This window comes from Columba livia, chromosome 4 (genome assembly GCF_036013475.1).
Source record: "Columba livia isolate bColLiv1 breed racing homer chromosome 4, bColLiv1.pat.W.v2, whole genome shotgun sequence".
Lineage (NCBI taxonomy): Eukaryota > Metazoa > Chordata > Aves > Columbiformes > Columbidae > Columba > Columba livia.
This window is the reverse complement of record NC_088605.1, coordinates 18,646,664-18,935,021: the sequence shown is the minus strand read 5'-3', so window position 1 is coordinate 18,935,021 and position 288,358 is coordinate 18,646,664. Positions and strand designations below refer to the sequence as shown.

Sequence of the window (288,358 nt, the reverse complement as noted above, 5' to 3'; positions counted from 1 at the left end):
TAACTCCAACTCAATTGTTTAATGCCAAAAGCAGTTCTAATCAACTTCCTTTTTTTACCCCTTTTTTCATACCTGAAGTCCAAAGAAAATTAGGACAACAGTAGAAAGAATTCATTATATACATATTAGTGTTCTGAAGTCAGGAAACAGGATTAATCATACCCAAAATACCCAGAAGAAAGTATGTTTATAATCCCTGTACATTCTCATTAGCCACTTGAAACCAGTCTGTGGAAATCTCTAATTGGGGAAGAAATTCTGTACAAAATCTCTGCCCCAGAATTGACTGAATCAGAGCTCTAGGGGAAAAACAACATGATTAGCTTTGGCAGTTAGGCTCAGCTGAAAGTCTGAATAGGAAAACAGATTTCCTTAAAGAATATTGCTGCTGTTGGCCTAACTCAGAGCACACCTCTAGCTGTGGTATGGACATCCTTGCAGAAATCAGTTAATATTTTGCAGTGTAACTTTAAGTCCAAGGGCAAAAGCTCAGAGGTTATTTTTTGCCTTTTTGTTCCTATGAAAGTTACAGTTATCACAGTCACCTATTAACAACTTTTTCCTTATTTTAGCATAGACTACACACAAGGTAGACTTTGGTGATATCTAAGTCCTGACTCTTTTTATGAGTTTACTTTAAAGAAGGAACCTTTCCCTGTTTTTTCCCCTTTAATATGCTACTCCTCACAGTTGCTTCTTTTGAAGCAATCTTTTCATCTGACCAGGCTGTAACTAGAAGATTTAAGAGGTGAAAACTGCACCAAATATATTTGACTACATGGACAGATTTGGAAGCTCTGTTTATATTCTCTAGCATTTCTGATAAATTCTGCAGCTTTTGCTCTCAGCCCAATAAACCTGGGGTGACAGCTATCATTGAGAACACCATCTGTGATAGCTGTGTTAGCCCAAGTGAAAAAGGAGAAGCTGCTGAAATTATCTGAATGGCACCAGCCTAAGACCAGGGAGCGCAGAACCATTCTTCTCATCCCGCTCTTCTGTTTCACTTCCACAGTGGTGGTAAAACATGTGGGGAGCTGTGGAGGAAAAACTGGAGAGGAGATCTAGGATGGTGAAGGACAAAGTGGGGAGACTCTACCACAAGCTAGCAGTGGAACTACTTCAAATAGATTAGTAATGGTGAAAAAAGACATTTTTTAAAAAACCCTGCTGGGGTAAGAAAGTTGTGTAGAGTGCGTAGAGTTAGCGTAAGGGCAAAAATTTTAAAATTGTTGTCTCTAAACCTGGTTGAGCAAAAGCAAACCTGGAGCACAGGGACAACTTGGAAAGTTTGTGAGTAAAACAGATGACTAAAACAGAAAAAAAAAAACAACCCACAACAAAAAAAATACAAAAGTGAAAGGCACACCAAAAGAAGAGAGAATACTTCCATTAGCCCTCTTATGATGTGGAAATGTGAATTGCTATATTTTCTGGCCAGGCACGTGTATGCAAATATATGTAAATTTTATGCAGATTGTATCTTCAGCTTTTTTGATGCCCAATGTGGTCAGGTCTATAATATAGTTATCCAGAAGGAATCACTGAATTCTTGCTGGCGAGGCAGAAGCATTTGGGTATGGATAGAGATCAAGCAGTTTTTCTTCCAGTTCTACTTTAAAGACTGAAGCAGAGTGAATAATTCTCTGAATTAGGCCATGTGCTAACTGGCAGTCATCTGTAAAGAGGATCAGAGGAGCCATGTATCTATGCACTGAAAAAAAGGGATATATGTCTTCTGCTGGGAATTCCAAACTATGAGACAGTTGTTATAAATCACACTTCAATTTTTGTGATTCTTATAAGGAGTCACCAGGGATGTACTTTGGGAAAATCCATCTAGAGTTAAATGTCTCTTGCTTGTGAAAGTTAGCTAAGAGGTATTTTATATTCCTTTAAAATATTTTTTTATAAGCAGATAGAATATGCAGGGCAATGCAAACCTTTATTCTGTGCTCTACACTGGATGGTACAGGTAACAGGCAATCCTAAATTAAAAATGTCTATTTAAATATTATGACCTGAGGTTTCACATTGAACGTGGCTTTTTGACAAATTCCAAAAAGACAACTGAATGCCAGCATCTGTCCTTCAACAGACAGAGAGGCTCAAAGACAGGAGAGGGAAGAAGATAACAGTGACTACTGTTTGGTGGAACATTCCCAAACATTTTTTGCAAATAGCTGGTCAAACGAATGAGCTGTAATTAACTATTCACATGCTTTTTGTGATTGCTTTCCACAAATATTCCAGCATATCAGTTTATTGGCAGGAATGCAGCAATGACTTGCATTTGTAATTATTATTATTTTTACTAGCAGGCAGATTCTGAAAGATATCCTATACCAATTAGAAAAAAAAAAAAAGGGGGACTGATATGTCCAGTTGAAGGAGTCCCCTTTGAATTTCTAATATCAGATACTTTGATTAAATCACCTTCCAATAACCCATGTATGAAAAATATTTATAGAAATTATTCAACAAAAAAAAAATCAAGTCATTGCATGTGAAAGTGAAGAATAGAAAATGAAGTAAAAGGTCCCTCATCACAAATGAATTACCATTCATCCAGCTCTGTTGCTGATGTATGACTTTCTCTGGTATTTCAGCTATATAATCAAGTTTTTTAGAAACCCGAACTGCTCAGGAAATGGGTGACTCAAGGTAATTCAATGACTGTATTTCATCACTACATCCAGAAAGTGCAACCAACATTCAAGTTCAGCCCTGATAGTATCAGGAAAGTTTGAGTTAAGCTGTAACATGCTATTTCACCTCGGTTGAATCTTCATCATCTTATCTTTATCCAACAGGTCCACCACCAACTGACAGAAGAAGTTAAGATGCTGGACTGAGCAGCAGTGGTTCCATGTGTGAAACAAGCTTTGCATTGCTGAATTTATAAGAACAGAAAACATTCAGTTTTCGGTTCTACTTACAGAGTAATGTCTCAGAGAGGACAAAATACACTGCCCCATTTTGGGGTGTCCATTTTCCTAGCTAACATTTGCACACCGCAAGGTTTCCTTCTGGAGATGCAGCACATTCCAGGAGCAGCTCCTTGTGCTAGTCTCATTTCAGACTCCATTCAACACCACATATGAAGCTATAATAGTTCCAGCTAAACTCTGTAAGTACTGGATTTTTTAAAAAGATTTGGTTCAGTCCCTCTTATTAGCAAAACTGTAGCCCTCTCAGGCAGTTTTGTTACATCTACCTTCCCTTTGTTAAGGAAAAGCAGTATTGTCCCTATTGTTAAGCTTGCAACAAGCTTTTAAAGTCCTATTTTTGCCCTTTTTTAACTTTGCCTTGGAAGTTGGTTTGGCCTAAAAATTTCCACACTTTGAAGGAAAAGAAAGATAATTAATTTTCTTCAAACAGTGTATAATCACACTATTTTTGATTTAGAGGTCATTTAGTAATTACCCTGATTGGAAATATACTTATTTAAGGCTTTGTTACCTCTAACTCAAAAGCTGCTTATTATAACCTCTTCAAACTTTTCCTGCACTTAGATCCATTTGATAATTCTCAGTCTTCTTAACTAAAAATTAGAAAATTCCAAACCTGCTATTTTGAAAGAGTATTAAATTTTTCTTGCAGATTGTCTTTGGACATATTCTTGTTCCTTTATGTCAGCAAATGACTTTGTTTTCTGCTGGATTCAGAAGAAACAGTGGTGGTTTACAGGTTCATTCTGCAAGAATAAACATGGTTGTTGAGAAGAAAAACTAAGACATCTTCATCCCATGTGCAATTAAAAATAAAAAGATAAATTCTCTACATTTTGTTATGGTTATTTGATAAATGAGAATCAGGCAGATCCAGTCTGGATTTTATTTGTTACAGAGTGCACCAACATTAGTATATCAACTAGGGTCAGTAACGTGCTCCTGGAGGGAATCTTTTGATGGTCCCCATTCACTAAACCTAGCTATATCTCATTCAGCCCAGGAGTCCTGTCTTGAGATACTCCTAAGGAAAGAAACTCAAGAAACATGCTATGAACGGCAGGTGCTCAGTGCCTGCTGCTTCTCTTCACAGGTCTGCTCTACTTGCATCATTCTACTTGTTCACCATGATGTAGCCAGAAGCCTAGAGAACTCTTTGTGAATATAATGAAGGAAAGTATTTTGTTACAGGAAAGGTGAAAGCAACTACCACGAGAACAGTAACACATGCAGAAGACAGGGAACACAAGGAAGCCCCTCAAACTGAGCAGCAGTTCAAAAAAGCAAGGAATCAATAGGAAAAGCTAAAAGGCATGTAAGAAGAATTTCTTACTGATGCGGTTGAGAAGGAATGTATTAACTAAATCAGAAATAAATGAAATCCTACAAATGGCATGGATTCAGAACTTGACCAGCATAGCAAAATTGTCAGTCACTATGCAGGAAAAACAGAAGTATTCATCATTAGCATGATGTATTCATCTCTTACAGTGATTAATTAAATACTTTTATTCCATTAGTTACTGGGGAGGATGTGAAACAAAAAACATTAAGCATTTTAGAATCTACTGTGTCTGATAACTTGCACCCAGTAGTATTAAAGAATTGGCTTAGGAGCTCTCTGAATATTAATGTTGATTTTGAAAAAAATCTTGATTCGTGGGAAAAAAAGTTCCAGAGGACTAGCAAAGAATATTACTATTTTAAGAAGAGTGAAATGAGATTATATGAAGAGCTACAGGTTACATAGTCTGATATCAGCTTCTCTTAAAACCATGGAAGGGCTTGTACAGGACACAATCAGCAAAAATTCTAAGATTTTAGCATATATAATGGCATTTAATATGATTTTATGGAAAATGGGTCTTATCAAGAAAATTTGTTATCATTTTTTCATAAGATGATTGTTGTGTATTGATAAGGATCATGGCTGAAAACATTGGAAACTAGTTCAGCCAGGAGATGACACATCCATTGCAGGGGAACTGCGATTTACAAGCTAACGAGCCACAGATCAGGCCCACCCACCGATACTGGGGGGTGGAGGATGTGCTGGAGGCCACATAGCCCCATCTTCTAATATGCCCAGCTCGGCAAACAAAGGGGAAAAGCCAAGACCCCTCAACATGGCCCAGGGCTTGTCGAGACTTGTTGATCTTTCACAATCACCACTTTCCCTCACACACTTTACTCTGAGAGCTATAAAAAAGCTCACCAAAAACAGCACAGGCAGGGAATACCGGCTCAGTCTCACCCAGGGAACCCAGCACCCTGAGGACCCTCAGCCTACCGGCCTCACTGAAGGGAATCCACCCTCAGGACTCTGAACCAGACATCGGAGGACACTGCACTCCTGAACTGCAAACCCCACCACCCTTGCCGTGGAACACCAAGGCCATACATCATCGTACAAGTCCTGTCATCCACACTGTGGGGCCGCAAGAGACTGGATCCCTCACTCTTTTCTTTCTTCCTTTCTCTCTGCTCTTTCCTTCTCTCTCCTTTTTTCTATACCCCCATTTCTTTGTCTCTCCTTCTGTATATATATCACTCTCTTTCTCTCTCCCTTATACCTTAGTTTTCCTTCTCTCTCTACCACTCTCTTTCTCTCTTTCCCTCTTGAACATATAAGGATAACACCATCTTTAAGCTCTGCTGTTGGATTCTGGTTAAATTTCATATTATAGCTACTTGATTGCCAATACATCGCTCGTAGTATGACTTTCGCTGTTAATGTGTTGGTAAGTTCTGTTATACTTTTGCCAAGTCACCATTCACTGTAACCAATATTCCAACACATACTTTTAGTAAAACTCACAACTGAATTGGACCCTGGGGGTGATTGTCTGTCATTCATTTCACATAACCACGCAGAATTAACCCAGAGTTAACTCATACCTGGTCTCATCTATTGAGTCAGGGCGCACATTGTGTCTATAGTTAACTCATCCCTCATCCCATCTGTTGGGACGGGACAGTGATCTAAGTCTGGGTGATAAAGTGTTGACATAATACACTTAGGCTTCTTTTTACCACTTCTACATTACATTACTATTTTAAAGAATAGCACTGTACCAATGTAAAATAACACTGCAGAACAGAGTAAAAAATTAGTGAAATACGTTAAAAATCTGCTAATGAGTAAAGCACAATTAGGAATTGCAAGTGGGTCTAATATCAAATGAAGACATTTGCAGCTGGCTCATAGGAACTGTCTGAAATCAGTCTTATTTAATCCTTTGACTTCCACAGCACTTAGGATGATGCAGATGGAGGTGGTCAGCAAAATATAAGGGTAGAGTGGATAATTTGTGACACAGTAGCCCTCCTTAACACAGTTTGGCTCAAATAAGAGTTTCTGCAAGTCATTACTCCCAAAAATTCTGGATATCCTTATGCCTGTCTAGCAGTCGTTTTGTGAATCCTCTACGGTTATCGGCCCCAATGATTTCCTCAGTTTCAGAATCTAACTGTAAATTATATGAAAAAGTCTTTATTTTTCCATTTTACTCTTTCATATTGTTTTGCGTCCCCCTTCGTTTGTGTGTATGTTAGAAGACATAACTTCACTTTAGACTTCATTACAGTTTGTAAATTTGACACTCCTCTTTTCAGGGTCAACAACCCCAGAGTCTTCAATTTTTTTTTCATCAGAGAACTTTTTAATGCTCTTGATCATTCCCATTGTCTTTCACTGAACCCTCTCTAAATCAGCATTATTGTTTATAAGATGGAGTCACTGGTACTGCACACAGTATTTCAGATCAGGCTATAACATTGGCAGTTTAATCCTTTCTCTGTTAGTTCCCATTCTTTATGCATCTTAATATGTTTGCTTATCTAGTACAGCTGCACATTAAGCAGAAGTCTTTACTGAAGTAATTTACAAGGATAAGTAGGTCCCTTTCTGAAGTTGGTACGCTAATTTAGAGCTCTGTGAGGTGTTGAGTAATTCATATTTTTTCCACCTGGTGTACCTTACTTTGCTTTTATTGATAATTCATTTGTCAGAGTGAGTAGGTCACACAGTTTTCTTTGTTTCAGAAGTTGCACACAATCATCTCTGAACTTAGGCTGAACTATTTTTTATCCCTTGCAAATTTTGCTGCCTCACAGCAATTCCCAGTTCCTAGACGATTAATAAATAAGTAGAGGAGCAGAAACCTTGGGGCCCACTGCTGTTCTCCTTTGACATGATGAAATTGACCATTTAATCCTGCCCTTCACCTCCTTTCCTTCTACCACTTCTTGATCCATCACTACTTAGCTTCTTTCATAGCGTCTTGCAAAGAATTTTGTCAGTGGCCCAGAGAGGTTAGAATAAATTACACCAGCTGCTCTTTTTTATTAATATATTCCAGAAATTCTAGGAGATTAAAACAACAATATTTCCCTCTGCAGGAGCTGTGCTGATTACCCCCTATTTGCCCATGCTCTCCCAAGTGTTTTGCTACTTTGTTTTAAATTATTATTTCAACTAATTTATTACATTCACCCATAAGGCTTCCTGGTTTATTATTCCCCCAAACACTCAGAATCTCTTCAAATATAGGTATTTAAAACCACACATATTTAAAGACCATTCCCATATTTGTTCTAGTGCTCTTCTGTATATTTATCAATTACGTGCAGGTAGCACTATATCTTTAATGGTGAAATTTCCAGGTGATGATTTGGCGGTGGCAGTAAAACTGATGAGGTGAGATGCAAGTGCTTAAGAATGTGTTTTTTGAGTAGATGAGCAGGGTAAAAGTAGCTTGCAATACTAAGTGCTCCTGATACTGAATGTATAATTTCTTACTCATCCTGTTATTGTGAATACTTTGGTACCTGGTCCTAAACTTCAGAGAGAACAAAAAGATTGATGCAGAGACTGATACATTAGATAAGGTTTGAAAAAAAAGGACTCCAAGATCTGAAATACAAATTATTTAGCAGGGTATTAAGGAAGCTTGATCTGTTTTCTGTATTCAGATGAACAGGTGACTTGTGTTCCACAAATATATAAAAGGAGAAGGGGTTTTTAGATCTTTGGAAATGGAGCAGAAAACGTCACACAAAGAGGCACTGATGACTGGCAGCAAAAGGGATTCGAAGTAGAGCTATTGCTTGCTTCTTAACCACAAGGCTTACTAGGCTGTGGAATAATTTGCTAATTGGTAGAATTTCACTCACTTGAAGTTTTAAAGCCAAAACTAAGTTTCCTAGTAAAATTTACACTGAAAATGAAGTTACAGTTTCCTCACAAAAGTTACCAAGAAAAATTGGTGGCATATAAATCTATTTTTTATCACAAATGAGTATTATTTACTACTTATTGTATCCAGCATACAGCTGGCTGGTCCTGCCCATGGCCTAAGCTTTTACTGGCTTCTTTTTCTAGAGAGATCAGCAACTCATTTTTGTTCCTTTAAATAGAAAATCACCTAATTGCACTCAGGTAAACCAGCATGACTAACCTAGCTTTTAGATGGAAGTATAATATTCTGAGCAACCTTAAGCAATGCCCATTTCATATTTCTTCACGAGGCATGGCTTAATGGGATAGTTCCCATCACCTCCTAGCATGGTAAGAAAATGTGGTTGGATCAAGTGGACACTTCCGGCTATAGACTGAAAGGCAATGAAAGAATCGAGATCTGCTTTGTTAAGGTGCCTGTAGCATGTATACTCACTTGGTTTGCCAGCTAACTGAAAAAATGAGTTATGCTGGGAAAGTGGAACTTGTCTCAAGGCTTAACTTGACCTATGTCAAATCACAAGGAGTTGGAGAAAGTCCTTGGATATGCAGCTGGGAAGAAAAAAGACTTGAGTGCTGAGAGGTGATAGTGGGACCAAGCATCCTGTTCTGGATGTGTGGTCTCACCAAAGCCAGTTGGAGAGAATGCTTTGATTGCGGCTGTGTATCTGCTGCTATTGTTTATGCTACTTGACCTGTAAATATCCCCATTCCATACCCTCATCACCTATGAAAAAGCAATATATTACAGTGAGGAGGAAAGAGCTACTGAGTTCAGCACTGGATGTCCCACTCCTAATATATTATTTCACTATGTCTTCCCAGTCACAAATACCTGTATTAGATACTCACAATGGTTTCCGAAGACCTTCAGGTTGACTCAGTAGAGAATATACAGTGTACTTAACTTCCCACATCTCTGAATGTTTTGGGGATCTAAACCTTGAGAACTTGCCAAAAATTGCAATAGAAGGTTGTCAAAATGTTGAAAGCTGCTTTCTGATTTCTTAGGCAGCATTTGGGAAGGTGTTGGTCAGCCGTAAGAGCAGAACAGGCATCAGGAAAGACAAGGTGTCAAATTCTGAACATTTGCTGACCTTAAAAAGAAACCTGGCTCTACTCAGCCCTTAGCTTCTCATTTTCACAAGTATTTTAACAAAGAAATTGACCGGCATGAAACAGGGAAATTGTGAATTCTTACCAACACTGTTGTACTGAAGAACAGAAACACAGCATATGATTAACATTATCAGTGATGCAAGACTACCTGGGTAATTGACACAAACTGTTAACCTGAGAGCTACAGACTAATAAGCATTCTCAGTTTATAAATGGATTTTGGTTTCAGATTTACTGAGTAAAATTTGAATTATTTATCCAGATCTCAGCTGTGTGATTCAAAATAGTCTGCAGAACTAATTATGACTAATTTTATTCTTTGTTTGCACCTGCCATTTGTTTGTGAAACCATAAGGAAAAGAAAAATCTGTTTCAATAAATAATGATATCCTGAGGCCAGCCCACTTATGTTTGGTTTTTCACTTACACATGTAGTTTTTCTGGCAGTTTTTATTGATTTAGGATATGCCTAAAAAACAGATTTGTTAGCTTCCACCCTACCTGTTGCTGGTTAAAATGCTCCAACACGTTGTGACCATAATTCAAGTACACGTGTTGGTGTATATAGGCATAAAACTGGTTTTCAGCTAACTAGTGACTTTAAGTCATATTTTGCACACCGAGAGTAGGTTAACTTGTCCACTTCTTCAGACAACTTAGACCAATATCCTTATGTGGATTTAGGTCTCCACTGAGAATGATAAAGTGTCTTAATACCTGCAGTGCTACTACACTCTCAAATAACTTGGCTTTCCAGTTTACTCGCAGGTTCTGGTCCACTGGTCATCAACACTGCATGTGTGTGTTATTTTGCCCTTGGATTGCTCCTTGGGACTAATTCAATTTGTTCTCTCCAAGATCTAATTTGGGTGAAATGTGGAGGAGCTTCCCTCAAGTGGCAGTTCACTGCAGGCAGTGTAGACAACATTACCAGGTTTGGCTCACCCTTTATTATAAAATCCTTCATATTAATCTGTGTAAAATATCCAAGGCAATAAATCTAAGGCCATATTAAGCTTTTATTTCATGCCTGAGAACAGAACCCTTGGGGGCATGCCAGAAACATCACTCTAGTGAGCTGTGACCGTTCTCAGGTTTAGGCATTTTTGAGTATAAAACACACACACAAAAGATGTATACATTAAGGCTATGACTTGGAACCAAAAGGATAAAGAAGGTCATTGGTTAGTCAGTGTAGATGTATCCTGTCTGTTCTAGCAGCAGCTAAACCTGAACAATGTGAAATGCACTTTGTCTATGGCCAAGAGACCACTGGCCAAGACACATGACTACAGCAGGGTAGGTGCAGTCTTTGAGAAGGTGCACCTTTGCTTTGGATCATTATCTTTGAAATGGGATCATAAGACTTTCCAAGTTCACAGGAATGTTGGAATGGAAACACTGTGAAGTACTCATGTCAAAGCAAGTAAGTCCATCAGAAAGAGGTGTCCCATTAGGGACAGTCATCTCCACTTTACTCACTCAACTTTTGGAGCCCAGTTATACTGTTACAGTGCAGAAATCCCTTGGGTCAGGTTGTGCCTTCCCTAGCACAGTGTGACACTTGCACAGGCACAGATGCTCCTGGAGCCCTGCCACAGCCTGGGGAACCCCTCAGCAGCACCTGCCGATATCCAAAAAGGATGGTTGTGCCTGAAGGGGACCCGCACACAGTTAGCGGTCAGAGGTGGCAGCAAGGTGGGAGGGTGGCACAGGGAAGCAGGAGAAATGCTCTTCCGAGCCTCAGGGGTTGTGACTGCGAGGGTGGACATGGAGTGAAAGCCAAAGGGAGATGAGTTGAGGTGTCAGGTGGTTTCTGCAAACCTGAGTGGTCAGGCAAAATGGTAACTCCTTCCTGTGAAAATGATGGCAGCCTAAATCACAGCTCATGGAGTAAAAGGTGCTTGTATGGATGAGTTGCCCTGTGGAAACTAAATTAAATTCCTCTGGAGATCTTAGGAGAAAAAGATTTCATTTCCTAGAAAAACTGATTGAAAAGTGCTTATCCTACCTATCTGCCCATCTATCACAGGCAATTCCAGGTGCCTATCACTGTCACTACCAGTCCTGTTTTGGAAATCCCTTTATATCAACTCGTCTCACATGATATTATCAAAGGGTTCATCTAAACCAGATCCTAGGAGCAGAAAAAAAAGGTTCCATCAGATCTGCAATTACCTCTGATTTTGGCCAGATTAAAATTACAGAGAAGAGTTGAATTTTAATTCTCTTGAAATTCTGGCATAAAGGCCTAATTATGATGTTTTTGTTTGGAATGCATTTCATAAACAGGTGATATGAATAAATTCCTGATCAGAGGGTAGTTTTGGCAGCCCAATGTACTGATCAAGTAAGGCTTCACAGATGCATGATTTGTATTTTGCTGTTGTTTCATTGGACACTTTTTGAATACATACAATATTATTTTCAAGTATATTCCCATAGCAATAAGAAAAAGACAATTCATAAGGGATATACAAAGGAAATCTTTCTTTTTGATCAAAATTCAGTCTTTTTTTTTTTTCCTACAGATTACTATTAGGTGTTTTGTTAGCTTCTGTGGTCTTAATGTTGAAGCCAGCTGAACACACACTTCAGTGATGAAGCACTTCACTTTATCTTCTTGTGTTTTTCCTCAAATATTTGCATTTAGATAGTACTCCTGTAATATGACAAATCTTATGGAAAACTAGAATTTCATAAATTGCAAGGAAAAGGAAGATAGAAAGTTTGTGTGTCAGAGAAAAGCAAAGGAGGGAGGAAGAAAATGGGAAGAAGGGTTTATGAAACAAAATTAGGAAGCAAAGGGGACATTAATAAGAGGGTACAGACACAGCAAAGGCAACGTTTGAAGAAAATAAGACTAAAAATACAAATATTTTAATACAGTGACATTGCAATGCTTCTATTTTTTCTATTCTTAAAAAAAAAAAAAGTGAGACACAGAGAGAATGAAATAGCTTATATTTTTAAAATTCAGTCTTTAGTGAAAAAGAAATGTCAAACATTTGCCCACTGTTGTCAGACTCCTGTCATTGCAATACCTTGCTCATGACACAAGAATGTTATGACTCAACCAGAAGATCATCCCACAGCCTGCACCTGCCTGGGATTAAACCCAGGCAAAGGCCTGCAATATGTTTGCTCACCTTTTGGCACTAACAAACACAGAAAATTGAAATATAACTTCCCTAAGTAAATGTTTTCATTTCACAGCACTCTCTGCAAAAGCGTATTTTGCATGGCATTGACAACTCTGCAAACACCCCTATTGCCTTCCAGTTCTTTCTAGAAAGAGTCTACTTTGAAGTACAGCAGTTAAAGCCCTAAAGATCAGTGCAGGCTTTGTCTGCACCAAAGAGCTGATCTCTTTGTAACTGCATCAGTGTCAGGGAAGCAGTTTAGAAATAAATGGGTCAGGCTTCAGTCAGCTGCTTATTGAAATATAACAGCCAGGGCATTTAAAATGTCACCTCCTGTTATTACGTATCTACAGGAGAATACAATCCCCATAACACAGACAGAAAACATGGCTTCACAAGCATTTCTTATGTGCTTCAGTGCAAAGTTAACTTATTTGGTTTAAATGTCCCCTTTTAGCAGAGTGCATCAGTAATATGCACAAACCCCCTTCTCTCCAGTGTACTGTGAGTGTAGTGGACTTTCTGCCAGAGCACCAAGAGCAGGCAGCTGAGGAAAGAGGCCAGAGAAGAGAACAGCTAAAACTGCCTTGTCTTGTTCTGCAGTGGGTGCCAGTCACTCTCCCAGCATGTTCTTACCAGCCCTGTTGAAGCATGCTACAGGACCTTTCCTGGATTACCTGGCATCGAAATGAGAGATGTTGTAAATTGTTTTGGTACCTCCTGGTACCTACTCTACTTCTTTAACCTCATCCCCTAGCACAGTGGCCTCTGAGGACCATGTGGCTGCTGCCATCCAGCTCCAGCTGTGCCAGTGCAACCAAATCTCTTCTCCAGTATGTCCACAGCTTCTCACTCCTTCTCCCTCCCCCCAACTCAGTCACATGTCTTCTGACTCCATTTCTCATAAGATCATTCCCTAACATGTTTCTGTGAAAATGAGCCAGCTTGGCTCACACTACGGGCTTGCTTATCTGGCCTGCTCTAACTACAATGGGCTAGGGAAACATCATAAGCAGTGGATCCGAGGGGAATATTTGCTGGAGGAAGAGTTATGATGGACAATCTGGGATCACTAGAAGCCTTCCCCTAGCAGATATTTTAGAGAGTACACCTCTGCCTACACCTTTCAGAGATACCATCAGGCGCAGACTGACAAGCCAGAAGCCTAGTCAAATCTGAAGAATGAACTATTCTGCATTCGCTGAACCGGGATTTACTGAGGTTGAGGTATTTAGTCCTGCTGATGGACAGGCTACTCCAAAGAGCACTTAGACTCCTATAAACCACCTGGAACACTTATGTGCAATAGAGCTGTTGTGCAGTAATTTGAAAGCTAGAGTGCAGGAAGAAGGAGATTTTATATTTCTTTTTAAAATATAGACATTTGGCCTAATCATTTTTTTGGACAGTAAAAGACCTTTTGAGAGCAGCTGCTCCCAATGATTAAAAACTCAGATTTTGGTATTTGTTTAAAAGATTAGAGTGTTTCTGGGTAGGAGAAGGAAGTAAAGATGCCCCAAGATATAACCATCCCTCCTTTTTTTTTCTGAAAGAGAAACTTGATTATCATGTATTCACTTTTCCTAAAGGTAGAGAGCAAGATGGAAGCACTGGAAATAAAAAAATAGAACCAGAGCCTAAGGTAAGCCCCAGAAGCTCTGACTAGCCATGGAGATGTATATTTTGATGGGGAGAATGCACACTGTTCAGAATTGGCAGATTGGATAGTATGTATTTACTGGAGCTTGCCTGACCTAAAAAGTAAATTAGCATCAAAATTTCCCAGTTAGAAATTTCATCTCACCCACGCACCTTATTACCATTAATTTGACTCTTGTCTATAGAGCATTTCAGTGCACTACAGTATCATAATTCAGTCTTGAAATACAGATATGCACCAGAAAGATACTGTCATCCTAATTTTTGTATCAGATATTTAGGCTTATATAACACAATATAAAAGACAGGCAGGCACACAATTATGGTACTCCAAACCCTAGGCCGACCATTTACCACTGAGGACATCTTATTCCTTCACACCCACCGCCCAGGAGAATAATGGCAAAAGGCAACCGGAAGTTTTTCTGTCTTCATAAATTTAGTAGACTATATTCTAATTCAGTAATCCATGGGTTTAGTTTGACCATGATCTCTCACCAAAACAGAAACAGTGTTTAAAAATTGCTGTGTCACTCTCAAGCATCAAAATGGAACTGTTGAAGAGAGACAAAGTACATCAAAAGTACATACTGCCTCCACAGAAGCCATTTTTCACCCTGGTTTATAACCACTTAGCTCGTCACCTGCCAATAGCCTTAGGAGAATTTAAGATGAATGCCCTTTTTTTTTTTTTAGAAATCCAGAGACGCACCAGTTTTTGAAGCAGTACTTTAGTCACAAAGCCTTTCTGTTTGCTGCAATCTATACAAGACTTGGCTTTCCCGTATTATGTTCATGGATGTCTTTTATGTAGGCAATAAAGTTCAGCAATGAGATTGCTATCTCACTTTTGCAAATATGTGCTTATTTCTCCTTCAGCTTGGGGAACACAATGAAATATGTCTGGCACTGTTTTGTTTTCTCTTCAACCAAGGAAGTTCTGTTTTCATGACTCAGCGGGATTTACCTGTGAACTTGAAAAGAAGAGATTTAAGCCAACACTAGTGCCCTGCTAGTCAAGGATCAAAAAACCTATAAGATGAAACAGTTTCAGAATTTAACTTGCAAACAACTTCAGTTAAATGAAAGAAGATGGAGATACAGTACAAAGAGAAGAACAAGAAGCAATCATAATAATCAAGCCTACTTGAGACATCTTCTCAAATAACTCTGTGAGACTGGTAATACTCTGTGAGAGTTATTGCAAAACATTTCCCAGTATTCTTCAATGAGCAATATAACACAAAAATCACAATTGTGAAAAGCATTAACTTGTGAGTCCACACGCATTCTCCTGATACTAGTTTTATAACAGCAGGGTATAAACTAGGAATGCTTGATATAATCTTTTCAGATTTTGTAATTTTTTTGCATGTGCTTTGAAAGGTAGTGGACACAGACAGTACGATGCAACAGTTGTTAGATCTGTTCCAAAATCATACAGAGCCAGGTTATGAACCTTATACACATCCTTGATGAGTCATCGCTCAATCCCATCAAAGGGAATAGTCACACAAATTCCAACTCTTCACCAATACCCATAAGCATCTAGCTACTGCTCTGTTTGGTTCAATGATGTAAAAAAGCGTTGGATTTTTGCTTTCTTTCCCCCCCTGATTGTTACAACAAATACATCAGAGTGCCTCAGGTGAAAATATTCGGGATATCAGAATGCAGATCAGTTGGGTTTACAGGTCCTCTTTGGCTCTGCAAGTTTCCTGAAGAGCTGATCTGTCCCTGTCGAGTTTGGAGTGCCACAGCAGACAACTTTGTAATGATCTGAGGTGTATTGCCAAGTAGTTCCTTTTTTATTTCCATCCAACACAAGAAAATAGTATTAAATTTACCAACTCTCGCATGATACTGCTGACATATCTGGAAGGTGATTAATTGTGCCTCTGTAGTCTATGTAATGTTCCATTCTGGACAAAAAGAGCTTTTAAAATATATCTAAGAACTGTAATTATGAGTGAGGACAGAGACTCATAACTGTAAACGGGTTCTCTGTGTTTCTTATTTAAGTACCTGTCAACAACTGAAAGATGGAAAGCTGAAGAGAATTTTGTACCAGCAAGCAGAATGCAGCAACTTTTCAGGATAAAATCTATCTGCTGTGAACAGTTTTGTCTAGTAAGAGTCAATGAATCTATTAATCTGTTCTGCAAAACAATGGGTAGGAACAACTTCTCAGCTTTGTGAGATACATCAACGTCCTTCTATACCTTTCTGAAGAAGGCCCACACACCCTCTGCAGGCTCTGTGTGATGCAGTAGCATCATTAACACTGTCTTCACTGCTGTTACAGAGCTTTCTTTCCCTGGGTGTCTAACAGAGTTGTTCAATTAAAACATGTCACATGGAGGTAAAACTTTGCAGACAGATTGTTTTTCTCTCAGTGAGTGATTTTGAATTTGTATTTTTTTTAAGCTATAATTGAAATAAAACCAGAAAAGTCATTCTGAATTTGAATTTATGTAGTTATAAAAATGAACAAAGTAGAGGTATTTGTATTCCTGTCTTTAAAGGGAAAAACACTTAAAACAAAGAAAACAGAGGGAAAATTATTGATATCTTGATGCTGATACATTCCTTGTGTTGCATCTATATTGATTCTGAGAATGAGAATAGAGAGGTATAAATTTATAGGGACATTTTGGATCAAATTTTGCATTCATTTATTTTAAAAAAATATAGAGTACTAAACCATTGACACTATCATTTGGTTTTACAGATTTCTGGCTGAATCCCAAGCCTACTGAAGTCAACAAGAGTATTTTCAATGGTAGACTTCAAATCAGGACCTTGCTGCCTGACTGTTCTCTCACGTTAAGCAATGTTATAAAACCCAGTGACATTACATCAGTGTAGTAAGAGAAGGCAGAATTACTGAATGCCTTCTTTGTCTCTGTCTACTCTGCCGGAGGCTGTCCTGGGGAGCCCTGTACTCCTGAGACCCCGTATGAAGCCAGGTCAATGGAGGAGTTTGCTTTAGTCGATGAGGACTGGGTTAGGGAGCAATTAAATAGTCTGGACATCCATAAATCCATGGCTCCTGATCGGATGCATACGCGGGTGCTGAGGGAGCTGGCTGAAGTCATTGCTGGACCGCTCTCCATCATCTTTGCCAAGTCTTGGGAAACGGGGGAGGTGCCCGAGGATTGGAGAAAAGCAAATGTCACTCCAGTCTTCAAAAAGGGCAAGAAGGAGGACCCGGGTAATTATAGACCGGTCAGCCTCACCTCTGTCCCTGGGAAAGTAATGGAACAGCTTATCCTTGGTGCCATCTCAAGGCATATCAAGGATAAGAGGGTTATTAGGGGCAGTCAGCATGGCTTTACCAAGGGTAAGTCATGCTTGAGTAACCTCATAGCCTTTTATGAGAATGTAACAAGGTGGATGGATGATGGCAGAGCGGTGGATGTGGTCTACCTTGACTTCAGTAAAGCCTTTGACACAGTCTCCCACAGCATCCTCACAGCTAAGTTGAAGAGGTGTGGTGTAGACAATAGAGTAGTGAGGTGGGTTGCAAACTGGCTTAAGGAGAAAAGCCAGAGAGTGGTAGTCAATGGTGCGGAGTCTAGTTGGAGGCCAGTATCTAGTGGAGTGCCTCAGGGGTCAGTACTGGGGCCAATATTATTCAATATATTCATTAACGATTTAGACGAGGGAATAGAGTGTACTATCAGCAAGTTTGCTGATGGCACTAAGCTGGGAGGTGTGGCTGACACGCCAGAAGGCTGTGCTGCCATCCAGCGGGACCTGGACAGGCTGGAGAGTTGGGCGGGGAATAACCTAATGAAATTTAACAAGGGCAAGTGTAGAGTCCTGCATCTGGGCAGGAACAACCCCAGGTTCCAGTATAGGTTGGGAAATTACATATTAGAGAGCAGTGTAGAGGAAATGGACCTGGGGGTCCTGGTGGACAACAGGATGACCATGAGCCAGCACTGTGCCCTTGTGGCCGGGAAGGCCAATGGCATCCTGGGGTGTATTAGAAGGGGGGTGGCTAGTAGATCGAGAGAGGTCCTCCTTCCCCTCTACTCCGCCCTGGTGAGACCACATCTGGAATATTGTGTCCAGTTCTGGGCCCCTCAGTTCAAGAAGGACAGGGAACTGCTGGAGAGGGTCCAGCGTAGGGCAACGAAGATGATTAAGGGAGTGGAGCACCTCCCTTATGAAGAAAGGCTGAGGGAGCTGGGTCTCTTTAGTTTGGAGGAGACTAAGGGGGGACCTCATTAATGTTTGTAAATATATAAAGGGTGAGTGCCATGAGGATGGAGCCAGGCTCTTCTTGGTGGCAAACAATGATAGGACAAGGGGTAATGGAATCAAGCTGGAACACAAGAGGTTCCACTTAAATTTGAGAAGAAATTTCTTTTCAGTGAGGGTGACAGAGCACTGGAACAGGCTGCCCAGGGAGGTTGTGGAGTCTCCTTCTCTGGAGACATTCAAAACCCGCCTGGACATGTTCCTGTGCGACCTCACCTAGGCGTTCCTGCTCCAGCAGGGGGATTGGACTAGATGATCTTTTGAGGTCCCTTCCAATCCCAAACATACTGTGATACTGTGATACTGTGGTAGAGCTTGAAGGAAACAAATCCCTTCACAGTCTTCAGGAAAAGAGGTGCGTTTCCAGATTTAAAATATATGTAGCTGTGTGCATATATGTTCCAGATATCACTTTGGTTCTAGTGCAAAGGATTCAGAAAGCAGAAAATGAAGGGAGGGTTAAGAGATTGCAGAAGTAATAAAGAGGATGGCTAACTGCTCATGAGATTTAGCATGAGAAAAACGAACACTAACATACCTCAGGAAAAAATGATCCACAGCTCAAATATTTAACTAGAAGGGCAAACTTGGAAGTTTTTAGGGTTGAAAAAGTCTCATCTTAAACAGCAAGTTCTCTCATTTAACTATAGGATACATATTTAAAGTTCTACAATCTTCTTTGAGCACGCATGATCATACAGATATAAAGGTGCTATATAATGGTATAGATATTCCACACAGTAATGGAGTTAAGCAATCTCTATCTAAAGTACCTCTATACTCATATCTTCACGTTAAGGCACACACTATTTTTAAATAACAAGATCACAATCCAAATTGTAGCTATGTAACTTTCAAGTACAGACCTGACCTGGAGATACAAGCCTACGGTATATGTTGGTGAAAAGGCAAATGCAACTGTGATCTTTGTGAGTTGGATTCTGATGCAATAGCCCTGAAATATTGTATTTATTTGTAAGAACTGCATTATAAAAATAATGTCTTTTAAGTTACTGGCAGTTCAGAGATAGGTAATGAGATACTAGCAATGCCAATGGGATGATCTGTGAATAAAGAACTAAGTAGGTACGGGAATGCCATTTTACTCCCCAGCTAACAGGGTTTGCAAGTTGGTGTATTGGTGTGGTTTGGAAGAGGTATGTTGCATGGAAATTGAAGCAAAGAAATTTCTTTTTGCCACTTATGCAGGAAGGATGTAAAAATGAATGCAGTACCATAACCACAAAGTTCACACAGTATCTTTTGCATACTCAGAGCAGTAAACTATAGAGAAAAGATGAGTTGATGTTCTGCCAAAATTTGAAGAATATTGGTAGAAGAAAAAGGGGGAAGATTTATTTTAAGTGGTAAACTCCACAGATATAATTGTTCACAAGATAATTCAGGCAAATGTTTCATCTCAGTATCAGACAATATTCCTGACAATGAGTGTCCACAAGAAATTGTAAGAAGACTTATGCTTTGCCTTTAAAACTAAGCCAAAACTGGAAATTGAATGCAAATGTGTGTTGTAAGGATGAGGAGAACATGACAAAACACACTTAATCAAGACTTTGGAAGTGCTGAGTAACTGGGGTTTCCTATCCTCATGCCAGTTTTGTTGGATCTATACTGACAAAGAGGCCTTATGAATGGCAACAGACACCAGCCATAAGAAGAAAATTTTGATGCTGACTCACTACAAGTATTTGCCTGTACAGAAATACCAAATTATGTCAAGTCTGAGTGTAGATTTTCAGGATTTCTGGGTCTTCTGAGGGACAGGAGGAAGGTGACAAGTCATGTTGGCAATAAGACCCTGGTTTGGAGGCTGCTTGCCCCCACAGTGCTTCATTGGAGCTGTCTTTCCCTCTAGACTCTGCATACACTTGTGGTAACTAAGCGCAACTAGATGTCCCAGATAGAGGTTGAAAATTAACACGGGTTCAGAATAAAGTATATTTTCCACTCTGTAGTGGTATCCTTCACTCTCCTTATCTCACTCTGTTGTGATCCTTTGTTGCATCTTTTCTTAAGTTAAACATGCAACTGAAATAATAACTTTGTGTTCTGTTGGCCCCTGGCAATGACAGCACTCAGGATAATAGGACCTCACCCGATTGGGTCTCATGGATTTTACTTTCATACAACTAATTACTGATAGCATTATGATAAAAGATCTTTCAGGTATCTGAGAATATTATTTCCAAATAAAGGCAAAAAAAAAAGAAAAATAGAAAACAAGTACCATAATTTTAAGCACATTTGACAAGGGTATGTAAAATAAGAGAAATTAACTGGCATGAAGGGTGGGGAAAGTAATGAGAAAACAGAGAGTAAAATACGAAAATCACTTTCAAAAAGAGAAAGGTACAAGAGAAGAAGGAATATGCTTTTAAAATTTAGTGGTCACAGAAGAAGGAACACCACAATATGTTACATTAATAAGCATTGTAAGTAGAGATGTTGATTAATTCAGGAATGACTTATTATAATATAAATGACAGGACATAATCAAAACTGAAGTGACAAGCAATGCAATGTGTATTAGAGAAAGTAAAATGAAAGCTAAATTCCTGTGCGACAAGTACACCTTTAAAAAAATTTGTAACAGGTTTATTAAAAGCTGGATTTGGAAGTTTGTAGCTTAGGGGGGCAAGGAAATGGAATAGGATCTGGGCAGAAAAAAGATGGTTGGTATGTTACGACTGAGCCTAGAAAAAAAGTACAAAAAATAAGCTAATAGAAAAAAGGAAACAAAAGCATGGATGAATATATATACTAACTGAAGGAACAGAGAAAAAAGAATATATTTTTCTGTATGTAACACTTACCATTCCTTGGTCAAATGTCAATGCTCAGATAATAATTGAGCTTCAGTAAGTCTAAACCACACCAGAAGGATTTTAAAGGACCCACATTCTTAAGATTAAGAAAATGCACACACCTTCTTATCATTAACAAAAAAATAGGTGTTTTATCTAAATGTTCTGAATTACATATTATTTGATAGATGTTTAAAAAAAGGGTTACTACAAATACACTGTGTGGCATTAGGAAAGTCTTTGTATGCCAAAATAATGATGACTGCAAAATGTATCCTAGTAAGAAATTACTGCCTCTGTTAGGAAAATAAAAGAGAGTTGATTAAATTACAAAATAACCTGAAGTTTCACATTCTTTAATGTTTTAATTCCTGCAAGTATGAAATGGCTAGGATTGCAACTACAATGATAACTTCAGAAAAGATGTCAATAAGGTTCAGCAAAACCAGTGCATTTGCATGCTTACTGCAAAACAAGTCAGGGCAGAAGAATATATACTGCATTACAAGATATGCTATGCCTCATGAAATGAGCACAAATGAAGTGGGACAGGGAGAAGAAAATGATGAAATGCTGGAACTGAGGAGATGTGTTCAGACAAAAGAGTGACTGCAAATGAAGCTGCAAACCCAGGGCTCAGCAGTGTGAAATGAATGTGTAGGTTAAATTATTTTGTTGGCAGGACCCTGGAAACTAAGAGCAGACATTTTGAATCTGGCATATTCAAGACTTTGGGTATTATAAAAACTGAATACCGTTGAGGTGGACTATAAAGAAATGCACAGAAGGCAATAAAGAATAAAACATGCCATGAATATCAGCTAGAAAGACTAATAACATAATGGAACCAATGAGAAAGTAATTTTATGCTAGGTATCCTAGTATTATTATTTTCTTTAGTCTTACACTTTTGGACTGTTTATGCCAGGTATTTGAAATGCTTGTTTTACATAGCATGTTATGTGAGCAGGTTACAGAACGGCTGGATAGGCATTCGTGACACATGGCTCACCATTTTTAGTTGGTGAAAATTAGAAAACATTTGTACTGGTTCAGTTTTGTAAGTATTTTTTGTAAAATTAGAGACTGTTAGAACACTCTGATATGTTTTTGACACCACTAAAATGCTGCCATATCTAGCCTGGCAGACATGAGAAATTTTTGAGAGCAAGCACACTGTCTATACCATTAATGTAAGCCACTCAGAGTGTGGTACTAAAACATTGCATCCAAAAGGTGATCAATTCAGTATGTTATGAAAGTGTGTTACCTCTGTGGTAGGAGCTGGCACAGCTAAGTAATTATTCTTTTAAGAAGCATGATTAGGACAAAAGTGGCAAAAATGAAGTCCAGCAGAGATGATTCAGAAATCAGAGACAGAACATGTCAGAGAGGAGATTGCAGCTCAAAAGAGAGAACATGAAAATCCTGAGCTCTGACTAATGAAGGCAAACATAAATGCAGCAAAAATAAATTTAAAAGCAATTTTTCAAACTTGTTAGTACCTGGCAATTCAGAGAAGTCTTTAAGCTGACAATAGAGTTCTCCATAAAACCTGTAAGAAGTTTGTTCAATGCCAAAGGTGCTGAGGGTAAAAAGACTGAAAATTCTAATATTCAAGATAGCAAGAGTAGGATTAAAGAGAGTAATGTGGGGGAAATTGTACAAGCTAGATGAAAAATGATAGAAAAAAATGTCCAAAGTCACAAGATTTTTAAAATGTTGCACACTCCAAGCTCTGAAAAATTGTAGGCATGTAGCTTGTGCTTGAGGAAAATAGAATTAGTATAAAAAATACTCAACGAAGCATTCATGTGCCATGCTTGGGGGAAGAATTAATTTCAAAAAAAATCACAGTTCTCGAAGAATTTCAGTTGTCATTGTAAGCGAATGTGTGTGGTCTAAAAGGAAGGAAAAATACCATGTCTTCTTGTTTCATATTAGTGTCCCATGGCAGGAGGAACTATCGATTATTCCACACAGCTGATGTCTGCTCTGTGGTACTGAAAATTGGAAGCTGAATGCTAAAAGGTTAATGAAGGATTAAAAAAGGTAAGTTGACACACAGACCATTCATGAATGTTATCTCCGAGTGAAGTTATTCTGTAGCTGATACTCAATGATTCATATATCTTACAGACAAAGTGGGGCATTACACTAACTAAATATTCCTCTGCTTATATAGAGAAAGAGAATTTTTAAAGTTTAATTAATTAGAAACAGTATTTTCCTGACAACCAGAAGTACCTTTCACAGTGAGTTTAAAGATAAGTCAGGACACAGACTGAAAGCTGACAGTAAAATCTGAAGTGGTTTTCCAAGGACTCAGATAGCAAACTTCAATTAACATTGACAAGACCTATGTCATTAAAGTAAAATGCTGTTTTAAGAGGTGAATTTTAAATCCTGACACAGGCTTCTGCAACTGGACAAAGTCAGAGTACAAAGAATAATCAGTTTAAGTGAGTAACTAAGGTGTTAAATTTGGAGGGAATGAGCTCCCATGAGGGTCCAGCTCTTATTTTGTTAGGGTCATAGACAACCTGGGAATTTCAATATGAACCACACCTAGACACCCCCAAGTAAATGACCATTACTGAACTTAGAACATGTCTACAATAAATACTTTCCAAACAAGGCATATAGTTGTTGGACATGTACCTCTCCTCTCCAAGTCCCTCAGGTCAACATTTCATTGAGAATCCACATCCTTACAGCTGATCTAATCTCCTCGCTGAAACCAGAGGGTAATTTTCTATTTATTTGAATAGAAGAGACATCTAAGTAGTCTGTGGTATCTGAAGAGACAAGATTTACCATCCCTATCAACATCTTCACTCACTTATACCTTCCCTTTTGCCATAGGGATTTCCCCTCTCAGAAGTCCCCCATGCATTGCTATTTCTCTTTTCTGTCCAAGCAACACTTTCCTTCCTTAGATTTTTCTTCACCTATTTGTGCCCCCTCTGGCCTTCAATCTTATTTGCTCATCCTTCCTCCTGAAAGGCAGACAATCTTTTCTCCCTGTTCAAACATCTTTGCTTTGTCCTAGACAGTCATCATCAACTCCAGCTTCACTCTGATTATACTCTCATTCTGCTATTTGGCATTTTGTGGTTCTCATTTTAATCCTTCTCATGCCACTGTGTGCCATGTAGCCTCCTGTCCTGTGAAATTGCCTCTCATTCAATCTCATCCTCTGCTCTCCAACCCCACCGCCATCCATCTACTTCTGTAGCTTTGTCTTCCAGGTCTCTGAAGTTCTTTCTCCTCTTTGTGAAGTCATATCTTGCTCTTCTACTTCCCAGTCCCACTGCTTCTCTCCCAGTGGTACTTCCCTGTCTGCAAACTCTTGCTCAGTCTTCCACATTAGGTCTGCCTCATCCTGATGACCTCTGACAGGACCTTTCAGCCACCCCTCTGCTTGCTTCGGTTTCTCCAATGCCAGGAGGTGCTTCATCCATGCAGTGTGTTGCTGCTGCTCATACCCACTGGGATTCCCAGGGGGTGTTATGTATCATGGAGAACCAGGACCTGTTCCTGTGTGCCGGCATCTTTTTGCCCCACAACAACTCTGCACCCTACTTCCTAGGACAGACTGCTCCTACTGTATGCTATGGTGGGAAAACTATTAATCATGGGTCGAAGTTAAGGTTTTCCCAGTGAAATATCAAATTGTAAAGGGGAAAGTAGTGACTCACATATGTAGGTAGTATAAAATACATGTTTTACAAAACTATGACTTTCTCTGATATTATGTATGCTTTGACACAACAGAAAATAATATCTCATCGTATTTGGAATTTTTGAAATTCTGCATATCTTTGATTACAAGATGGCACCTTTTCTTCTCTAGATGGAAGTAGAAAATTGTTTCTGGTTTGGGCAGTTTTAAAAGTGAGCCCAACTGATTAGCTGATCAGTGAAATTAAAAGGTTGATTTATCCTGTAACTTCACCACAATGTGAAAGGTCTTCCTGAATGACAGTCGAGTGAGCTCAACCACACTGAGAAGTCTCCACTCCTCTTGAACTTATAAGGCTGGTAAAACATCTTGAGTGCCATAAGGAAATTAAAGGTATGGACACTTAATGATGATGTTGAATGGAATTATTAATGATACTGTTACAGTAATGTTTTCTGTGTGTGTTTTTTTCTCAATAGGAATAGGTAAGAAATTACACTCACTTCTTCCCTCTCAAAACAGTTCAAATAGGTTGACTTGTAGTAAGTTGCTCCTTGTTTCACCAGCTGCTTGATGGCATGCCTGTTGTGGCAGGTACTTGACACTTGTCAGATATATTTCTGTCTTTTGTTTTGCACAGCCTTTGCAAATCTTGGAGTTTGTTATTAATCCATTTTATTGAATGAATTGTTCATATCTTTGTTCTATGCCTCCTATAGTTATCCCCTGTTATATATTTTAATTTGCTTAAGGTGACACTATAAAAGACTTTGCCTGTCATTGAAAGACATGTAATACCTCAGCAGCCACTCCAGCCAGGCTTTGACCTGGTTCTGAGTATTCTTCTGGTTCCTTCCTTCACTGAAAATTTGGGTCTTTTTGTTGGGAGTCTTATCATAACTCATTTTCCGCATTTCCTTGGTGACTCAGTCTTTGCCTGCTGCTTTGTCAGGCTTTAACTAAAAGATAAAATGTCTAGTTCTGAGCAGCTAATTTCTTTGTCAATGTCAATCGTTTCTTGAAGTGACGGTCCATTTAACATCTCTGAAAAGTAGTCTGCCCATCAATGCCTTGACTCTTTCTCTGTTTGAAAAACTTTGAATATTAGTGCTTAAAAAAATGCATAGCAAGATGTCTCCAAGGTGGAATGAGTGCTACTTGGTTCACCTAAACAGAGAAGTTACAGGTTTTGTGTTTCTTTTTTTTTTTTCCTTAATTTGTCATCCTCTGAAGTTACTGTGCATTTTCATTTGTGATACTTAGATCCTCCACAAGTTGGGAAATAATTTGTGAAAAATATGTTTTGTCCATAAGAAGCAGCAAAATTTTATTTCTGGGAGAATTAGAGTCTTACTCCCAGCTCTGCCACACTTGTGCAAGTTCTCACAGGTTATTTTGTGGTCCTCAGTTAATCCTGAGGGAAAATTAGCCAGTATCCATCTCCTCAGTCAGTAATAAGGACAAACCAGCTTCCTAAGCAAAGTTTAAGAGCAGCTGTAGCAAAGCTTTAGAATGAGAGCTACTTGTACCAGATAATGGCAATCACTGTAATTTACTGTGTCGGATACCTAGACATGTATGTATCAATGCAATACAGACCATGGTGCCTATCTGTATCGCACTAAAATTGGACTGTGGTATGGGAAAATTAACTTCGCTTCCCTGTGTGCATGAATACAGGACAATTTTCAGTCCTGTCAGCAGTATCAGTATGAAACTTATTATAGGTAATAATATTACTGTAAAAAACTGCTCAAAAATGAAATAGATGTAATGTTCATATACGCTATAGAATAAAACACACTTTAAATGAAATATAATAATTTTATTAATGATGTCAAAGAAATGGATGTGTTCCCTGACGAAAAATCTGAATAGAGTCCAGGCAACGCTCAGTAGCGTGTCCTGAAATTTACTGTCATGCAAAAATCTGTGCTACACTTTTCAGGAATTTGAATGTATCAGCTAGATCTCTTGACATGGTATATGCATAAATCACCACTATTAAGTTGATGTTAATAAAATTTAGCCAATGATTGATATCAGCATTAAAGTACAAATGTAAACTTGAGCCTGTGTGTTGAAGTCATGCTCTAAGTCTCTTTCCCTCCTGTGTGTGTCTACAAAGGACTTCTCCAAACCTGATTTAGGGTGTTTTTTTTTTTTTGTTTTTTTTTTTTTTTTTTTTTTTTCTGTTTCTTGTCCAAGAACAGATCCCTAATGTTACTTAAGCTCACTTTTGTATTTACTGCATGTAAGCAACCTGGTACATATGATTTGAAGGACAATAAACCATCTTCGCACACGTACAATTGACTCACCTAAAATAGTTTGAAGGTAAAGGCTCCTGATACTTGATTAATGCTAGTTAAAGTTAGATTGAACTTCCAGCAGAATGTGTAAGATCTGGTCTATACTAATTTCTTTACATATAATGACAATATATTCTGTTGCTCACATACCAGGTTAAAATAAAATTTGATCTTTACTGGAGACTTCTGGAAAAAAAATCACCTTCGGTACACAGGTTGTTCAAATGGAAAACCCAGACATCTTACTGGTATAGTACAATTAAAGCACATTTGTCTTTACAAATACAATATCTAATGTCTTCTAGTAGAAAAAAATGAATGTCAGCTAACAATCTAAAAGCAATAAACAATAAACTTAAATTATAGTAAAAGTCAATTAGTATGCCAATTAGTCTATATTGCAAGCAACTTACATGAAAAATCTTATTTTTCACTGTCATACAAGGTGTCAAGGAATGAGTGTTGTCATTTAGGATTCACTAATAATTATAAAGGGAAGTCTGACAGATTATGATGTGACTCCATAAAGTAGTAATGCAAAATAGCTACTCACCAAATGGTAAAGGCTTTTATATTTCAGCAGCTTTTAAAAGGGTACACATGGTAGTAGAAACTCACTTTGCAAAAAGACAAATAAATCTGGGGATGCATATGCTTTGTGTCAGTTTCATGTGGTTCCTAAACAAGATTTTTACTGAAAATGTTCTCAGTGCAAGAAGATAATAATGTGGAGAAAAACACATTCATCACGAACAACACACAAAATCTAAGACCTCACTTTATTCTTCTGGGAAAGACACAGAAAAGTTAATAATCTCTTCATAGACAGAGAGCTTGCTATCCAACAATGCAAAAGGTACTGTAAAGACTAAATAATAAAAATATCACAAGCATGAGGAGCCCATACAATTCGGCTAAAAGCAGAAGATGGTAAGCTTTCTCATTTGAGTTTAACTTCAAAATAGAAGCATCTTCTAAAAGAGCTGGACATCCAAAAGTTTAGCCTACATGTTTGCTTACATCTGTTTCTTCTAGACCTCTGCTGTTATTTGGCTAGGCTTACACATGAGTAAATTGAAATCTACTGCCTGATTTTAACTGAATTCTCCATTTAGCTTTTGTCCTGTAAAAAGCATAAATGGTCTTTGTGGAAGGCTTTGTGAAAGCATCTGATTATCTCCATGTAATGATAATATGAATTTATATTACATACAAACTACTTTGGCTTAGCTGAGTACAAACTTCTGTGGCCCCCAAAAAGCAGTTTTACCAAACAAGCCTTGAGAAGCCCACTTCTGGCTGAAAAGATCAAGGCTGTGCTACGTTTCTGTGTCTGGAAATTGATTTTTCCCAAAGCAAACATCGCATCTGACTCTCAGAAACAAACCATTAGTTTAGCTTCATTGAGTCCAGCACAAGGTCTGATCTTTCTTCCTACTCTGAGATTTGCTACAACTACCTTCTTTAGTTTAATACTTCCATGAATTTATACCCTTTTCCCATAATCATATTAATGATCTTAAAAATTTTATTTGTAGTAAATAACTATTTGTTTTTCATCATAGAATCTGATAAGGGAAAATATAAATACAGTAGGCAAAAAGAAAGCAGAAAGAAGTGATAGATAAATCTGAGGACATTTATCTGTGACAAATAATTCTAGCCAACCAAAGACTGCCAGAACAAAACTCATGAGTTCTAGAAAATGTCCAGCCTTGGAAGAACTGATTAATGTCTGAAGCTTTTGGAAAAATACACCCTTTAGCCATATACTGATTTAAACGGCTTCCTTAGAATTAATTACCACCTGTTTCCATGATGCATTCATGATCATGGCTTACTCTGAAGACGCAGTGAATATGTAAGTTTTTAATGCTTTGTTTGAAGCCCATGAGTCTTTTAAACTGGGAAATGGCTTTCAAAATGTGAAGTGGCTGAGAGACCTCAAACAAGACCCTTGCCACCAGGATTTGTTCCTGTCATAGCCCCATGCCTGAGAGAAAGCAGAAAGTCAGCATGGTGCTTCATCATGAAATCCTTTGTGTTTGTGGTGTATTCAATAATTCATTTGGATGAATTATGGGTTTAAACTAGACAAGCAAGTTAACATATAAACTAATGATTTTCGTTGTGCATAAATACATGGGGAAAAAAAAGTCCACAATTCTCACAGCTAATTCAGTGGTTTGGATGTTTTTAACTGTAAGGAAGTTATCTTTATGAAGAAGTTATGTGAATGCTTGTTGCAGTATTGCCCTTCCAAAGCTTTCAGAAGTGTTTGAGAAGAGTGAAGCTAAAAAAACCCCTAAACCAGACCCTGGGTAAGTGCTCAATACTTCTTTATCACATGAGAGCATAGTAGTAGGAGAGCACTCATTTTTTGTATTCAGCACCTGCCTGCTGCGAGCACAGGAGTTTACCTTCAAGTTCATCCGATTGAAGCACTTGGGAACACTTCAAGGACTGCTCATACTCACTATCAACTAGGACACAGTGAAGAATCTGGAAATGATACCTTCAAGAAAAGATGCTTCAGGATGATCGTATTGTAGTATTGTCTCTGGCAGTCAAGTATAACTGTGTTTTATATACATTTATATTTTTATATATATGTTCTATCTATCTATCTATCTATCTATCTATCTATCTATCTATCTATCTATGTATCTGTGGTGTTCATTTTTGGTCCCTGCTATGCAAAAAAAGATGTGGACAGGCTGGATAGGGTCCAGAGAAGGGCCACAAAGATGATCAAAGGACTGGGAAGCCACTACGTGAGGAGAGGCTGAGAGAACTGGGTTTGTTCATCCTTGAGAAAAGAAGGCTTAGGGGAGACATCATCATGATGTTCCAGTATTTAAAGGGTGGCTACTCAAAGACAGAGACTCCCTTTTTATAAGGAGTCACATTGAAAAGACACAGGGTAAGGAGTACGGGTTACTCCTGGGGACATTCCAATTGGACACAAAAGGAAATTTTTTCATGCAGAAAATAATCAGCCATTGGAATAATCTCACCAAGGAAGTGGTAGGTTCCCCAACACTGAACACTTTTAAGACTCAGCTGGACAGGGTGCTTGGCCATCTTGTGTAGACCATGCATTTTGCCAAGAAAAGTTGGACCAGATGATCCTTTTGGTCCCTTCCAACTTGGTAGTTTATGATTTTATTAATGTAGTGGTACTGTAGGTACAACTATAGTAATAATTTGAGATGGAGTAGATGTTTCCAGCCCTGCAAGAGAAATATGCTCTGATAAGGAATGTGTTACAGTACTGTCAGTATTTAGTTGCATGAAGATAATATTTGCTGCCAAATGTTGAATTATTTTCCTGGTGCACATTTTGCAATGCATTTCTAATGTGATCACTTATTATTTAGTTCTCTCTCTATTTGATGAAAGCATAAATTAAGATAAAGTGCATCAAGGTTACTGGTGCTTTCTGATAATAAACTAAAACTGTTGATTAAGCAGATGATGAGTTTAAGTCAACACCCTTTGTATTAAAATGCTTGATGTGGATTTATAGACTAACCCCACAAAAGTTTCACAAGTATAAAAGAAATGTTAAATAATGATAAAGAATATTTTACTTTAGCATAATTTAATATCTACAGTTTTAATACAGAAAGTCATTTAAGTAAGAAAGGATATAATTAAGCCCTATCAATATACTGAACTGTTTATTTTTTAGATTAAAACATCAGAAGTATTCTTGTTCTTTCATCTTGATTAGGCAATGTATTTGTTTTGGATTTCCATGGATATTTAATGAATGTTATCTGTTTGAATGAATCTCTCTGTTTTTTTTTTTTTTATTTTATTTTTTTTTGTTGTTGTTGTTGTTGTTTTGTTTTTTCTTTTTTTTTTTATTTATTAGAACAATCTAAGAACTAAGTTTTGCCTTTTCTGTGGCACTTACGGGTACAAACTCAACAACATCTGTACTAGGCATAAATTCTCCTATTCTCCTCTCCTTGGGGGATGAAATGAGAGAATTTTCTATAATGAAGCAGTCAATTTACACTTCTTTAGGTGGTTCCTATGTTCCTTCACCAAGAATTCTTCTATCATCATTTTTTTTCCAGGCTGCTCTTTAGGCTAGATGAGATACTTGTCCATGCTGCTTACTTAAAGGAATGCCCGTGGGACCAGTTTGGGAAGGACTCATGTGATTTTCCTGACACTCCTTCAAGTGAATCCTCTTCATTTTGGATCACCTCCACTTCAGAACAGAGAATGTTTATGGCCAGCCATGGGTACAGGCTGCCATCGTGCGTTACCTCAAGCTGTGCCACTGGCTCTTCTGGTGACAGGGGCTGAAAAATTATTTCTACCTTATCGTTGATGTGGCCTGATACAAAACCCCCCACCCCTCTGTTCTAAATCAGACTGAATTCAGGAGCTTACATGGCATCACGTGGATGAGAAATGTTGACCTTGGCTTTCACCACAGAGCATTTTCAGAATAGGTTTATCAAATACTCCCTAAGGCAGGACCCCTGCTGGTGAAGGATCCTTTTAATTTCAGTTTCCTTCTGAGGCTCACATTCAATTTAACATTGTTTAAAGAGTACTTTCATGTTTCAGATTCTATTCAATTCCAAATTAGCAAATATCAACAATGAATATTGGTCTTTTTCTTTCCATGGACCTTCTTCCTCATACTTTGTATTCAGCCCTTAATGTAGGTAGATTAGCTCATTACAGCCAAGAGAAAGAGAAAATGAAAAAGGAATGGTTTGAATGTATCCAATAACTATTCCATATTCTCAGCAGTACCCAAAATGCCATTAAAAAGAATAACATGCTTTCCATCACAACAATTCTAAGGTTATTCAGTATTGTTTGAAATACAAATAATATAGAATTATTTTACTATTAAACTAAAAAGCTTGCAGCTGACAGCAATTCATGTTTCTGGAGTTATTGTGTTAAGTTCCTGTAAATCTACTTGTAATGCTGAATAGGAACGATCCATGGATTAAAGATCTGTCAGGAGCTTTATAGAACACAGTAAATAAAATACAATAGTAACCTTACACTTCAGATACAGGACGAGTATAATCTGCACAGGTGACAAGATGGGCAAGATCTACATGGGCTAAGAGAAATCAAACTGTACTGCAAAGCTTGGCCTGAAATCTGGAAATGCTTTGAAAAGTCAATAAAGTAGGCCTTCTCCCCAACAGAAGTAAATCCATCAGATAAACTCATTGCAGCTACGTCCACTTAAATCAGTTAAGATCTGCCCCAATGTTTGTAAAATTAATGCACCAACTCTATATTGCTTTCATTTTTCTGTTGGTAGGTTGGAAAGGTAATTAGTACACAGGTTCATCCCCAAAAGTATGGGTAATAGAACCGGGTTTTGCCTTGCAGTGATGTGTAAAAACATACAGAGAGAAGATGAGAGCCAGAAGGCTTAATTCTTTACATACTCACACATTGTATTAATGTACTCCAGGGTCAAATAAGTATAAACTACTGTTTTTCCGGTTTGGTACACATTGTTGAGCAAAACAACCTAGAAAACTAAAATGAAAGCAAACATGGAAAGTGGGAAAGACCTAGTTCTCCTTCATATAAGAACTGATATGTCTAAACATTTGAACTAACACAACAAGTAACACTGCTTACTTGATAAATCAGAAAAAAAGAAGGGTTCGAAGAGAAGAATATAGAAAATAAATAGATTTCAGAGGTAGAAAAAATCAGGGACATGCTACATAACACCAAAGATTTTGGCGTTTGATTTAGTTTAGTGCAGTATGCTTCATTTTAGTTTATTTCATTTTAGTTTTCTCAATGCAATGAAATGCACTAAAACAAGGGGTTAATAAAACAAGTCTTTAATGTGAAAAAAAGGAAAACACAGTTAAATTCAACTTACTTGAGAGATGAGCAATTCCTATCAAAGCAGGAAACAGTAAGTCCTTATCTCATAATTAAAGTGCTTGAGTAGGAAACACCAGGGGAAAAGTCTAAATACAGTAGTATAGCTGTTAGTTAACAAAAGCAAAATGAAAATCAGTATGGGTATTCACTGTATAAATCAGTACCGAAAGTAACTTCACACTTTGCATCTAATTTTGATTCACTGACCAGCTGGATTTGGTATGTTTACAATACTGAAAATCAAGCCTTTGAAATTAAAAGTGTGGAAAAAAGACTGGTGTCTTCTTGGTGAAACTGATATTATGTAGAACCAGTGTTCTACCTTAATACGAAATCACAAATGGGATTTTCAAAGAAGCCTAAGGGAATTAAGGTTTCCAGCTCCTGCTGAATTTTGTTAGGATTTAGGAGACTAATTCCCACATGCTTTTTGACAATCTCAGACTAAATATTTACCTCCTCTATGCATCTTATGCCCTTTCTGCATTATTTACAACATTCAGAGATACCATTTCTCTCTGGAGCATACTGTGATTGTGTAGTATGTTCTCAACCATTTTATCTGCTTGTGCCCAGAATAGTTAGCTGAAATTTGAAGGTGTAGGAACTGTTTGTAGGAGAAGAAATGAAACTGAATTCAAGAATCAGGACTTTCAAAAAATTGATCCTGTTATTCACAAACGGTGTGTGTTCCCTAAAGGCCGCAAGAATGAAGCAAAGCCAGACCTTTCTTCTGACATCTAAAGTTGCAGTCAGGTGCTTCCACTCATTGGCTACAAAATGCAAAATAAAACTCTGCCTTTTTGTGTGTTTATCTAGTCCACTGAAAATTTTACCCATCTGCATTGCTCAACTTCTAGTTTTGCATAAGATCTCTGCTCTGGGTGTTCATTCCTTCATTAATGATATTAATTGCTTTTCGAATTTATCCTGAATAAATAGAGTCTTCCACACTCTTCAGTTTCAGTTACAATTTGCCTAACTAACAACACAGCAAGGCAATCTTTACCTATGATCTGTTTTCCAGACAATAACTTCACTTGAGCAATTTAACGCAAAATTTCTAGAGAATGGAGTTGCATCTAGATCAAATTATTTATTGTTTCCCCAAATATATCTTCTTATTAACTGATCAACCATTTTATATCTTGTCCTCTTTCTTAGGTTTTTACTCCACTTTCCAGGATTTTCTGGCTCCAGCAATTTCTTGGGAATCAGACTCAGCAAAACCATGGATAGCAAAATACTATGTGCTCTAACCTCTGTACTATGAATGTAAGGGGAAGGCTTTGTCTCAGTGATTCTAGGCAAAAGGAATTAATACACTCCAACCTGAATTAGGAAAACAAAAATGAAACAGTTCTCTAGACTGAACACATTTGTCCCTGGGTATTGGAACACATAATTTCAGTAATAATGATATCAGATTTTCTACAAGATTCTAGGTGCCTACTTTTAAAACAGTTTAAAGAGATGTGGTCCTCAAATATCACTGGCACCTAGCTACTTACCTTTTGTATACTTTTTTTGAAAATGAAAATTCTTTTCCTATGTGTTTCTGTCCAAGTATACAGCTGGCATAATTACAAAAGTAGTAGTGCATGCTGTTAGTAAAACCTTAAAATAGTAGAATGTCTCCTTTCCGAGGTAACAAGTGATAGGACTAGAGGAAACAGCCTCAAGTTGCATTAGGGAAGGCTTAGATTGGATATTAGGAAAAATTTATTCACAGAAAGGGTTGTCAGGCAGTGGAACAAGCTGTCCAGGAAAGTGCTTGAGCCACCATCACTGGAGGTTTTAAAAAGATGTGTAGACATGACACTTAGGGAAATGGTTTGCTGGTGGACTCCTTGATCTCAATTGATAAGCAAACAAGCACAGTAATATTGGCATTTTAGATACTGCATCATAGCACATCTCTCCCTGTTGTGATCTCATACTAGCTATCAATAGATATGGGAATAAAACTACAAAATGCAAAGCAGAGTTAAATCAGTTTTTTAGAATACCCCATTAAAACTCCACAGTAGTATAGCTGTTAGTTAACAAAAGCAAAATGAAAAATAGTATTTCTTTCCTTCTTAATAATCCCTTTTACTATAGGACATAGAATTGATATCAACAGCTGACACCTATAACCTTGATAGGTTTCTATCCTGTTAATTCCCTTTGGATAGAGGTCAGCTTTCTTGTGTCACTGTCTTCTTCCAAGATGCAGCTGGGAGCTGATGTCAAATGATGTAACTTGTCATTTTTCTGGTAAAGACCTGAAGCTTTGGTCATTTTACAAGCAAAATACACATTTGCTTCAATGGGCCTTACATGAAATCTGATTTGAATCTCTTTCCTTAAAGAGACATCATATACTTAGCTAACTATCATAGTTCACAAAATTTAATGTTGTGTGTTTTGTATCTGATACACTAGAGGCAACTTTTCAAGTTCCTGCAGCTGCGCAGCCTAAATCTTGGCACAATCTACTAATATATCTTAGACAGAAATATGACCCCATAAAAGTAGAGTATTATGTGCACTAAAGCTCTGCTATGTCTCAGTCAAAATATCAGGGTTTTTTACCGTAGTATTCTACTCAGTATTCATGGAATAGAGTGTGATTAAAGAACCACTCTTGCTCTTGTTGTGCTGATTCAATAATTATTGTCTTTGTTTCTTTTAATATATGCACAAAGTCTCATCCCACACAAAACATGATATCATAAAGCTAAGATAATAGTAGAGCAAGACATCTTTCACAAGGGTAGCAACAAATTCTCGGTATTTTTTCAATGTTTGCAAACATCAACACTGTATTCACAAACTTATTTCAACATCCTAGAAATGTATCCTTTCTACACTAAAAGGCAACAAAAAAAAATCCTTTGGAATGACTAAGGTAAAGCAGGATCAAGAGAAGACAAATTTTAATTACTTTTTTGGATGGAGACAGACCTCCAGGGACAGAAGAACACAAAATATCTTTTGTAATTCTTGAAGACCAAGGAGTGCTTCTAAATGGCTTTAGCACTGCCTGGGTTCCTTACAGAGCACACAGAGCTGCTTCATTACTCAGGCTTTTCCACTATCTCCTTCCTAATTTTTGTCTGTTTGTTTGTTTTGGCCATCCATAGTACTTAGGTGTTCTCTGTCATGGGGCTTTCCGATACCTACTCATGACTCACAGGACTCACATCAAGGTTCCTCCCAGTTAATGGGAGAGTTCTCCCTCCATAACACAAATTCTATGTGCAGGTGCCTCAGCCGAGGAACAGGCTTACCTCATTCCTGCCTTGGGCTATGTAACAGCCAGGGCAGCATTTTGAAATGATACACTATGATATCAATGGAGATTGATGTCAAATCTGACTAAAATGCTTATCTGTTTCATTTAATTTCTGAAAGGCTATTTTAAAAGAATAAAACCCCAGAATGTTTTATGTGAAGAAACTCTTCATAAACATGGAAATTTAAAATCTAATGTTATGCGTATTTTCTTGGTTGATTACTGGCAGTTTTTTGGCTAAAATGATTGATCACAATGCATACAAAAAGTACTCTCTGACTCCTGTGTGCTGAGGTTCTGATCCAGGAAGTCCAACAGAGTCTAAATGGATGGTCCCTCCAGCTGCTTACCTTCCACCTTTCTCAGAGTGTGCTTGATGAGACTAGGAGATCTCTGTAATGATCCGACTCTTATGGGGTCTTTTATTAATTGACGTTCTCAGTACAGAATCTTGTCTGCTCCAGATGTTCATGAGGTCTGATGTGCATTAGCAATATCTTGTTACAATTAAACCATAATAATCAGTACACACATCAGATAGATAGAGCTCTGCACTATCTAGGTATAGAAACAGTAAAGGAAGACCTCTCTTTTTTTTTTTTTTTTTTTTTTTTTCTGTATATCATGTAAGGCTAAGGTTTTGTGACATACAATGTGAAAATTTTTATTACATATATATTTATCATACATACTGCATTCTCTTTCTTTACTCATTTTCTTTTATTAAAAGAGCAATTGACTGCTTGGCAAGACTATTTGTATTGATTTACAACTAATAATGAAATACAAATTACAGCAGTTTCTGAGTTAATTGCACCTTTGGCCCCATTTTTGACTTCAGCAAGGGTTTTCCAATCAGTCTTAGACACCTGGTCATCAACCTTCTGAGATCAGCACTCTTGCCCTAGACATCTCTAGTCTCCTCTCTGCAGACTAGTGACAAAAATAGCTAAGTACTTGGGATCCTTCTATTCAGTTTGACAATTCAGCAAGTCTGGTATCAGGTAAGCACCTACACTCTCTCTTCTATGAAATAACAGCATAAAAATGATCTCCAAACTAGTCTGATTTAGAACAGAAACCTTACAGAGAAAAAAGATATTCAGAGAATAAACACATCTAACCATGTCTTCTTTGTCTCAGAGCTGGTAAAAAACAAGATGCAGAACTTGACAAGGTTAAGGCCAAATCCATAAAAGGATTTATGTGTCTGGGTCCTCTTCGGTAGACTCCAGTACACAGGGGAAAGAATGAGCTCTTGACACAAAAACCTTGCTTAGAGCCATAGAGAATCACATCCTGCCACTGGGATTCAAAGCCCAGGGCTCTTTCCTGAATGAAAAAAACAAGTAAGAATTGGTGTTGACAGAGAAATATTCTCCCCATTCCCTTTCCACATTCTAATAAATCAAGAAGATTAAAAAATAACAGAAAAAAAGAAGGAAATAGGATCTACAGGTTTAAATCTCCCTTGTATTCACCAGCTCAGTAATTTTTCATTATTTTCTTCCTTGTTTCTGTTCCACTGAAGTGGCAAAATTGCTGATGAGAAGTATTAAGAAGTCCTTAGTCCCTCCATTCCTGCATCCCCAATGGATACTGCAATATATGATACAAACCCATTTAAAGCCATTGCATTTGCACCCATTGAGTAGCTAACCAGTGCTTGGGAAGCTGTGTATCTCCCAAAACTAGTAAAGTCAGGAGTGTGTGTATGTGTGCCCATTGCTGCAACTCTGCTTGAAGGCCTGACCTCATCCTAAGCTCCTCTGCAGGAGGTACATGCCCATACTGCTTCACACTGAGGCTTCGTTTGTTTGTTGTTTGTTTCTGAGAAGGCTACCTGTTTCCCAGAAGAGAGGTTTTGTCAGTCACCATGCTGAGATTTACAAAGACACTACTATGTCTAAGAAACCTAAGGAAAAAGAAAACAGGGATAGGATATGCAGGATGGTAACACAGCTCAAAACCCTTCAGTTCTTGACTCTTTTCTGTTTTCCCTCTGCATTCCCCACTTGGACACTGCAGGAGGCAAAGCCTTGCTGGAGCACTGACAGTAATACTTCCCTCCCGAAATAACATCTGCAACAGAATCCTGTCCTGTACAACTACTTAGAAAAGGTACAGCTGACAACACCTTATGCTAGTATATATCAATAATAGGGAAATTCTTCTGAGGACCAGGGAGGCTGCATGAGCTCAGTTTGAAAGAGGTTTCACACTTGCAGGATTTGGAGTGCCGGAAGTTATAATAGAAATGGACATGAGCTAATAACTATTCTGGGAACTCTTGGCTGGAAATCACAATACCTTTAATTTCCTGGGCTAGGAAGCAAACAATAAAGGCTTTTGCTTGAAAGGTTTTGCTTTGTGTCAAAGAAAGTGTTGAGATTAATGTAAAATATGAAGAGTGGGAGGCTGTCAATGATGTTATGATATGATGAGTTAGGATATGGTGTGTCCAGGTGGTAACAGCAAGGAGTCTGACAGAGCTAGTTTCTTGTGCCTTCCTCATACTCATCGCATATCTCTGATGAAAGCTGTTGATTGCCATATCAGGTAGTATCCAGCTGAAAAAACTAGTTACTTTTGCTAGGTTCATCACCAACCATTTGATTTTAAATAGTTAAAAGCAGTCAGCCACTGACATCAGCTTATGCTTACCATTCTTTATTATTAAAATCTTTCATCAAAGCACAGTGGGAGACAAAGGCTACTTCAGCTTGTTATCTATGTTTATACTTAAAATCTATGTTTATACTTAAAATTTTGTTTATGCCTTTATTACTACCAAGAAGAATAAAGTAGCCTAGTGCTGGCAACAAAAAATAAGAACACTCCAAAGAAATACTCCTTTAGATATACTTCTTTTGCTCTATCTTATTTGCTTTAGATACTCATTTTCCCAAACTGTCCTAACTCAGATTTGCTTAACTTCAGGATTCCTAATTTTGATTACTTACAAAAACTACTCATTAAATATACATCAGATATATCAGGATTTGTTATCTACATTGGTGATATTACAATTAAATCTTAACCTTGTAGAAGGCTTATAAAACATAGGTAATATTCTTATGCAACCCTTTTCATAATTCTGTTTTCCTTTCCATCCAGTTGATAATGCCATTAGCTTTTTTAAATAACAGGGTCATTCCTATACAAGTCCACAATTCAGTGATGTACTAAGAAAATTTCTTACACCTACATTTTCCACTTTTATATTTCTAAAAATTAGACTAAGAATAAAGCCAGAAAGCAAGGTGATTTCATGACATATATAAACACTAAAATAAGAGTGCATGTTGTTATTGAATTTCTTACTCCTAGAGAATAAGCAATTTGAAGAATTTGGCTGTGGATGGAGAAGAAAATTCCAGATGGACTTTCTGTCTAAGCATAGAAAGCTTTTGCGTTTCAATAGCTTTTAGAAAGACCTTGAGATTTCAAAGACATAATCTATTTCCACATATCTTCTGATACTGACAGATAGAAAGGAACAAGATGGACGACCACTGCACCATGACTGACAGATTTTTCCTTTAGAAGTACATCTTCCCTTTCAGTATCCTTCCCACTTCTGGCTGAAGTGCACTGGATGTGCAGTGAGCATGCAAATCCCAATACTCATCCCAATGCCTCAATGTCATATGGAAAGGAGAGAACTTGTGACATTGTGCTGATTCAAAAGATGTGGCATGAGAAGTAAATATAGAAGTGGACTGACAAACAAGCACAAAAGGCATAACTGCAGGCTCTATTCTCTCTGTCCTGTTTGATTCTCTTTGAGACTTTCAGTATTAGTGGTATCCAGCAAACTCCCAAATTGCTCTAAACTAAGCCATTCCAACAAAATCTGTGACATTTCCTCTCTTTGTTGTTTACATGCAAGCCTAAGGATGGAGAATCTCTGTTGTAATAATTGATTCAAGGATTAAATAAGCATTTAAGGAACACTAGAGAGAATTTCAAAAATAGATTGAGGGCAGGAAGCTCTCCAGTCCCAAATGAATATTGTCATCACTGACCTACAGAAACAGGTTGTCTCTTATATTTAATCTTTCCTTATGCTTATTTCCTGAACTATTGACTAGACTGACTTGAACAAGAGGCATAGAAAGTTCCAGTCCTGACAGTAGCCTCAAGATTGTTGCTTTCTCCTGAGAAATTGTAGAAATTATCTAAAAACCCCTCCAGCTGAGGAGGATGCCAATGCCAGACTAAACAAAACTGAGGATGCCACACATAGTATTTTTACTAATCTCTACTGCATCTAGAAGGAGGAAGATTAATACTATCCAAAATAAGCTTTGAATATTTCCATAGGTAAATTAGATTAACTTTGGACACAAGGACTCCTTCATAGAGGAGCAGCAGCAGCAAAGAACTGACTTAGTGTGATTCTGCATTATGCTTTTTATCAGGGATTAGTGCTGGATTATGGCTAGGAAACATGCACAACCAAACACGCTGCTAAAACTTCAAAAATCAGAATTAAAATGTAAGCAGACAAGAGGTTTCTGAGACTGGAAATGCTTGAAAGGTGCCTGGTGTGTTAAAGAAAATCTGGCTTGATCACTTAGCTCAGTTTTCAACAAATTTTTGAAAAAAGAGCATAGAATGGCTTCTTTAGATCTCAGAACTTGTGTTCAATGTCGTTAAATATGCTTAGTAATCAGTTGGTGTATATGATTGCATCTTGCCCTAAGATACGTGACAACAACTTCCCCTTTAATTAAATGGGATTGCACCTGTGTAGGTAATGATACAATTTGGCCTATAATATATAATAAATACTCAATATCTTTGCCAAAAAATCATTTAGTTGCATAATTTAGTGAATGTTAAATAATTATTAGAAACATATTTACTGAAATTCAGTTGTTCAACATCTATCTTCATGCAAATTATTGTTATAGTTCAATAAATATTCATAGTAATCAGTGTGTACTTAATTAACATACAATGACTTTCTAATTAAGTGTGAGTTAAATCTTTTTAAGGGGGGAGCATTTCATCTAAAGTGTAACTGGAAATCTCTCTCTGGAACACTACAAAATTAATCTTATTTTTGTTTCCTGACCAAAAAAAGGGCAGTTGATGGCTGTGAGGGATTGTCTATTCATAGGATATGATCCTATGCTTTGATAAAAATCCAGGCAAAGTATTTGAGCACAAAACAAGAAAGTATTAACAAATGTTTTATAAGTTAAATAAAATTGCCTGTGATTTAAATGATTTCAAAATAATTTATTTGGAAGTCAGAAAAGCTTTGAAATTAAATGGCAGAACCGTATTATTTACAGTAAGAGACAAAGTTACAATAAAATTTAAATTACAACAAATAACAAATCACACTGAAGATAAAAATTGATGGCATTTTTAGAAAACACATAATTCAGTCACTCTCCATTTTTCATTCGGTTTTCACCTTGTTTTTCTGCTTAATGTTTTGCTTGATCAGGCCTATTAGTGAAATGGTTTTGGTTTATGTACAAAGTAGACCTTCAATGGTTTAAAATTGTTTAGCTTTCAACTTTTAATCAAATTATGTAGGATACCAACTTTCTGTTTTCCCTATTGCTATTTTGTTTTAGGCAGAAATTCTTTTGTGAAGTGAATTGAAGGTTTTAGTACAAGTGCGAAAAAAAATATGATTTATACTAATAATTTGAGATTAACTATTTTTTCCTTTAAAATCCACCAGAATTAAAAAATAGTCAAATTCTTCATGCAAACAAAACAAAGACATTTCCAATGTCTTTCATAACGCCAAAGAGCAAGGCGTACTGGAATAACGTACTGGATCATACATGGGATGTCTCAGCTTCAGCTAATCCTCCAGTTCTCCCGATCTGGAAGAGGAAGTTTAGTTTGCCCCAGTCCCAGCATTGGGCACTGAAACCTAGAGGCAGTCCTTACTTCAGAATGAAATCCCCATCTGTCATATTAAGTGGAACAGCACCAGCTGGAAGAAGCTGACAATACCAATATAAGAAGAATTACTAGCATTGTGGTTAAGATACTTTCCTGGATATAGTAATGCGGACATTCCAATCCATCCTGCAATTAATACAAATGATGAGCTAATTCTGTCTCCACTAAGTAATGGCTTGTTCTAGGACACATTAGCTCACACCAGAAATTGTTTCTGAGGGAATCTTTTGCAAAGAATGCTTCTCTGAAACAAATACATTAATGTAGTACTTACATTATTGCTGAAGCAGACTTTTCTGACACAAAATACTAATCAGAAGATTCACAAAAATGTGACAAAAGCACCTTTTAAAATTGCTTCTCCCTATTGTGCTTTCTGCTTCTTAGGACACAGCAACTGTGCAAGTTGGAGCAAGTTGGAGTAGTTGGATACCTAGGGGAAGCAGATCTGCTGAGAGGAGCTGAAGCTCTGTGGGTGAAGATCTTGTTCCTGGGACCATTTCTGTATTTTGCAGGGACACAGGTTTTGCACTGGCAGGAAGGACCCTGCTTTCCCCCCTCAGCCTGGGGCCTTCAGCCCACACTCTCCCTGCTCTCTCACAACATAAAACTTCGAATCTCAAAGCTTCAGTGTGCAGAAAAGCAGGAAGCATTGTGAGTCCCGTATTCCAAATATCTTATGCCTTGTAGCTGAGAAGTCCTCCTCTGAGAAGAGGTGGATTTGTAGCAGAGGCAATTTGGCTTTCAGATTTCCTTGGTAAATGTTGGAACCACTCAATCAGTTTACACAAAAGAGTCAGCACCAAGACCTTCCACAATGAATAAAAAAAATGGATAGTGAATCTAGGCAAACTAGAATACTCTTGAAAAAAGCTTTATTCATTTGAATTAAATTAATTCAGAATTAGGGGCACAACACAATTGTGCAAACATAGGCATACAGTGACATTTAAGATGGTTTCTAACAGCCAGCCCAGAAAGGTGCAGATCTTCCAGGAGTCGTGGCTCATATCTGCCAGCTCCGTGAAGATATCGCAAACAACCCAGGATGTGTCAAAGATACCTCTAGATACCTCTGTTCAGGCAGCTGAATCACTTTCAAACACTATATACCTGTAATAATACCTGCATCTAAAAATAAATAGCTGTTCTGCATTGTATTGGTCTACAGAGGAATTGTGACAGATCTTATATCAAATGAGCATCTGCTCTGTAAAGTCCAAAAATTTTGAAGAACCCTGGTGAAGAGGTAAGGGAGGGAAATATAGATATAATTTTTGCCTTTTCCTATTAACAAGATGGCAGAAGTTGCCCAGCCTTGGTACTGGTGAAACCTGTCTCACATCTAACAAGCATGGTTTCCACACAGAAAGTTTGTTGCCAATTCACATCCCACAATCACAGATTAATTTTTCCATGTATATAACTCTTCTGCTGCACATATATGATCATTTAAGTACTGCATCCTACTACATCCCAATACATGAAACTTTTCTAGGGTTCTTGCTTGGGTTTTTATTTTTTTCACTACTCATTATTCTGTCTTTCCAAGAAACAATCTTTGGAGAATTATCTCTCAGATATGCCTTGTTTAATTTCAGTGTCCAGTGCTCCACAACTATACAGTACAACTTCCCTCTCTACTCCCTCCCTGCCCCCTGCTTTTAAATGAGGGGATTTAAACTGACAATGAGAAGTCATGCATGTGAGGCATCTCAAAGCATTTTGGATTTTCTGGGTGAAGAATTCTTGTAGTAGTGCAACAGGTTGTCTCCTGTGTTTAGGTTTGGCAAAACTGAGAGGCATGTTTAAGCAGTCTTCTGTAGTTTTTCTGATTTTGTTTTCTTTATTACTCACTTCTTTATTCCTGTAGCATGTGAGCCTTTCACTGATTTTGAAAACAAAGTGAACAACCTCAGGTGATTAGGACAAGGCTTTTAAAATGCAGCTCACTACATTATTTGTAACAAATTTCCCTTCCAGACCTCATCCCATGGATTATACAGGGCAAACAGTCTCTGTGGTTTACGCTGTGTTTTACAGATGAGATAACTGAAGAAAACTCAATAAGAACATAAAAGGAGACTAATTTAAATTATATAACATGTATAAAACAAATGTTTAAAATGCCTGTGATACTTAGAAAATGAGCTTCCTAACTCATTGGAGACTCTCCTGCCTTTGTGTTACTTTCCCTCCTTATCTTTTAGAAACTGATGATAGTTTGCTTTGTATTCACTATACTTATCTCCCTTTGTGTAGGAGAGTGATATATGTAAAAGGACACACATTTGTATGTGTGTTTCTATATTTGTGCATGAAAATAGCCAACACATACTACTAATTCTTCCTCCTTCTTGAATCAGTGTGTTATCACTTCAGCATGTTATCAAATTAAAAACAATTTCCAATTTCTTTCACAAATACCTAGTGGCTAAACATTATTAATGCATTTGTTTGACTGGCATGAGCTCAAAAATTGCTCAGTTAGGGAAGAAGAATATAAAGCATCGATTGTTTACAATCAGTTTTTGTAATCTATATTTTCCTCATGGAAGTGAAAGTTTATCTCATAGTACAACAGCAGTTAGAATTTCACCACAACTATTCATCAAAACTGATATTTTGGAGCTGCAAATCATTGCTTTCTAAGGCTACAAAGTAAGCTGTTGGCCTTTCCTTTAATACTCTCCTTTAAAAAAAATAGCTGCCAGCAAGTTATAGGTTTATCTCATATATGTGAGAGTACTCCAATAAATCACTTCTGCTTGCATCAATCATAGATTATGAGGCTTTTATAGTCATGAAATAAGCCCAATAGTCCACCGCTGTTCTCAGAAGATTGAAAATCATTGTGTATTATTCTCTTTGTGTGGATGTATGAGCCTTTTGTTTCTCAGGGGTTAGTGTTACGCTTAGCCATGCTGCTGGTACGTACCTTGTATACCAGAAAGGTTTCTTACAAGTTGGGAAACATTAGGGTGTTTTGTCAATTTCTGACATATTTTCCTATGAAAGAAAGAAGTGCACTTCAGGTGTTTCACCTCCCTAAAATCATTCTTTTTGTTCTCCTTTATTATCCCCAGGTACAAGATAATCTTCTACAAAACAGTGTTTTGAAATGCATTGACACAGCTACAAGTACATTAAAGCCATTGGAATGAAGTCTATGAAGGAGGTTTATCTTAATTCTCTCTTGGAACAATTACGGTGATTAGATACACCGATACTTTTGTATCCTTAGAACCGCAATATTTGTAGAGCAATGATTAGAAGGAGTTTCTTACTGGAAATAGATCTAAAACTATAGTTTTGAAGACATTCTTAGCAAAACATTTGTGCTATAAGCAAGATAATGATGACAGATATCAAGGTCAGTGTAATTACTTTCTATATTTGGATTAGTATTACCCTGGGTGTTATATACAAACTATCTACAAATATCAATCTCTTGCTGTCCTTCCTTAGGAACAGATTTTTCACTTCCATATTATGAACTTTAATGCATGTGTCAAAATAAGAATTAAAAAAAGAAAAAGGTATTGTATTTCTTTTCAACCCAGAAGGTGCAGTATAAAAAAGAAAAAAACAGAGCAAAGTTGTTTTTAAAGCTGCAAATATGCAAACTCAGAAATGCAGGTTGTAAAAATGTATTTTGTCCAAGAGAGTGTTGGATGGTAGAAGCTAGCTAGCATTCAAAAATGAAATGGTGTATCACGTTCTTATTTACATTTCTGATACTCCTGAAACTAATAGATAGCTATTTGCTTTAATCTTTTCATATCAGCCACAAACTGCTTGTATATGTTGTATCATAATAATTTTGAAGGAATTGAATTTTATTTTAGTGGCATTCATTTTCTAATTTTCAAACCCAGTTGTTGTATGGTAACCGTGCTTGAGGGTGATATAAGAACCTTACGTAAACAGTGCTTCAGAACTACACATACATCTTGACTGGACTAAATCAACAGAGGTAGTGGTGTGCTGATTCAAAGGCACACATAAATGAAAAGTATTTCAAAGCCAAACTAATGCAATCCTCTGAGCTGTGAGCTAAATTTAATGTGATAACAAAAGACAAGGTCAGTAAAGTAAGCCTTACTCCTTGAGATTCCTTGTTTTTAATGCTATTAAGTGTCCAGACACAGCAAACTCAGTGCCCCCGCACCCAATAGATATCCTGTATTATCTGTCTTTGAAATTACTCATTTTTTCCTCCAGCTGTGTTGCAATGTTCAGCTGAGGCTATAAATAAACAGCTCTTTCAAATGTCATTGGCTAATATCATCCAATGCATTGATAATGGAATAACACTTGCAAGTTTCTGTTGCATTGTGAACTGGATGTTCCCAGCCCAAAATGTGTGTAGCTTGTGGTAATTTGGTATGAACACTCTTGAGTCCATCAGTTTTACGGCTTCTGCATCACCAGTCACAAATTTAAATCTTCTGCCATTTTCATACAGTAAAGCCATGATAAAATGATTCTTAAGCTACAAAGTGAAGGAAAAAAATACTCTTTTTCTCAGTGGTGACAGCTTGTCTCTCTCTATTTTTCATCCAAACAAGTAGAACGCTGTAAATCCTGTCCAGAAGACACAGACTGGAAGAATTAATCACAGGTTTGTTTATGTGCTGTTTGGAGCAGATTAAATGTTGTGTTGACAACACAATTTACAAATTATCTATCAAGATCAACAGAAGCATAGCACCCCACACTGATGTCAAGGAGAGCCAATCTGAGACCTGATCGAAGAGCTATGTCAGTATGGTAACCTCCAAAACAGAGCCTCTGATAATAGTGCTTGAGACTAAATACATGCACCTGAACCTGTGCGCTATCACCCAAACATTTCACCATGGATGAGGAATGATCACTGTGGAACTACCGAGCACAAATGTTCAAACGGATCAGTTCAATCAATAGGACAGTTTCTCACTATCCAGAGAAAAACATATGCCCTGAATCCCTCCAGCTTCATTTGCATAGTAGTTGGTGCTAGTGAATAGTTTTTATAGATAAACTTTTTATTGCAACAGTTAGGTTCCAGTTTTTCCAGGCACTGTCATGGGTATACGAAAACAAAAGCCCCCAGAAAATCAAGCCAGCAATGTGCTCTTGAGCCAAAGGTAGCCACCAGCCTCCTGGGCTGCATGAGGCAGTGTTGCCAGCAGGTCAAGGGAGATGATCCTTCCTCTCAGTTCAATGTTGGCAAGACACATCTGGAAGGTTTGGTCCACTTTAACGATCCCCATTACAACAAAGGCATGGGCTTGCTGGAGCTAGTCCTGCCAAGAGTCACAGAGATGACTAAGGAATTGGATTATCTGACATACAGGTAGAGGCTGAAAGAGCTGGAATGGCTCAGCCTTGAGAAGAGATGCTCAGGGGTATCTTGTCAACATTTATAAACACCTGATGGGAGGGAGAGTAAAGAAGATGGAGACAAATTCTTAGTCGTGTGCAGTGAAGGGGAAAATGGGCACAAACTGAAATACAGAAAATATTATTTAAACATAACAACTTTTTTTTTTTTTTTTTTTTTTTTTTGTGATGGTGGTCAGACATTGGAACAGATTGCCCAGAAAGATTGTGAACTCTTCACTCTGGGAGACATTAAAACTCAACCCGACAGGGTTCTGAACAACCTTGTCTAGGTGACCCTGCTTGCAGCAGGAGAGTAGGACTAGGTGATCTCTAGGGGTGTTTGACAACAGTGCTATGATTCCATAAACCTTACTTTGCCTTTCCTCTATATGCTATTGACTAAATGCAAACTCTTGTTTTCACTATAGGAAATGGATTACTAACAATAACAGACATTTGTTTCTGATAACTGAGTATAATACTGATCATGACTGTTTCCTGTTATCAGGTTTTCCCCCACATTTTACCCCTGCATCCCCACTAGTTTATCTCTGAATCTTTTGTTGTATGATTGCATAATTACAATGCAAAACAAAATGGAATTTCAAATCAGAAACAGAGACTATAGATTTTACTGGAATGAAGAACGACAATGACAACTGAAAGAAGAGGTAAAACTGTGGGCAGAAATTTTTTTGTATCATATACAAAATATATATTTATATTTCTGTTATTTCGTAATATAGTGGACCAAGGAAATCTAGTACCATATGCCACAATTCTGTGTTTTCAGCACAGTCTTTGATTAAGCCAGTAAAAATTTCTACGCAATTGCTAGGTCAAAAAATCTGGATATCCACACTACAGGTCACCATGAAATTCAAAAACCTTGAGGCCTATGTTTCTCCATGACCAAAATGTGATCACAGTCCGTTAAGGTTTTGTACTTGCAATGCTCACCAAGCTACCCAGTTACAGCACTGGTGCCAGGTGTTGCTTTCAGAGATATTCCAGTGGAGTTACTGAAGACCTGCTGCACCATTTCAGTACAACAGAATCTAACCATATCTTTGTAAGAAATGAAACTATAGGCTTTCACAGGTTTTAAAAGTACATCAGTCTTACTAGATTTACTTACATATTATATGTGTACCTACCTACACATATGTTTATACAGAAATCCTTAGGATACTTGTATATTTTGAGGGAAATGGAATCATCCTTTTTTCTGGCAGTATGCAGGATTTGTACATAGGCTTTTACTCCACCAGACAAGATTAAGACAGGACTAAGTTTCTTTCAAAACCAAGACCTGTACTTGAAGTGACTGGCGGTGACTCAGTAGTTTATGAACATAGGCAGAGGCTGGATTTCCTTAGTAACAGTGAGATCAGATGGAAAGAAGCAACAATGTTTTTAAGGGCTATAGAAGAAGAAGAAGCAAAAATATGATTGTGTGATTCTCAGTCAGACATCATTAACTGCTGAATATGAGGATCCAGGAACTGCCTTTCTGTAATAAACCCAAGGGTTGTACCTTCTAGGAATCCTAACAGTTACAAAAGGTCTTATAAGATGGTTCCTGGATCCACACTTTCCACTTCTGTTTTTTTCCAGAAACACATTTTTAATTACTGGGTCTGAGAATCTATTGACATCTGCTCACAAACTAGTATTTCAATGTCTGATAGTTTCTCATCAATTTTTGTCTGATACTATTATTTTTATTGTGATTAAATGATTGGTTTAAAAATAATTCTAAATATTTAAAGTAGCAGGACTTTAAGTGAAAGACTGGGCTGGCTGGATTGCAGCAATAACATGTGCCTATGGTAAACTGACAAGTAGGCTACATCCATGCAAGTCTGTAGAAGAACTGTGCACTGACCATATCTGGTTAGCAAATGACCACATTTGCCTCAGGTGGATGTTTTGTTTACAGGGTCTCTAGACTGTTAACGAAGAGTGAGGACGGGACTAGAGTCAGCAAGTCAGCATTAGAGTCGACAAATCCTTGTGAGCATCTGGGTTTATCAAAATCATCACATTTCTAAAACAGCCTTTAAGTTGATAGACTGGATTTTCATCACCTGAGAGTCTGACTGGCAATAAGTATTGAGTATTTATTAAAGGCTGAGGAAAAAAAAGGAAAAGGATGCCATGAGGATTGGTTTGCTTTGTCTTCTAGACGTTCCTACAGAAATAATGCACAACTCATTAAAAATACTAGCACTTGAGAATTTTGCAGTACTCTGCAAATTGATTCATTCAAGAAGTGCTGTATTTCTCATTGTTTGAATCAATTCATTTGCAGGAGGCGCGGTGTTTCTCATTGTTTAAAGCAATTCATTTTCATGTGCTGAATACTCCCATGCTACAAGATGCTTAAATTGTGAAAAATAAGCCCTTTCTTCATGTTACTGGCAATGTACTGCAAGCAATAGCATACAAAATAAGTCATGATGCAAATGATTTCATTAGGTTATTAGATTCTTAGAGATTAATATTAACAACTGACAGCACCCCATTTAACAATAGAAGCTTTACTTTGCAACAAGCTAGTTTTAAAATGGAGCATTGTTGTCCTTCTTATCATTTAGCACCAGGGGAGAGTAATGAGAAAAGCATGTCCTCTATCCAACAGCTGGGAACCCCAGCTTCATAGATAAGAGAGTTTGTGTTAGTTACGACAAAAACTGAAATGTCCTGAAAATTTTTCTAGGAATAATGGGATGTATATAGAAATGCAAAGGACAATTTAACAGATTTGTGCAGCCATTAATCTTATGTTTTAAGCTTATCTTGGAAAATGTGGCCCTAGCTCAGGCTTGCCATAACTTACATTTTCTTTTAGATTTCTGAATAATCACACATAGATTTTCTTTGGCATTAGGAAAAAAAATAAATTCAGTGATCAAAACACCAAAAATAATTGGGTCTAGCTGAAATTTCAGAGAAATATATTGGCATTTTAGTATGTGGAATTAACTGCGTGAAACTCAAATGCAAAGCTTTTTAGTAGGAGTGAGGGGTAGAGGATATCTAGTGTACATTTTAAGACCACTTTTCAGTTTATTTTTGGAAGATGTACAACATATGCATCTTTGACTGCAATTCATAAAGTTTTAGAGAATAATTGCCAGGCACTGCAACCTAAAGTCCTTGACAATGTAACTACATACACTGGGAACTAATATATCCTTCATCACTTTCCCTTCCTGGCTGAGGGATCCCAAACAATGCCATAAAACATCTTAGTCCTCAGGCCACTTTGGTCCAGCTTCAGCAGTGTGTTTTGCCCCTCTCAGAAGCTTGTGAAGAGACTCTTGATTACAGCTTGGAAACAACAAGCCTCGGTACATTTAGGTACTAAATACTCCACAGATTGTTTCTGAAACTGATCTAACAAGGCCCAGGAAAACAAGTCAATCTACTTGCATACATTTTCTTAATCCTCCTCAGTAATGTTTTGAGGAATTGTTAGTACAGTAAAAAAAATATATGGGTAAATGCAGCTTATGATATGGTTTCTGGAGGTGGTTGCTGAAAATGTACCAATGCTGAATTTATTAAACATCAATTGTTCTGTACACTACTGACTGCAAGGTGTTCCTGAATTACTTGCAGTGCAGTGGTGGAGCAGCAATTTGTTGACCAAGACTCAGTCTGATTTTTTGTTTTTCCCAAATATTAACTTGAAAATACTGAATAACTCCCACTTGAGGTCTCGTAGAAATTGAAATTTGCCAAGGGAACAAAAAATGCTATGTGAAAGAACAAGGTACTTTCCTAAAGAAGTATTTGTCATCTTATTTTATACCTAAAAAAAAAAAAAGGAAGCTCAGATGAGACTATGGTCTGGTCCTGGTCAGCAGTGTGGTGTGAGGATTACTCGGTGCAGCTATGAGTAAGGAGAGGGTGATGTGCACTGAAAAGTACAAAACTGAAACTTGCGGCAGGAAAACAGAGCATTCTCACCCATGTAGTTCCTCATTACAGGGATTTGTAACAGAAGGTTAGTATGTCACTTGGCATTTTCAAGAAAAATGAGGCTTAGAGAAAAGCTAGAGCAATCCGTGAATTATGATTGCAGCTGGAAATAAAACCAGCTGTTTTTCTATTATTGTATAAATCAGTAAGCTTCTAGAATTCATGTGTTAATAGACAGATGCTGTGAATATGTTGTAAAACACAAAGTTAAAGATTAATTATCTTCAGATAGCTAAGAAATATGTGAATTGCCTACATTTTTACAAACCCTTATGTGACTGCTTATTAAGGTTACCACAAAACCTCTATATTGATAAAACTGTTACTTGGGTTGCAAAGTCCAGTAGCTTTGAAAGATAGTAGTAATTCGTATTTGTATTTCTCAGCATTTTTATTATAAAAGATTTTTGCTAAGAAAAATAAGCTTGCTTAAGAAAGCTATCACCTGTGTTGTTTGTAGCAAGTATTTGAAATCTTTGTCTCTTAAAATTCCATTCCTGTTTAGCTGAAGTATCAATTTCCATTTTTTCATCAGTGTTTTTAAGGGAAAATCTAGCATTTTGCAAGAGTGCTATGTGGCAGTGGACACTTAAATGGTCTAGACCCAAACTGTTACCAACAGAACAGTAGGTAAAATACCAGCTGTGGTACTTAAAATGCTTAGGAAGGAGCGGAACACACAGGAAATTTGGAATTTCACTTTCCATAGGCAGCTGCTTGACCTAGTACCAAAATACTGGCTCCCATACTTCAAAACTATGTTGCAATAGTTAAGGAGCTAGGAGGAAGACATTGTAATTGTGCCAATGAAAATTATTAAAAAAAAAAAATTAAAAAAAGCTTTTACCAGTTAAATGAAAACCTACGTTAAAAAGTATTGTTTATAGAAGACGAACCCTAGAACAGTTAAGAATGCCAAATTTATTAATGCGAAGTGTCTTTGATGCAGGCCTTATAAATGTGCTGTTATATGCAAAACCATATGCAGAGAACTGCCTGCTTCAGCCCTGTGAGAGGTGAATGGAATTAAGACCCCATGGATGATTATATGTCTGGCATTGTCTGACGGCTTCATTTTGCACCACAGATAACTTCTTTTTAAATATAGGCTTTTTGTGTTAATAATTAGAATTGTGTGGTTGCATTTTTATGCATTTATCAAATATTTGAAGATATTTATCATCTGTCCTGCATTTCATAGTGTAGAGGTGAATTGTAGAGGACCAATGATTTATAAATTCTTTCTTATTTATGTTACCTGCTCCCACAGACTTCTTAGCTTAAAAAAAAAATCATCCTGCAGAGATGGTTCCTTATTCCTGGTATGCATTTCAACAGAGCTTCACTCAGGGACAAAGGTCCTTCCCTGAAGAGCAGCTTGCAGAATAGATGCTTTTGATTTTATAGGGGGGATATTTCCTCCATAGCACTTCGATAACAGCCTGGCTCACTTCAAATGTTATGGCAATATAAATGAGGAAAATAAATCAAAGGCATTTTGGGAAGCTAAGTTCTTTGGGTATAAATTTTGCCTTTGGATATTATAAACTCATGAAACTAAAATGCATGCCAGAAGAAGTGTGGTGTGATTATCCGCAGGAAGTATTCAACCTTTAAATTATTCATTGCACACAGCAATTAGTTAAGTAACAAATGTTTTTTAGCCATTACTCACAAAGTAAAATTAATAATAATAACAATAGATAATCTCTATGGAAATACAGAATGTCCAGTGTGATATGTACCTTTTAAAGGATATTCTCTAAATATTCCCATGGAGTGCATTACAACTCATTACCAAAGAGAAGAGCAAGTGTTTTGGACACTAAGAAGTTAATTCAGTCTACGCACAAAGTATATGAACATAAATTGGAACTATTCAGATATACTGACAGGAAAATAGTCTGTTTATTCATTATTTCAAAAATCAGATGGCATTCTCCCTCTTTTAATAATATCCACCAGTAAGTCTTTTCCCTTCTGCCACTAAACTTACAGTGCTTCATGCACAGCAGTTATGAAAGAGATAGGGTATTTTTGTTTCCTGGAGCGTATTTAACATCCCTCAGAACCAGGATGTGTTAGTGTGCTGTGCAGAGCATGCTTAAGTACAAAAAAAACTTGTGGAAAGTTCTAGCTGAAAAAATAGCTTGCATATGGTCCACGAGTGGCTCAGTGTAGCAGCTTAAAGACGTGGGTAAGATGATCTACATGTCCGAAGAGCTTCACCTGAGCTGGCTCGCTGTGTTTTAGGGCTACCTGTACTCCCACACAGGCTACCACAGTCAGACATCCAGGGAACTGTTTTGACTTCAAAAGCTGAGCTCCTCTGCATCATTTTTACATCATCAGTCAAGTGACACTGTTTAAGATTAAATTGCCATTTCTAATAAAATGTCATTTTATTCAAGCTATTAACAAGGAGCAGCCTGTAAGTTATACATTTGTATGAAGTGAAGCAAATCACCTACAGCTCCTGAGAAAAAATGATTTCCCAATTATTTTTACAAAAGAGAAGAATGTGTGGGGATGGTTACGAAGAGAGGCTGTTTCGCAATGGAATTCAGAGTAAATTCATTGCATAATTTAGAATTGTATTAAGCATTAATATTTCTCCCACTTATCTTCTTTGACATCTTGATATCTATGACAGAGGACACGAGAGTTGTAAATATGCCAATATAAATCAAATTTGCTGTTTAGTTATATAAAGCACTAACCAGTGGAGTACGAAAGGGCCCGTTTTCCATTCTTTCATCCCTGGCTTCCTATTCTTGTCTCCTTTTTCTGTTTCTTCATCTTCTAGTTAAATTCTCAGCTCTGTGTAATCACTAATTAAGATACACACCCAACCTGAAGAGCTTATCTTCTAATTTAAGATAAACTCCAACAAGAGCATAACAGAGAGTAAGAGTGAAGCAAAGGCTAAGGCGAGACCATGTCTAAACACACATATTACTATCACTGTGCAGTTTGATGGATACCTCCCTCTCCCCTTTTAAATAGCAAAGGTACACAGGACCAAAATTGGGATCTCTTTATTCAGTGTGAGGAATGAAAAAGTAAATCAACCAGTTGCACAAGAAGAAGAATGGGGCCCTTCGCTCTTTTCTCATTCTTGGGTTTGGAAATACAGTTAAAGACTAATTTTATTTATGCTGCTGTTCAAATTCAGGCTGAATGGGTGTTCAAGCACTCACAACTCATATATGCCAGAGCAATTTTCCCTGCTGGCTGTGCTTTCTTTCTAACAGACAGAGTAGGTGCTCTTTCTGGTGCATTTTTATTCAATTAATTACAGATGTGTTTTCTCTGCGACATACCCTAAGCACTATTTTCTGCAGACAGTTTGTAAATCACAAACCTATAACCCACAGTGTTCAAGTCTCCTACTTAAAAAGTCTCAGATACCTCATGTTTTCCTGTAAAAATAAAATTTAACAAGTACCTCAGTTTTCAGTTATTGAACTGATAAACTTCATTTCTTCTCTGTGTTCTATTATCTCAGGTCCTTGAACAAGATGCTGGTATTTACAAGCACATAGTATGGTTTAGCTTATGAAAGGTCATTCATTCTGAGATATTAAATGATTTTACTGACTGCATAGGAGATCTTATTTATTATACCTTGGGATAATATTTATATTTTTTGCTTTGTATCTATTTATTCACTGCATTACAGATGCTTTAAAGCCAATTATCAGAGTTAATACCAAAAAGGTGAGCAATCTCATTACTTACCTTCTGTGTATAGGTTTTCTTTCACTTTTACAAATAATGATTTATGCAAAGTCACCAAGACAGCTATTGCTTCCATTGTGGAGTTTATTATCTCTCATAGAAGGATTAATGTACAAAAAGATCACTGCATTGTGATTTTCTGGTTACGTGGTTCGATACTATGACGGTTTAAGGAAGTAAAAGCCAATTTAACACTGTCACCACACTGTGTAGTGTGGTTGACACAGTGGAGGAAAGGGATGCCATCCTGAAGGACCTTGACAGGCTCGAGAGGTGGACTGCTGGGAACCTCATGAAGTTCAACAAGGCCAAGTGCAAGGTTCTGCATATGAGTTGGGGCAATCTCAAGCACAAATACAGGCTGGGAGGAGAACGGTTCGAGATGAGCCCTGAGGAGAAGGACTTGGAGATGTTGGTTGATGAGAAGTTCAACATGACCTGGCAACGTGTGCTTGCAGCCCAGAAAGAAAACTGTATCCTGGATTGCATCAAAAGAAGCATGACCAGTAGATCAAGGGAGGTGGTTTTTCCCCTCTACTCTGCTCTGGTGAGACTTCACTTGGAGTACTGTGTCCAGATCTGGGGCCCCCAAAGTAAGAGGGATATAAATCTGTTGGAACTAGTCCAGAGGAAGGCCATGAAGATGATTAGAGGGCTGGAGCACCTCTCCTATGAGAACAGGCTGAGAGAGTTGGGGTTGTTCAACCTGGAGAAGAGCAGGCTCTGGGGACACCTTATAACAGCCTGCCAGTACAGAAAGTAGCCTACAAGAAAGATGGAGAGGGACTTTTTACAAGGGGATGTAGTGACAAGACAAGGGGTGGTGGACTTAAACTGAAAGAGAAAGGTTTATATTAGATATAAGGAAGGAATCTTTACCATGTGGGTGGTGAGGCACTGGAACAGGCTGCCCAGAGAAGCTGTGGATGCCCCTTCCCTGGAAGTGTTCAAGGCCAGGTCGGATGTGGCTTTGGACACCTGGCACAGGGTGAGGTAACCCTGCTCATATCAGGGGGCTTGGAACTAGATGTTCTTCAAGGTCTCTTCCAACCCAAACCATTCTATGATTCTATGATTATAGAACATGGTATGTCATCAATAGACAGAGTTACTTCTCCATAAAGGGGTCTTTCTATCATGTACCTATGGGGTCAGTAATACTTGAAAATGATTTGTGAAAAATGTTTTTAGGATGTTTTCTGAATTATGTCTTTTAATCTAAAAGTTCTGTAATGAGAGAAACCATCTCTTGAAGGTCCTTTCCATGTCCATTTACACTTAACATATGAATTTAAAAAAAAAAAACCAAACAACAGCCTAATAAATCTCTTCTTAGGGATGGAATGCTGGCTACTTTGCTCCACCATTCATTCAAAATACATCTTGTACCTTCCACAGAAGTTGCCCTCTCTGGCATAGTACCTGGCAAATTATTTGAGTCCATTGCAAACCAGAAATATAATATTTAGAATATTCCCATTTTATAATGAAAGTAAAAAGGAGGACATAAAACACCTTCAACCAGGTTTCATGCCTGACTTGGCATAAGAGCATTCAAAATACTGCTCTGTTCTGCAAGACACTCAGGGTGGGGAGCTCATTTGACCACAGTTTTTGGCAATGAAATTTATATTAACTCAGAGAACAACCACTTTTTGCTCATTGTGCAAGATTTCAGTAACTCCAGCACTGTTCACCACACCCTAGCAGCCAGGACATACCCAAGACATCTCAAAGAGGGGCCTGGTAAAGAGCACATGGTTCGGGAATTACAGCCTTTTGCACACGATGTGATCTGATTATTGCCATTCACAAGGGCATCATATATAGTGGGCTGTCAAGTTTTAGAAGTTGTAAGTATTCCACAGAAAATGAGTCAAATATTGCCTTTTATTATAGTCCATATTGAGAAAGATTCATGCTTCTGTTATAGGCCACATAGCTCATGTGATGTGCCAGATACTGTCTTTATGGACTGACACATCACATGGCATCGCAAAAACTCTGAATCATGGGACTCACACCGATTAGAGGGCAGTGATCAAATAAGCACTTATTCCTTAGGCAGGGGGTAAAATGTGAGGGCAGAATTTAAGTCTTCAATTCAAAAAGCTGAACTCTAGAAGTACAACACAGCTTTCTGGAAAATAATTAAGGTGGCAGAGCTTCATTCGGGACTTTTGTGAAATCTGAGAGAATATAAAGAATTCAGATTTAGGATGTAAAATTGGTATATTCTTTGTGGTGAATAGCTTGCCTTCTCTGCAGCTGCAAGCAGTAGCTGCTCAGAAAGGTAATGCTCTGCAAGAAAAGCCAAATTGTGCAGGACAGTAGAGATGTATTTAGAAAAGATCCTTAGACAAGATGAGGAAAATATGAGATTCATAACCTTCTGTGTAAAAATGGAAAACAGTTAATCTTTCTTCAGCAGCTGAGGGAAAGTTAGAGTAGAACACATGCACAGGAACTTCTAAAGATACAGCCACAGAAAATGTATCAGTCAGAAGGGCTGGAAAAAAAAAATAAAAAAATCAAGCTACTGCATAGTAGATGTGGACAAAAACTGACAAAAAATTAAAGGAGCATGTCTTTGGAAGGCAGTATATGAGTCTTCTACCTGCAGTAGAAAGCTGTTGTTGAACCAGGAGGTTGTGTCCGGTTTCCATTTCCCGTTATTTGTAAAAGACTCAAAGATCCTCTTTATGCATCACTTTTTCAGTTTTGTTTTTGAGCCAGAGTTGTATTTTAATGTTTTCACAAAGATATTTGCAAAACTTTTCAAGGAGCAAAACTATAGCAATTTCAGCCAAAACTTTGGAGATGACTGCATACAACTGTGAGAATCTCTTGTTCCTACTTAAACTACTAGCTTGAAAATGTGGTCATCATATTTATCTTTAAGAGCATGCATTTTGCAAAGATCAAGAACCTTTCTTTGTCATCAGTTTGACACAATGATCATTTTAGCTAAAAGATTACTGTGTAATGAATATTAAAGCAGTATCTTCCTCATTTTACAGATCATATTTTGTATGTTACAGATAACATTTTATTACACAAAAAGAACAAGGAAGATTAGTTGTGTATACTTAAGAAAATGTTTGATGATGCACTGTATGTCTCTTTGATTCCCATTACATAGCTAGTGATGTAGCTTGTCTTCAAATCTTAATTTAATCCCAATTCATATATTCAATAAGAAACATAGCTAAAATTGCTCTAAACATGTAGAGAGAGAGAAACCAAAGCTCATTCAAATATTATCTTCCACCACTGACTACAGAAATACACCCTTACACAAAATTTAGGTGCTACAGTTAGGTACTGAGATAAAGAATTCAAGTCCACCTGTTCTAGACCTGCAGAAAGAAGTTAGACATGCTGTTGTTTTGTCAAAGGAGTCTTTGATGAAAAATTTTTTACCCACGGTAAATTTATTGACTTACAGAAGAGTATGCCACAACTGATTTAGTCAACCGGAAGTACTTTATTACTACCCAGTTAACCAGTATCCAGTGGCCTAGAATGTTGGGGCCCTAATTAAATATTAAAATTAACTGAGAAAATCTGTATTTAATAAAACTTTCATCTGCAGTAGGCCAAGATGCATGAATTAATATATTAGAAGCCTGGATGAGGCTATTATGATAATCTAGTCTGATTTTATAGGTAAGATAGGTTAAAGAGCATAAAAATTCTTGTATTTAGTCAGCAATAGTTTTGATTACAATAGTTCTTTAAAAAATATATTCTATATTGATTTAAGGACTTCTGGAATAGAGAATCTACTACACCTTTTAGTAAGCTGTTGCAGTAATTATTCTCATTCCTGAGAAAGTGTGCCAGAGTTATTTTTGTCAAAATTCAGCTTCTGACCGTTTGACTGTTTTATGCCTTGTCTACTAGATGGAAGTAATGTCTGCTATCAAACAGGTCTGCCTCATGCAGGTGCTTGATTAAGTCACCTCTTAAACAACTGAAGAGACGAGTTTTAAACAGCTATTTAGAAGTGAAGGTTTTCTGCAAATTTTTGCTCTTTATATTTTTATGTTGTTTCAAGCTGGAAAAGCTAAACATCATCAAATACAGCTGTACATGTAATCGTCAACATTAACTCAAAAGTGACCTGAACTTTCTCTATTTAATAGGTTATTTTCTTTCATTTTTCTGTATCAAGCCTGTAACTGCTTTTAGATAGCATATCAAACATTATACAGCAAAGAATAAGCAGTTGATGTCTTAAAATGATTTTTCTACAGTAATTTATAACTTTTACTTCTTATATTTTGGATAAAATGATCTTCTTATGAGTCAGAACTTTTAAGACCATATTATTACAAAGAAAAATTTCGTATGTATGTAGGCTGCTTTGGATCTTTCAAGTGTTGAGCATTGTGTTTACCATGAAGAGATACTGATTTTAAAACTGGGGTTCATTATAATGTTGAAAATATTTGGAAGACTTGAGAAAAGGGTATTTTTGTAAAAGCTTGATTGCCAGTGTGGAAAAGTCTAATATGTGCTAAAAATTAACAGAAGGTTATTTAAGGCTCAAATTAATTCTTCTGGGCTCTTAAAATATACTGAGCTTGGTAAGTGTTCATCACGAAATATTCTGTAGCAGTGCTTATAGTGTATAATGACTAACACTCAACAGTGATAGCACAGCATCATCCTAATTCCTTCAGAGCAAGTTTTTCTCAATTCATTCATCGTTTCTTCCAGCTTTTTACAGTTACTCCATAAAATCAGTCACACTCTATATTCAACAAAAAGGTTATCAAAAATAGAAATGTCTTGAATGTTAAATTTGTTTACTAAGTCTCAGAGTTCTATGAATATGGAGTACATGACTTTATCATACAGAGTATAGAAACATCCAAAAGGGACCAAGATCTGTCAAGTCAAATGGAAAACAGAAATATCTGTCCCCAAGCTAGGAAACTCTTTCAGAAATACAGATTCTTGTTTAGACTGTTAATTTCTGGCATGTCAGTAGCCCATATTCTCTACTATTAGTACCTTAGTTTTGGGGAGGTGCTGGGTTTTTAATATAACTGTTTGACATGAGTTCTGAAGTTTGTTTTGCAGTAACATTATTAGTCTGTTTCACTTTTTCGTTATAGACCTCTTGGTTGTCTTGGTATTGTCCAATCATAAGTCAAGCAGGAGACTAACAGAATCCTGGATTGTGTCCCTTAGATATTTATATTGGCAGATGGCTTTTAAACCTTTCTCAAATCAAAGAGAATTTTAAGGTAAATGGGATAAATTTGCTGTCTTAGGCAGAGATGATAAACACAATAAAAATAGCATAGAAAATTTCTTATTGAAATCATAAAGCAATGGTGCCGCTAAACAATAAACAAATATTAAATTAGTTATACACTAGAAGAGTGGAGAGTGAATTAAGATAAAGTGAAAGCATCTAAATGCTCAAAGATCAAGAAACATAAAAATCAAAGTTAATATAGTTTGTCTTGCAGCTGTAGAGTAGCCCAGTAGTCACTGAAAAAGATCATTAATTTTCATGCAATTAAACATAATTAATAAGATACCACCAGGAGTGTGTGTTCCTGAGAGATAATGTCAGCCCTTGAGTATGACCTACTGTGTGATGTTATCCCAACATGGCTCAAATTCCATACTCCTACTAAGATAATAAAACAAAGTATTTCTTCTAAAGGCTACTTTGGCAATTTAGGTTATTGACTTTCATCCCCACAGTCTGTAACATTAGTAACACAATCAGTAAAAATATGAAAAAGACTACATGCAACAAACTGATCACAAACTAAATTAACAGTAGAGGGAGAAGACATCGCAGTCAAACCAAGGACAGCACATGTTATGCACTAGCAGAGCCCTGAAGAAACATCTGAAAATAAAATCAAAACAACAACAACAGCAGCAGCTGAGTAAACCAGTTAGCAAAACTATATTATACATTTATCACAGTTAAAGATTTGAGCTAGTATCACCTGAGATCTTTGCTGTCTTGACTATATAGGAGGGCCTAAATATACATTAGCAAAATTCAAATCCTCACTTAAGGCTTACAGATAGCATGCTGGTGAGGGTGCCCTGCAGAGCTCTCCGTAGTCACAGATCGCTGACATTCCACCTTACAGAGGCAAAGGGAATACAGAAACGGATGGAGATTGTCAAGAATGAGCTGCATGCTGGTTTGAGAACTAAGAAAATGGTAGCGGAAAGGGGAGAATGATGCTGGAAATGGCTAAGATGAGAAAGGAAGGTCCTCTGGGCATCTGGGTGTATTTGCTGCAGTATTGCAAGGCATGTGGAAGTTGGTGAAGGAGGCAAGTTATGGAAACTAGTGCTGTTTCACTGGCAAGTTGCAAAATGGAATTGGTCTGTCTGGAGCAACCAACCTGATCAAGGAACCATAAGGCTCCTCCTTCAAGAAGTTCAGTAACATTTACGGTTGACTGAATCTGAAGTGACTTCACTAAAACAGAACTTCAGAAGAAATAGAGGTTGGGCCTCAGACCCAACATTATGGAGCTTGCTAAGTAGTTGTGCCATGTAGTGCTGAAGCTGAGGAACCTTATGTGGACCATTCTTCTAGCAGTCAAGTGTTTGGTGATGCATGGATGAGGGTTTACATTACTTCTGATGTCACAGTGAAAATGCTTAAAAATTACCTAAATTTAGAATCTTCCCAAAAGTAATAAAAGCAGCTCAAACCATAATTTTGATGGCATATTGGCTTCTCTAAATAAACATGTTGCAAAATTTTTCGGTGCTTAGAACATGAAAGAATCATGTGTTCCTGTACACGGAAATTCAGAAAGAGTTCAGATTCCAGTGTTATCTTTTAAGCATCTGTAGTACTTGTGAATCTTGTTAACTGATATATTTGATTGTAATGACATTCTCCTTCAGAATTTATACGGTTATGTTTCATGTTCTCATCATTAACATATCTCTGCCTTATTATGTATGGCCTATCCAAAGGATTTCCGCTCTGTCTGTGAAACACTCCATTCCAGCAGACTACAAAATAAGCCTCTTATGGAGGTTTTTGAACAGATTTTAAGAAGGTATGTAGTTAGATGGGAAGCAGATCATGCGAATGTTAGAGAGACTCAGTGTAACTGTATTTATTATGATAATTATAGGAATGTGCTAAAAGCGGTAAGCATAGGAATCTCTTATTACTGTAAATTTAATAAATAAAATCTCTGTATCTGGTTTAAAAATTCAAAATTCATTACTGTAGCAAGGGATTTAGTTCAAATTTTAACTACCAGAATATCTGCTTTCTTCTCATTGTAAAGAAATCATTGGGAAAAAATAAAATCCCTTATATCTATAGATATTATTCTCTGAAGATATTGTTTTGGCAATAAATGAGGTTACCAAGTGTCCCAGTTTTTCTAGCAGAGATGTAGGGTTCCTATTTTATTTCTTTTTATATAGGTCACTTTAGCCCAGGTTTCAAATCCCTACCAAATGTTGCAGAAACAGTAACTCAATCATCTTATCCTTCAAAACTCTGCAAGAAAAAACAATTCTCCTGGAAGAGGCAGATTTGGGTTTCCACATCTTTATAACAGCCTTTCATCTTCATAAAAAGCCAATCTGTTGGGTTAAAAACAACAATGACCCCCCAAAACAAAGGAACATTTTAAAAAAGCAAATCAAATGAGATCCCTGCTACAACCTTCACTACAAATGTCCACTCAGGCCGTCTGCCAAGAGTATTTTAATATAATAGTCACTCACCCATAGACCCATAACTGGTATATGCAATTACATAATGCTTCTAATGACTGTTTGTTGCTTATCTAGCCCCTGTAGCTTGTGATGGTGAAAAGAAAGTGTTTGCTACTGATACCTGGTGTTAAGCAAGGACAAGACTGGTCCAGAGCTGCTTTAAAACTCCAGATAAACAAAGGTGAGGAAGATTTACGATAGTACCAAAATTAAATGGGGAACCATATTGATGGAGAACAAGAGAAAAGACCAAAGAGGCCAGGTCTGGTTTGCACTTCTAATACTCAAAGATTTTGTCTTTCCATTAAAAAATATGCTTGTAGTTAAAAAAATGTTTTCTGTTTCATCATGATAAAGCAACTGCAGTTGACATGCTTAAAAGAAAAGTGGCTGACTGAGAGCCAGTAAATATCATGAGCAGGTGAGTGGGAAAGTGGCCTATGTAGTAAAAGCTTGTTAGAGGTCTACTTCAAAAACACTGGGGTTGGGAGACTAAAATAGGCATGAGGTGATTATTCCCTCATTATTGTTACTTTCCCAAGTATAAGCTTCAGCATCTCCTTTGACATCCATCCTGATTTTTCAAATTTATTTGAGGTAAAGGCTAATTATAACCTTTTGGAGGGGACAGGGATAATAAACTCACTCCTCCTGAAGTATTATTTCTGTGAATACCTACAGTTTTATTTCATTTCTATGAGGCTCTAAATGGGAGCCCAAGATAATTTTTAGGAAACACTAGATAAACCCATGCCTTTTAAACTCTGTTCTTTTAAGGGTTAAATATATATATTCCAGCCCTTGTCCTCAGATCACAGTGTATTCACAGCTCAGGTAACCCTGCTAGCAGCAGAAGCTGAATTTGAATTATTTGAATTATTAACACAGTTTTAGGAGTTTGTGGCCTCTTCTTGATTTTCTAGGGCTAAATAAAATTTGAACATAGAGCCACTAATGTGAGATAACCACATTTTTTTTTTTTTTTAAACACAACTACAGGAAGCCTTTTTGCTGAGGCAAAGGGTCAAAGCAAAAATCAGTATCTGTTTTGTTTGTTTGCTTATCTCTTCAAAAGGGTTCATTCATCTTCTATAGAACAAAATTATTATTTCATGAAGAAGTAGTATGCTGATAAAAAAGAGATCTTGGAAAGGTCAGATTGGTATGTTATGTCTGAGAGATAAACCCTCAAAGAAGATTCAAACACAAGGCTGTCTGCCTGAGTCTTGATTGCCCACCAGCTGTCAGGGATGAAGAATGCCAATTTCCACCACTGAGGAGGAGGTGGCTCCTTGCATCTTCACTTCCCCCATGACCAGGTACTTCCTTACGGCTGAATGGCTAGGTAACTCTGTGGCTGGGTGAACTGTGAAGCAAGGGTAAAATTGTAAAATTTACTTTTGGTTTGAATACACTGCCATTGCTTCACCCCAGGGAGACATATGAAATAATGAGGGAGATGCTTTGTTCATTCTAGTTGGGGTTTGTATAGTATGAAGAAAATGCCAGTTGCTGGTACATCTGTCGCGGCTGAGACGGACAAATGACATAGACCAAGTTCTTCTGTACAAACAGCAGTCTCCATTTATTGCCACAAACGCCTTTTTATATAGTCTTTACTGGCTCAAGTATCTTTTTGCTGTTGGTTACAAGTTGTAGCAGTAACATCTCATTGGCTAATTTTGCTATCATCAATGTTACTCTTTTACTCCCTTCTCCCTTACACCTTAATATCTCTGGATATTCCTTTACTCCCACCTTTCTCATAGGCAGGCCTTAATATCTTCAAGGCTAATTTCTGTTCCCATGCCCTCCATCAGGGAATCCACGGACCCACCGTAGTCCCCCACATACATTTCTTTTCCTCTATCTGTCAGGGTGTTTGTTTTTCAAGGTTTCCAGAATTACAGGTTTTAGCTTAACTCAAGAAGCACATTGTTTCTTAAAACCAAGAGATGTTTCAGAAAGTAACACTTTTGACTGAATCCCTCTCTTACATCAAGTAACACACTAGAGTGACCACTCCAGCATAAATGAGGTAGTCTAAGCTTTGTCCAGGATCAAGCACACAGATGTGCTTACAGTTATTTAAAATACTAAACAGATCTCTCTTTTAAGTCATTTCTAGGCTGGCACTATATTTTCAGGAAAAAAAGAAGACCAGGTTCTTGTTCTGTCTCCTGAAAACTAATCAAAGTCTCTTGCTCAGTGACCACAGCCCCTGGCACTCACAATACGCTTCCACAGTCGGGCAATCAGCAAGATGAAACCACTGTCTTGTGAGCAAATTGCAGCTGTCTCAGGATTTACCTGTTCTCCATCTGTCTCTACTCACTACCTGTACTTGTGATTCTCAGGCAGGAGCAGAGGAAATAATTACACATCAAGTATCTATGCAAGTAATTGTGTTCAGGTTCTCCAGGAGAACCTGCTAAGCTATCCACCAACGAGGACCCCCATGTGTGGCAAGAATGGAAATCCTCCTCTGATGCAGAAGAATCCATACCTTGGGCCCGTTCTTGGCTCCCACAGAACTTTATCAGGAGCCAAAGGGGTCTTACAACTATGATTCCCTTTTTTGGGTCCCTGTCAAGCTCTGTAGAACTGTATTTCACAGTCTTTGGTATGGACAGACTGACAAACACCAGGCCTACTATTTATTACAGCAGCGACCAAATGGGTTTGAATGCACATTACCTCCAGCATGCCTTCCTTTCAGCCTCAAATATGAAGCTGCTGCAAAGTTCAGTACATTTAAAATGACTACAGACAGTGAGGAAGGGCAGAATTTGTCACAGATGATCACATTCATTTTGTGAAAATAAGTTTATCATACATGGCATAGCAGTAAGAAAGCTTGGCTAGCTGGCCAGTCAGCCCTAAGAAGTGAGCAGCATCTGTTTAAGTTTCTGAAGTGACACAATCCATGCATGGCATTAGGTTATGTTGCATCATTTAACACAATGTGAACCTCACTCACCTTTCCCTCCCTTCTACTGCTACTTTCTTCCTGTTTCTTCCCACTCTAACTGGCTGCAAAAACGCTTAAGTGCCTTTGATGCTTTAAAATTCTTACTTTTTCCCCCTTCTTTAGCTCTTATCATTTTTTTTTCTCATTCTGCCTTCCCAGGAACCACTGAACCCACATCCAAGAAACATTATCACTCCCTTCTGTGTCTCATTGTTAGACATTTTGTGGGGTTTTTTTTGACCGAAGTGCTATGCATAACTGAATTATATTGTTATGCCTGAGACATTCTCATATAGAAAGAAGCACAAATCATATTTAATCAAATTTAATGAAAGATTGCCATCAGGTGTCTAAATGTCTCACTTGCCTATTTAGTTGAGTTATGGCAAATAATGGTACCCAGAAATCTAACATATGTAGTAATTCAACATTTTTTTATTGTGCGGACCTACTTTGTGCCAGCTCTATTGAACTAATTTACAATAATGGGCCTGAAAACACTTTAATTCAAATACAAAATAGAAAGAAATATTTCTTTATTTTTCTTGTTTCAGAATGATTGTTTCATTTAGAAATATTAATAAGCTGATAACTGAGTCTCTTCATTATAATGTAATACTTAGTTGCATAGGGAGCTATTCTTTATACAGTGAGTTACACTCTAGTGTGTCACAGGGAGAGGAGATGTATTAACCTTTATTCAGAGCTTGTATAAAAAAATTAAACTGTAGGGTAATAGAATAACATTTTTTATACTATGCTGCTGTTTGAAAACAGAAGGACAAATTTTAAATGGGAAATTCTAAGCAGTATCTGCTAGAAAATTCGTATCTACATTTGTCCATGTGCCTGTCTGTCTGTGTTGGGGTATGTCAGCTAAGTAGTTCCTAAAACCATTAATTCAAAACAGAAGGATCACTGGAAGTTTTGCTTGTCTGTGTAGTTGTATGGCTCCTGTCACCTGTTTCTGACACCCCAAATATTTTTTATTTCTTTTACAGCACAAAACTATGCTGCTAAACATTTTTCATTAGTATAGTACGTATGATGAACAAAGGCAGAGATAAAATGATGGAAGTGATGAACCAAAAAAGGACGAACCACAAGTTTATAGGAGTTAAGCCCATCCACATATCACATCTTCTGAGCACAGGGAAGGCCTGCACTGAGGAATGCTGCATCCAGAGGTCTACAGAGCAGAGTCAGAGCTACACAGATATTGCAGAAATGTATGGCAGGAATAGTAGCTGCATATGAGAAGGAGCCACTCACTGCACTTCCATAGCTAATTAGCTCTTTTCAAATGAGCTAATTAGCCTGAGCACAGACCTGCACTGACACAACCACAGCAGTCCTAGAGCTGACTCATTAGCTGGCTTGATATCCTCTTCATTCACTAACGTGGGTACTCACACAGCTCTGAAGAAAAGTGTGTCCTGGTAGTTAGGTACTAGCTTCTGCACTAATTAGTATCTGAACTTTTTATAAAATATGGAACAATTTCAAGAGAAAAAAAAATATCCTAAAGCTTAGTGGTTAGAGTATTCATCTAGAAAGAGGGGGGAAAGCAGGTCAAATACTTGTTTCTAAAACCAGGTTTAGGTAACACTTCTTTCTGATTCTAGGTTCGTTTTTTTTCACACTTATCAAGAGTGATCTCAAAGATATCACTTATAGAACCTAAAATAAAGACACTTGTGGGCTTTTCTTTTTTTCCTTAAAATTCTTGGTCCTTCCACTAAACCAAAATTCAATTACCAGCAGAGCTCTAATAGGAAATACAGATTATTGACTGCACTTGAGGCCTACCACAATGAACTACTGCCCGAGGGCTAAAACCATTCCTAGGATTAGGTAATATCGCCTGAAGCCAATTGAAAGAGTGCTTTAATACCTTTGAGCAACAGTTTACTGCAATTTTCTCAGACCCAGTCAGTGACTAATTAACCTTTTGCAATCTTCTGGGTTAATGGAAAGTTTGCACTGGAAGGTTCCACAGATAGAAACATAAACTGAGATCATCATCAGCAATAGTAGAATATACATGATATTGGCAGATAAACCTCTGTTTTCAATGGTTGTTAGGCTGTTACTTGAGCCTGAGGGCAGTAATCTGCCCTATTTATAGTCAAATGAGCTTATGTGAAGTTATCTCAACTACTAAGAAAGGTTCTTGCATGTATAAAATAACCACTGTGTATCTTATAACTGATAATTATCTAAAACTGACTCAGCTCAAATTCTACGTGTTTTCAATCAACATGAGTATAAAAGGGTTGGGAAATTGCTACATGAGAGATATCTAGAGCAACAATGAGCCCAAATGAAGAAATCATAATCCGTATTTCTACTCACCTCAAACCTTGTGGATATTTGAATGTGGATGTCAGCTGTGCCCAAGATGAAGAAAGATGTCTGTGAGTTGTATTTGGTTAACTGCATGCCTACCAAATCTTGCCTTTGTCTGGGTAAAAAAATAAGACCAAACTCTAAGCATGTATTGAGAAAGTAATTGCACTACTTAATAAAAGCATTTTAAAATATTATCAGCTCAACAGGTGTCAAGAATAAGTAAAATAACACAATCCTTCCAGGTGCCTACTGACTGTCAGTAGTATGCTAATTGAAGATTTCAGCATCCTTGAGTTCTAAAACTGCTATAAGTGAAGAGACTGTATCAAATGCAGGTCATTTCCAAATCCCTAAAGCAGGCACTGCAGCAAGACATTTAAATGATGACACAATGAGTTAGAGTCTGCCAGCTTGGCACAAATTCAAAGTGGCAGCAGCTGAGGTGTGCTTTAGAAATAGGGATTTTTTAAAATTAGATTCAAAATCAATTAAAATCCCATTAGAAACATAATTGTAGTGATACAAATCATAAAATAATATGTTTTACAATAAACTATAAAACTGAGGAAGCTTACATAATTAATACTATCTATTGCAGAGATAGACCCATACCTTTCAATCACGTACAATCTACATGTCAAGAGAATGCCTTTGAAAAATAGAGAGTGCAATTTCAACAGGAGGTCGCATGTATGGCATAGGATTCAGAGTGAGTTTGTTTAGATGGCTTTGATTTCCTGCCCCTTCACAAAGCCCCAGATTATACATTGCTTTTGGAGATTAAATGTCAGCAAATCTAGATTGTAAGACAAAGAGACATGCAACATGATGGTGGCAGTCAGTTCAGTAAAGTGGCTGGTGGCCATCCATCACATTTTTGCACCCTGGATGAGAAAATAATAATCCAATTTTCTCCTAGTGTAAAGTCAGTGCATGACTTAGGCAATGAAATTGTTTCCCTTTGTGTTGAGAATGAATGTGCTTTAATTTCTTTTTGATGGGAAAACACGGGTGCAGGTAAAAAAAAAAAATAATGCCAACGTCACTTATGCCAAATAGCAAGATTAAATTTTTAGTTTATTTTGTCATTAATTCCAGTTTTCTTGAGCTGTCAGCCTTACTTGGCCTCTTCTAGTAAAGTCACCCCATAGTTTCAAGTGCTGGCACTCAGTTCTTACACGGCATGCTCTAGGCAAGGTTGAATTATTATCTGCTTATTCTTGTGGTCTGGTAATGCTTTATGCTGGCGTTTGTAATATGGTGAGTAAATTAATGACCTAACCATTTTCCAAAGAGGTGAAATGAGAAAGACACCTTTAAAGACAACTCTCCAGATTTATAGTAAACTTAGCTTTTTAGTTTCCTCCTCACTAATATTGTTTTATATAGCGTTTTTTAAACAATATTACATTAGTAAAAGTTGCCAGTTGCAATAAATTATCAAATTTTCTTTTTTCATTATTTTGCAATGATGCTTTAAATACATATTCCTGTAAAGATTAAGTGTATAATTTAATTGTCCTTGTATCAAATGAAAAAACCATGATTCCCCACAGCAGCCTATTGACTCCTTCAACCTTGCCTCTTGAAACCTTACTGAACACAGAAGCTGATACTGCAGGTTTTATATTTATAATGATTAATTAATTCTACACTAAGCAATGTTCCTGACTGCAAGAACAAAATCCACTTTAGAAAACATAAATGACAGCTTGCCTAAAATAATTAACACCAGTGCTGATAGAATTGGGATGTTCTCTCTCTGCTTTACACTAGCGTATTTGAGAGAATTTAATTACTAATATTTCTGACTAGCAGAAGAATTGCATTAAAGGAGCACTTTATGTAGCAGGATTGAAAACTCATATAAAATATGTTAGAGAAATATAATGTGGATGGGATAAACCCTGGTTGAAAATGAAGACATAATTAACCCACAGTTAAGCACACAAGACTTTTTCCATTTTCTTGAGGAAACCAGATCATGTTAAAAATAACCTACATGAAAGTATCCTCTAATACCTCCACCAGCCAAAGAGCTATGCAGCACAGCAACCCTGAACTCTCCCACCTCTGTGCAGAACAAGTCTGATAAGGTCTGTCCTGATAACAGGAAGATCTCACCAGTGAGTGAAGCACTGGTGTTTTGCAGCCTGGAAAGGACCACCCTTCCTCCACAGCTGCAGCAGGAAGCCTCTGCTTGCTATTCATTAGGGATGGAATTTGTCCCTTAGCATGCTGAATAATGTAAACCTACATGTTAGTTTACATGAGGCCTTGAAACAGGACTACTCTTCCCTGGAAGGGGACAGTGGGTATTTTCTGTGGGCGAGATGGCCTTATCTGCCAATTCTAGCATTGTGTAGTAGCTTACAGAATTTATTAACTTCAAATTGAAAGCTTAGGAGACTGGTTGCTGTGATATGAATAAATGTGGCAGGAGCACATAAGAATCTGCTGTATTTTCCTTTGAATTGCAGGGAAGATTACATAAAATTATGGTAAAAATGCAGACTCTCAGCCAGAGAAAACAGCATGGAGTTATTGTCACACGTCTCTCAAAGTGAGGACTTCTGTGGGTACAATGATATGATAGTACCATCATGGCTTTCTCTTTGTTAATCCTTATCCCACTACAACCTAGCTGGTTTACATGTGTATGGTTTAAAAATCTGAGTATTGGCAATGAAGCTCCTGTGAGTCCATCTTCATCCTTTCATGCAAGTCCGTATGTGTGGTTGTTAAGTAGGACTGACGTACATACATCTCTGCACTACCTGCAACGGGTCCTAGTTATTCCCTGAGCGGAGTTCAGGAACTTCACCATCACTCAGAGGTGCAAGTTTATGAGCATGTAAATACCTACAGCACACCCACTTTTTTTTCTTAGATGTTTTTCTTTCATGTTACATGAAAGACCTTAGAACTGAAGAAGTCAGGTATTGTAGTGTGTCCTTCCCATCACTGGCAGATTTTCAGGACATGTGTCATCCTTTCTTCTTTTATTGGTTGTGGCTATCACAGAAAATCTCAGCATTATCCAGGGCCCAATTCTGGAAGGGAGAAAGTCCGTAAAGATAAAATAGGCCATCTGGCCTACTTTCCAACATGTTCCATCTCCTCTAAGTGGCTTATAGGCATATGTTTTGCCTACACACAGCCTTGCTTGAAGGTACAATTTTGCATTGCCTGTAAACCTGACCCTTTCATAAGTGAAAAAAAGGAGAACCAGAAGGCTTGATTTACTGAAACCAATGGAGGCAGATGTAAATTGTCTTCCTAAGGCAGTACATTCTCTGCACCCTAGGTGGGACTCCTTCTAATAAGTAATAGGAATTGGAAAGGGCACGAGAAAGCAATCTGTAACATCTCTTTAAGTATTCCTGCTTAATACTAATTATTACTGAAGAATGCATAGCATTTATATTTTCTTGTAAATGTTAAAAGTGCTGTGAAAGAATTCACTGGTTGATTCTCAGGACACCCTTGAGAGGAGGGCCTATGAGTATTATCTTCATTCCATACTTCATTCCATAATAAGGGAACAATTAAAATGAAATTGATCAGCTAACTTTATAGAGACCCTAATTCCTACAAATAGGAAATAATAGGTCTAAATGAGTATACTTCTGGGTGTTTAAAAGCAGTATTCATCAGCTGGATTACAGCTGATTTTTCAACGTAATTAACTTTGTACCCAAAAATCAACTTTATTGGTTCCCTTCTAGTGTATTAAGCACAATAGGAGGGATGCCCCATTTTCTCTGGCAATAATCAGGTTCTCTTCAGCCTTGTAATTGATTCAAGCAGGAACCATATTATTGTCTAGTAAAACAGAGCATCCCTCCTATTATCCCTTAAGTAGCAGTCAGTCTGGGAAGAAAACAGTTACAATGATATATGAAGTTAAGACAGATGCCAACTAAATAGATATCTGAGTAAGCTAGAAAGAAAGAATTAAATAGTTTGAGGAAAAAATAAAGGTACTACTACAGCTCACTTGTGCAACTCACCAACTAATCTCTCACTATTATTGTTCATATTCTGAGTGCCCCAATACTATTACGCACTGCACAGACACATAGCTAGCCCAAGAGGCCTTACAATCTAATTTGTCAGCTTTCATTTCTTTCCCACTGTTTTTTGTATCCTCTCTCCTGCATCATTCTATTTCCCTGATTTTTGACATCTGCACATTATTACGCTAGTGCGCTCCATTTTCAGAGAACTGAAGGACTGAGAAGGACTGACTCACTGCCCCTCTGCTACAGAGGGTCAGGCACAGAGTCCTGGGAAAAAAAAAAAAGCTCAGTCAGTACAATTTACATTTATTTGGTTTTTATTCAAATTTTAAGTGAAGAGTGATGGTATTGGGAAATAAGTGTAAGGAACACAGCACATTTCTGCCAGGTGAAGGGATCTCTGAAGCAAAGTGGGTGTTATGGCTAGGAGTTTGGACACAGCAAGAGGAATGAGGGAAATTTGTTGCAGCTGGTAGAGAAGCAGGAATTTGAAAAGTGGTTCACTTTCAGTGTCTGAAACAGAATCTGTGAGAACTGGATCCATAGCGATAAGTGACTCCTTCAAGGACTGCTGGGACTACTCCAGGCTGGCATTGACAACGGAAGGTAGGAATCTGACAAGGACCTCTGTAGCCACAACATGAGGCTTGTTCCTTGATATCGGAATGAGCTTATATGAAATAAGATAAGGCAGTTATATTTTTGAACCCCTATCCAGCTTTGGGCAACAGATTAAGAGAAGAGGTGGGTGACCTGGCAGAGCAGATCTGAGAGGAACCATGCCAGTGGTCAGCAACTAAATTCGTGCTGCATACTCTGGAGCTGAGCTTGGGCTTGAATTTGTCACATCTTCATACAGTGGAAGTCATAAGCCTAAGTTATGCATCACCATATGTATTGTCTAATTAGGCCCCTATGTCTCATAAGTAACAGAAATTTCAGCTTTCTTAAGAAAGTAGAGGCTCAGGTCTTTATTGGTGAACATCTCTTTATGGGATACAGTTACAGGATGCCACATCCCAGATGAGACAGTGCTGTCTGCAAGAGTAATTCTCTTTCGCTCTGCTCTAGTGGGAAATAAAGCACATGAGCCTACCTGAGCCTTTCCCCAACTCACATGATTGAACATAAACAGTGGACATCACACTGAGACCACTCTTCTTGCCTGAGTGCTCCTCCCCTGGCTGGCTCCACCGGGTAGGAGTCAGGAAATGTAACCCTGCAGCACCAGCCAGTCTCAGCCCCAAAACTGTGCTCTTCCTTGTGCAAAGGGAGGCAAATTAGGATAAGCAGTGTCAGTCATTTGACTGTGTACTGGAAAAGTAAGGAAATGCCTCACATGTCAGACACTGCCCTTGGCTGGGCAGCAGTCATTGCCCACTCTGAGCTGAGTGGTGTAAATCCCTCTGTCCTAATTTGGATACAGTAGGAGGCTAACAGGGCAAAAGTCCATGACTCAGACCCAGCCACACACAAGGTGTAGGCATACTTACTGCAACTTCTAGTGGAGGGGAGGTAGAAAACTACTCTCTTTTCTGTAGATTCGGCAACGTTGCAGTTACACTTATTCTGATCTGTCCCTGAATAGCTTTTATGCCTTCCTTTCTTCTTTGCCCCTCGCAATCTCCTCATTGAAAGAAAAATCTACCATATCTTCTTTCTCAAAACAGACTTAAGAGCCATTATGGGTGGGAACCAGACGCTCAGTGTGCCAGGGCAGTTATTTTATTTTGCCAGATCTTAAAAAGGGTATGACATGTGAAGCAGAAGGAGAGAGAGAGGGAGGCTTCCTGTTATTTTCTTGTAACCACACGTGTTGCACTTGACCTTGGTAGCTTCCATCACTATTTGGCAGAATTGCACATTTAGGAGAACATTTGAAGTATTTACAGACTACACTTACATGCCCTCCAAGCCATCAGTTTAGCAGCAAATCATCAAAGGGAGGAACTGAAAGACAATTGAATAACACCAGTTCAGTTCAGCACTGATCTGCAATTTGTGTACTTCGCTCATATTCAACTACCTTAATTTGCTCAACTAAATCCCTGTTGTTTCTCCTTTCAGACATGGCATGATGGTTATAGTCATGCAGCCTTTCCTCTTCCCTCATTTATCCATGAGAGCAGGAATATCAGGTTCATTCCATTTGTTAAAAAACTCTATTTAGGATAATTTGGCCCCAAAAGTTCTGATCAGACAGATGCAGACAGCTGGAGGATTGCAAGCCTCCAGCCAAAAGACTATTCTTGAAGGAACATAAGACATTATTATGGTTACTATAGCTAAAATTTCCTTGTTCCTTGACATTATTAAGCATAACAAATGTTGCCCAGAAGGTTCACTGAGCAGGGAGGCACACCAAGAACAATATCTCAGCAATGTACTGCAATTTAAGAATGATATTTTATTTTACCTTCCATCTCCTCTGTGAAAGGAAAAGGTAATTTCTTTCACATTTAACTTCAGAAGAAGGAAGTCCTTTCCATCCTTAGTCTGAGATGCTTCTTAAAACCTTGATTATGATTCTAAGCAACGCACTTTCATGCTAGTGTTAAGTCATTATATAATAATAGAATCATAGAATCATTTTGGTTTGACAGACCCTCAAGATCATCAAGTCCAACCATAAACTAACTCTGGCACTAAACCGTGAGAACCTCATCTACACATCTTTTAAACACCTCAAGGGATGGTGACTCAACCACTTCCCTGGGCAGCGTGTTCCTGATTGTAGCAAATCCTTTCACAGATTCTGGATTCTTGGAAGCTTTAAGGTGGTAGTGTTACTCCTAATAAAGATGGCTCTAAATAAAAATTTTAAAAGTTTCAATTTTATTATTAGAAAATTGAATTTTCTACATTTCTTTCTTCAGTTCTACTTTGCGTACATCTTTCCAAACTAGTGAATAATATTAATTGAAGTACGGACAAGTTTTTACCCACATATACCAGTGAGTGGATATTTCATTAACAAAGTGAAAGTTAAATGCTTTTCCTTAGAATGCATAGTTGTCCTAGACTAGTCTGTGAATCGTCTAACTCTGTGTAGTGTTACAAGGAGCATTAAGTACTGTGCTGTTTCTTCATTGTATCTGTACAAAAGGTTGAGTCAAGAAATTTGACTAGAAATTTAGTCAGTATCAATGAGACATTTGCCTTCCAAAAGACCGATAGTTTTCCCTGTTAAGGAGATTTAGGAAGGCATTAGTTAAACGTCATTATCTGCATCTCCCAAAGCCTTTTGGTGTAAAAAGTCAGAAAGCATTCCTATACCTAGTTTCCCACATTATTTTCTGCATCCCACGCTAATTTTCAACACCTAAATTATTTAGGAGCTCTTTCTTTAGTGTTCAAAAGTGGAGGTTGCCTGTTACCATGCCCATTACCCCATGTAAAAGACATGAGGTAATAATTTCAAGTATTCAAATGCTCCTTTTGTCTGAAGGACCTCGATACGCCAGATCAGATGAGATTGTCTACTGAATACCATTGATGGCTTGATTGTGATTTTTTTTTCCCTGCCACACTTAGGATTTTCTTCTGAAGGAAGTTAACTGGAATTCTTTATTTTTTGAAGGTATATTTTTCAGCTTCAGTGAATACCAAAAAGTATTCTGTTTTGCCACCAAGTCACAATAAGTCATACACCTTTTCCCTACATAGTTCATCTTTGCTATTTTTAACTGTGATTTCCTCAATGCCTGCCCTCCTATCCATGGACATATAAGGGAGCAAAAATATTAGAAATACTATTTTGATTGTAACCTATAACACTGTCTGCCTCCTTTTCACTGATATAGCCAGGACTTAGTAAGCCTCAAATTCCATTTTACTAAAAGCCTTAATAGAGATGTAGTATAGTAAAAAATAAATGGAATACAGAATAAAATTAAGTAAAGCAAGGCTGTTGTCGTTTTCTTGCCATTGGTACATAATGATCTTAATATAAAAGCCTGGAGTTTTGAGAGAATTGAGAGAATACGTAGATTTGTATCAGAGAATACCTCTCCTTTCCTCTGAGTCTCGGAATTAATGGCGAAGGTGGTTAAATGCAGAGGAGCTCATTAATCTGTCTGTGTCTGAAGTGTTTTACACAGATACCATGCAAATCAATGCCTGTGAGGTAGTTAGCATTGTGCTTATGTAAGCAGTCCTATACAGACACAAAATCTACTGTTCTTCAGCTGTACAACATTTGAACTAATATTTATTTAATTTGGTTTAATGGTGTCAGTAGGCAATCTGAAACTGTTAGCCTTTTTCTGAAGGAGCTGAGTGAATTGAAATCATAAAACAACACTGTTAGTTGAAGATATGTTTTTCTTTGAAAATTTCTCACTCTGAATGGAGTTTAAATTCTGAACAATGTGTATGCCAAAAATAAATTCTGCACTTTTCCTCCATTTCTCTGTGGCTACTAGAAACCCATGTACAGGAAGCAAACTCTTACTGTCGCCCTTACTGTGATGGAATGTTTTCTAGCCTTCCAGTTTACAAGGCAGGAAACTGTCAGTGCTTTTTTCATGGCATCAAATAAATGCTGTACATCTTTAATTAGTAATGTATATCAGTGTTGAGGCTAATACAGACGTAAATAAAAGCCATGAATGTTGTTACACACTCAGTATAAAGCAGAGCATTGATGTAAAGATTAACAAACAAAGGAAATCAAAAAGTTTGAGTGCCACGAATGGATACAGTGAGAACAGCTAGTCTTTCTCTGAGGCATTAAGCTCAAAGCATTACAAACATGTCAAAAAATGAAAGATTTTTATACAGAACTAAATATTGTTCAGTGATAAAAATAGCTTGCTTCATTCTTGGTTAAACAGAAGTACCCTAAGGGTGGCAGAGGGCCTTATCAGCAGAGAACAATAAAAAACTGATGGAGGGAAGTAATCGTTCTCATCTCAGAGGGACTACTATAGTTGTTACATTACACTTATTGCAGTTTATCTATATGCAAGACTCTACAGTATCTTTCATATTAATTTAGCATCTTAGGAATCCATTATATCTTTTGGGGAAGAGACTCGATTTGGAGATTCCTAGTGGGTGTAAATGAAGGCAGTGGCTTCCATTTCAGAACAACCTGCACGCGGTAAATGATGTGATGCAGTTGTACGGCTTTTACAAATATTTGACAGCAGCAGTTGTATAAATCTCTGATATGATTTTGATTAGAAAATTTTAAAAGAAATAAAAGGGTTGAATTTCAGGTTTGGGGAAGTGAAGGACTGAGAATATCTCTCTGTTTACTGGAAGCTGTTTACATGGTTTCTGTCAACGCAGACCCACAGGCACAGGGAGCCCACTTTGCACCTCAAGTGGGTTTCAGTCCCATCACCTTTGAAGTCCGTGGCACAGACTGCACTGGTTATGTCACATCAGGTTTTCCTGCTCCAAACAGAACTGGGCTCCTCTATGTCAAGGCCCTTGGCAAATCTCTGAACACAACTGTATGAGTTCATCTTACATGTGACTGCCATTGCTTCCACTGCCCAATTCAGTCTTTTAAAACATGGTGTCCTGCTTTGTGTTACTTATCAAATGTCATAGTTTATAAAGTTATCTGTTTATACCTCTCTCTAAGAAACTTTTGAGATTAACTTTACCATGTTTGCTCTTAGCGTAAAGCTTGATGTTCCTAAAAGTTTAAATAAAACTTGTTCATCAGGTGTAAGATAGTGATGGTGAGAATAACATATTTATTGTGCTAAAGGCAGACTTTAGGACACCTTTGCCATATATACTACAAAATGGAAGGTATGTGACATTTATAAATGTAATCTCTGCCAGCAGACAAACCTCACTGAGGAGCAGATCTAGAGTAAATGTTTTATGATGATTACTAAGATAAACAATTGGAATTATTATGAGATGCAGAATTTGTCTGAGTATGTGGAAGATGAATTTTCTGTCAAGTTAAGGTATTTAGAAAAAGAGGCAACTATCTAAGGAGACAATGCAAACACTTTGGTTGGCTAGTGTACAGTGTTTTGCCTAAGGTTTAGCCCTAGAGTCAGTCATCAGACTGATTAGCAAAATTTAAACACAAAAACCAGATACTACTATAGCTTGTGAGAAATAATTCCCTACTTAAAGGAAGAGAGCCATTCAAGGAGTCACTTTAAAAGCCAATGCTATCAGTCATAAACAGGCAGGCAAACTATAGCACTTCCCTGGTAATAATAAAAGTACTTACCTCTTTCTCAACTACGTGACTTCTTTTTGCTCTGGACCCATGCATACTTCTCAGGAGAAGATAAATTCACATGTAATGTATCACTGGTTTTCAATTTCATTGTGATGAACCCACAGGGTGGATTACATAGTCTATCCTGTGTTTTACTGAAGAGCTAAATTACACTGTGCCCTCTATGTGGTCCAGGGAATATTGACTAGACCTCTTCAGAGTTTGAAGAAGAAGAAAAAAGATGTACTGAGTTTCCTCATCTACATATTTTCTTTTCGTCTTTCAATTTTCTGGCAATAATTAGTTTGCAGAAGTCAACAAAACTTATTTTTTTTCTAGCTTGAAATACCACACTTGCATTTTTATAAGAGACTTCAGGAGATCTGGGGCTGTACTCTTCACACAGAAACAAAAAGTCTTTGGAAACCCTAATTCCTTATTCTTTTGCCAGCTTGAACTACAGGCATCATCTTAATGCCTGTTTGCTTGCAACTTGTACACACACATTTACATGAAAAAAGAAAGACCACAGAGACACTCCAATATTATAGGGCAAGCTGGAGCAAGAAATGCTTAATGCCATTCCGGAGATTCACTGGCAAAAAGCTGCAAATGAAATTATTACAATGAGCATAAAATTATTATAAAACTGTCACATTTCTAATATTTCATATCACTTCTGACCATAAGCTCCACAGCTATAAAAGCAATATCTTTTACTCTTCAAGGCACACATGATGGTTTGCATTCTTCAGGGCTTATCATGTTAAAATACCTTTAATTATGTCCCAGATAGCTGTTCAGATGGCACTCTTAAACCTCTTCAAGGTCAAAACCTTCCTTCTTGCTGAGCCTCAGATCATTGTTCCATGATTTCTGTTTCACTGACATAATATCTCTATTGTTGTTGGGAATCAGTATATTGCAGTGTAGCTCACACCAGCATATGATTACATCAACTGTCCCTAAAGGTTCAGATGCTGTTTGCCAATGTCTGTTTCTCCTTTAGAGGTCAGATAGATTGAAAACTAATGTATGTACTTACTACATATTTGGAAAAGGTAGTAACATTGCTAAGTTACTCTTTCTTTTTTTTTTTTCCCCTGCAGTTGCAGACATGAATATCAAACATACAGTTAACAGAAGAAGCATCTTACAAACTTGTGTTTCTGATAACATAATGTAATGAAAATGAGAAATAAATGATTGGTTGCTAACTAGGCACCTTGAGAACCCCAGTCTGTGTGTGGTTTTATGTGAATTTGAAAGATTACTAGCTACAGAGCACACAGTAATAGACTCTACTCCCAAACCATTAATTTAGACTCAGACACAAAATCTCGAAGAATCTTCTTCATGGATCACTGCAGTTATTAACAAGTATCAAATAGGATAAATTGTATATTATAGCACTGTCCACTAGCTCTGCTATATTTAAGTCTTTCAGTATTTCTATTATTGTAATACTCCTTTCTAAGGGAATGATAACATCCACCAGTTAAAAGAAAACCAATATAAATTGAAATTTTGCCTATTGGTTGTATTCTGGACAGTGTATATGCTAGGAACGTTAAAGAAGCAAACTTCCAGCTATCTAAAGCAGTTCTGAACTTCCCAAATCTTTATGACCTCTCATGCAGAATCCTTCTCAAATACACACAAACACAAGAGGCTCATCGTGAATAAATTACTGCAAACATGCTTCAGTTCATTAAATGAATCCATAATACAATGTATTTCTTAAATGGTGCAACCTACCACACACAGTAAGATAAACAAATATATTAACACTGCTAAATATAAAATTAAGGACTATCTTCAAAACCAATCTGAACATATGTCTATATTTCATTCACATGAGTCAGAAAAGGAGCAGTCCTTTTGAAACAAAAAAATTAACATAATGATGAAATAAAATGCGGTCATCAGAAAAAATGAACTTAACTTTCATTTAAGACAATAGCCTCCAAGTCCAAACAAACTTTCCAGTATTGATATCTTATTCAAATAAATAACCAGTCATGTATTATTAGATCCATATTATACAAGCTTTAGATCATGATTCAAAAAGAAAATTGATACTCTATTCTTCTGGTCATTTATAGGACAGTTTTGCTCACCAGCAATTTATACAGTGCAGTAAATCTCAGTTAAAAATTGAGAGGAAATAATAATACATATTTTTGTAGTCTTTAGAAAATGAATTTTAAAACTTCCTTTCTTGGTAGTAGAGCTACGCACCTAATTCTCCATCAATTCTACTAAAAATTGACTGTTCTGTAAAATACAATGTCAGTTTAAGTGTTATCTTCAGCAAATAGATCTCGTACAAAAAGAAAAACATAAGCAGTTTGGATGATATAATGTCAAGAAGAAAGCGTAATGGGTCACACTGTATAGTACAACAAATCATTACTGAATTGGTACATGTGGATGGACACACACACATCAACTTAATATACTTGCAAACTACTCTTACTGACTTGACTATGAAACACCCTCACTAGTGTTTTTGTCTATGTTTTCCTTTGCAAACTTCATGGTCAGGAGTGGGTGAATCACTGGTCTCCATCTATTAATCAATTCTAGAGATAAATCTACAAAATGAATGAGTAAGGTTTTTTTAAAACTTTGACAGTATGGGGTTTGTTAATTTGCATTTTTGTGGTGTGAAATTTAAAGGGACAGTTTTTACATCGGAATTGTCAGCTGATTCCCAAAAAGTAAGCAGTCTTTTTCTATGAGAATTCCCCCTTCTCATCCTGACCTGCAGTAATATTAAATAATTAATTTAAAATGTCCTTTGTGCTATATATTTCTATATGATATGATGCCCTTTAAAATGAAATACTATTTATAGCACGAAAACTGTGACTCCTGACCCAGATCTATGCAATTAGAAGAGCCTGAAAGAAGCTAGTTCATTGAAGTGTAGGATATTAAACTGGATTGTTTGTCTAGAAAATGCATAATCAGCTCTTCAAACTTTTGTTGTGTTACCTGGAATTAATACTAATTAAGGCTGAGGCTCTCAAATATGATATGGTTGAGAAAATCTGCAGGGTTTGGTTTCCTATTTGTCAACTTTTATTTGAAAACAGCAGGTGAAATTCTGATCTGAGGAACATTTAGCCTCAAACTATCACGCAGATTGTTTCGTGTCTGTCTGTGTAATTGCCAAAGACTGCTTTGGTCAAAACTCCCAAACTCTTTTTATTGCTAATTTTTGGCAATAAACCTGTTAATTAGTTAATTGTAAAGCATTACTGAATCAAGTAAAAAGGACCCATCTGTTTATAAAAAAAGATTTCTTCTGGGCATAACATTTACAAATCACAGTGCTAGACACCATACCACCTATTTGTTGATAAAGACAGTCCTTTTAAGGCCAAAACGTGACTTTAAAGGAGATTTGTAATATATCACGCACAGTTAATACCAACACCATTTTAATATCATCAGGGGGCTTGAGAGAGCAGCAAAGAGCCATACCCACCCCCTTCTCCATGTCACTGATGTGAGTCTCACACAGACAGATAGCAGCTGGAGATGTGGCCATATGAAAGGCACTCAGTTCTCAGAGCAAATGCACAGTATCTCCAGTTGGAGAAGAACTTTAAGAACAAAGCACATCTACCATTGCCACAAGGATCATTTCCACAGGCAGACTCAGAAGCCAAAGGAAGTACTACGTTTGAGGGAATTTTACTGTTGACTTGAATGGGAGCAGGATCATAGATTTTTCCAGGTGAATGCATAAACAGTTCAGGAAGCTTACACTGCTGCTACTTATCTTTTCCATGGCCAATTAAATAGTTTCTTTTCTCTGAGCTGTCAGTGTGGCAGCTTTCATGAGCACTAAATTCATCCTTTAAGGAGAAAACATGTTGAAAAAAAAATGCAATGTCTTTTCTGATTTAAAGATACTGTTAAAAAAGACTTCTTTTCAATACAAAAAACAAATCTCTTGTATATTCATGTGGATTACAGAGTAGTTTCCATACCAAAATATTACATTTCTTTTATCAGAGCAAAGTAAGGATGATACAATATTCCTGCCTGAGATTAAAAAATATATAAGAATGGAATATTGATAGCAACACACAATATAAGGCAAAGGAGGATTGGATGATGCACTATGGGAGCTGATAAGAATTATATGGCTTCTAGCAGAGACATAAAATGACATAAAAAGATAGAGATTGATGGCAATAGGAAATGCATCTATAAAGTGGATCATGAGAGTAAACAGGGAAAAAGTTGGGATAACAGCAGACAGGCATTTAAGGGAAAATGTTAATTGAATTATGCATTGTAGCAAGTAGACTTATGCTTCTAACTGCTAAAAAAACAAAGCTGAGGCATCTTGGCCTGCAGTGGTAGCCTCCATTCTATCGGTCTTTCCCTGGGAGTTCAAAATATGTATAAAATTGGTTGTTAACAGCTGTTTTATTGGTGACCATTGGGGCCCACTTATTCCACTTCAGATGCAAAGGAGCTAAAAATGTTCTCTCAAAAGGTGAGGAATTAGACCAAGTTCAGAGTGTGATATCATATGAGACCGACTCCAGTAGCTGTAAAGAAAACTACCACACACGGAGAGAGAAAATGTCTTTTCTTAGTGTGTGACTCATCAAAATCTCATAATCTCCAAATCAGACATCTAATCAAACCTATTCAGCTAGACTGACTCTAAGGTTAAAGGAGAGATCTGGGGACACTTCCAAAGCATTATTTAGCCTTTACATCTTTCCTTTCTGTCTTGGGATGCATACAGTCTGGAGGCCACTATTAATGTTGAGGTGGAAACCAAGTACCACATCAGTGGAGGAACCAGGGACCACATTTAAGAAGCAACTGGCATGCTTTGAAATTAAGATGAAGGTACTGCTACCACTGTGGCTCAGGCCCCTAACACCAGAAGTTCATCCATGCTGGATATGGCTCTGCCCCAGCAAGTGATTAGAGAAGGCTCAGCGATGCAGCCCAGCAACCATCTCACTTCTGCCTCTCTTGGAGGAGGCCAACCATTAAACACAGAAGAACTAGCTCATAATTAAAGTGCCTATATTTGGGAGATCTGAATACTTGCCACAATGTCTGCTTTCCAGATGTCTGACCTCTGCAGTGACACTTGGAGTAGAGTTACTAGAGTAACATATCTGGGTTGAAAGAGGGGGATCTGCAAAAGGGGATGATGTCATTTGGGGAGGGAGGCTACTTGAAGCCGCAAGCAGGTAGTCAGAGAGCACAGAGCTTGCCTCCACCAGTGATTCCTCACAGCAGATGCTGTTGCAGGAATTAGGCCTCTAGGATTTACCTATTGAGAAGTGAGATTACCAATAAGTTTCTGTGGATGGTGAAGGAGGTAGAAGTCATGGAATCATCCAGCAGCACACTGAGCTGTGCACATTTCTGCAGTGGGAACCATAGCTAGACCTTCAGGCCACTACCAAAATACAGCAAGACCAAGCTGTGACCTCACAGTAACTGGCATAACATGAACCCACAGCCCAAGGGGTAGGCACCTTCCTGGCAGAAGTTTCTTTATAAACATTTAACCAGTGAGGCTGCTAGTCTGAACTCAGATGCTCGACCCACCGTCAGGTATCTGCTGAGGAACAATGATGAAATAGATTATTTATTAGAAGGGGTAAGGAATAACTCACAGCAGTAATCTTGAGTTGGAAAAACGCCCTTTTCACAGTGTCAAAATATTAAATGGGGAAATATTAATCTTAAAACTCTGATATGCTTTTGATACATCCCATGGAAGGCTGCAGTCAGCTGGTGGTGCTGCACTGCTACAGACGGTTTGGGGAGAAAGGGCATGGACACATCTACAGAAAACAACAGTGGCAGGTTGAAACTGAGACACTTGTTTCTAAAATCCTAACTCTGGGAATGCATAGTCAGGATATGCTTCACTAACATTTGAAGTCAGCTTTAGCTCCTCGTGTTTCCTTGCACAACTATTCCAGTCCACGTTTTGGAAGAAGGGGGTACACCATCCTGCTCTGCTGCAGCTGCCTGGAATGGAAAGAGTTTTTTAAAAGCAAAAGACACAACACCCCCTCCAAAACACACACAGAAAATCCCACAACATGACAGACCTGTTTCACAGTGGAAGACCAAACCATGCTGCATCTGTCAAAAAAACTGATTTCAAGTGATTTTAGACATCACCTTAGGCACCGTACTTTGGAAGATCAGTGAGTAATATTTCTCCAAATATCGTTGTTTGTAGGCTTGAAATACAAGCGTTTTACTAGCTACTTTTCCTCTGAATCCCATTACAGTACTTTATTATTATATAGTTTCTTATAAATGTTTTTCATTGAGAATCTTAATTTTTAGTATAATCATCATTTAGAACATTTATTTTAAAATATATTGGCTGTATTTTTTTTAAACAAGTCAGCGATGTTTTAGGATCGGTTGGGAAACTACCATGCTTGACAGGACTAATTTAATACCAATCATAAAATTGGTAACAAGGTAAAAAGAATAGAATTACATGGGGAAATCCACCAATGAGAGCTTTAGCCTATTCAGAATAGTACTAACATAATAGACTGAAAAAATCAGCTCTATAAATTTCTGTCAATGTAGAGTACCCATACAAGGTCTCATGCACCAGCTAAACTTAAATGAGGTCCTTGTACAGACCCTGCAAACAGGAGTGAATTTCACCCTCAACAGTTGAAGAACTACCTTTCATCCTGATTCCATCAGAAAATTAATTTGTTCCATGCTCCAGCAAAACTGAAACTGGTTCAGTCTTCAACACAGTATTTTGAATAATACAGTTTATACTACATTCACAAATATCTGTTTTCAGGCTAGATGAAGGATTTTTGCTGTTTCCTTGGTAAAATCTGGTTAATAGAAATATTGACATGTGCAGTGTATCAACTGATGTAAGTAGGAGTTATATAATAAGACCTTGACGCTAATGTTGTTGAGACACGTGAAGATTTACTAGTACAGAAGAAAATGAAGAAAAATGTCAGGAAAATTACTGAAACCAGGAAAGCATAGCTTTAGTAAAAGACTAAGGAACAGGAAGGGAGACAATGAATATGGAAAATGCAGCACATTTGGGGTTTTTTCTTCAGGAGAAACTGGAACAAAATGGCTAATACAAAGATATTGAGAAACGATACCAGACCATCAAAAAGAAAAAGAAACTAAAAAAGCAAAGGGGAGAGGCAGTAGAGCATTGTGTTCGAAAAGCACTTTTGAAGAGTATTGAGCATTATATCCTTAGCAAGTCTGCTTGGCAAGGGCCTGTGTACTCCAGCCTCCTGCGGGAGGGATGATTTCACTCAATATGCATATCGCATCCTCCTAATTATCCATCTCTTTGTATTAATGATAAAATAATACAATCTTCTATTTTCTCTAATTAAGTTTATTATGGAGACATTTTTATGTGCCTATTTTTGAAAAATGAAATTTCATTAAAAGTCAGTGTATCAGATCTTATTAATTCTATTACATTACAACATGAAACATTTCATCAGAAAAAAAAAAAAGACTGAATCAAAACCAATCCTAGACTTTGATAATACAGATAAAAAAAAATCCAACGTATTCACTTTTCAATCTCATTTTAAACACTGCAAAACTTTCCTCATGTAAAGTTTTTAAATCAATAGGGAATGACTTACCACGTTCTCCTACAGAAACATATTTTGTCCACATTGCTGGGGACTTTTTTATCCTGCAAATGCCAATTCTTCTCACTAAGCTATTTTTTCTTCAGTGTAATTAGGAAAAATTAGATAAATAAATTGATGCCGATTACCCTTGGGAAAACCAGGTTGGACTAAAAGACCTTTTAATAATTGGAATGGCAGTGCACTTTGCATGCTGTCAGTGCTCTGTGACAATTGCTACAAGACAATTGATACACAGTAACGTTTTCTTTGTCATTGCTGGACAGTAGGGACTTTAGTGCCAACGATTTTCTGCCATCATCTGAAAGTGATAGGGCTCTATGAATGGCTGTAGCAAGATAAAGAATCCCATGATATCCCATAGAGAAACTGCAATGTTTTGCTGCTCTCCCAACATGTTCCACGACTGTGACTCCAGGGTGCATGCAGCTGAACGGTTTTGCTGAGGTTTGGAGACTTCTGCTTCTCATGAAGCAGCTGCTAAGCATCACTGGTGCACTCCTTGCACTAAGGACAGATCATGTGGAGTGGCAGAGAGCAGCAGAAACACTAAGCTGCTGCTGGGAACAGGGATTCTCATTTTACTGTTTTAGAAAAGAAAGTCATAACCCATTTGAACAGTTGTAGCAGAATATATATACTGTGTCAGGAGACTGAAAATTTCACTTGTAAAACATGCAGTAAAATGACTTGTAGCACAAACCTAATTGACTCAAATTGCTTATTTTGGTTTTCTGTAAACCACAAATTTATGTCATATAATTTCATCTGTTTTCCTTGTGCAGCAGTTTGTCATTCTAGAAGGAAGCACAGTCCCTGAAATTACATATAAAATCTTTTTCAGCCTTATTTCTTGTGCTGAGATACAGTTTTAAAGGCTTAGGGAGAGTAAAGGACTGTTTCTGATAAAACTTGATCCTGCCTATCCATTCACTTCATATTGTTAATCACTGCAGCTGGGGTTTGTGGATCCAATTTATTCTCCTGGGGCAGCCTAGCTTGCCCAAAGTCCACCCTCCAAGGTCCTCTCTTTTGTAGGAAGATCTGTGTTATGGACAGATAGATAGATTGTCTGACATTAACAAAAGCTTGTTCAGGAGCATCACATCCACCATGCCTCCTACATTTGTCCTGGTAGAGGAGGAAAGAGTAGTGGACATTGCTCTTTCCTCAGTATAGACATGGACATACTGGAGTCAGTCCAGTGAAGAGCCACAAAGATGATGAAGGGACTGAAGCATCTCTCCTATGAGAGGGTGAGATAGCTTGATGGCGGGCGGGGATTGTATCAATGTGTATAAATACCTGAAGAGAGAGCACAAACACAACAGAGCCAGGCTCTTTTCAGTGGTGCAGGACAAGGGGCAATGGGCAAAATCTCAAGCACTGGAAATTCCCTTTAAACATAAGAAAAATGTGAGGGTGACCAAGCACTGACATGTTGCTCAGGGAGTCTGTGGAGTCTCCAATATTGATAATAATGAAAACCCATCTGGAAATGGTCCTGGGCAACTGGCTTTAGGTGGCCCTGCTTGAGGGTGGGCTAGAACAGAGGACCTCCAGAGGTCCCTTCCAGCCTCAGTCATTCTGTGATTCTGTGAATCCTGTGGATACAACAAGTGAGTGGATAAATGTACTTGGATGACACAAATTCATCATAATTTACAGGAATTTAGTACTTCCTGGGAGCAAGAGATTCATTGCAAGGCCAGTAGTGCCTTACTTTATTGCACAGTACTTCAAGGCAGATAAGGCATTCAAAGGACGTGTTGTTTGGAAACAGGACAGTAAGTGATGGGGAACATTCCAGGACATGGCTTACCTGAAACAAGTGTATGCAGTCTGCCAGGCTGAAAAGGTCTAGAGCTGTACTTGACATTTATCAATGTGATTGGGATCTGGCCTTCTGGCCTACTCTTTCCCCAAGCTGACCTTTGGAAGAAGTCAACCCATTTTTGCACCTCCCCTCTCACCTTTCTAAGGTGCATAGCAATAAGGAAAAATATAGGCACGAGACTGGCAGCATGCAAAAAAGAAATGCAAACCTGGCTGATAGGTGAAGGTTTTCAGAAGAATTTTCTAAATAAATGAAAAAGCAGCAGTATTCTGGAGAAAGAAAATGCAATATAGACAGTCATGACATTTTTCCTTTGCCAGCTCCATTGAGGATGCTGCATCAGTGAAGGCAGCCACACCCACAATACTTGGCAAAACAGCAGGTATGTCTTATGCACAGTCCTGCTTGAAAAATATGCATATGGATATTTCTGTCCCCTTGCTTTGAAGAATTCAGTTCAGCAAATAATTCAGCAAGTGAAAACAAAACCTATGTCGCAAAAAATGCAGATCCAGATTAGTGCATAGGACCCTAGACTAGAAGAATTATTAAGCCTATGTGTACTTGAGTGTGCTGGTTCTTCTGAGAGTTCACTATTCATGTGTATACTGTCTTTATAGCCATGTTGCAGTCTGTAAATATTTAAGGCCCTTCTTTGCCACTAGGTTTTTCCACATATCCAATGCTTGTCAGTCTGTATCTCCACAAGGACACTACTTATTTAATTGTTCCACTTGGGAATTCCCAGAAAATGTGGTGAAAGATGGTTGAAGAATTCTAGTCAAAGTTCTAGTTTTGCGCTTTGGACTCAAGCTCTGTTGAGTGTTTCATATATGAAGAAAATTTAATTATATATTTTTTACCAGGAAATTAATTACCCCCCCCCCCCCCAGGAAATAACTCTATTAAAAAATCTTTCAGTATTATTTACAACAATAAAAACAGGATAGAATGCCTTCTGTCTTAAAGACTGGCAATGGTACAGAGATTACAAACTACAGTTTCAATGGAATTGTCTCTGTCTGCTTGAGAAGTAGCATTTTCAGACTTTAGGGAAGCTAACTATTTCAGCTATTTCATCATATCGGTAATGAAAGAATTGCTCTTCCATTATAACCCTATTTTATGTCTAAAGCACAAAGCAGAGCCTCTGTTCCATTATTGCTTAATTCCAGAACAAATGTTATCCTCTTCCTTTCAGAGAATTATAAACTGTGTCTTTATTTACTTGAATGGCACAATTTCACACATTTGACAGACCATTGCTCATGTTCTTCATTGTCATGGTATTAGTGAAATGTAGCATAAGCTCTAAATTTGCAACTGCTGTCCAATCAATAAGAAGATCACACCATCCGAATAACGCTATGATATGTGACATTATCTATTCAACTGTTCTATTTCTTGGGACGTGTGAATACTGTCACATTGAAAATGAACACCATTTGCGCTGACACATTTTTCCTCCATTCAACACTTTTAATGAATATATTTCAAAATGAGGTACCAGATTAAATAAATTTCATGTCACATCAAAACAGAGATATTAACATTATTTGTAGCAGCAAAGTTCCAAGTAAATTACACTGAACTTACATATGGAATGCATTTAGAAAGAATAGGGTTTTCAAATAGCATAAATCTTGTCGGATGTCAACTTGCCACAGCAGTGATACGTAGACCTTGTTCTCCATATTTCCATGACAAGAACAAAAGTGTGCTTCAGCATAGTTTTCTAATGCATCAAATTATTATCCAAATCCAAATTTACTGGTAATACAAAGGTTTACTAAGGATGCTCTGTAAACTTCAGTAAAAGATTCCTTTTGTTGCCCAAACAAGGCTATTACCATGAATTCTTGCCACAAATCCTTCTATACAGGTATTTTTTCTGTGGCCATGGTATTTTAATTTGTGCACTGGACCTAACAGTCTTTTCCCCTTCATGAGGTACCCTTTGTAACAGAACCATGCCATTTCTGGAAGAATAGCTCATGGACAGGTTCTTGTTGGATTTATCAAGTCTCATCCTACACAGTACAGACCGTGCTTACAGTGCGGGAGGAATTACTTGTATAGAACAAACTAATACTGCCAGTCAGGTTCCACACAGCATGATAATGTAGCAAACTTCTTGTGTGAAAAAAGTTTAAAAATAGATTAATATTTTGCTAAGCATGATATCTCAGTGTGTGAAGGCTTTCAGTGTCTTCAGATAAGTGCATCTTTGTCTTTCAATAAAGACAGTACTAATAGGGTTAAATGAAATTTATGGACAATAAAGATTGACATTTGGAAGGATTATAGCGGAATGGTTTATCAAAACTTACATGATTGCGGAGTGTTTCAGTTACCTATTGTATTGTAAAAATAAAATCACAAGAAACATGTCATTCTCAGACCTGTACTCTCACTATTTCTATAGTGCAAGCAAATCAATCCACATTCCATTAAAGTAATAAGAACTGTATATTGTAAAAATACACTTACAAGAAAACTAGAAATATAATATAGAGTTCCCATCACAGACCCATTCATTTGTAGTATAGTAGTAAGCAAATGTTTTGAGTTGTGTCTGACACTAGCTTAATATACAAAGGCATGTAAAACCTGCTGCATGAAAAGACCTGAGGCTACATTCCTAGGATGAGCTAGCTCCTAATTCTGCTAGCAGTAATCTTCAGCAGAGATCTTCCTCATGTCTGACTCTCTATACGTACAGCAGAACTCGTGGGATGCTCATTCTTTAGAATAGCATTCTCTCAGTTGACAAGGCAAAATCTGAAAGTTAACAGCTTCTCAGCAGAGCAATTCCATGCTGTTCAAATGCTGGTAGGGAAAAAAAAAATCAGCAAAATTCTCCTAAGGGAAAGGTCTGACTTATGTTTCATTTGTAAAAGAAGTAAGAGTGCCCCCTTTCTCTGGCACCTTCTTTCTGTAGTTTTGCAGAGAATGAGTTAAGCTTTCTCTCTTTCTTTGGGTAGCTGTCACTCTTTCAGAAATGGACAAAACCCCATGTAGCCCTATTTGGATCACTGCACTTAGTGGGGCAGCCAACAAAGAGGAGCTCACCTCTTACTTACTAGCCAAAAAGTAGATGACTGCACAAACTAAGGCTGCATACATATCAAAAATTCAGTGATCAGAAAGCTGATCACATCCTTAACGGCTGGACCATCTTTCCTTAAAACAACAATGATTTTAGAAAGTCCTTTAGAAATTAATCTTTAAGTCTAGCCTGAGGAAATATTTTTATATCCTTAATTTTAATGTGGAGAAAGCAGAAAAATGTTTAGCATTATAACTAATGTCCTCTCTCTCATTTTGTCCACTTGTAAAATAAATTGGTACTTAAGTATTAAGTGAAAGCCATAGAGAAATAGATCTTGATTACACATTAAGTAGGTAGACATTTTCCCACTATATGAACAGTTAAAATAACACACAAATATTAACTGAGTCTCCTCACTGACACAATAAATTAGGAAATAATTTATTAAACCCTCAAGAGGCACCCTGAGAAAAAATATTTAAAACTAAGTAATATGCACATTTTTTAAAGTCTTCAGGAGCCCCGTGTCTCCAGCTCCATTTTAAGACTTCAAGTACAATGTAGCCATTGCCCAGCATTTGGCAATGTCCATTTGCAAATTTGTAGAATTTCTTGACATTAAATTGTTCTAAGCTGGTTTAAATGACAGGTTAAGAAGAAGCAGATTATGTACACTTAGAACAGTTTTATATGAAAAGAAAGGTGTTATATTTCTTCCTTCTCAGCTAAAAATGTCACAACACTGCTACAACACAAATAAGTCAATTTAAAGATACCATAGTGTGAAGCATTTTTTTTAAAAAGAAACCAATTCTTCAAGCTGACTTAATACCATATTCCCCCATAGTCACAGCCCCATAGGGAAACAAAACAAAACAAAACAAAACACCAAACCTAAAACATTTTAAGGCTACTTTCGCTTTTCATAAATCACAATTCATTGTCTTATGACTTACTAAAAATGCCATGTGTGATGATGCCCTTGAACCTCGAGATTTTTATTCCAATATTAAAAATAAAGTGCTGTTTTTATTCTCTCTCTTTTCAGTGTTTTTCTCCTAGGTTTATTGTACTTCAGGTTTTGTATTATAAGCCACGAAGGGCAATTATATCCAAGAGTATAGTGATCACTACTGAATATGATACTCCAAGTGAAGTATATAACTAGTAATTAGGCACTATTAATTCTATTCAGTTTGATTTATCATCTGTTTCTCCAGGAATTGCAGTCTTCTATTTGACATGTGTACTGCTGTTAGGAATTCAACAGCTTGTTGAAAGAGACTGGCATGACGATGTTTTGTTGGTCACTATATTGTAGATTTTTTTTAAGTATTAACTTTGAATAAACTATTTGCCCACTTACATATACATAAATATTAATAACTGAAACTTTTGACCTTGACAAACTCTGATCACTAGTACTTGAGCGATCTTGAATCACTTCATTTGCGATATTCTCATTAGATAGTCAAATTAGCTCTAAAATATACCTTCTAATTACCTCTAAAAAAATCCTGGTCCTCTGATGAGTTGACATACTGTTTTGACATATGTAGCTGAAATTTCTTGTACTAAAGCTTTTTCAGCTGAAATATTCTTTTCCAAAATGAAAACTTTCAGTTAAAATGTGGTTTTGCTTTGCTTTCTTAACAGTGAAAAATATGTTATTTAATTCTTATTTATCTTACCTCATTTTTAAATTTCATTTTCATTTATTTTAATCTTGCTTTCTTTTTTGTCTCTCATTTTTTCTATTATTATGTTAGAAGATGTAAAGCAGTAAGAAGCCAGGCAGTAGTTTGCTCACATTACCATTATTGTAGAATAGGTAGTTTATGATTACTTATCATCTACAGTAATTCTTTTCTGTAAGTGTATGAGATGAAAAATGGGGCTGGTAAGGGGATGTGAATCAAATGGCAAGAGAGAGAGAGAGAACATTGTTGTCAATTAGTACTGTGGTCTTTGCTACCAAGGTAATATCAATGTTCTGCAGTGGTAGGAGCCAGATCCTCCATATGTTATATTGAAGATATATAAAAAATGGGACTTAGAAAAATCTGAAGTACCAGCCAGCCTTCCAGTTTGCCACTTGCCTAGCTTAAACTAGAGATATGAATTTCCTAAGTGCCACAATTTTTTGTTAGTCATTGCAGTTTCTCATGCATTGACAGCTGTACTTTGTTGCATAGCCCAGCATGTGCCAGTTCCCTCTGGTAGCTGCCCTATGCTTAAGAGCAAGGAGAATCTACTCTTAGATGTTCTTGCAATAAACTTGACTCATAACCCTAATGCAGCAAAGGGACCAAGGTCAGAGTACCAAGTTCCACTGCCTTTAAAAGCAGAAGCTGAAGTGCTACACCTGCTATATCAATAGTTTCATGATTACAGTGCTCCATCCATGATAATCTGGCTGAAAAATAATTGGGCTGGAGGATAAGAGTTTTTGTAGCCACATTGCTTCCACAATCCTGTTCAACACAGTACTTGTCTGAGGAGTCAAGTGAGTGGTGGGGACAAGGTACTGAGGACAGGACACCTGCCCAGCAGCTGACAAAACAGATGTGAAACTACAGGGTCCTCTCCACTTGTGATCTGGGCTGAAGTCTCCAGTTCAGCAAAGCACTTAAGCACATTTCCAAGAATCATTAAGAAAGCAGACGTCTGTGGGCACTTGATGAAGAGCTAACATTGTACATCAACTGAGATTCTGCCTCATTGACTACAGCACACTTAAGCAAGTGCTTAAGGGTTACATCCAAAAATGATATAGTTTGAAAAGATACCTCTCTTCCTCCCAGATCTAGTCAGGACTTAAGTGCTGCAGAACTAAATAAAGATAAGTAGTTAGGTTTAATGGATCACTCATGCTTTGTTGCAAAGCAGGACAGCTGCAGTGACCTGGTTAGAAGAAAAAACTTTTATTTTTTCCTCCATCCCTTCTCCTTAATGGTCTGTTTATTAATATATGTCACTGTGAGATAGGTGATGTATTTAAATCCTTTCAAGCTGAAGAATGACATGAATCCAGGTGTTCTACTTCCCAGTTTACTGTTCTAACATGGGCCTACTAAATAATGAAGAAAATGCTGATACTGATTGTTTCTTTTAAACAATGACTGCAGATGTATTCTGGAAAGTTTATCAGCCTGTGGCTACCTTGTTGGACACAAGCAGCTCTGTAAGGTGCTACACAGCACAGTAAGCCTCAGGATCCTTATCAGCTGACTACAGGAAGACCTCTGCTGTGTTTGCTAGCTTTTCCATGTCCTGTTTTGAGGTCTCTAAATCTACCTCAGGTAGGGTCTGAACCTGGAGATGAAGGAGCACAAGTCCTGTATCGGAACTGGCCTTTGAGTCCTAGCAAATGGCTGCTATTTGTTGAATTGTGGTCTACAGAGGAAAATTCATGACAACTTTAGGAGAAACTCCAGATCTTGCCACTTTAATCACAAATTGAGAATTAACTAATCACTTTAAAGTTAAACAGCTTCTAAAATTACTTTCTATAGACAGATGCACTATTAAAGCTGTTTTGTTTTTAGAGTGGTTTTGGAGATGTTAATTTGCGTTATCAGTTAGTAGAGAGTGTGGCAATTACATGTAGCTCTATGCAAACATTTTTAATTTTTATTTAAACAGAACAGGAATGAAACATACCCTCTGTAGCACTCAAATGACCTTCCAGATTTCCATGTACAGTATCTATGGATTTTTAAGTATAATTAACAATTTCCATTTCAGTATTTAAGAGCTTCAAGTTCTGTTTCTTTGTCAGTCAAAAGCTAATCAATCTTGTTCTCAAATGCTAATACAAGCAATTAAAAATAACATTAATTGAAATACTGCAGGGGCTGTTAGTTTGGGGTTTTTTTTGTAACCTCATGGCAACACTAATTTACAGTACTAATTAGTGAACTGCCCTTTGTATTATAAATCTTTAGAAGGCAGAACTGGCCTTTAAAGCTCCAAAGAGAGATGCAGATGGTCACTTACTTTCATACTAACTATCAGGATATTCACTTCACCATGTAGAACTAACATGACGAACTATGTTGTTTAAAAAGAATACTAATTTCTGCTAAGAAAAATCAATTGTCCATTTGTCCTGTTGTAAAACATGCAAATATCCTCTTTAGCATAGATGATATTCTGCACAGTTGTTCTGATTATAGTAATGTTAATTACCTCAGAGAAAACACACAGGCGGGAAAGGTAAATGGACAATATGTTAAAAAACTGAACAAGACTACATATGAAACACAGATAAAAGTAAATAATTTTGTTTTTGAAGAAGCATAATTGAAAATTTTTTGCTGTACAATTAAAAAATAGAAAAAAAAAGTAAAATGAAAACCTCTTAAGTAACATTTAAAACAATATTACTATTTAACTTAATAATTTTTTTCCCCACAAGATCCAGTTCAACATATTTGTATGGCCATTTTTACTCTCTAAACTGAGACACTTAGAGTAGTTTCTTTGTTGGAAAATTAGCAAAGGCTCAAGGTGACTTTAAGAGCAAGGCTGGGAATCTTTAGAGATCACACTATAATCTACACAATAAGAATCCTAATTCTCCGTCATTGTATCGTTATAGTATCTTTATAACATGTAAACATGAAAGTACACTTAGCTGATTTTTCATGCAGCTTTTCTGCCGTGGGCTTTGGAAATCTGATAAGAACTTTTAGCTTGTTAGTAACAGGGGTGTGGAAACATCACATTGCATTTTCCAAGGAAGTAATCATCTGTGTAAGGAAAATACCTGCTATTATACTGTATATACACTGGACTGTAACAATGGGAGGGTGAGAAAAGTTATTGTTTGAAACAGCATGATGAGAGGTGAAGTGAAGGTAGATGGCTACAGTAAAATGTCAGAAGTGTAGTTAATCCCTAAGGGTTTGTGTATGATATACAGGGGTTGATATCAAAGCTCTGACCTTCCAGAAATGCAAACACTCCTCTTACAACAGAAAACCATGTTGAGTCCTAATTGCCACCAGGAGAAGTAACTGGTATGATTGGCTTCCTGCCCATGATGCCATCCTTCACACGCAGAAAGCATACATGTAGGGAGACCCCCATTTAAAATATATAACACGCCTAGGGCTCTGGATGTGAAACTACCAGTAAATAGGCAGCTTTTGAAAAAGAAAATGAAAACACATTTTTATGCCTTTACCAGAATTTCACTGCTTCAGCAGAGAATAAGCAGAGAATAATGTAATGGAGCATCTTCCAATTGTGGGATGATGCTGGCCTTAAGGGATTAATATAGCTGCACATTAGTGATATGGGGTAGATCCACATTAACAGGGATCGTGCTTTTACACACACTCAGTCTCCTTTATGCAGAGGCAAGACCACTGTCAGCATGAGCTACATGTCCATTGTAGGTTTCCTAATGCTGAAATCACCAAGAGAACAAAACTTAATCAATGGCACAAAGTTGAAGAGAAAAAGGTACAGTGTCACTGACATTCTTGGAAATTATGTGCCTTAAAAAGAACTCTGGGAGGTGGGGAAGTAAAGAACAAGACAAAAATGGGGGGGGGCTGGGGAGAAAAGACTTTCAAATGAGACGAGGAAACCAGTTTTGTAGTCTAATCTTGATGCCAGTACCACTCTAAAGCAGTTGTTGCCAACGAACCTCAAGCTGTAGGTGGTAAAATCACCTCTGCCATCAGTTGTATAAAAGGTCAGGAAGCTAACAATATGACAGAGGCTGGTCAAATACTGAAATATTTTTGCAGCTCGTAGCTCATTTGATTCCTAGATCGTAGGAAACTGAACTGCATAGAGGTGATGTGCCAGTTACTGGAAAAGAAAGTGTAATTTTAAGATTAACCATCAGTGTAAGATCTGAATGTAAAGCACTTATTTTTTATCTAGCTCCTTCCCCATCTGTAAAATGCAGGATACTTAGCACTCTGAGTCTTAGAAAAGCACTTTACAGATGAAACATGAAAGATTCTTCTCAGAGTAAAAGTAAAACTAAATTTTACTACTTTTTCTTTTTCCCCTCCCTCCCAAATGCCAAAAGGAGAAAAATAAAGCCTGAATTCAAGGAGAGCACCTTGATCTAACACTGAAACATGTAAAGTACATGTGTCCTTTACAAGAAAAGAAAGGAACAAAGCCAACAAGCTGACTTGCTTATATATTAATTCTTCTGGTCTTTTGTGAACAGCTGCAGATCGCAAGCATCATATACAAGGGTAAAACAACTTGTTTTAAATCTAAGCATCAGAGCTATGTGATTTTTTCTTTCGAGGTAGTTACAGTCTTTTCACATTATTTTAATACTTTTAATACTTTCATTAAAAAAAAAAAAATTAACTTTTTTCTCTCCATTGTCAGAAGGCGGCAGCTGCTTCACTACTGCAACATGAGTGGGTTAAAGCAAGTGGACACTAACAGAAAATTTGAGTCTATGTTAATATATTTTACATAGATGGGATACCAGCTTGTTTCGTATTGCTTCTGTCTGAAAACTTTTTCCCTACTTCAGTTTAGGTTGTGCCTTTTTATATTGGGGTTGACTTGGACTGGCCCTAAGCCAGGCCAGTGGTCCATGAAATTAAATGCTTCTAAGATACTCATCTGAGAGAGATTTCCTTTGTTTCTTCCCTCTTCTTCAAAGAAAGTGAGGAGCCAGGGCACTGACTTGCTGCTTGTGCTACAAGACCCCATGTCAGTGCCACACTGGCATTTCAAAGAGGTGAGGTTTTATTGCAGTTTTCTGCTGCTCTTTCTCACAAAGATTCCCTGGGGAAGAGGAAGCATGTTATCAAAATTATCAGAGGAATCACACAAAATATACTGTAAATTGGGCAACAGCAAAAGAAATGGCTGGAATTACAATACAACATATAATTGCAAATGTGGAGTGTATATGGGTTGACATTTTTGAATTTCAGTTTTAGATGAGTCAATGCCCCCAAATACAACACTTCGTATTTATAAACTGTCTTTTTGTCAATGTAATCTAGAGGATTAGTCTCTCTCTGATGTCCATAAAGAATCCTTGGCAGTAAGGTTGGCAGACCTGAATGTAGCGTTGTTTTACTCATGAAGGTTGTATAACTCCCCTTCTCTACACTCATACAAGCTCTGGTGTAGAGTGGTCTGGAGGATATTAAGCTCGGTAGGGTATGAAACTTCTCTCCCTTTCCTTCACCTTTGTCTATTAAAAACAATCTATACATCATCCTTCTACTGTCCTGTAAGCTAATGAGTACAAGGCAGTGTTTCTTCCTCTTCCAGCTACATTTTTGTTTTGGGAGATTAATTTGGATGAGGTTTCAGTGTTGTGAAATTCAAATTGAGTAAAGCACATAATTTCAGACTTTTTTTTTTAATGGACTCTTTCCCAAATTCTTCCCAACATGACAGCTTTTATGAGATCCCCATCTGAAGTGCACTGTTTGTATATAAAGGACAAGGCTGCACACCAATTCCCAGTTACATTCTGCAGCACAGTAGACAAGCAGTATGCATGATTTAGCCTCCATACAACCTCTAACTATCAAACTGCTGTTTAAGTAATAGACATATGCATGAATCAAAACACTATACACACATTATTGCTTGACTTCTCTATGCTTATACACATTTTGGTGCAGATTTTACTACACAACTAAGGTAGGGTTGAAAAAGCTTCCAGCAACCCTCCATGTCTTTGTTCTTTCATTAATATCAGAATGTACTGCGCTCCACTGTATCATATGTCAGAGGCTTGACCATATCTGTATTTATCTGTCCACACAAATATGAAGGTAGATGTGAGACAAGGCTAACAAAAGTGGTCAAGTAAGAATTGCATGGATAAGCTGCTTGGAGATTTTCTTGGGAAAAGTATTTAGAGAAATCACATGAAATTTTACAATGCTCATATAACCTGGGTAATCAAAACCAGGAGAAAATTAGGTGAAGACAACCTGGATTCCTTTGACTAGTTTAATGAAGAAGATAATACAAACCTAATCTGCTTCTTGCTTTTATATTCCTAGAAACATAATCATGCATGTCACTAATTATACATATGCATATTTTTTGACAAATATTACACAGAAAAACAATCTCTCAAGAATAAAGGATGTCACTACCATAAGGCAAAGAGAGAAACATAAAAATTTAGTCCTTAGAAACACCTCCGGATCCACGGCTGCTACAATTATGTGGATTCAGTAGCAGAAATATGCCTCTGTTTTTGTGATGGGAAAATAATGCCTGTGTAAAATCCACAAAAAGCCTGCTCTAATATGTGAAATGCACAATGTTATGCTTTTGTTAAAAAATAAGCTGTTGAGGAACATACAGTACATGCCTCTCTGCATCCAATAGACTAAATAGGGAAAGAAGTACCATCATGTGACTCGTCTGATTTATGGTGTGCCTAAATCTTGGGGGAAAAAACTTTTGTGTATCAAACCTCTGTAGGAGGTTGCATGGAAAGATAACTGAGACTGACAGGGATGTCTGTTGGTCCAAAGAAGCTGGAACAGATGTGATAAGCACTGCTCTGCTCTTGTTTCTACTGCTTTTGACTTCAAACTATTAAAAGGGAGGGGCAAAAGCAAACCTAATTCAAAGATGAGACACAAAAATAATATCCACAGTGAACTTTTGATACACTACTGCCTTGGTAATAGGATGGTCTCCAAATACAGTGAATTTCATGCTGATACTTTGATTAGAAAAACACATTAGGAGCTCATTATTTCTAAGCCCTAAGCACGATTCTCAAACACTGCTAGTTAAATTGTGTATCAGCTCTTGTCTGCATAAGTGAATCAAGATTTTTTTTTCTTTGTTAATTCAAAAAGAGGGTCACCATTACAAAATTCTATAAATTATGTTTTTATTTCAGCTTCAAAGCATGAATACTTCCTATTCCTGAAGATGTGCAGCATACATCACTGTAGAGAGGCCTTGCCTGCTTTTGTCATGCTTGACAAATTTTTGCTTATTTGGGATATCTTTGTATACTAAAAACATCTAACCAAACTTGGAGAAAATATTCCACTGGATAGCAACTGTCTTTCTTTAACTGCCTGCTGTGATATCTGGATACTACGATGACAAGCACTTTATAAATAGGCATAGATCTCCCTGCCCCTATCACACCATTTATCACTGTGTTTGGAAGATCTTCTAATTACTCTGCCAAAGTAGGTGGTTGCTGCAGCTGAAGGAGTTGCTTTAGGTATACTGCCAAGTATCTAATTTGTCTTGTCATCCGTCACATTAAGTGCCTATTTCTTGTAGGGTCATTTGTCTGTGCTCATTCTTGCTTGATAGTTCTGTCACCTTTGACACCATCGGCCACTTACTACTCCAAAAGAAACTCCCACCTTTAGGTTTATGTGACACTAGCTTATTGTTTCTTCATCTGGCTGACAGCATCAGAGAGTTAGTTCTGATGGATCCTCTATTTCTCCTCTCTGTGCTGGCACCCCTCAAGGCTCTGTCATCATTCCCTTTTCCCTCTTCCCAGCCGCTGCCTGGATGTCTTTGCCAGCTGCCCTAGACCCACTTATCTCCCAGCATTAATGACTCTCAGATCTGCTCTTCTGCCTGTCCAGCCTTGCTTCTGTGGTATCTTGTGGTGCACTCCCCATGGCTCCCCTAGATGTTGCATGCCTAAGGAAAAATGTACCATCTTATCCACAGCAGCTATTCTCCTCATCACCAGCTCATGCATGTGTCTCATGGTTATTCTGACTGCTTCTGCAGTTTAATCTCCTTGCAAATATTTCCTTCTAAAATATTGTTATCTCCCATGTTCTTCCATTTCCTCTGTCGAAATTTTACTTAAGTTCTTTCTCAATGGACTGAATTGAAATTTTTCTGACCTTTATTCTCCTTTGGCATTGTCTCCTGTTCTAATTGTTACAAAACCTGTCCATCAAGGCTATTCCTAACTCCTTTCAAAATCAGCAAATTTAGCATATGAGTATGCTAAAGTCTTTTGAGACTAAATCTGAAAAACATAAGAGTTTATTTGTTCAGAATATATTATGTTTTTAAGCCATTATGGTAAAAACATTTGACACAATGGATACTTGTAACACTATCAAAAATGTTTACTTTATGCCATGGTTGTAAACTGTGTCTTTGTGATAGTACTGTTCCTATCTTCATGAGCATGGTATAAGTTTTTTCTACTGCAATGTGTTTTACAGTAATTTCTAATTCTTTTCATCTGGAACTTACAGCTTTGGCAACCAGTAACTTGGGAATGTCATCCTCCAACCTGAAGTTTCAGCAAAGCATATATCTCTAATCTAGTGCCCCAAAGCTGATGAGACAACAGAATTTTGAACTCAAGTGTCCCATATTGTAGGCAAATATTGTCACAGCCCACATCTGACTACTCCTTCAGCTTCTGCAATGGCAGATAAAGGGTAACATTTTATTTTGAAAATGACAACAGTTACGGTATAAGGTAGGCAGAGAAAACTCTTTTTAATCCTCTCTTATGCAATTATATAGCTGTATAGGAAAGGAAACAGTTGATTAAATGGCTTATCTGACAGACAACAAGGGCATCGAGGTATGTAACAGTGAGTTTTGTAATTGGTGATGCTGAGTAAGTGTTAGGTCATTTGAAGCACAATGAGTCAGATTTGAATCGTCATCTTAGTAGTTCATTCAGCAACCAGCTGATGTGCTTTGCAGGTATGAAATACTGGAAGTCTACTAGTCACTGCTCAGATGTTTCAAACAGCTGTACGCTGAGTATTTCCCACCTTCCTGTGTTTTTGCTTTCACATTACAAGCTGCACTGCAATGTTAAACACTGAAGATCAGTCAAGAAGGGTAATGAGAAATAGTAAAAATTTCCTGAGAACAGCATTTTCAGAGTGATGTAAGAGTGACAACATTATAGCACCTAATGTCTGCAGGATAAGCAGATTTGTAAGTATCAAGGCAAACATTACCAATCAACCACTTGGTATATTAATAAGGGAAAGAATATGGGGAAACCTTGGATGTAATGTAATAAACCTGTTTATTACAACACTGCAGCTTTTATCTGCTTAGAGTCTTAACTGGAAAGTGCTCCAGGTATGCTCACTGATGGCCAGGACCATGAATACTCAGAATACATGAGCAGCAGCCCCTTATCCAGGCATGGATAAAGATACCAGCCTCAAGCTCTGACTGTGCAAGAATCCAGAGTAGAGTTTTCAAGTGTAAAACAAACAAACAAACACAACTCTCAAAGCTAGCAAATGAACAAATCCAAACAAACAAATCCAAACCAAACCAACCAAAACCAAAAATGACCAGCCAGCCAAAAAGTCCTTGAAATTTTTGTCAACGCGTACCAGCACGGAGGATTAATTTTTAGGAGAAGGGGTGGGTTATGCTCAGAGTTGAACTGTGTCCCACATGAAAACCTGTCATTTTTTTGTATAAAGCACCTTCTGCTCTCCCTGCCTCTGAATGCCTTTAGAAATGCTCCTGGCTTTTTAAGATGTTGTATCAACACACAATGGACTGAGCCCAACCTGTGTTCGTCTGCATTAAGGATTTAATCTGAGAGACAGTTATACCTCCCTTGCTTACTTTGCCTTTAGTATACTAACAAAAATGGTAGAATTCAGTACTTGCTATGAGAATATTTGTTCACTGCTAACCTCTTCTTGTCCCTTTGGGCTCCTTTTATGGAGAGACTGGCTATTCCTTGCCAATATAACTGGCAATACTGGATTATTTCACCCAAATTTGTGAGAACTGGAAGCTCACAGAGTGTCCTATACTTAAAATGAAAATGTAAAATCTTGGTTTTCATACTGATTCTACAGAAATCATTTCACATCAACATTTGCACTTGCCTAATTTTACAGTGAGAACAATTACTAACTTGCAGGTGTCAAGGTACTTTTTTCCTATTGGATTGCTATGAATGCTCTTGTTCATCATCAACCAAGCCTATTCTTTCTGAATAAAAGGAAGGCTTGTACATTTGCACTATGCAATCAATACTTATTCAAAAAATAAAATTCCTCATAGACCACAAAGTGAAAACTATGAAATACACTTCTCTCTGAAAACTTCTGGAACTGGCATATTACAGTATACAGAATCTATCTCACTACCAAAAAGCATTCAATCATGTGAATGAAATGTACAGGCAAATAATATATATGGTTTTAAATAGATGTTTAATAATCAAGATAATAAAAAATAACATTAATTTAATACCATGGGTATAACTATACTTCATACCTTGACAGAGTTAGCAAATCTGACAGAAACACAAAGGGGAAAACTTTGACCCAAACAATGGAATGAGATTAGACTGAGATTTAGATTTCAACATCATAAACTAAAAGAAGCACAAGAGAAAGACAAAAAAAAAAAAAGAAAGGAAATAAAAAATTTTAGCAACGTAAGTGACAATCTGGGTTGCTAACACAAAAGCATGACATAAAGACAGCCATAAGCATCACAATTGTCACACTTTACAGAAGTCTAAATATTTGAATGATGTGTCTTTGTATGGAAATATGCAAAAGAATCAGGAAAGACTGACAAAAAATACCTAAAGATTTCAGAATCTGTACATCCACTGAGACGCAAAAGATACCCATTCCCTTTTATGGATGATGAAGGTACCTAGGACCTTCCAGAAAAGGAGAGTATATTCATGTGTAGTTACTTTTTGGTCACACTGAAGTTACCGGCAAACCTCGCACTGACTCTGGAATCCTGAATTTCACCTATGATGCAGCATGTTCAGACCTCTTCAGACCACAATTCATGTCTAATGATACCACTCGCAAAAATGATCAATACACACTCAGATAAATTAGAAAATTTTGTCCCAGCTGTTCTGATACCATCCCAGTGGAGGCTCCAAGGTTGTATTGGTGTAACAGGACAGATTTGCCATATCATGCCTACCTACCTAACTGACATTGCACAAACCACACTCTAATCAAATATGTCTGAACTGACATAAAGGCTGGGTTTCAGTGCTGATTTCCAGCTTCTCATTGTAAAAGAAACAATTTAAATTTGAGTGTGATTTTTCCTCATCACCAATCAAATGTACACTTTTTTTTCTCAAAACAAGGTAGGGGCAGGAGGAGGAGAAGCAACATTAATAGCCCAGCAACCCACACTGGCTTCCCCAAAATAGACGGATCAAGACGAGAAGAAAAACATTTTTGGTGCAGAAACAGACTGGTGTTTAAAGCCTCCAAGGAATTATTAAAACTCTAATGAATGTTTTTAATTAACATTCACAGTGTCCTTTTAAGTGAAATAATTTAAGAGTTGCAGTGGAAACCTGTTAAACAAATTGCTAGTTGGGAAAAAAATCCAACTCTGCTTGTTAATAGCTCTTCTGTTTCAAATCACTCCATGCGACCTGCTTGGCTTATCTGTGGACTGACACTGGAAGATTTAATCAGTATTTAGGTATTTTTAAAGAGTGTATGTGGGCTAAATTTACACCCAGATTGTGCAGACTGTTGGCTGCAGTGCAGATATGTCAGGGTACACTAGCAAATAGATGTCTCTCTGCACCCTGGACTAGTAAAGAGAACAGATACTTTAAATAGATCATTTTCTTTAATAGATCAATATTCTATTGTTTTACAGATTCAGGTACACTCAGTGGTTTGGGTGGTAAAAAAAATCAATACGCAGATATAGTGTAATTTTTGCAGCTGGGACCAGTGCAGGGAAACAGGATGCTGCAGCAGAATCTCTCCTTCAGCTTGTTTCCAGCCAGTCTTAAGCTCATCTAAAATCTCCCACAATTTGTCAAATTCTGCAGGACTAGCAAAGTGTTCATTGTTCCACAAAGTAAACTACTTCTCACCCTCAGAAAAAAAAACAACAAACCAACTAAACAAAAAACCCCCACAAACAAACAAACAAAAAGAAAACCAAACAAACCCCCAAAACCAAAACCCAAATGACTAAGGTCACCTATAGAGCAGGACTGTGGTTATTACTAATAGAGGGCTAGAACAAGGTTGGTTTTTTTCTCAGTGTTTAGCTTGTTTTTCTTTCTGAAATCTTTTGCATAACTACAGCAACCATGCAGCATATTCATAATTCCAGCTCCCCATGACAAAGAGGGATGTCTCCTGTATCAGAACACAGTTTGCCTTTGTTGCACACAGAACTGACATTATCTCACACTATGTTTTGTATGTAATAAACATTGCTTACAAACTAATAAAACTAAGGTTCTGGAAAACCTTTTTGTTTAAGTAAAGACATTTTTCATATCATATTAATCTTCTCTATTGCAACTTTCAAACAGGTACACATACTTTGCTTTTTTAAAAGCAATAGATGAAGACTGAGAGAATTAAAATGGACTTTCCATGACTAAACCTGACTATGGAAAGGATGTAGCAGAACACTGCCACCTCCAGTTACAGAACATGCACAGAATACACTGTCTGTATTATTCAGACACCTAGAATAAATGGAAAACAGGCACAAACTCTGGCAACAGGCTCAGACTGGCTGTCAGTGAAGAGGCACATACATGTTTGAGCCTTTTGATCATAGCTGACTTTTAAAAGAGTAATAAGAAAAATTGATACCACAGTAACAAATAAACCATCACTCCTCACATACTAGTAACAACATGTTGGCATGTTAGAGAAATTCTTATGACTAGGGGCTGTTCAGTTAAGGCCTCTAATCTCCAACTTCAATACTTTCCCCATCTGGTTTACATTCAGTATATGGAAAGGGAATCTAGCTTCCTATTTTCCACACATCCTTGCTATCTAGCTGTCTAGGATGAACTACTCCTTGAGTACTTATAAAATTCTGGGGGATAACCTGCTATATGGGAAAATGCACAGAGGGAAGGAATGTCCAGACTGAATCATGAGGGTCTGTGACCCACAGAAAGAAGAGGAGGTGGTTCAGACTGAAAGACTGTACTGATGTGGGGCCTTTTTTTTTCCAACGTAAAGAGAGAAATGTTATCCAAATACATGTAAAACAAGGAGGGCAGGGCTGCAGCTGGTGGGATAAAGAGTATGACTACGACTTCTACTACTGCTGTTTTCATGGTACTGAAAAAAGAGGAGATAATACCAGTAAAACACGTGAGGAAGCATGAGAATTCATCTCCTGAGATCCAGGTAGCTAAAATCTCATAAAATTCCTGTACCTAGTATTTTATTATGGCTAGAGCAGAGTTTCCAACTTTTATGTAGCCAAGGTTCATTGCTGCCACACTCCCCTTCTCCTAACCTCTCCTTTCTTTCTAACCTACCTTGACCACACTCCTGAGACCTTTGTCTTTCTGCTCCGGGCACTAAGCCACGCTACAGCCCACTCTGCCTTCCACATCAGGCTACATTTTTTCCTCTGTTTCTTCCCCAGCCTTAGACCTGAGACTGCTCCTTGTCTTTTCCTTGGCTGAAACTGCATTGGAGTTTGCTTGAAACATGTATTGCCTGTCAGATCAGCAATCACAACCGTGCAACACTTGTTATTAGTATGGTCTCATGTTCTGTCTGTGATTTGTTTGGAGAGACAGTGAGAAATTGAATGAAGTTGAAAGAAAAACAGAAGTGATCAAAAGATAGAAAAAATGAATCATGAGTTAAGACTTGGAGAAAAGATAAATATGCCAAGTATGTCTATGGCTGGAGGAGAGGAAACATGGTTACTGACAGCTGCATGAATAAACAGAAAAGAAAGAGAGAAATTAGCGAGCACAGGACTTGGAAACAGTAACAATAATGGGAAGAAAAGAAGGAAGCATATTGGAATTAAATGGCATATATTAGACAGGGGAATTGCTTTCCAAGTCCGAGTCTTACAATAATATTAACATTCTACTTTTAAAACAGTTTGTGGAATATAATTAACCTTTTAAAAAATCCTTATCTTTAAAGATAAAGCCATTACCGTTCCACACCTATATATGATTACATCATTTAAAAACCTATCACTCCCTGCATAAATGATAATGATTCTCAGAGAGGAGAACAAGTGAGAACAACCAATGAGCATTAGTGTGGAACATGTTTCCCTGTTTTTCTGGATAAATCTTGGATGGTTTGCTCATTGGAAATAAGCATACTGTAAATGCAATTATTGTGTGAGATGGGTAGAATTCTTTCAGCCAGAAAAAAAGCAATGTGAAAAGATTTGGGGGAAGTATAAATATTCAAGTTAAAAATCTCCCCAAAGAAACAGCTTGGCTTTTCTTTACAAAATGAGGTATACATTTTCAAACTGTCCTGACTTAAAAAATGATAATAATTTAAAATAATCTAAATATGAAAACTTTATACTCTGGACAAGTCCTTTTTTTTTTTTTTTTTTTTTTTTTTTTTTTTTTTTAATGTTTTGATTTACATTTCTCTTTAGGCCAATAAAATAATTATTCATACAGATCTACTTCCACAAAAACAGTGTCTAATATTCCAAGAGTACAACTCAGATCAGCTTGCTTTTCCTGACTTATGGACAGTCCTTGTAGCCAGCACTTTTAAATTTATAGAATTAAAAACTGAGAGATCATAAGACCATCTAGTTTGACCCTCAGTAAATCATGGGCTCTTACATTTCACTGGTTTCCCTTGAATGTATCTGAAATTTGTGTTTGGCTAAGGCCCATCTTCCAAACTACACTCAGCATTGATGTGAAGGTAAGAGGTGCAGAATCCAGTCCTCCTGATAATTTGTGCCAATGTTTAATCGCTTCCACTGTTAAAAAATGTGTCTGATTTCTCATTTGAATTTGTCTGGCATCCAGCCATTGGCTCTTTTTATGCTTTTCTCCACCAGATTAAAGAGCCCTTTAGTACCTACTGTATTTTCCCCATGAAGGTACCTGTACACTGTAATCAAGTCACCTCTCAATCTTCTTTTTGATAAGCTGGACAGATTGTGCTCTTTTAGAGTCCCACAGTAAGGCATTTTCTCCAGCCCTCAAATCATTTTTGCAGCTCCTTCATGAACTCTCTCCCATTTTTCACCATCCTTTTAAAAAAGTGGACACTAGCACTGATGAAATATTCCAGAAGCTGTCTCACCAGTTCCTTATGCTCTTTGCTGTACTTATTCATCCTCTGAAGAAAGGCAGAGCTAGTCAGAAGGCACCATCTGGTGAGGAAGTCTGACTGGTAGGGGGCAGATTTAAATACTTAAAGAGTAGCAGAGGGGAGCGTGGAATGGGCAAAGGACATTTAAAGACTGACGTGAAAGACTATTATCATTTTTAGTTTCCCCAGGAGGTTAGTGAATTCTCCTCCCTTGGACTCCTATTGCCTGTGTTTAGAAAGGTGAATAGCAGCAGACTATAAAATATGGAAAATGAAAATTTCATTGGGATTGCACATGGATGAGGAGAATCAGCATCTGCCTGCTGGAAAACACAGGACTAGCAGTGCTAAGGCAAGCAGGGAATGAAAAAGACAAGAAATGCCATGTTAGTCAAATAAGAACAGAAAAAACCCAAACAGTCAAAAGAATAGAAAAGGAAAGGGGATTTCATGACCCTAATTGATATCATAGCTGATATTAAAAAAGCATTGAATTACTGAAATCTCAGGATGCAGATCCGGTATTCAAGCCAATGCCCACCCCACAGAGCCAACACCTGAAAGAGGAGATTGATGATTTTGCCCTAGTCTGGCTCCACAAACTGTATTTCTTTTTTAAGAAGCTTATAAAGATGTTGAGTAAAAGGCAGGCTGTAGAAGCTGAGAACTGTTTACTTATGCACCCAGCTGATCGTAACTGCTGGGGTAGCTCAAGAGAAAAAGACTGCCAGACAAGCATAAAGCTGGTTGCTGAGATCAGAGGCGACAGTCTGAGTTGCAGATATAAAAGGCGTGCAAGTCCAAGAGAGCTTTCGCATGACATTCAGAAGCTATGGAAGCCAAAAGTGCTCTCTTCCCCCCTTCTGCAAGGACTAAAGCATTTGTCTCTGGCTCTGCATTCAGCCATGCTTATTTATTCCTTTTTGATCTTTAGATTGGATTTCTACACCGCACAGTGACTGAGGAATAAAATTGAAAAGTGCACGGCAGCTTCAGTTGTTACAGCAGGAGGCTACTTACAACTGTGAAGGTATTAGCCCAGGCACAAAATATACTGCATGAGCTCTTCACTATAAGTGCTGACCCTGTATTCACTGTAGCACAAGCATTTTTTTGCCTTTTTATTTTTTTTCTTTTTTCTTATTTTTTTTTTAATCATACAAGTAATCAGTAAAAAAATTATTGGAAAGGACACATGGTATTTAAAAATAAGTAATTTTGAACACTTTTTGTAAACTTATGCTTCATATAATTTCTTACACTTTCAACAAAAGAGAATTCTAAGTACTGTTTTGACCGTCTGACTTTTTTTAAGAAACATTCAAATACCTAAGGTGCATATGAACTACATTTGATCCTTTCTGAAAAATCAAAGCCTTTCTTTTTTGCTTAAGCCCTTTACTAAAGCTCCCATGGCCCCTGCTAATATCCATATAAACTTTATCATTCCATACTAACGTTGCCTGACTTCCAATAACTCAGGCAACACAAAGAACATCAACAGCAAAAATTGCACTTTAGCTGAGAAGAGAGTCAGTGTTTATAAGACCTCAAAAGTCTGCTATGCCTAACCCATTGGTGTCACCAAGGGACTACAAACTAGGGAAGACTAACATGGAAGTATCTTAAAGGCTTCTTAATGCCTGAAACACAGATGAGATATGGTGTGGGATACAGAAGAAGGAACCTTTCCAGACATTCTTCCCTTGTTTTGCAAACAGCCATTGAAGGGCACTTCCTTCTTTCATTTAAATGGCAATTAACCCCTTGAGCCCAACATGAGCAAATGTTTGTCATGCAAGTCCAATCCACTCCAGATTTTATTTCCCATGCAAGATAGTAAAAAAACCCCTATATTATGCTGCTTCCAAGCCACTTTTACACTGTGTAAATGTACCAGGATGCACAATTTGAGAGCAGAATACAGAATGGCTATAAATATTAAGAGATCTTTACTTTCAGGTGTTACTTTTCCAAAATAAAATAGTGACACCAATAGAGGTTTCCTCCTCTCAGGGAATAACAAGAAAAATACATTTAGCTGTTACATTATTTCAAGAAAATTAAATGTAAAAGCAATTTCTTTTCAAGCATTCATGAACATGACAAAATTAATACTCTTTTTAAGAACTGCATTTTCTTACATTTACTTTTTTCTGAAGGTGAATTATTAGTGAAATCTAGAAAACTTCACATAGCTGGTTTTTTGTTACCCTAGCATGAAGAAGTAAAACATGGGGTTTTTTTCCAATTGATGTATTCTAAATTGTGTTGTATTCAGACAGATGCGGCATTCTTATAGAGGAATCGTGCCTTGTACTTAATTTACTATTTGATGGTTTGATTTTTCATTTCCCAGAAACATAATCGTCCACCTTTTTGCTAGGCAAATTATTCCACCGTATAATAGAATTATTAACTCCTCAAAAATCTTTCTGTTCAAACACCAGACTTGCCTCACTAAGGATCTTTAATATATTTGAAAGAGTAACATTTTGTATTTAATTTCCAGTTACTATATGAGTTCAGCAGATGACTTTCCCATTAGTGTTTTTGATAAATGTGCACCGTGCATTCATGTAGATCTTCATATTCTCTGATATGAGTGTTTGTTTCAAAATGTGTTTGTTTGGAGCAGGAATGTGACATTGCACACACGGAATCAGAGGAGGAAAGCAGAAAAATCCAGGTAGTATTCTTATTATTACCCCATCTGCTTTTTGACCTTAGCTAAATTACACTGAACTTGTGCTACCTCAATTTCCCTAGTTTAAAATTGAGATTGAGATATTTTACTCCCTGTGTAATGAAGCTAAGTGTTTCTTTATATAAAAATGGGAGATTCTTTAGCAAAACTGATTCACTGCAAATAAACTAATGCAATGCTATGGCTGAGAATCTGAACAGAGAGCTATCAAAAAATGCAAAGGCAAACTCCCACAGCAATTATAAAGTAGGTCATATTGAATGTATGTGTTAATGCATTGAAGGAACATATACTTGCTCAGTAAAAACTGCAGTGTCTTTAAACACTCAGACATATGTGAGTTAAAATTCAACGCACCGTTGTAGCCTGAAAGTTGTATTTTCATTTAATAAGGCTTTATAGGAGATAATGCATTGTTTGCATTTTATCCGATCACTTCTGATACTCTGCTCTATTGATCAATATGGTTTCTTTCCTTTTATCTTGACATTGTAGCATCGAATACATAGAACTGCAATGACACTGCCTCATTTGACATTGTAATATTCCCTGTACAGCTGCATTTACATCATTTTCAGCCCTTTAGAATGACAATAACTCCCATGAAATCAAATGATGAGCTATTATTATCACAGAAACATCATGAAAAATAACCAGTTTGAAAGCTGGATAGAAATATATTAGCTATCCAAGCATTTCAACACGGAGATTTGTTTTGTTTTTTTTTTTAAACACAGTACACCCTAACTGAGGTTCCTTTCTCATTCATTCTCCTGTTCACACTGCTAAACACGTCTTGGAAAAGATCCATTCTTCCGTAACTGTCAAATGAACACAAGGTCCATCTACTTAAATGTTCAACAGCAGATATTTAGACCAAGTGACGAGAAACAGGGCATGAATACTTCCTATTGAAAATACTCAGGAATCATCATTTGGGAAAATCCTGAGATAAAAGTTGTACCAGCACTACTACATTTAATAGCTTTCTTACTAATTCTCTAATACATTTTGAACCAATTTTCATAATATTTCTGGTAATGGGCTCTGCCCTAAGAAGAAATATGTTTCCTGTTGTATATGAAAATGCAAAATCTCAGTTTCTGGAATAGAAATCTGTGACTAAGAAGTGATAGGTATCTAAATAGACATGTTTATTCTAATAAACTGGACTTATCTCTCAACTCCAGGAAAGATGTACGCCTATATGGAAAAGCTTCACCAAACTGTATTATATGTTAACTTAGTTTCGGCTAGGAGATATCCTGTATATAATCCTAGCAAAGGCATTTAGAATGCACATAATGGGCCTGAGTTATTAAAACTGAATTATCTTCAAAAGAGGGAGATTTAAATTAAAACCTGTCTCAAAGACATAACATTAGTACGGTATGTTTTTATGATGTGTCTCTGTGGATTTAGTACATATTCTCCTGAAAGGTAACTCCAAATTAAGCATGTCGCTTAGAACTGATATCAAACCGTACAATGTTATGTGCAATTCACATCTGACAAATTTGAACTGCAATTTTCATAAAAGTCTGTTTATTCATCATATAGGCCAAAATCTCTCCTTTTTATTTGTAAGGTTTTTTTTCCAGTGGAGTTGCCATTATCTTTCAACTTGTACAATACAAAAGCAGAATAAAAAAAACTACACCATCTACTTCTGATGTAGGGGTTATGTTTTATATGTACAAATAATTTCCTGAGGGAAATCTCTAATGTGCAGGTGAGTAATAGTTGCCTCAAACTTTCTGGCCACATAGATATGATTTGGAGGCCAGAGACTGGTTAGTGGTTGAGATGCCCAGTCTCAGTTTGCACCAGTTTGAGGGAACCGGTAGTAAAGCTGAAAGACTCCTGAATTTTGCTTCAACAATACAGTAGTACTTCTATCTGAACAAAGCAAACCTCTGTCTATAATAAAAGTAGTACCCCAAAGAGGGTTTTAGTTGGTACTTAATCACAAGCTATCCAGCAGTAGTACAACATCCATAGTGCCTAAATATTCAGGTTATCCTCCCTGAGGTAACTAGTAGCCACAAAACCTCCCACACAGTATCTCTCCTCTACAGAGCAGGAACTGTTCTTGTGCTGCAGTTGCTAACACTTTTGCAAACTAATGGTTCACTGGGGTCTGGGGTCTGGTTGCTTTTCAGTCAAAGCACATCTTGGGTACTGTGTGAGGAAACACTGCATACATCCAGATTACCTACAACTTGAACAAACTGCTGCAACACTCAGTCTTGCTACCGTCTTTCTAACACTGCTCTCGTATCTTCTGCAGCCCTTTGCCCAGGCACCATCTGATCAGCCCGCAGACATCTAGCAGCTATTGCATAATTTTGCTTTTATTTTCATATTTTCAACTGAAATCAAGACATGGGCAAGCAAGAAAACCAGACACATATCTTTGTTTCACAGAGATGATCCTCTTCTGTTGGTGTACTGAACAGGCTCTTACTATCCTTGTTCCCATAGAAGAGAGATTTTCCCAACACGAGCTCACAAGGGTGTTCTGTTATCTTCACTTAAGCTACTTTTGAAGGCAAATTACAGAGCATTTTGGAGAAAGAAAATGTTTCTTCATAATTTAACATTCGAAAACTGCTGCTTTAGAGATGAAAAACAAAAGTGCTCACTTTTGCAGTTTAAAACATTCAGATTACAGGATTAATGTGGAAAAATAGGTATAAACCTCCATTAACAAGAAAATATTGCTATGAAGTGGTCATTTTTATTGTCTATAGGTGATATCAGACATTTCCACTGTGAAAGTTTGTGTGGCTATGCTTGTAATAAATGTGCAGTTATAAAACTGGTATTTAACTGGGACCTTGTGAAATCATACCTATGTATTCTGGACCTTTAAAAACTATATTAAAAATCTGATAAAGACATTGTCCTATGCTAGTTATATGTTATGTTTTTAGGGTTTTTTTTTAGTTGGTTTTGTCTTTTATTTTGATTTGGTTGGGTTTTTTTTAAAACCTTTGAACCTTTCATAGCATTCACAAAAAAGTCAGTTGATTTTAATGCTTCTGCAGTGACTACTGCAAAGCTTCTTAACTTTTACACTGTAATGCAGTCAATGTATTTATAGTTCTTGAAAACGTCACATGGCAATGTTATGCCAGGGACAGTACGTCTCAGAGACTCTTTAAGATGTCTGCATTGTTATATTCTATTTGTAGAGGCATTTTTGTCAGTGGCAATGAAGAAACAGAGCTGCTGCTCCAGCTCTTTCAATAACATTCAAGCTCATAGTTGACCTGAGGGTCTCACATTATGACATCCATATTTAATATAACAATAAATCATATTTTCATGGACTACAGTATTGTATTATACCCTCACTGTTTTATGGGAATGCAGCAAAAGCAGGCTTGTATGTATCTATGACACAGAATAAACAGTTAGTTCATGTGAGGAGGGTCAAAGCACACAGTGATGACAATATATAAAAGGTTTTATAACAACTCTTAGAAGTCTGAGGGGGGAAAAAAAAAGGACAGAAAAAGCTGTCCAGAAGGCATTGCATTTAACTTAAAGTGCATTTAAAAAAAAAATCCTCTTAGCTGTATCACCTTGCTTACTGTCAATTTAAGTTCTGCTCTGCACTTCCCATTTGCAGTCAGCATCCTCTGTATCTCATTTTCTCTTCTGCTTCATTCAAGCATATTTAAGGAGAAAATTAACACCATCTGAATCTTAAGCTTTACTCATCCCTTCCTCCATGCAATACTTTCTTCTATTTGCCCTGCATTTTTTACTGTTGACCTTCTGACTGACTCCAAATTAAATGCTCATATGTTTTCTATTTACTCCCAAATCTAGTCCTGCTTGTTCACATTTATTCTTGCTCATCTCCTTCTTATTTGCCTCTGCCTGTATCACATCACATCACATTATTCTCAACTTCTTTACTTTCTATTTCTACTGAGTTCAACTCTCTTTCCAGTGCCTACTTCTTGCAGGCCTTTACAAGCTAAAATTCATCTAATTCATTCTTTATTCCCCATCAGCATTATTAATAATCTTCTACCAGCCAGATTATGGAATAACTTCATTGCTCTTCTCCAGCAGCTGCCTCTGGCAATAGTTTACACACTATTTGCACTGCTTTCCTCCACAGATTTTATAAAACCATTACTTCTTTTAGAAGGTTCCACTTTTCAAAACTAAGTAGTTTCAATTACCTTTTTATTGGCAGCCTTGATCTTTGGTCTAGATGCCATCCTTAACATACATTACATAAAATTAAGGAAGAGCAACCATAGTAAAAAGCATTTCACTACCCTGATCCATATTCTCTTTTTACCTCTCATCCAGCTTTCTGTTCATCATCTCTTCATGCATTGTATCTCAATTAGATTTTCAGTTCCTTGGGGTAAGAAGACATCATTTTCATTTATCTGTAAAGCACCATGCATGCTTATGGCTCTGTAGAGAGGCTAAATATGTATATCCACATTTATTAAAATATTGATGCTTTTATCTATCCATATAGTTCAGAAGCAACATGGCAGTAGTTGTACCCATTTAAAAACTGTTTTAAATCTATAATAGCTATAATATGATATATTCATAGTAGCTGCATGCTGTTCACTCTCTATTTCCTAGTTCATATTTACATTGCTTCTTCTGGCCTTATTAACTAACACTGCCCAAAAAAATAAAAATCTCAATTTTCTCTGACTGCATCAAAATATTTTTCTAAAAATAATGTGTAGATGTAACATACAGTGATTTTATCACTTATCCATACTATATGACCACATTCTTAGTGGGTAAAAGTTGCTGTACCAACTCAGGATTGATCCTGCCCTTCAAAATCTTGTAATTGAAATAGTCCTGGTGATAGTAAAAATTTTAGGAATTTTGGACACCCGCATTTTTGCAACTTAGCTTGAGAGGCATTGAGGTATCTGTTTTTCAGAGTACTAGAGCATAGCTCTTTCTAAAACCCAAGGTCCTGAAAAGGGAATCTCCTTATTATTTTGAAAATTTTGGCTGACAAAATTAACATAATTAGTGAAAGCATGTATTCTAAAAGCTAGGAGGTTTTTTAATGCAAAAAGATAAAAGAGGATATTATCAATCCAATTGTAACATATTAAAATATTTCTGCTAATAACTGCAATAACAGGCTGTAGATATACTCTCCTTTGTAGTTAAGCATATTTATTTATTGGTTAGACAAAAAAGTAAGTAGGCATGTCCAAATCCCTCAGCAGAGCCCACACAGGCCCCTGTCATGACCCAGAGCTCATTGCATGAATAAGCCCATACTAGTAATCTCTAAAGTTAGCTCAAAAGATGAGGAATTATTGTAGAGCAGACCCTGCATGCAGAGCAATTAAACTGTTCTGCTTCACATAACACTTAATAAATGGTTAAGCACTTAAGCATTCAATAAAGTGAACATTTTAGAATATCCTGCTTTGCAGGTTATCTCTGCTGAAAATTTGAAATGGGTTGCTCATTCATGGGTCACTATATACAGAGTGGCCTTAACAAACTGTTTACTAAGCATAGCAGGTGAGAAGTTACATGATAATGTTACTGGCATTTCTTCATAGAGTGCCTGACAGCTGATGGATTTAACACACAGCAAGATGTAATCCCTGTAAACTACCTCAGAGAATACCACCAACAGAAGGAAGGTAGGGAAAGAATTTCCAGAAACGGGGCTAACTTTGTTTCTGTCAAAACTAATGGTAAAGCATGGTTTTAAAAAAAGAGCTTCACCAGTGCTGAACACTTTTGGCCATCTTGACATAAAGGCAGAAGCTGAGCTATAATGACTTATGGCCCTGTACAGGAAAGAATCATTACACAGATCTCATTGTGTATCGGAGGTCATATTCTGTAAGGATATTATGAGATACAATGGCCAGGTTTTCAGGTGCACTCAAATTTACATTGTTCACAATGAGAAGTATGAAAGATGAGCACTTTTGAAGACCAATGTGGTTGCTGTGCTTAACAAACAGCGATGGCTCTACAAAACTGAGTTTAGAAAAAGTGTTTGTATGGAGCACCTTTTAATCTGTTTCCACCCCTAGACAAGGGAGCAAGTTTAAAATTACTTGGTTTTCTTTCAGCTAAACAGTTTGTGGTTGTTTTTTTTTTTTTTTTCTAATCACATCAGTTCATTCTGATTTACATGAGTTTGAGCTTCCAGAATCATTGGCCATCGCTGAATGCAAATAAGCACCAAAAAAATTATATTAAGTTTGCACAATTGATCTCTCGTCATTTAAAATGGTACCTTTTAAAATTTCCTGTAAAATCAGCATGAAATACTCCCATCGTTGACTGTCATCAAGTAGAGCAGGGTCACTTTGGGAAAACCCATTCTCAGTGATGTAAATTATAGAGTTATTACATGTGTCCTAGAAAAAGAGAGCAGGAGTTTTATTCAGAACAGATGTAAGAAAGCCCATAAAATCAGATGCATTACCCTCTATCTTTTTTAAGCTACAAACTAAAACTAGTTTTCATCAAATTGCACTGACCCTATTAACTTAATTTTCCATGAGCTGACCTTTCATGACTAACAATGGAAAAGCAAAACTGTGCAAATATCCATGAAGACAGTGAAATGACTTATTTTAATGAGAAGACTAAAATATCTTTCCTGTATTAGCATCTGCTTATTGTCACTGCTCCTTAACCCCTTGGCACTGGCAGTCACCACACGTTCCATTGCCAGGAGTAGATGCATGCCAGGAAAGCCTTACTGCTGGCATCAGAAAGATAATTTCTGCAGTTCAAAAGATTATATAGCACCAGTGTGTCATTTCAAACCGTAAAATAGCTATAAAGTACAAAGACAATAGGAAAATACTAAGGCTTCTACTTCTACTCTTCATAGCCAGCATGCCAAAATTGAACTGAGAATCCCAAGGTGACTTGTTTATTTATATTTTGCACAATGTCTTATGCCATCCAGATGGGCTCCTCAAAAAAAAAAAAAAAACCAAACAACAACAACAACAACAACAACAACAACAAAAAAAAACAAAAAACCAAAACCCACCAATATTACACATTGGATTCTCAGATCATCAGCCAGTTAATAGCACTAAAATGGTTCTGTGAGCCTTAGGTTTCTCCTTGATATAACACAGAAGTCAGGGCAAACTGCGTGGTGCTACAGCCAGCCATAAACTCCCACTTGCAACAGACCAAGAAGGATCCATTATTTGCTCAGCTTCACAGTCCACTAAAACATTTATTCTCTTGTCTGCATTTTCTTGGTCTTAAGTTTAACAGTTCGGAGTAAAGAAGTCATCAGTACCCATGATCCTGATTTTTATGTCTTTAGTGGATTCCAGAATCCTTGATGATAAGTTACCTTGCTTTGAATACACTGCGGAAATCCAGGACTTCATGATGGCTGGATATTCACCATCAGTAAATATTGTCCTGACAAACCCATCCAAGGTAAAGGACGGGTACCCTTCAGTTGCTTTTCGGTCTGCTACAGAATTTGTAGAAGTTCTACTAATCCAAGTTCAAAGTTATAGACACAAGTTCACATTGTTTTATCCAAATATGCGACTGTCTCAAGCTTTAGCGTGAGTTTTTATCACATTATAAACTGCCTTGTAATCTCTGATATCAATGCTGGGGCTATACATTTTTCATAACCACCTATAGCAACAACATAAGGATCATTAATAGTGATCACTGAGTCTCCAAATGTTCTGAAGCAATACTTTACATGAATATCAAAGGTCTCAATGATCTTTTCAGATCTCCGGTCACTTTCATCTTCTAAGGACTGAGGTAAGCCAAAGTGATATAGGGAACAGGATGGCATTTCCTAGGTTACTAATGATTTTGCTGTAATAATTGACTCCTGAAAATATTACAAGAAACAAAAAAGGGTTAACTTAATAACTTCATTACATTTTAACACATGAAGAAACTTCTCTGCACATCTTCTGTTATGAGATGCAAATATTTCCTCTTAACTGCATGCTGACTACTGTTACAAGACCCCAGAGTTGGCAAAAATGCTCAGCACACAAAATCTTCCAACCAGGCACATAAAATGAAATGAGGATGCAAATTTTCAAAACAGATCAGTGGATGGCATCTCCCCAGGAGAAACATAATTCTGATGGGTGCTGGTCACATGAAAACATAATCCTTTCATTTAAATGCCTGAATGGCAGCCTGGTTGCATGTACAAGTTGAAAGCGTCTTGAAAAATTCGTGACACTTGAGAGCCTGACAGGTAGATTTGTTCTAATGAATGCATTTCTTTCCTTGAGAACTGTGTCTTTTGAAAAGTTCAGTGCCACACACAGCAAGGTAACCACACTGATCTTCTATGATTTGAACTTGGTTATCTGGGCAAGCTGTTTTCTCTGGAATGTTCTGTTTCCCATATCTGTGTGTGCCAGCATCAAGACAAAGAAGATACTATCGGTGCATTCAATATTTTGCAATGCTGTGAATTCAATGGTTCCCTCATTAGCTCAGGTATCTTACCAGGTCTACATGACATTTGAGGATTTTCATTAGAGTCTACTAGATTTTAGGTGGAGTTTAGGGCACTGGCCTCTTTAGCCACCAACTTGAATGGCTTGGGAATAGCTTATCCAAGAAACCAACTGTCTTCCTTTTACACTGCCACTGCTACAAACTGCTCAGTGCCTCTAACAGCAAGAAGGAATTATCTCACATCTCTAAAAGCTCATGACTCCCAACCTTTCTTTTTCCCTCTTGATAAGAGAGAGATCAACTTTAATTTCTTGGATGTGTTGTTAAAGCTGGACAGTGCTTGAGATGTATTTCTAGAGGCTTAAAAGGAATTCGCCTTCTGTTCAGATCCAGCAGTGGCAGACATGAACATGTTTCCTAAAGGACTATTTTTATGCTACTGAGACGTCACTGTAAGTTTAAATATCAGGATACCTTAAGCTCTTATACAGGCATTTAAAATTTTCCTTACATCAAGACACAACTACATGGCTTTTAAGACTTCTGAAAACACTAGAGATTGCAAAACACATCATAAGCTCTGGTTCAAAGAGTATCAATTAGCTTGCTCTTTTACTTGAACTATCTGATTTAGTGTGGTAATTGGAAAAGGCCAACAGTAGCCTTCAATTATTACTTGATAAGCTAAGAGGCTCCAGCCAGGAATAGGTCTCCATCATGCTGGTGGAATGTGGATATCAGTCAGCCTTTGCTTCAGAGACTTGAGCTAAATAAACAGAAGTGTTCAAGAAACTTAGAAACGTAAAAATCATTAAAATGTCATGGGTCTTGGACCACCACGTATCCTAAGAAGACATAGGTGCTCATGAAATGTCCCAAGACTTTTCTGTAGTGAAACTAAGAATAGAGAAGCTGAGAACACAGCAGAAAGGAGGAGGAGGAGGAAGACGAAGTTGCAAAGGTTAACAAAATGTATGCTTAGGACATAATGTATTGTTTAGATTATTATTCTTAACAGCAGAAAACATGTTCATTAGTAAATATGTCTGTACTGTATTGTACTATAACTTCCCTGGTATTTTCAGGTTCAGCTTACTGTGTATTGATATTTAAAAATACCAACACAGAATCCCATACTACCTTCTTCTCAAAAGGACAGTATTAGATTTCAGATTATCCTGACTTCAAATGACTGACCATAAGGATTTCTGTCAAATGGATTTTAAAGACAGCATTTACTGCAGCAATCAGTTATGAACCCCAGATTTATATAGCGCGTTCCTGTAAACAAACAGGTGAATACACATCCTTTAGCACAGCAAGACTCAGTAAGTTTGTTTACAAAGTAGTTCACAATGAATCTCAAAGGCACTTTGCTTTTCCTTCTGAATGCAGCACAGAAAATCATGCTACATTCTGAGGAGATACCTGCCTGTTCCTGGGAACACACCTGTGTAAAAGAGGAAGGAATATACTTGAATTTTAGACTTTGAAAAGCATATTTTTGTAATTTGCAAAAGTAATTAGGAGCTAATAGAATTTTTTACTGTTACTTTTGGACCTGTTTGACTTCAGTGGGACTGGGGGTGTGTTAACTGTTTACTGGTGGGACTGCAAGATGAACTATATAAGCTTAAACTAGGGAAAAAAGAAATCTTTTGCTGGTACAAGATCCTGTTCTACCACATTGAGAGTAATGCTTGCCTAGAAGACACTAGAATTTCCCATTCTAGTTTTCAGATTATAAATTACTTAGTACAATCTATAACATTTAAATGCAACCAGCTATCATTCATTTTTTACATCTCAATTAAACACTATTATTGGAAAAGATTTATACTTTGTGTTAGGATATGAAAAGAAATAGAAGTACATCCCTGAAAAATGTGAATGTCAAGTCCAATTTCCATATTGTCTCATACCTTCCAGAGTAGCCTGATCTAGTCTCTATGGCTATAACTGTGAATCAGCTAGAAAAGAAACATAGAACAAAATTTTCTTCTAAGAAAGTGTGTCTGTAAGGCTTTTGTGGGGACACCCCAAAATTTTGGGATTATAGACATTAAGGAGTATTTTGTCTCTGGAAACCAAAGGATCATTCTTTTTTCCTTTCTGTCATCTTCTGTCCCCATCTTGATTCCCTACCTTCATGCTGAAGTGAGGCATAACATCAAGCTCTCCCAAACCCAATACCCCATGTCTACTATTTTTGTCTCCCTCCACATTGATGGTCAGAGTTTAGCAGCTAACTTGTACAGCTCAAGACACCCAGGGTAAAAATAATCGTACAAAAATACTTAAAAAAAAAACTCGATGTGAATTTTAGCCTAAAACCTGACACATCTTGGGAACAATACACCTACAATACCACCCCCACCAAACTGGAAACAGAATAGTTTTAAAGGTTTTCAAATGTCCTATGTCTTAGGTGTGAAATTGGTAGTGAATCAGTTGGTGTGAATGATTTTATTTGAAAGGACATTGCTCTAAGCTTTCTAATTCTTCATATGCTCTTTGTAAAAATGTTTATATAGAAGATGATGGCCTTTCCATGCTATGCAGTTACAATTGCTTCAACAGATCACTGCACAAGAGAAGTGAACTCCTGCCTAATGAAAGCTGGCCTACTTGGAGTTCCTCCAATGCCCTTTCGCTAAATGTAAAGTTCATAATATTAATCAGGCAACTGCTTATACTGGGGATCAAGAGAACATTTTCTGAAATTACAGCTGAGTTTTTTCAAAATGTTAGCTTTCCTTACCAAGTGTATTCAGAATGTCTGCTTGCTATCTTCCTTTTTGACATCTAAATAACAAACCTCATTTAGTAGGCATTCCTGTGGGGTTGTACAGTGCCTGCAGCCCCAGCTGAAAGAATATCAGCACAGGAAAGAATCACAGAGTCACAGAATGTTAGGGATTAGAAGGGACCTCAAAACATCATCCAGTCCAATCCCCCTGCTGGAACAGGAACACCTAGATGAGGTTACACAGGAATGTGTCCAGGTGGGTTTCAAATGTCTTCAGAGAAGGAGACTCCACAATCTCCCTGGGCAGCCTGTTCCAGTGCTCTGTCACCCTCACTGTGAAGAAGTTTCTTCTCATATTCAAGTGGAACCTCCTGTGTTCCAGTTTGTACCCATTGCCTCTTGTCTTAACACTGGTTGTCACCAAGAACAGCCTGCCTCTGTCCTCGTGACACTCACCCTTTACATATTTATGGACATTAATGAGGTCACCCTTCAGTCTCCTCTTCTCCAAGCTAAAGACACCCGGCTCCCTCAGCCTTTCCTCATAAGGGAGATGCTCCACTCCCTTCATCATCTTTGTTACCCTGCACTGGACTCTCTCCAGCAGTTTGCTGTCCTTCTGGAACTGAGGGGCCCAGAACTGGACACGATATTCCAGGTGTGGTCTCACCAGGGCAGAGTAGAGAGGAAGGAGAACCTCTCTCGACCTACTAACCACCCCGCTTCTAATACACCCCAGGATGCCATTGGCCTTCCTGGCCACAAGGGCACAGTGCTGGCTCATGGTCATCCTGTTGTTCACCAGGACCCTCAGGTCCCTTTCCTGTATGCTGCTCTCTAATAGGTCATTCCCTAGCTTATACTGGAACCTGGGGTTGTTCCTGCCCAGATGCAAGACTCTACACTTGCCCTTTTATATTCAAAGAAACCACAAAGACACAGCCCAATTTATATTCAACACACCACAAAAAACACTCCTAGGGAAGGGCAAGCTGTGCCAGTGAAAGTGGGCCACATATTGTAAATTTTGGTGGCAAAGGAAAGGCTTCCATTCAAGCCTCTCTGGGATGCTGGCAGGGTTTTTGCAGTCATGCTCTGCAGGGGAGAATGGCTGGTCGGACTGTTTACGACAGATTCACCAGCCCCCGCCTTTCTGAATTCTTGAAACAAAGGCTCTTCCACTCTCTGGTGAAAACAGTAATCTGCAGGATACAGAGGACAGGCTGCTGCCTATTGCACAGCCAAACTCTACATCATCGAAATTCTGCAGAAAAATATTTCTTCTGCTGCTATCTTCCTAGTACAGATCAGGATAACCTGAAGAGAATTTTCTAAGAAATCCTTTCCTTTTGCAGCCTTCCATCTCTGCGGTCTTCAAATCAGGCAAAGAAAAGATTTGCCAAGGCAAACACTGCCCCAGAAGTACAAAGATATCTATCTTCTTGGTAGTACTAAGATTCAGAAGAGCAGGGGGCAAAACTGAGATTCAGAGGTTCATCCAAATCTTCTTTGTTCTTTTCTCCTTGGAACATTATCCTCCCAGCACATGAGACCTCAGCCAACTATTTTGATTCTACTATCCTTTCTGGTTCAGCTTCAGTTGCTTTTATTCTTCACAGTTCTCTTTATTTCTTCTTTCTTCCATTCTCCACATTCTGCAGCCAAAGCTGCAGTTCCTATTTTTCCTAGTGAGTGACCTTCATCATTCCCCCAGTCCATACCAATGGAATTAAAATAAACAAGTCAAAAGTGTAAGAAATTGTATATCTTCTAGCAATCTGAGCAGCTTGTTGATGTGCTGTATCCCTTTCCACATTTACACTGTCTGCTGAGACTGTGAAAACTCTTCTTTTCAGAGCAGGGACTGTCTTGTGTTTGTCACAGAGCTAAGCACAATTCCTAGCTGAGTCTGAAGAATCCTCCCTACTTTGCTAAAGAAAATATCTGGGAAAAGCATGTCCTTCTGAGTGCAAAACAGGCAATGTGAGGTTCACTACATCATAGTATACTGATAAACTATCTAAATGCGTTTGCCAAATAAGATGCTTGTCTATTGTAAGCCATCCAAAAATATGCTCATGGCTAGGATCCCTGTAAGTATAAACATTCTGATGAAGCAAAATGATTTAGAGTTGCAATTAAAAAAACTGGAGTAAGCAAAAAAGATACATAGGAAACATAATACTAATCCTATCCCAAAAGATTGTGCTATCCAAGGGGATCTAGAATATTAATTAGTAAGTTGTTGCAAACCTATAAAAAATCATGCCATAATTACTCTGAAAAAAGTTGCAATTTCAAAGCTACACTGCAGAATAGCATACTGGATTAATTATGCCAGACTGCAGCAATAACCTTGAATTAAAGCTGCAACCTTCTATTTTTAAGAAACAATTGCCTTTCTGGTTGATGAAACCTGTCGTCCCATCAGGTAACAGACGTGACCAGGAAAGAGAAAAGCGATAATGAGTCAATCCAAGCTGTTTGATACATTTCAAATCTTCCTCCCACAGAGTGTAGCTGCCACAAGCTACATCACCAGTCTGGCTCTTGAAAACTCGATCTCCTCCCTGATGGGTGAATGTGTCCCAGACATTAGGGCCCTTTCCATCTGCATTCCAGCCTTCTGCTTGAAAAACAAAACTTGGTCGTTACACTTTTGACATCAAAAGGCATATGTTGAATGTAAATATTTATCACAAAGTAGGCACAAACCTCTCAAAATCCTACAAACAAAATGATCAGTATTCCCTCCCTGCTCCTTATATCATTTGAAGTAACTAGGAACTTTCAAGCATGGGTATACATTTGCATGATGTTTTGCATTTATTCATATTTTTGCTTGCTGCTAATTATTTGAAAATCCTGTTTTAAAAAGCATTCAGAGTTCTGACATTCTTCATACTTCCTTAGCCAAAAATCAGATGCTTGCAACTCTTGAGATATTACAGGTTTTCACAAAGGGCATTTTCTAATGCAACTTCCATCCATAAATGTAAAAGATCAGTCCATATCAAAGAAAGCCTTCAGGGTATGAGAAATACATCCAACAAATAGGCACTTATGGCTTTCTGGATGTCCTTTGAAAATCCTGTTAAAAAGAAAGGAATGCCATTATGAGCCATGGCCCTAGGCATATACAAGCTGAATTAATAACACGGCTCTGCAAAACTTCTGCTTTTTGCTTAGCCAAACGCTCACAGAAATGAATTTTGAGTGCTCAAAACCCCTGTGTGGTTTTCTTCACTTTCATAGTTTTGGGAAATTTCTTTGCAATTCCAAAATTGAGATAGACAGATCATCTTTAAAATATTCAAAATTTAGCTGTTCTTTGAGATTACACAGTACTACCAACACATAGTATTTAAACCAAATAAATGCACCCGTTTGTGACAAGCTTCTTTGTCTTTCCAGAGCATTGTGGTGGCTGAGGCAAACACTGAATTTTTAATGTGGAGAGTTCTGTAAACGTACACCCCTGAAAAGTGTGATTTTATTAAAAAAATTCAAATATCCCAAAAATGGCCAACCTCATTCACCAGCAGGATATTTCAGTGAATTCACGGTTCCAGGGTTACTCTTTAAAAAATAAAATGACATTGTGTGTTAAAATCATGTATAAATTAAATATCAGTTGGGTTGTAAGATTAATAACTATATAATAGCTACATATCAATCCTCAATAAAAGCGTTTTAATAATCAATTAGTATCATAGAAATTAGAGATGGAGGAGAACTATTAGGAGGTCATTGAGTCCATCCCCTGCCAACACAAGATTGCTCCCTTAAGTGTATTTAGTACTTAATACACATCTGTCTTATTAAATCTAAGTTTAATGCAAGGTTAAGCATATTGAAGACACTTAATTTAAAGCATTACTAAAATTTGTAATATCACTTCTATAACCTAGCTTTCCAAAGATCATTGTCACATTTCATGTTCTTTAAATAATTTTATTGCAGCACATGAACATCTACATTTGGTTGGTCACTAAATTAAACTCTTATATGGGACAACCTTCAGAGTAGGTCAAATTTTAGATCCAAACAGTTTGAGTTTCTCTTAATCTCAGATTTTATCACAGACTTTGTGCTCTGTCTGCATGCTCCTTGGAAAAGTACAGTACTAAAATTTTTCTGTATCTTGTTTCTGATTTCAAATATACCTGCTAAAATAAATACTCATTTTAGAGGAGTGCAGGGAATAACAAATAACAGTAATTCTTTGGTGGTACCTAGAATTTAGAAGCCTTTAAGAGCAGGCTTCCTGCACCATATCGATATGATATAGCTCCTTTTCCACTGTGGTGGGAGTGAAGGGAAGCCAAAAGCTCTCATAATGGGCAGCTAACACACCTGCACTTAAGAACCACCAGCTGGAGTAGGTACTGAACAATTTCTTTTTTGTCTGCCTTCCCCCAGCAAAGGAGGTGGGAGGGTGGGGGAGAAGCATTTGATTTTCAGCAGAGTATGACAGAACTACTCCAGTGGTTATTAGCCACTATAAAGCTCTGACTGCGGCCGTGGCAAACAGACCCACTTTAAAGCATCCCTCATGCTGCTCAAAGAGCCTCTCTGTGCAGTGCAGGGTATCTGAGCTAGCTAAATAAAGTGTAGGAAGCAATCTCGCCAAGGCAACAGAAAGCTCCACGTACCCTGATGTATCCTGCTGAGCCACAATTAGTCTGCACAGAGCTCTGCTCTGCTTCAGTGAACTGAGCTTGCACCTCTGAGCTTGTTCAGAAACCTCCACGCCGCACAACAGCTCCCAGTGTCAACATACCCCAAGCTTTAGTGAGCTTCAGGGCCAGGAAAGAACCATGATGAGGAACTGAATTTACATGTCAAAACATAGCTGAGACTTAGCTACCAAATCATCACATACAGAGTCATCAAATGTTTAATATAAATTATCATGAAACGTGATGTATGTTCCCCACTCTCTGCAATTATTACAATGGAGTAATATAGAGTGTTTCTCCTTTTAAGTGAAGCTAGTGAAGCAGGAATATTACTGATCAGAGTATTTCAGCTTTCATGTACTTTTCCAAGTTAGCTAATTCAGTTGTGTTTTCAGTTCTCAGAGTGAAATTTTCTTGGCTTGGTCTCTGCCCAAAAGGTGAAATTTTGTTTGAATTAATGCAGTTCAACTGTTTGGCATATAAAAGAAGTGAAGAAAACCACTTTTACCATTATGAAAATTTTTTGCAACTTTTCCCTCTCTGTCTCAAAAAAAAAAAAAAAAATCAAGCCGAGTTGAAATTTAGCATAGAAATGGCCCTCAGTAAGAAGAAGTGCTTTTGAGTGTTCTGCTGCAAATTGATTTTGATTTGACTGAGTCATGAACCTTTGAAATCTGCACTTTGAGCATGCAGAGTACAATTGGTATGATTTTTTAGCACTTTGAAATATACAGAGTGGAGAAGGTTGTGATGTGCATAAATACATAGCTGACAGTAAAAAATAAAGCAGCCTGTCAGCCTTTGCCTCATCCACTGTGTGTCTTGTGATATGTGTAGCAGCTGAGTTTGGACTCTACAAGACCTATTTCTTCAATCATGGTGCTTGTAAGTCGGAAGCTGCACAGCTTCCAAAGCTTTCAGGAGGAGGAATTCCCTGTTGAGCTTCTTACTTCTGTGGGAAAAGGGTCATTTGAGTAGCGTCTAGACCACATTATAGATTTTTTTTTTTTATGTTTCTCCCACTCAGAAGCCTTAGGAAAGCTCATTAAAAATACATTAAGAGAACATTAAAGTTGCACATCTAGCCACTCAAAAGGCAGGAAATTATAATGTCATTCCATATGCACACACAATTCACATTTTAAAAATTAGTTAGTAGAGCTATGAGCATTGCAGGACTCGAGTTAGAATCTGGCCTAGAATATTGATTCCCAGGAACAGCGAGATGTTAAGTCTATTAGGTGAAGCTAACTGAGCTCGTTAAAAGGTACCAAGCGTGGGCAAGTACTCTCGCTTTCAGCAATAACCAAGAACTAAAGGCTACATCCTCAAAGACAATTTTAGATCTACAACTTCCATTTACGTCCTGAAATCAATGGGAGCTAAGTGCCTGTATGCTGCAGGGTATAATATGAGAAAACCAGGTCTATATGTATTTTAAAGGTCTCTAAATACACATTTATGAAGGGATAAAATGAGGGGGGGCGTGGGGGGAGGTTATCACTCTAGGTGTCCCTGTACCTTACAGGTATACATTCCCTAATCTGCTACATATTTTCATATCACGCTGGGCAAATCACTTTATCAGCACCTCCATTCAACTGGGAACATGATATATGTCCCTGGGGGAGGGCCTCCACAAGTCCAACTGCTAACCTCTCAGTTCACTGTTTTTCATATCTTTTGGAGATGAATTCTTAACTGAGGACCCCTGTGAGTACCAATGTCTGATGAGAGTTCTCCCATCCAGTTTTGGGACAGTCAATAGTAATCTACTTATATTAGCTCTACAGAAAGGAGATACTCAAGAACTGCTTGGAAAATTACTTTTACCTTTTTATTTTTTTTCCTCCCGTCTCAATAGCTAGTGGAAGGTTCCTCCTCCATTTCCATTTCCTAGCCACACTTCTGAGATTTGAAATGTCTTTTATACCCTTCTTACTGCTCAGGCCAGAAGTATTTAAACAGAAGTGCTATGTCGATTTGCATCAGATGTAGTATCTACGTAATGAGGCAAAGATCAAACACTTTCCTTCCTGGATCCAGACTTTTGCTTCACTTAAAACTTCCTTAACACTTTGGGAGCTAAAAATTGACACCTTCAATTTGTTATGCCGCTGTAGCTGCACCCCAAGCAAATCCAACTGGAAAAGCAATATCCTCTGGCACCGAATGCAGAGGACAGGCGAGTACACAGCATTATGTGATGCTGTGGAGATGCCGGCTTCATTTGCAGACAACGGTTTCTGGCTTGATCACTCTTCCACTTGTTACAAGCAGATTCTATACTGAAGACAAAAATAAACCCTGTGCAGCTTCACACACTGAAAGGCAAACCATGCACTTTGCATATCTCAGGATTAAAGCAGAGAGGTTCAGTCAGCTAACAGTGAAAGTGGAAAAGGCAGCAGTGGAAAAGCCCAGGCTGGTCACAGTGAGAGGGCTCCGCCTAGTCCAAAGCATCAGTGCACAGAACAGATCCCTGTTCCCCTTCATTTCTCTTCAACTCCCAGCCAAAGCACTTTGTAGACCCTTTACTCAACATAAATCCTTTAGCCACCAGGCAAAAAGTCATTTCCTTCCCTTTCAGTAAGCTTCAAAAACCAGCAGTACCTCTTCTTTTCTGGCATCAAATGTATGTTTTATTTCCCAACAATGAAACAACTGGCTTGCAGTAGGTGAGAAAGAATATTTTAGCCATTCCATGTTTAGCAGGATAAAAGAGGAACATTTGTATGGGAGTACAGACCAAAGAGCTATCTTTCTCCTTCTTTAAAATCCTGTGGATGCTCATTTATTCTAGAGCAGCAATGACAACCTTATGGCATGTGTGCCAGAATCAGCATCTGCAAAACAGCCCTCAGGCCTCTTCCTCTACCTTCTGTCAATGCTGTTGCTGCTCACCTGTCAGCAGGCTGAGAAGCGAGCAGCAGCAGGAGGACGAGTCAGGGGATCATTGTAACAAGTGGAATGGGCTGAAAGTACTATACTGTCCCTTCCCAGAAAGCAGCAACACCGGCCACACTAGATGGCACTACTGCAATTGTTTTGGGCCTTACAGGAGGGTTTTTTTCCCCCATTTATTATAATGTTATATCCACACTACTTTTGCCAACGTCAGTATCTGCACTTGTTGGACTGCCAGCTAATAATGTATCTATTTTTTCTCCTTGTTTCCTTATTTTCTTGGACTTTTTTTTAATTATTATTTTGGGAATTTTTCTGGGTGAGGACCTATTCTGCCAAAGCGTTATACACATAAGTGATATTTTCTTTGATAATGAAAATAAGTAAACCTTAACATAAACAGAAAAATACACTTGTACATTTAATGCACATACTATTGCCAGAAATACACACAATGGAAAAGTATTCTTATTAGGAAAAAAAAATGCTTTGTAGAGATGCAGACAATCTGATTTAATTCCAAAGTGCACATTGCAGAACCAGACAGTGCAGATGCGATGCAAACTAAATCAGGCTTTCACAGCAGGCATGCATTTCCTCAAGTATCTTCCAATGGAAAGGTAAAATCCCCTTGAATACAAAGGAACAAAGGGGGAAATGAAGCACAATATACCAGCTTGTTCCCAAAACACATGCTGACACATGGTCTAAGCAAACATACCTTTTATGTGTATATACAGAAGACTAAAAGCCGACGAATTAGTTGATGTTCTCTGGCTGAAGCAGCCTCCTCAGGCTTTCACTTGCAAGAGGGTAAGCATTGGCCAGCTAACAGTAAAACTCATCAGGGACACCTTAAATCATGATTAACAGATATTAATGAACGAGAGTTATTATGCATAATTCTACATCATTAAATGTTATTGGTAGGTGCCTTTGAAAATGTAAATGACATTAAATCATTTCCCAGAAAATCATACAATTCTATTTCACAAAAGATATAATAATTACACAACTCAGTAATAGGGGGAGAGGGGCAGATAGGAGATAGTAGCAATAAAAATTCAATAAATTTGTTATAAAAATGCTTAACCACATGAACAAGGCAAAAAAGTGTGACTTTCTCTGGCAGAAAACAGAGACAGAGATGGGTTTTAGGAGAGACTGAGTGGGAGGAAAAATATTTCATAAGCTGTCTGGGGAACAGTGAACAAAATTCACCTCAGAGGTTAAGTCAGATTCACCACAATAAGATAGCAGGGTATGTCAGATAAGTAGGCAGATACCAAAAGATGCAGAGCTTCAAAATTCAGAGAAGCTGCATTTATAGCAGCTAATCTCAAACTCTTCTGCCAACTCAATTTCTAGATTTGTGACCCTACTTCTGGTTCTGTTTCTGGACTCACTGTTGCAGTAGCGGGACTTGCAATTATATTTCCATTAGACCCACTGCATGTTGTGGCTTTTAGGATGCACTTGCCTTCTAACTCTGATAATTCTCCCTATATCTAACAAATAACCTGACCTCAACCTGAGCTTCTGTATTTGGCTGCCCCTTTGTTTTGTTCAACACATATCAGTAGGAAACTATAAGAGATTTCAGTTCCACATAGAGGAAAATTTTTCCAGACCAGGTTTAGGGTTTTTACATTTGCACTGACACAGACTATTTGTAATCAAATGAGTTCAAGACAGGTATTCCAAGGAAAAATCAAGCTCTTCTTAGATATCCAGATGAATTTGGACAAAGATATTTTTGGCAAGTCAATAAAGACCAAGAGTAATTGATCCTTAAGCTGAGAGCTTGCAACCTCACTTTATAAAATGCTAGGTATTATATTAAGGTGAAGGACGAACAGACTTTGGTGTCAGGGCCTTAAGTCACATGGAATTAATTATTATCAGAGGAACTGTATCTTGTCAAAATGAGTTTTTCCTGACTGAATCAATGTTTCCTAACGACATATTATAAATATTTTTAATAGTATTTACTATGGAATTTAGAAATTAAACTTTGAAGCGGTTGTGAAAATCAAAATCTCTTTCCTGAAATTTTACACTGTGCAGGAACAGAAGGATATAGCTGCTTCGGAAGCAAAACTGTATGTCTCTGAAACAGCCAGAGATAGCAGCTCACATATTCTGTGAGTTGTCTTTGAAACTGATGCTCATAAATTTAGTTTCCCGCTCTGGCAACATAATGGAACAGCTATTGAGAAAACAAATTTATTAAACCACTTTGAAGTCTGCCAGACAAACTTGATTTTTTAACAGTAATACAAAATTAATGAATAGAGAGCAGAAGCTATACTGTCACATGTCTGAATTTTAGCAGTATACTATTTTCTTTCACATATTTTGGCACTGAGCTTAAAGTGTTCTCGATTAAGTTACGGAGACAGTTACACTGTGACTGCAGTAGAGGACTCCTAACTTTGATCCTCTAAATTGAGCCTTATTTAGAAGTCTCTGCTGGATTGTTGATTAGCCTTTTGTGTCCCATCTCCAATGTGTCAAAATTCTGTTCCCAAACTTAAATCAAATTGGAAATGAACTATCATGTTGACTGAAATGAAGGGTGATGACAAACAATGAAGGGTAATGATAAACAGTAACTTTGAAGGGAGGCATTTAGTGCAGTACACAAAGATTAGTATTACTTCTGATCTCACTTAATAGCTTCAATAATGAGCTAGAAGAGGGAGTAAATGGCACATTAATGAAATCTGCAGATCTATTAAACTAGGAGGAGCTGAGCACACTGCTGAAAATGGAGAAATAATACACGGGGTCATGGGAAGATTAGAAACACAAGCAGAATATTGCAATGAGATTCAGTTTAGAAAAAAAAAGAATAATATTTGGGTAAAATAATCAACAGATGGTAACAGGCAAAAAACTGGAGAGCTGTAATGATGGAAAAGATTTAAAATTAAGAACAACAGGAAAACTAGGCAAGAATCTGTGAGCAACAGTGAAATTTGGTCAAAACTATTAAAGAATAAGCAAAGAAGTAAAGCAGCTTAAAGCAGCTCTACAACTGTCAGCTCTCTTCTGCATTTAGTCTGGGCACTGGAAAAACAGACTATCAGTCAGATGGTTATAGATTTTGCAGCTATGGAATTTTTCCTTGGAAGAAAACTTAAAAGTAAAGCATCCATTTAACAGAGTGTTGTCCTTCACGAGTGAATGACATAACAGTGAGCCACTGGTTAAAAGACCATAAAAAGAACGTGAGACTGAAGAAATAAAATATTCTCCCTCTACTGGTAAATGTATCAAGAAGCTTGAATTTTTTGATGTTGCTGAGGAATCTGCCAGTGTAATGCCAGCTGTTATGAGCTTTCCAATACCAGATATATGTGTACAATATCTTGGAGAGCTAAAGCTTGTTGTGAGCAAGTTAATTCCAGCTGAGGAGCTCACACAAATTAATCTTTCTGGGAATTACTGTACACAAGCCAAACTAGTGTTACATCACTCCCTGTGCTAGAGACAGTTTCAGCAACTCTGCATGGCACAGCATTAGGATACATAGTATGTATGCAAAGTGATATTCTATGTTGCTCATCAGTCTTCAAAAGTCCTTGGTAGCTCTTGGCTCTTGAAGGCATTGTCCTTTATTGCTGAGTGCCTCCGTACAGTATTTTTAAGTGGGCTCAGCCACATGGGATTTTGTCACTGTCACTACGTTGTGACCCGACACTGAGTGAACAGAGAGCAGGGCGTTGATCCAGAGCTTCAAATTTGCACACTTCAGTAGAAAACCTAGAAAAACCTGGCAAAAGCCCTTTCATTAAAACCATGCTCTATTCATTTATTTCTCGCCATGTTCTGCTGTTTCATGCTTCTGGATTGTTCGCCTTCTAAGTGAACAAGCTTAAAAACAATGAGCCATAATGGAAAAATGTCAGGATAAAAAAAGGAGTAAACGTATATATGAAAAACAACATAAAAATTAGCATAAGCATAGACAGACCCCCTGGTCCCTTGTGAATGCAACTTGTTTGCTGAGACAGCACCCCTTCACACATTTTTTGGGAAGAGCTGCCTACACTTTGCAGAAGTTGAGAGTTTCAAGACATTTGTAGAACTACTCAGTGGCAAACTTGCTTGATATGATTTTGCCAGGCAAATATCTGATGTACCTAGTCAGATTGGCTGCAACTGGTGAGATGACATGTCTGAATTATTTAAAACTAAACTTGTTAACATTTTAAAACAGAAGGCAAAGAAGTCTCACACGTGTGAGAGCAGTATAGTTTCCTTTTTTATGTCACAAATCTGCAGGCTATTTCACGACATAGCTGAATTTTCAAAATCATGTACATACAATTTTTGTTGCACAAACCAAGTTCTGTGCTAAAACCAGTATGCCCCGATTTTTACATTATGTACACTTCAAAATCCCAGCAACTTATCCAAGGGTTACCTCAGTCTGGAACATCGTTTAAGTGTCCATATAAATATAAATACAAAAGTCAAATTTTACTCATTTCAAAAATGTGGGCCCAGTATCTGGTTGTTTTGATGCTTCTGAAACTTCTCCCTTGATAACAGCTAAATCTTATTTACTTTTGGAAACGTGTCGTATCACTTGCGTTTTATTCCTGGGAGATTACATATGTGATGTCTGTATTATCTCCCCCTCTAACACTCACAAATCACATATTTCACAGCACAGCACTGATTTTTTGTGTGAGCTTCTGACCCCACATGCCATCAATAAGAGGAAGCCAAAGCAGGGCAGAGTTTGGGGAGACTGCCCTCCTTTGATATCAGTGGAAGTCACTAGCCAGTGACAACTAAATTTGACAGAAAACTAACATTAGTGAGAATACATGGCTGAACAAATGGTTAGACTGTTATTTGTGTTGCAACTGATCGAAAGCCTGAAAAGTAGGTGTGACTATAATATCAGGTACCAGAGAATACACTTAAAGGAGACAAATTACAGATGCTAATTCTATGAGAAATGCTTTAAGGAAGATGCAACAAACCTCAAAACAAAAGCAAAATCAAAACCCTCAGATAAATCTGGTTTTAAAACTGAATGATCATTTTTTTTTTTTTTCCCAATTCCACACAGGTTTTCTCAACAAAACACTCATAGTGTGGGAAAATTGATACTTTTCACCGTATTTTTTCCTTTCAAGGTTTTTTTTTTTTTAAGATTTATTTTAACACATACATAGAATAAACTAGGAAAGCATTCTGCTCAGGCCAATTTTATACTGGGAATGTATTGACTAAACCAAGTGATCTCAATATTTGTGATGTGTATTAAGTCCTGTAAAGTCCCACGTTTTGTTTTTGGAATTAGCTAGAAATAGTGCAACTAGGTTTTGTAGCAGTAAAACTGTATCTTTCATTTTCTTTTCTTACAGAAATGCTGTTTCTAGTGTCACTGACTATGACTAATGACATTGACTATGACTGTAGCAAATACGCTTGAAAAGCTTCTTCCACCAGTCAGGATTAAGAAATCCCATTATATTAGTGCATTTACATAAAATTCACTTCCCTATATCAGCAGTATGGAACTATCTACTATTAAGCAGAAGTACAGTATGAGAGACAGTAGTTGATATTACTTTTCAAAAGATTTCTGCTATGCCACTGCAAATATTTTTCCCCTTTGCAAGAAATGCTATCATTGTACTCTTCATTTTTATCCTGCAAAATATTAGTGGACACTACTGGTTGCACCTGGAGAGATAAGTAGCACAGCAGTCCTTTAATTCAACGAAGTAATTCAAATACCTACTTGGAAATCAGTAAATACAGGTTATTTTTCAAACAACTTAAATTCATATTTGTGGTCTAAACAGTATTAGAGTTGTGCAGTGATGCCTTAGGATGATGTTATTCTGGGAATATCACAAAACATGTAGCTGACCCTGAAGCTAAACTAATAGAATCAAAAGAAAAAAATCAATACAACTGTTTAACATAGCTCTCTCTTGCTTGATTTAAACACATAAATAAAAAAGAGATTAAAGGATACAGTGGGTATATTGGTGCGGCACTGACCTTTTTATCGTCACAGGGGTTGTCTACTTAACAAAGAAGTCACACAGATGAATACAGTATCTCATTCAATTTGAGCTCTTTAGATCTTTCCTCGTGTTTCAGCTTGGCACAGAGAAAATGGAACAGTTGCACAATGTAGATGAAATCTTACACATTTTCCCCTTTCTGATGAAATACTAAAGAATTTTATAAGCACAGAAATGTGGAGTTGATGGGCAAGCAAATATATTTTTGTATTCAACTCCTTTGTATTCTCTCAGTTACCTCTTCCAAACCAGGCAGGTGAATTAGACCTACCAATGGCTGTTGTGTTAAAGCTTTTGGCTGTTGAGTGATCAATATCCAGTAGGAGGCAACAGGAAAAGACGTGAGGATGTGAAGGCTGGGTGAATGTCCATACCGAGCTCTCAGAAATGTTTGCAGTTCCTTACATTCTCATGGAGGCCTACAGAAAGACAGCAGGTGATTATGTAATTAAAAGACTACTTCACCATCTATGACACAGATTGAGAAGGAGGACTCAAAGGCTACCTTTCATTTCCTAGTCTTTGAAAAGCAGATTTTATATCTTATCGTTATTTTAGCAGAATACATATAGCAGCTTATTGAAAGTATTTTAAAACTGTCTGCTGGTGGTGCTGGTAGCCACATCTCTTTCCTGTCAGTCCGAGCCGAGGCAAGAAGTTGTAGTGATAGCAAGCCGCTACCTTTTATGTAGACTATTACTACAACTTGTCATAAGTTTCAGTTATTTGTTTGCTTGCCAAAGATTGAGTAACTCTATGTTGAGTTCCAAGTTCTGCAGCAGAGTGTGCTCTACTGATTATAAATTATTTTTATACTCTGCTTCTGGCCTGCATTCCTGATCTTAGCATCTGGATTTTTTTAAAACAACCTTTGGCAGCAGTAGGAAAATGGCAGGGAAAGTTTTGTTTGGCCTCTGGACTCCAGCACGGGGCCTGCTCAATCTCTGCAGGAACGGTACAATCCAGTTAATGCAAAGAAGACGAGAGGGCCTGAACCATTCTAAAAACAGACTGAATCTTTGGCATATTACACAACCAAACTCTAACAAGTTCTTCACTGAGCTTATGTGATGTGTGTTTCTTCCAAGGCTTACCTCTGGTCCAAATTTTAATGAATACTATCAGAGAGGGCAAGAGAGGTGCGCTGACAATCCTGCGCCATTGGTGTCCCAGTTTTAATTTGGTCCTTCAGTGTCTGGAGATGCTAAAGCTGTCTTGTTTTCTTCCTGCAAAAATCACATGTTTCAGACACCTCTGATCCATACCAGAAAAACCTGAGACTGACAAGGAAATGGTAGTCAGACTCACGGTTCAAAACAATGAGGAATAGATGCAATAGTTATTAGAGGTGTTAGCTGAAATATTTGGAAGAAAAAAGTCTGGTTCTTACTGTGACTGAGTCAGGTTAGAATGTGCATTTCTCACTAACCAGATGAGTGTCCTAAGCAGCACATATTGGTTATCCTGCATCAGACTTAAAAATCCTCTCATTTTTTTGGCATTCTGGATATCTAGTTGATGAAAAGCTTATTGCAATGCTGCATTCTGACACAATATCCTGGTTCTAACAGATCTGTCTGTTTTCAACAGTAATAAACAAATAAATAAATAATTTTTTAAAGGTCATATAATCTCTGCTTTTTAAACCCCACCTTTCCATATTCACTGTTTTCTTCCTTTAAACTGTATTAGTGCAGAATTCCTCAGAGTGCAGTGGAAAAACAAATTCTATCACACTTCTGACAAGTGGAATATGAAAATATTCCCATTTTGGACTCCATATGGACACAGCCTCTATGAACAAAATCCATACAACCTTTCCATTTAAGTCATTGGAAGTTGGATCAGGTCTTAACTTTCACCAAAATAAACCATTTAGTCAACATGAATAAAAGGAAAAGAAACTATAACACATGAATGGTATCCAAAGATGTCCTCCAACAAAATGTCTTTTTAGTATAACTGTAGCTCATATTTTAAAAGCTGTTTTCTCAGCCTTCTTTAAATGTGGCTGAACTTCCACGATGACCATGTGATGTTAAATGAGTATTGCAAAAGGGATTGGGAGGTTTTTCTTTCACTCTCCCTCTACCAATCAAGATGAGCCAACTCCTCATGAACATATGTTGTATATCAGATTTCTAAGGGTTTTCTGAAGACTGCAGATTCTGTATTTCTCTTGCAGTTACAGCACAGAGTTTTGGACTGATGCCTAGAACAGACCCAAGATGTGTATCTCTCAGCATGCTCTGTCATGTGCTATTGCTTATAAAGCTTGCAATTGTTATATAGCTGGATTGGTGCCTTAAGCATACCTTTGCCATTCAAGGAGCAGGTTTAAATAAAACAAAACCTTTGTTGTCCTAGGAAAGTTCTATAAGAAAGTCAGCATGACAAAGCAAGCTGGAAATATTTTCTTAGGATAAGATATTTTGATTAGTATAACTTCCGTTTCTGGCAAAATCTGGTTATTTGCGTGGAACACTTTACAGCCATTAATCTCTCTACGCATCAGTTTATTCTATCCCCGCTTTAAAAAAGATTATATTAATTTTTGGAACTATTTTTTTCCCCTTGAATGTGCTGAGTTTCAAATGAGAAGAGCTCACAGATGGAACAATGGAAAGAGAACACAACAAGGAGGAAATAAAACTGTCAAAAGACAAACCATCCTTAAAAAAAAACAACTGATACCAATTGTTTCCTGCCTCAATACAGTAAGCATTCCAGTGCAAAAAGATTCCAGTGCTTTTATGCACGTATCTTTCTCTGTCCCTGAAAAGACACTATACAGAATACAGTCCCTAGAGAACAGAGAAATGATTTCTCAAAAGCCATGCAAAAGATCAATATCAGGATTAGGAAAACATTTAGATCTTTCATCAGGCAAATGTCCTTTTCAGGGGACAATACCTATCTGTACCTTCTCACATCTACTGCAGAATTATCTGGCACTGAGCACATTTCTGAAGATTTAGGAAAACATGCAGATAGATGTTTTGCTTTACAATAAGCAATTATATATCAAAAAATGAAAGCCAGGAGTTTTTTGTTAGCTTAAATTGCCTTTTATATTTATGTGCATACCAAAAGTAAGTTTACAGTGCTGCTTTGTTCTGGAAAGCATGTCTGCTAAAATGTTCAACAGAATATGAAACTTTGCATATTCCATCAAAAACTGACATTAACAGAGCTTTGTAACTCAAATGTTAAAATGTCAGAAAGAAGACCTGAAACTCCAGATCACATATCCCAGCTCTGCCCTTATGAATATTTTGTATGCAGTAACCTGCATGTACTGCTGAGTGGATGCTGAAACATATCTTTTCATCCATAACTACGCAATAGCAAGTTTCCTGTACTAAATTTACTTTGTATTTGAAAAGTTGAATGATTGCCTATTAAAGTAAATACTACAGAATCTCAGTTCTTGTGGAGAAGGAAGTCTTAAAGGCTTGTGTTCAGTATACAACTAATTCAAACGTGAACATGGTAATGACATTAGAGATTACCTTTTTATCATTCAAATTTATCCTGTTAATCTCTAAGTAAAAGAGGTGATTTTATAAAAGACATAATTATAATTGCTTTTGATGTGAGTTGTGACCACAATCCACTGAAACGGTAGATAAGTATCTGACAGTAGGACTATAATTTTAACAGATGTGGCAAATCTATCTGCAAACCATAGCTTTTTCATTGGACAGCATCAAAAAACTGCTACGTTTTTCCATTGTGGCTTATCTCTGTCATTTTCTACATAGCACTTTAAAATTTATCCACTTAATCATTAAAACTTGAATACAAATACTTCTCAAACTATAATTGTGTATCTATAGTGTAGATATTCATCACTAGAATAAATGAAGGCAAGTTTTTTGAAAGCTGGAAATAGCCAAAAAAATTGTTTGGCTATTTGAACCTAGTTGAGGGCAATCTAAGGAGTAACACTGTTATCCTGCTTACAGCATCTAATACCTGTAACCTCCCCTGAGTTCACTTATCCTGTTCACTTCTTCAGGCACTATGTCTCTTTATGATTCTCTAACCATTGTGGAGTCTCTCCTAGGTACTAGCTTCCTACACAAAGTCACTGCATCATTAGTGAGACAATGTTTGCGTGCACTTATTCTGAGACAGGAACTTCATCAAGAAGAGAGGAAATAATTCAACTTTCCAAACTTTGCAATCTTGTAATTTCATTTGTTTCTTGAAGTTCTGTTTCTTTCCATGCCATTGGAAAAGAAACATAGCTTGGATAATCTGTGTAACTCTACCAAATAGGAATAGACTGGTATCATAATCAAGCACTGAAAAGAACGTGTCTATATTAGGTGTTCTCAGAGATAACTTTCAAAGTCTTCAGATGAGTGTCGCTTAAAGCTCTGTAAGAAAAAAATCCACAAACCTTCAGGTAAGAAAAAGCAAACTGTTACATGACTTAAGATCACAAAGCTGGAGAAAATAATTTGTTTTTTAGGGTTCTTTTTTTCTAAAACTTAATAAGTCACTTAGGATAAAATTTGCCTTTAGTCAATGATCATATCTGAGAATTTCAGCTATGAAGGTGAAAGCTTGACAAAGTCATAAACAACTGAGAAGGACAGAAAGGAAACACTAAGAAAACTATAAATGTCATAATGTTCTCCATCTGGAATATCATTGCTAGCACTTTTACAGTGCAGTACAGACAGCAGAGTAAGGTGATCTATGAAACAACAATTTGTCATTAATAAAATGGAAAAATGTTATGAAAACTGGAGATACGATCATGGATCATCCAGAAGACCACCTACTGAACAAAAAGACCAAGAGGAAAAGAAAGTTCTGGTTTAGCCAGCTTCAGTTTCTTACTGGACTGACCCTTGAACCACTAACTCATCAGTTTCCAAATATCCAGTTTTACTGGCCAATTACTCAGCAGAACATGACATGATCAATGATCTTAAAGTTTTCAGCTGGTTGTATCGATCAAATATATAAACAAAACACAACTGTCAGCTGCTGAGTTTACTGCTGATGAAGTGATGTTTAAAACAGTTAATGAATTAATCCTTGAACACAGAAGAAAAAAGCCTAGCTGATATAAAAGACTAAAAATGTTTAGTGCTCAATTAATTAATACTTTGAGTTATAACTGATTTTTTTAATTGACTGACAAAACAGAGGTGTGAACTGTAATTACCAGCTACCTATTATAGCTCATTTTTCTGATTTCTATTAATTATTTCTCAAGTGAAGGAAGCGGAACCACTGAGGCTGCCAAACTATCTTCAAATTCTTGGTGCTTAAAAAATAAATATCAGAAAATGCCAATTATTACAAAATGTAAAGGTTCATTACGTTTTGTAAAAAAAAAAAGGCAGATGAGCAAATGCTATGAAACACTGAGGCAGGGCTGGGGCACACAAAGGAATTACAGTAAACTAATGAGCTTCCAGGTGTCATCTGAGCTAGGGTAACTAACAATATTTGCACTCTTAGCCTCAAGCAAATCTGAAGCAAAATGTGTTAGATAAGCCTTCAGGGAGAACACCCTCTGTCAGCAGGATCAACCTGAAACAAGAGTCAAGTTTGCAATGACGCACCACTTCATGAAGAACAACCTACCTCATTCCTCCTTGTTCTGATCTGAGAATAGGAACGATTTCAACTTTTAAAGGTGGCAATTTGATTTCCCTCTGGCAGCAACAGGATGATCCAAGATTCAGTACTATCTTGCTTTTTCAGAGGAAGTGTCTATAAAATAAGACCTGCTTTCAAAAAGAGAGTTGAAGTCAAATTCCTTATTGGTCTCACTAGAAAATGTAATTTGTGCCTTGCTTAGCCAGGTAAGATGGGAGGCAATCTAGCTGGCAGAAAATAAGGACATGAGTTAAAGAAAATTGAAAGGGAGAGAATTAAGCATGAAAAGAACACTATTTAAAGAAAGAGTGAAAACTGAGAGCTTAATTTACTGTTAGTTAAATTTTATCTCTTGTAAGTACATTTTTTAATTCTTCAAATCAAAGTTCTTCTGCTCTATGCATGCTGTCATTATTTCTCTGGAATTTAAAATGTCTGTTTTGTTCAGTAAGTGCATGTTAGAAACCTTGGGCTATTAAAAGATGGTGCCAATGTTAACTATTATACAAAGGATTAAATCTTAAATAAGTAGTATTAAAAAGTGACTCTATAAACCTTTAGGTTATTGGTACTTCAAGATTTTTCAAAGAAAAGAAGACCAATATGAAGGATTAATAGTTAAGGTTATGCAAAATCCACTTAATCAGCATGGCTAATTTTAGCTTTAACTAAAGCTGCTAGCAACTATGTGCATTTTGCTTTGGGGCTTTACTTTTGAAGAGAGTGATGAATACATTTTTGAGGTAAATTTATCTTAACTGAGAGTCTACCTAATGCTCTTTAATTGCTGAAAAAGTGTTTTTAATAGCATTTGCATTTAGGAGACGAAGGATGTCTTCAGCTCTGCATCTTTAAGACCCTAAAATAAGCATTTTATTTTCACATTTATATTATATACTGCTTGACTATAAAACAGGTGGGTTTTATAAACAATACAGTCATCAGCACAGGTACACTTTATGAAGAAATAATTGTTCTCCTGATAGCCCATACCTTGTTCAGTAAAGAGCCCAGGAAAATTGGAGCATACTCTGAAGATGTGAATACAATGACTTGATAGACTATATGGGTCACAAACGCTGAGGATAAGGGTCTTTCACTGACAAATGCTACCTAAGCAAGGCAGATGTACAGAGAGTCAGCTCAAGCACCCCAGGCATTTTGAGCCAGAAATACAAACTTGCTGATACTTACAGCTCTTTTACCCAGCTCCAATCACACAGGATTAGATCATCCAACGTGAAGTGGATTAGATATGGTTACACTCTTAGTTAAAACAAAATGATATGAATACTAAGGTTCCTGACTGGTTGGAACCAGATGAAATCTGACTGCATCTCACATTGGTGTGGTAAGGTGTGGAGAAAGCAAGAGGAGAGGCATTTGGTGCACTCAGCTTTCTCAAGATCATGAAAATCTTGTGGGAGGAACCACCTTTACACTACAAAAACCAAGGGCCATGGTCATCATTTTGTAGTGGATTACAAAGGCCTTTTTCTAGTGAGAAAAGTGGGGAAGACTAGTAAAGTTAAACCATTGATTTACGATGTTGTTATTGCAATTGGAGGTCGAGTGAAATTTTGACAAGCATACCTATGTTAGATCGCTGCTAACATACTGTTTATACAAACAAGGTAATGCTAGGTTAAAATGTATATTTAGATCCTAGCATATTAGTATTAGACAATTTAAGTTTTCATAAACTGAAGTCCTTCTGGATCTTCAGTACTATTTTTTTTTCTTGTTTCATTAACAAATTAATCGTAATTTGTGCAGCTTTGGCTCCTCATGCCTGCTGTCATGGCTTGAGGTCACCCTAACTTCCCATTTCTCTTAGGATTTTCACTACCATTATTTTTTCACCGGAATTTTTTTATGATCTAGGATCATAAAGGGTGACATACTGGACTAGATTCAGTGCATTCACCCGTGTGAGTATTCTGTAAGTGGCAACGATCAGCAAAGATGCTTCAGAAGGCAGACATACCCTCAGTGAGCAAATGAACCTTCTCTCAGTCTAAACTAATGGTTGGAGAATGCTTAGGCCCTGAGTACCTAAGCTGAAAATTGTATGTAATTAAGTCTGTTCACTCTATGCAACATTAGACAAAGTCAGTAACTGAACAAGAAGCCACTTTATGGAAACAGGGAATCTCAATGGCAAGTCAGGAGTGATGCTCTTTGTTCTGACAGCAAATTTATGCTACAATAAAGGCTATGATTAGCTCTGTGCATTTACAGAGGTTAGAGTTACAGCTAACTAGTTTAAGTGCTATTAGTAGCGTTATTGTGCTAGCAATTGTGCTTAGCAATCTACTAAATATTCACAGAAATATTTGGATGGCAAGCCTGCTGGTGCTGCCATGGCCATACAGCTGTCCATAGCTGTGTTGTAGGTTGCCTCTGTTACAGCTGGTATCTGGGAGAGAGAGTTTTCTAGAGGTTTTTTGAGTGCATCATAGACATTTTGAGAGCCTTCGAAATATGTCCCAAGAGGAACACATCATGGCTGTTAAAAATGCTTCCTTCCAGATTGTAAATGGCAATTAGATTGACTATACTAAATGAAACTGAGATAATATGTATCATACTATTTCCCTTGGCTAAATATCACTCAGTGATACAATTCTGGCTGTTTAAAACTTTCCTGTTCCTGCCATCTAGTCTTACTCAGATATTGTCTTTCGTTCTTGTTTTAGACGACTGTGTAGTATACAACTGTATGGTACTCTATGCTATACCTCAAAAGAAGCTGTACCTCTTTGATGGACAAATTGTTGGTAGAGATTTGTGGGAGGTATGCTTTTGAAAATAAATTATGCTAGTAATTCACTTAAAAATTTTCCAAGTTCTGGCTTTTCTGTTTCTCATTGTAGACCGGCACTTGGAGAACAGTAATTACGAGCAACAAGCATTCAAGCCGGAAATTTCATATACTGCTGTAATCAAAATTTCTTCACTTTTAGGTTTTCACACAACCCTCATCTCCATATGCAGTGGTTTTGTGGGGCTTTTTGTTTGGTTGGTTTGGAGTTATTTTGTTTTGGTTTTGTTTTCATTTTTTGGTTTTGTTTGGTTGTTGTGTTTGGGTTTTTTTTGTTTTGTTTTGTGTTTTTGTGTTTTTTTTCTGTTTTGTTGTTGTTCTGTTTTGTTTTTTAGGCATTCAGAAAGGACAAAAGTATAATTATCTTAAAATTTGTTAACTTGATTTATACACTCACTTACATTCATGTGCCCAAATGCATTTATCTGGAATAGATCTGAAAAATACTTTAAAACCCTTTAAGAACTATTTGTCTGTGCGTTTGTACATACATGTTTATATTACAGCTTCTCAATTAAAAAGAAAAAAATTACCATTCTATATCTTCTAGGAAACATTCTTAAAAATGTATTTTGAGCTATAAGTTCTGACCACACCTCCCTAAACCAGATGCTGAAGGGCTCTTTTTAGTGAAAGTGCTGTTACTAATAAATCTGCTTAGGTATGTTGTAACAAATGGGTTTAGTTCTAGGGTAGAAAGTTAAGTATTTGAAACCATTATAACTTATAAGGAAGAGTGGTAAACTTTAGAGACCATGTAACCCTTTGTACTCTTCAATGTGTTTGTGGCTTCAAAACACCAGTCAGTGCCTCACACAGGCTGGCAATCAGCTGGAATGTTAAAACTGGGACATTGGATGAGGTGCACCCTTCCTAGCAACTTTTGTAAAAACTGTCTGCCACATTAATTCCTCGGGAAGAGGTACTGGTGCGCGTGGGCTTCCTAAGTGGCAAAGTAATCAAAAATTGTGGTAGCCTCTGAAATGGAAGTTGATGTTTTACAATGCCCTTACTGCCTGGGGAGACATGTCTTCTGTTTCGACACTGCAGCATCAACTCCAGCCATGTGGGTCTCCAGTAACAGCAGCTCCACCGTCACTCTTGTTTGCTGTCTAGTCCGCCCATCATAAACAAAATTTCACCTTTGTAATTTGCCTGTATCCTTTATTTTGTTATCAGCGAGCAGTATTGGCTTTCTAATACATATTTGTATTTGTAGGCTATTAAAGCTTACTTTCATTCTTTTTTATGAAGTGAACATCCCTACCTAGAAACTGAGTTATAACAGAAAAAACCTAAATCCACTCACTTCTATTATATGTCTTGAACTCTTAAATTTATCTTAACACAATATTGTGATTGTTCTAGTATGCACATTTGAAGTAACATACATTACGGAGAACAGTTACCTCATTCTTTGCATCTCTAGATGTGATACTTCCACTGAAAAAAACTCAATGCAGCATTTTTCTATTATTTTAAATATAAGCTCCAAATCTATCTGATGATATTTTATGATTGCCCTTTTTAAAATTAATTATTCAAGCCATGTGGTACTTGGCTGAAATTAGAAGGCACATTTCTTATGAGTGCAAAGCCATTCGTTGTGAAGTCAGGAACAATTTTGCATTTATTTCAACTTTCATGTGATTTGGACTGTATCAAGGGTACAGAAATGACTGTGGCAAAAGTGTTACTGAGTAGGATTTTGTCATCTATATCTTGCTGGTTCTACTCATTATACTTTAAAATAAACACTACTGCAGTCTGTATGGGCAGACAAAATCAACTGTTTAACAATTAATGGTATTTGTTTTTTCTTGTGTAAAGCACTGTTAATTGCATCTGCTTATTCTCTGGGCTCTGCATTTCAATTTTTTCTGTAACTGATGTCTCCTTTCAACACTATGTTTTTATCTAATATCTGAAGTACATTTCTTGGTTTACTGACAGATTTTATTAACACTCTGTTCGGGTGTGTGCTGCCCTTCTTACTTGGGAAGGTTGTCTCATAAGAATCTGCAAAAGTAACTTCATAAACCTCCTTTAAGACATCTAAAAAATGTTCCTTTCCTCTAATAGCTATGAAAATTCTTGACAATAATGAGGCAGCTGCTGTTCTTGCTGAAATTGCTGTTTATAAGGCTTACTAAAAAAATTTCATTGAATATGTGGGCTCTCATGTCTCTGTCAGCTGTTGTCTATTGTCACATCAGCTTTGAGGACAATAAAATGTTTTTGTTCTGTATTATTAAAATCCAAAATGTTATTTCAGGTGTCAAAATGCATAGGTGGCTATAACTGCCAATAGCATATCTATTTGCTGTGGTTAAAAAAAAAAAACAACAAAAAACCAAAAACCACCCAAAACAAAAAAACACCAAACAAAACAGATAATAATAAGAATCTTTTTTAGCTTCTATAAATAAAACAGAGCAAAAGTTCCCAGGGACATGTGATGCCACTAGACATCTTTTCTCACTCAGTCACAACAAAAAGGCATAAACATTTCATGAATCGTGCGATTTTTAGATGAATGGACAGAAATACCAGTCAACAGAAGCAACGTCAATAAATAAATTTAAGATAATCCTGCTGTAATCAAAGCTCTATTTAGAAACGCTTTGGAGTATTTAATACATCTAAATAAAGAAACTCAGCTGTGTAGCAGAAAAACTATGCTGATGTAAGCTATTCTGGTGCTGGCAGAGAACCAAAATGGCTGTCATTTTTGCTGGTGTGCTCGATTTCTTTATTTAGGTGTTTCTTACACTAGATGCTGTTTCATGGTGATTTTTTTTGCCTTTTAAAAAACAGCAAACAAAGCTTCTTCACATCTAAATTAAGCTATGTAAGATCATCTAAAGTGGTTTTGACCTCCTCCCAGCTTCCAGTTCAACTGTTCATGAAGTTTCTGTGTGTTTGATTTACTCACCTGCATATTAATTTTATACTGTTTTCACCTAATCCAACTTTAGCTTCTGTCTGAGAATGCCATGTGCAACCAGCATCAGTGCCCTACTAATATTAAGAAATTTTGGGTCCATCACTTTTCTTTTACACATTCATTATTCCATCAAAGAAACTAATTAGCTTGGTTTCACCTGATTTGTGCTTTTTACAAATGTGTTACTGATTTATCACTGCATTTTCTTCAAGTTGTTTACATACTGATTGCTCTTGCTTTACTAATTGTTCTAGCTATTTGTCAAGTATTTAAGTTAAATTCAGTGCCTGATAATTCTTCATCTTTCCTCAACCCTCACTTACTCTCTTCTTTGAAATTGTAATATAATTTTAGCTTCCCTTCGGTTTCCAGAGGTAAAGAAATGGACATGGATATTAAAATAAGCACGAAACAATAACACTTGACTAATGAAATCTAGTTTGATCAACAAATGACTTTAGTGGGCACATGAGAAAGTTCTGCTTAAATTGGACTAGGGAAGTGGCATCCATCTTTGGCTCACAACACCATACCCTCTCCTGTTGCCTATACTTCTTGTTTTCCATGTTTATTTCTTCAGGGAGAGAGGGACAATGAAGTAAAATGTTGGCACTGTTGTTTGCTTAGTATTTTTGGATCACGAATCAGCTGAGATCAAAGATAACTGCTCCAGCCAAACTAGAACTGGGGCTACAACATCAGTGTTACGGCAGTACAGTAAGAAACAGATCACAAGAGCCACAAATAATGTAATCTCTGGCTTTACATAAGAAACAAACATTGAGTGCTATTGAAACAAATAAAATGGGCACTATTTGAAAAGCACATAGAAACATAAAATATCTGGTTCTCAAGTAGCTGAGGACTAACCCACAAAGACATTTATTACTTAAATCTCATCAGCTTTTTGGATCTTGGCCTTAAACAAAATGGTCAGCCACAAACAGCTAAACAATATAAAGGGTAATGTATCTGTCTATATTATTTCTTTGGCTATCCCAATTTAACTCTTTGCAAATACTACCTGTTTTCTCAGACTGGACAAGATTATGAGGCTTGTGCTCTTATATGTCAGTGACTGCCATCAGTTCCCTCAATATTCAGTTTTCACAGGAGAGAGAGCACTGGATGATCAAGACCCTAGAAAGAGCTGTGGAAGATTCCTCACCAATACTATATTATCTCTGCAGCAAATAGAGACCCAAATTCTAATAATATTCTATGCATTAAATGTGATGATAGAGATGCTCAATGCTTGCCTGTGCTTCAGGAACTTCCTTTTAAGAGCAACTTTGTGCCACTCATGTGATGTGGCCTCCATCCTGTTCTGTGACTTTGCCTGCCAGAGACAGTTAGGTAGATGACACATCTGGCATGCAGTGATATAGAGTGGGAGAAAACCTACAACATGGCTTTGGAAACTTATAGGAACGCAGCCCAGCTGCAAGATGCTGCAAAATAGGAACTACTGGGCAAACCTGACAGGTCTGCACAAGAGCAGAGAAAATGCAGTTGAAAACTACATCTTTCACATTTGGAAGTTTCGTGTCTTATAAAAGTAACATATTTTATTTTGTCTCTTTGCTGTGCCATGGAGAATGCCACACAACATCTATAAAGGATACTATTTTTTTTTTCAGTAGCTTGTGGCTGAGACTCCAAGGAGAGTCTGCTAAGCATCTCTCTTACTCAGATGTTCAGTTTAATGTCTTGTAAAGCTGAATGCATTCCAGAGAACAGAAGCAGTACTGGTGTTGTGCCAGTATTCAAAGCCGAATGACTTGTGTGAATTTTTAATCTGGAAAAGTGTAGAAAAAGTCAACACAGGACGGCATGGGTCAACAGGGAAAAATTCTAAATTAATATATATCACTTTTTTTTCAAGTACACCTCTTAAATATATTTGAACTCATTCTTTCTTGACACAAAGTTTGAATGCTTGAGGTAACTTCATAGATAAGAATTTTCTGAGTGCTATAACAGCATACCAAACAGCATTCTGGTTTTAAAGAAGTCAGTGCTACATGTTAACAATAGCACACAGTTCTTCAGGTTAAGCCTTCAATAAATAATACATTTAAAGATTCCTTATACTGAGTTGTTTCTAGTGTGTCTCATGAGAGACTCAGTTCTGGTACCATCCAACATTTTCATTTCAATTCTGGAAATAAATAATGCCACATGACAGTGATGGATAATATGTATGGGGTAATAAGACCGATCCCGTCGGATTGTAGCATGGCAACTTGCATGGAACTTGTACAGAACGGGGTAAGCCCCGAGCGACCTGAACTAACATGGAAGTTGGCCCTGCTCAGAACTGGAACTGAACCAGATGATGTAAAGGGGTTCCTTCCAATCTAAATTACACTCTGATTCTAATTTGAAAATTGCAGGTTTCAGTGGGAATGGTTTTAGGGAAAAGAGCCAAAACACTGTTCTGCTGTACTCATGATTTGGATGTCAGATGTTTTTATAGCATTGATATAATAGGTCTATCAGTAGAACATCAAAAGTTTGATTTAAGAAACACGGAATCTTTCATGCAAAACTAATATGTAATGCTAGGAGCAGCCTGCTATACTGTTTGTATTTAAAAATTTATAGGCATCTTCATCTTGCCACATCTGCGGATATATCTACTCATGGTATCTAGATAGAACAAAGAACTCAAGGTGGATCTACAAAGTAACTGACTGCTCAGTGGGCTCCTGAACACTAATTCTCAATGTGCAGTAGCAGAAAAACAAAACACGATCATTGGAAATAATTATAAGCTAAATACATATACATATATAAAAACAAAGAAGTTATATGGCATTGATGAGACTAGTATTGGCATACTGTATACAGTTTTGGTGACTGCATTTTTTAGGGCGTTGAGAAACTGAAGAGAGTGAAGAAAAGATCCACAGAGTGCTGGGAAGACTTCTGTAAGACAGAGGTTGTCTGGTTTTAAAAAAGACTAAGAGGTGCTATGAATAGGATGTACCGACACTATAATGAGAACTAGATACAGGGTGCTGAATAATGTCTTAATACTAGCTTTAAAAAATAGCATAACTGAAGGCAGAGAAGTCCAAACTGGTATGTTTACTTTCAAAACTGAAGGTAAACAGTCATTGGGAATAGATTACTAAAAGAAGCAATGGAGTCTCTAGCTCTGGATGTTCTCAGAAATATCTTTCTAGAGAGCCTGAATCACATTCAATTTACTGAAGTCAATACGGGCTTTTGATGGCTTCTTCTAGTATATGTTAGACTATAATATTCAACAGTTTCTTCTGGCATTAATTTAAAGGAATTTTGTCCTCTTTTCCAAGGAAACATCTCAGTTCTCAGATAAAACACTCCAGTGCCAGTTATTGTTCACTGCTGCACAGTCTTCATCAAATAACTGAATCCAAGGTCTAAATACAGAATTCTTGCAGCTTCTCACATGTGTTAAACAGAGGATTAAAAGGAATACAATCACTTTTAGATCAATTTTGTGGTGATCCTGATCCATTTAAAGAAGAAATATATTTCAAAAATGTTCAGTCCTACATCCCTTCCTGAAAGTCAGTAGTTTCGTAAACTCAAAATATGCAAATCCCACAGCCAAATTTTGACTCACTCATTTTAACAAACTGCTGAATGTCACATTCTTCAGTCAAAAGAGATTACTTTTCCTAAACAAATATGTGATTTTTTTTTAGCTCCTGGTAATGCTAATTACACTGGGAGAAAATGGGAGAGAATCTTTAATATTGCAATTAGCTGAGATGCTCAGTAGAATGTGATCCACAGGTATTCAGAGCACCTAGTAACTACATTTTAAATGAAACAAATTTACTCTGTCTTAAACACTAATTTTAATGGAAAAATGTGAAACAAAGATCAGAGCTGCTGGGAAAATAGGTAACCTTTTAAATTAATGCTCCCTGAGCCACAATTAATTTAGATTTAATAGGACAGTTAATGTATGTTATTTGAATACCGATTATAAAACATTCACCAAGGCTTAAGAGTTATGTAATAGATTCATAACTGTGAAATTGATATGGACCTATTGCATAGCCGTAATACCCTGCAAATATGTTCTAGTATGTAGTTGCTATTTGTTTAATATATAATAACAGTTTAATGAAGTCCAAATTAAATACTTAAATCTCAATTGAAAAAATGTCTGGGAAGTATAAAACACAATATGGAATATGTTTACCATGCTGTGTTTACCGAGATAAAATCACATTGTTTTGAAAACAACAAAAAAAGTGAATAGTCTGTGGGGCCTGCTTGAATAAAGTTTTCCCTGGATAGTTTCACTGTCGAAACTCCCATGAAAGTGCCTAAATGTCAGGATGATTAAGTACCCAACAAGCAGGATCCAGAAATTTTGCTGATGTTGACACCAAAATGCATTGTTTTCCCCATTTCCTTCTGCCTCAAGAAGCAAACCTATAATGATGTATTAATTGCTGTTTATTATTATGCTTCCTATTGCTTCATTTTTTATGGCTTGTGCTTGCTTACCAGCAGTAAAAGTAATCCTGTGGATAAAATGTACTGCGAGAAAAGACCACTGCAAATCTTACTGCAGATTTCTTGGACTGTGTTTTTATTGAGTGATTGAGGGTGCCACAAAAACCAGTTCTCTAATGACAGGAGCACTGGCTCTGCAACCAGACAGACATGCTGTAACCTGCTGCTGTGGCTCCACCTGCTGAAAGGTACGGGTCTGATTTCGGACAGAGTGCCACTGGAACACACATAATTTCTGCTGTGCACTTACTGCTGTTTTTGCATCTCTGCATAGTACTGGCCATGCCATGTGTGTTTATGCCAAATAGTGTGTAGATGCATCTTGGTTACTTGACAGCAAGGACCCCAGCCTCTGTCTCAAGGGCGACATGTTACTTCTTGTCATCAATGTGTCTGTAACTCCCACTCCACTGGCTGGCTGTGGGTACACCTTTGAGCCCAGATGTGCTTCTTATCATCCTCTCTTTTTGCTTTTTTGACTGTTGCTGAGGCCTGGCTCAGTCCTGTAGGATATTGCTTGAGCTATAGTCCCATGTCAGAGTGGGACTCAGCTGCCACTTGCCTCTGGCCAGGGTAGCTGTTTTGGTTTTTTTTTAACTATTGCATTAGTCTTGTCATTTCCATTTTTTCCTTCTGAATTTTCTGCCTGAGTTCGAGGTTCTGTGCAGGGAAGAGAAAGAGAATCTCTTGCTTCAGGCGCCATTACACAGCCAATAAAATTGGGACTTTTCTAGAGTTAATGTTCCATAAAATCTAAGGTGATAAGATTTGGGAGTGAAGGGAATTCTTCAAAGTATTCATGTTATGGAAGTTTAACTTCTGAACCATTTGAATTGCTTAAGCATCAGACAGCTTTTCTTTCATATCCATTGTTCACACAACAGTGCAAATCCTCATCTATCCAGCTAGTTGTAATCACTACCATCTTGGAATACCATCTTCTTTTCAGCCATAAGCACTGATGTGTTAGTAATGAAGTAGATCAGCTTCTGTTTTCCCCACGAATTTTTCCCCACAACTCTGTGTGTTTGGATCTGACTTACACTATAACATCTATTATTTAACAAAGTGTAACAAGGAGTAGAAGAGAAACGATTTTGTTTCTATTTTTATTAGTAGATTATTGCTTGGAAGTCTATAAGATTATTAATGCTAAGTAATGCACCTGATGACAACCATTTCAGAAGGGGCTAAAATGACAGTTACATATTTTAACAGAATTTTTAATGCAAGGTTTTATTAATACTACATTTACTCCTTCCTTATTTTGCTGAAAATCCACATCGGATACAAAGAAAGCAATGAGATTCCAAAATTACATGACACAATTATTTGGAGGCCAGATACTGAAAAAGTTGTGATGGGATTGCATGCCAAAAAGAAACCTTGCACAACATGTTTCACACATTTTTGAGCTGAGTACATAGTTTTCTAAAATTTAGTGATGAGACTGTATTTCAAAGTCAGTGTTCCATCTGCAATTAGAGACTAGAACAGCAAAAGAGGGTGAGATCCCTGTACGAGTCTGCTGAATCCACACGATGTGATTTTTTTTTTCCACGCCTTCACTCAAGGCAAAGAAAATAATGAAAATCAAGCATGAAAATCTTCAGGGCCTGACTGTTCTTTCTGCAGAAGTGCATTTGGTGATATTTCAAGTTTTAATATACTAAACTTCAGTGTCTAATTCTGGCTTGATTTGGGATTTATTGATAACCAAAACCAGAGACTTCTAAATAAATAGCTCTGAGAGCATTCTCCTTTTAAGCATTTCCAAAAACTTTTCCATAAGAAGTATACAAACTAAGCCAACTAATGCTTGGTGTTCTGCCAAAACATTTTTGAAATATGTCTACCTAAAGGAACAGCCAGGTAAAGGGAAATAGTGTTTCTCCTCAGATTCCCAGCTGAGTCTAAAAACTGTATTTCCCCCAATTATGCTGCTGACATAGAAGATTCCTGATGCTTGACTGTAGTGAACTGGGGAGAGGGGCTCACAGAAAATACCTCTGTGTCTGAGAATAAATGGAGGATGTCCAACATGACAAACATCAGCTACACATCTGGGAATATCTGTGTTTGTCACAAGAAACAGCAGAGCTTGGGGTAACTCACATTGTCTGACAGAGGTAGGGATATAATACTACAATCTGTGGCTGTGTAAGAAGTAGTTATTGTAGAAAGGTGACTGTGCCTGCTTGGATTTAGTGGTTACCAACAGCAAGCCAGCATGTGCCAGCAGTTATCACCACCTCCCTGTACTTGGAATAGCAAATAACCACAGTATTGCAGACATAGCTGAGGGCAACCAAATGCTTCCTCTTCCTTGACAATTCCTGTAGCAAATAAAACATAACTGATAATGTCAAAATCCATTAAGGGGAAGAGACGAAATGCGGTAGGTGGAAGACTCTGTGGCAGTGAGAAGAAAAAGGAGAAGATATGAGAGCAGTGGCAGCATGGGAGTCCCTTGAGAGGAGAATTAGGGAGAAATCATTTCAGTGAAGGTGATGATAGCCCAGAAAAATGTCCAGGGATGTGAAACTTGAACTGATGAAAGCAAAGGACAAGAGAAAGCAAAGAAAATCAAAATGAAAAATAGGCAAAAATCACTTAAAAGCTCCTATTTATGTCTCTATCCTGAGGACTTATGAAGGATTTGAAGTGCTGCCAAAGCTACCTTTGTTTACACATAAACACTGATAGGAATTCCTTTGCCCTCCTCTGTTTCCCACACCCTTCTTCTTAATATCTTGGATACAAGTAATGAGTAGACTAGAAAGAAGAGAGGAAAAATTAATTTTCAAAATGGAATGGTACTAGTGGCAAATTTTATAAAGGGAAAAAACAGAAAAAGACAAAGTATGCTTGTTCGAAATCTAGAAGCAAAGCACATTTGATAAAGTTCAAGTTACATGCCCTACTTCAAGCTGAGCATTACCAGCACCAACAAGATTACTGACACTGACAGAAAATAAGGGAATTGAGAGAAAGAAAGTTTGGGTTTTTCAATTCAGAAAAATACAAAAATTGCAAAGAGACAACATTTTAGAGCAGCTGCTACCCCAGTTACAGTCAGTAAGTTTAGGGAACAGCTTGCATCCTTTTTTGCAGTTATATCAGCTACTATAATAAAAGATATTTTCTTCCTTTACAAATCTTTTCTTTCTTGAAGTTATATGCGGTGGCTTGCTTTGCTGCCTAGCTGGGGGCTTTCACTCCCTTCACTTGTGTCCTCTCCTTCCTCCAGGTCTGGTACACTTTTAACCCTTTCCTGAGTTGATTCAACTCAATAACCTGGCAGAAACCTAAACTCAAAAAAGGGTTAGCTTAGTTGTTGAGTTTAATCGGTTTATTGAACAGTCATATGACTACTATAGATAGAGCAAGAGTGAGGGCATATAACCTAAAGGTAGAGCAGTTATTGGAAGGCTGGGAGTAACACGACTTTCTAGTTTTTGAAGCAGCCATACAATGTAACCTTATCCTCATATCTTTAGACCACCACAACTACAATAAAGTATATCACAGTTAAAAAACAAATAAACGAAAACACAACTTCTCCCCCACAAAAAAACAACCAACAACACAAAACACACATGAAATTTGTTAAGTGACCCATGTGGGACATCTGTTTTGGATTAAGAGCTTTCTTGAGTCAATGTAAGAAAATATATTTTCAAATCTTTGTCACAGAATGGAAGTTGCAGTAATTTGCATGAAAGAGGAAAGATGAGGGTAAAAGCATAAGCCTTCAAGAAGAACCTCTTGCTTGAAGCCTTTTAAACCTTTTGAAAACAGGTGATTAACAATATGTCCTGGAATTAGATTCACAGCAGAAACAAACTAAGAGAATATAAGTCAACAGAGAGCAATACTTCAAGGTTTCAATAGCAGCAGTTTAAACAGAAACATCATTTAAAATTGTAGGAGCTTTGCAACTGGGATCCATAGTTAGAGATCTCAGTATGGCTGATCTCAGTGGAGTGGACAGAACAGAGCGGAGAGTTCAGAAACATCAAGGGCAAGTAACACACTTGAATCTACAAATCAGAAGGAAAGGAATTGGACATGACACTAAGATGAAAAGCAGTGGCAAGAAATTTGTCACTCCAGGATTACGGGAAAACTAAGAGTTAAGATGATCTGTGATTAGTGACCAAAAGCAACAGCTCACCACCTTGATCGTCATCTTTAGATCATGTGACCACGTGGATCATCTCATTGATACAACTGGAGACTAATGGGGTCAAATCATATGCATTACCACATATGCAAGATGAGGGAGAGGAGCAAGCAGCTTCAGAAAAACATGGGACCGTTCCCTTCAGTAGCACTCAAGTGCAACCTTGATTAGCTATGCTCAAACTGTAGTGATGCCAAGACAAAATTCTCATGGGATCAGTGGTTTAAACTGGCATAAACTGGCTTCACTGCCAAAAGAGGCAGCTGTGTGTCCTGTCTCCATGTTGATCCTTAAACCAGTACAATTTTTTGTGTAGCTATGCAGTGAATTAGATCATGGTATTGACATAGCTGAAGGTTACAGGAAGAACTGTTTAACTCAGCACTGCTTCTGAGGGAAAAAAGTATCTTGGGCTGTGGTTTGATATAATTAATCCAGCTTTAAAACTCCTGGTGCCAGATCAAAAATTATGAAGCTCTATGACACAAAACACTGATCCAACACAAATTCACTTTGCCTTTTCAATTTGTTTAAAACAAAACCCAAAATGGAGGAATTTACTTTACACTGGTTTTATGCTAATCAGGTCTCCTCTTAGAGTTGTCGCAAAAGCAGCATAGGAGAACAAGGGCATCATGAACTTTGTATTTTGTGTCCTGACCTAATTTAGCTCAATAGTGGCCTTGCATCTCACTCAGATCAGGTTAGTCCTGCTGTGTGACTCAGTGGCATGCAAACCTAATGTTAAAGGACTTGTGTCCTCTTTGCTTTCTTATCAACAATTTCAGGTTCCATCTTCATTTGTAAGAGGCCATACAATTGAAAATCAGAAACACTATGGTGAGTATAGAGTATCTACAACACGCCCAGGTAATTGTGATGTTATTAGTGTAACCTTGTTGCATTTACCCCAAATCACAGTTCCTATTGCTTGCCCGTATCTTTCACCAGGTTACATTTAGAACGGTCAGAACCTGCGTGTTCAACAATATTCAAGGACACTTTAGGTTAAAGTCTTTGTAAGATTCATATTGGCAGCTGTTATTGCCAATACCTAAAATTGCATTTCTCTGTAGCAACTGGTATTTTGCAGGGTGTTATTTGCCAGAGCTCTTCTGTAAGGATGGGCCATTGTGAGGTCTTGCTTAGGGACCAGAACTTCCTACGGGTTCTGCAAAGTCTTTCTTAAAATTCTTAAAATAGGTGCTGACATATTTTGTAATTTGATTGCAAGTTAGGTAACAGTTATTATGCTCACACCTACTGGAGGCAAAGAATGTATTGAGAATTTCAGCTGTCATTGGCACAAAGGCATTGCTGGCTGCAGAGAAATGTGAGAATATGATCTATCTACACTCAGAAAAGCAGTCCCAAGAGTGTAATGAAATTACACATTGTAGGTAGGTGTAGGTTGGGGGTTTTTTGTTTGTTTGGGTTTTTTGTTTGTTTGTTTGTTTTTTAACATTTGAGATGGGTGATATTGAAGTAACTTTTGCCACCCGTTGGCTCTTTGGCTGTGAAGTGGGAATAACAGTTACCTTATTTTACAGGGATGATTTGAGGGCAAATGAATTACAAGCACAAGATACTTAGCATCAGAATACTAAAACCCATCTAGCACTTAGGCACGGGATTATCCCTTCTCCATGAGGCATGAATGGCAGCAGGTCCTCTTGCAAGATCAAGGACTTGGAGCTGGGGGCAGCAGGCAAGGGATGGAAGCAGGGAAGAGGGAAACCACACCGCTCCACCCTGTTCCTGCGAGGGGGACAGGACCCTCTATCAAAGGAGCGCCAAAGGGACTCTACAGAATCCTGGGGGACCCAAAGACGCCGGCCACTGAGGGGCCTGGGCGAAGAGCTCCTGCTGGAGGAGGCCATAAGGAAGGAGCCGACGGCTGCGGGAGAGGACTGGACCGCGGGCAGGCCCAACGCTACCGACGACTCGGCCAGGAGCTCCCCATGGGGCGAGCGCTTCTCTGCCTCGGAAGCGCTGGCCCCTGCGTCGGGCAGCAGCACCGCCCCGCCGTGGCCCCTCATCCGCGCAGGCGCTGTGGCCGCAGCCTCAACCGCGGCGCTTGCGCAGTGGGGCTGAGGCCCGGCGGGCGCGCTCGCAGGCGCGGGGCTCTGACACCGGCGGAAGGCGGCGCTGCTACTGCTGCGCGGAGCCCGCCGGCCCCGACACAAAGGCGAGGGCAGCTGTGACGGCCGCGGTTCTGCCCGCCCGCAGCCCACCGGCACCACATGGCGGTAGTGCTGCGGCCGCGCCTGGCGCCGCCCCCGCGGAGCTAGGCCAGGGCGAAGGGCGAGCCCCCTGCGCTCGCCCAGCTCCTGCCCGGCCCAGCCGATCCCGTCCGTCCCCGCCGTCTGCGGGAGGAGCGGAACGGAGCGGGGCCCTGCACAGCCCCGCCATGCTGCCCCCCGGCCGCAGAGCTCCCTGCCGCCCGCCGCGCCCCCGTCGCCCGGCAGGGCTCCTGCCCGCGCTCCTGCTCCTGACGGTGCTGGGGGGCGGCGGCGGCGCCGTGCTGCCCCCGGGATGCAAGTACGACAGTCGCCCCAAGAGCGCCGGCAAAGCAGCGGCGGCCGGCGGGCCGGTGGAGGTGAAGGTAGTTTGCAGCAACCTGGAGCTCGCTCAGGTCCTGCCTCCCGAGGCGCTGCCCAACCGGACGGTCACCCTGTGAGTACCGTCCCCGGGTGGGAGGTGGGCGGCCTTGGTGCGACGTGGACGGGGTGGGGGGGTGACGGAACGGAGCGGCGGCCTGAGGTAAAATGGGGTCAGCAGTGGGGGGGAGGGGGCGCGCGCGGTTGATCCCCATCTGCCGCTGGGGAAAGCCCTTGGGACCGTGAGGTTTTTTTTTTTTGGTTGTGCTTTTCGCGTTTTTCCTCAGCTTCCCAGGATGCTGATTTTAGGGGGTGGGGGAGCGTCCCGTTACTCACCGGCGAGCGGGGGGCTGTGCGGGACGGTCCCGCTCTGCGTACCCCCACGCCTCCCGCCCCGCGGAGCGACGTCCCCGCACAGCCCTTGCTGCTGCTTCCCTTCTGGGACTGCTCTCCATCAAACCGCTCAGGAAAGCTTAGGTGTTTCTTTATTAGAAGTAGTTGCACTTTGTTTTTTAAACTTATCTAAATGTACTTGTTTTTTCTTTTTTTCATTTACTTTAAATCTCAGAAGAAACTGAGCTTTGGAGTATCGTGCTCTGAGGTAGTTTTAACAACTGAGCACTAACAGAGTGCGTGAACTGCTCACTGTGTGATGTAGGGTAGGTGGGCCTGAAGTTTTGTGGTAGCAAACAGCAATTTATTCATTATGGCTCACAATAAAACCAGCCAAAGGGATTTATTTTGTTTCCTCTTTGGAAAAAAAGTTCAGTTTACTTCCACGTAGCAGTAGGCGTGCTGTTTTTATGTGGAGGTAATTCTAGCTCATCCATTTGAAAAACAAGTTTCAAACAGGATGTGCAACTTATTCCAAAGTAAGAAATATGTTGCTGTTTACTTAGACATGAGTGTGCACATGCAAATAAAGGATTTGCATGTGGTTTTTCTTCCTGAGACATTAACTGGTCAGTCTAGCAAAGAAGTTAATAGGATGGTTTGGGTTGAAAGGGACCTTTAGAGATCACCAGGTCCAATTGCCTGGCCATGGTCAGGGATGTCAGCAGCACTGGATTTCATCAGTGGACAGCCCTAAGAGTGGAACCCTGTCCTTTAGAAAGCTGTAAAGTGCCTGTGGTACTCGTACTTCAGATATTTATATACTTAACTGGAAACCAAAGGTTTGAAAGATTTACCTATAGTCTGAGATTAAGCACAGGAGGTATATGGTTCTGCCAAGAGAACAACAATCTGACTGCTGCTTTTGTGAGCTTTGTCAACACTGAAACACCAAGGAAGAGCTTCCTTCAGGAAGTATTAGTAAGGTGTGGATGCAGTCAGTGACAGATTTGTGGATGTGGAGCTATGAGAAAAGGGAAAGCAAAAAAAAAGGAGATGATTAAGGATAAAGTAGTTGTTCTTGCTTGGCAATCTGTAAGGGTTCAGAGAACACTTCTAAATGACCTGTGAGAAGTAACCATAAATAGTCATACATGAAGGTTCTGAAAAAGAAAAGAAAGCAAAAGGTAGAAGGTGACAGCTGTTTGATCAACAAATTCATTTTAGCCTTTGTGACCCTCAAAGGCTTTGCAGCTGATTATCTGTTAAAAATATAGCATTATCCATTAACATTTTGATAAAAGTAGATGTTAGTACGGTTGATATGAAAAAGTTGACTGCGGGAGCCTTTTGGTTCAGAAAACTTGTAGTGACAGCTCTGCTGTGAAAGACAAGCAGATATCAAACACAGTAGCTTGGCTGTGAGTGGACCTTTGCTCATAATTGCAGTGACGGAAGAATCTGGAAGAATGATTCATCTTTCATCTTGATTTTCATACTCCTTAATTATCTAGAGTGTATCTAGAGCATATCTACATATGCTAATTAGTTGCTTTCAGTTTTAACTGACCTTTGAAGTTCATGATAACTTCCAAAACATTTATTTTTCCTTTTTAAACTTTTAATAGACACAGCAGGAAACAATGTGATTTCTTTAATTGTTATTTGTAGCAAGTATCATAATGGTGTTGATACAATTAATATGAATGCACACTTTGAAATTTTACTTAAATATGAGACAAAGAGTTTTAAAACAATGCTCCTGCTTTTTCTCAGAAAATGGACACAATAGCTGTTGTGATTCAGGATCTTTTGTTGACTCTTAAAGGTGTGGCTTCTGTATCTCTTGAGTGTGTTGTTTAGTGTGTGGTGTTTTGGTTTTTTTTTTTGGTTACTGGATCTGTGTTAATCTGGTTAGAAAGTTTTGTTGATTTATGAGGTGTTTTGCCAAGTGCCATTTCACTAACATGTTGATGAGTAGTGGCTGGGTTAATCATTATCTAATCTTTTGCCAAAAATTACTTTTTCTTCCAAGCTGATGCTTAGAATTGCAACATTTGGTGGATAGTGGAAAGTTGTCTGATTAGCATCAAACTGCCCTGAGTTATCTTGAATCTTGATTCTTGTGGGATTCTTCTATTAAGATAAGTACTAGTTCTGTTATAGCTTTTTGGATTAGTGCATCACTGCAGAGATAAGTAGCTGAAAATAGATCACTGTTGTGTAGATGAGCTACATTTTAATCCAGTTAATTTTATTTTATGTTGGCTCTTATTTTGCACAAACCGATTTTAAATAAGAGTAATTTGTAGTTTTACAAAACTTTTTGGTTCTTAAGTGACCTAGGAGTGTCTCAAATTAAGTGATTGTATTCATTTTGGAAATCCTTATTCAGTCCTTATTGCTGATCTCTTAGCCTTTGAGTACATCAGCTGCTTCATTTACAGTTGTGGCTTTTTTTTTTTCTTTTTTTTTTTTTTCTTTCCAGTGAAATGTTTTTGAGCACAAAAGCATCTAAAAAGTGAGGAAGTAAGAGAAATAGTGGAAATTAGGATGAATGAGTAGCATCTGAAGATGCTGGCCAGGTTGTATCATTCTTGCACACCATTGTAGCTAGTGGTTAACAATGCTAATGATAAGTTGGACAAGGTCACTTAATTTATGAAATGCCTTGGCTTTTGTTTGCCACAAAACATTTTGTTGTCCTGTTAATTTAGGTCACTAGTAGAATCTTTAGTTACTCTTCAGAAAAAAAAAAACCCACATCCTAACTTCTTTTCAATTGGTAAGAGATGAAGTAAGTTTGTTTAATGATTGAGGAAGGAAAACAAACATTGAAAGAGGAGTGTTAAACTATAGAGAGATGTCTGTGGGAGAGTAAGTAATGTTTAGGATTTCTGGGAGCACTGTAAATGAAGATCCAGGTAGAAATATCTGGTGCTTTACTGAGCAGTTAGGTCAAATTACAAGATTAATTAAAGTTAGTTGTAGTTAAGAAAAGGACTTTTTCATAGCTTTATGTAATAAAAACTGATTGAGATGCAAGTGAAGGCTGTATCTACATGAACGCCATAGATGGCTTTGACCTTTGTAGTTTAACCAGCCAGATGAGGTGCTTTTGATGTGAAGATAACATAACTGGGTGAATGTAACTCCATGCTTTGTCTGACTGGCTCTGTATTTCAGTAGATACTGAGACGATTGCAATAATTCACATGTAAGTAAAAAATGCACTATACTCTTGTAATAGAAGTCTGAGATAAGAAATCCATTGCTGTTGTATTTCTTTGATGCAAGCTGAAATTATGTCATAACAAATTAGATATTAGCCATTACATCATTCTTTGGGGGAGAATGTGTAATCCCACTGAAGACAAACCCATGCGGTTGTAATCCTTGTTACTTGTTGAGAATTTTAGTTACCCATTACACATAGGTTATCCTATAGGAATAGGAATCTAAATCAACACAATAAAAGTATAGATATTCAATGAAGAATTGTGTATCTGAATCAGGAGCCTTACTGGTCTGCAAACAACTTTGCTTACTCACATATCCTTGTAGGAACACATGAGTATCGGTGTTTGCACTTGCAAGTGCTAGAATTTACAAGCCAGAGCATTATCCTGTTTTGTTGTTGTTTTTTGTTGTTGTTGTTTTGTGTGGTGGTGGTTGTTGTTGTTTTTTGTTCAGACCTGTTCAAAGATACGCTTAACTGGTTTACTGTGGAGAAACATTTTAAGATGTCCCAGTTTTTGTCCAGCTCCTAAATAATCATGTCGAATTACATCCATTAAGCAGCTGAAAGGCAAACTTACTTGGCCCCTGAGACATCTGCACAGCCTTTCCATTTGTAACACAAATACCTAAATTCCAAAAGTTTCAAAGCAAAAGGTCACTCATGTTGCAAGGAGTCACTTGTATCACAGTGTGTGATTACATTGTAATTACGCGAATTACGTGTAATTAGGCAGGTAATTTTTTCCTTCTGACAGAAAGAGGACTTTTCAAGTTTCAAAAAGAAAGGAAATAGATATTATGTAGAGATTTATAGTTATTATTTTTAATCTTCTTTTCTTTTTTTTTTTTTTTTTTTTCCCAAGGTGTGATCTAGTATTTTCTAAACTGTTTTCATTTCCTTTGTTTTGCTTAGTTGGATCTTTCTCTATTATGTGTTTGGAAAAAAAGTATCCTTTACCAAAACATTGACAAACAGGAAGTATAGGCATAGTAAATGTCTTCTGTGGAAGTCTACCTCTTCTTTTAAAGTACACTTCCATTATTAATTTGAAGGTGCCCTTGACAGATCATTCCTGGTTGTTGTTAAAATAGTCTATTTTAAACTGTTGTAAGTGCCCAGTATTAATAATTTGGGCGGTGTTAATGTGGTGGGTGTTTTGTTTTTTTTTTTTTTAAGACATAAAGGGCTAGTAACTCCCATTAAAACTCATCTTAAAATTTTATTTAGTCAGTGGATACACGGGGCCTGTGCAAAATACATTTTACTCATGAACACAAGGCAGTAGAGAGACAGTACTTGAGAATCATTGCATCCACAATTGTGTGATTTGCCAAGTACTTGCTCATACCTTTTTACCAGTGGCATCTGACTCCTAAAAATCACTAGGGGTGTTTCATTTTATATTAGGCTTGTATTTTAGTAGGCCTATTCAGTATACATCTATGAGGTGTTGTGTATGTCTTTTACCTCATTGAGAAGATAGCAATCCACATTAAAAATCAGATTCATGCCTTGCTGTATGCCCTATTTAAATGTTAATTCATTATTGTGGGGTGGTTATTATAGAATATTGCGTACATACAATATTCTTGTATGATTGTGGACACTTTTGTGTATATTTGAGTGTTGCAAGAAAATTTTGAGGTCACAATTTGAATGGTGTTTTCTTCTAAATTGCATTATTTTGTTTTATCTAAAAAAACTATTCCACTTCAGAAGACATCAATGTTACCTTGTTAATAAGTATCCAGCCAAGTTTGAATATGCTTGTTTCTTTCAGTGTTGCAGTAATGGCTTTAATGTAACATGCATGGTGGGTTGTAATTGGTAATAGTCTTCATACAATGACGATTGTATCAGTGCATACTGATTTTTTTAAATTATTATTCTATATAAGCATTTAAAAATTGTTTTAAGTGCCTTTCACAATGAGTTTATTGTACTTTTGCTTAAATATGTGAATTAATTAGAAATATGGCTTCTGCACCATAGATGCAACCATAGGCAGTTGTTACAAGCCTGGTGCTCAAATTTTGCATGAAAGCTATGTACTGATTACTTCTGAGTTAAAAATTAGGGAGGAGGATAGAGATAAGTTCTGAAAAATAATGGAGAACAAATTCAAATTTTTGTAATGAGGACAAATTATTATTATTTTAATTCTTAAAGCCACGATATTAGTGTAGAATTGCCCAATACCTTTATTCCCTTGAAGATGTCCATATGAGCAATGCCCTTTATGTGTTCATTAGCCTCAGGAAGAGAGATTTCTGTCTTCAGGATTAATACTTTTTTCTTTTATTGTTGTCTTCTATTGATCACTAGTACTCCTGGTTTTGTTTCAGTTTGGAAAAACTGCAAAATACTAAAAATTTAAAGTTAATGCCAGGAGTTAAAGAAATAGAATTAAAATTTGTGCTGCAGTGATGAACTGCATCTGTCTCATTCTTTTTTGCTTGCAGTTTGTTCATGTTTCAAGGGTTATTTTTGTAATTTAAAACAACTATGGAGCTGCAAGGTTAGATTTTTCAGAATTTAATGGTTCCCATATGTACTCTGCATGGGCCAGATATGTTGCAGGTTTATGGTTTTGTCATTAATGCCTTATTTAGTCTGTATTTTCACCATAATAGTCTCTGTAATTTTTGAATCAATACAGTTGAAATGTTTTCTTTGTATCAGTAGTTAATCCATTAAGATTAAAAACAGTTGAGCATTTCTTTTCATTAGTAATAATAAATTGTCTTAAATTGCTTTCTGCAATGAGATACTTAATGAATTCTGAATATTAATTTGTAAAATCTTAAATAATCTATTAAACATATTTAGTCTTTAGCACAGTAAATAGGTGAGAATTTTATTTTCACCTTTGGATTTCGTTGTTTGGTTGTTTAGCAGTGAAAACTGTCCTACTGCCCCTAGAGTGCTACAGCAGGACAGTTTGGATCCATTAGTTACTGTTGATGTGGATCACTGTGTTGTGATGACTCCTTCGGTAATGGCATAGGGCATGTCCAGTGGTGCTGTACAGCTCTGTCCTGCACATCTCCTGGCTGTGCAGAGCTGCTGGTCCCTGAGCAGTTGCTCTGGCGGTGTGTGTGATCCAAGCTAGTCAGCCAGTTTTGGCAAGGCTGTGGGGTTGTCACTTTCGGAGAAGGAACTTGACCTTTTTGGCAAGGCAGACTAACTAAGAGCTTTTTTTTTTTTGGGAGACAAACCAAACATTATAAATGCAGGTTGATTAAATAAAAAATAGACAACTGAATTTCACAATTCTTTCTGCACTGGACAGTGTGTTCTAGGGTTCATCCAGGCAAGTCTCTAGGTGGCTGTGGGCTGTGCTGTCTTCAGGTGCTTTGTCTAAGAGTACCATCTATGTCACTGGCTAGGTCAGTTCAATCTAGGGAAAAACGATGCTTTGAGGTAGAGGGAGGGAGGTGAAGGTCTAGATATGGAGTGAAGAAAGGCAAGAGACTGGATTAAAAGGCAGAAACTACTGGAGTTGAGGGGTGCTGAGATAAGATCATGGGTTTCTTTGGTTGTATTGGTTATGGAGATGGGAAATAGGAAGAACTTTGAGGGAATGAAGGCAGAAGAGATAAGATGCTGAAGAATGAGTGTAACTGGCTTAGCATGAGATGGGCAAGAACTCTTTGAAATTCAGCAGCTACCCACAAAATCAGTAAAGGCATTATTAGTGTCTGGAAGCCAGTAGGAGAAGAAATAGTGCTGTAACTCAGTCTGGGAAAACTACTGCTGTTGTCTACGTGTGCTATTTCCACCTGAGCAGGTGAACATAAAGGCTTATTTCCGTCTGATACAACAACTTATTATTATTTAGTCCATGTCGTCATAGAATAGGTTTTACCCTGAAATTTAGTATCAGTCAGAGTTTGCAAGTTATGCTCAGATTTCTAAAAGCATCCTGTAAGACATACCAAACAACTGATTCTAATACCTTGAACTGATGTTTGAGGATAAAACAGCCTCTGGTGTTAACAGAAATTCATACCAGTGATCAAAATTGCCTGTTGATGGGCTTATTAAAGTTTCAGTGAGCTGACCTTCCAGCTCTGTGCTGGAGAAGGAAGTCCCTTCTACCCTCTCTTCCTGCTTTGTGAGGGCAGGGGAAGGATCTTCCCCAGTGCAGAAAGTTACATCCACACCCAGGTGCCTGTAAAACTGCAGCCTGAACTGGAGCTGGTGTGTTCATACTTTGATCTCCCAGTCTCCTGCTGTGTGGGTATGGGATTTTTTTCCCCTCCCTTGCTGCTGTACTACCATTTGTCTTGCTCCATGCCTAGTCAGCTCAGGGAGCTGAACTATCCAAAAACTGTTGACTTCTGTAGCATTAGGATATACATGTTTGTGAAAATGTATCTTCGTATGCCAGGAGTTGACAAGAAGTGCTTGCTAAAATGTGTCTAGACAAAGCCCTTTCTAGAGAGCACATACACCTAATAGGAAATGTAAATACATATGCAACTGGGTATGGCAGCATATGCTATAAGTAATACTTGTGTGATTTGGCACACACAATATATTTTCTGTAACAGTTTAAGTTAAGAGTCTGGCTAGGCATCTGCCTGTGTGCACTATTTCCTGTGAAGCATGTGTATGGAGGTTGGAGGGGTAAATTTGCACTAAACTGCAAGTCTGTGAGAATCCTAAAAAGTCTACATCTGGTGGATAAGGAGCAGGAAACTCGGGAGGGAGCAGAAGGGAGAGGAGTAAGACAGGAGGGTCATTACAAAAAGGGTCCGTCATCATCTCTTAAACTAATGCAGATGCTACAGCTAAGAAGGGGGGGAGAGGGAACTTGGAGGAAGCTTCCCAGAATGTAATGGTCACAAGGGCTAGGTTAGGAGTGCTTTTGGTTAACTTTAGAGATGGCAACTCAGAGTTGGTGTTGAAAGAAAGTAGATGTTGCTGTGTCCCCTTCATTTTCTCTTAGGTAGGCTTTCCAACCTGGGATAAGTACTAGAAAGAGAAGTTTGGTTGGTAAGGTTATAATTTCACAAGAATTTCTTTTAATAGTAGTATAATTTTCAGCAACACAGCTACTCATTCTTGCATTCTGTTTTGCCCCTCAGGTCTGTCCTTCTAGGATGAGTTTTGTTTAGTACTTTTACATAGAAAATTCACTGAGATACTCCAGTGATTGTTACTGTATTTTTCTGGAAATTAAGAATTCTGTCCTTACTGTGTTGTTTGTTTGTTTGTTTTTCCTTAAAGAAAGGCAATAAATAAGGCATGTGGTCACACACTGAATATCAAGAAAAAATATTTGGAATAGCAGTGCACAAAGTGAGCATAGTTGCTTCAATGATGTAGGGATTGTGTAGAAAAGAAGTCCATCATTACATCATATGAAGTTAGCACATTCCCAGTTAAAAACGGAGTGATATAAGTGGGCACAGTTTTTATTCTGTAATTTCATTACTTCTGTTTTAGTTTACAATCTTAATATTGTTTAATGTGCATAGTAATGAAATAGCACAGAAAATATTTTATCAGTTGCAAGTTTCTATTTTACAGATGTTTAATTGTTAAGCTTCCTCAGTTTTAATGTTTTTGTTAAATTGGAAAGTACTGTCTCCTTTAGTTAGGGGCTTTGGAAGGGTTCATAATTCTTTGTGTGTAGCTTGTGGAGTGTTTTCGTTTCAGAGTTACTTTTAAGCAAATGTTGTTCATGTTCTGCTTGGTCTATTACTTGCATTTCGTTCTGTTTGACACGAGTAACTCACTAGAAGGCAAAATACTAACTGTTGAAAAATACTGAGTTTATATCCTTATGAAGTCAGAGCTGCTACAAGATAAACTTTGAAAACTGTATTTCTTTTTGCATGTTCACAGCTTTCATTTTTCTTGGTTGTGCAGATGGTTACTTTAGTCCAATTTTTGCTGGTGGCTGCTTTCGCAGTCCTTTGAGTATACAGCCATCGTCATGAAATGACGGAATTTATTTTCTGCTTCCTGGCTCTCTGTGAGTCTTTAGCATTCGGCTAAAGACTTTACTCAGTTACACTGTCTCCTAGCTCTTTGTACATAGGCCATTTTGACTTTTTTTTTGTAACAGTGTTAGTCAGCGTATGCGTAGATTTTTAATAGAATCCTGTGAAATGATTCATTTGTGAAGTTTGGAGATGCAATCTAAATTCTTGTCTAGTTGACTACTGTCTCAAGGATGGTTGTTTTAAAGCTGACAAATGCAAATTGTTTCACTGAACAAAACTTTTCTCACTTAGAGCTTACCACCTTGTTCTAATTTAAAAAAGAAATCAAACCTTGATTTCTGCCTCTCTGCAGTATGAGAAAAGGATGATTACATAACCTTTAGTATCTCTTGTAAAACTATTTGTAGTACAAAGGACAGACTTTGAGTTTGACTGCATAGTTCTATTTTGTGTGCTAAAACTGGGCATCTTTTGCGAAAGGTCTTGCCAATAAGTTAGACCCAGAGTTGAGTTTTTTTACAGAGTTTTGCCAAATTCTACGACTTTATGGAGCAAAACAGAAACAGGGCTTTCAGATCCAAGCTATATTCAACAAAGGAACATTGCAACAATGTTCTTGGAATGGGTGAAAAGCTGGGATGGTTTTGGAGGGAGGGGGGTGTTGTGTTGTTTGTTTTTGTTGTTTTTTTATTTTTTTTTTCCTTGAAGTGTTTTGTTTTGGATCATCTCTTTGTCTCTGCAACTATAACTGTTCTGCTCAAAGGAGAGGGGAAATGTGTCATTTTAGGCTGACTTGAGCTGTTGTCCATAATGGTTTCTAAAGCCTACTTTTCAGATGCCTTTCATTCCAAGTCTTTGGTGTTAGTTCCTGTGGCAGTGACACTGTTTGCATGCAGTAGTTCCACATTTTTTTTTCTGTTATGTAAGGGTTGGACAGGCAAAATGCATTTGTTCCAAGCAGGTATTGTTGATCATTAAAAAAATTAAAAAAAAAAAAAAAAATCTCATGTTGAGCTTGTAATACATACAAAGCAACAGTGACATTGGATTATGGAAACCCCTTCATGAAATCCAGGTACAACATTCATGTTACAAAGTCACCTGTTAAAGAAGAGTTGAATAAGATGGGGAGAAGTGGAAATCTGTAGCTCTCTGCCATTTTGCCTTTGAACTTCTTAATGATGTAGAAGTTGGCATATTTTCAGAATTACTTGTCTCTTAGGAAAAACTATGGTCTTAAACCAGTAACTTAGAATTATTATTGGTCACAAATAATTTTCTGTGTCTAAGTGGTACATGATAGTCCATCATTTCACTGTACATTAATGCACAGAAATTCTGAAAGTGACTATAAAATATCTACTTTGAGGTGAACGCTTTATCGTGTTTCGTCTTTGTATGCCACCTCTCTTAACACTTCGAATAATGTATAGACTAAATATATTAATAGCAAGTTTTAAACTGCATTTTTTTTAAAGATTACACTTACAACAATTTTAAGTATGATGAAGTGTCTTAGGTTATATGGAGTGTTGTAAAATCTGTCATTTATTGTACTAAACCTTTATGGTTGAGCAACTTAGAGCTTCTGCAGAGAAAATAGTAAATCAGGCTGACTATAATTTGTACATCACACTCCAGAGAGAAATTTACCTAGTGAACAGATAGATATTCAAAGGCTTCTACTTTAGGCCTATTATTTTCCAGGTGATGTCCGAAACTTTTTTTTTTTTTTACAGAGCTGTAACTTTTATTTGGTTAAAATTTAGTCCATTCAGTTTTAGCTACTTTTGAAGTGGTTTCTGCTCCATTTTGGATAGTTTCTTTTCCTGGAAAAAGTACAGGGAAAATGAATACATCTTAAAATGAAGTCAGTTATAACTGACAAATTATTTCTTTGTTACCAAAGAGTGTAGTTTTTTGCTTGCTTGTGTTGACTTGTGTGTTTCCTGAATCTCATGTTTTTTCTTTTATCCATAGGTGGGAAGTTGTTCTGTGTTTGGTGTGCTGTGTTGTTGTTGTTTGGTGTTGGTTGTTTTTGGTTGTTTTTTAGGGGAGGGAAGTGGTGAGGTGTTTTGGATGTCTGTCTTTTTTTTTTTCTGCTGCAGTTATGCCTTATGTTCAGTTTGCATTAACTATTAATGAGGATTCTTATAAGCTACTTAATTCATTTCTTTATATATTATTTTTTTTCCCACACACATTTCTGAAACCAGGAAGGATGTTGAAATAAAGGTGTGCTTTGCTCTGAATAGATTTGGTTTACAGAATAAATCCTATACCTACCATTTCTACAAATGCTACTTATTAGTTAGGTTGAACCCTTTTTCTCTTTGAGTAGAAGTGAAAGTAGTTTCAAAGACTTTAGGATGTGATTTTTAATGCTTCATTTAAGTTTTACTACTTCTGCAGGCATTCCAAGTTGTAGATTATGATGATGCTGTTTATGATAATTATTCTATTTACCAGCCTTGCAAAAGTGTATTCTGGTTGAGGAGTAACTGTGCTTTCTTGATTTGTACATCTGTTTTTAAAAAACACTCTATGTATTTCATTTGTTTGGTCATCTAGGTTATCCCAGCTGAAGCCAAGGGCCAGTTTTCCTTTTTTTCTCCTTGTAAAGTAGCTTAATTTATTTGGCTCTGGAACTGTATTTTCACAAAAGCAAATTTTTTTCTTAGCTACCACTCCAGTGGATGTTATAGGCTTTACAGGCACATACAGCAGCAAGTTCTCAGAATACTTGCATTTTTTTTTTCCTCATCCTTTCTACCATTCCTGTCATCAGTCTTCACCCAGGATTAGCTGACTGTGTAGCGTACTGTGTTGATCATACTGTTGTGGATGACATATAAATTAATCTCTTGGAAGGTGCCTTGGGTGAATATGTAGTTTAATGTTGTGGAGTAGGCACCAGGGACTGACGTGAGATGAGCTGCAGAAATACATGGGATGACTGTACAAGGAGGAGAAGGAATGGGATCTCCTCCTTTTAACATCAGAACTGTTACCTCGTTTGAGTGATTTAATCTTAACCTCAAGAATTTTTAAACCTTCTGCCTGTCAGACTGGAAATGGAAAGATTTTCAAATAATGTGTTCAGCTGTCTTGATTCTGTGTGTGTGAGACTGAGAGTGACTCAGAGCCAGAGCTTTGAGACAAAAAATTGCCTGCCCTGTGTTTGTCTAAACCACAGAGGCTCCAGGCAGTCTTTGAGAAACCTGGAGAAGAAAACTACTTAGTGTAATATATGGTTGTGTGAAAATGATGCTGTTTCATAGACTGCTGTTTCTGTATCTTATTCATGATGTGTTTTGAAGTACTAATCCTTGTAATCATTAGATAAACTTTATGCATCAGAGGAAAGAGAGATGTGTGTGTGTTTCATTTATGGCTGTAGTAAAGGATAGCTGAAAGATGCAGTAGGCTGGAAAGCAATCTCCTAGTGGCAGTTGTAAGTGCAGAAGTAGTTATCCAGCCTGAAGGTGTAATTGGTGTAAGTGAAGAAGTGCTTGGACATGTTGGATCTGCAGGATGCATTTAACAGAGGACCTGTCTGAAATTAAAGTGACTGTAGCAGAAGTTATGGAAAAAACTGACAGAGTGCATAAGTTTCCAGGACAAGATGGCGAGGATGAAAAATTCAAATTAAGAATGTCTGAAGTCTTGCTTGGAATGAACTTGATTTTTTGAGGACTGGAAGGGTAGCAAATGCTGATTTTTTTTTTTTTTTTTTTTAATATATATATATATATATAATTTTTTTTTATTTTTTAATAAATGCATCAGGAGTTTAGGGGAACTACAGGGTTCAAAGTCTGTTTGCATTGAACAAATCAGCAGAGTTTATAGTAAATGTATTGCATACCTGGATAAAGAGAGATATGTATTCTGGAAAATTTACGTTGCCTGTAATGGGAAGCTCTTCCCCAGAAACCTTTGGAGTTCTTCAGAATCAGCAAATTATTTACAAGGATGATCCAGCTGATATGATGAGACATAAATGCTTTTCCAAAAGGCATCTCTCAGTCCCTTGCCAAAGGCATTTGATGAAAATAGTATGTCAGCATAAAATGGAAAATCCTGATATGAACAGCTAACATGCTGAAGGATAAGAAGTGGATGTGGAAGTAAATGATTAGTTTTCTCAGTGGAGTAGAGGCTTAGAGACCTGTAATGCACAATGTATTTCTTAATGACCTGTAAAACAGTGTGAGTAGGAGGTTGACAGAGTTTGAGTTCTGTGATGTAATAAGGATGAGGGTAAAGTGAAGAATTTTGGAAGAAGTTTGTGAAACTAATAATTGGGCAATAAAATGGCAGAAGCAGCACTGTAGAAAAATGAAAATCGTTTTGGGGATGATGATAATTTTGTCTTTGTATATGAGATGATGGGCACTGAACTGACCAGAAATCTTCAATTCTTAGTACAAGTGGTAAAGGCAGATCAGATGTTAAGAATTGCTAGGAAAACAATAGGAAATAAAATAGAACGTTGTTATCCCACTGTGTATATTTGTGACTTGTCTGTGTCTTGTTCTGGTGGTCTTATCTCAGAATTTTTCAAGTGTAATGAAGTTGGAAAGAGCTCGGAAATTATTAAGGTCGCCCAAAATGACTTTTTTTGTAATTAACTATACTATCAATCTTTCATCTGGCAAGAGAACATCTAGATTTCTACATAATTACGTGTGCTAAAGAGAGGGTAGGTGCAGAGATTGATTTCTACTTGTTTCAGTGTATGAAGTGGGGAGCATCAAATGAAGCGAGCAGGAGCCTTGTTCAGAACGAGTGAAATGAGGTGTTCTTCATTGAATGGTACTGTGAACTGTTTTGTGAGGAGCCTTGTGGATGCCAAAATTTTATGTGATACAAAAGGAAAATAGGCCTTTTTTGTGACAGAGAAATATGTAGCTGTATAGAAAGCAGGTCCTTCTAAGTAAGGAAGCATCCAGCTATACAAGGGATTTTCTAATTTGTGGACAATTTGTATTTACATAGGGCCGTGGTTGCAGAATAGGGTACTGGGCTAGATGGGCCTGATCCAGTTATTTGTGTGGAACGGGGAACTTGTGGTTGTGTGGTCCTTTAAGAGAAGAAAGGTTAGGTAGATGTGAAGGAGTGCTTGCTGGCCTTATTTGCAGCTGTTTTAAAAAGATTGCACTGAGGAGAAGGATGGATGTGTGACAGATGGCTGGGAGAAGTGAGCATGTGGCTGAGGAAATGGGAAGCAGGTGAAATGCTGTGTGGTTTTGAAAGCCAAAATGGCTATGGAAGAACAGAATGTTGAACATGTAGGTTGGTTGTTTAATGCTCCATTTTCTATGACACCCGTTCTGGTGTTTTATTATCATAATCCTATATGGGTGAATTTTGTCTCACATGTTAATTACGTAAGCTTGCATGGTTTCATAACACAGAAAGTCCTTTTTCTCCTTCATAATTTTTAAGCGGTTCTCTTGCACACCTCAGAAAATGACCTAGGCATTGTAATTGGATATAAGTGTTGTTAAAAAGATTTACCCCAGAAATGTAAGCTGCACCAAATCCTTTTGTTACCAAACATAATGTGTTGTTCTTGTCTGTTTTTGTTTACAGGATTCTGAGTAACAATAAAATAACAGAGTTGAAGAATGGTTCCTTCTCTGGATTACACCTTCTTGAAAGACTGTAAGCACTTCTTAAAAAGCTATTTTAAAAATTTTAAAAATTAAGTTACATTCTGTTTATATTTCATTAATAATTCTGGGAACAAATGTCTTAAGAAATCCGTTCTTACTTTATTATGATGTGGGTTTTTTGTGATTGAAAAGGTAACATAGTTGAGCATTCATGAATGTGAAAGTCATTTAACAGCATAAAGCGATAATCTCACCTGGATGTGAGATTAGGGCAGTTTTAGTGGGAAGTTCACTGGAATGCCATGGTGACCGCGTTTGCTTTTTTGTTGTTGGTCTCATAATATGAAAACTTATGTTGCAAAGAAAATTATTTCTTTAATTTACTTATGAAGTTTCGCATGCTTTATCAAACAACTGTGAAGTATATTTGTAGGGGAAGCAGATGTATTAGAGCTTCTAAAAGAAAGTAGAGTAATTTTAAATTTGTTGACATTTATTTTAAGAGTTTTGCTGCTTATTCTACAACTTTGGTATATACCGAATGTATGGAGGGGTGTGAAATGAGAGTGAGGCTGATGGGAGTATCTTCGTGGACACCTTTTGCTTCCTGCTTTCACTTTTCCTTTCAGATGATTTATCACCTATGGGATAAGCAGCAGCACTGTAGCTTCTGTTACAGTCAGCTTTTTTTCCAGCTGGTAGAAGGTCAGGATTGGCAGGTTGATCTACCTGGGAGCAAGCAGAAACTTTAGAGATAAGGATTTTTCTAGGCCATTTGACTGGGAAAGTAGCCAGTTTCATAATCATCTTGCAACATCTAGGAAGAGTTCCAAATGCCTTTTGGCTTCAGGGGATTAAAAGTATTTTATTCTTCCTCTAAAACTTGAAAGCTGCAATCCCGGTCACCTGGCCTAAATAAATTCAAATGCTTCCTCCGTTCCATCCCCCACATGCCAAAAGATTTATCTTCTGCACTGGCAGATGAACTTTATTGTAGAAATAAGCCATTGTGCCAAAGAAGCAAGGTTTTCAGCTGTGATGGCATTCTAGATCTTTACACATAATTTTGGCATCCTTGCTTAGGTAATAAAGGCATCTGCTGACAGTTGTTATTTGTTGTAACTCGTTACAATTTTCAGACAGGAAATACTTGAAAATCTAATTAGATTGAGATGATAATTTTAGTTTGCTCTATGAATACAAATCTTAATTTTCTTTAAAGTCGTAAGAACCCAGCTTGCTTCCATTTAACTCCTGTCATTTATAAGGATTTTCTAGATTATTTTAATATCTTTTTTTTCATGAAAGGAAAAGAAAGTACTAAGGCAGTTATCATGTTTTGAGCATTTGAAGTGATTTGGGATAGCAGTATTTTAGATGGTATGGTGGTCTCATCTGAATGACACACTTTATGTACACTGGTGTAGGAGTTAATACACTAGCAAGTGATTATTAATGGCCATGTGTCTTCATCATAAAGGAGAAAAAACTGAATAACAGTAAGCAGGTAGAAAAATTTTAACTGCTCTAAGTTGCAATTAAAGTGTCTACATAAAAAGATGTTAAGTATTTTAATCTCCACGGACTTTGTTAATGCTGTGTTTTGCTATGAATTGCCTGCTGTTTAAATGTTGAAGTAGCTTCTTGCACAATTAATTTGTGACAGATAATTTTTCATCTAGTAGATACTTGACTTTATATTGCATTAGTCAAAGTCCAGCAACTTAGAACCAAATTGCTGTCTTCTGTCCAGAAGCCAGCTAATGCTGCCTGTTGACTTTTGTGAGGATAAGAAGATTACTTTATGTATTTGTAAAGTACTATTTTTCATTGTATGTGAAGGAGAAAGGAGGAAGAGACAGGCATGGAATTCAGTAAGATACTTAGGGAGCAGAAGAAGGGTTTGATATTTATCAAACTGTAAATAATGACGGTCTTTTTAGATTGTGGTAATAAACCTTTGAAAAGGGAAAATATGCAATATGAAGGGAGTGTTATTTGTAGAGAGTCTAATTTTTTTCTGCCGTTTTTACAGCACAAATCTACAGATATATAGGTGCCTTGAGTAAAAATAGGAGCATTTAATACTTTTCCAGACAGTAACAGTTTCTGATTTTAATTCTTGTTGTGATACTGCAGTAGAGCATGTGAAAAGATAGACCTGAGTTCCTCAAGTGGTGTACCTGAACTTTTTGGTTTTTTTAGAAGTCTTGACAAGTGAATGGAGAATGTCAGTGTTTCTTACTTGAATATTACCGAGCAGAGAAACAGTTCTCTGAATATTCAGGAACATATTTTCTGGTCTAACTTTAGTTCTGGTTTTGCTTCTGGAAGCTCCATCTTTTTGTTAGCTGTGGCTCTTTAAGGACAACACAGAGTTGTAGGCTAACAAAATATTTACTTTCCCCATCCTCACCTGCTTTTCAGGTAATTTCTGAAAGACGAGTGGTGAGGGGAGCAGGAAATATACTTCTAGTCTGCTGAAAAATCTGTGCTGCGAAATTGAATGCTTTGGAGTATTCTGAACTGTTGGAAATATAGAAATTATTTGAAAGAAACAAAAAGGTTTTCTGGTCTAGGTTTTATCTTTTCTTTAGTTTGCCTAAGTGTGGTAGTCTCAAACATTTTTCTTTCTTATTTTTGCATTACATTTTCAAGAAATTGTGACTCTTGTAGTTCATCAGTCCGTGCCACAGATAATGTGATGGAGTAGGCAAAACAGCAAAACAAAGTGATCTAATTTACTATTGATTTATTTAGGTGCAAGGGGATGTTAAAAGCATATGTAAGAACTTATTAAAAATTCAAGAGATGATTTTTAATAACAGCTTTTTAATTTCCATTTGTAAAGTGTCCAAGTCTCAGAACTGTCATCTCTTTTGTAGTTCCTTATGCACCTGGACACTCAAATTGCTTTTTATTCTTGTATTATTCTAATATTATCAAAATTAGTGGTAGATCTAAGTCAGTTTTCCTTTTCTAGAGAGAGTTATTTGAACCTAGTGAAGCAGCTCCAGCAGCACTTGAGTCTAACATACAATTTGAATATGGTGACCTGAAAGTAGAATTCTACATCTGAGACTCACATGCAATAAAGTATTGTGCTTTCAGTTATCGACAGTTTTGGAGGTACCCTAAATATTTGGTACATTGATGGTGAAAACTCTAAAAATAGGCTGCTGTGTTTTAGGGGGGAAGTTTCTGTATGTATAGGGGAGAATTTAAATCGTACTAAGTGAATGATGAGGAAAGATAAAAATTGTTTAATTATTCATAAGCATTTGTTGGATCTGTTTGAATAAAATCTATACTTCATAGGGCTGTAGGAGGGATAGGCTATGTCATGTTTAACCTCTTCTTGTAATTTCTTACTTAGTTGTCCTCCCCCATTTGCTTGTTGAAAAGGCATTTTGTATAGTAAGAATACATGGTAGCTTATGCATTTCTTGTCTGACATTCATTTTCAAATTCTGCTCAGGAAGAAAAGATAGTTTATCCAATGGTAGTGGAGAGAGCTAAATAATGTTTACATGTCAGTATGTATACATATGCGTTTTTTGTGCCTGCAGGATGCTTTAGTAATAATTCAGACAATCTTCATTGTGCTGAGACAGAAAGCTGTAAATTATAAGTAAAATGTATAAATGCATAAGTAGTTTTTAAGTATGTATACATGCACTGAAACATTTAATTATAAATTCTAATGAAATGAAAGGATTTTGTTTGTTACACGGCAAACCATAGTTAAATTTAAATATTCTTTCATTAAGATATTTTTCTTATCTTAACAAGATAACATTAGTTGTGGTTGTCAGGCTCTTAAAAATATTTTTGCTTGTTGATAAGTTGCTATTTGCTCACTTAGTCATGGATTTGAAGAAGAGCTGTTCCAATTGGACATAAGAAAATTCTTCATAATGAGAATGGCTAAATACTTAGAGATTTGGGTGATGTGATGGGTGAAATCTGCATCCTTCGAGGTTTGCAGGACTTCACTGGATACAACAGCAGGGCGGTTGGTCTGATTTACTTGTGCTTTGAGGCAGAAGTTGGACTATATGTCCTCATCACATCCCATAAGTACAAAGTTTTTCAACTATCGTAATCTCAGTTACTCACCTTCCCTGATAAATATAGGGGCATCATCATCTGCAGTGTTATTTAGATTTAAGATAATTTTTTTTTTTTTTTTTTTTTTGGGGGGTTCTCAGTGTAAGATTGTTCTACTGCTTGGCTTGTGGGGTTTTTGTAGCAGTATTTTTAGTTGCTAGATGAAAGATGTAGTTACTGTAAGATAAAAGGTGTACTGATGACGTAGAGCTTGGGGTGTTGTAATATTACCCTAACTGAAACCTTCTTGTAATGGATTTCTTTTGCACAGATTTTCTTATATTTGACAAACAAATACCTATAACTATATCCTCTTGGTTGAGCTTTGCCAAAGAAAAATTATTGAGATCAGTGGCTGAGATGATTAAATTCCCATTGTTAAAACTCACCGATTTGTAGATATGTATTTATAAGTGTTAAAAACAACAAAAACTTTGAAGCCAAACACAACTTTCAGAGACTGTCTTTTCCACCTCTCTTTTCGTGAGAATCTTATCAGTCTGTTGGCTTAGCTGCAGCTGTCATTTCTTCATTTAGAAACTGTCCCAGATACTGGAGTCCTGGCAGTTGCACCAGCCTGTGTATCAACATCATCTACTGTTTCTGAAGAGCTGCCGGACATGTCAGCACTGTGTTAATTTTGAGATCTTTAAATATCTTTTATTTCACAGTTTTCATCTGCTAATACTTTTTGATAGATGAATGCGTAGCTACTGCTTATTAGTGACTGCCACTGAGAGCAGGGGGAAAACCTCAGAGACTCCCCAACTGTTGTGGTTGCAGGTTGAGACAATGTGAACACTTGGGGCATCTAGGCTGTGTTTTAAAAATTACTTGAGCGTGGTGGTTCATTAACACTTTGCTATCTTATTTACAAAATACAGAATATACACTGATTTTTATGAAAAAAATGAACATTGTTGGCATTTTTTTTTAAATAATATATTAATTCTAGTGTAATCATCCTTCTGGAACTGATATTAATACCTACTAAGGGGAAGGGAAACAAGCAAAAAATTACATAAAGAATAGACTAGTCAGTTTTTATCACATAATCTGACAAAATGTATAAACAGGTTGTGTAAGTAGTAAAACTCTTGCTTTTAATTTAAAAATGAGATTTTTTTTTTTTTTTCCACTGAAGCAATGGATTTAAGAAAGAAGTGTATCAGGGAGTATGCTTTGAATTTAACTAATTAAATAAAACATCACTGATAATCTAGACTAGTGGACTTCCAAGGCATGTTATCAAGCTTTTTCTTCCTAAGTATTTTTCAACAGTAAGATTTTAAGTGGGAGTTATGTGATTTTAAACTAAAATTTAAAATATGAACAATAAGTATCATTTTTCTTCCCTGTCCCAAAGACTGATGGTGAGTGACAAATAACATTTAGTGTTTTCAGATTTGTCATGGTCTTGGTATTGGGCCAAAAGAGGCTTCAAAACTCTACAATTCTTCAGGTTCCTGATACTGCTTTGGAAGTAGTTGGCAGTCCCTGCCACTGTACAGGGCAAGAAAATAAAGTTGAGATAAGAGAAGTTTGTCATAGTTTTATTTAGAATTAATTTATTCTACTGCAAGGTAAATTTAAAGTATTTAAAATATTTCAAGTATTGAAAATGGTTATTAGTCATAGCATTGAAGTGGATTCATGTGCCATGACACTGTCTGTTGTACCGTGATTTGTTAAGCTGGCTGTAGGAAATGCTATTGTGAAATCTTGGGATGGATTTATATTTTCACTCATGCGTATCTGTGTGATGGTAGATGTAATCCTCTTGTACAATTCTCTTTCAGGCAGAATTATTAATGTTGTGGTAGATGTAGGAGTCTTTTTTTTTTTTTTTTCCTATCCTGGCTTCCTAAAATGTTGCTTTTAATTGAGATTACTGATTTTCTTTTAAAATGCAGAACGTTCACATATTACCAAGGAATGAGAATTTTTTCTTGTAGAAATAAGTGCCTGCGAAGCTTCAGGATAACAGTACAGTAAAAAATCTTGGATTAATAAGGAGGTAGAAATAATTTTAACATTCATGCGGTGATAAAGTTTGTTCAAAGCTGTGTAGATGCTGGCAGATGCTTTCTGTGACCTTTCAAATTAATCTGTATCTGCAAAATATCTTTAGTTACAAGTCAATACTCCTATGTTACTTGTACAACGAATAAAGCAGTTTAATGACATAGTTACTATACATTTCTCCTTGCAGTCTCCTATTCTATAAATCTAAGATTTAAAAATCTGTGCTATTTTTCCACCAGCTGTATTTGGAATTCTCAGGCAGGGCTTATTTTTGATGTCAGTAACACTAGTGCACTAGTGGAAACTTTCAGTGTTGTGTCTTTGGTGTATTTTTAGGGTCTTGTTTGGCTTCTTTTGGTAGATGCTGGGGACTGCTAAAGTATTTAAAATTGGGTAGGCTGAGGAATACAGCCTACCTACACAGTTCTGTGTAATGAGCAAGTGTTACCCCTAGGCAGCTGTAACCTATTTGGACGCTGTGGCCAAGTATCTTTGACTCTTTACCCTTTCATGTGATAGGAACTAATAGAATATTTAAAGGAATACACATGTTATTTAGATTCTTCTTTCTAGTTAAAATACAGTTATCTTTTGAAAGATATTATGTTAGAGAAAGTAGAAATGTATCGTATGGCTTTTTTTGGCAGTTTTCAAACGAGTTGAGACAAGTTAAGTGTATCTTCATGCATGTATATCTGTTTTAAAGAGTAGTTTATAGTTTAAAGAGTAGTTTATAGTAAATAATAGTAAATATTATGTCTTAATTTTTCTCCACAGGGACCTTAAGAACAACCTTATTAGTACTATAGATCCAGGAGCTTTTCTGGGGCTTTCATCTCTGAAAAGACTGTAAGTAGCACATCTAGCTAGTCAGTTTAAACAGAATAAACAAAACAAGCCTGGGAGTAGAATAAGTCTTAGGTTTTGGCAACATAGCAAAGTTTTTATATATTTTATATATTTAAAGCTGAATATGTATGTGCTGTTCAAATTTATACACGCACACATAGATGTATGTATAAAACAAAGTCTGCTCTCAGTCTTATGACTCAAGAACATCCTCTGCTTGTGGCTTGGCAGTCTCACTTGTTCTTCCTGGCAGTCTCTTGTATTCTTCCTCCCTTTTTGTATTTTGGTGACTTGAAACATCACTGGGTAGATGTTCGTTCAGAGGTTTGATGCCATCAAGTCTTGCTTTGTTAAATGTTAAACTTGTGATTTTTTTTATTTTTTTTTTCCCCAAAGGTCATAGTGGAACATTGAGTCCCTTGCTATTAATACTACACTGAAGTTACAAAGTTACAGGATTGTTAATACTGCTTTATTGAAGGTTGTGCCAACATTCCCATTAACACATTTTTGGGGGATTTATACCTTGGCTGTAAAACTTCAGTCCTAGATAAAGCTTTAAAAACAAGACCTCAGCATGCTGGCTTTTAAAAATTTTCTTTAAATATTCTTCAGATTTTCAGCCTTTGAGTCTTAAGTGATTTCATTGACATGCCCACATTTAGTCAGTATACAGCTTTCCTTCTTAATTTTTTTGTAGTGTGTAAGTTCATTTGTCACTGATCATGTGATCTATCTCACTTGAAAGGAAATTTTGCTGGTAGTTGCACTTTTGAAAACCTTAAAACTAAAACTGAAGGACCAATTCTGGACCATTACTACTTGCAAGGTTAATTTTCATTTGTTTAAGAATTTTTGGCAATTTGATTTAAGACCTACATTGTAAAATATATAGTATTTATTTATGTAAGTATAGATACAGAGGTGGTCCTATTTATGTAGAATAAATGCATGGTGTAGGCCTCTCTGACGTCAAAAAATTAAGTGACGTAGTGCATGTGATGAACACAGTGTGCAAATATGAAAATTTTTAGTGATATAAACTGAGCCTGTTCTAAGGGGGTTTACTGGTAAAGGCTTCTTTAACTGCACATGGGCAAACTATTATTACTCCAGAAATGGAATAAGGACTCTGCGTGCATGTGTGTACACCCATAGAACAGTACCATTTGGATTTTAAAGACTAAATGTATATATGGAACAATGTGTTACTCCTGAATTTTAGTTTAAATACTTCTGTTTGTGGACTGTATGTCATTTGGAAATAAAACAGTTTATTCTGAATTTTGCTTTTTTGTATTTATAGAGACTTAACTAATAACAGAATTGGCTGCCTGAATGCAGATATATTTAGAGGACTTGTAAATCTTATTAGATTGTAAGTATAACTTGTATACAATTTTACTTCTTAAGTTTTAGCCTCATGTAAGTGAACATTCTTTGTTTCAGTGCGAGTAGTTTGTTCTTTGCTTGGAAGACACGCAGTGCGGCTGTGATTGTGGGTTGTTACTCAGTAACAAGCTTAAAAAAGAAAAGGGCATCGGGGGCAACCAAAACCGTACTACTCAGTGTTTTGTCTGCTTTACATCCTTTTTCCAGTTTCCTAGAAGGTATGGAAGGGGGAAAGTAGCAGACTGTAGAAAACATTTTCCCTAGAAAAATATTTCAGGGTTATAGAATCTTTTAATATCTGTGTCCTCTGCCATAGCATCAGTCTGGTTGTTTTGCTTGCTTTCTTACATTTTTGTAGTTCTTCATTACTTTAAGAAAATAACATGTAAGGTTATGGAATGTTTCTTTTCCCTTGTTGTTAGCTTCTTATGCAGTGATTTTAATGATATAGGGAAAGTGGGATGTATAATATTTCTAACAATATTTGGCTAGATTAAAACTTCTTGCAGCATGTTAATGGCAATGCATCGATTCGCTGTGAACAACAAAGTTAATTTTAAGCTTCTTGAAATGAATATTCAACGTGTGCTAGTTGTTGCTCTAAATAAAGTCTTTTCTTGCAATCCTTGTTTCCAGGCTTAAAATTCTTCAGCTAAGAAAGGAGCATTGGGGAACAGTTTCTTTTGTGATTTTTTTTTTTTTTTTTTTTTTTTTTTTTTTTTTTTTTTTGCCTAGGCTATCAGACCTGATTATTATTCTTAGAGTCTTGTGAACTATGACAGTATTGTAAAAGTATCTCGTAGGCTTTAAAATAATGTTATCTTGAAGAGGGATTATTATTATTATTTATTATTATTTTAAATTTCAAATGTCAGTTGCTTGAGCATGAGTTCAAATCACGATACTTTAATTTCTTAGGAACCTTTCTGGAAATCTGTTTTCTACACTTACACAGGGAACATTTGATCATCTTGGTTCACTAAAGGCTCTGTAAGTACTTGTTGCATCTTATCTTAATTTGCATGATTATTTGTGTTCTTAGCAATAACAAAAAACACTTTATAGACACTTTTACTACAGTTTAGCGTTTTTACTTTTAAACCTTGTAGTAGTGGTTTCTTTATCTGGGTAAGCACATGGGAGCTGTATGTACAGATATTTAGGTCCTTATACAACTTCCTTGGAAAGATACTCAGTATTTGTTGCATAGTTCTGAGAACAAAGCTATACTAGCGTCTGGGCTTCTGAAGGTTTTATTCTGTGTTCAATAAATAGCAGTTTACACCTTTTTAACAAAGGGAACAAATACTTCTAAGGAATATTTTAGTCCTTGAAGAATAGTATAGTTTTGTTACATGTAACAGCGGATACATCTCAACCTCGTGTTATTTTCCTCTCTTTTAATTTCATGAAAGTTGTAATCTTCTGTCAGGAAGAAAGGAAATGGGGAGAAAAAGTATCAGTGCTGATGATTAGCTTGCATTTTTGCCTGGTAGTCATTACAGTTGGCTCACTCTACTGGGACTTTCTCAAAAGCTCGGACTTGTGGCTTTGACACCTAGTTAATTTCTTGTTTGTAAAGGCAAATGTTTCTTTCCCTCCTCCAGCATCTTCTAATTGTTCATAAGTTGTTGTTCCTGGTATTTTAGTTGTGTACATAAAGGTTGCTGTCCAAGAACATTACATGTCAGACAAGAGAACCTGGATATAACTATTGTCATTAAAAATGTGTGTGTGTGGAGGAATTCTTGTGAGTAAAGGCCAAATAGAATTTTGCAGGAATGTTGATATAGTGTTTGAAGCGTTCTGCCTGCGAGTTCCTGTTATCCTCTAGACATTTGCAAAAAGAAAAATAAATTATGTCTTCACTAGAGGTAAAAAACAGTGTAGACACAGGGACACATTTTGATAATTTTTTGACTGTTTCTAAATAAAGTATTTGTGTTCTCCTTTAATGTAGCTGACTACAAGAGAAACCTGTGGGGGATTTGGTATGTCTTTTTAGTAGAAAGTATTATTCAGAGAAGACTTTGTGAATCAATGAAAAGCCTTATATGATTTTCATATAAAGCAAAATAAAACTGTCATTAAAATTGTGTGAATTGTCTCTGAAAAGAGAATTAGGTGAGAAGCTATTTTTATCTTTCTTTTGATTTTACTGTCAAAGCAGTGGATTGCTAAAATGAAGCAATAAAGTGTGTGCATAAGTTATGGTGATACACATTCAAGCAATTCTTTGTTATTGCTCACTTAGATGTTGTCAACTCCCTCGATGAAAGAAATTACTAGAATTTTTTTCATGTGCAGGTATTAGATGTTCCTCATGTTTCTGGGGAAGATTCCATTTCTCAGGGGCCATGTACTTTTGTTTTTCAGACTATAGCTTGCAGAGGATGAGAGTATCTTCCAATACGTAGTGGTAGCCAACTCTGCTGTATTCTGGGGTTTGACTGCTTGTTGTCTGTGTCTGTGATGATGAGAGGCATCGCACAACTGTTATCAAGCTTTCAGACCTTTGAGTGTTGCATTTTGTCACTGTAAATACCTATTTTGTGTTGCAGAGAATTTCAGACCGATTATCTTCTTTGTGATTGCAACATACTGTGGATGCATCAGTGGTTAAAAGAAAGAAATATAACTGTACGTGAAACTAAATGTGCCTATCCCAAGTCACTTCAGTCACAGATGGTGACTGGGGTTAAGCAGGAGCTTCTGACCTGTGGTAAGCACTCCTGACAACTGATACTTTCTAATGCACTCTGTATTCTCTTAATATTAGTGAACTGCCTTTTTTTCTCTGTTTTGTTTCCCTGAAATTCAGCACATATATGATAGTAATAGTGATTCTTTTTCAAAGGCTGGTTTTTAGTTGTAATTCAGTGTCATTTGCTTTTGGAAATAAATAATAAAGAAATTGGTGAATTTGGATGTTAGTTTGTAGAAACTAAGGATCAGTAGTACCTTTTGGAGATAAACTCCTTTTGCCTCCTAATCCATGTTTTTTCAGGCATTTTTACCTAAATTTCACAAGACGAAGCAGAAACAGATAGTTGTGGGGGGGTTTTAATTTTTCTTTTTTCCCAAAGTCTAGCTATCTGGTTTCAGATGTGCAAATTATTCCAAGCTCAAGTTTTTGAATTTGAAAGATCTTCATTTTATGACTTACTCTCCTTCGTGGTGATTCTGTTGTTGTTTAGTCACCTTCTTGTGGTGAAGACATGACCAACTTCCTTAAACTTCTTTGTTGTATTGTAGTTATTCCATCTGTCGAAATAATGTAACATATGTTTTTGTGATTTTGCAATATTTATAGTGAGAAATTGTGAAGAAATAAAAGGCATATACTTTTCAAGTTTATATTTTTCAGTCTCGGATGTGGCCTGACAAAAGATTTTCAAAAGTATTACACTAAAGGAATACACATTTTGAAAAATAATATAACGAGAATTTGTATTTTTCAATATCGGATGCATCAAATGTAGTTTTTATATAAAATCTTGCAAGATGCAGTTTACAAGGAGGTTATATCAATAATTGATACTCAGTGTATTTTTCTTCTCTCTTGAAAACAGTTTCTTGCTATTAATTTTGCTTTTATTTCTTGGATTCTAGAACCGCCACTTGAATTACCATCTTTCTATATGACTCCATCTCACCGTCAAGTTGTCTTTGAAGGAGATAGTCTACCCTTCCAATGTATGGCTTCATATATTGATCAAGACATGCAAGTCTTGTGGTATCAGGATGGAAAGATAGTGGAAACTGATGAGTCCCAGGGTATTTTTGTTGAAAAAAATATGATTCATAACTGCTCACTGATTGCAAGGTGAATCCATAACGAGAAAATCTATTTCCCACTCCTTGTTTTCTGCTCTAATTTATTGACTATTTCCATAACCAGTGAGGCCCTCTTATATCCTTGCTGAGTGAACACCTGTAGACAGAAACATCCCAAGTGGAGAAGTACTCTGATTTCACACATCTCCTTAATCACCCTAGTTTGGTCACTGTTGCTGACAATCAAGTTTGAGGTGGAGGTCTAAATATTTTATTAATTGAACGTAGCTGCTTAAAACAGGGTTAGCTAGAGCAGGTTGCCCAGGACTGTTGCAGTTGGGTTTTAATTAACTGCAAGGATTACCCAATGCAGTTCGTGTAAAACATCTTTGCGGTAGGATACGTTTGTTCTCCTGGAACATGAAAATGATGGAAACAAGGTGTTTAGGTAAGCTACTCATGGATTCTTTCCTCTTCCTTTTGAGCACACCACAGTTATGAGTGATCTCCAGCAGAGATCTATAATTATAATTAGTTTGCCTGCAGCAGATTTTTGACTCATTCAGCATCTACAGACTGGTTATATATCCTGTAATTGCATTAGTAAATTAGGGCTTCTAACTTTATCACAAATTATGCATTTAGGAAGTTATTTTAGTTTGGCCTTTCTGGGACAACTATAAAAATTTTGTGTTGAGCAATGATAATGCTTGGGGAATTTGGACTTCTCATCTCTTCTTTCTGAAGTGAAGGAACTTTTTGTCATGGCTGTTACTGTTCTTTCCTACCTTGGCAGAATTGAGAGCTAGAAGAAGAGAGTTAATATTTCTCTGTTAAGTACAGTACATTGATTCGTAGATATTTCTGGTTTTGTAAGATCACTCGCAGTTGTATGTAACTGGTATTTTCTTCCATTGTCTTTCTGTACCTTATTAATCTTTTGATGAAAGCTTATGTAAATTTTATTGGAAGACTGTTGGGTTTTATTTGTTTATTTTATCTTTGCAGTGCACTGACCATCTCAAATATTCAGGCTGGCTCCACAGGGAACTGGGGTTGCCATGTACAAACCAGACGTGGGAATAACACAAGGACGGTCGACATTGTGGTGTTAGAAAGTTCTGCGCAGTACTGCCCTCCAGAGAGGGTTGTGAACAATAAAGGGGATTTCAGGTTGGTAACCTCTTCTTTTTTTTTTTTTCCAGAGAAAGGTCCATTTAATTTTGTTTTTAATGAAGATATTATGCTTTAAAGGCACCTATGTGGGTTTGTTTATAAATGGTGTGTAACAGATTTTTAACTGTTCTAAATTAGTATGTTTTGAAAGAAGTGCACACAACTATACTATGAAATGTTAAACTTTGAGACTGGTAACTTGCATCTTTGGAAGACATGGAAAATAATCTATGATATTTGAAATATAAAAATGAAATTATTGGAATAGAGTGAAACTTTTACATGATCTGTGAGTTAGCTGGATCACGTACTGAGGAGGGGGTTTCCACCAGGTTATCATTCTGGTTTAAAAAACCACCTGCTCCTGTACAACAAAACCACTATATAAGAAACATGTAATATATGTGGGATTTTGTTTTGGTTTGGTTGTTTTTGTTTGTTTGTTTGTTTTTTTCTCTCTCCTGTAAGCATTAGAGTAAATGGTATGAATGGTGTTTCCTTTTAATGCATATTGGGACTGCAGTGGTAGCTCTGTTCCATTGTATTGGGTATTGCAGAGTATTCTATCTTTTTGTTCTTACCTCTTCACCTGTTTTCCCTTTTCTGGTCTTTCTGCTGCTGGTCACTCTAACAACACGTTACTCCTGGAGGTGCCAGCTGTAACAGATAGCTTCTGTATAGATTCTCTATATGTAAGGTAATTCCCTTTATAACTACTCTGTGTTGTACCTCTCTGCAGTAGCTCCTACTGAGAATTAGCGTATGTCATAGCGTATGTTTTCGCTACAGTTTGTAGGATTTCTTAATGTTGTAGTAACTGCTTTTACCCAGTCATTTATTTTCACTTTTCTTAGCTGCTTGGCTATGTTGATCTTCTGCTTGATCTTTTGTTTGCATTTATAAAATTTTCTTCATTTCCCTGTGTACATTAGAGTTCTTTAAAGTTGTAATCTTTCTGTACAGCTAATCCAAGACCATAAATCTTTTATTTTAAGAAATGAGAAGCGAGTTAAAGCATGTTTCTGGGACATAGCTCTTGCAAGCAGAGGAGGCAAGCTTTCAAGTGCAGTGCACCTTTTCCAGTTGTAGCAAAAATTCAGGTATAGAACAAATGCTCTCAGCCAGGGCTGAGTTCACCTTCTGTATGTTCATCAGCTGGACAATTTGAGAAAGGGGAGCTGGTGTCTGAGTATGAGGAACTATTAGTAAGGGAAGTGCTGCACAGAGGCGGTTTGGAACTACTGAAGAGCTTCACTTTCACATTGTAAGGAAAAAAGAAACTCTGTGCATATCCTCTTTTTACACTGCGGTGCTTTCAACTGCAGGGATGAGCATTACATTAGAGAATGAGAACTTCCTGCTTAAGATAAAAGGTGAAGAAAGTCAAACAGATGCATGCTGTATTCATCAAAGAACACGTCTATTTAAATCAGTTATGCATTTTTTAAATGATACTAGTGTGAATCGTTCTTCTTTGATTTGTCATTAGAGGTGAAAACAGATGGTAAAGGCTTATTTCAAAGTGTTTTCCATTAAATTAACCTGTGCTGTTCAGTGACTGTTCAGTGTAATAGGATTTACCCCCTCTGGAATTCAGTAGAAAGAAATAAGATTTCAGGAAATGTTCAGCTTATCAAGAAGTTCACTATGTCTGGGTTCACTATAACAGACTTCCATTTGTAGTTTAGGTAGTGTAATAATAAAGAGTAATTTTTCACCTTTGAGACCATATGGAAATAAGGCTTTGACTAGTGAGAAAATGGTTCTGAGCAGATGGCTGTAAATGATCCTAGGTGAATTTGATTTTATAGTTTTTTAGTTGGAACTGGTTAGTCATTTTAGCTTGGAAGCTGTTTCAAAAGTGGCATCTAGATTTTTATCCCTTCAGAGATGGGATAGCAAAGCGTAGCGAAGGAGGATGTTTGTCTTCATTGTCTTTGGCTCAGTAATAGTAGTTTAGCATGAGTTTATAAAGATTAGGCAAAAAGTGTCATCATCATGGAATATGTTTCTTTTTCTTAATTTAGATATTCTTTTAAGCCTTACTCAGAAATATCTCTATGTTACAATCAATGATTAAACTGAAAATACAGTTTGCATGTTGAAATGTACCCTAATTCTTCTGCTTCAGTAAATCCTTCAGCTGTTGTGTTTACAAAAATTTTATGCTGGTAGTTGATGGAATTCTTTCTTAAATATAAGAATTATCCTTTTGAAAACTGTTACTCCCTGAGTGTAATTAATCTTAAAGCTCCAGCTGTCATGCTGAATTTAGAAAATTACTGAGATGTAATATGAAAAAAATATTAGACTACCTGTAAGCTAATGAAATTATGATATAAAAACTCATTGTAACTGAAACTTATTGTTGTTTTAAAGAAATGAATGCTTTCAAAACATAATTAATATGCATGAAGGGAAGGATTCTTTTATAATCTCACGGACTGGCTTTTTTTTCCTGAAACGAAATTATAGTACTTAAATGTAAATGAACCATCTTTTCCACCACAGCTGTCTACTCTCATGTATATGTGATAAATTTTGAACACCTAATTATAAGCAGTGATGAAATAAGAGAGTTAATAGAGTCCAAATTTGTACTTCTGCTAGCAGTTGGGTAAACTGTGAAAGATGTTCAAGCTTAGGCTGACAAGAAATTAAGAATGCAGCCAAACTTCTGTAGCCCTTGTTTTCATGATGAGAATTTCATGTCATTAGTCACCTTTGGAGCCCTGCTGGAGGAATGTGCTCTCTGAACTCCTGGAAAATGGAGAGCACCTCATCTGGTCATCGCATATAGGTACTGGGAGGAAACGGTTCATGACTGCGAATGGTCTGGGTTGACCTTCATTAGTAAAAACAGGGAATAAGGGAAGTGTAGTTACAGCTGGAATCGGTTCTCCCATCTAATTCGCTGTTGGGCTGTAAAGAAACTTGTACCTGCACCATGGGTGTTGTGAATGGGAAAGAGGATGAGGGACACTGCTGCCCACAAAGCGCTTCTGGTAGTGACACTGCGTTCGTGTTGGTTTTGTGTATACAAAATTATGGCAGAAAGTTGGGAGTTTTAAGTTGCTCATCTTTTGTGTCTGGTTAGTGGAAAGCCTTCTAAATTGTTAGAGGAATAATATCAGTTTTATTAGGAAAATGTTTCTGTACATACCTGATTTGTTATAAAGGCAGCACAGATTATATGACTGTCTAGTATTACTAGTATTCTTTTGATAAGATCATTGTAAAAGATGATAAAATGCTGTCCACAGAGATGAGTGAAAAGTAAATACAGCAGAAATAAGGGGACAGTAATAAAAGGGAAAGAGATAGATGAAAAAGGGACAAGGGGCGAGAAGTCAAGATAGACTTGTGATTATCTAGTTGTCTTTGAAGTAGTGTTAAACACTGGAACCGTCATTTTTTTCCATTTGATGGCTACAGAATTTCTAGAAGATACATGTAGCTTAGAAATTATACTTATTTAAAAATATACTAATTAAAGCTCTTCTGAAAGGCTTGTTTTTCATTTGAGTCCTAGTGTTTCAATCTGGTTTCTCCTTTTCTAATTCTTCTAGGTGTGAATAGTGAGGAAAGGAATGGCACATGCCATTTTTCAGTGAAAATGTTTGTTTTGGAGGTTGTGTCATACAGCATCTGTCAGGACTACAGAGTTTTAATTATGATAAGGCAATGTGGCACTCAGTCTGTGCACCGATACATTCAGTCACAACCACACTTCAAGTTAGAAGTGCTTCGGAAAAATGCTACTTTTAGAAAATATTCTGTATAGAGAGAGGCCGGTATCCTTTTCAAAGTGGAATCTTTGATCTAGAAACTTAATACAAAAATTTCAGTGTTGATAAAATTGCTTTGGAAATGATGCTTTGGACTCCAGTGTCAGTGTTTGTGGGAACCTGACTGTATTCTGGAAGCTGAGGTTTGAGTGTATTATGCAAGGTATTTGGACGCCCTGCAGGTCTTCTAACAGCTGTGCCAGCTGAATTATTAGTTGTCCTCATGTGCCTGTTTTCTTTTTGGCCTCATTCTTGGAAGGCTCATTATGCATTCAAGAAGTGGGAAAAGAGAAGTAGCTCATCTTTGTCCTTGTCCTTTTCCTAGTCTGTGTTGATCAGACTTCATTTTAATTGTCCATACAGACATTTTAGAGACTTAAATAAGTTTACATGAATTGTATCCTCTTAGGCCTTCTTCCCTTCGCAGCAGATTCATAACTTGCTCTGTCCTTGATCAGAGTTGGCCAGACATGATCTAAAGTGATGATTTTTTTAGCTTGCTAGGGTGCATGGAATGTTGCACTGAGGTCACTATTAGGATTGCAAAAATTCACAAAGGCTGTTGTGATTTTTCTAAGGGAGATTTTTGTCCTTTCTGCTGGGTTTTCTTCTTTATGAGAGAAAAGATGGTAAATAATATACATCACTGTTGCAGACCCCATATTTGTTCTTTGAATTAATTTATGTTCTCTAAAATGCCTGTATATGACTCCTGGCATTTAAAAACTGAGCTAATCTTATTTTTTTCATTTCTTTCTCTTAACCACCTCCATTGCCACCAATTCTGATATAAGCTTTCCTTTCTGATAGAGGTTGAACGGTGACACTTGCATTAATTTCTTGAAGTGGCTGCTGAGGCTCTGAATAAAAGTCTTGTATGTGTTTGCTAGGCCGGCTGAATCTGCTATGATACCCAAATTATCTTCTGTGTCTTCTGGTATTCCGATAGTACTATAATGGTTGTAATAAGTCTCCATTTCTTAACTAAATGATGTTACTAGAATATGGAGAACTGATTTGTAATGCTAAAGATGTTATAAAAGCTAGTAGAATTTAAGCCTTTTTTTACTATCTTAAGGGACTAAAATTTAAGCCTTTGTTTTCTATTTGGTGTGTTGTAATTATTGTTTAGCCTTTGCCCTTAGATTCCTTACTGACTTTGAATTCTCTTATGGTCGTTGCCATGACTTGTGCATTTTAAGGATGCCACCAGCAGCAATCTTGGAGTTGCTTGTTGCCCAAACCTGAGTAATCTTTGTCAAAATGGCCTGAAGACAGATACTTTCTTTCTTTACTGAACATACCAAAATTGTTCTGTTTGAGCTGATTAGGTATTAGTAGGAATTTGAGACAGAGAGGACTTTCAGTATACCCCAAAAGGTTAATCACTTGCATCATTTAATATAATTGAAAAGTGTAGCCTTTTGCCTTAGCCTGTCCCTGGAGTGATTCTCTTCTTGGAGAAAGAACTGTGATAAGCCCCAGTGTCTTCAGTAAGAAGTTACTTAACTGATGAGTAAGGAAGGAAAATGGGGCTGATTTGTTTAATTTCTCTGCTTTCACAATATTAGTTAAATTTTAATTTCCTGAAATAGAATATTTTTCAAGGGATTTACTCCATCCTCCTCCAAACACAGAAAGTTGGTTTTTTGCTTTTTGCTGCTTTTTTTTGCCTTTTTTATGTTTTTGTTTGTTTTGTTTTGTTTTTTGTTTGTTTTTGTGTGTTTTTTTTGTGTTTTTTCTTTGTGTGGTGTGTTTTTTTTTTTTTTTGTGTGTGTGTGTGTGGTTTTTTTTTGGTTTTTGACCACTTCAATTTTTGGAGGTGACTGCTTTGTGCAAGGCCCTTTAAAATACTTCAAACTGAGCAAAAGTATGTTAGCTTTAAAGCCTATTCAAGGAGCTTGACTTAATTATGGTACAGAAAGCCTGGGATGATCAAATGAAGCCATCCTTTGCCCTCAGTTTTAGTTAAACCTTACATGTTGGGCTATTGGATTTGAGATACTTATCTAAATTGTGGAATGCTCTGTATGCTCTCTGCTTTAAAACTTTAAGTATTAGCGTTGTCCCTGTCCTCTCTTCCCAGCACTGCAACCTAATTCAGGCATGGTTTCCTTTGAATCAGTTCTGATCTCGTGAATGATCAGTCCATGACAGGTGTATTGCATTTTAACTTTCTGTATTTATTCATTCTTTCATTTTTATCTCTATGTGTTTATACAGATAAAATATACAGTAAAATCTTAGAGGAGAAAGCTGATAAAATAAGTTTTCTTCAAAAGTGCTTAGTTCCACATAACTGGAGTGAAAGGAATTGTTTTCTACTTAACATCATGAATGCTTTTGTTTCTCATTTATTTCTGTTTGGTTGTAGTACTGCTACTGTTTATTAATTGCTGTAAGAGTAGTCTTCTGTTCATATCTGCAGTTTACTATTGATACCAATACAGTCATTTGAAAGTTATGTTGGTGCATGTGAATAGGGCATGTGAACATAAGACCTATGGGCATGTGAACACAAGACCTATGGGGAGAGGCTGAGGGAGCTGGGGTTGTTTAGTCTAGAGAAGAGGAGGCTTAGAGGTGACCTCATCACTCTCTATAACTACCTGAAGGGAAGTCATAGCCAGGTGGGGATTGGTCTCTTCTCCCAGGCAGTTAGCAATAGGACAAGGGGGCATGGGCTTAAACTCTACCAGGGGAAATTTGGGCTGGATATTAGAAAGAAATTCTTTACAGAGAGAGTGGTCAGGCATTGGAATGGCCTGCCCAGGGAGGTGGTGGACTCACTGTCCCTGGAGGTTTTTAAACTGAGATTGGACATGGCACTTAGTGCCATGATCTAGTAAACGGACTAGACTTGGACCAAGGGTTGGACTCGATGATCTCTGAGGTCTTTTCCAACCCAGTTGATTCTGTGATTCTGTGAAATAGAAAGCTTGCAGGGCTCTCTACGATGTTTTTAACTGTTTTTATAGTGTTAATACAAAAATTTTCATGAAGTAGTGAAGGTATTTTTATAAAAAATTGTAAACGATTTTTAGTAATTTTATGAGCACCTTTTTCTCTCCATCTGCAACCTCACGAAAGAATTCAAAAAAAGCATGCTAGGATTAGAACTCATTTTGTTAATAATACACAAATATGAACAGCTTGAAAATACTGAAGGCGAGCCAAGGTGGCCCTTTAAATAGTTTAGAGATGCTTAGTTTTGAGTGTCTCTTTATTTCATGCTGTAGTGCTTAATCCTTTTATTTACTTGTCATGTAAATTTGTCTAATTTTTTTTTCCTTTTGCTTTTGACTCCCCAGGTGGCCTAGAACGTTGGCAGGCATCACAGCCTACCTGCTGTGTACGCGTTACTCCGCTGGCAGTGGGATATATCCTGGCAACTCGCAAGATGAGAGAAGAGCCTGGCGCAGGTGCGACAGGGGAGGGTACTGGGCAGAAGAGGACTACTCCAGGTGCCAGTATGCAAATGATGTGACTCGAGTTCTTTATATGTTCAATCAGGTAATTTGTGCATTTCTACGATATCAAATTATTTAATGAAAATGAAAACTCAAAAGTCCTTTTTTTTTTTTTTTAAGCTGGTAATACTGGTGGTCTAGATGAATTATGATGAACGCATGCCTCTGAGTACAACACTAGAACTTGTAGGTTTATGTTAAAAGTTTGGTTTAATATCTGGTTTGAGTGCTTTCAAATTGAAAGTGCAAGGAAAATGTTATTCTTTGGTGTCCTTGTGTGAAGTATAAGAGAATGGTACTTGTCATGGGTTTTTTTTGTCAACTAGATGCCCTGTCCTGCCCACAAGCTACAGAGAAACAAGGCAGGCTGAGGCTGTAATGGAGAACAGCTATTTTCATTATGATCATAGAGAACAGTAAAGCTCTGCTCTACCTCTGTTGCTGTAAGCCTCTAACGGACTTGATGAGGCTGATGAGAGTTAACTAGTGAAAGCAGTGAGTATTAACTAGGCGTCTGTAAGCTGGTAGTACTCACCAGGATACAATAGAGTATTCTAGATTTTCAGTGTAGCTATGAAACAAACCTTTTCAGCTCCTAACTCCTTCTGAAGCTTGTCCCTAGTTATGTATGCTTTCACAAACACTCTTCTGCAGTGATGTACCCACCCTTATATGTAAAAATACTCCGTAAACTTTGAACCTCTGCTTTAAGGTTGATGTTGTCCAGTGCAGTGAGCACCTCTACCAGCTCCCTCAGGACCCTTGGGTGGATCCCATCCAGCCCTGGAGACTTGTGCCTGTCCAAGTGGTGTAGCAGGGGTGAGGGTCACACTGGTATCTTCAGAAAAGCAGAAGTAGAATTTCTGTGTGTGAGGTAGATAACTTCCTGTTATCCGCTTAAAAATACATGCGCACAGGCATGCTACACTGAAAGAGAGATCTCAAATTAATTTTCTCAAACGGAGAAGTTGGCATGTTCTGGTTTTAGGACTCGATTTTACTCGGTAGAGCCTTCCCCTTTTTCTGTGTAGTAGGTCTGGAATTTTTAGCAGAATTCTGCACAGGCTTTGATTATCTCTTTGAGAGTAACATTAAATGTAATATTATAAGCATCTTTAGAGCCTTTGAACACAAAAGTAGTTGACCTGTTTTGAATATTAGAACTCTGCCAAGCAATTGAAATCAAGTAGAGGTCTAAGTTTAAAATGGAGTGAAATCTTTGTAGCATTTATACACAAAAATTTATATTACAATGTTCTTGTTTGCATATTGTACAGATATAGTTTTAACTGTAAAGAAATTCACATTTAAAGAAATTATGCAGAATATCTGAATTGGAAAGTTTACTTAGTTCAGTTCTTATTATGACTTTGAACTTTATTTATACTTTAAATGCATGGCTTTCTGTTTTCCAAAAAAGTAATCTTCCATTCATTGCATTCAAATCTATGTACAAGTGCTAAGACCAGCAGGGACAAATATGTGGTTGTGCTTATGTGGCACATTGCAAATCCAGTAGGGCGGCCTAGATATCTGTACACCAAAAATGGGAAGACAGAACATCTCTAGTTTGGATTATCACGGATAAACAGCATCTGAACACGAGCTGATAACACTTGCACAGCTTTCCACTGTACTACATGATGTTCCCTGCTAGCTCAGGCATGTTGATGTTGCATTTCAGGAATGAAGGAATGAACTTTGTCGTAGAGTTGACCTGTCTTGTGATGTTTGTGGTGGTTTTTTTGTTGTGTTTTTTTTTTTTTTTTTTTTTTGGTGTGTGTGTATATGTTCCATTCCGAATGATTTCTGTAATTATATAATCAAGAGTGAATGCTACAGCAGTGATGTGTTTTAAGTTCTTTTGGCTTCCCCTGCTATAAAAGGCTGTATTTTGGGAGCTTTGTGTTGTCATGCCTAGGCTTTGGTATAAAGGAAGGTAAGAATTTGACAGTACTGTCTTTTGCTCCTTTTCTTGGTGCAACAACTCTTCCCCTTCTAGGACAACAGGATAGAGCCCAGTTTCTGGCTGTTGGTACAAATGCTGGTTCTCTGGCTTGCAGGAAATGTTCTTCCTAACAGATAAGGTGGTAGTCCCTGGCTACTTAAAACACTGTGATCCCTGTGGGAATTGCTATCCTCTTCGGGAAAATTCTTATTTATTAATTGCTGAAGCATTGCCTCTATCTTGTACTTAATTTTCACTTCAAAATGCTTATGTTTGTTCTCTGTGTAGATGCCGCTCAACCTTACTAATGCAGTGGCAACAGCAAGACAGCTCTTGGCTTACACTGTTGAAGCAGCAAATTTTTCTGATAAGATGGATGTTATTTTTGTGGCTGAAATGATAGAGAAATTTGGAAGGTTTGCTGAAAAATATAAAGAGGTAACTGCATAATTTGCCATCACTTTAAAGTAATCTGTCCTTAAGTATTCTGAGCGGTGAAACCTTCTCAACGTTAGATGCAGGCACTGAGTTAGTGGATTATCAGTTTCTATTCCGTGTTTTTGTTTGTTTAGTAGGTCCCTGAAGTTGCTGACCCATGGTCACAGACTTTGCATTCGTGCTGAGATGATCCAGCATTCACTGGACCTGTAATGTGAGTAACACCTCTGGTCAGCACTGGAGCAGGGAGATAGGTACAGTAAGTCTGTTTTTATTTAATATGGAGTGGGTCACACAGGTTTTCATTGAAGTTTTTCTTATGTAAAAATACAAATAATGAAAGCCTCAGAGATCCTCTCAATATTGAATAAAACAAGACTTATCTTCTCCCCTCCTACCATGGTAGGCTGTCTTTATTCAGTATTGAGCTGTATCTGTAAGGTTTTCAGTATTCCTATATCTTGCGGGATATGAGATAAGACATTAAAAGAAAATCTTAAAGAATGCTCATTGTTGGGGAGAAAAGTGTGAGTGGTTGAGTAGTCCCACCAGTGGGTAGGAACTCTCTGTTTCACTGCTGAACAGAGGTTATATTGATCTCACTGTACAGTCCATGTTGGGAAGTTGGAGATCACAGCACCTCAATTATAAACTTGCACAAACAAAAAGACAAATTTTCACTGTCCACCCTCAGCAAACCATAAATTCTGGTTCTAAATTCTTCACAGAAATTCTTGGAGAATTTTAAGGCTAAATCTCCTTTTTACAGTCATGCCTTGTATTTTTTGTGTGTGTATTTTGGAATTATACGAGCAGTTCATTAAATGGCTGGTTTTGTACCCAGTTAAAAACAGAACCATGTTTTAGATTGCTGCTTGATTTGTTACATTATAAGGATATTCTCAGCTGTGATTTATTGACTGTGGAGTGATACAATCTGGCATTACTTTGCCATTTCTGAAGGTAATAGATGATATGAAAAAATTAAAGTCAAATTCGTAGGTAGTTTTGATCTTAAACAATGTATTTTTTATCTTAATTGGTTTGATTTTAAGTCAACCTTTGATTTGCTGGTATATCCAATGATAATGAGTGCAATTTCATTTAATATTTTTAAGTACCTCTAATTAAGACTTAGTTATTTCTTATTAAGATATTAATCTACAAACCTTTTCTTGACACTGTATTTACTTATACCATCTTACTGTCAGTTCTTTAGTTTGTGTTTCTGTGGCTATTCTGAAAGATAAAAACTATAAATTATAAAAAGCATTTAATAAATTTTCATGTCAGAAGAAATAAACTGAAGGCAAATGTTCAGGAGGGTCTTAGGAGATTGTCTTAAGTTAGAACACAGTTGGAAAAACTTCTGTGTACTTTGGTAAGCAGGAGATAGAATAATGTGTAATATTTTTAAAAGTATGAAACAACTTAAGTATTGTGACTTTAGGGTCTTAATACTGTTAATTTATTGTTTTACACATCAAAAGATGGTTTTACATGTTAGAATTTTTCAAGTAGTAATAAGTCATAATGAAGATCTTTAATTTAACTTGGATTTGGTTTTGGGGATTTAATGAAAAGGGCTGCAACCTGCAAATGCTGCTTGAGGCTCTGTGTTAGCTGTTGAGAATGTTTGCTGATTTGTAGCTTCTGTCCTTAAAACTGACAGTTCCTAAAACAATCAATATCTTTATATTCCTGTTCTTGCCTTTGTATTAAACAATTTTTAAAAAGAACAACAAACTACTATGTTATCTCCTTATTAGTAATATTTTGAAAGAAAATTGGGAAGCATGGGTAGTAAAGGAGATGTCTTTCCAACCCCACCCTCTCTCTATGCAGAAAATTCCAGTCCCTAAATTTAGGCACTGTGAATTGCATTTCAGTCAATTCAGCTAGAAAATACACACACCTCCACTTTTGGCCAGTATTTGTCACTTTCTTAAATGTTGTAAAAATCTGGTGTAGGTCAGTGTTGTCAATGTAGGTGCTTGTTAATTTTGACAGAGTTGTGGCCTAAATAAATGAAATCCCTTTATATTAATAGTTTGTCTGTCACACAGAAGACAGGGCAGGGAGTGTGAGCATAAACTTACAACAATGTAATTGGTGGTTTGAAAGCAGCTCTGGTACCTCTGGGTATTTGCTATCTCTATCATGTATAACCTGTGACATAGAACAGTTCATGCAGTATTAAAGGCAAGCAAGGAAGCAATGAAAGAAAAGGCAGGCATAGTGAGAGGAAGAAAAGCACGAGGGTTGCATGCTATTTTTTGCCTGTATTACTCTTTTCTTATTGTCTTCCCTCATACATGCAAACTGTACTATTGTTGATTTTTATAATAGTTTATTTTAGGTTTAATGTTGATTATAAATTCTTTTTAACTAGTACAGTAGAATGTGGAGTATTAAACTTTGTTTTTAATGAAATATCTGTATTTGTTTTCTAAATATAATGTAAGCAGGCAAAAATTAGGTTGGCATAACATTTTTATTGAATGGAGGTAAATGTCTCTAAGTATTTCAGTATCTCAACGTGACAAGTGGTGATTGAAACAGGAACAGCCAATTTTATTTTTCTTTTTGTGCTGACAGGTTGCTTTATATTTTCTGATAATGATCCTACTTGACAAATACTTTGAAAGATAGAAACTAATAATTTCTTTTCCCTGTTAGCTTGGTGATGTGATGGTGGACATAGCAAGTAATATTATGCTAGCTGATGAACGTGTTCTGTGGATGGCACAAAGGGAAGCCAAGGCTTGCACTAGAATTGTGCAGTGTCTACAGAAAATTGCTATGTATCGGCTTGCAAATGGAGCTCAAGTTTATTCTACTGTAAGTACAAATTTATTTATTTAGAAGACATTTTGCTGGCTCTGGAGTTTCAATAGCTTTTTATTTTTCTTAATAGATGTTGTTATTATCTGAAATGCCTACCGTTTCTGTAGGGAGAAGAGAAATACTCTGAACAGATTTGTCTTTGCTGGATAAACAGAAACGGTTTTCTGGGTGGTATTAGCGTTGTTTTGTTTGGTTGGTTGGTTGTGGGTGGGTTTTTTTGTGGCGTGTTTTTTTTTTTTTTTTTCTTTCTATTGAGGCAAAGAATCCATTTAAGATTATTTATTATTCTTCTTGTGAAGTGTGAAATTATTTAATGTTTGACTTTTGTCATCACAGTACTCTCCAAATATTGCTCTTGAGGCTTATGTAATAAAAGCTGCTGGTTTCACTGGGATGACATGCACCGTATTTCAGAAAGTGGCTACATCAGACCGTACAGGACTCAGTGATTATGGGAGAAGAGATCCAGATGGAAATCTAGATAAACAATTAAGCTTTAAGTGCAACGTTTCAAATACGCTGTCAAGTCTGGCTCTAAAGGTTGGATACTCATTGTTTCACTACTGTCGTAATATCTTAGATATGAATCATTTAGAAAGCAAGCTTATATTATTAATTTTTAAAGTAGCATTTTTACGTAATCCAGAATGGCTGTGACAAAAGAAAGTGACAAAGGATAATAAAGTTTGATTGTGGAATATCTTTTTTAATGGACACGATTTTTAATGAGTGGGTGTGGTTTTCTTTATTAAAACTTCTTAAGTTGAAAGATGCTTTCATATCTTTTCATAAGTGTGGAAATTGAAATACTCCCTACTTCATAATGATACCTGGCTTCATTTTGCTCTGTATTCACCTTCATTATGTATTAAATCAGGTATTACCAGTCTCCTTAAAGATCTGTAATATTCTGCTTAGTGATACTGTAATTAAGCATGAAGTAGAAAATAGACCTGAAAGGTTAAGTTGATTTGCATGTATATGTGCATGTGTGCGCGCACACACACACACACACATATAAATATATATTTATGTATGTGGGTGTGTATGGAATGGAAACTCTTCCTCATATTCTGTAGAAGTATTTTTTTCAGTTACATTCCATAACATACCAGTTTGCTTTTATCACTTCATTTGCCTGAACATCACTGCAGGGTGTATATTTGAAATTATATTTATGCAATTCTGTGAAATCACATGCAAGCTTTTTTTTTGAATGGTACTAATGCACAACTACAGCATTTCTCTTTGTCTGCTTATCTTGGTTACTGCTTCTAGTTGCCAGTAGTTTAATCTGGAAAGCTCTTGAAATACTTTACTCTTATCAACTTCAACTTTACTCTCTGTAACAAGTAAGGTAACTGCAGGTTCTTAGCTTGCTTTTTTTTTTTTTTCTTTTAAAGAAAGTGTCAAGACTTTAATAACCCAATTGAATTATTTTTATCGTGGATTACTTGGAAACACTGTCAAATAGGTTTGTCATGATATATAGTTTGCTAGATGCATTAATCTCTGACACTGTTCAATTGGAGGAGTTGCTAATTTAATCGCTATAAAGAATTTCATTTTCTCTTTAAAACATTAAAAATCTGTTTATTTGTAGAACACAATTGTAGAGGCTTCTATCCAGTTGCCAGCTTCCCTTTTCACCCAAAAGCAAAAAAGAGAAATCAAACCAGCAGATGAATCTGTCTACAAGCTTCAGCTTATCGCATTTCGCAATGGAAAGCTTTTTCCAGCAACGGGGAATTCGACAAATCTGGCTGATGATGGGAAACGTCGTACAGTTGTAACACCAGTTATTCTTACCAAGATAGGTTTGTTTTTTATTGCTACTTTTTAATGATCTTTAAAAATCAGAAAAATTTGACTCCTTTTTTCTACTACTGTATATCTAATAAAAGCTTTTTAGCATCTAATGTGTTACATGTTGAGAAATTTATGTGCAAATGCATTTCTTTTGTAACAGATGGTTTAAACCTAGCCAGTCACCACGTTCCTATAAATGTGACACTGCGGCGCATTGCGCATGGAGCAGATGCTGTTGCAGCTCAGTGGGACTTTGATCTACTGAATGGACAAGGGGGATGGAAATCTGATGGTTGTCGCATTCTTCTGTCTGATGAAAATATTACTACCATTCAATGCTACTCCCTCAGCAACTATGCTGTTTTAATGGTATGAGACTTAGAATTACATGTCTCTTTCTGGATCTTAAAAATATGTAAAATACAATTCTGTTTTTTTTTTTTCTTGCATTGAAGAAAATGAGCATTCCCACATTCCATTTCATGTAAAACTAGACATAAGATACAAATGTTGATGTAAGATGAAGTTTAAGTGGAAATTAAGTGGAAATATGTCAAAGTGGAATTAATTGCTGATTATACTAGGCACAAAAGAATTTTCATATAAAAAGTACTACATTATAGGAAGCCATTTTAATGAGCTAGTTAATCAAATGGGCTTTTATGAACTCTAGTCTAACAATGACAGTTTATAATAGAGAAAGGTAACAGTCAAAAAAATAATCTTTTCTGTGTTAGATAAAATTTGTTGGCTTTGTCTCTTGGCAGGACTGTTTTCCAGGTATTTTTTTCTATTATCTGTAACCAGAGATTTGCTATTTCACTGCGAATTAGCTATTCATTCACTAGCATGTAGGTCTGTTACCAGACGATATCAATTGAAAAAAGAAAATAAAATCAAAGCGCTTAATTACCATCCAATATGTTTTTGAAATATTGCTTAAAAAATAGTATCTGAACTCTAGTCTGAGTGTATTGATGGCAATAAAATGTTTAACCAGTTCTAAAATATAGTGATCACTAAAGAAGGGAGTGAGACACATTCTTTTAGTGCACTTCAGTTATGAAGTAGGTTTTCTTATTTGTCTGTTCCCAGAGTTCTTCATTTCAGAATTTGGCCTGTGAAGCTTCCCTTTTTACAGATGGTGACTGGTACTCTCCTCGTCAGTCATCACCACAGATGTTAAATGATAAAATGTGATACACACAAACAGAAGGGTAGTAGGAAGCTGAGTGAAATAGTAACAGGTTTAGGAAATCTTGTTAACTTAAGTGTAAATTTGGCATGGGTTTTGTTGTAGGTAATGTGCTCTGTGTGGAATTAAATAGATATTTTAATGTAATTGTATGTGGAAGAAGAGAAGATTAGTTTATGATGACCAGTGTATGAAAAGTTGCTATTTTTCAAAAATCTTCCTCTTAAAAGAATTTAGTAGAATACCAAAAAGCTAAACATAAATAAAATTAAGATTTACATGCCAAGCTTTTTAAAAGAGCTCAAAGAAAGCAACTTCTCACTTTGCCTCAGAAGGTGCTGTTTTAAGTTACTTCAGATAGTTAAAATCCTATATTTCCATTTCATATTTTTCAAATACATAATCCTTTCCTAAAACATAACCACATTCTTTAAAATGGAATTAAACTTCATTTGTATGTGTAGTATGGAAAGAGAGATTATGCTTTAAATTGGTCACATTTCTGCCATCTGGAGGAAGAAAAATGAAGAGCATATTCAATCTGCTGCTGTAAATGACTATTTCTAAATTAATACATGGTAAGATTATATTGGTATATTATTGTGAGTTATATAGAGAACTGCTGACAATCAGAAATCAAAAAGGTTAGAGGGAAAGGCAGCTTTCTTTTCTGCCAGCGGCTCTCATTTTATGCGTGCTTGAAACTGGTGTTCGTTAAACGTGTAGCTATTTCCCAAAACGCTGGGCTGTAGAGACTGGAGCGGAGGGGCGAGGTGGAGGAGGACAGAGTAACATTCATTTGTTAGATCAGGGATGTCAAACTTGTTTTCACCGGGGGTCACATCAGCCTCATGGTTGCCTTCAAAGGGCCGTATGTAACTTTAGGACTGTATAAATGTAGGAGTAGTCCTGAAATTACATTTGGCCCTCTGAAGGCAACCTTGAGTCTGATGTTGGCCCCTGGTGAGAATGATTTTGACACACCTGTGTTAGGTAGTCCTTGCATGTGGTTAATACACTGCAAAAGCTCAATGTTTAAGGGGCTATTGAAAAAGGTTTTCATAATGCCTATCCATATATTAGCTAAGAAAAGCCATAATAGCCTGTTTCATTTGTGAACTCTCACAGTGTTGTGAAGGTCTGGATTCTGGTCCCAGGCTCATAGGAAATTCTTTTGGCTTCAGTTTTAGAAGTTTGACTTTTAATTCAGCAGTTGTCATTAATATCAAATACATGAACAGTAGTGGCAGGAGGGAATGGAATGCAATATTCCATCATCCTGACTGGATGGTGTATGACTTAACCAGCGTTATTTCACTCTTTTTCAGTCTACTGTGCCTTAGTATGTATGTGTGTAGGAGAAAGGAGGTTGTAATACACTGGCTCGTCTTCATACATTCAAGAACATAATGTAAAGTCCTCTCTGACAAGGAAACCCATAACTCACTGCCTAGTTTTCTAATCTTAGTAATTTCAGAAGATACAGCTATAAAATTTTGTATTTATTTGGAAATTATTTTAACCACTGTTTAATAATACAAGACATAACCGGGAAGCTCAGCTGAAATCTCATTAGTATAGGCCTGCAGCAGAGATTAAAAAAAACTAACAATGGTAGTTGAGAAGAAACAGAGTTCTGGTAGTTGGCCATAAATGCCCTAATGTTCTTCTTAATGTTATCTCTATGGTTACTTTACTGTAATTCTTTTTTACTAAATTATTATTTAAGATCAGTTTAGCTCAGAAATAACATCATTTGCTCCCTGTACTGCTTTTAGTACATCTGATTAAAATGTCAGTGCAATTGCTAAGAATTCCATTGACTTAGTGAGCATTGGGGCAAGGCCGTTGCTGACTAGGCTAGGCATACTGACTTTTCTCAGATGTTTTAGAAGTTTATCGTAAATCTTGCCATTTTCGTAGCCCTTGTTCTCAACATTCACACAAATAGATGCAGACATCTTGTTACCTGTCAATCTGGAAGCAGCAACCAGAATTCTCCTACAGTTCCTCTTCTCTGATACTCACCAGCTGTGGGTGCCAGTGCATTTGCTCATGCTTGTAGCAGCACTGAGTTCCTAGGGATCTGCAGCTGGAGATCAACCAGGCCATGGGTAGTGTTGAAATCGGATAACACGGCCTGCCTGGGGCTTAAGATTTTATGATCTTTCTCCAAGTGTTTCTTCCAAATGCCAAAGAAAACCAAATACATAAAAATCAAACTGACAATCTGATTAAATTAGTTTGAAATGAGGTAGGTGAGTTAGTTAAAAATACCAAATTTATATTCTGATGAAAGAACAATTGAAGGAGTGGTGAAGAGACTGCTGACTCTAATTTAATTGTAAGCCTCAATTCAAGAACTCTTCTTCTGTTCATGAAATCAGATTACCCAGCTTAACCTTAAAACCAGATTGTATATCACTGTGGTTTTTCTCAAAACAAACTGAAGCTTCCTCCTAATGTTCTACTGTTCTTTGTGAATGCCAAATTTGTTCTTTTCCCCGGCACGCTTTTGAACTTTGCCAACTCTAGAGATTTAGGAGTGACTCAGAGGTGAGAGACATTTCTGTATGCTCTCCCTTCTGAAACATTAAAAGAGTTTTTTCCAGTGATCTTAGTTAAACAAATTTATTTTATTTTGTGCTGGAAGGGACTGACGTTATGTTGGTTTGGGGTTTGTGGATTTTTGTGGCTTCTTCCCCCCATGCCCCCAGTGTTCATTACCATAATGGAAATGGAACTCTAGTAGTTGTAACTGCATCCAAACAGAATTATTTCTTCTTGCTATTCTTGTTAATGAATAAAAATGTCACTTCTTAAATGTCATTTGAAATACTGCCGTGCTTTAACAGTCCAAGGTCCCATTTCATGCTTACTTCTTAAGTAATATTTTGATGGGTTCGTTCAGAAGACTCGAACGATGCTAAAGAGCTGTTGAATTCTTTCTATTCCAGTCAAACAGTAATCATAGAATAACAGTCTGGTAGGGAGAGCATCTGGTCAAATTATCTGCTTGAAATTTGATCAGCTTCAAAGTCAGATCATATTGCTCCAGATCATACTCAGTCAAGCTTTGGGTATTTCCAAGGGCAGAGTCTCTCTGGCCAGTATGTGCCCACAGCCATTCTAGTTTTTTTCCTATATCTGATCATAACTTTGTGTTGCTGATACTGTCCATTGCTTCTCATTATTTCATGGTTCAGCTCCAAGAATTGTTTGGCTCAGTCGTCTTTATACCATCCCAGTAGGTAGTTCAAGATAATAATGAGATTTCTCCTATCTTCCTTTTCTTCCTAAAGATGAACAGACTCAGACCATTCAGCCTCAGACATTGCGTGCTTCAGCCTGCTAATCGTCCTAGTGACTTGTTAGACTTGCACCATCCAGTATGTCAGTGCCTTTCTTGTACTGGGGAGCCTCAGATTGAAGACAGTTCTGAGGAGATGGTGTCACAGTGCTGAACAGAAGGGAATAACCACTTCACCCACTTGCTGTGTTTCTGCTAGTAAAGCAAAGTCTGGCCTTGGGCTGCAGGCGGCACTGCTGACTTGGGGTCAGCTTTTGTCTGCCAGTACCCTCAAGTGGTTCTTTGGTTGCTTTCTAATAAGGCAAGTGCCCAGCCTGTATTTTTGCACGCATGAGGTTATTACATCCCAGATGCAGATCTTTTAGCATTTACCTTTGGTAAATTTAATGATATTTTATCAGCCCATTTTTCTGGCTCACGAACATCCCTCTGAATATCCTCCAGGCTATTGATCAGTCCCCCCAGTCTGTAGCATCATCTGCAGACTTGCTGGGGACGCTTCCTGTAATGTTCTTTGGGTTATTGCAGAAGATAATAATCACAACTGAAACACACAGTTGTGCTACATGATATACATATACATATTTTAGGAAGAATAAAATGGTTTGTGTTTATAAGCTACTAATTTCTCTCTGTATTCAAGTACGTATGAAGTTTAAGTGTTCTGTAAGGTGGGTGACTACATTTATAAAGGTTAGTCAGAATAGCAGGTAATAGTGGAAGAAAGCCAGAAACATCAAATGATAAAAAGTTGGAGGGTCAGCTTTAGAGTAGGGTGGGAGGGAAGACGTTTCATCTAGAAGGTTGCTGTTATTACTTAATTTGTGTTTCCTTTTCCATTCCCCACGTTTACAAAATGAAGAGATAAGGTGGACTAATGTTAATTTTGTTTTTGTCAGGACTTGACAGGAGCAGAATTATATACGCAACCAGCTGATCTTTTGCATCCAGTAATTTATGCCACTGCCATGGTTTTGCTAATGTGCCTGTTGATGATCATAGTCAGTTACATTTACCATCACAGGTATGAATCAAAGTTACTAGACTTAAAAAATTAGTTTCATAGTGCTTAGACTAATTTTTCTTTTTAAAAATACAGTGATCTGCATTTGTGAGGGTTTTTCCCCTCTAAAATTTGTTGATGCAAACTAATAGTTAAGAAAGTAGTTATTTCACGTGTTTTTGAGTATGACCATGTAGCTCTTGTAACCATATATCTCTTTAATTTTTCACGTTTGCTTCATGATAAGAGTCCACTCGAGCACGATGGTAGAATTTGACAAACTCTTCAGCCTTTTATGCTTCTGTTGATGTGAAAGCTTGACGCCTAAAATTTTTGAATCAGGCCCCAAATAGTTGTATAAAGCGAGTTAATAGGAGGGTGTTTTAATTTCTTCTGATGAAGACCAGAGATTATATTTGATTACAAAGTACATGATAGTCAAACAATCATTAACAGTAATTATATCTTATTTATCACAAGTGTATCGTGCTAGTTTCTGAAAGACAATAATGCAGCTGTGTTTTATGTTGTGTAATTTGTTTCTTTTAACAGTGTGATCAGGATCAGTGTAAAAAGCTGGCATATGCTAGTTAACCTGAGCTTTCATATTTTCCTGACATGTGTGATGTTTATTGGAGGCATAACTCAGACCAGGAACGCCAGCATTTGCCAAGCAGTAAGTAAACATGCAAACACTTGAAAAAATAAGTTACCAGTCTCATACTCCTATATATGTATCCACCCCCTTTGCCTTTTGCAGACCTGTTGTACTGTACCGGCATTTTCATCAGAATGTAAAATTTTGATTAAAAAAATGATCTATTTTTTTTACTTTTAAGATTTCTCTTGTGTTTTCCTCCAGCCATGAAGGTAAAACTAGTGTGTTACCTGAAAACTGGAAAAATATTTCAGAAGAGCAACAAATATTTTTTTGTCCAAAATGCTGTCACAAAGAAATGTGATACCTGTTTGTTTTATTTTTGAGACTTACTTGTTATGAAATTGTTTTATAGGCCTTTATGTGGCCTTTACAGACCATGAGAAAACTGATTTCCACAGGTATTAAAAGAGTTATTTCTGTTTGCTCAGTACAACCTAAAGGGAAGGAGAGAGTTTCAAGTCAGAGACCAATGCTTTCTGTAAACAAACATCACTGGCTTTATTGAGACTGCTCTTGTATATTGATTTGGTTTTTTAAGATTTGGCCATCTCTAATTCAGTTGCAGTGTTTCAGTATAATAACAGTCGCCACTTTGGAATTATATCAGTGAAATTTTTGTTTTACTTTTTTCGATCCAGTGATTCATAAGTTTCTAGTCCCTTAGCATAATATTCCATAATGCTTCTTTTTGAATTTACGGTACTTATTAGGTTGACAGTTCGAAGTGTTGCAATAAAATGTCTGACCCTTCTCTTACAAATATGAGGAGAATGCTTGTGTGTGTGCACACACATGTATATGGAGATGAGGGAACGGTTTGACAAACTGTAATCTTTTTTCTTGTGTTCTTGGAGACAGTAATCCTCCAAGAGAATTTCTGTGGTATGGAGGGGTTAAGAGTTGTGCTTTCACTGGTGACTGAAACTTGCAAGGAAACCATCTCCAGCCAATTTATCAGAAACTGAAGCGTCACCTCTTCTGTGTGTGTGCTGAAACCTACTTCTTGCAGTCACTTCATCTGAGTGTTGGCTTTTAAGTAAAGAAATACAGGACAAGCAGGTTGTGCCTTTCCTCAACAAAACCCCAGGGACTTAGAAGAAGTTCTGGGAACTCCCAAGAAAACAATGATCCCTTCAAAAAATAATGCAGATACAAATGGATCTGTCAGACAACCATTTTCTTAACAGTAGTGCCCAGTCAGTCTGTGAGGCTGACTTTGCATTAATGCTTGGGCTGGTTAAATAGCCAAAGTATGACACGTCTCTCTTTTTCTTTTTTTCGTATGGTATTAAACTCACTGAGTGTTAGCAGTCTATATTTTGCCACTTGCTACGTAGTTACTATAGTATCATTAGTTTGCTGTTCCCTTTTTTTCAGTTTGAATAATATCTGTAACACAAGACATTTGAAAGTGTTTCACAAAGTGTATGATTGATATGTAATCTTAAAAATGTTGGCCAGCAGAGTTGTTCCCACGTTAAGTTTTCCTTCCACTAGAAGCAACTGCAGATCTGTAGCGTTTCCTGATTCAGCTGATAGGAAGATGGATTTGCATAACATTTTGCTTTTTTGAAATCCACAATGAACAGTCATAATAAAATAAGGGTTTTTTTTCTTCTCTTGAACTGAGCTTTTGAAAATTCAGGCTCTGTGCAAGTTGTGTGCTAAATTATTTAACTTGTAGAAAGGAAATGTTTAGGGCTTCATTTTTTAATTATTTTTTTTTAAGGTTGGGATAATTCTCCATTATTCCACTCTTGCGACCGTACTGTGGCTGGGAGTCACATCTCGTAATATTTACAAGCAAGTAACCAAAAAAGTAAAAAGATGTCAAGATCCTGATGAGCCACCTCCTCCACCCAGACCAATGCTGAGGTGAGCTTATTGTTTGTTTCTGCAGCTCGTTATTTTCCAGGTTACTGTGCTTATGTTCTGGCCAAAAAACGTAACAGGTCACTGCTGTGTTTTTGCAAGTGCGTTTCATAAAATACTTTCTTTCCAAATCCACAAAGTCATTTCTCAGCATTATGTTAAGGAGAGTGAGGTGAAGGACGATTGGTCTTGGCGTATTACTGTTGCAATGCTGTGTTCGTGATTTGTAAGCTAAGAAATGGGTGGTGTTTCAGCGTCACCACTGGAGCTTTGATTGGGACTTCAGAGAGCAACACTTCCTATTAAGTTATCATAGAAGGAAGAGTATGGAGAACTCTGTTATCACACAATTAACAAACATTGCAATTTAAATAAATAAAGTTTAATATGTTTTCCAAAGATTGGTTACAAATAATTTGAAAAATAAGTATCACTCATTATCAAATGAAAATAGAGTTCTTTGTGAAGCATTCCTCTTAGAATGTTTGTTTCTGAAGTCACTGAAATGAGACAAACTGATTATCTGTGAAGTTCTCATGTGAAATACGTTTTAATAGAAAACGTTAACATACTTTGTTCACGGAGCTTACTGAGCCTCTAGATATTAATTAAAAACTGCTAAGCTGAATTTCTCCACAAGGTGGCAGAAGTTGATTAAATTCGATTAGTTACAGGCAAACACTTGGAAAGCTTGATTTTGAAATAGAGAGACTGCAGAAAATCAGAAATGTTTTTCTGAATATCATCAACTAAGTACAAGCATGTAGAAATATTTGATAAATTAGAAGGTAGATGGTTGAAATGTATATCACTTAAGTGTTGTCTTTGCTGTCCTTTTAAAAAGAAAAATAATAAAAGTTTAAAAAAGTAAATCTGTTGTGTTCACTGTATGATATCATGCCCATCATCAGCTGTGTGCCTTCCAGCAGGGTACTGGGGAGCCTTTTTGACAGCCGTTGTGATTATTTTTTTTTTCCTCATAGAGCTCTTGCTTTGGAAAATGCTGCAGTAAAATTACCGGCCTCAGGTGCAGTTCTGCATAGACCTACACATGTACATACCATTTCATATCTGGATGCCTCATCTGTGACAGGGGCAGTAACTTTGGAGACAAGTATCAGAACAGAGCAAACTTGCTTCGTGTTTTTCAGATTTACTCAACGGCCAACTTGTTGCAGATCAGGGATTTCTTTAGATGTGTACTGCTTTTGCATGGAATAGCCATAGAAGGTTCTTTTTTTGTTTAACAGTTGTTTTTTAAGCTTATGTTCAAAACAAAACTACCTATAGTGGCACAGCACAAAGAGTTTTGTGTAAGAGCTTCTTGCTTGTTTGGAACTGGTCACCTACTGTTATCATGCCCCTTGTTACTGGAATTTAGAGAGACAAACCAACTGATTCTTTGTTGGCCTCCACACTTTTTATATTCCTCCTGCGTGTGCCTTTTCAGAATTACAAAGGGTCTTTTGGAACAGAAAAAAAAGCAATGATAAATGTATGTAGGTACACATTTTTCTCCTTATTTTCTATATGTAAATTATTCTACCTTATTTTTTTTTGAGTTTAAAGGAGTTGGCCTTACAGGTGATAGGTGGACATGGTGTTTACACTGATCTTCAGTTCCCATAGGTATTTTCTGAGAGTGGAGTTCATACCTGTTAAACTTCCTTCCCCTCTAGCATAGATTAGATGTATTCTTAGATTTATCATAGAATAACTTATTCTTTATTTGGGAAAATTCATTGCATGCAAGGCAGTTTTGTTGGTGCTGATGATCTTCATTTTGTATTAAATGGGACTTTGTCACAGGTCATGAACAAGATGGAAAAAGTCTTTGAAATGGATCTGGGGTTCTTCAGAAAGCTGCTGTAGGCGTTAGAGGGGAGATTTTTTGTGGCTCATAGCAGCTGTTTTGAGAAGAGAGTGCAACACTTGGCACTGGCTGGAATTTCTTAACTGTGAAGGACTTTATGCCAAGTATATTTTATTGCCATGCCAGGCAAGAGAGTATAAAAATAACTGAGCTCCTCAGCTGCCAGTCACAAGAAGAAAATGGACTTTGTTGTGCAGAAGCTGTGTTTTGTTCAGCAGACTACAACAAAGACAAAAGGAAATAGTTTCAATTTTTTTTATGTAAAAGAATTGCTTTACAAAGAACCTTGCTGAAGATCTTAATGGGATACCTCAAGTAGAGCATAAAATAAAAATATTTGTATTTTGTTATTTTTTTTTTAAAAAATACAAATATTTGTATTACTGTAATGCAAATACTGGGTGACTGTTCTACTTAGAAAGACAACATTTCACTATTTACATGGGTTTTTGTTACTGTCCTAACACCTCTTTTGTACCCATTTCATTAGATTTGTTTTTCTCTTTTTGATCTAACTTAAGGAAAAGTTTTAGCTTGTACAGCATTCAGCTCCCAAGTCTGAGTATTACTGCTTGCATCCTCTAGCATGCTTTGTGTGTGTTTTTTTAATTACTATTTTGTTCATACATCTCCTTGTTGCATGGTAGCTTTGGTTTGTAATTTGGACTCTTAGGAACTGCTGAAGGCTTAGACACTGCAACAAACAACCGTGCACTTTGTTGTTGGTGGTGGTGGTGGTACTCAAGGTCTCGGAATGGTTCAAGGCCAGTTGTAAAGATGTTAATTCGGTGCAGCAAGCTGAACTATGGATGCAAACAATCCATATTGCTTCACTCTTTCACCAATAACAATTTGCCTTGTCTAGAACCAGCTTCACCTGTCTGATCATGTTTGAGTAGTGGTGCCTCTTTGAGGCAGTGATTTGTTAACTTGTAGTGAAAGATAAGTAGAGTAAGATCTGCCACAACAATCTTTTTCATCTGGCCAGCCTCTGATTCCTGCATCAAGATATGGAATAAACCAGTTCTATAGGATTCAGCATCTAAGAAATATCCTTAGTGTATCTAGACTTCCAAGAGACTTAATTTCTTTTAGAATGTTATTTTGTGTCTTAAGTGAGACAGCAGTAACTTCTGGTGAATAATCTAAAATGGAGTGGAAAGGTCCAGGACCATCAGTATAGGTGTCTCTTGTTGAAAAAGCGAACTACCCATCCACATGTCACAGTAGTAGTTGTCACTGCATGTGCTAATCTGAATTTGGACTGGATTAGCAGAGTGCTATTAGAATTATTATCAGTGATTATTGACCTGCCACTAATGAATTCAATGTGAATTTATGGAAATTGGAATAAAAGTTAAATACTCAAAAAGCACATGCCCTTGTCCTTGTGAAGGCTTAAGATTTATTAACACCAGCACAGGGAAGCAGGAGGTGCATACTATGAGATTAGAGAATCCATTAAAAATAAAGAAATAAAACCAACGCCACCCCCCCCAGGCTCCTACACACACACCCACACACACACACACCCACCACCCACAAGTAACAGGAGTTCTTATGGCTGATCATCTTCACTCAGTGTCCATAATATTAGGCAAGTTCATCTCCAAACCACTTACTGCTTTCTTTCCAATCTTCTGTATTCTCTTCCATCAGTTTACAACTAATGACTGCCAGCTTTTGCTTCTTCCCTCTGTATATACTTTAATTCAGTGCCTGCAAGGGAGGTAAGGAGTTGAGAGAGGTGGTTCACAACAGGAGGAAAAATATTATAGCAAGGAAGAATTAGAAATAAATTATATTACAAAAGCCCAAACCTGATTTACCCTATTTATTTTCTTAAAGAACTTGCATATTTTCAGAATCCTGGAAAGCTTGCATTTCTGTCAGGGTAACTGAATTCAGTCCATTGCCATTAAGCAGCCACTGATATAATGGCTTTACCTTCTAGGTTCTACCTCATTGGTGGAGGGATCCCTATCATTGTTTGCGGAATAACAGCAGCAGCAAACATCCGAAATTATGGCAGCAGACCTAACGCTCCTTAGTAAGTACCATATAACTGAGAGTGCTGTCTTAAGATTTCATGGATTTCATTTTCTAAGTACTTGTTGCAAATAATTCTGATTTTCCAGAAAACATAACACAGCCAAAGTACAATTGTGAACTGATAAAGCATAACTGACGTGTGAGGAGATGTCCATTTTGATTCTTTGGTTTGTTTCTTTTCCAGTTGCTGGATGACTTGGGAGCCTAGCTTGGGAGCATTTTATGGACCAGCTAGCTTTATAATTTTCATAAACTGTATGTATTTTCTCAGCATATTCATACAACTAAAGCGTCACCCTGAACGTAAATATGAGCTGAAAGAACCTGTTGAGGAACAGCAGCGTCTGGCAACCAATGAACATGGGGAACTGGCTCATCAAGATTCATTGTCTGTGTCTCTGGTTTCCACATCTGCTTTGGAGAACGAGCACAGTTTTCAAGCCCAGCTGCTGGGAGTGGGCCTTACTTTGCTTTTGTACGTCGCTCTGTGGATCTTTGGAGCTCTGTCGGTTTCCCTGTATTACCCCATGGACCTAATCTTCAGCTGTTTTTTTGGGGCAACATGTTTAAGCTTCAGTGCCTTTCTTATGGTGCACCATTGCATTAACAGAGAAGATGTCAGGCATGCGTGGATAATGACTTGCTGCCCTGGAAGGAGCACGTATTCGGTGCAAGTAAACGTGCAGCCCTCCAGTTCCAGTGGAACCAATGGAGAGGCCCCCAAGTGCACCAACAGTAGTGCAGAATCTTCATGCACAAATAAAAGTGCATCAAGCCTAAAAAATTCTTCTCAAGGCTGTAAACTAACAAACTTACAAGCTGCAGCAGCTCAGTGCCACCCTACTTCGCTGCCATTGAACACAGGTCCTCAGCTTGATAACAGCCTCACTGAACATTCGGTGGATAATGATATCAAAATGCATGTAGCTCCCTTAGAGGTACAGTTTCGGACAAACGGACACACAAGTCGGCATCATAAGAACAGAAGCAAGGGACATCGTGCTAGCAGGCTTGCAGTATTGAGGGAGTATGCGTATGATGTTCCCACAAGCGTGGAAGGAAGCGTGCAGAACGGCTTACCTAAAAGTCGGCAAAGCAACAGCGAAGGGCATTCAAGGAGCCGAAGAGCCTATTTGGCATATAGAGAACGTCAGTATAACCAGTCCCAACAAGATAGCAGTGATGCTTGCAGTACACTTCCAAAAAGTAGCAGAAATACTGAAAAAACAATAGCTTCCAACAACAAAAAAGATATTCTAAGGAAACCAATAGCAGTTGAACTTGAAAACCAACAAAAATCTTATGGCTTAAATTTAGCCATTCAGAACGGACCACTTAAAAGCAGTGGACAGGATGGACCCTTGCTCACTGCAGACAGTACTGGTAATATTAGAACTGGGTTGTGGAAACACGAAACTACTGTGTAGCATTATAATTCATTGCGGGACTAATCCATATGAACTGTGATTACACATTCCTTCAAGCTGATAACACTTTTAAAGACTGTTTACAAACTAGGTACTTTATGCAGGGAGAGAAAAAAGATAATCTGCCAAGCAAAAGATTGTATATGTTACTATCTTTGCTGTTCTTACAAAGATGAACTTTTGATATTTTGTGAAATATTTTTTTGAAGCGTCAGTCTTGAGAGATGCAGAACATAACTTTGTACATTTTAATTTTTTACCTGTAACCCTGCAGATGTGTCCACAACACATTTCAAATTTGTATTTAAGTGTATAATAAATAGTATTTTCTACAGCAGTGCAATGTTGCACTTATTTGTTGTTTTTTTTTTTTTAGAGGTTATTGCACTGAACGTCATCTTGATTTTATTACCTAATTATCTGAAACTTAGAAGTTTCAGTTACTGAAAGAATTTTTTGGTGTCTGAAATAGACAATGCCAATAGCTCAATTAATTGCATAAGACCTAGAATTTGTGTCAAATTAAGAAGCTACATCTTATAGAGATTTTTAGTGTAGAGGCAACTTGGTTACTCAAAAATCATTGTCTTGTATTGCTGCATACGTTAGTTATATTTTCAAATAGTTGTGGATTGCACTTGCACTTGCACTTGCACAGAGTATTGGTTTACTTGGTAACATTTTTGGATAATACTGTGCTTTACCTTCATAATTATTTGACTGGGATTGTTTTTTTAAATTTGTTTTAATAATTTGTAATTGAGAAGGTTACAAATGTTGACAGATAATAGATGCTAATTTGCGAAGGTTGCCAGTACATATCTGTGGAAACTAGATCAGCTCTAATAGTATGGAGGAATAGTAGTGCAGGTGTTTCGATAGGTGGTGATGCGATAGTCTGTGAAGACTGTGACCAGGGTGCATAATCAGGGTCTTCAGGTTTGGTGTCAATATAGAAGCTGCCTCTGGAAAGAGCGTTTAAGTTGCGAGTTCACTTTTACTCACCTGTATGTGACAATTTGCAGAATAATCTTCTCCAATGCTGTACAGCATCTGTGTTTAAACAAAAAAGTTACAGTAGCAGAGCTATATTAATAAGGATATCAATTTTCAAAAGCATGTAAATTGCTGCAGAAGAAATAGCTAAAACATGGCTTCCTTTACAATAATGTAAATGCTGAAAAACAAAAGCTTTAGTTAAACCCTAATTTAAAGGTAATTGCAGTATAATTGCAAAAATTAGAGTCATGGTCAAAATACTTCATGTAAAATGACATATTGTAAACCAGATTGAGTTGAGTATGGTTTTCTATACTTAAGTTGTTGGCAGCTTAATGTGAACAAGATGATATTTTATGTCATCATGCTGCTGTGGCAAGTTTGAGGTTGTAGTTGCAGAGTAATGCTTGAGGCTTTACCTGTTGCCAGTACTGAGACCCTTTTTGCTAAAACTGCAAGTACATTAAATAGTAAAAAAGGATTCTGGGTGATTGAGTACTGAGTACTTACAACTCAACGTGTAAGAAACAAATGGAATTGGATTGTATATACTTGGCTACTTGATCACCTAATTCAGACTTGTCACTGTTGAATATTTTAGTTAAGTGTATCTGTCTGAATAGCGATACAGATCTAACGTTCTCAGTTCTCAAATGCTAAATAATTTATAATGTAAGGACTCAGGTATGTTTAATTATTGCTTGCCAGGTTTACTGCACCCTCTACTGATTGGTTTGATAGTCTCAACTAATCTTGGACGTGTTGTATTAACACAAACCTCTCCAGTAGGACAGTGTTGTTAGGATTTGGGTTCTGGTTTAGCTTCTTGTGAGTAGTTGCCATTCAGGAATTCTTAAAGCAACACTTTGACAAGGGGATGACTCAGTTTTGATTGTTATTCTGGTTTACTGGCTTCAGGAGAAGTAGCTTTTAGCTTGTAACCAACCTTCAGCTAATGTGTGGATAAGTGCTCAAAAAAAAAAAAAGGGAGTTGAATAGGTATTACCGAATAGAGGAATTGAAACTAAATGTCCAAATATATGTAAAATATTTACATTTTAAACTATTGGACAAGATACTTAAGCATCTTGGACAGCTTATTGCCTTGTAATTGGAAAAAGAAAAAAAGTTGTACGTGGCAGAAATATGTTTTGGACCTAGAAGTCAGAAGCAGTGACTTGATCCTATTCCATTCCAAATGCTGCGGGTCTGTCTCTCTTGATTTAGTGATGGATTGAATGAAAACTGAATTGAAGACAGTAAATGTAATGGCATGTGCTGGCAGAAACAGCTCCCTGAGCTGAATTTGTATAATAACTAGCAGCAGTTCCTTCATACGCAGTTTGTAGACCCAAATGTAGGTATTTTTAGATTATATTTAATCTAAATCTTAAACTGTGCTGTTTTTTTAATACATAGTAACATATATATGTATTAATGCAAATAATTTAACCCTATTTTGTGTTTTATTTGAAATTATAGATCTAGAAAAATATAATCCATATATAATAAGGAAAAATGTCAAAACAGTCCATGGATTATTTCTTATTATCTGAACAAGGTATGATATGGACTTAGGGTAAGATCAATTATTCTTTAGAATCTGTTTGCCCTTTGCTTCTAGCGCTTGACACCTTCTGCACAGGTTTGGAATTGAACATCAGTTGTTATTGAAGCCGATCTTAAGAATGTGTTTATAATTAGTTCCATATATAATACTTCTGCATAGCTTGATAGTGTACCTTAAGTTTTGATGAGATTGGAAAACAAAACAAAACAAAAAAGCCAACCCTCTTTGTGAAGAACCTCATATGAATAGCCTTGGTACATATAGGGGTTGTTAACGTAAAAAATATTTCTTAAATCTTCACACTAATAAACATGGTTACTTCACTTAATAGCTATGTACACAGCTACATTCGCTTTTAATCTACCAAGTGCTTTTGCTCAGATGATGACAAACTAAGACATTCTTAGATGTAGTCTTGACAAATACTGGAGAATACACTCCTGGGTGGAAGGCAGCTTATTAGACTCTGAAAAAGCGGAGTTATTAAGTACAGTATCTTATAAGGAAATTGGAAACAGAAAATCTTCAAGGTGCTTTCCTAGTAGTGTAAAGCAAGCTTATTTTCAGAGTTGTAATTAAACTTGGCATGAAAAGCCACCTAAATCACTCCAGTGGAAAAAAACACCATACAAATATTCATTTTGGCCTGTTTATGGAACAATGAGAAAGTAGCCACAGTCATTAATCAGATATATAAAGGAGAATGGATAACACAAAGTGGAGTGAGTTTGTGATATCTACAAAAAAAGGAAAGACTAGAAAGAGCAGCAGTCAGTGCTGGTCGTCATTGTGATAAAAGCCAGCGTATTTGTCCATTCATAATAGTGACAATAGCAGATTTGAAAAGCAAGTTCCACAGGTTGGAGGAAAAAGACTGTGAGCATAACACCCCGGTTTATGGCTAAAAACAGTTTGGTGGTGATATCAAGGGTAGGGATTGAGGTAGGGAGAAGTGTAAGTAAGAAAAAAAGAGTTGGTTGAAATGAGGCATATACATGGTAGATCTTTAGAGTTTCGCAGTGAGATGGACGATTCTCAAGTTGAGAGCTAAAATGGGCATTTGTAATTGAACAGAAGAGGAAAGTATCTCCAGCAGCTGTGACACCCCCATGATGAGCAATATACAAGTGCCACCGGCATGTATAGGGTAGTAGAAAGGCATCGTGGCAGGCGAATGCATTATTGGATTAGATGGTCGCTTTTGAAGAAGGTATCTTTCATAACCAAAAAGTTAATTTTTCCAAAGGAACATTTTCCTTGTTTTGGTGAGCATCTGCATAGAAAATTCACACATGCAAATGATCATTGCTTGAGTGTATGATTAAGACAGGATGGTGCAAGTATTTTTCCTTTTTCTGAATCAAGAGCTCTCTGTGTTACAATTTGCTCATAGGTAATGTGTTGTCAGAATACCTGAAATGCTAATTATTTTAAATTTCTGTAGGTTAAGAAATAGTTCAGGTGTTGGGAGGAAGAAACAATTACTTTTTAAGTTGTTGTTGTTGTTCCATTTTGAGCTGTTCTGTGTTAACATTGTGTTGCTTGCTGAAGCTGTTTGGTTTATGTATTGTATTGCTGCTTTTTCACATCCCTGAGCAAAGTGAGGATCAGTTTTGTTCAGTGTTTTATTTTTTTTGTGGTTTTGTTGTTGTTTCTCTCATTTTGTTGTTTTTTACTGGGAGGGGAGGTCAGAGATTTAGATATTAGAGGTTAATAGCATAGACATCTGTGAGAAATACTATTGTCCTTGTAGTTGAAGATTAACATATAGAAGATGGAGAAAGCTTCTAATTTAAACAAACACTGATTTTTATTTTTATTATTACTTTTTTATCCCTGCTTTCAAAAACGGGGACCTATTCTATTGCAGGCATTTGGGTTTAGTTTAAATTGGGTTTATATACCTTTTCTGGTTCCGAGATTGGTTGAACATGGACATTGGGGGAGATGGAGGAGGAAACAAAGTGGTGGTATCTGCGAATACAGATGTAAAATTTGATTTATGTGCAAGAAAAATATCAGGTTAGCAACATCTGAAGTCTGACGAACTGTTGTCCCTGTAATCCTAGCCCACCAACACCACCTCACATCTGCAACTCGCCTCCGTGCAGCAGGCGGGGAGGGGCGGTGGCTGCAGTCCCGGGGCAGGCTGAGGAAAGCGGCCATGCCCGCTGCTCCCTGCCCAGGCTGCTCCGCTGCCTGCTCCGCGGCTCACCCGCGTGTCAGACCGAGTCCTGAACCGCGAGGAGCAGGCTCTGCAGCGTGGAGAGCTGGCAGCTAAAAGGCCAGTGCGGAGATGGGGCCTGGTGGATTTCTCAGAGCATCCTCCGTGGCTGGTTGAGTACCTCTCTAATGTGGCTTCAGTTTAAACGGCCCAAACAGCCTTCAGTCACTGCAGTAATCTGCAATGAGGATGGAAGTTCTTAAAAATTAGTTTACAAATAAATCCCAAAATCCATGACTTGAGTATACAAATGAAGTGCTTGCTTAAACACAGTATTTTCTTTGAAGTCAGCATTTACTCAGTGTGACAGTCCTTATAAATCTGTCATTCTTTGAGAATGTATGAAATAGATGAGGCAATACTTAACATACTGGTGGGATAAAATTGAGGGGAAGTTTTTAGTTTCTATTAGATGAAGATTCTTGAAATTTTGCACTTGATAGTGCTGAATATATTAAAAGCTTCATAGAACTCTTCCTATGGGACATCATAAAAAAGCCTCAAACTTACATGAATGAAATACTAAATGTTAACTTAAATAGATTAATATTTAAATGTGTAGGGATTGTTTCAGAGAACACACTTTTTGTAAAATGTGTAAAGACATAGAAGACAAAACTACTTATACAGAAAAAAAAATCCGAAGTATAAATTTCAGTTTTGACTTGGAGGGGGAGTTCAGCCCACCTGCTGTGTACAATCACTGTGTAATTCCTGATATGATGACCTCTGTTTCATATAATACATACCTGCCATTTTCACTTCATCCACTTGAAGTTCTGTTTGCTGACTATGGTTATTCTGTTTCCTTCAACACCAAATATTCCTCCTGCACCCTTTTTCCTAATATCTGGCCAGCTACAAATTAATACATTAAGATTGTTTGCTGCAGTCTCCAACACCCTTCCATGTTGTTGAGCTATAGAGCAGCTTCCTGAATTGTTGACAGCAATTTCCCTTTAAATCTCAAAGGAATGAGGAGTTGTCTGTTGGAGTCCAAATCTGAGTACTTGAAAGATACAGAAACTTTATTTCATCTCTTTGCTGATGACATTTCTACTGGATGTGACTGGTGAAGTGGAAACTTGCAGGAAGGACAGAGCTGCTGAGCAAGATATTCAAAATGAGAATAAACACTTGGATGTAGTGTGCACCTAGTCATTAGCAGGTTTCTCTCCAAAGGTGCTGGACATGCAACTCCTACAGACTCTCATAGGAGCTGTAATACATGAACTCGTCAATTCTGTTGACACAGAGTGCTTAACCATGTCAGACCACAGCTTAATCTTCAGTTCTAATGGCCTGAAGATATACTACTATTACACTCAAATACAGTTTTACTTGAAAATGTGTAATCATGGCTTGGTGACTACAAGGCAGATAGTGTTTGCAAAGAAGAAGAGTTTGATGTGAAACGGAAAAGGATAGCTGAAAGGCTATCTCTGTTTAATACGGTTGTAGATGTAAAAATACCTATACCCGGGCCATTACAGCCTCAAGGTTTGACAAACCAAAATGGATGTGATCACCAGTACCTTGTTCGTTCCACTTACAGATAATGAACAACCCAGCAGATTGCCCTAAATTGGCCAGTACCTCTCAATTGAAAGATGATGTGGGAGCCATCACCAGTATAGCAGCTCATCCCATTATCCTGTCCAGTACAGTAAGGCCGTTTGGTTATCCCATAGCAGAAATTTTCCCTGAACCATATGGACAGTGGAAATGAGCTTTAAAAATGCCTAATACAGTGTTAGAATGGTTTTATGTTATTGGTATTTTTTTCATCTGAAACAAAGTCAGGTGCACAAGGGTAACTGCATGTGGAGTAAATAGTGTCAGCTGTTCCCTCCCGTCCATGGCTCAATAGCTTTCCTGTCACTTTCAGCAGCCAACGGAGAAGCAAACCCTGTTGTCACCATCTTTTTGACGAGCGTTTTATACTTGAGATTTTGCTCATCTTTCTGTTATGTAAGTTGCTTTCATCCAATGTTTCCACACTGAGCTACCTGGCAAGTTTCATTCATTAAAGTATCAGCTCAGCTGGTGTGATTTCCTTGTTACATTTGCCACCTTTTATTTAGTGATCCTAGATTCAAGAACAGGAAAAAAAAAAAAGACAGCTTGTATCTTGATCATTAATTCTGTAATGAACTAATTAACGTCATATATAAAAGAAAACTTGAGGAATCTGAGGAGAATTTACTAATTTCTGATAAAGGAGATGGAAGGAGCTCTAACCCAGTGCTTGGTGAGGCGGGGGAGGGCAGGCCAGGGTGGAAAAGAAAAACCCACTAAGCTGTCAAACAAGGAAAAAGCCGCTTTAGACAAGGAAAGCAAGCTGATCCCAAAAGAAATGAGAGCAAACTTTAATACTGCTTGATAGGTAAAAATGTGTTCACTGTGGCAAAGATGAAGTTAAGTTGCTCCTTGCACTGAGGTGCCCTTAGAGTGCCCAGTGCCTAGATGTGGTGCTGATGCCGGAGTTTAATTGCTGAGATCTGATGGTGTTAATTCAGCTCCTACTGGCTTAATGTTGAAGCTTTTGTCTGAAAACAGGCGGGCAGACACAGGAGTGTCCTGAAAAAATTACTTGGAGTAGGATTATGTGCTAGAAATACCACAGCAATTAATGGCCAGAGCTATCCAAGGGGTGATCTGTGTTCCCAAAACATCTTGTTTTAGAGCAGTGTAATTACCAGAGTCCTAGTACTGGAGTAAAGTTATTTCCTCCCTGCTGTCAAACAGCTTATACTTTACTTAAATAGGCACCTGTTTGGGTTGGTTTTCCCTCCACCCCCATGAAGTTAACAAGTAACAGCTGTTAACTCAGCAAGTTGGTAGCTCAGCTTGTCCAACACATATGTCAAGTATCTCCCCTCTCCCAGCAGGGTCCATCTAATTTTCTCATTTCCCAAAATACATTTTCTGCTAAAGATGCATACTGTAATGAGCAAAACCCCACAAAGGCCACCCCATGTCCCCTGCACACACATCCCTTTTCCTCCAAGAATACTGGCTTCTGCTGCAGGGTGTCTGTATTTAACTTACAAGCATTTTTTTAAAGTTTTATTCAACATTATTGAAATTAAAGCAGAGATGATAAATTTCTGCAAGGCCACAGGATTTCTTCTGTGAGACAACTGTTTACCTATGTAAGGCTGATGTGCCCTATAGTAGGGCACTGTTATAGTAGTGTAATATATAATTATTAGTCTGGATCAGAAATTCGAAAGATTGCCTGGAAGTCTTTCTAAGAGTTGCTATATTATTCCTGTTATTTTTCTTAGAGTTTCTGCTTTTCAACAAGTATCACAAGAGCTTTGTCTTCTCTTAATGCACAGGAGAAAGCTTAAGAAAATAAAAAGCCCAACCTTTTATTTCTCAAGGCACATGATTCTAAATTCATGCCTACTTGCCCAAGTAACTTTAAGAAGGCCGTTTAATATATCTCTATTAAAAAGGAAAAAAGACACATACAAACCTCCTCAAGGGAATGAGTTTTTCTTTTCCAGCTGTGCCTGCTGTAAAGATCCAGGCTACTGTTACAGTGTATTTTTACACTAAAATAAGTTCTTCAATTACAGAATAGGTGTCCAGAACCACAAAGCTATAGCAAATGCTTATTAATGCTCACACATTGTCCCCCATGCTCTGCCATCTCCATTGCAAGTTCTGTACAGACAAAATCAAAGCCGGGTGCTGTCAGGAAGGCATTTTAGAGGGAAGCTGCCAGTACCGTGTGCCTTGTGATAATGAGGCCCTGACTCCCCGTTTCTGCAGATGTAGAATCTCTGAACTGATGCTCTCACACTAGCCATGATCAAATGCAGCTTTGGCAGTCAGAGCTGCCTGCTAACTGGAAGTTACTGCTCACCCAAAATATCATTCTGCATAAAACTTCTGCAAGAAGAAAATGTCTTGTCCTTTCCAAAACCTCACCCACGCAACTGACCCCCTCATGTGAAACTTGCGAGCAGCAAGGCTGGTTTTTACTCTGGAAAAGCTGTCCCTTGAGAGCCATCTCTATAGCACATCATCTGGCAGCTCTCAGCCCACGGAGGGATTAAAGACACACTTCATTTGAACTTATTTGACCTGTGTGCAATAAACATCAGGAGAAAGAATCTGTGCAGGTTGGATATCAACCAAACACCTTACAGAAAGTGGAAGTCTGCTATCAAAAACAAAATTGTTGATCTCTTTTATATACTGTGAGCATAAGACGCAGAGTACTGTACTCCATCTGCCTCAACTCTCCTATTTTCATGTAGGAGTGTAAGCCTCAGTGGCTGTGTGCAGAGCAAGAGAACTGCCCAGACCCTGGCAAGAAAGAAGGCAGCAACACTGGCTTTTTTTGCACATTTCTGTGGGCTTTGAATGTCAACAGCTAGTTACTGACCTGGGGGGACAACTGAAAATACAAGAAGTCAGAAGAGCCAATGTTCTAGATATAGTACTTCTGAAGAGCAAAGAATTCGACCAAGAGTACTGGGAAAATGTTTAGTTCTCTATATATTGCCTTTGTTTAAGGGAAATTTGCTATTAAAAAACCTAGCCTTTAATCATGCAAATATTCTCTTCTTCACTTCGAGGACAAAAGTGAAGCTGGTGTGTTGCAAGTTACAACTTTTGCAACATTTCCTTTGTTCAGATTTACATAAAGTGCATGCTTGTCAGCAGCATTAAAACCAAATCTAGATGGTGAGGAGACAAAAATTCTCAAGAACTGTGCCCCGCTCATGAATGCAAAAGTGAGTAGGAAAGAAAAGGAGCAGAAAAGGTAAATGGAAGGAGAGTGGAAAAGGTAATGGAAAAAGTAAATGTGAAACAAAAGGTGGTTCGTAGCAGGATTTTATGTCTAGGCCAGGCTGGTGGAGCTATAGCAGCCAGGGATGGTCAGTGCCAACAGGTCTGGACTCGGCTGCTGCTTCTGCATCCCAGTGCCCCCACGCTGCTGACCAGACTGGGACTGCAGGGGTAACTGCAAGGGCCTGAAAGGAGCATAGGAAAATTTGAGAAGGAGGAATAGAGGAGAAAAAATTGTTAAACAAATGTATAAATATATTGTAATGCTGCTAGTGACATGCCACTTGTACCAGTGTTGTGCAAAATAAAGGAATGGGAACTCATAGCATCTGGAAAGGTGAAATAACAACGTGAGTAATAGCAGCATGGTAAGGAGGCAGTGCAAGCCTGTCACAATACATGGCTTCAGTTACAGAGAGTGTTGCCATGGCTTTCAGCAGGGAGCAGACTTCCAAAGGTGCCTGCAGTCACATTAAATGGAAAAAGTTCCCAAATGAGAGCACACTCAAGATCACCTCCACAAATGAAAGCCTACTTCAGCTATAGTGGTGGCAGAGAAAACATGGCACAGTGCGGCTGCAATAAGAAACAGAAAATGCAGAAAACTGGCAGGTAATACTGAATTCAAAAATAGATACTTCTACTGTTTTTACTTTTCCTAATGTACATTAGAAGTTTATAATTGTTCTCTAGTCCTTACATTGTGATTAGCTCTTCAAAATCTTGCACTACCAACTGCCAAACATCTATTCTGAACTTGATGCAACAGAAGAAAAAAAATGCTCCAAATAAACCAACGTCTCCCACCCAAAACCTCAAAGTCCTTGCTTTTGGGTTCTTTGTAGCAATTCTTCTAGAACAACACTGTACACGCATTTTGTAGGCAATCTATTAAATTACTCTGATGCTTTCATTGATCTCCTATGAAGTGAGTGAACAATAAAATCCAAATACTTAAAAGGTCTTGTTACGAAACCCAGATGCAGAAAACAACCTTGCTTGCCCAGCCCTGGCCAATGTAATCATTGCATTAAGGAAACGGATTTATGGTAAGTGACGTCTGGCTGTTGCGTGTGCATCTTATGTGTTAAGAACTGAGCCAGAGAATTAAATAAATTAAGGTGATTCACAGTCAATAAAACGCAGCATTCCCTAAACACGTATGAAAACACTGAAGTTAAAGCTGTAGGGAAACAGATAACAGCTGGCATTGGTATTAAAGCTTAAGTTTGGTTCTAATGTGAATACCAGCAAAATGCAGAATTACTTCTCACATGCTATGCTTGTATTATCAGCTAGCAACAAAAACCAAAGCTTTCACACAAAATCACACTGTGCATGACTGGTATTTTTGCTATACTGCGCCTGTATTAAGAAGCTCTTCTAACACTCACTGTATTACGTGAGCAGTTTAATCAAAGAACAGCAGGCTCTCGTGTCTGCTCAGCAAAGCATTCTGACTCTCATGGCTACATAGATTTGTAAGGTGCAATAGAAGTTAATGCACAAAGTGATCCTTCTGAAGAGTTTATGTGCCAGTTTATTGTAAGCCGTAAATTGCTTTTGGAGATGAAAGGCATTATTTTCTGTTAACAACTACAACATAATGACACATACTGATTCTGAAATAGTTTCAAAGGTGGGACAGGAATATGCTCATCTCGGTGCCACCCAGCACGCCTGAAAGAGTACAGTGCTGAAATATTCCCCTTGCAGTGCCAGAAGAGAAAAATATATATAGATGCAACAATAACAAAACCTGTACCATAATATCCATACCGTTACAAGTTGGGTCTTCTGGATCTTTCATGGTCATTTTTACATAAGTGTAGTTCATTAAGACTCTTTGGCTAAATTGGCAGAAAAATGATCATAAAGGTACCAAGAAACACCAGAAATCAAAAGTTTCCATAGACAACATCAGGAAACCAGTGGAATTTAACCTATAAGCACACATCTTGCTTGAGCTAAGATGCAATTTTAAATGGTGTTTAGTAGTCTCCTAGGTCTTGAGTTGTCCTGTCAGTTTTCATGGGATAATTTGTTGATGAAGGTACCAGCTAAACCAAGCAACGTTATCTCTAAACCCATATGATTGGAAAATTACTGCAATTTTTACCTCATACATTTCTTTCACTATCAAGATACACAAAATGTATTATCAACTGATAGTAAGTTGCCTAAAGCATGAAAACAGGAGTTTCAAGTATTCATTGTGTGAATACCAACAAACAGCAATTTTGCGACATACCTCATGAATGCAAAAGTTACATATATGTTCACCATACCTTTCTGAGGTGAATCATGACAAACTTGTCCATGTGGTGGACTCCAGTGGTTCCCCAGGTCGAGGGTAGTGATGAAAGTTTATCCAGCTATGCTTAAAGCCACTGAAACTTAAGACAGAAAATAAGCAAGGAAACACAGAGATAAGAGGAAAAAATAAACCAGTCACTTATATCAAGGAAATGTTTGCTGGTTTTGTTGTTTGCCAAACAGAGGCTTTAGTTAGGCTAAGAACAAATAACAGAAATTTGGGTGCAGTCTAAAAAAAGGCCTATGTTTGTGTCAGAACTGAACCCAAATCCTTTGGGTAATTCTGCTCATTCTGGATTTTTTGCTAACTTCTTAGTATTTGTTGCAAATCAAAACAGAGGTTGTGTGTGTGCATGTATGTGTGTGGGCGGGTGTATAAAATGTATCAGCTTCATCCTCTTCCAAATATCCCCTGGTAGCTAATTAAAGAATGTACAATTTCCTATGGATATTTTCAGAAGATCCCAGGTGATTAAGGAGCTAATAAACTTATTTCACAGAGGTGACAGAGATCTTTTCTTCTGCATCAAAATGTACACTATACAGGCCCATCTCACACTCTTGTGTTTCAAATTTGTTTAAATAATCGTCATGGTTTTATTTGCTACTGTTGCTTTTTTTCCTTTTTTATAAGATACAATTCACTACATTGGGAAATGTCCATTTCTTCTGCGGAAGATGGCTCTGAAGACTGTATTGCAAGGTGCACGTTTTTCTATACTGCAGTGTAAAATCCTTTCCTGTGTGATATATTAGAGGCAGCTGAGCCAGAGGAATTTTTAGCCAATATGCAAATATTTCCCAGAGTAAGTTCTTTATTTTGCCTTGGGAGCCTCACTCCAAAACCCACAGTTGGTGAATCGTTACATCTATTTGTGAGTGATCTCCGTGGCCAGAGGAGCTCTGCTCATCCTAGAATCACTCACTTAGCTTGTCTTTCCACCGCTATAACATGGTAGGAGCTCTCCCAACTGAGAGCTAATTCTTAAAAATACTGTAAAGCTTCAGATAAATCTTGATCAGAGAAGGAATAAGTCCTATTGAAAATTAGATTCTTTGTTAAATTAAAATATTTTTATACTTCTCACCTGTAAATGATTAATAAAATGCAAATTCTATTTCTTGCCTAAGCAAAAGTGGCAATAAGAAGGAGAAAAACTTCATTTACCTTGGGAAAACTGATTTTTCTCTCACCTCTAACCCATGCCCAAGAAGACAAAAATATGATCTCACGCTGTGATTGTCTCAAATAGAATTGCGTCAAGAAAAGAGCTGGCACTGGGTAAGCTGAACCACTGTACTAGGTCAGAGAATATATGAATTAAAGTAAACCAGTAACAGTTAAGTCACTATTTCCAAAACTTTACATCAAATTTGTTGGTTTCTTAATGGGTCTGACGTTTTCATTTTAATTTCCTGCTCATTTTAATTTTCTTAGCAACAGCAATGGCAAGTCTAGGATTTATTACCATGATAAAAAATGTTTTGAAAGAAACCAGGTGATCCATTAAAACTGCCGCAGCTTTACTTTGTGTTGTGAAAATCATGGTGGTAATGGTTTGGCATCACAAAAGTATAAAGTAGCATGAAATTCCTTGAATATGAATTCGTACCTCATTGCACTCCAATAATAAAAAGAAATTAATGAGCATTTTGCATCTAGGCTAACGATTAGACTATTCTGCAGGCAAATAAATATCATGCTCCCTCTGTCTGAGGAAAGAGCTCTTAGAACTCATCAGACAAGTTCACCAATAAGTTACAACTCTAAAGCTCTCTTCGCTACCTGTAAGTCAGTGGCAATGCGCTATTAGATTCATGAGAAGGTTCAGCAGACGGACATAGAACCAGATATACCTTCAGAGATATTCCCTGTCACCTGTTGCAATGGGCACATCGCAGTGTGGCTCTCCTCGGCCGCTGGCACCTGAGTCGGTGTGATATTGTCCTGTTACAGAGTAGTGACTGAAGCCACCTCATCAGATTGAGACTGAGACCTGCTTGCTGGAACAGACTGAGTGCTGCTGTCCTCTGTCGAAATTCCGCAATACTTTTGTACAGTTAATATCACCACCTCATAAAAATCATGTTTTCTGTGCACAAGATCCATGTGATGAGCAGCAGGAGGATATTCTACCTTTTGCTCTGCCGTTGTCAATGCTCTCACCCTGCTCCCCAGGCTGTCCTCAGCAGGAGGCAGACCTGCTTCACTGGTGGTTTGTGCAGGAAGATCCTTACAAAATTAGCAATTTACATATTAATTTATTGCCTGGTGCTGCAAGGATCTTTCTCCTGCTGCCTTCTGTTGCACAGTGCTGGTACTCTATACTAGATATCAACTTGTGATGACCCTGTAGCATCCTGGGAGCAGCACCAGAACAAAGAATTGAATATTTTCCTCACTGATTCTTTAATTTTCCTGTCCCTCAGTTTTACTTTTGTAAACTGGGTTATTAGTTCTTCTTCAATTTTAAGGACCATTAAAGAAAATAGCTGCATTACAAACAGTTCTAGTTTTTCCATGTTTCCACACTTGGGAGGAAGAGAGACAAATTAATTTCAAATCCAGTCATTGGAATATTAACCAAAAGTGTCCTTAGAAAGAAGTGTGAGTTGCATACTAATTAACATATCGGGATAGAGTTTGGTATGTGGTTTGTATTGCTGGAAGACACCTTCATGACCCCTTCAAACAGGGTAAGGCTTATGATGAATCACATGACTAAATGCACAGAAATAACACTTATTGATAGTTTAAGCAGAATATTTTGGGTTGATCTCATACCTAAACATGATTTTAACTATTTTGTTCTAAAAATCTTGGCTTCATCTTGTAAAGCCAGCTGGATATATAATCCTCTAATTTAATTACTGAAACATGAAAAAGTCTGGAAGATAAATGGAAAGATCTGGAATTGCATTTTTCTCATAAAACTGTACAGGGTAATAAAAATGGCAATACTGAATAGTTTTATAGACTTTCATTTCAATGCGCAAAATGAAAACAAACTTTTACGATAGTGGTGAACTGTAAGTGATAAGATATGAAACAGAAAAGTAGATCATAAGTTCCCAGCAAATATTTAAAACAGGTTCTGACGACTAGAATTTGACTCAGAAGGCAGCTGCTTTCAGGAGTTGTATATTAAAGGAGCAGCCACAGGGAGTTGTGCTTATGGGGTTCAGCCACACCACAAAATGAAATGTACTGGCTGGACTTGGAGGTAGTTGCAGGCACAATGGTGTACCCACATCACACGTGTGGGGCAGTACTGCTCAGAGGTGCCATCTGGCTGGACTGGGCTCTGAGCAACCTCGTCTAGTTTCATATATCCCCCTCATTGCAGGGGGTTGTACAAGATGAACTTCAAAGGTCCCCCCAACTCAAACTATTCTAAGATCCTATGACTACAACCAGCCGTGCTACATCAGTGTGATGCTGGCCCTCACTTGGCAAGTCCTGCCTCTGAGCAAGACCAAGTAGTGCCACCAGAGCACTGTCCCACCATGATTACCAGTGTCCTACCCTGCTGCAATATCCCATTCAATGCCTCACCCTTTTACTTCAATGACGTGAGTTCAGCAGGCACTTTTCAAGAGTAACTACGAAGTAGTGAGCCGATGACTTTTGAAATGAGCTTTAAGATTACCAGATGAATCTCTGAGCTATGTCAAATTAATAAAGCACTCCTAAATGTTCCATGACAAAGGATCAGCTGTAGTATGTTCAGAGAGGTTCCCGGGTCACAGCAGGCACAAAAAGTGTATTTGCAACAGGTGGAACCACCAAACTACAGTTGTGGATATGGCAAAATGTCATCGTCTTTCTCCCTTTCCTGCTAATGGTGCCTCACCAGCCCAGAAAAGAGCCATAATGTATTTAACTAAGCATAATGCTTGCAGTAAGCAGATAGCATCAGGGAAGGCACTCTCCTATTCTGTAGGTGTGGAACTAGTTTGAGGGATATGACCTGTGGATATGCCATAACCCTTCATATGAGGGAAATTGAGTGTGAGCATCCAAAACAATTTTTCACTTGAGAGGGGTAAAGAAAGTCTATCTTCATTCTTTCTGCCTGTTAAACTCCCCTTAGAATTTTCTGTATCATGAACCTCCCTACTTTTTAGAAAAGCAGAAGGAGAAAAGATCCATTTGAGGCACATTACTTTCAGATAAGTATCTACCTTCACCTATTTCAATTCGTATGAAACATTCTTGACTTATCCTAGTAATGGCAGGTTTTCACACACAAGTGCTTGCTAGACAAGTTTGTCTTATACTCAGGCAAGTTTGTATTCAAAACAGCTACACATTGATACCAGACAATAATTCCCTATGGTTGCACTAATTATCTTATCTTTGCAGTCTGCACCATTATTTGAGCCAACTGAGCAATACTTCCTCTTGCAACACACTTACACAGACAATTAGGAGGTCAGTACAATACAGCTAATGACACTAATTTTTGCTTGCTTGTTGCTCCATACACAGTTATATGAGTAGAGAAACAAACGATCACACATGTAACTTTCATGCTTATGTTTGTATAAGTATGCAGCTGGATGAATTAGAACCAAGATGTTTCCCAGGGTGATCAAAAAAAGGAATTATTCCCACCAACATACAATTGCAGGGGATGAGACAGAGGAAAGGACTGAAACATGCTCATACTGGCTAGGTGAGATTTGACGTCTATTATTATTCCCCTTTAACAAAAGAAAGAGGCAAAATAAACTGCTGTTTTTTTGCAGTAGGCATTTGGGGGACAGAAAAAAAAATTCATAGGACTCAAATTCATAAGACAGAAAAAATGTTGGGGTTTATTTTGTTCTGGCTTATAAATATTGTTCCATTATTCCATTATATCAATTTAATTCACCATTCTCAATGACTTTCTAGATACAGTGAGACTCTTAAGTAACTTTAAAAAATAGGAGGTTTAAGTTCTTGACTTAACAATGTAGATTATCCATAGACTACTGTCTATCAGAAAAATTTGATGACAAACTGAAAAACACTCAGAACAAAAATGAGCAGATGCACAATGACTTTGAATCCTCCCACATGGATGCAGTGGTTGATGGGATTTCAGTAAGCCTGCTGAAGTGCCCACTGAACTGCTTTGAGGCAACAGTGCTGCAGTTCAGTAGAAGCAGATCTGTGGCACTCAAATAATCGCAAACCACACTTAAAAGCACATGCAGAACAAACAGCACAAGAGAGAGAATAGAGCTGTGCAAGATATTCACAGCAAAATGGAATTTGAGCAGAAGCTCCTGATATTCTGATTGCAATATATTTGAAGACTTCAGCCTGGGCTTGTTGAAAATGTTTTTGAGCCTTTCAGATAAGCCTGACTTAAATTCAGAATGAAATTGAGTTGATAGGGAAGCCAGACCTAAAAGAAACCAACAGAAAATAAACAAAAGGTATCTATCTTTAGCCTGGCTTCCTTGGGCAATGTGTCTTACACAATTGCTTTGTCTGTTTCTCCTTTCCAAAAACTTTTATCACTCTTGGCTGCTTCAGCCAAGGCATAAATATCTCAGGAGATGGTAAGTTTTTGTCTTGTGTGAGTATAGATAAAATCAGCCAGCTTAATGAAGGTACTGAGGGGTGACTGTCCCTCTAGCTAAACCTGGAAATATCTCAACAACCTGAAAACCTGTTCCGAACTTCAATTTTTTAATTGGACTAATACATGTCCAACAAGAAACAACTCCTCTTAAGCATGTTTAAGCTTTGCTGCTTTGGTTTTCGGGTTTACAGCAAAAACTCTGTAGAATCATACACTTGTTTTTTATGGGCTGGCAAACATCCATTGAGACCAACAGATTGATTGGGTGGGTGGTATTGTTGGAGTTATTTTAAAGTCCCATCAGCTGAGTGAAAAAAATCCTGTTCCAAGAAAAGTTAAACAAAAAAGTAAAACACCACCTCCTCCTTGAAAAAAATCCCACTTTTGTCTAAATTAAATGTGTATGAAATCACAGAGAAAAGAAAAGATGACCGCAGCTGATGTATTGACAAGAAGTGAAGAGAAGGAGAAAGGAGTCACAAATTTGCCACTTAGGGCAAAGCAGTTGGGCTGAGACGTATCGAGGCAGTGGTTCCACTGGGCTGGCAGCTGAGAAACTGCAGCGCTGGAGGGAGCAGTGACAGCATTGAGAGCTCTTGCTCCCCCACTGAGCCTCTAAACCAGATCACAAGCATTCTCCTGCTTTGTTTCAGTGGAAGCTGACTTGCAGTCACTCTCTGCAAGGATTTCCATTGCATTTTCATACATGCAGTGAATTAAACTATTCTGTTCCCCTACACAGAGCATTTTTTTCTCTGTCTTTTCCTAATCTCCATTTCAGTATGCAGAATTCTCCAAGTTTAAACTTTCAGGATACACTTTAAGGGAAAAAAGATGTTTTAGTATTGAAATCTCTTTCTCATAATTTAGGCTCTAGATAGACAGGCTCGTAAGACAAATTCTGTTGTGCAACTCCCTTCAACACTTCTTCTTAAGTCAATTTTGTTGAATTCAGACACTTGTCATTATGATGAACTACTGAGTAATGGCTAAATCTGCAGTCTCCAGCTGTTAATTTCGGAAAAAAATGCAGAAAATGTAATGTCAAAAATACAGAAAAAAAGATCTGGAATGAGTGCTTGTTCTGTTCATTACTTTCACAAGACTCCTACACAATAAATTCTTGGTATGTGTGAAGAAGTCATCCTTAGCATATGTCATTCAGTAACCTTTAAGAACTGCTTCATAATCAGTAACTGGAGAGATTGAAACCTAATGCTTTCAATTTTTAGCACAGCCTGATTTATTAGTGATTAACAGAAACTGTCATGTCCAGAGGAATCAGAGAGGACCAGAGCAACCTCATTAGCCACAAGTATAGGTGAGAACAGTGACAGAGCACCGTTCAACTCACCACATGTGAAACCTGCAGGTGGTATGAAGATATCCTTCCGCTGCCAAACCCTGCAGGGTAGTCAGTACAAAGAATGGCCAATGGAAATCAATTGTAAAAAAGCAAACAAACCTGAAGCTGATACCAAGGAAAGGCAGAGAGAAGTATCAGGCACTTTCAGTCTGCACTGTGACAAAGTTGGTGACAGTCACCAACACCTGAGGCAACACTTGGGGCACTGACTTTGAAGTCTCCTAAATTTTGATGTTAATCTGCTTGAAATATTTTCAACAAGGATAATTTAGTCTTTGAGAATCTTGTTTATTACTAAGATGAAACTGTATGGATTATTTAAATCAAGTGAAAATGAATAGGATTGTGGAAACAGAGGGGAACGAGATGGGAAAGGGAAAAGTCATGAACCATGAACCTATAAACTTTGGAAATTTGAATGACTATATAACTAAGTTGTCCTTTATATAAAAATATCATTTGTTTTCGTATTTGCAGAGATTTAGAGGGCCAGAAGAGCAACAGAGGCTGAATAAAATTGGAATTAGTGCTGTGGAACACAAAAGGCAGAATTTAAGTCACTAATGGATTAGCTAGACAGGATATTTTTCTGCTCAGAAAAAAGATTCGCATTTTTTTTTCCAACCTACCAACTGACCTTTGATAATTCCTCATGATGAATTGCATAAAGGTATTTAACTTAATCTCTGAAAAACAAACCAGAGTCTCAATGAACCTTTTGCTAAGTAATTATCTGAAAGAAAGTGAACTGACAGACTCTGCTGTCCTGGGCCCTGCTCTTTTTGTAAACCCTTATGCTGAGTGTTCATTAACTCAATAAATTTCCTTTTTTTTTTCTGGGACTATGAGACACTGTGAAACAATATTAATTATTATTAATAATTTTTAAAGTTAATTCTGTTCAGAACATCATAGTTCCTGTAGAGAGTAAACTTGCTAGTCATATACAAGAGGATGTGTCCCAAGGACACTATATGCCTCTGATATGGAAAAAAATCCAGGTTAAAATAAAATATTTTCATATCAGGTTGCCTGGAGTTATGCACCTGGAGGGGAAAAAAAAAAAAGGAAAGATATTTTGTGAAGAGAACAAAATATATGAGCTGTTCAGACTATGATAAAAAGGGATTTTGTTTGTTAGTAAGCCTTGTACAAAAACAAGTCATCAAGTTATTAAGGAGTCAAAAGGTTGCCATGTGGCTGATCTGCTCTCTTGAATTCACCCCCCCCCACACACACACTCTGTAATCCATGACGTACTCTCTTAATGTCTGAGGGTTTTGGTACACATCTTGCTTCTGCTGCTTCTCTTATCCTCTTCCTTTCAGCTACTGCTTCAATAACAATTTGCAGTACTTGAAAGTTCCTTAAGTGCCTTGACGCTGTACCAGTCCATACCTAAAACTCATTAAGACCAAACAATAGGTGTTTTTCTGCTGGGGTATCGAATAATGTGTGTTCTCAGACTATGCATAATATTTACAAAGACAGGTTACACACAGAAGACAGCACTGGTGGTCATAGTTTAGAAGCAGCAATGTTGTGTGTCACAGCAGAGTGTGAGGAAGCAGGAATGCTACATTCAGCCTCCACTCTCAGGTCTAGGAATTCAAATCTACACCACTTGGCAGCAGCAAGCTTCTGCACTCAGGGAAAGAAGAACTTTCTCCCTCTCTGTGGTTGAAGAAAAAGGAACCTAAGATCAACCTAGCACAATGGAGCAGAGGAGAAAATACACAAGGGAGTGCAATATGACAGCAAGTGTTTGTTGCTGCAGTGCTGGTTGGGAGAGGAATCATCCAGGGTTATGCTATCATCACTGCTTCCAGGACCTCTGCACGGACCAGGTGCACACACAGTCCTTGCTGGTGTCTTCAGGCCTGCTCCATGAGCGTGCTCTGAGCAGCAGAAGGAGGATCTCCAGGCTTCATCTTGCACATTCTGACCCACTCTGTCAGTGTGGGAATCCATAGTGACATCAGAGAGGTGGAGAATGGCTTACACTTAAAGCCTGGCATTTCCAGCACTGTTAAAGGAGAAGGACAAGAGCCTGCTTCCTGCAGGCAGACCTGGAAAATTAACCTGTGCATCCTAGTGAGATGAAGCACTTGAGAAATTTTGTTGAGAAATAATAAAAGAAGAAAACACTCACTACACTCACTTCTGCTGTCCTTTGCTTGACTCCATACACTCCCAGAATGTTGTTTTTGTGGTTTGTTTTGATTTTTTTTACCAATTATTTCTGGGAGCAATTATTTCTAAGCAGAGAGATCTACCCTGGTACACCTGTGTCTAGTACCTCAGTTCACAGAAAAAAAAAGCAATTCAGCCATCGCTGTATTCATGTCTCCTGTTCTGAAAGCTCTAGAAACTGGCTGGTTTGGATCTTATTTCAAGGTGCCTTTCTCTTTCCCTGGAGTCTTCACAAGGGCCAGACGCTCAGGTTCAAGCACTGCAGTGTTGCATTTGTGGGTGTAGAAGCTTTGCAGAGCAGAGAAGGAACAGGGTTAGGTGGCGTGTCCATATCTTCCATCCAGTGAAGGCAGAATATGGCCTTTACTAGTAAGAGGAAGGACAGAGTTGAGGTGTTTTTTTTTGTTTATTTTTTTATAAAATAAGTGTGGGGAAGTGTGTGCATGGGCAAGGTGTGTGGAGAAGACAAAATAATTTAAGGAATACGATTGATCTGAGGTAGTTCTGAGACCATATGTGGTAACAAGACTAGCACAGACACCAGCAACAGCAGTCTGATCTCCCTAATTCAGCTCAAACCCCCCTGCTTTTTCCTATCACAGTGCAGAAACTGGTTTCCTGGTTCCAGGAAACTCCAGTCAAGAGCAGATCTGGTGTTACAGAAGCAAAACACAAATCCTTAATTTATAATAAGATTAACAATAAAGGCAGATCTTATCTCAAGTATATTCACCTCTTTCTTGGTTAATACAGGAACACATTGAATTGAGGAAAAGGCATTGAATCAGCATTAGTTCAGTGCACAGGCCATTCTTATAGAATTGTTAATGTTGAACGTTTGTTAGATGAACACAATTCACTCCCAGACAAAAGGAGCATTTTATTGACAGGGTTATATCTCTGCTAGTTTAAAAAAGAAAAATCTGTCTTTGATTTTCACCTTTCCAAGAATCCACAATGAGTGTAACAGGCAAAGTGTGTCCTAGCACATAATTTGGATGTAAACAAAAAAAAGTCATCAGATTTATCTAGCTTTTGAAATACGTGCTGTATAATGAACACATTTGAAATGAAACCCATTATTGCTTCAGAAACAGAGATGATTACATCCCCTGACTGTTCCAAGCATTACAAAGTGCACAAGACAATCATATGTAATCGGTATAAATTGAACACCCTGAACTGCCTGGAGCATAAGTTGAGAAAATGGAGAACAAGACCAAAGATCCATAAAATGTTAATGTTTTCTTGAATAGAACACTGAATTTATATTGTATGCTTCAGTTTTAATTCCAAAACTTATTAAAGCTTTCTCTCCTGCTGGCTGACACATACTGTTCCACCAACTCCAAACACAGACAACATGACTTAAGATTTGCTTTTGAAATTTGGTGGTCTCTTCATACAGAATGAAATGTATCCAGTATTTGTGTGTGTTGTGTTTATAGCTAGGTGTTAATACTAGTATGGTAAGGGTGGAGCATAAATATAATTAATAAATTTAAAATCACCTGTACTGAAGAGAAACACACTTTGTTGTCAAACAGCAATGGGACTTCGTATGTTTTTTCAAAGGATCACTTTCCTGCCGCTGTTATATTTTCCTACAAGATGAACGAGCCATTGTTATTAATAATGTGGTCTAATAAAAGAAATATTAGAAAACATTTATTTCAGTATTGTTTCTTCTGTTACAGTTTAAATTCCATTGTTTGTTCCATCTAAAGATTAAAAGTAGTATTTTTTCCCATTATTCTTAATGATCATTTCTCCAGCTGGATGTATAAAACAATTAGCACAGTGTCCTGGTTTTGTTAAAAACAAGACCAGTTCTCTTTTAGCAATTTTTCTTTCAGCTAAGTTCTTCTAGGTGGCTGTACTTTTCTGAGTTTTAGTCTGCATATTTTTCCTAGGATGCTGTACTCGCTGCTGATAAGAGACCAATGGAATGCTGAAGAAGCTCATGTTCAGATTTATTACTATGGTAGCCAAGAAAGACTGATAAATTTTCCCACATTCCACTGTGAGAGGGGCGTGTTTGATGAATAGGTGACTAGAACTGACCAACGGAAGTATTCCATCCCATAATCGTCCGCCACAGTTTATTGCCGCCTTGCCTTAAACTGTGACACACAGATATCTGGTGGGATGGTGGCCAGACAGGATTCTGAGAGGGAAGCAGGAGGAAGGAAATCGGAGGCAGGTCCTAAAGATATTTCAGCTGGTGTAATTGAGTGATGACAGCTTCAGGGTCTCTGTGATCCTCAGTCAGTCCTAACCTGGCTAGGAAAGGTGTCTTTCCTATATAATGCTTTTTCTGGAATATCAGGAGGAAAACTGAACACTCTATTGTGTCCAAATTGGGAAACTCTTTCAAACTGTTCCTTTGTAGTGTTTTTAGATGTCATTCACCGTTACTATACTTTGAGAGGTGCTCTAAATTATATGTAATGAACTTGGTATGAAGAAGGAAGTTTAACCATGACTGAAAGAGAGAACAGTTTTTAGAGCTTTTTATGTTCATCAAGTTGATTTGCAGATTTAGTTGTATTCCTTGAGCAGGAGTTCCATAAGCCTGAATAACACAATGAATTTCTTCTGTAAAATTTGAGTTCTAGACAGTAAAAACATTAAGTAGGTCACATGCTCTCTACCAGTATAGTAAGATTAGTGTACATTGTCACTTCCTGCATTAAATGGGCACAGAAATCCATTACTGAAAGGACAATTATTTCTGTTCTCAGCAACAAGGAGTTTGATTAACAGAGCACATGCTGTAATTTTAAAAAGTCTCAAAGGAGAATCAAGAGATTTCTGTATCGGAACCTGATTAAACATTATATCATTTTTATGGATTCCAAATACTATTTAGAGATCATGGATGGGAAAATCAGTTTCAGTTGGAAAGTGATGAGATTGTTTTACAACATTATCTTTTGTTAGCTATTAAAGTTTATTAAAGATACCATAAGCTACATTATTCCTCCTCTATTTGCAATTTATAGTGGATGTTCCAGCAGAATACACTACAGCAGGAAATGTTATTTAAAGTAAACTAGCTATAAATGGATAAAGTCCATGCAGAAATGAATACTAATCTTGGTTGCTGTTTAATATGTCTCTCAACACTTCTATACAGGCAGTATTTGGTATTATAGTTCCAAAATTGAACTTAGTTCCTTGAAGATAACTTTTACCACTTCTACCAATTAATCTGTAAGCAATGCAGTTTCAGTTTCTGCAGCTGCTGTAGTGTTGCACATAGTACAAAACCAAAGCTCCAAAACATTTTCCAGTACTGATATTCCTATGCCTTGTTGGGATCCACATAGATGAAACATTTCCCAATGTTACCTTAGCTACCTCATCCTACGGGATTCTCCACATTTGAGTCAACCATACTGGAACAAATCCCAAAAGACTCTGTTCCTTCTCTTCAGAAACTGACCTTGGTTACAAAGAAGTCCTTTTGTGCAGTGATTGAGTGTATGAAACACTTGAGATCACAGAATCATTTAGGTTGGAAAAGACCTTTAAGATCATCAAGTCCAACCATTAACCTGGGTCTGGTAGGATGGATTTCTGCTCAGCCCAGCTGCAGCTCCCCAGGGTTTGCTTGGTGTGTACATGGGTATATTTGCCCTGTTCATCATGCTGCAATGGCTCCTCACAAAAGGAGCTCACGTGAGTCGTGTGGCCATTAAACAAACAAACAAACAAGCTTAATAAAAAAGAGGCTTAAAAAAAAAAAAGAGGTGGAAACATGAGAACAGCCCAGATTTAGAAGTGGGCTTGGAGAAGAGATGTAGCAAAACTCTTGTTTCCTCATGTCTATAGCAAGGCAAAACATACACTCCTGATTTCCTAGTGCATGTATTAATGGGTGCCTCAAATGGGTATAAACATTGAAGGCAAATAACATGAAACAGGAAGAAGCAAAGAGAGATGTTGATGAATTAAGTCACTGCACTTAGAGATTTAAATACTGGTATGATGTCTCAAATGTGGCCATCCCTAAACAGACACTGTAATTTAGACCTCATGTCAACACATTCAAACATCACAAGGAGGGGGGAGTAGTGCCTCATGTCTAATTTGAAATATTTCAATACCTGCCATCCATATTGGCTGATGAGGTCTAAAAATGCCTCTATACTACATCCTGTAATCACATTTAAACATTTTAATAATGGAGACAGAGTACACTTTCAGGGTATTTATCTCTTTTTTTTCTCTGTCTGTCTAACTTGTCTCTCTCCAGGGGCTTTTATGTTTAGGGCTCCTCTGTACTCCTCATATAACAGATCTACAATTTGTTGTTTCATTCAGAAATATACATAGAATTAAGTCAAATATTATTGTGGTGCATATTTCATTTTGTAAGCTACACGTATTCAATAACACATGCACTGTTAGAGCTTGCAATAATGATAGAAGGCATCTGAAAAGCTTTTGACCTTTATGATTCAAAAACTGCGATGATAGATAGGTTTTGATTAAGTGAAAAATGTCATAATGCCAACAGTTATTTGTTCAAGGGCAGAAAATTCCCTCAATCAACAGAAAAAATCTTGTATCTAAGGCTCGGACTCAGGAGGCCTTTGCTCAATTTACAGTAGTCGCACAGAATTTCTTTTTGATCACTGTACAAGGCACTTGGGATAATTCTCAGAAGTAGTTAGTCTTTGCAGTGTCTAGGGTCATGCACCAGAGTCAAGTTCAGAAATGAGATTTCATGCTCAATCCACAACCTGAGTAAGATATCTAAGGAAAAGATATTCACGAACAGGGAGGAGTAAAGTACGGAAAGGGCATTTGCTAGGTATGCCAATAGAGCGTCTCCTCTGTCACCTATAAAAGGCAGCTGAGATGCAATAAAAGCAGATGATGATCATCAGGCCAACTGTTTAGTTGTGTGATGCTGCAGGCATTTACTTCAGATATGCCCATCCATGACATGTGGGTACCTGCAGTTCAAAGGCCTTGTTTGCCTTCTGGTTTGAGAAGTTAGTATCACAGTATCACAGTATGTTTGGGATTGGAAGGGACCTCAAAAGATCATCTAGTCCAATCCCCCTGCTGGAGCAGGAACGCCTAAGTGAGGTCGCACAGGAACATGTCCAGGCGGGTTTTGAATGTCTCCAGAGAAGGAGACTCCACAACCCCCCTGGGCAGCCTGTTCCAGTGCTCTGTCACCCTTACTGAGAAGAAGTTTTTTCTCAAATTTAAGTGGAACCTCTTGTGTTCCAGCTTGATCCCATTACCCCTTGTCCTATCATTGTTGGCCACCGAGAAGAGCCTGGCTCTATCCTCATGGCACTCACCCTTTATATATTTATAAACATTAATAAGGTCACCCCTTAGTCTCCTCTTCTCCAAACTAAAGAGACCCAGCTCCCTCAGCCTTTCTTCATAAGGGAGGTGCTCCACTCCCTTAATCATCTTCATTGCCCTACGCTGGACCCTCTCCAGCAGTTCCCTGTCCTTCTTGAACTGAGGGGCCCAGAACTGGACACAATATTCCAGATGTGGTCTCACCAGGGCGGAGTAGAGGGGAAGGAGAACCTCTCTCGATCTACTAACCACCCCCCTTGTAATACACCCCAGGATGCCATTGGCCTTCCTGGCCAGAAGGGCACAGTGCTGGCTCATGGTCATCCTGTTGTCCACCAGGACCCCCAGGTCCCTTTCCCCTACACTGCTCTCTAATATGTAATTTCCCAACCTATACTGGAACCTGGGGTTGTTCCTGCCCAGATGCAGGACTCTACACTTGCCCTTGTTAAATTTCATTAGGTTATTCCCTGCCCAACTCTCCAGCCTGTCCAGGTCTCGCTGGATGGCAGCACAGCCTTCTGGTGTGTCAGCCACTCCTCCCAGCTTAGTGTCATCAGCAAACTTACTGATAGTACACTCAATTCCCTCGTCCAAATCGTTAATGAATATATTGAATAATATTGGCCCCAGTACTGACCCCTGAGGCACTCCACTAGATACTGGCCTCCAACTAGACTCCGCACCATTGACTACCACTCTCTGGCTTCTCTCCTTAAGCCAGTTTGCAACCCACCTCACTACTCTATTGTCTACACCACACCTCCTCAACTTAGCTGTGAGGATGCTGTGGGAGACTGTGTCAAAGGCTTTACTGAAGTCAAGGTAGACCACATTCACCGCTCTGCCATCATCCATCCACCTTGTAACATTCTCATAAAAGGCTATGAGGTTGGTCAAGCATGACCTACCCTTGGTAAAGCCATGCTGACTGCCCCTAATAACCCTCTTATCCTTGATATGCCTTGAGATGGCACCAAGGATAAGCTGTTCCATTACTTTCCCAGGGACAGAGGTGAGGCTGACCGGTCTATAATTACCCGGGTCCTCCTTCTTACCCTTTTTGAAGACTGGAGTGACATTTGCTTTCCTCCAATCCTCAGGCACCTCTCCCGTTTCCCAAGACTTGGCAAAGATGATGGAGAGCGGTCCAGCAATGACTTCAGCCAGCTCCCTCAGCACCTGCGGATGCATCCCATCTGGACCCATGGATTTATGGATGTCCAGACTATTTAATTGCTCCCTAACCCAGTCCTCATCGACTAAAGCAAACTCCTCCATTGACCTGGCTTCATCCGGGGTCTCAGGGGTGCAGGGCTCCCCAGGACAGCCTCCGGCAGAGTAGACAGAGACAAAGAAGGCATTCAGTAATTCTGCCTTCTCTGTATCTTCTGCCACCAGGGCACCCACCCCGTTCATCAGTGGGCCTACATTGCCTCTGGTATTAGTTTTATCTGCTATGTATTTGAAAACATTCTTTTTGCTGTCCTTGACCCATCTCGCCAGCTGTAATTCTAAGGAGGCCTTGGCTATCCTAGCTGCCTTCCTACATCCTCTAACAGCAGCCTTATATTCTTCCCAAGTGGCCAGCCCCTGCTTCCATGACCTGTAAACTCTCCTCTTCTGCTAGAGCATACCCAACAGATCCCTATTCAACCATGCAGGCCTCCTGGCTCCCTTCCTTGACTTCCTACGTGTGGGGATGCTCTGATCCTGAGCGTGGAAGAAGCAATCTCTGAATGCAATCCAGCTATCTTGGGCCCCTTTTCCTTCAAGCAGTCTTGCCCGTGGGATTTCCCCCAGCAATTGCTTGAAAAGGCCAAAGTTAGCCTTGCTAAAGTCCAGGGTTGCAATTCTACTTGCTATTCTGTTCCTGCCACACAAGATGCTGAACTCCACCATCTCGTGGTCACTGCAACCCAGGCAGCCCTCAACCTTTACTGCTTTGACCAGACCCTCCTTGTTAGTGAGGTTGAGATCCAGCAGTGCACCTCTCCTAGTCGGCTCCTCCACCATCTGCATGAGGAAGTTATCATCAATGCACTGGAGGAACCTCCTGGACTGTGGCTGGCTGGCTGAATGGTCCTTCCAGCAAACATCAGGGAAGTTAAAATCACCCACAACAACCAGGGCCTGTGACTGTGAGGCCACTCTCAACTGCCCATAGAAGGCCTCATCAACTTCCTCAGCCTGATCCGGTGGCCTGTAATGGACGCCCACAACAGTGTCACCCCTGCCAGCCTGCCCCTTGATCCTGACCCATACACTCTCAACTTGCTCGTCATCCACTCCTGGGCAGAATTTAGTACATTGTAGCTGCTCTCTCAGATAGAGAGCAACTCTACCACCATGCCTGGCTGGCCTGTCTTTCCTGAAAAGGGTGTAGCCATCCATGACCACATTCCAGTCATGTGAACTGTCCCACCACGTTTCTGTAATTGCCCCCAGATCATAATCTCCCAACCGAACACAGGATTCTAACTCCTCCTGCTTATTCCCCATGCTGCGCGCATTGGTGTACAGGCATTTCAGGGAGCGAGCAGAGGGGCATAGGAGGCCACCCGGTCCTCATCAGTTTTAGAAAGCTGCCCCACTGGGACAAGCCCAGCTACAACCCCATCCCCCTTCGAGCCTAGCTTAAAGCTCTGCAAATGAGCCCAACTAATTCCTGCCCCAACATCCTTTTGCCCCTGCGAGATAAACCTTTCCCGCGTGACACTGTCCGGACTGGTGTCTTATAAAACCAACCATTATCAAAAAATCCAAAGCCCTGCCTGTAGCACCAGTCTTGGAGTCGACCATTTAGAGACTGAATTTTCCTATTCCATCCCACATCGTCCCTTGAAGATGGAAGGAGTGAAGAGAAGATCACTTGAGCCCCTGAGTCTTTCACCATCCTTCCCAAGACCTTGAAATCGTTCTTCATTCCCCTCAGACTACAGGAAGCAGCTTCCTCCCCATCTGTCTGGAAGACCAGCAGCGGGTAGTAGTCTGTCGGGCACACCAGTTTGGGGAGCTCTCTAGCGATATCCTTGATCTGGGCTCCAGGTAGACTACAAACTTCCCTAAGGTGAGGGTCAACCCTGCATATTGGGCCCTCTGTTCCTTTCAGAAGGGAATTTCCTATTACAATCACAGTAACATGTAAAAACATAGTAACATGTGAAAGGATCCTGGATACTCTCAGGGTTGATTCAAAGCTTCATGAAGCTAATGAAATCTTTCCACAGACTTCAGTTAACGTTTGATCAGTAACATAATTCTCAAGAGCATCTAGTCCTTTTCAATACTTCTTATTGAAGTAATACTTCCCAGAGGGTTTCGAGAAAAGTGGAGGTGTCCACATCTATATACTTCAGTAACTATAAAAATACCACATGGGTCATATTAATTTGAATGAGTGACAAGCAACTATTACACTTAGTTGGATAAACAAGTAGTGAAGTTCCACTAGTAATGATTTACATTGTTTCTTGTTCTGGAGCAGTGTCATCTTATCCTTACGATTTGTTTATTGGATCTGACAAGGCAATTCAGTTGTAAAGATTTAAGGAACAGGGATCCCTGACCTCCAAGTCTTTTTGAGGGACTGTGGTGAACTTCAGTCAACTGGCAGGACAGAAGCAGAACTAGCATACCCAGGCTGTTCAGCCCACGATAGAACTTTTCCTAACTTTAAGAAGCAACAAAACAAGTTTTCTTGAAAAATAGACATTATTTTCCCTCTCACTATTCAGTATTTAGGTAACTTCCTGGGTTTTATGACCCTATAGGTATATTCATTCACACATTATACAAGGAGCCATTAACCAGCTGAACTCTTAGTTAAATGCTTCTTTCATGCACTTGTAAGTTGAGATAAAAATGTCACTGATTCTCATGCCAGCTGTTCTCTTTCTCAATGGCACAGCTACTTGTCTTCTAATGGAAAGAAAATATTCTAATATGTTTTGAAAGCATTAATTCTTCTTTTCAAAACTGTTGTTGGAATTGCTTTTCTTTAGAAGTTCTCTAGTGAGTATTCAGTGTCAAGTCCTTCTGTTTTACATTATCTTCCTTGCATGTAATATTCAGCTTCCTTTTGAATGGAACTTTGTAAAGTAGTACTTTTGTACCCAACAAGCCCCTTCCCATTGTGCAGTCAATTTTTTCTTTGACTATTTAAACAGCCATTTTCCCCATTGAAACCATTATAGTCAAAAAAGTGCATGTTGAGGGCAAATTCTCTCATAATGATCAATTTTGTTGAAACGCTTCTCCGATATATTTTTCAAGTTATCCTCAGGCATAGATATTAATAGGAACAGACTCTTTATGCCAGCTGATAAGGAAGAAAGGAGAGGGAAAAAAGAGATGGTGTGATTGCCATATCCCAGGCTGAGTCTGCAGATTGGCAGTTACAGAACAGCTTACTTCTAAGTGTGGGCTGGAATTCATAGAGCAACAGTGAGCATGGAGCTTGCACAAGCCATTTAGTTAAAATAAATAAATTACCTTACTTAAAAGCTACCTTTTTATTCACTCACAGCATGGATGACTCTGAGGTACAGCACTACAAATCAAATATTAGATACACAGGGGTGTAACATGGAAGGGGCAGAACTCTAAACAAGGCATGAAGTTGGATAAAAGAAGCATTCAGGTCAAGTGGCTAAATTCAACTCACGAGCAGATGAACTCATTCCACAGCTGCTTTATCCAGCAGAACTCAGGGTAATTACGACTCCTCAAATGCCAATGGCCATCCTCTGTTTCAGCGAAATGCTAGCCCTTTCCTTTAACGTCTAGCTGTATAACTACCATTAGATCTCTGCTAGAGATTTTGCTCTGAAAAGCCATTAATTTTAGATACAGATTTTTAATCTTTTTTTCTTTAGCATAAAAGTGAACTTTAATAACTTCCTCACATGCTCCAGACCCCTTGTATTCCCTTTCCCCTTCGAAACACAAAGCAAGTTATTAACAAAATCTCACAAACAATTTAGTTTACCTATTGCCATCTATTAAGCTCTTCCCGAATGTATACATTTTCAGAAACATATTGTTAAAACAAATATGATTGGTGGCTTTCTAGGCATAACTCTCCAAAAAGATAATCCCTTTCCTGAGTCCTCCTGACCAGACAGTGTCCTTTCTACCAGGTACAATTACAACATCGTAGTTTACTGTTCTGCAATGTGTGACCCTTCCCCATTTTTGCTTAAAGAACATCATTGCTCCCAACCTCATCCTTCTGGTTTCTACTCACCCGTCCATTTGCAGGTAACTTCTCTCACATGTGGTTTTCATTCCCTCTTATTATTTATGTACGTGACAGCAAAGCCCTGGCTGTTCTCCCCTTTCTAGCTTTATCAACTTCCAGCAAGCATTTTTTCAAATAACAGCCTTCTCATTCAGTGCCCTGGTCAATATTTTTCTCTTCCTAACAGCATCCTATTTGGACACAAAATAAGCTATTACTGTAAATACTTAATATCTGCATACACCAGTTCACTGAAACTGACACATCCAGCATTGCCTCTACAGAGCATTTGCTGCTGCATCATAAAGGTTCTTTCAAATTCTGGGGTCATTGCAGGTGATTAAGTCAAAAGTCAATAGATATTTGCCAAAGATTATTTCATCTTTTAAAACTTCAGTACTTTTAAAAAAATGTTGAACTACCTTCAAAATTGAAACAATTAGGCAATTGTAAAACGTATTTTGCCATTTATGTAATTGCTTTCAGCCACATCTCTTGGACATTTTGTATTTGACAGAAAGAAGGAAGAAATTGTTCCAATTTGTTTTATGAAAGTAGTGAACTTGATGAACTCAGCCAATTACATGATAGCCTTGATCTATTTGTACCAGAGAAGTGAATCACAAGTTTTTATCTGGAATGAATTATCAGAGGAGAAAGATAAAATGTTGACATTAATCTTCATCATTGTAAATAGTGTAGCCATTACCTAGTACTGTTAGATTGTGCTCCAGGTTACACAGACACATACTGAGGCGTTGTTCACTACAAACAACTCCAAATGGGGGGCGTTTTTAATTTTTTTCATTGTGTAGGGCAGCCACATGTCTCAGAACACCATACGGCAGTAGTATACCTCAGAACCTCATGGCATATGATGAGCTCCAGAGAGGTTGTAGCAAAATGTGTCCAATGATTTTCACCATCCTCCTCTGACCACCCACAAACCATTTACTGCCTGATTTCCTCTCTCTCAAGTTCACTGCAGTAGTGAAGTAGCACAATTAACTGAACAGTTGGTCTAGTTATACCTAGCTATGCTACGCAACCCTCTTAAAATCTTTCCCAAAAACAAGCCAAGTCCTGCAATTCAAAACACATTTCTTCCTTCATTCTATGCCAGGTAGTTTTCAGCCCCCTCAGCTGCTCCCTCATTTGGCCTTTGTCTCTCAGAGTTCATCTCAGACACCAGCTAACCAGAGGCACAGTTCAATAACAGTCACCTATCAATGTACCCACCCAGCTTAATGAGACCAATCCCAGCTAGCACATTATTTTCAAGTCTCTCTTCAGTTCTCATCTGCAGCAGACAATTCCACCTCATGCCTGTTAATTACAAAACATACCTCTCAAGTTTTTTCTGTAGTTAAATGAGTTGGCACCCATGAAATATGTCTACAAATTCAGAGCCCATTTTCCCTGCTGATTCCTGACTTACAACTTTTTCTATTTCCTCCTTTGCTGTCATGCATTTTCTGTCACACTCCACAATAGTCTACTTTCAAAATGACCTGCTTAAATGAAGGGAAAGTTTGTTACCCTTGTGTTCTATCCTTGCTTCATTTTCTCTGCATGCTGATTTAGAAGGGTTCATGTCCCCAGTTTTGCTTCCTAACCTACTCTGACTGCAAGAAAAGATATTTCTCCTTCTCTTTGTCCTTCTGCCAGCAGCTTTTAGCACTTTCCCAGTACTGAAGACACTGATGTTATGACCAGCTTTATGAATACTGTATTCTGCAGAGTTCCTGCTTGCTCATTATTCTTATCAATGTGTCACATTTTCTTGCATGGCATCTTGGTGACCACATTCCCTTTCACAGCGATTTCCTGCTTGCAACTTCCCAACAGCACTTCTCCTGCTTTTTAAACACTGTTTCACAAAGTTTGTTTTCCCAGCTGCCACCTTTCCATGACCCCTCAGCATCAAAAATCCCAAACCCATCCTAAGAAATTAAGAATAAAACCATCTTCAGCAACTAACCACTATATTTTGTCATTGCATTCAACACAACTGGCTCGTTTCCATCTTCAAATCATAGTCTGCCAGCCCTTATTTCACCCAGTTTCTCAGAGGAGCAAACTACCTTCTTCCTCTGAAATCACGCACTGTTTAGATGGGGCAGCTGAACGGGGCTGTTTAGCTTAGAGCTTTTGGAACTTATGAGGCAGACAACCCTGTTACAGACAGGTGGACTGTAATTTGATTAGGATGAGAATTATCAGAGAATACACACATTTATGGTACTTGTAGCTAAAGAATCAAATTTGCATAAATTGAAATCCCTTTACATTCTATCTCTGTTTTCTCTAAAACCTTACTCATCTTTGAGTATAATGAAGCCTTCTGTTGGGATATGAAAAAAAATGTTTGGTTTTGGCTCCTGCTCAGAAGCAGAACTGAATATACCAATTTTTTCCAAGCTAACCAGAGATTTAAGGCACCACATTTCTAATATAAACTAAAACTTTAGCTTAGCTTTGAGTGACCTTTCTTATATTTGCATGATTTGTGTACATATAACTCACAACTTGCCCAAAGCATATACAGTATGTTCTGAAAATGTACTAGGACAGTTTCATTCTAACCTGTTTATTACATGCAATAGATAGAACACAATGAAACTGAACTATAATGTCTTACCAAATCTTTCTTAATGGTAGATTTTGCTGTTAAACCCTCAGAATTTTAAAAAAATCTGCCCAAGCATAAAAATATTTTAATTTATTCTTCCATCGGAATATTTCTTGCTGCTAGCCATCAGGAAACTCCATTCTTTAACCAGACATTGTGTGTAGCACTCCAGCAATCTGTTGTAAAGTAACTGCTGATGGAAGGAGAGTAGCTGCAAACAGCCAATAAACTCAAACAGTAGACGTCACTATTGATAGTGAGATGATATCTTGCCAGGGATAGCTGAGAGCATTGATCCATAAGCATGGGGTGTATTACGGGAAAAAAAAATATGTTAGTGTGGTTCTTGTACTTACGCTGGGGAAGAAGGCATATATATACTACAACTATACTTGGGACTGGACCTTTATTTCTCATCTGGCTTAATGCCATTTGGAAAAGCATTCATGGACATTTTTGTATGTATGTTTAAAAAAAAGATCATCAACTCTTTTGCTTTGGAAAAATATTATTCTCAGCAACATGGATGCTCACGAGAACTGAGAGTGTTAATGACATTGGCTTGTCTGCTTGAAGAAGAAAAGAAACAAAAAACCCTGTCCAAATTTAATGTAAGCAAGCTGCTTAAAAATTGATTTAGTTTTGAGCTCATCCTCTTATGTGGCACTTCACACCAGCAGTCTTTTGGACAGAGTTAAAACAGGACAACATTCTTGGACAGAATATGACTAAGTTAGCTTGAATACCCTGTATCTTGTTGGTTATATCTAGAGAAATCCTTGAATTCAACAGTACCAGCAGTTCAACTCAAGAAGTAAATACATAAATAATTATAAATGAAACCGGCCCTTGGCTTCTAGATAAGCATTAATTAGGTAAAATATAATGCATTTATTAAATAGTTTTGTAACAGACCTCTCTTTTTAGTTCTTACATGGAAATAGCTAATTAGATTCAATATCTCCGGTTCAGGCTTTAATGTTCATGGTTCCTCAAGCAACAGTGTCAATATTTTAAAATGCTGTGCCCTATGTAGGTACACAGATAACCACCTTGTTCTTCTGATTGTTTTGATGAGTGTTAGAAGCAACACAGCTTTCTTCATGGTGCTGTGTCAATATTTCCCTAGCGACTATTTTTTTTTTCTCTAAACAGTAGCACAGGTAGACGAAAGTCTTCCTGTAAGTCTGAAAGCTGTGCATTCTAGTAACAGATTTGTTTTTTAAGCAATTCCCTTAATAAGATGAAATGTCATCATCCTGGAATTAAACATGACACAAAGTTTCTAAGGTCTTCCAAGATTTATATTTGACCTTTCAAAGAACAGAAGAGTTCCAAAAAATTATTTCTCTCAGGGGCAGCCCTTTGGGTGTTCTGAGCAATAAAATCATCACAGCCATTTTTAACTTTTTTTTTTGTTGCAGGAAAAGTTTTGCCACACAGCTTCATTAAATAGGTCTGTCTATTACTAAGTGTGGTACATACAATACTAACTATAGGTTCTGACGTGCTCAGATGTGTTCACTCCATTTGAAGCATCTCATGAGGTAAAGCTGACCTAACTTTAAGATTTTATCAATAGGTTTTCCTACCTATTATGACCAAACACCTTCTCTCTATGTCCATTTTTTTCTCTTTTCAGAAAAGCTTTAACTGTTACACAACACAATTTTACCTTTCTGATAGCCTGCTGGTGCCCTTGCAATAAAATAAAGATTATTAATTCATGTTATGAGAGCATCTTGTAGAGTATAATCAGGGCCTGAGATACCATTTTGCTAGCTGATGGATAAAAACAATAGAACATACTGATTTTTTTTTTTTCTTGTCTGGAGAAGATTAGATTTTAAAATTTTACAACTTGCAGTGGAGCTTCTTTATATCTTTCTGTGACTCCTGATACATGTACTAGTGGTCACATCCTCAGTTTATCTAAATCAACATGTTTCTATTACCTCCATACTTATCAGTCAAGTGAACACAGTTTGTACCATCTGAAGAACTCGTGCTTTTAAAAAAAGTCTGTATTCACACGCAAAGCATTTAATTTTATTTTAAATAGTAGGAAACAAACAATGCAATTACCTTATACACTGTGCTGTTCATATGTGGACAGAGCACTGAGACTGGCCAGCTATATGTACTACCCACTTACAGTCTGTCAGCTGCACTTGTTCCAAAATAGGTTGCACAGCCACCATCTGTCAGTCATAAACTCTGTGGCCAAAGAGCAACTCATTAATTTAGAAATACTGAAAAACACTGTTGTTCATGCAAATGCTAACAAAGGTTATTAGACACGTTGATCAGCAATATAAGCTAATATTCATTCTCCTTACTGTTTTGATTTTTTTGTAATCTGCTCCACACATATTTTGATAAGTAAGGAATTAATTGATAATTTGGCACAGGAACAAGTTGCTGCTTTACTCAATTAATTCAGTAATTTTGATGTGTTATTTCTTGCCTTAGGAAAAAAAATGTGCATTTTTGTAAATAACCTTTCTTTTCTATTTAATAATTAAAACAGTTTTAAAGAGAGACAGTTTCAGTAGAATAAAACAGTCACATTTAGGAAATTAGAATTTCCTTTCTTGTCAGAATGTTAATAAGAAAAAAGATTCAAACTGTTGTCCCCTTTTCTTCCCTCTGAAATGTTTCTGTGCTGGTGGAGAATTAAGATTGCAGGGATACGCTTGGAAATAGATTCACATGAAGAGTAAGCAAAAGGTTTGGATAGCTGAGTGAGATCTGACCTATTGCTTGCTCTTTACCAATGTTCTACCTCATGTTCAGCATTTGCATTATTTGTATACTTCCCTGAACGCATATTGCAAAGAAAAATGCTGTCTTTCAGTGATTTGGAACTTGTATCATAATAATAATTCACTCATTTTGGCATTTTAAAGTACTCGCTTGACATCTAGAAGCATGATCTTGTTTTATATTTGATGATTCAGAGTTTCTAATCATGAAGCATTTCTTTGATTGAGACAACATACAGGTGTAATACATGATTATATAGCATGAACCTTGAGATTTTACTGTACTAAAATTAAACTTCTGGATCAAAAAATCCATCAACTTTTTTTAATACCAAGGTGAGGTATAGGAACATACTATCATATTAAGTATTTTAAAAATCTCATTGTTGGAAAAAATAGGAAATTAAAACTAGGGAACTGAAATAAAGGAAGTTCACCGCGACAGTAGTCTAATACATAAACCACTAAAAGTTCATAAGTAAATGCTACACTGAAGCTGGAGTCTGTGTCTTGCTATTTCCTCTCAGAACTGGTCACTATCTTGAGACATTTTAGAATATATATTCAAGAGGGATTTGGGGTTCTTTGACCAAAGATTTACAAGGCGAACTTAATACTTCTTTGGGGAATATTTCGTTCTGTTTTGTTTGGTTTTGTTTTGCTTGTTTTGTTTTGTTTGTTTGTTTGTTTTGTGTGTGTTTTTATTTTCTTTGGGTTTTTGTTTGTTTGTATTTGTTTGTTTGTTTTTGTTTCTTTCCTGTGGAAATTTGCATAACACAGGTGAGTTTTTCCCCCCTAGTGTATTTTTTACAAATTCCTATGAAATTATGAATGTGCTACTTTGCTTGCTATTTAAGCTATTAATCATTTTAACCACAGAATGGTTGAAGCTGTGAAATTCTGGAGGTCATCTTGTTCAACACCAAATAATAGTTGATAAAATTCCAAGGTCAGTGATATTCTGGCAATAAGTTCCACAGGGTTATTCTAATTCACACTTTAAAAGCATTTCTATTTATCAGCTTAAAAGCGTTTTTGGTTTTGCTTTCTTTTATTTCGTGGTAACATCATTCTACCAATGAGAAAAGGCAGACGTTCTCAGAAGGTATAAACCGAATTCCAGCTTCACAACAAACATGACAAATTTGCCGTGTTTCTCCCTCTCCCCCCCACCAGCTTTAACGCTCACACAATGAAATGGACAGGTTTGTTTCCTCCAGATCTTTGAATTTTAAAAATATGAGTATTTTAATTCAGTAAAGAAGGGGTCAATAAAACCCTGAATCATATTCAGGCTACTGACCATGTATCATTATTTAGATTAACACATGTGTATTACTAAAAGGTGACATAAATACTAGTGAATATGGGTTTATAATACATGTTATAATAACATTTTACTATTAATACAGAATAAGGTATATGTTATAAATTATATACTAGATAATTATGTAATATAAGTATAATTATATGGTATCAATATAGTACAGTTATAGAGCATACTTATGCTATATAATTATTTTGGCAGATGCACTTGACCCCCCCAGCCAAACCTGCAGCAGTTTGATTGAGGGTGAGAGGAGGGAAAGGCCTGAGCCGTAGCCAGGCCAAGAATTCCTTTTAGGAAATACCCAAGGAAGCAGAATAACGTGCTGAACACTGATGAGTTGTGGGTGCAGGGAGTCTTGTGTAGACCTTTCCCACTGTGTGCTATTTGACTATGAGTCAACCACTTTATCCTATAAATATGACAGTCTGGATGAGCCTACTTTGAGCTCTCTGTTAAAGAAACTGGCTGTATGGCAATGGTTTTATTACTCGCAGGTCAGAGGATGACCCAAATTTAAGTTTAAAATTAATTGTTTAGCTTAAATAAATGCACACAAAATATAGTGATTAATTTAGAAGTGTAAGGTTGTACGATTTTTAATATACTCTTTGCTTCATGTTACTTAGTAAACTGGATTTTCTAAAAACTTAAGCTGTGAAGTTCTGCTCATATTTACCAAAAGCTACTACAAACTATGCTGAACACTTGCAAGAGAAGGTCTCGTTTGCGTTTTGCTGGGAAGAACGGAACTGACTGGGGAAAAATAATGATTTCAGGGATAACAAAGAGACATTACAGACATCCACAAAACAGGGCCTGTTCTGCACTTTGCTGAGAAGAAAAGGCTTTATTCAGACAAAACAGCGCCTACAAGGCTATGGACTGTAAACAATGTCTACAACTAAACAAAATAAGGGCACATATGAGATCAGTGAAAATGATTCAATGAGAAGCAAGAAGACCCCAAAGTGAAATATTGCTATTGGACCGAATCATGTTATGAATGGTCTGTAAAGATATAAAAATCTATGGTTTTCTACAGTCAGGTTGGACCTCTGTGCAGGTATCCAGCTTGAGCCAGCCCTCCTGATATTCTACTCCATTATTATTATTATTATTTTTCTGAGGATTTTGTTTCCTGAAAGTCTGCTCTGCAAATGGTTATCAGGACTTGCCTGAAAGTTTGCCTCTGGAGTTCTAAAATATAGTCTCCCGAGACAATGGTTATCAGGGAGGGAAGACTCCTGAAAGTTTGCTCCATAAATGGGTACCAGGCTCCTGGAGTGAAGGTAAGCAGCATTCGGCCTGGCATATTTCCCCCACGTAGTAAATAATACAGTGAACCTGTCACCAACCTCACTTTGAGAAATCTAAACATTGTTCTGCAGCAAGCAGAACCCTATAAGACATGCATAAATTACCATGTGCATATTAGTAAAAGGTGACTTAAATACTACTGAATCTGTGTTTATAACATGTTATAATAACATTTTACTATTAATATAGAATAAGGTATATACTGTAAATTATATACTAGATAATTATATAACAGAAGTATAATTATGTAGTCTCAATATAGGATAGTATAGTTATATAGTATAATAACACTATTTCATTATATACAACTTATTGTATAATATATTATTTATACATCATTGTTGCTGAAATTTAACCTTAGACCTTGAATATTATTTTTGTTATATATTTTTTTCTTCATACTACGAACAGTTGTGATGATACTTCAGAACGGTTGCTTCAGCAGCATTTTTAAGGCATTTGGTAATTTTTGGTAGCATGGCCTTTTCCAGATCAATAAAAGATGAAGATAATTTGTGGTAAATTAGCAGATTTTAAATTCCATTTAAATCTAGCCTTATTACCACACATATTTATTGTGCTAGTTCTTCACAGAACTTAAATCTTTTAACTTAGATCTTTTTTACTTTCAGGAAAAGGGAAAGGGACTGGTTAGAGAATTAGATAATAACGTCTGTCTAAATATGCACTAATATTAACCTCTGCCCTGTCAATAAGACAGTATGGAGGAAGATTAGTTCTTACATTTAATTATCTTTATATTCATTGAAGTCTTGTCTTTTTTTCTGCTTTTGCAACTCATTAGTCATGATCAAAGTGTCTTCCTCTTAATAATGCTTTAATGTGATACTTTGATCACATTTTCTGTCTCATTTGGAAGTCTGTTAACTAAATTACAACAGAGCCTGGTGCATTTGAAGTCTTTGGCACCATTTTCCCAAGGCCATCTTACTCTGACAAATTTTAGGTATTTAATTGAGGTTCCAAAGAGCCCAGCTGCTTTGGACTTCTTCTATAACTGATAGAATCAGATAACTCCAGTGAGAAGCAAATCAAGTGTCTCCTGAAAATGATTTGGCCCTTCTGTGGGCCAGGCCTTTCCCAGTTGGTTTGCATTGACTAGAAAAGGAGGCTGTCAACTAGGGTCTGAACTTAATAAACATATTTATGTTTCTAGAAACAACTAGGACAACTTTGGTCTGTGTTTTACAAATTCTTTCTGTAATCCTTGTCTCTGTCTTACTCATGAAGGCCGTAATAATGTCTAGGATTAGAGTGACCAGACTTGCTGAGAAGCTGTAGGAGCACAGAGGCGGGATAAATAAATTGATGGGAGCACTCCGTGTCTTCTGACTCAAGGGGATCACTCAAAACAAGACTGGAGATATGACAGGCTGTAAAAGTTCTATCCACACAGTAATCACTTTGTATAACTGTAGATAGTGCTTAGAAAATTAATAAGTGATAAAAATAAAAGCTAACTAAAATATGAGGCTCAAACCTGCAGTTTGGCCATGGTTTTCTGGGGTTCTGCTCTACTGGTGCTTAATCAAGCTTCTCCCTTCAACTCTTGGAACATACTCCCTAACCTACAGCTTTGTACCGTGCAATGAGACATCATTCTCCCATCAGGACAGTCTTTTATTTCTTTTCTATTCAGTGTACACAAATTTATTCTTAATTTGTGCAGCTGCCCAGACATTCAGAATTAGTACTTTCATTTTCCACCTGTTATTTAGTTGCACCTAATAATTGTGAAAAGTACAGAAAATCTTTCCCAAAAATCATAAAGTTTCCAAAAATGCGTCTCGACAGTTTTATTTGGCTTTATAATTTATTGTGTTCATTTTCATACCCTGCCAATGAATTCTAACTCTTATTAACATACAAAGCCCAGCTGCCTCTTATTCACCTGATATAAAGACTTGGTTACTTTATATGGAGTTTAACACTTTACTATGGCAAAACATCACATTTTCTAGAGTGTTATAACTTGATCTAGTTCTGTTGGTAGAAATAAAAGTCTGGTTGGATAAAGTCTTCCATTCCAAACACTGAGTCTTGCTCCTGACTATAGATTATTTAAGTCTTATTCCTAACTAAAGATCCAACCTAGCTTTTTAAAATCCAACTGTATTTTGTTAACCATTTAGAGTTAAAATTAATTAAATTCCAAAGTGCCTTACATTTTTTTAGTTACTATTTAGCCAGTTTAGGGATTATTTCTCTAGTATATTTGATTGTATTGGATGAAGGAAAGGTAGAACCTCCAGAAATACATTTTAGTAAGTCAATTCTCCTTCTGCTGACCTAGCCAAGATGCATGGGCAGATGCGTTCGCCTTTCTTGGCACACCATCTTTAGCAGACTGTGGCACTGCACTCTGGGAAGGCAGGAATCAGAGCAAGGGCAAACTGTCAGAAAGCAGGAAAGTTGAAAAAGCTTTACAGCAGAGAAACAGGAGAACTCCTGCAACAGCTTATGACATGCTGGGTGCAGCATGGGCTGGCTGGAATAGAGTTCAGAGCAGGATATAGAGAAGCTGTGGACTGTAGGAACCCTGTGGAAGGAGAAACTGAGAACTGCTTACAACATATTGTAGCTAGATGCTGGCAGATTCCCTTTTTATGGAAGGAAGTTAAGGGAAGATAGAGGAAAGCCTCAAAGCTTGTGGGACACAGGTCTTGGAGCTAGTGCAGGTTTTTAGAGAAATAATAAAAATAATGCTTTGGGCAGTGAGTTAACCCAGATCAAGTTATGAAATTGCTCCCTTACAAGCCTTTACAGTTAGGTCTGCTGCAGTTCTCATGTTGTCGTTTAGGAAGTTCTGCCACATGGACCTGTGTGTATGTCGGTATTTGGGGAGATTATGTCTGTATGCACCACCAAACAATACAAAGCAACAGCTGATTCTGAGAAAGACATCTTTAAAATGAGTGGGCAGGACCTACTTCCAAACTATCTTTACCCTGTACTAAACTTTGCCCGAAGAACACACGATGCAGACATTTTACTCCAAATTCTCATGGAGCCTCTGTGCAAAGGATATATGTGATTACCCACCCTGCCTTGCATCCAAGTGATCTAGCAGCAGTTAGCAGCTGAAGCAATTAAACATTTTCCTGCTCTACTAGATACCTTTGAATAGTTTGGGCTATGCCATGGGGAAGCTGTTGTCTAGTTCAGATCATTCTCCCAGATTCAGATCTTCACCAAAATGAACAACTTCATGGTGCAGAAGCTGCTTGGATAGAATTGTCCCTAGACATCAAATAAGCTCTTGAAAATGAACCTAGAACATGATCTGAATTATGCTGATTCCCCAGTAACAACTTTTCTGACCATGCTTTATTTTGACTTTGCTTACACTTACCTTTAAGGGAAAGAATAACAAATTTATGTTTAATTTTGATAGTTTTGATTTAAATTTGCATTGTGTCTCCATGCATTTAAAATATGAGGAAGTATAAACTTGATATACTAGTTCAGGTACATTGCTACTTGTTAAAATATTCAGCTGCATAGACAGCAAAAGTGGCATAACACTTTTTGACAATAATACTCTAAAGAGTAGAGAGGAGATGTGGCAGAACAGGGAATTTATCTCACACATAAACAAGTATGAAATTCAGTAAGATACTAAATCAAATCAGCAGGAGAAATGACTTTTTCATTAAAAAACTGAAACTGAGGTGAAGTACTCTGAAAAGATGGATAATGAGATGACACAAACATCTGACAAAATTCACTGGGCTCAGGTGTTCTTTGTATTGAACTTGCTATTCTTAATACAGGAAATATGAGCATTTATAAATATATTCCAAGTTTCAACAGCTTACCAAAAGGTAAACAAATAAAAATAGCTCATTGATTTACAGACACATCAGAGTTTTAAAAAAGTTAGGTTTGAGTAGTGGGGTTATAGAACAGATTCTGTGGTAGCTACCACATGGAGCTTTTTTTCCAGCTAGTTTAATTATCTTGTTAAAGAGGCTGATGATGTATTTTCAGAAGCACCAAGTGTAACAAAATCTGACAACAGTTAAGATTACATACTCTTCTTAGTCCTTGGAAATGATGTGAAGAATAGTAGGTTTATCTGGGTTTAGCTGCTAAAGAGGAAAACAGGATATATCTGGATAGGAGGCTCAAATGTTTCTCCGGGAGCATACTTGTCCATAAGCCGGTCCCCAGGCCATCATACTTTCTGCACAAGTGACTGTCAATGGGGATTTCAATGCATCTGGACAGGACGCTACACCCCGTAAGAGGGAGGTTGCCTGGGTTGCTGAGGGTGGCTGCAGAGTGTCTTTGCCAACAGATAACAGCTGGACTGTAATGACTGGAAGTGTGTTTCTCCCAGAGTCCCATGGGAACCCAGAGAGATGCACAGTGCTGCCTGCAGCTCAGCATCACCCATCGTCCCTGCTCTCAGGCTCTATGTGCTGGGCACAGCTCATACTGGGAGACAAACTACTTTGCTTCTCTGTGAATGTGCTCTATGGCTGCTGTTGGGTGAAGAGGTGGGGGAAAGGAAGTATTAAAGTCTTACATTGACAGTATGAAAGTTAAGAGGACTGATGAACACTATCAGTTTTGTTTGGTTATAATGTCATCACTTGAAACAGAGACAAAGTAGAAAATACTTCATTAGCAGAGAAAGGTGGAGAATATTGTTTTTTTGGTGATGGAACCATTCAAAGACCTCTTCTGCCTTGAGCTGCAAGAAAGACCAGAATTCTCTGCTTTTGTGACACATATCAGACAATGAATATACGCTGGGAATCTACCATATAGAGTGAGTGAATTGTTGGACCTTCTGGGATTCTTGCTGACCTACATCATGTTTTATATTACTGGGAATTTGGGCTTTTATTTTAGAATAGAATGACAGATACTGGCTCTTTCTGTCTGAGATATTAACTATATTGAGCTGAAATTTACAATCAATTGTCACTGTACCAACATCATAGTTCCTGTTTGTAATAGATTGGCAATGCTTAACAGATACCAACTGACCCATATATCACTGGTGTCTTACCAGTGACATGAGACAAAATGAAAAATCTATCTGAGAGCTCAAGCTAGAAATAGTTTGCATACAACAAAATGCCACAGACTCAAGTAAGATGTTTGTTTGTGCTATCCTTTGGATCTCTCTTACTGCAACTGAATTTTTGTAAAAGTGGGAACCTTGGATATGAGAAAATCACTGTAAGGAGCGAGAACTTCGGTAGACACACATCACCATACAGTTGAATGAATTAATTCAGTGATATGTGGTTGATTTATACCAACTTGACCATCTTCTATCCCCTTGCAGAAAGTTGTCAAAAAAAATTAGGAGATAGATAAACAAACTATACTAACACAATTTTTTTCTTCAATAAGATTAATGAATGTCACGAAAGCTACTGTAATCTAATTCTAATCTAATCTTATTTTGATTAGAGTAAAATATTTATTAATGATTTTTTCAGTTTTTGAGTATGTGTCTATTAAATGCTATGCATACTGTTTTGTAACTATCAGTCATACAAATGGAATGCAAATATTAGTGTGTTGAAGAAACTTCATTTACTTCTAAGATGTCCCGGGGGGCATGGAATTGTTTTGTTTTGTTTTTCTTTCTTTTTTTAAAGCATTAATAAAAATGAGAGAAAATAAAGTATTAGAACAAATAACAACAAGAAATGGAAATGGAAATGAAAAATCTTTTTAAATGTAGGAATTGCAGATTGGATGTGAAGTTAGGACTTCCTTTGCAACAGTCACAAATGGAAATAATTTGAAAATAACGAAAGACATCTTACTTTCTGAGACTGAAAGACCAAAACAAGAGAACCTCTGGACACATGCAAGAAGTAGAGGTCTGGAAGTTATTGCAGAACAACTGAATTTGGAGTAAAGTCTGCATGCTGAAAAGGAACTCTCCAAATTTAATTTAGTAAGATGCCTCAAGCCTCCATCCTTTATCACTTTCAGAATACTTCCTAAGCACTGGTCACTATAAATTGAAATGAAAAACACACTATATTTTAATAAAGCAAAAACCAGGCACTATTTGTAGTCTTCTTATGTCAAATATCTAGTAAGTATATTGTATTTTAATTAGGTACATACATTAGGGATGCTAGTCAATGGTGACATCACTGAAGTTTGCGTTACAAAAATATGAAATAAGGCAATCATCAATTCAGATTTTAATTTATATATACCTGCTAAGGACCTAGCTCCATAGATACCTTCTTGTATATTAAGAGATCGTTGTGGCATCAGACAAGAAAAAGACCATGTCTGAATCATTAGTCATTTTACTAATATGTATTATCACAGACTCTCAAAGGTATCTAAAAGTGGCCACATCTGTCAGAAGCCACAAGCAGAGAGACTTTGTACTTTGCTTTAATTCAGTCCCAAAGTCCTAAAAAATTCCACTGATCTGCCATCTAATCATCAAAATGCCCTTTATTCAATAGTTTAGTAGTTAGAGCTGCTTGCTTTAAATTACACAAATTGTTTTTCATTCAGAAACCAGAACTGGAGAATCTGTTCTTCAAGGTGAAAAATGCTGCAGCTTAATGGTACAAGAGGGTTCTCATCTCTGCTTAATGAATCTTTTGTTTCCCTGCCTTTGGCACAGTTTCAGTAAAAAGCACAGAAATACCCTATGGTTTGAGAGTCTGGGTGTTCTTCCAGGACACACGAGACATGGTTTTCAGTCTCCTCAGGCAGAAGATGGAAACATGAGCTGCCTGCTTCCTTAATATGTGCTTCCTGTACTAGTTTACTGTACAAGCCTACATTTAAAAAGCAACTTATTCTTTGCTTTTCCAAAGAAAGTGGGCTAACACACTAGTGGATTGAAGCATTTGGATCTTGACTGGATATATTTCTCTGCAACATAGATCGTACCATGCAGAAGATGGGATTTTAGAGAGATTTTCTCTAACTTTAAGCAAGTGCCTACTAAGTAAGTGGAAACCATTGAATTTTTTAGTCTGCATGCTGAACAGATGCCCTCTTTTCTATCGCTTTCTGAGTCTCTGCCTCCCAGCTGTGTGGGTGTCCTATGTGTAACTATGGGTAGCCCTCTGTATTCTCTCTTGGTTTTGTTAGAAATTAAACTCCTTATTTTGAACATTTATGATGTAATGTTATTTATATTATAATAAATTTAGTTAGTTACATTGTTTTTAACAAAAAGGTGTGAAAGCATCAGGTGATGAAATACTTGTAATCCATCAAATAGCATAAATTAAGCCTACATGAATCACACAAATAACTCTTATTTATCTATCAATAAAACTAGCGCTATGTTTCTCAAGCATTTTGATGGAAATTAGGGCCAAGTCAACAGGATAATTTTAATTTCAGCAAGCTTTTAGGCCTAGACAGTGTTTTTGATATGAAAACTGTCAAACCTATTCATAAAACTGAACATACTTAATATGATCCTAAAATGGTGTTCATATTCAAAGATACTAGTATTGCATAAATTTTTAATAAAACTGTATTTGCTGCTTTCTGCTTTTTCCCCCATAATTTTCTGTCTTTGATCTTTATTTAGGCAACAGTCAATATCTGCATCAACTTGGACTTGAACACAATATACATAAGAGGATTTTGCTACTCGAATCTGTGAGTTTTACTTCTGGATAAATACATAATACCTGAAACAGTACCAGGAAAACTGATTCTGTTCTACCCAAACTGCTGAAATGCTAAGCAAGAGGGACTCTGGCTATGGTACTGTTCACATGGTGAACTGTTTTGGTGTCAAGGATCCTGGAAACTCTGAGCTCTTCCTTCGTCTGCCAGGTCGGTTTCTGAGATGCCACCAGATATATCAGCAAAACCTCTGCCAGAAAATTGATGGGCTTTAGGTAAATTTAGACTGTTTCCACAAGACATTTAGTCTTTGGTGAATCGACAGCTTGTGGGTAGAAACATCTTATCAATCTTATTTGCTGCTGTTTCTAATGTTTCCATTTACAACTAACTCAGTTCTATGCTTAGTCTCCTCTATATTAATTTGAAGTTTCTCTTTGGAAAGATATGTAATTTATGAAAAAAAATGCCAATTATACTTTCATACTTGTATACCCTAAATACTTTCTGGGCATTTTAGAAACTTATTTCATAATTACTCCTTTCCATAATTTTAAATGCAATGATTCTGCTTTTCAGTAGTCTCAGGCTGTCACATTGGCAAATACAGGTTCATGACTTAGAAATCAGGTCTATCCTGCCATCAGTGGAAGTCCTGAAAGTAAAATTAGAAAAAAGCCCAAAAAAAAGAAGAGTTTCAAGTCTTGGCTTTATGTCAAAAGCATTGAAAAAGAGCAAAGTATAGTGTATAGTATTTTGTAAGTATATTGTTCTCTAGCTTGGTATATCTTGTTTGTAAAATGTGAAACCTAAAGAAAAAGATAAGAATGTGATCTAGTTCAATAAGACCTTTTGAAAAAATAAGGTCTTATGAGGATTGTCATGATCTGTCCCATAAAAACACCTTGGTAAATTCATCTGAACTGCTTTTTCCAAGGCTATATCAGATACATTCAGATTATCATAAAAATATTTTCATCTTTGTGTGCAGATATGACAGAAGAAGGTATAATCACATACGGTCTCTGTCAGACTTTAGAGATGCAGAGATCAAAATATATTTTTCAATCCTGGTTATGCATTCAAACATTCTAGATACAGATACAAATGCTGATTTTTCAATGTAATTATAAATGCCCAAGCAAGAGGAGGATCACATTAGCATCCATGATAGCATCTATGACTTAAGTAGCAGGAAGAGACTCTCCTCATAAAAAGAAACTAACATTTCCTTTTTTTTTTTTTTTTTTTTAAATTCTGGGCTATATTTTAACTTAAACTTGCATGGCTTCAAAGACAGCTTTTTAGGGCCATAAATCCAATTTAGTACTGTCTGTATTCTGCAATAGCTATATTTCTGCATATTACCCCCAGGACACATTAGAACACACTAGTTCCTTTGGTTCCTTTTTAATAAAGAGAAAACCCAAGCCAAAACCACTTGACAGAAAACTACTATCTTACCCTTGGGATACCTTTGGATAAAGTAGGAATGTCTATGACCTGTGTTATACAGAAGTCACTAAAAATATCTGTAAAAGTTTCTTCTGATTTTAAACTCTAAGAAGCTATACCAATTTGAAAAGAAAGGAAAAAAGGAATCTACTTTTAAATTCCATATTTGTCTTTCTTACATGGAAACCATTTATATTCATGATTTACTGCTAAACTTCATAATTGGAATGATGTTTGGCTTGTAGGTCAACTATGGTTGATGCTTTTTTTATTCAGTGATACTTCACTACTGTAGTATGTGAGGTAGACAGGCTGTTGGGATTAAATATTCAACAGTTGTAGGCAGCTTCTGCTGGGATTTTCAAGAACACTGTATGTCAAATCTGTTACAGTGATTTTGACAATATCACAGGCAAACAATCTGAATCTTCAAAGGTTTAAAACGCTTTCGAAAACGCAGCATTTTATGGCACCTATAAGGATGGGCTACCAAGTAAAATTGTTGCTTAACAAAATTAGAATCATAGAATCATTTCAGTTGGAAGAGACCCTCAGGATCATAGAGTCCAACCATAACTTAACTCCAGCACTAAAAATTGGCACAACCTTCCTACCTAAGACAAATTGGCCATTTATTTTAAAAGCTTTAATAATTTTACTTAATGGGATGCTGGAATTGTCACTGTAAATGCTTATCTTTTTGTGCACTATTGGCTTTCACTTTGCTATGCTAGCAGGCTTGTTTTTAAAAGAATAACATTTTGAAAGGCTATTGTTCATAAAGGCTGTAGTAGAAGGGAAGAAAAGCTTCAACATTAAGTTCACAAAGACTTTGTTTAAGGACAATAAAATCTTATATTATTCTGAAATATTAATGTTTGTGGCCTTATATAGATAAAATATGCCAAACAATCAGAACATCAGATATATACTTAGGGATCCTCTCCCGCTTATTACATTCTAACTACCACTGGGATAAAGTGCAATGACAGCTTAAGAATTCCTCACATAATATAACAGATAAAAATTAACTTTTTGAATTATACTGAAAACTTTACATGTGAAATCAAATTCCTAATAACAATATTCTGTCACAGGTTCCAGTTAAAGCATATTGTTTCTCATCTCAGCTACCCATCATCTAGGTAACAGAGGCTGGTGAAGGCATATTACCTAACAGTTTATTTTTTTCTGTATCCTAAGAAAATATTAGTTTACATTTGTGGTGTTGGTATTTGGCAGCGGGCACTGGAATTGGGCCATGATACCAGAAGGTTGACATGACCTTCATGATCAAAAGAAATGTGTCAATCATAACAGTCAACCACATGTTAAAGAAACAGAGATACTGCAACTGAAAAAATTAGAACTTAACTTTCTGAGGACAAGTAGGATCTGGTTTTGAGAAGAGCTAAGCACCTGATGCTCTTTACTTCATGTAAATTCCCAGTGTAAGAGGGTTTTGAAGATCAGACTTCGAACAGCATCCCTCTGATGCAGCAGCAGTCTAACAGCTACCCTGGGAGACTGTAAAAACTTCAACCTTGGAAGTTTTCAAGAGTTTGCTAGAAAAGAGGTGCAAAGTTGGGCTAAAAGTTTATTCCAGCCAACATCTGTAGGGTTTTAAAAGATTAATATAGTTTTATGCATACTCCATAGGGTAAATTCCTGTTTCCACTGAATTCAACAGCAAGTCAATGATTAATCAAGAGCAAGATTTCATTCTGAGAAAAATATATCTACTGTTGTTAAAATGGACTTCTCGAGTATCTAGAATACATGTACTTGGTTTTATATTTGATTGTCCTGACTGTGTGTAGAATTCAAACTGTACTAATGGTTTATGTTGATGAAACAAAAAATATATAACTGACACAATACAAAGGGATGAAAATAGTTTTTATTATTTAATTTTATAATCTAATTTTCATTCAATTGAACTTAATTGTGTCCTTAATCTTCCACATATTTAATGTTGATAGTGGACAAATTAAATTCTAATACATCAGCATAAAATCATTGTAGCCAAATGAAGTACAAAACCTGCTAGTGGAAATAGGTATCAGTTTAGCTCTAATTTTCTATGTTGCAATATATCTTCCTTCATTAGTAAATGGATATTGCTATCTTTGTAGCTGATAAAGCATTTTAATTGATTTTTAGCATTTTCTCTTAGAACAAATTTCTGGCAGATTCACTGCTTTTATCATTATATAAATTGACGTGAAATTAAACCATGCCCGGAGGAGCGAAAAGGGATGAATCAATAATATTGATATTTTATGCAGAACTTGAAGCTAAGGCTTTTAATGGAATTTAAAATATGTTTAGTAAGGTTAGTGAAGAAAGTGCGAACAATATGAATGTGAAAATCAGAAGTCTGTAAAGGTCATGAATGGGATGCACGCTTACAGGATATTTTAATAAATTTTTCCTAAACAGATATTTACCTTACTTTATAAAGTAAATGTACACATTCTTTTGCTGATCTTCTGCCATGTAGCCACAGAGTCACAGATTTCAAGGCCAGACAGAAACCTCCTGTTTCACACAGTCATCACATAGTTTTATTTTAATACCTCTGCAATGAATCCAATCGTTTGTTTCGCAACTGTGGCTGTCTAACTGAGAGGTATCCTACTCAGCCTTATTTCCAAATTTTTTGATACAATGGAATGACCATGCATACTCTGGACGTGAACACATTCATAGTTTAATACTTGTATATGTAGCTTAATACTTGTATACATAGCTGGGGCAGGTCTGAGCAACAACAGAATATCACACTCTGGAAGAAGCTTCTAGGGAACACACAGACTTAGATAACCACATATGTGTTTTCCACTTGCCTCAAGAAGATGGCATTTGCCAGACTATTCAACATCCTTTGTGCCTGAGTGTCCATGACCACAAAATGAGACAGTTGTTCTCTGTCTTTCCTGGTACTCACATGGCTCTGGAAATGTATGGCAAGTATCAGGAGAAAATGTTGAGTGCAGGGAAGGGGAACATATAGCCTGATTGAAACTGAGATGGCCCACAACTTCAGTTATTATGACCTGTGGCCACTTTCTTATTATCTGATAATAAAGTCAAGAAAATGATAAATTACGTGTGGCCCATCAAAGCTGTTTAAATGCCTATTTGAATAAGAATAGCTAAGAGTCACAATCTCTCCTGCACAGACATGTAGCATGACTCACACTTTGCACCCTCTTTTGTAATATTTTGAATGGTACCTTCTGCTTCCTGCAGCAGAATTATAAATCAGCTTTTAGTAGAAAATATCTGACTGTGGAACCGGAGCACAGAGCTGAAGAGAATAACAACATCATTTGGTGTAAAAATATTTAAAAGAAATCAGTTTACTGCTGTATAGTAAAGGCATTTATAGTGTGTTTTAACAGAGTAATTCCACCTTATAGAGGATTCCCTGACACAGATATCAACTACTTTTGTTCTAGCCTGAGCAACTATATAAGCTGCATTCCATTGTGGTGGGCTGACATTGGCCAACAGCCAAGCACACACCCAGCTGCTTGCTGACTCCTTCTTCTGCGGCATGGGGAGAAAGTAGGAGGAAGGCGAGAAGGCTCATGGATTGATACAGTGACAGTTTAATACATGAAGCAAAAGCTTAATGCACAAGCAAAGAAAAATAACATTTTTTTTTTTCAATGCTTCCCATGGGCAGGCAAATGTCCAGCCACTTCCTGGTGAGCAGGGCCTCAGCATGCATAACGATTGCTTAAGAAGACAAATGCCATAACCACGAATGTTCCCCTTTCCTTTCCCTGAGCTTTTATGGCATGGCACAACATCATATGGAATGGAATATGGAATATGCCTTTGTTCAGTTCAGATCAGCTGTCCCAGCTGTGTCCCCTTCCAGCTTCTTGCCCACCCCAAGCTCATTCACTGGGAGCAGGGGCAGAATGTGAAAAAGAGAAAGCCTCCTCAGCAAGAGCCAAAACACCGGTGTGTTATCAACACTGTTTTAGCTACAAATCCATTACAGGCCACCACACCACTGCTATGGAAAAATAAACTCAACCCCAGACCCAGTATACCTATCCATTTGAAAAGACAGGAGTGATTCCTCTCAGAAAATCTTGGCAATAAACTAGAAATGCAGGGGATTCCAGAGAAGAAAGACTATATATCAGGCTGAGAAGGCAGCACTTTGTGTAGCTCTGTCACTATGATGGTGTCCGGCCAGTCACCAGCAGAACCCCAGACTTTTAAAAGCGTTGCAACACTGTTCTGTTTTTCTGCACTTTGATAGTGCTTTTAAAATAGCTGAGAGCTATTACAAAAGCATATGCAGTTTTTCTACTGTTGCCATGCTTTGAAGTCTGATCCTTGTCCTCGCTTGAGCCTGAATTCAATGGTATAGTGCGGTTGAGTTTAATGTTTGCAGTGTCTCACTATTTATATTTACAACTTGATATGCTCCATCTGTTTTGTTTCTGTCAAACCAGTCATGTTATATGTCTGATAAATATTTATAAACACAAGTTAATAAACTGAATCCATTTGGAAATAGAGTATGGAACACTGATACGTACAACTTTCTTTCATAATTCTGTTCACCTTCAAATGGTTCTTGATCTTTGCCTATTAAAAGGCAAATTTCTGTTTCAGCAAAATTGATAATTTCAGCACCTTCTTATTTCACCCTCAGTTTAATAATTGGTAGTTCATTCCTCTACCAACTTTTTCCGACCTCAACTTCAGCTCCTTCCTTCACATTTTTATCCTCCCAAACAGTTTGTAGACAATAGCTATAACAGTAGCCCTGATTCTGTTCATCTTTCCTGTGTGAAGGTGACTAGAGTGATACACACTGTTTCAAATGATCACTTAATTGTACCCTGCATCTTTATATTGGTACAATTATTTTGGCACAGCTTGTTGTAATTCCAGTTCATTATCTGTGTTACAATTTTGTACTAATATCCATATTATTCATCTCAATACATTCCAGTGAAACACAGTCATCAATGTTTTAACGAACTCTAAACAGATTTGGCCTGCCTCATTCTTGGGCCTGTCTATATCTTCCTCAAATCCAGTGTACACAGAGGCGTGCACATCTGCTTCACTAGCAAACCTGAGCTTGGACCTGTCGGCAAGAAGGAGGCCGCAGGTCTGGGCAGGAGTATCAGGTGGACAGAGGGTCCCTGCTGGTATTTGAGGGGACCCACAAGTATGGAGTGCCTGTGAGATGGGTATGTTAGCATGAATGTGTTTGCCAACAAGCACTAAGTTGGACCAGCAGTTGACTGGGAGATCTGTGGAACAGGTAGAAAGCAGGGTTTGGGGAGGGGTGTCAGATGCACAGAGCAGCTGTGCTGGTGTTTGAGGGATCTGTGAACATGCGTGTGCTTGTGAACCTAGAGAGTGGGGTGTGTGCATGTGTGTGTGCTTTCACCAGCGACCACCGGCTCTTACCACCCACAGAGGAGGAGGGCACTTGGATGCCTGTGCTTCTGTTTTTTGTGAGTCCTGTATGTAGGTGCTGTTGAAGGCAGTGCCTTGTCTGACAGGCCGTGTCTCTGTCTCTGTCCTCTCTGTGTGTGCAGTGTGTCCCTGGGATGCAGATTGGTTGAACATGCAAACAGGAAAGCAGCAGCGGCATGCCTTGGCCTGGGAGAGAGACTCCTGGGCAAATGGAGGTGGGCTCCAGTAGCCAGGAGTAGGAAATCCTGGGCCCCGAGCTGCTGGAGGTTGCAGCCACATATAACAACACCTAGCATTTATTATATTTCAGAATCTTAGAAGCAGTATGAAATGGTCTCTTCCATACACATTTGTTGGTTCTTTACATCATTGATTTTACTATCATCATCGTTGCATTCCTTTTTCTACTTTTCTGGATAATACACTTCTTCTGATGCTTGCATTCCAGGCTTTGCTTGTGTGATAAGGATTGCCCTGTTACCCTTACATGTGTCACTTTTCACTTAATCATTGATTTCCAAATTCTGCTGCCAAAACTGCTTGCTCTAAAAAAATACTCAATTTCTTTTTAACTTTATGTAAACTTCTAGCAAACTTTTGCACAGTTCCTTTTTTCTTTTTATACACTTTCACCAAAACTCTTTCTTTGTTCTTTTATCTGTTGATGACAGATTACTTTTTCTAGTAGTTGTGTGTTAAAGATAAACTGAATTTCTCAGAAAGTGTTATAAAGTATTGTAGGACAAGAATACGGAATTAATATCTTGTACAGTAAATAACATTGTTGCCCTTATGTATTATTGTACTAAGCAAAATTTAAAAAGAAAAAAAATTCAGATAAAATATTTCTAATTATTTTGGCATTGCATAATTCTGATTCTTTTTCATATTTTTTCTTATGAATGCATCATCTTAAGGCAAATTATTAACTTCTGCCCTGCACTGCAGGAAGCAATTTTAGCACGACAGCCTAATAGGGTCCACTTATGCATAATCAAAATGCAGAAAAATAATAGATGCTATATTTCCATGAACTGGCCTCTATTGAGCTATGCCTATTCTGGAACAAGAGAACTACTGTAATTTCTCTGATATGGCACAATAAGGGAAAAAGAAAGAAAATATATAGATATATTATCATTCATTAAGCAGAATAAAATGTTAGCAAAGTTGTGAGAACGCTGGTATGTCTTTCAGCCATTAAATATTATGCTAAGGAGACACAGAGTCTGTCAGTCTTTTATTCTCAGCATCAGAGTAAGTACCTGAGAGACTCGATTACTGTAGCTGAAGCTGCTGGTATCAAGAAGAATCTCTAACAACAATTCTCTTTCATAGACATGTTCTAAGCTCTTCCTGACAATCAAGATTTCATGACCCTAAGGAACAGCTTTTTACTGGAAGGCCAGATCTTCTGTGGGACGTGAAGTTTACATTTTATACTGCTACATATATATTCTTTTGTTTTTAACCCAGGAGCATTAACTGAGGTCAATTAAAAACATGCTGCTCTTACTCTATTGAATTAATAGGATGTGAACAGAGCATAAACAACAAATATTTCACTGATCCTTTTGTTTTCCTTCATTAGGTTCCCTAATTCTTGTTATATTGTTGTAACTTGCTTCTTCGTCTCATTCTTACATTCTCATATACTGCAGAAAAATTACTAATTTTGTTTGGGATTTTATAAAAATAGTTTTAAAATCTTGTGATTTTTTTACTCTCCTTTTGTTTCCTTTTCATTCTGAGTTTTTTTTTTTTTAAAAATCAAATAAACAAAACCTTTGAAACTGTAAATGTTTCCATGCATTTTCTCCTTATGTTAAACCTGTACCTGAGCAACCTGAGTAGATTTACTACACCAGTAATACTCAGGGCTGGTTGCTACTGAGGTATTTTTTAGAGATTTCGCACAAAGTTTCTTATTTTTCCCCTACATGTTCGGTAGCTCTGGAAGACACCATAACGATCATGAAGATTTCTTTGAGAGTTCGTTGTATTTATGGGTTCATGCAAAACAGCCACTATACCAGGAAATAACTGGTAAATGTTTTTACTGACGTCCAAATAACTAAAGCTTACACATTAGTCCTCTACCTATTACTTCTTGAATAGCTTTTCAATCTGCTGACCAATTTCAACCAAACATGGCAGGGAACTAACATTCTTAAGCTATTCATGCATGTTTCAAGAAACAGAGTTTTGTGGTCCATAAAAGAGACTCACAAACGTCTTTGAGTGAGGGAAGAGATACAGAGGATGCCACTGAATTGTTAAAGCCCCTAGAGAGTCTTCATGGGAAAATGTTGTTATACATACCTCATTTATAGAAAAAGCAGGCAGGCGTTGCAATCAAACAGGAGATATGATCCACGGGAAAACAGGTTCCAATACCTGTGCTGCTCAGGAAACCACTTAGATGTGCCTAAGAATCACAAACACATGAAGGTTATGGTTGATAAAAAATGTTGAGTTTTCTTCCCCTGGTTTATGGGTAATGTACAACGTTGACTTTACATCCAACTGTTGAACTTGAACAGATGATTCCCTTGTCCCTTTCTAAGAAATGTAAGAGAAGATTGGATTTTGTGGGTGTGAATGGACATGTTCTTGCTGCTGTTTCCAAGTGTCTTTTCCCAACCTGTTTTTTCTGTTTATATCCTGCTCCTGTGTATTCTTTTTCACTTCACTTCACTATATCATTTTTGTTAATTTAGATAACTCTCAAAACACATATGTGTTTCTCAAGCTCAGATATTTGTTCTCGGAGATACCTACTACTTGGCCTCACAATTAATAACAGACCAAATTCATTTGATGGGTGCACAGCTTGGAATACAGCAAGTTCCACAAAGTTTCAATGTTCTCACTATCAAACCCAGTACAGAAAGTATCCGAAGTAATTGGCAGAATGTTTGGGTTTTCTGGTAGGTTTGTGCCACCAGCACTGCACAACAACAGAGCTATGACTCACCTTTTAACTTTTTTACTCCTTAACAAGAATTACAATGGAGTCGATTTTAAAGAAACAAACATTATTTGGAAAATGTATCTTTTCTGGGAAATCAGAGATTTGTCAGCTTGTCTACTTTAGAAACAAAAAAACCTGGCTCTGCTCAGAGTCTCATGAGGAGACTAATCATGAACATAGAGAAAGGCTCTGCTGATTTTTTAAATCATCCATAACCATCATTTACTCAATTTCATTTGTAATACTCTATAACTAATCCAACAGATTTTCCTCTACCCCCATCATTGGAATCATTGGAGCGGGTCCAGAGAAGAGCAACACGCCTGGTGAAGGGACTTGAACATAAGACCTATGAGGAGAGGCTGAGGGAGCTGGGGTTGTTTAGTCTAGAAAAGAGGAGGCTTAGAGGTGACCTCATCACTCTCTATAACTACCTGAAGGGAAGTTATAGCCAGGTGGGGATTGGTCTCTTCTCCCAGGCAGTTAGCAATAGGACAAGGGGGCATGGGCTTAAACTCTGCCAGGGGAAATTTAGGCTGGATATTAGAAAGAAATTCTTTACAGAGAGAATGGTCAGGCATTGGAATGGCCTGCCCAGGGAGGTAGTGGACTCGCCATCCCTGGAGGTTTTTAAACTGAGGTTGGACATGGCACTTAGTGCCATGATCTAGTAAACGGACTAGAGTTGGACCAAGGGTTGGACTCGATGATCTCTGAGGTCTTTTCCAACCCAGTCGATTCTGTGATTCTGTGAAATTGAAAACTTGCCTTTTTTTTTTTCCTGAAAAATGGGCAAAGTGCTGATATTTTCTGCAGGAAATATGTCAATTTAAATTATTTTTGTTTAATAAAACTTTCTGTTTTCTGACAAACTGTAGTCAGTGACATCAAGGTACAAGAAACAAGAGATTCCAAAAATACTTTTTTTCAATTGAAAGGATGAACAGAGATTTGACTCAATTCCTCTTTGCAAATATGTGGGGGCAGGAATTAATAATGGGACCAATTTAATTTCAGTCCTCATAACTCATTTGACTTAATTTTATCATACAAAGAAAGGTTTTTGCCTGCTCCTATGTAATTCTTAAGTATTTGTATCATATCAAAGTTCTTTGTGGGTCTATATTCTGGCATCCACTGATTAAGTACTTTTTCATTTGGTTTTAAACAAAGGAAAATTAATTACAGCTGTTGCACCAATTCTTTCATAGAGTTCTGGTACCCTGGGGAAAATCTATAAATCTATTGAAATATCTTGCCTATGACTGTGAACAGCTCAATCTATTATTTCACACAAAATATTTCAAAATGTTATACACTTTTATTAATGCCAGAAATATTACCAGTTTTTGTGGGCTATACATGTGTTAAATGATATATGTAACCAGGTGTGGTGAAAATAACCACTAACCTTTTTTTCCCCAATTCTAAACCAGTTAGCATATACCACATCACCACATTTTACTGCACCATTGTGAAGTGACCTAGTTCTGTCCTTTTTCCCAGGATCTTCTCTTTGTTATGAGATTAGAAATTCTGAGGTTTTGTACTAATATATAATAAATTACATTTTGCCTACTCTGTGCTCTGTAACTGTCGGAATTAAGTTTTTTTTTGCAATGTTTGAAAAATTGGTAATTACATTTATTAAAAATCCTTGTCCTGTTGTGCAAGCTGTTCAGAATTTGCATTGAGAAAAAACATTCACTTCTATTATACCTGCAAAAAAACTATGACTTCTTTAATATTTGGTGTTTCTAGTATTTCCATTGCTAGGATATCATTTGCCTCACAAAGAGTGAATGGAAGTTTTCCAAGAGCTAAGATCTGTCTAAAACATTGGCCTTTAGTTGAATATGTGAAGTATGATCTCATGATGGGTGACTAACAGTGCAAACTAGTCTTAAAACATTCAGAGAAGGTCATTGTAGAATTCTTCCTGTGCAGATGTGAATTCTTCTCGCTTTCTTACATAAAAGAACATTTGGATGAAAGCTGAATTTGTGGGCCATATCCAGTTGGATGTAAAGGTAGGAATGGCTTTTCTTGGACAAAACATGCATGGGATAATAACTCTTTTGTTTCATCTTAGATCAGTAAGAATTTCCTGAAATGTCTTATTTAGAGGAAGTATGGCCTTATCTGTAGTATTACATTCATAAAAATGAAGTTGGGTGGCTGTACAACAGGTTTCATGGCCACTCCTTCCATCTCACACATAGCTGAGACAGAAGGAAGAATCAGCATTTGTCAGCTGTCATCAAAATAATATAAACTTTTTTTTTCACTCACAGAAAAAAAGTCAGATTCTAAAATATGCTGGCACATTTTAACTGAGAGCACCAAGCCCTGGTTGACATATAAACCATGGATATGTATTTTATTTTCATGAATTATCTGGCAAATTCTTGTAGGAGATGTTCCAGTTTAGATTAGAGTTTGTGTTTGAGATTAAGGGGGGGAAAAAAAAAGGAAAAAGTTTCAGATTTAATGAATGGACACATCACCTTTCTAGAGGAATTTGGTCTAATTCCTTTGAGAAAATTCACAGGTGTTTCTCTGTTGCTTCCTAAAGCCTTAGCAGCTCCTGACTCTTTTCTAGCACTTAGAACTCTGTCTCCTTCCTCTGCCTGTTTTTAAATTCAGGCATCTTGTTGCCCAGGATGCTCTTGCTCCACTTGGTCAGTTGGGCCCTGTCTCATAAAAGCTAAGACCTTGAGCGTGGCACTAGCTTAGTCCATGTTGAGGGTTGGCATCTCTTTTCTGAAAATTGCCGAGTGGGGTATAATGACTTGATTCCAATGACGGGGGTAGAGGAAAATCTGTTGGATTAGTTATAGAGTATTACAAATGAAATTGAGTAAATGATGGTTATGGATGATTTAAAAAATCAGCAGAGCCTTTCTCAATGTTCATGATTAGTCTCCTCATGAGACTCTGAGCAGAGCCAGGTTTTTTTTGTTTCTAAATTAGACAAGCTGACATGCTGAGAAAATGAGTTTCGATGTCTACATCCTGCACTTCACAGAGTAAACAAAATCTCTTTAATTTCCTCTAGCTAATATGAAACTGAGTAAGTGTTTACTAAATTTAGTAAGCTCATCAGATTACTAAACTCCTCAGCAGCATAAGAGTTAATGCAATCTGTTAGTCTTGGCTTTAAAGTCAGAAGTAAGTTAAAATGGACTGAGGAAGTTTAGAGCAGTTATTCTTTCATCCTATTTGCTTCCACACTTAGGAAAATCTCATTACAAAGGGCACATTCAATTCTGTTTTGAAAGTTTATCTTCACATGGATGGGAGTGAGCAGTGCTGTTTTGAACTTTTGTAAATTCAAGTTAGTGGATCCAGAAAAGGCAAATTGAGGTTGTAAACCAGCTTGTTACCTGCTTCTGTGCTTTATGAGCAAAACAGTGGTAAATGTTGGTTTCACAATACACATTGGTTGTCATTAATAGGTTTTAAAGATGTTTAAAATACTAACTGAAATTTAAACTGGTGCAATAGGTAGATGGAAAATTGAAAGTTGTTTGCTACCACTTATATGCAAATGATTTTCATTTAATTATCCAAAATAATTTGGAAAATTTACTAAACTAATTTGGAGAGATTTATTCTCTGAAGGATGATAACGTATACTGTAATTCAATTTGGAATAGTTGCTAATAATTTTAGAATAGATGGAAATTAATATTCTAGAATGAATTGGTTTTCTCTGTTGTTGTTACTCAGAAATATTGAATTTATATTTTCCTTTAGAATTTGATAGTTGCTAAGGAAACTGCTTGTACTATATCTATGGATATGGCGTAGAATTTAGCTATAGAAAGAAAATGGGCAAATGTGTTCACAACTACCTTCTATTCAGAAAGAATCGTACATTTTAATCAGCAAGTGATCTTAATCCATCTTAATTTCTGTATTTTAACAAAACAGAAATTTACACTGCATACACCTTTCCAGGAGGATTTATGCATGGTTTGTGTTTTCAGGTAAGTAAACGTAACCTTGCAGTAAGAATTCAATGCACAGTTAAATAAATGGAGAGTGTTTTGAGGTGTGGATAAGAAACCACATTGGGACATCCAGCTGATCCTGGATTTAAATATAGTCAAATGCTGTCATTTTCTCCTTTTCAATCTGCCCTGCCCAAGCAGAAGTGCAGAACACTGTTCAGTTGAAGGTACTACCCTTTAGAAAGGAATTAAAACTAAGGTTCTGAACACTCACAGCCATCAAAGACTATGACACTTCACATGAAATTATCTCTGAGGGCATACCCCTGTGATGGCTTGGATTAGGTGCTTGCCTGATGGAAGGAGCCCATCTTTGGGAATCTATCCACAAACTGAAATGAGTTTTGGATTGCACACTTGAACAAGTGATGCAATTTACCCTAAAGATGGCTGAATTTAGATAGGCTGTATAGGTTACATTTATATAGGCTTAGAGAGGCTATAGAAGAGAGTAAGAAAGGGTAGATGACTTAATCAGTCCGCAAATGACTTCCAAGAATCCACTGAATAAAGAAAGATAAAAACCTTATGATCACAGTCAGGAATTAGGAACTATTGTAATGAGGATATGGGTGATATTAATGAGCTCCCTGCTGTCTGATAGCAGACACCAGAGTGAATACAACAAATCTTTTATCTTTATTTGGTGCCAGCCCCTCTGGTGCTAGCCTATTCTACCATGGCCCAGGATCCCATTCCAGCCCCTCTCTTGGGTCAGTCAGCTCCTGCCCCAGTGACACTTGCAGCAGGACTTGTTTCCAGCTCCCAAAGCCAGGGCCTGGTCATGAGCCCTGCTAAGCCAGGCCCACCCCACCATGGCCTAGTCTTGGCCTGTTCCCATCCCCAGGGAGGTGCCCAGGGCTATATCTGACCCCAGTTTCCTTCACCAGGCCTGATCCTGACCACCACCACCTGGCAGCCCAACCTGGTCCCTTTGTCACGACAGGACTTGCCTGATAATCTGGGCTCCTGGATGGATCCAGGCCTGCCATGTGTGGGTGCTCCCTCCCAGGAGGTGCTCCTGCTCCCAGGCATGGTTTGTATGCCTGAGCTGCTTCAGTTGATCTGCACTCTCGCAGCTGAAAACCCCTAAGAAGAGAGCAAAAGGAAGATTTCCCTTAATTACTGTGTGAGCCTGAGTCTGACTGCTGGCACAGGTGCAGACAGGGCAGCTCTGGGATGAAGCCATCCTTGAGGGAGTGAGCAGCTAAGCTGACAATTAGCAGGTGGGTACACGCTGTGCCCATCAGGAGTCTTACCTCGCTTCTCCATAAAGTAATACAAGTTGTTTATCTAATGTTATGCCTACAAAGGAGTGTACAAAAAGTACAGAAGAGAAGGCTTGCTGTTTTGAGGCATACAGCTGGAGCTGTGTGGGCTCTAACAGACCAGTCTGAGGAGAGGGCCAAGTCAGATCGAGCGCCCAGCCATGGGATGGTGGCCAGTTTCCTAACCTGACTTGAACACAGGTGCTTGAGCCTCTGGTGGAAAAGGGATCACAGATTTGTGTGTGAATTCAGGCCCTGAAACTGAGAATTGTGACAGGATCAATGAGAGGAACTGGTAGCAACCTGCAACATTTCAGAGCAGCCAGCACCCTGTGCTTAAGTAAAGGACAGGATTTTGATCCGTTCTGCTCCCATTTAATTATCAATCCATCACCCATAGCTGCTCTCACTCTCTGGGTTCATTTTTCCTAAGTTTTCACCCATTCTTGGTGTGCTGGTGTGACTGAAAATGAGTTAATTTTCTTCATGCAGTCAGAAACCTTTCTTTTTCATAGCTAGCATGCTCATTATTTTGACTTAGTTTGAGAACAAGCAGATAACACCCCAGCACAGAGCTAATGTTTTTAATTGCTCTGGTCTGAGAGCCAAGGACATTCTGAGGTCTCTGCCTTCTGCATCAAGAAAGGAGCATAGAGATGGGGCAGAGACTGACTGACATCCAGACTGATCAGTGAGAGTATTCCATCCCATTAACATAATGCTAATTATTTAAGGAGAAGTTGGGAGTTGGGATCTTCCGGTTTGGCTTCTTCCATTTTCTTGCTTGTTTGCTCTGGGGCACCGCCAGGGGAGTTCAGTTGAGACGTTTAGCCCGGCCTTTTGTCATTTTGCAGAGGCTTCTGGGCTTTTCTGCCTTTTTTTCTCTCTTCTCTATCTTTGGGGTCAGGTGTTGGGACCGGGCTGTTTCCTAAGACTGACTGCTCAGCGTGTTCATGAGGAATTCCCTTGAGTACCTTTTATTTCTATTTTATATATATATTTACTAGTAGTGTATTAGTATTTTGTTATTTTATTAAACAGTGTTTATCTCTAAGTTTCTCCCTTCCCTTTGAGTCTCTCCCTTGTTGGGGAGAGTGGGGAAGGGGGTGAATGAGCAGTTATCATGGTTATATTGCTAGCTCAGGTTAAACCACGACACTTGGTTAACATGTTTTTCTGAAAGGCTAGTTTTATAGAAGAGAGTCACCTCTATTGTTAAACCACCATAACACCAGAGGTAAATGGTAGGTTACACAAGGCTGCTTTCCCAACCTCTGTGACACGTTGGGTATCTTGCTAAAGTATGATCAAGAGTTTCAGACAGGGTATGCAAAGCCATATGTGGGCACAGAGTTTAAAGAAGGGTTGTTACTAGTTACTGTGAACAGCTTATTCTGAAATTTCAAGGAGTTCAAGGCAGCTTTCTCCTTTTGAAGAATGAGGTTGTGGCTGGTAAATGGTTATAGAGAATTGCTTCTGCAGAGCTAATGTAGCTGCTAAAGTGAATTTAATTAATTCAGATGGGCTGGAAGATATAATCTGGGAGATACTACCTGCAGCTGTGACTCACTTTCCATTAATTTTCTAGTAGTCCTGGCTTTCCTACCCATCTGGAAGCTATTATTTGGGATTATAGTTGGGGTTAAAGTCCTGGAGACTAGGAGCTGTGATTTTGATAGGAGTTTAAGTAGGCCAGGCATCTGAATAAGGAGTCATTAGAGGGTGATAAAACCACATTAGTCTCTCTTTCCACGTTGTTCAGAGAACTTCTCCTATGGATGAGTCCAGTAACAGCTTAAATGTTTTGTTTACAGAGAATGCGGTCCATGTAGAAATTCTGTTCTAAAACTGTGAAGCTCAAAGAGGTAAATGGTGTATCAAAGCTGATTCATATGAGCCATTTCTCAATACACAGAAGTCTGGAGAACTTTGCCTGTCTAGAAAGCTGGAGTTCAGATTGTGGCTGGTGTCAAAGATTTTCTTCCACAGAAAGTTAGGCTAATGGAATCTGTTCAGATAAGTTCGGTGATAACTAAAAAATGGTTTCCAGGATAAGTTTCTTCTCAGTTTTCAGTGTCCTTGTTCACCTGAAATAGTAGGTATAGAGTTAGGGATGGATTGCAGAGCTATGTATTGAATTAAGATCATTAAGAAAAAAAAAAAGGCCAAAAGTATAAGAATGTTATCTTCACTTTTTAGATAACCATTAGTGTCTTGCTTACATGGAAAACTATGAAAGCCCATCTGGAAGAATGAAGACTTTGGTGCAAAGAATCTAGAGTCTGTCTATCAACTGCTGAATTTCAGTTCATTGTCTGTAAGCAAATCAGAAACTGTTATCAGTGGTTTTTCCTCCATTGTTGGTACTGTGTTTCTAGCCTGAGTGAAATGCTGTTGCTAAGGTTAGGGTTTAGATTACAGGGATTACAGCTCCAGGAAGACAGCCTTGCTGGACTTCTCACTCATGCCTCAGTGGGCTCTTTGGGATGCGTGAATGAGCACACAAGAAGCAGTTACTGTGTAGTAACTAACACCAATGCAGGAATACCTCTACATGAGATTAAACTCACAGTGTCTCCTCTAGTTTCCTGTTAATGATACTGGCCAACACAATGCTGTCTAAGAAAGAGAATAAAAACAGGGCAGGTTTTCCAGAACACTCCTTCAGCTCCAGAAATTCGTGATTCAGAGGTTTCCTGTGCCAGAAGCACTGCTTTTCATTTCAAATGTGCCGTGCAGTATACATGTTCTCACCTTGCCCTAGCTAGCAGCCAAGCTTCAACTGCTACTCTGGGGAATACTTGTGGTTTCTTCAATGATAGTAATATTGGATACTGGGCCAAGTCAGTCTGAAAGAAAATGGGAAGTTAAAGGTGCTTTCCAAAGCTGAAATATAATGCTTCAAATGAATTGAATGTTATGATCCAGTGCTGTTGATAATCAGCTTATGAAACAAGAATTAAATACGCTGATACAACTATTCCTGGAAAAACACATAACCTTGCAGCAGAAAGATTGTTTGGCAGGTATCTCCATAGTACGTACTGAAGCAACAGAAGTCACCTTGAGAGCAGATGGAATACAATCAAAGAGTGATGGCAAATTTATGATCCTTATAAGAATGGGAGCCAAATAAAGTCAAATTGAATCATAAATTTAGAGACTGTATTGGATCAGAACATGTAAAAGTAGACATTATCGGTAAAATCAATTCAGCTACATGACTAAGAGCAGAGAGCACTCTGAAATGCTGCAGGATGGGTTCTGGGCCAGTTTTGCTAATCTCCTTAAGCAATTAAGAGAGGAGGAGGGGAACTGAAACAGAACACAACAAAAGCTGTAGGCTTTCTGAGTTTGAAAAAGAGAATTTTCTATCTTTGGGAATTCCAGATAGGATATAGAATAGCAGTTAAACCTTCTGTCATAGCAGAATAACTTTGCATTCCCTGTGTAGCACTAAGTGCATATTTAACAGATTATGTGAGAGACATTGTAGAGGTCTAGGCTCTTCCAATCATGCAGCTCTTAAAACATAATAACTATTTAGATTTTTTCTCAAGTGCTGTTGAAAGAAAAGTGTAAAATGAATTTATTTATAAAATATTTATGTCTGAGATACGACATTGTAAAATGTTTAGTATAGATTGCACTAACAGTAAAACTATGTTACCTTCAGGTATGCTAGCCAAAATGCTGCCTATTTCTTTGTGCTATCTAGTTCCTTTAACTTCTACCTAAAACTAGAAACTTCAGACACAAATGGCTTTTAATGGTAGCTTATTTTAGGCAGCGGGAAGTCTGCAAATAGTAGCAACTGGGAAGAAGAAAGTGAATCAGGAAGTAAGGCATTAGTAGAGTGTTTCATCAATTTTACTTTACCTTTCAGCTTGAGAAATACAAAATGAAATTAATCCAGAAAATAAATTAAAGTACAGTAACTGCGGCAAGTAGGCTGAATTAAACTAATACATTTATTTATTTATTTATTTTTCCCCGCAAGTAAATCTCATGATAGTGAAATTAAGAAAGGCTTTTAAATCAAATTCTATACTAGTATTAGTGCAGGTAAATGATCTCCAGAGGAGATTTTGCTGATTTTTATCACCTGAGACTTAGGTGACAGGTACTTCTGTTAATTTCTAGAAATCCATCTCTTATTGATAGTGATGGGGTGCATGACATATAGTGTAAAACAGAAACAACTGGTGTACGGTTTCAAAATTTTCTTTAAGGTTGCAGATAAAATGAAATAAAATAATTCTTCATCCAAATACAAAAGCTGATAAAATATAAATCAGAAGCCTTTAAAACCTTCTCTTAAAATTAATGTTGGTACCGCATGTGATACAATAGGTGTCTCACATGGGACTAAGAAGCAAAAAACTATATTTTGCATGATGAAGGGTGCATATGTATCTGAACATGTAGCTATTACTTATCCCAATAGATATTAGCTATACCATAGTAAAAGCATTGAAGATTTTTCCAGGTATGTTTTCTTTAGACAAGGAGAAAAATTCTTTTCCCCCAAATATATTCCACATGGCTCTTCTTTTTTGGTCTGAAGTGTAGCCCAGAAGAGCTACAGAACAAGGCAGAGAAGCCAGGATTAACAACAGAGCTCTCAGACCTCAGGCGCTGATCTTGAGTGCTGCATGACTGACTTCCTCACGCACAGGGCTGTATCTCATGGGTTTGCAGCTTGGTCTTGGCCTTGTCTTCTGTTCTGTTGGGGAAAGTGTCCAGGCATTGCTAGGCTGCAGTTCACAGTGGCTTGATGGAACAGGAAACACGCAAAGGCAAATCTTGCTGTAGTCGGTACTGCCGTGATGTGACAGGACATAGCATTATTTCATGTGCCAAAAAGATATCTCTAAATTTAACCTGTATCAGCAAAAGCTAGTATTGCTGGCATTGTTTCCATCCATTTTTAATGTGATTTTGGTTGTACAATATATATATAACTTTCTTGTTTAGTAGTAATGCAGTCCTTTCAATAAATAATTAAACAGAAAAGTAATTTAACTTGATTATGTTATGAGCAGCAACCTAACCTGGCATTTGTCTCTGAGAAAAGTATAGGAAACAAGGCAGTTATTCCAAAACTCAAATAAGGAATGAATAATGTAAAAAAACATCACAGGAGCAAATAATGCATTTTCATCTAATATTTGAACTGCCATGTCAGTTGAGCTTTGTTTTGTGTTTTTCCTAAGCTGATCTGTAATTAATGGAGTTGTTTATATTTACTGCAATATTGTGAAGAAATTGCAGGTGAAAACAAGACACTATCCTTTTACTGAATTTAGTTATTGCATAGTAGGAGAGAAGACTGTACAAACAAGAGTCCTAATTCTGCAAGTGAATGTTTTGCTCTAAATGAGAAATCTGGAAAACTGACAGAACTTAACAGAGAAGTGCTGTCTTTGCAGAAACAGCATCAGGATCAGAGCTGAAGGGATAGCAAGCTGGAAAGAAGCTGTAATGAGCTGGAAAGAAGGAACATGAAGGTAAAAGTTACAAGAAAACACGCTGCATTAGATTAATTATATATATACTGAGATACATTTAAGTCATTGCTCTCTTTATTTGAAAACTGTGAGCTCACAAAAGAAGACCCACAATGATTTCAAGGAAAGAAATGCACCAGCACATAGCTGTGGCTCTGTTTTGCTACTGATTCAATGGGTTGAACCTCTCTGAAATCATGCATCTTCTTGAATCTTACAAATATATCAATATAAGTGATAGCTATAGCCATGGAAAGCCTCCAGCTATTGAATGGTCCAGGATTCTGTAAGTTAAGCTACAGGAACTGCATATAAATGAGCCCAAGGTGAAATCTGAGCCTTGGATTTCTACATTGTTTGTAAAGGTAGATCCAGCCAAGCAAAGAAAGCATCTGCAATCTTTTCATGAGGAAACGTATCTATGACTATTCTTGCAATGTCTAAGCAGTGTTAACTCTTCATTTTAAAATGGTTGGAGGAGAAGGCAATCTTTTTAACAATTGCATAGCAGGTAGAGCAGGACTGAATTCAGTTTCCCCCTTGACTGAGAGGATTTAAAACATTTTTTTTCCTGTTGGTGCTCTGATCATCATCAACTCAGCTCACCAACAGCTTAGGGGAATTCACAAGAAGTCATAATGTATGGTCAAGCTATAAAACAACTAATGTAATGGAAAGCTCTCCACTCCTATCACTGAAGTCAAGGCATAGTACAGCAAGAAGCCAAGAAGCTATTACATGTTTGTCTACAAAAGGAGAGGCCAAGATTTCACTCCATGCTCTCAGAATTGCATACACATTTATATTAGCAGTCACGAGATTAGAGACTGGAAATGTTTGTAATTTATGATTACCGTTATTATTATGCAAATGTAGAGCCAACTACCATCTTCTGGGAAACAGAGGTATCGTATACTTGGATTTCAGTCCAAGCATTTCAAACTAGACATTTTTACCTTGTCACTCACCTAATAATCTTCAGTTGCATTTATTAGTTCATTTTGAAACAAGCAATAGTAATAAATAGAACACTAGTTTATTGGATAATAGCAGAATAAACAGAGGAAGAAGTAGATGTTTTTAATGTGGGTAATAGAACCCTGCCAAAGACTGAAGCTACCAATTTATCAAAAAAAATCTGTTCACAGCACTTTCTAACATAATTTCAATTTAATAGTTCTTGTAATCTGCTTCAAATTTTGTCTGTTAATTGGTGCTGAAGTGCATGATTTTCTAGACACCGATAAGAACTTCAGCTTTCAGAATGGAACTCATTATTAGAGATAACAGACAATTTTTTTTTTTGCGGTAAAGAAGTACATTAAAGGAGTACCAAAGCACTATTTTATCTAAAAAAAACAAAAAAAAAAAAAACAAAAAAAATCCAAATTACACAAATTATATAAGAGGAGAATGAAAAATGGGAACTAAAATTACTGTGAACCTAACTTTAATTAGATTTTGCCAGATACTGTTTCAACAGATTACATGCAGTTATTACTCAAGAAAAGTGACCAGAAATGTCATTTATTACTTCTACAGTATTAACTCAAATTCCCTAGAAAAAGAAAGTGGGTAATTTTACTTTAATCCGTGTCTTCTGCTGCTTTAACAAAGCTGGTAACTGGCAGAAGGATCTTACACTTACAACACTAGTACAGTAATCTCATCTAATAAAATTTAACAGCTGCTGTTATTCTTCTAGATTTTTGTTTTGTTTTTAACAGTTGAGGAAAAAAACATGATTTGAGTGAATGTTAATAATATCTGTCAGTGAAAATGTTTGTGTAGTTCGAAAGCACACAATACTCAGTTTGAATTTTCGCATATGAGCAGATCTGTTGCTTTAGTACAAACAAGTTTATTTTGACAGGAAGGAACTGTAACCTTTTCATACCATTTTTTGTAGCAAAGGCTTACAACTGTAACCTGTAATCTGCAGCAAAGCTGGTAGCCGTGATAGGTGTAGCCATTCCCAGATACAATGCAGTGTCACAGCAGTGGCCATGTCGTGTGTGCTGTCTTTCCAAGCAACTGGGTTAAAAGTTTGACATAAGTGCCTTCTTAAATTTTATTTTTTCCTAAAAAAAAAGTTATGATAAGTAAAGGCTTATTCACATCTTCTTTTACTAAAAAATGAGGGGAAAAAGTTAGACTTGCACTGATTTAATATTGCTGAAAAAAAGCCATTATATGTACATTTTGTCACTCTTTAAGAAGGATTATGACTTCAAGAGCTAGTGCTTATGAGTTCTTTATATGAAAAAGAAGAAGGAAATTACTTTGTACCCATATCCTGTGTGTTGGTGTTTTTTTGTTCCAGTGTTAAGGATGGCTGGAGTCTTTGTCCATTTGCATAAAATAATTCTTCAGGAACAATATTACACGGACCTAATGATTTCTGAAAGTACTTAATTTCGAATTTTCTTTAGGAAGTTAGTACAGGTTCTTACCTTGGTGGACAAGATGTAATTAGTAGAGACCTTCTCCTGATGCATTTTCTTTTTCTCCACAATACTCTTTCCACTTGTGCACAACTGGTAAACTATTACAAAATGATGAATATTCCAGAGTTTTAAGTTTAATATTTGCATTAAATGTAGGAAAACCTATAAGAGCATAAATGGTGTGAATCACTTCAAAAGTTATTGTTTATCACACATGCTGCTAAGAATTTTTCAAGTAAGTGTTTCTATACGTATAAAACATTGCTGGCTCAATTACTAAAGTTGCAGTTCTAAAGCCGACTTCGTGCCATAGTCACCAAAAGAGTTATTTAAAGCATCTACAAAATACGGTTAGGAAGGTAGCTGGAGCTGGGTAAAAGTGAGTTATATTTGCAGTTAAGTTCTTTGCTAACACTCCTGAGTTATTAATGGAGAAAATAATAACTTTTGACACTTTGGTAACTATGCATTATCTCATTACTGGTATCCAAAATTAGAAAAGTATTGCCTTTTCAGAGATTCAGACTGTTCTCCTAGTTGTATATCAACTTGAATATTTACAAGTTGAGACAAATATTACGTATTTTCCATCAACATTATGTGTCATAATGGACCTGTGTGAAGAAAGGCTAGAAAGTTGGCAGGTAATACCAATTCACCAACATTTGCATGAGCAGAGTACTGCATCTGCCAAAACCTCAGAATTGCTTTGTCTCTTGCATGGATAAAAACCGAGCCCTGCTGGTTTAGGAGGTGCTCATCTTTGCAGGGTGATTGAAATACTTTGGAAGCAGCTGCTGCAAGCTGTGCTTTTATGTTGATAAACCCAGGGATTGTTTGTTTTATCATGAAGATTTCTTTCAGTACCTTAGGGCTCTTAAGCTTTTATTCTTTTCCACATAACATTTGTAAATTAATGAATTTATTTTTTCAGCATGATTTAGTTTCTACTGAATTGATCAGCTTGACTGTCCTCATCTTTTTTCATTTAGTCAAGTGAAATTTTTACATATCAAATGAACTATTTTGACTGCCCTGCACTTGCATTTCCTGGCAGTGATGCTTTGTCAGCTACTTTAATTCAGTTGTTGCTTCCATTGTTTTCTGGGTTCTTCTTATGGTATACTTTTGTTTTTCACCATCTTTGATTCTCGGTCTGTAGGTCATCCTCCCATCTCATCTACTAACCTGAATTTAGACAGAGCTGAAGCTTATAAGTTACCCAACTGTATAACACTTAGTTGACTGGTTGTCCACAAATAAAAAATAATTAAAATTAATTTGAATAATTTAGGGATCAATTCACACAACAGTATAAACTAACTTTGTTATCATGTTAATTACAGAGAATCAAGGCTTTAAATTCTGTCTAACTGGAGAGGCATGTCTTAATTTTCTGTAGTTTCATCCTGATCAGGATGTAGGCTTGGATCTGTGACTTCAAGGCAATCGGAGCATTTGAAAGCAATATTAAAAATAAGTAACAATTGTTTATTCTCTATTCTGGCACAGAAAAGGTCGTAAGTGCCTATTCAAATGAGTATTATTTGTTGGCTGATGATTCCCTCCATAACTAGACTGAAATTAAAAAAAATACATTTGAGTTGACACCTCTTTGGTCAGTATTAAATTGTAGGTGGGGGGGTGAAGCCCTTGATTAGTCAGATACCAGAGATAGACAGAGAATGCTCCCAGTATGATTTTCAGGTTCTGTTCAGTCTTTCAGAGCACTTTGGGATCAGTTTGAAGTGGGTGTGCCTGGCAGACATTGCTGTAGGTTGTCTTAAAAGCTAAAACAAAAGAAATGGTCTTTTTGCTCTTACTTTCTGTAGCTCTTCTATTAACTATTCAAACCAGTCAATTAGTCCATTGATTAACAGAGGATAGTATCCAAACTGTGTTTCTGCAATACACTGATGATTGTTTGTTAGCTCATTAACTAACTTTATTTTATGATCAGTTTTTGCCTATGAGTAGAAAACCCACTATGCAAAACTACCTAATGGCACAACGACTTCAAGCATTTAAATGTGCATGCATTTATTTGGATTTATTTCACTATTTTCCTTTTTTACCATATTAGATCTCTTGTCATTATAATTAACTTCATTGTTGTATTTATCAATATCAAGTGATCAAATCCTTTCAGCTCAGTTACACTGACAATATTGCTATATGGTTTCTAAATATCTACTGATTGCCTTCATGATAGTTCACTATTTCATTCCATTTCAGGATATTTTTGTGTCTACATGGGAGTTAGAGATATGCAGCCATATTAAGAATTCTTATTGTCAGTGATGTACGGCATCCATGTCAGAAAGTTCCCTTTGTCCTAGATGATGTGCCAGTCAGTCTGGTCTTTCAGATTCCATATTTCTCTGTAGATTATTTTATCAAAACTGTTTATATATGATAACATAGCATTAGTATATAACTAGTTTATACATACTTGCCATGTGTATATATATTATATCTATCAGTAATTTCTCTTTCCATATTGTGCTGTTTGTTTAGTGTAATATACAAAGACTGGCATAATACAATGAAAACGCTTAAATAATTTCATCCAGTTACTTAAGCTTTTCCTCTTGTCCTTCTGTAGTATCCAATTTCTTCCACTTCTTTTTGCTTAAAATGCTTGTCCAAGATGTCTCATTTTTTTCCCTATAATAATTGTCAAGACTTCCAGTGTCACATGTATGCATATATATATAGTGCATAGACATATATTTGTATGTATATATAAAATATATTTACATATATATAATATATACAAAATACCACAGTCCTCCAAGAAGAACAAACCTGCACATGTCATGTGGCATGCTGTAATCATTATATTACTTTTCTGTGGCAAAACAATACAAATATGTATTTCGAATTAAAGGAATTATTAAATTAAGTGTACATAGTTGTCTTCAGAGTTTCTTAACTCTTATTGCTCTGCTCTAAACTCTTTGAATGCCTGCAAAAATTACTACGATGAAACAGAAGACTAGACACTTGACCACTCCTGTGTTGGCTCCTTTCTCTATTATGAAATAACAAAATTGTTTTACTCTTTTTCTGTACGTGACTGACTCAATTCAGCCACTTTGAAATATATATAAAGCCTCAGCAAGAGCTGGTGGATGCCTTTGAGTAATGATTTACTG

General features: G+C 37.4%; 2 protein-coding genes and 2 long non-coding RNA genes across 5 annotated transcripts; 1 reads left to right on the top strand and 3 right to left on the bottom strand.

Moving 5' to 3' along the window:
• Nucleotides 1-117,082: 117,082 nt before the first annotated feature.
• On the bottom strand, nucleotides 117,083-129,509 carry LOC102086284 (cytosolic beta-glucosidase). The gene is given in 8 exon segments (XM_065062543.1): nucleotides 117,083-117,441; nucleotides 117,724-117,791; nucleotides 118,323-118,694; nucleotides 118,697-118,878; nucleotides 118,880-118,913; nucleotides 124,651-124,878; nucleotides 129,034-129,096; nucleotides 129,473-129,509. Coding segments are annotated over 8 exon segments (1,149 nt in total). The 3' UTR covers nucleotides 117,083-117,276.
• An 824-nt stretch (nucleotides 129,510-130,333) lies between these two features.
• On the bottom strand, nucleotides 130,334-137,122 carry LOC110357953 (uncharacterized). Its single transcript, XR_010472166.1, has 3 exons — nucleotides 136,995-137,122; nucleotides 136,172-136,319; nucleotides 130,334-130,695 (listed from the first exon to the last, which is right to left on the bottom strand). It is a non-coding gene; the product is annotated as an uncharacterized LOC110357953 (long non-coding RNA).
• Nucleotides 137,123-158,099: 20,977 nt separating this feature from the next.
• On the top strand, nucleotides 158,100-215,117 carry ADGRA3 (adhesion G protein-coupled receptor A3). The gene is made up of 19 exons (XM_065060647.1): nucleotides 158,100-158,682; nucleotides 173,736-173,807; nucleotides 180,671-180,742; nucleotides 182,049-182,120; nucleotides 183,053-183,124; nucleotides 184,696-184,856; nucleotides 185,747-185,960; nucleotides 186,920-187,084; nucleotides 194,187-194,388; nucleotides 196,582-196,731; nucleotides 199,411-199,572; nucleotides 199,915-200,118; nucleotides 201,182-201,395; nucleotides 201,548-201,756; nucleotides 206,792-206,916; nucleotides 207,448-207,571; nucleotides 209,286-209,431; nucleotides 213,256-213,351; nucleotides 213,538-215,117. The coding sequence occupies exons 1-19, from the start codon at nucleotides 158,417-158,419 to the stop codon at nucleotides 214,778-214,780; spliced, it is 3,969 nt and encodes a 1,322-aa protein (XP_064916719.1). The 5' UTR covers nucleotides 158,100-158,416; the 3' UTR covers nucleotides 214,781-215,117.
• LOC135579339 (uncharacterized) lies at nucleotides 211,384-271,689 on the bottom strand. 2 transcript variants are annotated; one of them, XR_010472164.1, is made up of 5 exons: nucleotides 271,308-271,689; nucleotides 226,671-226,778; nucleotides 215,786-215,833; nucleotides 212,924-213,020; nucleotides 211,384-211,520 (listed from the first exon to the last, which is right to left on the bottom strand). It is a non-coding gene; the product is annotated as an uncharacterized LOC135579339 (long non-coding RNA). The 2 variants fall into 2 exon arrangements; XR_010472165.1 differs by lacking the exon at nucleotides 271,308-271,689 and adding an exon at nucleotides 246,419-246,697.
• Nucleotides 271,690-288,358: the final 16,669 nt, after the last annotated feature.

Excerpts from the sequence above, each read along its gene's own strand:
- ADGRA3 (XM_065060647.1), top strand. The coding sequence starts at position 158,417 with ATGCTGCCCCCCGGCCGCAGAGCTCCCTGCCGCCCGCCGCGCCCCCGT. Across the intron at positions 183,125-184,695 it reads CTTGGTTCACTAAAGGCTCT|AGAATTTCAGACCGATTATC; the intron begins GTAAGTACTTGT and ends TTTGTGTTGCAG. Across the intron at positions 209,432-213,255 it reads CCACCCAGACCAATGCTGAG|GTTCTACCTCATTGGTGGAG; the intron begins GTGAGCTTATTG and ends TTTACCTTCTAG.